This window comes from Gouania willdenowi, chromosome 20, assembly GCF_900634775.1.
Source record: "Gouania willdenowi chromosome 20, fGouWil2.1, whole genome shotgun sequence".
Taxonomy (NCBI): Eukaryota; Metazoa; Chordata; class Actinopteri; order Blenniiformes; family Gobiesocidae; genus Gouania; species Gouania willdenowi.
The window spans coordinates 11,837,865-12,126,222 of NC_041063.1; the positions used below are offsets into that span (position 1 = coordinate 11,837,865).

The 288,358-nt window shown below is 37.9% G+C and overlaps 1 protein-coding gene and 1 long non-coding RNA gene across 2 annotated transcripts; both read right to left on the bottom strand.

Annotated features, from left to right (window-relative positions):
- Positions 1-16,813: 16,813 nt before the first annotated feature.
- On the bottom strand, positions 16,814-209,243 carry LOC114454050 (cadherin-7-like). The gene is made up of 12 exons (XM_028434147.1): positions 209,135-209,243; positions 201,461-202,071; positions 127,170-127,464; positions 105,148-105,267; positions 76,250-76,417; positions 72,836-73,023; positions 70,051-70,304; positions 67,105-67,241; positions 61,815-61,936; positions 43,927-44,044; positions 39,695-39,943; positions 16,814-18,450 (listed from the first exon to the last, which is right to left on the bottom strand). Exons 2-12 carry the CDS (start codon positions 201,695-201,697, stop codon positions 17,936-17,938), a joined length of 2,403 nt encoding a protein of 800 aa, XP_028289948.1. The 5' UTR covers positions 201,698-202,071; positions 209,135-209,243; the 3' UTR covers positions 16,814-17,935.
- On the bottom strand, positions 187,187-191,667 carry LOC114454051 (uncharacterized). The gene is made up of 3 exons (XR_003672510.1): positions 191,401-191,667; positions 188,936-189,044; positions 187,187-188,698 (listed from the first exon to the last, which is right to left on the bottom strand). It is a non-coding gene; the product is annotated as an uncharacterized LOC114454051 (long non-coding RNA).
- Positions 209,244-288,358: the final 79,115 nt, after the last annotated feature.

Below are 288,358 nucleotides of genomic sequence, written 5' to 3' on the forward strand. Positions count from 1 at the left end.
CACACAAATGTCTGGTGACTCAGGAGACATTTTTTCTCGAGATTTAATTTTTGATCGTGTTTGTTATACCAAGTTAGAAATAAAAAGGAGCCAAGGTTAGTACACAAAGCCCGTTTCTGCCACTAAAACAAATACAAATCACAATGGTAAGTCATAATAATGAGTCAGTAAAGTCATAATTATGAGATGGAAAGTCATGATTATCAGTGTTGGGAGTAACTAGTTATTTTTGTGATATATTACAGTTACAGTTGCAATTAAAGTAACTGATGATGTTACATGCGTATTTAATTTGAGTGTATATTTACTTTGTTTTCTCACTGTTTGCAATTATTTGAGGAAAAAAAGATGATCATTATAGTTAAATATCACTTATGGGGAACAAATAAAGAGCTTTCTGCTCCTGAAACAGCAGATTGTATTTGAAATGATGTTATTCAAACACTATCAGTGTGATATAATTAGTGTTTTGGACCAAAAGTAACTCAAAGTAACTCAAAGTACTGTAACTCAGTTTCATTTTAAAAAACAGTAATATGGAGGTAAGGTTATAGTAAGGCAGTAAAAAGGACGAAAAAAATTTCCAATGCCAAAAAATGGAGGTAAGGCTATAGTAGGTCATAAAAAAGGGCGAAAAAATTTCAAACACCAAAAAAGTGGAAGTAAGGCTATAGTAAGGCATAAAAAAGGAGAAAAATATTAAAAAGCCAAAAAATATAGGTAAGGCTATAGTAAGGCAAAAAAAAAAGGGCAAAAAATTTTCAAACGCCAAAAAATGGAGGTAAGGCTATTGAAAGACATTAAAAAAGGGTGTTGTAATGTAAATGGCTGAAGTCAAGTCAAAGCTGCTCACATGGTAACGCTTTATGAAATGTATCCTGATGTGTATTGTTTACCTTTTAAATAGTGTAATGTGTATTGTATTGCATTGTGTATTGTGAAATGTGTTGCCTCCTATGGACAGGTGTTGCAAATTAGCAGTTTTGCTATAACACTGAAAATGATGCATCTGGTTTGTCCAATGCAGTTGTTATGTCCATATCAAATAAACGAATAAATAAATAAATATATTACATTGTTATCCCAGCCAGTAACTAGTCATATAAATATATTACAAGTTTAGAGTAACTTACCCAACACTGATGATTATGAGATACAAACTGAGCATTTGTTGCATGTCTACCAACACTGACTGTTACCATTCTTAAATACACTTTGACTAATAATTAATTACAATAATTAAGTACATATTTTGGCTGTTTATTCAGCTTTTAGAATTCGACATGTTGTACATAGTGTAGAAGTACATAAATATGTATTTATTGCAAAATGATTCCATCATATTTTGTATGTTTATTTGCAACTTTACATTAAAATATAACTTTCTATCTCATGAATTTGAATTCACTAACTCATATACTGTATATGACTTTTCATAATGATTTTATATTTTTTATTTTTAGTGGTGAAATGGCTTCTATAGACAAGCTGCTCCAGCTCAGATTTTTCTGTACTGTATTTTATTTAAACATAGATTTATAGTTGAGAAACTGTGTGTATAAAATATGTATAGAATGTGTGGGTGTTCATTTGAGAAATATTCATAAGTACATATTTTTTATTTTTTTTTTTTTGTATTTGAGCCATATCAATGTTTTATTGTTGTTGATTGAAATGTTTTTCTTTGATTGGAATGTTTTATTTATTTATTTATTTTTTGATTGAATAATAAAGACAAAAATGTACTATCCACAATATGGTTCAATACAAAAAAGATGACTTCAATAAAAATAAAAATAAAATAAAAAATGATATAAAATGAAAACATTTTCTAATCAAAAAAAAAAAAATTACCAATAGAATAGAAATATGAATACAACATCATTCTGATAGAATAAGTATGGGATCCACCTGTTTAATTTGATCCAAAATGGGTTGCCAGAGAGTGAAAAACATACTGGCACAACCTCTTATAGAGTATCGTATCTTCTCCAGTGTTAGATGAGACAAAAGGTCAACAAACCACATTTTAAACGATGGAGGGCATTTATTTTTCCATTTAAGCAGTATAAGCCTTTGGGCAATAAGTGTAGTAAATGCAATCACATCTTTTTGCTTTGGATTCAATTTAGAAACTTGAGGTACAATACCAAACATTGCAGTTGTGGCGCCCGGTTCAACATTAATCTGAAATACATCCGAAAGAAATCTAAATATGGATTCCCAAAAGTGTGACAATTTTGAGCAGAAACCAAAACATGTGAGATAGAGTCGCTGGTTCAGTTTCACAGCGATCACAGTGGGGGGTCTAGATTAGGTTTAATTTTCGTCAGTTTCACTTTTGACCAATGCAATCTGTGAACAACTTTAAATTGAATTACCCTGTTTTTTTTAATTGAATAACATTTTTTCTTTTAATTGAAAAGTTTTTTTTTTTTTTTTTTTTGATTGAATAATAAAGACACAAATCTACCTCCATACATGTTATGACTGCATTTATAAAAGTTTGTTATAGGTGGATAGAGACTGTGGAATAGCATTATATGTATCTATCATCATCAGCAGCTACAAAGCGTTGAAGCCTTTAGGTGTTAGTTTTGAACACAATGAGACTTGATATGCTACAGCAGCATGACTTCCTACTTGTATAATTTCTTCACATTAGTTTAACTGGGAATGCTGGGTGGAGTGCGTGCGTTTGTGCCTCGTCTTCATTGCAGATTGTCACTCCCTTCATCCCCTCCTCCTGTGTGTGCAGCATATGGCCATTGTGATGGAGGCTAAAAGAAAATGACAGGCCATTTGAAGATGCTCTAGTTCCTGCATCATGAATAATGCAGAGGGTGCAGTGAGAAGGTGCTCAGTGCACGCTTCAAAGTTTATCGGCCTCCCCTGTCTACATGGGCGAGAGGCTACGGCGCTGCTGGGAGATCAGACCCACACTCAGCGCAAACCAGTACAATTCCATCCTCTTATTCTAGAGTTTGGTTTCATTAGGGAAATGTACCCAGCACGACCACACCTTGAAATAATCATTGAAAAAGAAAGTATGAACTATTAAAGGAGGACTCAAAATATGAAGGAGAATCGTGTAATTGATGATTAATTACAATTCTAATTGTTTTTGTAATGATTAAAGCCTGTTGCTGTCATAATCATGATTCAATTGTAATTGAGTTCAGGTAATTGACTTTGTCATTGTAATTGCCATGAAAATTGTCAACTGAACTTTTAACACAAAACAGGGGAACCATGATACAGTTCTATGTACAGTTTTACACATATATAGTTAACAGTTGTTAAAATATGTTTCATATCAAGCTTTCCCACATTTTACTATTTTAAAAAAGATAATTATTCGATGGGTATACTGACACAAAAAAGGCGACCACACCAAAAATATTATATTTTCAGCAAGAAGCCTGAAAAAAAAAAAAAGAAAGAAAAGGAAGTATAACAAGGTAACCAATAGATAGGAAAGAAATTATATAATGTATATAATTGTTTTTAGTGTATTTTACAGCTGATTTAGGAACCGTAATCATAAAAGATGCTTACAAGAATAGGTTATGCTTTTCAGGCTCAGTGATTTGTAACTAATTGTTATTGACTTTCTGAGGATAAAAAAATTATTAAAATGTAATTGTAATTAAACATGGGTAATTGAAACTTGTAAAATGTAATTAACCCCAACCCTGACAGCAACCATAAGAATACATGTTTAGTGTTAATACACAGGCATATTCTACTGACAGATTTCAGTTCGCATTTGATACTAAATCACAGAATTGGTGTTAAACCTTGTTGATGGGTTGTAATAGTCCCATTGATAGAGGATTTATTAGTCCTGATTTAAAAGTATAATTGAGCGGAGGATAACCGACAACACGCCCCTCCAAACACCCACTGTTTGTTTAAATATGCATGTTTCCCTCAACAGTTTTCGAGAGTCTTTTGAGATCTAATTAGCCCTGAATCCCCTTCTGATGGGAGATGTAGGCCTACAGAAACACTTCCTTCCACCGAGGCTGTTGTAGCATGTAACTATTTTCCGTGTCTACATGATAAACAAACACTTATGCCACCCACGTATTCACCACTATATCAAGCCAGGCTTGGCTAATGATGATAAACCTATGTAAAAGTACAAAGTGCTGCTAATTAGGCCTGTGTCGATTATGGCTCATTAATGTTGACGTTTCCCCATCATATTTTTGCCAATCATCACTGGAGTAGGTTTCAGTGCATCAATTACTTATTACTTTAATGTATCGTTGTGCTGAGGTTTTATGTGTGCGTGTATTGGTGCCAAAGGTTATGAGGTTTTGTTGTAAGTTGAGACTATGGATTTAGATTGGTGATCTGTCCACAAATCAACATATTTGAAGAAAAACATTTGAAGGAAGAGTACTTTCTATACCTTTATCCTGTGGGCGTCAACAGGAGCCTATTCAAGATAACGGGTACCTGTTCTAGTCATCTATCATAGAGGGTATGAGAATAGAAAAAAAAAAAAAAAAATTGATTAATGAACCCAAATTTGTACTTCACATGACATAAAACATGTAAGGCGCCAACAATATCCAAGCAATAAGTGACATATCAGTTCCTGCAGGATTTTTTCTTTAAAATTTCATTATGTTTGACACAAATTTGTATTCAATTTGGGGAAATTATTTTAAATAATTGCAGGAAAATCTACTTCTTTGAACAATTTTAAATTTAAAATGACTGGAGTCATGGGAAATAAAACATGGGAAGCTTGCGATTCCCCAAATATGTGGAACATACGTTGGATTTGTATATTTAGATATCGGAGATATCGAGCTGATTTATTTACAACTGCATTATTTGGTCATGTGGACAACAATTTATGTTTTTTCTCTCTTTTTAACTTTCTCCTGCAGGCCGAATTTGATGGTCTCAAGGTCCAGATTTGTGCTGTAGAGCTACTGTTACGATTCGGTGTTGGTGTGGACCGGGCAAAGAGGGCTCAGGCGGGACAGACGGGGAGACCTCCGGCGGGCCAGGCTTAGACGGGACAGGCGGGAAAACCTCCGGCGGGCCGGGCAAAGAGGGCTCAGGAAAGCTGGGAGTTGGCGGCCTGGTGCGGGGAGCCGGCACTGGCGGCGACGTTGGCGTGGTGCGGAGAGCCGGCACTGGCGGCGACGTTGGCGGCGGCGTGGTGCGGGGAGCCGGCACTGGCGGCGACGTTGGCGGCGGCGTGGTGCGGGGAGCCGGCACTGGCGGCGGCCTGGTGCGGGGAGCCGGCACGGCAGGCGGCGGCCGGGTGCGTGGAGACTCTGGAGAGCTAGCCTGGGAGCTAGGAGACACAGGAACGCTAGCCTGGGAGCTAGGAGACACAGGAACACAAACCTGGGAGCTTGGAGACCAACCTCTACCTTGTTGTAGGCTCCGGGGTCCTCCAAAACCCAGTCGAGTTCCCAAGTAGGGATCCCTAACAGGATCGTCCTCCAATCCATACCTGGCCTACAGAAGGTAGCTCTGCCAGTAGGCAGTCCTTTCTGCCCGGTCAATCTCAGCTAAATCCTTCTCCGCTGGGTCCACTTAAGGCAGGATCATTCTGTTACGATTCGGTGTTGGTGTGGACCCAAATGCAGGGAAAGAAGGAGGCAGGATCGTAGCATATCATTCCTGGAACCAATCCATGTTTTTATTCCAAAATCAAAACTTAAATCCAAAACAGGGGAGTAGGAACAGGGAGCAAGACCAGACACGAGGAAGGCGACAACGAACCTGACATCACACAATGATCCCGCAGTCATACTGTGTCCAAGTACTCAGCTAAATAGTGGAGGAGGCCTGATTGGGAATGGGCCACACCTGGGTGAAAACACGAGGGAGCTAATCAATCATCACCCAAGCACACAGACATCACTGAGGGGTGGAGCCACAAACAGGAATCCCTGACACACAGACAAGAGTTAACACAAACCAAATAAACAAAGACAGAATAACAAAAAGAGGACCCAAGGGTTAAAATAAACAGAACCAGCTATGTTGTATATGACATTACATTCTTATGTTTTTAAGTGTGCAGGAGTAGGAGGGGGTACATGGCTTCAGGTACAATGTCTGAAGGGGTACGGGACAGTGAAAAGTTTGGGAACCACTGATTCATACAATACCTTAAAAGTACTTTTGGAAACACTTCAGTTGAAGTTTTATACGCTAACCCTTTGTTACCGTAACCCTAACCTTAATCCCTAACCCTAACCTTAACCCTAACATTAACCTTAACCCTAACCTTAACCTTAACCCTAACCTTAGCCTTAACCTTAACCCTAACCCTAACCCTAAACGGCCCGTGCTCTGCCTTTGATTCCCTTGTCCAAAATGGGGTTTCCTAACCCCTACCAATCTAGTTAAAGGAAGATTTGCAACATCAGTATACTCCAACACTATCCACCCCAACCCCTCCCTTCTACAGAAGGGAGAAGGTTGGAAGATGAATACCAGTGATGTCCAGAAAGGCACGGTTGTGGTTGTAGATACAGACATATCTTCCATTATTATCTGATTACACTCACATAGTCGGCCAACAGGAGGAACCCAGCTAGGGACAGGGTGGTAGTCCATTCCTCACTGATGTCCCCTCTTCCATATTCACCACACTGCTGCCATACCAAACTACTGATTACTGCACATTACACACTCACACCCTATACTCATTCCTATTTTACTTTCACATAGCTCCAGGGCTTGCCAAGCAGGCACAATGTAGGCTGACTTCAGTCAGTCTACCCACTACTGGGCTCTGAGTATATGACATACACTCCATATACACTCCAACACTGATACACCTTCACAAACTGAACGGTGTATGGAACAGAGAATCCCGAGTTACATGCATTGGTCCGTTCCTTCTCCATACCAAACGAAACAGTCCAGGACCGTTATAATATAACATAATAATAATCAATGCACCTATCCATAGATCCCGCCACTTAACCTAAAAAATGCCAACATAGCTCCAAAGGTGTCATTATTAATTAGTGAACAACGCTTAACGACAGCTTAATGACGGCCTTCATGACACCTTATTCATGCTAATGACAGTTAATGACAGTGTATTGTCAGCCTTACATAAAAAACTTCAAGGAAAGTGTTACAGTACTTTTTTTTTTTAAGTGGTCTTCCTTATGTAACCAATAGGGGGCAGCAGTTTTCAGCCAGATTTGAAAAACAAAACTTGTATAATGGAATCTGTTATGTTGAAAATACTAAATAATTTATTAATTTATCCTCAGCCCTAAGCCTACATTTTTGTTCAGGGTCACAGGGTCTGCTGGTGCCTAACTCCTTGCAGAAAATATCAATTCACAAAATATGATCTATTCCATAATGTTCACTGTATAATATCATATAGATTTTACAAACATTCTGTAGACTCTTGTGTGTAAAAGGAATTGCTGATGTAAATTACCCTTAGCTAAGTCAGGGGTTCAATGCATAAAATGGAAACTTTTTGTGTTTAAGATTGCACATGGTCCCTTAGCAAATAAACAACAACTCCTAAATTTGAAACATTTACAACATGCAGGACAGAACAGTAATGAAGACTCATTTTCAGTTCTGTTCAGTAATATGCAGTGGGGGCTTTCCCAAATGTCATCATTGTAAAATCATGTTGGCTTCACACACCTCACTCAGCTTAGGAGCTTTATATGTTTAGTTGATATTTGTTATTCTCATTTATGATCCCTACAGTAATGATTTGGAATGCCATTGATTGTTTGCTGTTTCGTGCCATTGATCATTTGCATGTGTGTTTTATCTTTGTATCTACTTTCATATTTCATATTTGCACATGCTCAAAACCGGACTTGAAAGAGGTGCACAACACTTTCCAAAGAAACTTCATGATTTATAAAAAATATACGTGCAACATGGAGATGTGCGCATCAGTACTGCCCCCGGCTCACAAAAATTCTGTAACAACGGTACCATGGTGAGGTGGTGAATTGAAGCCAGATTAATTTCATATAATTGATATGTCCTCACATATCAGGGCTATGATATTGGTATTGTTGAAGTTAATATTATTTAAATGGTATGAGTTGTATTTAATAATACTTTTACTGTATTATGATTATTAATACAGTATTTATTGCATGCTGTAGACTATGGTTCCTATCTGCCCAGTTCCAGAAGGACATGTTTTAGAGTTGCTCGAGGACGGACCGCGAGGCGGAGTAGAAAAGTAAGATAAATTCGCTGAGCTGTATTGCTGTGTTCCCGAGTGAAGAGTAGGAGACCATGCCTGTGACCTATGACAGATACCACAGCCCCCCTTTTTAACTACAGAAACAGTGAATCAAACTACTGCTTGTCTTTCTTCCCTTTTCACTCAAGTCAAAGACTGTCACAAGCGCCCTGACCCCCTGCTGGGAAGCACATGGGAACACCCATTTCCTCTGCTTCTCTCCAAGAATTAACAATGAACATGCTTTAAAAAGTGGACACAGGTTTTGATACAATTTTTAAATGTATTTTTTCCCACGCTGTGTCATTAACTCTTTTATTCACAGAAAACCAGGACATGCTTAGAATAAGGTTACATACAGTGTTATAAGCTGGAGAATGGCATCCGCAGAAGATACATTTAAAAAACATTTCATCAATGTAATGACTCTTGCACATCAATGTAACTGAAATGTCAGCCTATGAACAAAGGGCTGAAAACAGCTTGTAGGTATTACAATACATGAAATACAGTATCTCTGACATTTTCATGAACCCACAAGGACCCCACGATCAGGATATAAAAACTTGACATTTCAATAGAAAATGAGATATTTTGTCTCCTTCATGTATGGTGCTGTAACAGGGAAAACAAGATAAAAAAAAAACATTGGTAAGCTCACTGATGGCCAACTCCTTTTTAAAGGTACCGGTACATCTACTAAGTGAACAGGATGTATGTGTCAATGGATGTTTAAATACAATAGGACTTTTTCATGTCTTCTGAAATTGTATGGAAAAGGGTTTATCTTTGATATTTTAAGTAATTTCCCAGTGATTATGGTGCCTTTTTCTTCTTCAGCACTCTATTATCCGATTCTTGCCATATGGGCTTCTTTCCATCTGCTTTTTCAGTCCCCGGGCACTTAAGAAGCAAGCTGTTGCTTTCCCACTCATACACATGCCTCTCAAGAGAATTATTTATATTACCCAGTACCAATCTAATTTAGGGAGAACTATAGAGGGTTTTCACCGACATCACTTTCTGGGCAGTAACCCGGATGTGCTGCCATGTTGGAGGTAAGCGGGTGTTGACACTACATGTTGGAGGCGCACAGAGGTCTAGTCTACGATGGATAAACCACATAAAAGCTCCTCCAAATGCGTTATAGATGCAAAGGCATACAGGGAAGGACTTGGTCCGCAGGAAAGGGCACGATATTTGGAAAAGATACGGTTTATTGGTGGTGGAGATCTATACCAGTTGGCTCCCTCGTCTAGGATCAATGACGACCCAGAGAGTCTTCCGTCTATTATGTATCATGACAGATTCAACTACTCTGGGCCTACTACGGAGCCTCGGATTGTTACGTTTGCTACATCCAGCAGCCTGCGAAGCAGCGGAGCCTCGTGCCAGCGATGTCAGCCAGAGAGCGGAAGAGACCTAACCGGTGTGACTGGAAGCAGGAGCGGGGATGCCGAGTGGGACTAGCAACCAAGCTAAAAGCTAAACCTCACAAAACGCAGCTTCCTTCCATCCTGCGTTCTAATGTCCGCTCCCTGGAGAACAAAATAAACTACCTGAAGCTGGATTTAAATGCAAGACGGGAGATGAGGGACTGCTGCGCTATATTTCTCACAGAAACATGGCTGAAACCATCTGTTCCAGATGAGGCGGTTAGCATTGAGGGGCTAACACTGTTTCGATCTGACAGGAGCAGTGAGCTAGTCTCATGTTACTGCTCTCCTGATGTAGAACTACGGAATACTATAAAATGCAGACATTGTTCTCCCTGATTTGTTACACGTTTTATAAATCTATAAAACTCCAAATGTTTTTCACGGTCTGACCAATTGGTACAGCCAAAAACACGGCAATGATTCACCATTCCCTCTCGAAATTCGAGATTTGCTTGTGTGTGTGCTGTTTGCAAACCTGCTGCATATCTCCAAAATGGCGACATCCGGGTTCATGACACGCCGTGAAAACCCTCTATTGAGTACACAAACCTCCGGTCTGAGACGTCAACGATTGAAGGCAGGCAAAGTGTGAGGGCTGCAGAAAGAGACAGAGAATAAAACATGATGTTGCAACAGCCTTTGATCTGACTTTCCCACCTCTCTCCTTTTCAAAGGACCAGCAAGGAGCCGCCCAGCTGATGCCAGAGTCGGGCCCCTGCTTCTCTGACACCATCAGGCTCACCAAGGATGAGCTGCTGGTAGATTAGTTTTCTTCTCTGTGCGAGGGCAAAACAACAGAGACGGCCTCCCTTTGGAGTTTTGTTTCATGCTGGTTAATCGCAGAAATAAATATGCGCCCGCATGCATAAATATGTGAGGACTTAGTCCCCTGTTGGCTTAGAGTTAGGCTTATATTTTAGCTGATTTCCTTGCCTCTCTGTTAGAGAGGTTTGCTTGTCTTAAAACCAGGTGGAGATGTCTACCTGAGGCATGTTTTTAAAAACCTATAATGAATTCTTATGATTAACTGCCTGCAAGCATCACTAGCCAGTTTCCTGTTGTTTGCACAAAATCCTTTATTTGATGTTTTAAGAAAAATAACTTAGCTGATGAATTGCAGGTCTATAATCCAAAGGGTTTAAGTTCATGATATATGATACCAAACACCTATGTTGCATTGAGAGTAAAGAAAGCAGCTGCAGACACAGACTTTTTTTTTTTTTTTAACAAACTGCCAGGAGTTCAATTTCCATTAGTAATGTTCTAGCCGGCAATTTGTAGGAAAGCTTGTTCTCATCTCGTTGAGCCCATCTGAAAATGGGCCCCCTTTTTGTCAGAGCAATTTGTTGATGATGCATGGTCATGATAAAAAATTGAGTGAAGTGTCTTGGGCCTCCCCAGCTAAGGTGCCTGAGCCAACATAAGAAATCAGCCATGGCTCAGATCAAACCACTGATAGGAGGAGGGTCGGTGATTGCTTGTAAGTGCAGCGGCCAGCGGGCATTTAAGACACTTTTTCCTGATTTGGATTGACAGCTGGTCAATCAAAATCAGCAGAAATCTAGATGTTCTCCTATCAGACTGAGATTATATCAGTTGTGCTTTGATAGAGGCAATATTACTGATGCTATAGGCTATATAACATTACAGCAACACAGAAGTGGTATAGAAATGTGTATTTGTATCACCTCTAAACACAAAGCAAAGATTTTGGTAGAATAAATTGTTTGATTTATTTCAAACAGGCCTATCCCAATTTTATGCAATGGTGCTTTACTGAAATACTGTGGTCATAAAACTTCAGCTAAGTACACTTTAGCCCGTACACAGCAATGCTGGCAGGAGGACAAACTGCAACTTTACAGAACACACAAAAAAAGCAGGAAAAGGACACTGCTGTGCAAGTTGGGTACCATTTCCACTGAGATTTAGTTTTTTTTCTCCAACCATCCTTTATCTTTAACGGCACCCCCTCCTCACGCATGCTTCAGCCTTTTCTCAAACAAAATCAGAGTGGAAAGTCCCTGCACTGAAAGACTGGGGCCACTGGGTTTAAAATGATGATTTTTTGGCAGTGAGGCAACGATGCCAGTTTGGAAAAAGTGACCTTTTCAAAACGTTGAAAAAAGGAAAGTAATTGCTTCAAAAGTGCTTTATTGCCTAAAATATTAAAACTGCCATTCAAAGAACCATGTAGAAGATCCAGATTCTAATTTTGATTTATTTCTCATATGGCTCTATTCTCCATCTGGACTTAAGCGCTTTTTTGCGCGCCTGCAGTTACACACCTCTCTCCTATTCTCGGGTCTAGGTTTCTGACACGGCCATCGCGCGTAAGTTGTCCAAAAGCATGTAGTCTGTGAATGAACGTGGTCTGAAGCCAAGGAGATGGACTAGGCCATGATGTCATTTTTTAGGGGGCTGTCTGGAAATCATGGAACAGTTTTCCTAATGCTTGTAAATGTCATTGAAATCTGTGAAAATGATAAAGAAGCACTTTTATTTTGAAACACCTTTGTTGATAAACTATGTAACAGGTTAATTTGATCAGATTATTGCAGTGTGAGGATCGGCCACATTTTTCTGTCCGTGTCACAGTTAAAATCTCTCCTTTTTTCCCCTCATATTAACGAGGACAGAAGTCCAGAAGTTCTTTTTATCGAGCAGCAGCAGCCGAGGCGCAATTCTGGTGCGCAGACGGGAGAATGCACGTAAAGCCAGATTTGAATGGGAACGCCTGCATTTTAGGGCTGCTCCACCCAGAGTATGTATGTACTGGGATGAAGGCACGCAGTGATTGACTTAAGTACAGGGGGAGAATAGCACCCAGCCAAAAACAGCGGCGCTGTTCTGACTGACGCGCATGGGAGAATAGACCAAATAATTTTTTTATTTTTTTTTTTGTGAAATAAATTCTTGTTGAGTATATTTGGAACACTACTACACAAACAAATAAAAAGAACAACAACAAAAAAAAAAAAAAAGATGTAGTGTTTGTCTCAGTTCCTGCATTCTGTCAGTTTCCACACAAGTCCTTTCCACTTTCTTTTTTCAGTCTTTGTCGCTGTGTCTAGCCTTGAGTAGCATCCACTTCTACCATTTAATTTTCATCTGTGCTTCTTGTGGTCTCAGTTTTTCCATGTTAAAGATTTCCTCTATTGTTTCTATCCACTGATCCTGGGAAGGAGGATCCACTCTGCCCCATTTCCTCGTGATAGATTTATTTGCCACCATCAAAATGATTTTTACCAAATACCTGTCCCGTATTCTGATACTGTATGTCCATGAGGATAATTCAAATTACCCAGATAAAGTGTCAAGACATTTTTGCGTGTTACAGTGCGCAGTTTTCCAGTAAAAAAATTGTATTATTTCATTTCCAGAAAATGTGTGAATGATCTGCATCTTGAACAGCACATTCTCTCCAGCATGGTAGACTCTTATTGAGATATTTAATCTTGACCTTGGGTGTAACAAAAAAAAAAACGGACCAAATTCTTCTAAGAGAATTCCCTCACTGTCCGTGAGTTGGTGGATGTTTGATGTATTTTTCACTTCTTGCCAATCATCATCTGAGATTGTTATATTAAATTCCGAATCCCATTTTTCCTTTAGATACTGCTTATTTAAAACCAGTATTTGATATTTTATAGCTATGATTTCCATTCTTTAATGTAATTGTATTATTAGAGGGATCACACCATTCACCTTCTTGGTGGGGTCTCTTTTGATTTCCTTTCTGGACTTGCTATGGGCAAAGAATGGTAAATTATAACAGCTAAATTTGGCTCAGCTTGTGTTCACAATGGGCTTCTGGACTAACTAAAACTACGTCAAAAATCCAACGCATTTAAAAAAGTTTCTCATTTGGGGCGCTGGTAATAGAGAACTTCCCAGGAAGGAAAAACAAACTGAAGAAAAGGCACAGCTCATTAATTTGCAATATATCATTGTGTGACAATATCTAAGAGACCATGGACTTCCTAGTTGCCCCATGTCTGTCCATATCTGTAGGCAGTTCTTCCAACCCACAATGGCACGTACTCTACATCACATTTGGTTCATTTCTCTTCACTGTTAGTTCCAGGAGCATTTGTGTTCAGAAAATGAGCAAATTGCTCTCAAGTCCTTTGGCAATAGTCTTAAGACAGGTTGCATATTCACACCTGGCTAATCAAGCCAGACTCTACAGGGTAATGAAGCTAGACCAGTCAAATCAAGCTCAAGAGAGCTGGTGTGCAGCATGGTTCCGCTGCAGTTTACTCTAAAACATTTCTGACATGATTTTTTCAAAGCCAAAAAAAAAATAATACAAAGGCTAAAAAGTTCTGGGCATTCACTAACCCATAGCCTACTTGATTTTAATGTTGTTACAATTTTTTGTCTTCCTCATTGGGAGAAAATATCATACAATATAGAACTTCGTAGCCTAAATCTTCCCCAGAAATATATTGCCTGTAACTATAAAAGATAATAATTGTCCTATGAAAGAGTATTTCAATATAAATAGTTATTACAATGATTAAAGTAAATGTGAAAGTGACAAAAATGTACAGTTATAATAAGTACATGTAAAATTATTATGGTAGATGAGCACTGTCGTGACTGAGGAGACACACACACACAGCGACCTTAGTTACTCCAGACCCCCACTTGAAAATCTCTGATGTTTTGTTTCTGCCAGGTTCAAAGCTTCTGGAAATCTCTGTCAATACCTGTAAGGAGATGACATATTTACCAGGTTTGTTGCGCTTTATTACATCATTTTGAATCACAATGTCGATTAAATTCAAACACCTCTTAAAGCTTGAAGCATCAGGAGAAAATAAATGACTCATTTTTACCTGGGGCAGAACATCAAAAAAGAAGACAGGTATTTGAAATGAACTTAATGAAATATGATCCTAATTTTCATTGTGAAAATAAATTGTCTTATTGAAGATCAGTAATTGGGCATCTAAATTCAGAATGGAATCTGTATTGATGAGAACAAAATTCTCTATTATCATATAATCAACAACTGCAACAGGAACAATAATTTGCAACACCTATTTGTCGAATAATAATAACTTTTGTTCATTGAGATCCTTTCTACCGTGCAGATCTGTTCATTATACATTGCAGTCACACAAAATTCTGGTTTTGACTTTTCCCCCTTTTTGTTACCTTTTCTCTCTGCAATATCTAGTTTCAAGGCATTCACAGCCAATCCATAATAGAAATAAGATCATAAATGATGCCCAGAAGGGAAACGTCCTATCCATTCACCAGCTAATAACCTGTCTCTCTACAACATGGAAACTCTTGTCAGAAATCATAGCGGCTAACATAAGCAGGAGGTTCAAAACTTATCAAAGGCAATATTTTTTTTTTTACCCAAAACAATTTTTCGTTTTTTAGCTACTACTTGGTTTTCAAGTTTGAATACAGACCATGAAAATTAGGCTTCATGATTCTCCTGAATTTTTGCAGTTTGAGGTTGGAGATATCAAATTATAACCAAGCATTCATAGCATAATTAAAGATCATAAACAATTTTAGATTAATTTACTTTTGAGTACTGCAGCTAAAGACATATGGTAAGATACCGTTCAATTCAATTCAACTTTATTTATATAGTGCAAATGACAGTAATAGTCATCTCAAAGAGAATCTTAAAGCTGCTATCTTAAAGCCATCGGCTTTGACTGGTTAGGGTTAGTGAACAGAAGGAGGAGAACAGAACAGGGTAGAGATAGACCATCAGAGTGTCCCAGACTAGTTGAGCCATGAACCACAGATCAGGAACTGCCAGCTCCAGCGTCAAGACACCTGAAACAGAAAAGAGAGAGAAGGGCGAGGAGAAGGCACTGACTGCAGAAAAACATGAAACAGTATTAGCAACTCTATACTCTTGGTTTTTAGTTCCTATTTTTAGGTTTAGGGCTTTGTTCTTAGTAGTTAGGTTAACGCTATTATACGATACACGCTTTAGTGTATATTTAGGCTTTGAGTTTAGCCTTAAAGGTGGAGAGAGTAGCAGCCTCCTGTACTAAGAGCTGGTTCCAAAGGCGAGAAGCCTGATAGCTAAACACTCTGCCTCCTGTTCTACTTCTAGACGACGATGGGGCACTCACGCGTCTTTAAGATATACAGGAGTTTGATCATGTAGACCATTTTATTCAATTACATTAGGGGGCCAGTATCACTGCACACCTCTGTATTACACCACCTGTGGTGATTCGAGAAAGACAAACCACTTTTGAATCTCCAAACTCAAGTAGCAAGTATACGGCTCGATAATGGATTAAAATAAACTTCTGGTACTTTTTTTTTGCTTGTGAACTCATAAAATAAATAATAGACACAAAAGGGAGTGAAAACTTTGAACCAAAATAACTAGGAGACAAACTTTTTTATAAACTAAAGCTCAAGTATCCAGGTTGTTGGCTGTCTCTGGAAATGTTAAATATCTATTAATGTGAGATGAAATGTAAATGAATTACACTTACTACATTTCTAAATGTGAATGTTTTTGCACCAACAGAAAACCTTTGAAGAAATATTTAGCACTCAACAGGGAGAAAGCAATTACTCATTAAATATAGATGAAGACAAATAAGCATAAAAGAAAAAAAACTCTGCCGCTGTATTCTTTATTGAAACATTGTGCCAGGCTGACAAGATCAAAACTCTCTCCCTGCTGCAGTATTGAGCACGTTTAAAACTGAATCTCCTTCAACTGCATCACACATAGCGAAATGCTTCCCAAATGGCTGAGGGTGAGGCACGCAGTCTTCACACAAGCCTTTCTAGATCTGGAGTGCTTTGTCTTTGTCTGGCCTTTCAACCGCAAACTTAATTAGAAAAAGAACAAGAAGAAAGAAACATTTATTCTTCTAGTTTACCACCCACTAATTGATTATCATGGTGAGATGTCAGTCTGTTGCGCCTATCTGCGCGAATGAAATAATTGTGTTCAGTCTCTTTAGGAACTGAATGTCAATTTATTTTCAACAAAAGAATGAAAACATCATTTGCACAGTTATGCCTCTTCAAAATAAATAATACATCTCGGTTGTACATGTGGATACCCAATTGTAACATAATTGAATTAAGCTATGAAAATATGGCACAAAACGATTATCATACAGTTTTTTTTTTTTTTTTTCTTTTTTTTTTTCACAATAAATATTCAAACCATGAATGAAACATATTTTTGATTATACAAGCTGGATTCTGCAAACTACAGAAGCAAAACTCATTTACTTACAAACTACAACTGAATTAAGGCAATCACTTCGGAGAGAACTTCTTTTTCTCACAGTCAAGAACAAGGACTGACCAATCAGCACGGCTCTCCATGATGCGCAACTTCCCAGCCATACCAGCCTTATACAAAAGCAGAAAAAACTGAACTGTGACTGTTTACAGCTGAGAAATAATACATTAGACTTTGCAAGAGAAAGGCGGGAAGAAACAGGAAAAAAAAGGTGTGACAAATACTACATCGCAACATCTGTGAAATGTTATTGTCCACAAAAAAAAAAAATAGAAATGAGACGTTTTCCTGGTTTACCCACAGAAGTCATCAAACTGACAAGAATTTAATTCTTTTTTATATGACCTGCACAACTTCACAAAACATCCTTAGCACATCAATTACTTGTTTATTCTGTATTCTATATGTGTGCAGAATCGATTCATTTAACATGGAGAGGTATACTGTAGCTCTGGAATCTATAAAAAAGAGACCCTCGCACTGTTCTCCCAACCTCAAATAATAGAGAGGCAAAGAAGAAATGCATTAAAAAAAAATGTCAAACAGTAAGGTGAATACCAGTTAGCTGCAGAGGACATATTTAATGAGAAACCGATTGTTTTTTAAGCACAACAATAGCAAAGGAATGCATCAAAGCATGTGTGCTGGGTCCATGCCCATCGCTGGGATAAAGACAGGTGCCTCCCTGTAAAAAGGCTTTACACATATGCATTCTGCAGTCAATGGTTCAACTACAGCCTGAAGTCTGAAACCTTTAATGTCTTTTGCACACAAGGTTTCATCCTCTTTTGAGTCACTTTTGAAGTCTGGGTCAAAACTTGCCATGGCACACTACTGAAAATCCATACAGGAAGGTAAACAAACCGCAAACCTTTGAAGTTTAAAGGTTTTTCTTTCAATCTCAAGTGTCCGCTTCCTCCAATGCGCTAAGGCAGACAAAGCTGCTTTCTCTGATAATAAATTACTTTAAATGTTGGAGTTCAAAAAGGTAATTGAGACATCATGGGGCTATGAGAAGACACTGGTTCCATCGCTGTTACCGTAGAGGTCTGCTAACTTTTTGAAGCGAGGTCCCCAGTTGCTGAGATAGTCATAGTTGTGATCAGAGTCTGTACTTAAGGATTCCAGCGAGCTTAGTGACTCCGCTACAGAGCCATTACCCTCAAAAGCATATGTCTGCAAAGAGTCATATGGGGGAGCCGACGGGTCAACATCAGCATCTTTTAGTCTTTCCCAAATGAACTCACGGAACACCACGTTGTCTGGGAGGGACTTGTAGGGTGGACGTGAAGCTGAGGGGTAATGGAAAAAGGTGGGGGTGTCTGGTGTTACGTCTCGTCTGACGTTGGGGTCTCGGATGATGTTGAGGTTGCGTAAAGTCACCATATCGAATGCCTCCGTGTCTTCCTCTCCCCCTCCTTCATCATCGTAGCGGACGATGTTCTCCCTGATGTCTCGTTCCTCGTCGAGGATCAGAGGCTCTTTCCGTCTTCGACGCATAGTCACGATGAGCAGAACCATCACTGCAGAGAAAAGGAGAGGTGACTCAAATAAAAAATGACTAAGGTTTCATTTCTTAGAGCAAGATAGCTTAGAGGATGCAGTAAGAGCTCCAAACACTGCTCGTTCCTATCCAGGGGTACATACAGTAGTTTTTAAATGGATCCTCCACAGTTTTAACAAATACGGCTTAAAATCTTTGAGATGTCTATTAAATATTCTAAGCCTAACAAAACGCATTTTTATAAACCTGTATTCCCCCATCTTGAAATCTGCCTCTAAACATCCCATTGTTTTCTTTTGGAGTGAAGCATTCCACCTGCATTTTAGTTCATTTAACAGCTTTTTCGGTCAAAATGACCATTTGTGTTGCTTTTGGTTGCTCTAAATAATGTCAAAGTAAACCTCTTTGATCCTTTAACAGTCCGTGATTAAAGCCAGTAAATCACACAAAGCAGCACAAATGGTCATTTTGACCGAAAAAAACTGCTAAAGGCAAATAGGGGGTGGGATGACATCATCAATCACATGATTTCAAACTGGCGAAAGATAATAAAGCAAATATGTTGCAAACCATTGTGTTTTGTTAGGCATATATCTTCTATTAAGGACATTTCAAAGATTTTTGGCTACATTTGTAAACACAACTTCTTATCCCCTGCAAGTGCCTTTTCTTAGCCTACCTCATAGAAGGCAGATGTTTAGATGCACTTTAATGGGAAAGGGAAGACTGGGGTGATTAAGTAGAAGTTTACATTTGTAGCGACAGGAACCTTGTTGAAGAATAATCCAAGCTTTTTAAGACTAAAAACGAATAAAAAGAAATGTAAAAAATTCTATAAAATGTGGGACCTTTTTTAAAGCAGTTGGTTTTATACTCACACTGTACATGATTGTCTCTATCAATGCTTATTTCCACTCGATGGATCGACATATTTTTCTTCATTGCCCACAGCACTTTTATAGTTTAGTTTGGCATGGCTCTTACACGTCATAGCCTCTGGGGAGAGCTCGTAATCACTGGTGGCAATAACTTTAATGGCAATAATGTATTAAAAGTTACAGATGAAGAGAGTTATAATCAGTGGTGCGCATAACTTTTTTGGTCTTGTCCTCAGGGAAGCACCTAAGGTTGTTGCTTGGTGCTCACTTTTTTAAATACACGTTTTACACAAAAACCTCACAGGAAAAACAGAGCAAAGGAATGCATGGATAATGTGACGTACTTCAATTTAAACTGAAAATGAATAGAAGCAACATAAATAAATGTCTGTTTTTTTAAGGAAATGACTGAAAACCAAATGTAAGAACTAAGTGTAATGACAGCTTACAAAGCACTTAGAATGATTACTACTTTAAAGCACTGAACAGTCTGTTATCCTACAGAATGGCACGATAACTCTTGTGAGCGTCTTCCTCTATTTCAAAAGCAGTTAAAGATTTCCGCTCCCAAGGCTCTTTTTGATTTACATTATCACGAAAAAAAATATTTAAAAACATAAATTATATCAAGTAATTATTATGTATGTGGTGTTCCTTACATGAAGCAGATTTCTAGAATAATAGATGATAAAATGCAAAAGGTCCAGTTCAGGGGTCTGCAACCTTTACTCTCAAAGAAACCATTTTACCTCATCTTACTTGGATTAAATTCCTCCCGGAGCTTATCAATAAAGACAATACAGTGTATTAAATTCTGTACAGTTAAAATTATATAGAATAATGTTTGATTTAATTTGATTTGATTTTTATTGATCATGTAAATGAAAACTTTAAAACAGTTTAACATAAATTAAAATAAATTGACATCAAGAAATAAAACAGTATCTTGCATCTTCAAATTCTTACACATCTCAGTTTTTTTAGTTTAGTTACTTTTTCTCTTGTCATTTTCACTTTTGTTGTCATTTTCCATATTTTACGTTATCTGTGTGTATTTTTTTTCCTTCTTTTTTTGTATTTTACTGTAATTTTGTATGCATTTTAAGTCATTTTGTAAAATTATGCTGTCCTATTTTCTCTCTTTGCATATATTTATTCTACTTTTGTACTTTTGGAAGTCATTTTGTGTTTACTTTAGGGGCCGCAAAAAAATTAGTCTGAGGGCTGCACGTGGCCCCTGGGCCACCAGATGCCTATGTCTGTTCTGTCCATCACATTCAAATGTGACCAAACTTTGCTCTTTTTACTTTTAATAATTTTCCTCACCTCCACAGTGTACTCAGTCTGAAAATGTCGTCTTTTTGTCTCTTTCTTCCTTTTCCTGTTGGTTGTGCACTGTGCAGCGCACACGACCTAATCACTAAAAGTTATAGCGTAATATTTCTTCATTTTTTAGGAAAGCTATGAATCAAATTGCCAGAATCAATATTCCCGTCACTGCTTCGTGTAGTCTTTAGTCATGGGTTTTGCAAGATAAAGACAAAAGTCTCCGTCTGTATCTGTATTGAAGATTAAGCATTAGTAGGGCGTAAGTGACAATATTAATATGCTGAAAATGGATATATCATTTCAAAGAATTAAAAAAAAGGCTTTTTTTCCAACTATATCCTTAGGTGCACTCATGTGGATTGATGCTAAATGAAGTTTTGAATAAATAATGTTTGTAAAGTGTTTTGATCAATCAACCTATATAAATAAGTAAAAAGCTTGAAGGGGAAAAAATGAAGGACAATTATTTATTTCAGAGAAAAAAAATATTTTTTCGTAGACAAGAGCCAAATATCCTCTTTGCCAGATATTGTATCTATCTGGATCAGTGATTTATCATAGTACCATGATCATTCACACTTTAAAATTTCCATCCCCATTACTAACAATTCAGTAGGTTGAAATGTGTATGGGCACCCCCATATCGTCAAAATAAAATGCAGGATCCAGATTGAGCCAGATGACACTCAGTGGGGTAATTGAAAAGCATACCTGACATAACTGAGTCAAATTTCAAACAGATTGGTTAATTACGAAATTAGATATGACATTTTAAAATTTTGCCAATGACAAGGGAGGGATTTTTTCCATTTTTGGAACTGATCCAGAATCAGTGTATTGATCCGTATGCCCTCCAAAATGTAATGGAATTTTTAATTTGATAAGGCCTACAGTATCTTTTGTGTAAATTTTTCTCAAAATCCATAAAGTACTTTTGATGTAATTCTGCTAACAGAAGTTATCGTGTACACAAACAGACAAACACACACAAACAGACAAACACACACAAACAGACAAACACACACAAACAAAGTGACCAATACTTCCGAAAAACGTTTTTGTTTTCAAAAGTAATAAATTCTGGTGAAAATATTCCTTCACTATAATAAGGGAGGACATGTAATTACAAAAAATGAAAACTATATCTTCCCAAAGCATTGTTCTTATGCTCTGGAAAGTCTGTTCAATTCTCCACTGCTACATCAATTCAATCATCAGAATACAATAAACTATAAGGGTGAAGTGATAAACTGAATGTTACCCAAGTGCGTTTTCAACACCGCCTACGTTTTGCTCCAATACTTGTTCAAAACTCCACCAAACTGGAAAGTGTGTCCCTTAGAGATCTTCTCAGAAACATTCCTCTCGTCCGTTTCCTCTCCCATACATTATTGCTGAAAATAACTCTACGCCCAAGCAAACTGGCAAATGTCTAATGATCTTCTATCCATCAACGTCAAGATGGTGCCAGTGAAATATTCAGCATTGGGCTACTGCAGGCAGACAGAAGAAGAGGGCCAGGAACTGAATTTACACTCCAGTTCTCATACTCTAATAAGGGAGCTAATGGAACAGAATGCTGTCACAGGACTGTAGGGGGTGAATGTGTCGCTCTTTGTTGGCTATGTTGTGATGACCAATGAGAGCAATTTCATAACTCGTGTTTTTCATTCCAAATGAACAATACCTTTTTAAAAAAAACCGTGTCGGTATGTCATTATAGGTTAACACTTTAGTAGTGGAATATTTTTGTGCATGCGTTTTTTTCTTTCAAAAGGTAAAGTAATACATTTCATATATTGCATAGTTGTGACCGTCATTGGCCCTCCCTATGGAAGAGTTAGACTTTATTAGAAAGAAAGATGTAAAGTGACAGGGCAGTGTTACATCTGAATGAACGGGGATACAAGTGTAAGAAAAAGGACAAGAGTGAAAACAATTAGGCCATGCGTTTAGTATAATGTGTTGCTACTATTGTGCAGAGGAATGAAATCTGCTTTGCCAGTGTAACGAAAGAGAGAATAATAAGGGAGGAAAGAGCCCAATGCTCAGACACTATGAAAATAAGAGTGAACAGATGCGTGTATAAGAGCATCTATTGGATGTCATCGCGTTGCACAGGACCCACAAGACCACAGCCACCAAAGGGACCCAAGGAGGCACCAGACACAGCCTTGGTGCCAACCAACTGAGGAGGAGGCTGCATGCTACTTTTTTCAAAAAAAAAAAAAAAAAGAAAAAAAAAAAAAAAAAAAAAAGGAAAAAAAAAAAAAGAAGAAAAAAAAAAAAAATAAATAAAAAAATAAAAAAATGTAATCGAGTTGTTTGAAAATTTGAGGAATCGTTTTAGCTCTAATGTGTACTATAATTTAATTAAATGACACATAAAATAATACACTGGTTGTTATGCTGTTGTACTCTTTTTACATGCCATCTAGATCAGATTACAACAAGGTACCACCATTACTTGAAAAACAACACCAAGATGGCTTGGCTGTATAACTGATGAACTCTCCATAACTGATCATTTCCTACTCTCATTCAGTGTTGCTCTCACCATTACTACCACTAAGCTCAATCCATTGCTCATGCTAAATCCAAATATTATTCCAGTTTAAATAGGGGTAACTCCAAGTCTCTGTTTTCTCTCCTCAATAAACTCACCTCCCCCCCGACTCACTGCCACCTCATTTCTACTCTACCACATCCTGTGAAACCCTAATGTCATTTCTCGCCTCAAAAATCCAGAACATTCATCACCACCTCAGTCAGATCTCTCCTCTCCCCACCTCATCAGAATCCTTCACATTTACTCATTCCTTTTCCACCTTCCAACTCCCTCTGAAATCTCAGATCTCATCCATCAGTCCAAACCATCCTCCTGTCAGTTGGACCCTCTCCCCACATTACTGGTCAAAGCCTCCCTGCCCTCTCTGGTTCCCATCATATCTGCCATCATCCACTCCTCGCTCATCACTGGAACTGTTCCCTCATCCTTCAAAACCGCTGCAATAACTCCAATTTTGAAAAAACACGGTGCTGATCCTTCCAATCTCATTAACTTGCACCCCATCTCAAATCTCCCCTTCATCAGTAAAAATCTCGAAAAAACAGTCACCAGCCAACTTCACTCTCACCTATCCCACAATAACCTCTATGAACAGTTCCAGTCTGGTTTATGCCCCCTCCATAGCACTGAAACAGCTCTTAAAACTAGCCAACAACCTCCTCATGGCGGCTGATTCTGGACTCCTCACCATCCTCATCCTCCTCGACCTGAGTGCGGTATTCGACACCATCTCTCACACCACACTTCTGAACAGATTAGCTTTGATCGGCATTACCCCTTAGCTGGTTTAAATCTTATCTCTCCTTCCGCCTCAGTTCATCCAGCTCAAATCCTTTAAATCAAACCCCTCCTCCGTCACTACAGGTGTGCCTCAGTTCTCAGTCCTGGGGCCCCTTCTCTTCATTATTTATCTCCTCCCCCGAGGCAAAATCTTCCGTAAATTAATTTTCACTGTTACACGGATGACTCCCAGCTCTACCTCCCCTCTACCCCCCAACCCACCCATCCCTTACCAACTTTATCACAGAAGTTAAATCATGAATAAAACATAACCTCCAAAAACTCAACAGTGACAAAGCAGAGGTTCTCCTCATTAGAACAAAATCAACACTCTCCAAATCCAATAGTTTCTTAATCCAAATCGACAACTCCTTGGTCTCCCCCTCCCCACAGGTTAAGAGTCTGGGTGTCATCCTCGACAGCACTCTATCTTACAAATCTCACATCAATAATACTACCCGGTCCGCATATTTCCACTTCCGTAACATTAATCGCCTCCGCCCCTCCCTCACCCGTCACACTGCCGCTATCCTTGTCCACAGTCTCGTCGCTTCCTGGCTTGACTACTGCAATTCCCTTCTTTTTGGTCTCCCCAACAAATCCCTTCATAAACTCCAGTTAGTCCAGAACTCAGCTGCCCGTATCACCATCTAAACCCCCTCTACCTCCTCACATCACTCCTGTTCTCCACCAGCTGTACTGGCTCGTCATTCAGTTCCGCATACACTTCAAGATCCTTCTGTTAACTTTTAAGGCCATTCACCACACTGCCCCCCTTACCGGACTTATCTCATCCACGTCCACACTCCATCTCGCTCCCTCAGATCCTCTTCCTTCATTCATCTGTCCACTCCCCCAGCCCGCCTTACCACCATGGGGAGCAGAGCTTTCAGCCGCTCTGCACCCCGGCTCTGGAACTCACTACCTCCGGATCTCAGGAACATGGACTCATTCTCACAATTCAAAGCCGGACTCAAAACCCACTTATATGAAACAGCATTTCCCACCTGACCCCCCTGCTCTGTCTCTGTGATTTAGCTTCACTTTTACTGTTGTTCTTATACTGTTTTAGCTTAAACTGTATTGTGGTTTTATACTATATTGTTGTGGTTTTATTATGTACTGTTAAGTGACCTGAAGGTGCTGATGTTTAAATAAAATGTGTCATTATTATTATTAGGTTGTAGCGGTTATTCTGTTACTTTTCCACTTTTTGTTTAATTATTCAAAATATATTTGGATGTTATTTACATTGAGTAGTATTTTAAGCAGGAAGTAGTCTCAAAAACTAAATTGCCTTAATTCATTTGTCCTGGCTGATTAAATAATTGACTTTCATGTTAAGTAAGTAATGTAACTTAGTTACTTTCTTGATGCAGTAACTAAGTAATGTAACTAGTTCCTTTTCAAAAGTTACAAGTAATTTGTAACTAATTACTTTTTCAACGTAACTTACCCAACACTGCGTGCTCTAAGGTGCTGGCGTTTCAGCCCACACTCTGGAATAGCACTATTTAATGCCTTAAGATACAACACAAAGCATTGTTTCCTCGGATTTAAGGAACTTCAGTCGCTTAAAATTCTTCTCGATACAGTACATCGTACTCTAAAGTGAATTACAAAGTGACACATGGAAATAGGATATTCTCAGTGCCCTCAAGAAAAGCTCTTTAGGGTTTAATGCATAGAAGGCAACCACGATGCATCAGAGATTGGAAAAAGGCCAACATCGAATCGCAACCTACGAGGATGAGCAGCTGGAATGGCTGAGCATACCAAACACTTAATGTCTGTTATACACCAAGGGTCCTGTACGACTAAAGTTTCAGCTTTGACAGTTTACCAAACACAAACATGATGTAACAGGAGTCCTGCTGTTCACAGCACTTGTTTAGATGATGTATGCTAACTGGAAAAGTGAAAAAAAAAAGGAGCGCTACAAAAAGCTTTTGCTGTAACTGAATTGTTTAAATGATCCACTCTGACAAGGATCAATAAAGAACAAGGTGAGTTTTCTCTGCTGCCCTTTCCCAACCAGCAGACATCATGTTCTCATTAGACTATTTTCACAGTGCTCAGAGATTCCGGTGGAACTCTTTGAAATCATTATTTACTTGTTCACCCGCACATACTCTGTGGCAGCGGGCCAAGGGGAAATTAATCAGCTACTGTGAAGGTGGATTATAGAAACGGAAGTCCTTTGCTTAAATACTAATTAATAGAGAATAGGGGGCATTTGTAGCCATAACATGCATAAGAAAATTTAAGCCTTCATCATCATTTTAAAGAAATATTTTCTGCCTAAAACTAACATTTTAACTGATATTTTGAATGCGTTCTGTCCTGGTGGGATATTTCCCTTCTATATTTGTCAAATCATGACAAAATTCAAACGGTCAATATAGCAGTGGACAAAATGCTAGTGGACAGAATTCCAACACATAAAACTAACCCTAATTGTAATCAAATGTTTGTTATAAAACACGTGATATCAGGGACGGCGCTACACCGGGGCAAGGGAGTGCTATAGCCCCGTCAGGAATTTGTGTAGCCCCAGTTAAGCTCCTTGAGCATTTTATTTAATATTTTTTAAATATTTTTATTGTGTGTGTCTGTGTGATAGGGATGGGAGGGGTAGAAGAGTCTTTTTCAAGCATAATTTTAGTGTTCACTAACAGTTCAATGCAATGGATAATTAAGAAAAAAACAGTTCCGTAGAAAATGAAGACCAAGAGCCCGTCTCCTAGGGAGCCTCTACAAACTTTCACCCATTTCTGTCACGCTACCTGTCACCTCCGCTTCATGTGAGCGCAGTTTTTCCTGCATGCGGCGCTTTAAAACATAACTGAGAAACCGAAAGGCAAACCCTCGACTCAGCAAACACGCAGAAACAACAACAAACACATCGTTCTCCTAGAAAACAACTACGGTGAGTTTGTTCGTCCCTGACGTTTTGCAGTTTAGATCTATTGTCTGATTATTGGCAGGCAAAAGAGTGGCTGTCAGGTGTTGAATAGGTAGCTTTTGCTCATTTTTTTTTTTTTTTTTTTTTGTTGCCATGGCCTTGTGGTCACTTGTATTATGCTTAACTAATTTGTTAAATATTCTTTGACCAAATTCAGTAAAAACTACATTTGTATCTAACATTCTGTGTTGTACAACTTATTTTATTGAAGAAAAAATGAGAAACTCCTCATAAAAGTAATATTTATTCTTTTTAAAATTTTCAGCACCCCCACATATCAATCCCGCACCCCCTTAGCACCGGGAGAGAAAAAAACCCAACGCCGTGCCTGCGTGATATCTATATTATTGTCCTATCACTTAATGAATCAGGGTCCAGTAGATCCTGATGGAGTGAATACCTAGGAGGTGATTACACTGAAACGACATCATATGATCAAATTATTATGCATTTTCACCTGTATCAAGAAGCTGAGAATATTATTAGTGGCATGTGGCATGTGTTTCAAAATAAAACACCTGTGACCACAGTGCTGGTCACCAGTTTAGCCCTTAGCACAGACTGGCTCCATAGAAATCTACAGCTCGATAACAGCTAATCAATGTCTTTGCATGTAGTGACGTACTGTATGTATATTTTGGTTCCTGTAATAAGCAGATTGGTAGTGAACCTCGCTTATATCTGGTGAAGCTACGGAACTGTCACACGTTATTCTCCTTGTCTGTTGAAGCAGAAATATTCATCATCACTGCCCTAGAAAATAGCCTTATCCCAAGGTTGATGTTTTTTTTGGCTCATTATATAATTATCATACAATTATGATATAACTTGTCATCACGTTGATGCTGAAGCCGTATATATTTAAAAATAATAACTTTTAATATCTCCACATTACATGCCTGTAGAGTCAAAGAGATTTGACTGCCCTATGTATCTAATTAAGATATTTATAGGTTTAACTGTAAATTTAAGCTTGGACATTAAATGGTAAACGTATGTTCTACTGTTTGTGCAGACTCTTAAACAAAAAGACAGAGGTATTAAAAAGGGACAAAAATAAATTATTAGACAGACGCTTGGATAATATGATTTATAGAATGTGTCTGATAGAATGCTCCAAAAAACTGCCTTGAGAGTGTGTATAAGGGGCTTTGCAATATCCTAATTGGCCCTCTGGAGGACTGAAAAATACCTGACCACTGCTGGGGAAACAAGCTTCTTAAGGAGATAATGATCATCTCAGTAGTTTAGTTGGATCATCAAAAAATGTCAATTAAAAAAAAAAAAAAAAAAAAAAAGTTTAAAAACTGCTTTTGCAATAAAAACTCAGGGGTGATCAGCACTGTTGGTTTGATGGTGCATCACATAAACAACAAGAGCCCTCAGGGAGAGCTCCACCAACTTTAGAGGTACAGTATCTACAGTACCTTCCAGATCATCTCCAAGATTGAACTTTTGACATTGTCTATCAGCTTACCAAATTCCATTTAAATCTATTCAGAACTTTTTTGAGATATCTTGCTCACAAACATTCAATTTAAAATAAACCCAAACAAACTAAAAAGCAAATGTTAGATTTGAGATAATGATCTGCATCATCCCCAAAATATAATCACTTGTTCCTTTTCCCGTTTAAAATACTTCTTGAAAATTTCATCTAAATCCAGCCATTCGTTTTTCCAGTTAGACTGTTCGTTGACAAATAAACAAATTGTGGCAAAAACATAACCTCCTTGGCGGAGGTAACAAAATACTTAAGATGCATACACTCGTTCTTTTATGCAGAGTTCTGTTGAATAAGTATGAAATGTAGGGATGGCCTGATAAGTATTTAAATCAATGCAATGCAATGCATCCGTAGATGATTCTGCGTAGATTCATGTGACAGATTATTAAAATCTATTACAGCCTCCTGTCTACTGCTGGGACATACTGTATATCAATATAGTGATAAATCAAGACATTTTTATATGAGTGATATAAATAAAATACTATTGTTTATACGTGTGGCTTTATTTTCCATTGAAATATTTGTTTTTATAATATTAATAATAATATATAAATTTTATATAGCACTACTTTGGACACTCCAAGTCGCTTTACAGAATTAAGGCATTATTCTTTCACTCCGTACTTGGTGGTGGTAAGCAACTATTATAGCCACAGCTGCCCTGGGGCAGACTGACAGAAGCGAGGATGCCATAATGCGCCATCGGACCCTCCGACCACCACCAACACTCACTCACACACTACATTCATACTAGCCAATGTGGGTGAAGTGTCTTGCCCAAGGACACAATGACAGATACCACTGGAGCAACTGTCCCCCACTGTGGCACTTGGAATTCTTAGTGGTCTCCCATCCGACTACTAACCAGGCCCAGCTTAGCTTCCGAGCTCTAACGAGATCGGGCACTATGAGATAACTACAATCCCAAAGATCTCATTGAATTGCCTCTCTCGCTCTCAGCTTTGCAGAAAACGATGAGGATAAAACATAGCGACACCGAAGCACCAGCAAGTGTATGTCCGTCTGTGTGGCTCCTGCCCCAAAACAAGCCAACAATACAGAACTCACTCTCAAAGGCTCTACCATTAGGAGAGGAAAAGCCAAAAGTGTTAACACATGTTGATTTTGTGCAGCTGACTGTTAATAAATGTGTCTAAGTGGCATTTTGACCCAGAATCAACTTTCTTGGAAAACTTTGAAAGAAAGGAATATCAATTTAAATCAATATTTTATTTTATGTTTGGATGTGGTTTTTTGCTTCATATCTAACCCTAATCCTAGCCCTACTTCTGTCATTACCATACATCTAATGTTGACATTTTGGCTAGGAATCCAAATGTACAGAACGCCAATAAACATCTCAAATGACTCAAATCGCAACTGGTCTACTGCAAATGTTTATTCACTGCCACGACTCAACCAATCATCACCTACTGATATGGTAGTTTTGTTGTCATTTTGCATAGTTTCTTGGCAAATCTGGGCTGTAGCATTGATTGAGTGCAAAATATGTTAAATATGTTTTACATCATTTTAGCCGAAATAATAAATGACAGTGTAAATATGAGGTAAACGATACAGTGCAACAAATAATTAGCACTTTACTGGAATATGGATTAAAGTCTTAATTTAATTTGTGTAATAATCGTGGTATTACAGTACACAGTCATTCATTTGTCCATATTTTTGCTGATAGTTTCAACCAGGGTTGGGGTCAATTAAAATTGCAATCTTGTAATTGATAACTAATTATGGCATAATTATAATTGTAATTGTAATTTTTCAAAATCTGTTGCTGTCGTAATCTTAGTTAAATTGTAATTGAGTTCCGATAATTGACTTTGTAATTGTAATTGCCATGGAAATTCTAGACCACGCTTCAGTTCTATGTACACTTCTACACATATGCAGTTAACAGTTATTAAATTATGTTTCATATCAAGCTTTCCCACATTTTACCACTTAAAAAAAAATATTACAACCTATATTTTCATTGATTAGGAAGACTAACAAGGTAACCAATAGATAGGAACGGAATTACATGATAGATCATTGTTTTCAGTGTGTTTTACAGCTGATTTAGGACCAGTTATCATATGGAATGCTCACAGAAAGCAAACACAAGAGGAAGGTTAACTTTTATTCGGTTATTTATTTCAGGCTCAGTAATTGTGATATATTGTCTATATCATTGACTTTAGTAATTGAAGATGTAATTGTAATTGACTTTCGGAGGATAAAAAAAAAAAAAAAAATGTGATTTAATTGTAATTGGAAAAATGCTGGTAACTGTAATCATAATAGAATTGTACTTGAAAATTGGAAATTGAAACTGAAAAATGTAACCCTGGTTTCCACCTGTTGTTGATGCATAAAGACCTATTGGCATTTATGTTTGATGAATGAATGAAGGTTTCGTACTTAGGCAGAATCAGCCGGAGCTCTGCATTGATGATGCATTATAACTGTAAAGAATATAATGGTAAATTAATAAAACTGAAAGACTATTAAGGCTGTGCACCCCAGTAATAACCACACACTCTATATCAGCTGATTAAAGGTCAAAGAAAATAGGTTTAAACAACCAAGGCCACACAATCCAACTTTGAGGACAGAATAGACTAAGGTCTTTTTTTCTCTATTCAGGAAGTAAAAGAAGTGGGAGGAATGTGACGGTGGGTAGGTAAGTGTCATTCCCACACTTGATGACAAAAAAGGAAGAGTTGGGAAGGAAAAGGAGTGAAGCAAGGAAAGATCTAGATAGATTGACAACACTATGGGATGACGATGGTAAAATGTAGATTGGGCCGTATTCTGGCTTGTAACCCATTCACAACAATGCAATCATATGCAATCACGGCTTCAAATGCTACCTACAGATTGAAAAAAGATCTTGATGGAAGACTATCAAGAGAGATCAGAATAATAGATTGAACGGAGCGGTTTGCATGAGTTGGTAACACAAGGGACGTAGGGGGTTTCTGATGAATATGCACATAGACGAAACAGAGAAAAGAAGGAAAGGGGCTGATCCAATTTGGCAAAACAGACCGATGGAGGACAGCTAAGGACACACAACCACATTCACACATGCACACGAGCAAAGCAACTTGGACGTGCATTAAACTGGAGGCCATTAGCTCTACGGCGCCCGTGGCCTGAGGCCATCCTGTGTAGAACAGAGCCAGCTTTCATTAGCGATGCTGAGTTCAGACCTGCGCTGCCATGTATTTCCCCCTGTTGCTCTTTTGAAGTTTTCATTTACCACAAGTCTGTGTCGCAATGAAAAGAAGTCAGGCATCAAGGGAAAGAGCATAAAAAGCCAGGTTTGACCCCATCAAAGATTTCATTTCAGTTCTTGTATAGGCTGTTTGGATCCTTCTCAGCTTTCAATGAAGCTCGCCTAACTGTTAAACTATGACTTTACTTTGATGGGGTAATACTTTGTATGTGGGTTTTATGAGCAATAACGCAGCCTGGAGGTGACGGTTCATTGCTGCATCTTTCACAGTATGCAAATGAATTCTTTTTTAAAAGTGTTTTCACCAACATCTTAACTCACTGTGAGGAAATGCCCTTGAAATGTACCATTTTACACGGTTTGAAGTTGAGATGGGAGGATCTATTCAAAGTATCAAACTTCAAGGTCTACAAATATATGCAGAACAAACTTTTGTGACATCAGGAGTCACTTTTCAAGTTTGCTTTGTAGAGTTTTTAGTATTTAAATTGTGAGCAATAAATACTTTGAATGTAATATAAATGGTTGTATCAGAATCAAAATGAGCCACAAATCATATCGTTGCAATGCAGGTAGCTAGAGACAAGAGGAACAAATTATTAGCACAACTTCAACGTAGCAGTAGCTGTTGTTTCCGTTACAGATTTTCGCCAACATAAAGCGATATTTCTCAATGTTGACAAAGTATAATTGCGTTTTGAACGTGTTTCCATTGACCATTGCTTTGGGCAGGAGCCTCGTAACTCCTGTGAAGTCTCATCCCGCGAGACTTCGCTGCAGAAAGACGGACGCTCCATACCACTCCATATTCCTTTGTTGTTTCGCGTCTAATGTGGCAGTAATAATTTTAAAGTGTAAGGCTAAGAAATGTCCCTCCAAAAAAAGAGAAAAAAAGTCCAGTCGCCTCTGTTTCTCGGAGAGAAGTGGTCATGTGACCAGGTTCTGTGACGTGTATTTGTGGAAAAAGTGTTTCCATTGCGTTTTTGCGACATGTTTTTGCAATATTTCAGTGTTTTTTCAAAATTCAGGTGTTTCCATTATCAGTTTTCTTTGCACTATTTAGATTTTGCGCATTTCCAAGGGTAACGGAAACCCAACTACAAACTCATTGGGGGATGTTACTGCACTCAGGATTGCAAGACAACATCGTTTTAACCTGTCTAACTGAACTACTGTGCCAAGGAACAAAGCCAGGATGTTTTGCCTGAGTTGGTAAAAACACAGATGTTGCAATGAAACCACTCACATAAACCATGCTAGGGTTGTTGTTCTTGGAAAATTCAGCTCGTTTTAATCAGGGCACTTTCACTTTTGTTGCAAATGAACTCTAAAACAATTCTTCTGCATTATAAATGCAAACGCTCCTAGCTTGGAACAAGCATACAAAGCATTCTCTTCTGTATCACTCTGTATACACACCTGTCATACTCCTGTGATTGTCTTAAAGGGGCCATGCACTGGGTGGCTTAGTGTTCTAAAAACTGCATTCAGCAACTCGGACCTGCTTGGAAAGAAGCCACACTACAAAGTGTACTCGTACATTTCATCCTTAACTAAAGGAAAAGCCAAAAGTGGCACAAAATGTTGATATTGTGCTGCTGGTGAATAATTTTGTTTATTTTATCTATTCGAACAGGTTAAAAGATTAAGGTGAAAGAGACAACTAGAAAAACGAGGGTATGATATCTTTTCAATGTTTGACCTCTGACAGACATTGAACTGCAGTTTCTATTTTAGACAACTCACTTGGCAGATTATATCCTGGTGCTAAAGTCAAAATTGGTTGTAAATACTCAAAGGTGCCAAGGTTTAAAGTGCATGACTGTAAATCTGCATTTACTCCACTTAACTCTGAACTTCTACATGAACAGCTAGGGTCAAAAAGCTGTTTCAACAACCTTTTAATTTACTTCTTTTTTTTTTAAAGCAGTGCTAATTTAAGAATTTGAGAATTTCGGATCATCTCATGAAGACTTTAGATCATAGATGATCATGTTGTAAAGAGAGCTACAAATCATTTCCCTGAGATTGCTCATTTTGTAGTACTGAAATAGTAAAATAATCGCATCGATCCATCCTTCACTATCAGGGTCTGTAGTCATATTTGTGTTTATTTACTTGGTCGATCCAAGTGGCTTAGTAGGTTTTGTGGTCATTTGTCTTGTTAAGTTTTGGCACCGCTTTGAGTTATTGTTTTTAAATCTAGTGGTGGTGGGCTTAAATCCAGGTGGGGTTCTTTCTTAGTTGGATTTCCTTTGGTATAGTTCTTGTGCATTGATTTTCCTAACCTTGTTTAATGTCATATTTTGTATGGCTAATCTTCTTAGTTTTCTCTTGGTCTGTGTGTCTCTGTGTGGGTCAGGAGGATGGTTTCTTTCTTAAATTTCTGGTTTATGGGGTGCCGAATGTAAAAACTCAGTCACCGTTTTAGAGCTGACATATTTTTGAACATTTACCTCACTTTCTTCACATTTAGCTAATTTTCCTTTCATTTGAGACAAATTCATATAAAATTGCATGTTCTATATCATTGTATAAACGTGTACATATGAAAAATAAATATAAATATAAATGTAATACAAATATAAATGTAAATGGTAAATTTAAATCTAAATGTAAAATATAAACCTAAATGTTAAATGGTGGCCAAGTGTAAAGCTAAATGTTTAGGAATTATACAAAGAGGGCTGGTCAGTGTCTGTCAATCAGTGATGTAGGCGGGACATCGTGATTGATAGGCACTGTCCTGCCCACTTTGCGTAATTTCTGAACATTTACCGTTACATTTGGTGACCATGTAACATTTAGATTTAGATACAAATTTAACACTAAGATTTACATTTAACACTAACATTTACATTTAACAATAACATTTACATTTAACAATTAGATTTAGATACAATTTTAACATTTAGATTCACATTTAACATTTAACATTTACATTAACATTAACATTTACAGGTCCAGTATTATGCTATTTTTCACCTTTCATCTCCATTTGTTCTAAGAACCCCAACAACATAGTATTTGAAGTTTATTTTCCCAAACTCAACTGTTTTCTGGAGTTTTAGTTCTCTGAAAAGTCAATTTCACGACGCTTCTAAAAACAGGCTGTTTTGGGGGGCTTCATACACATGCATGATTGGGCGTGTCTATAGATGCAGACTTCATGCCTCGCTCTTGCGAGGGAGATCAGCAATTTTCTTTTGCTATCCACACACTGTTTTTATTGTTTTCAGCCAAAAAAACCTGCAAATTACAGTAAAACACATAGCTATTTAAGTGGCTATTGTGATTGTGAGTCCGTCTCAGCGCTGCTTTAGGGCAGCACTGAGGAGTCAATCAGCAGCAGCGGAGTCAGTCAGCTGTTTCAAACTCTCACCGGCGTGTTAAGATGCCAAGTCACACACTTCTCCTCCTCTGCTCTCCTAACTACAGGAATAGTGCAGTTTTGTCCAACCGCTGTGTCACATTGTGTCACAAACCCATCAGATACGAGGCGTTATAACGGATACTAAAAATGAAACTGCTTCGGTTTTTTTTACTATGATATAGAACATGCCATTTGGCTTGCTTGATTTTAATTTCAAGGGCCAAACACCTTTTTTCATAATGATAATATTTCTTATTTTGAAGGTTTAAATGTAAGAAAGCAGTGTTGCATATTCACTTCATCATTGTATCTAATGCTCATGTGATTACATGAATATTTCTATTCTTTACAATTAACACGTTTCCTCAAGCAGATTTATCTTCATGCTTTAGTCACATTTGATTAGTATATGTGTTAGTGATAGCTTAGTGACATCAGACTTAAAATAAATTAAATTTCTAAGTAATAGTCTTTAGTCCAGTGGTGTTTCATTTTAGTTATTGTGCAAAATACAGACCAGTTTGATCTCAAATGGGATGCAGAGTATAGGCCAGGACAAAGAGCAATTTTAACAATATTGTGCCCTATTTTGGACTACAATAAGTGACTGATATCAGCGTATCAGTAGGATCTTCACCTAAATGTATTTTATTTATTTATTTTTTTTTTTTCCATCCTTTTAGGGAATTCTTGAGATTAAGCATGATTTTTAAAGAAAATAAGAGCTTTTTCAACAATTTAAGATTCATATTGTCTCCATTCATGTGATAAAGGCAGGAGAAAACTGAAATTTTGCAGAATTTGCATGTTTGGAGGGGATGAGATTCCACAACTGAATTAGTTGGTAATTTATAAAGTGAGTCATGTTGTCACCGTCTTTTTTTCTTTCTCCTGCAAGCTGAATTAAAAGCTCTGAAGGGCCGGATCTGGTCCCCGAGCCTTGTATTCAACATGAGCTGTAGTTTATTGCGCAAATGTGAGCGGTCTTTCATGCAAACACTACTTTTATTAGGAATTATCGAATATCCAAACCATCTCATGAAAACCCGCAAAATAAATACAGTTATCTGTATTACTTTAAAAAACAAGGAATGTAATACTTGGAGAGATGACACACTCTTCAAGTGAAATGACTATTTCAAAGTGTCAAAACAAACTTAGGCTACAAGGACACAATAAAAGTGGTTTTGATAAATTTAAAAAACTACAGTTGTTTTCTTTTCGAAAGTTCATGCAGCACTCTACCTGAAGAAACTTGCATGTGTGTTATCAACTTTTTTTTTTTTTAGATCAGGAGCTGGATTTACATTACAGATTCTTGGAAAATAAAAGGATATTTCTAAATGTCAAGAAAATATAATTGTGCTTTAAAAGCGTTTCCTTTAAAGGTTGTTTTGGGCAGGAGCCTCGTAACGTGAAATCTCATCCCACAAGACTTTTCTGCAGGAAAATGGATGCTCCACACCTACTGATAACACTCCGTATTCCTTTGTTGTTTCACGTCTAATGTAACAGTAATGTTTTTAAAGCATAACGCTAAGAAATGTCGTACCAGTGTGACCAGTGTTTCCATAGCGCTTTTGCGACACATTTCATTATCGAAACGTTTGAAATTCCTCTTCATGAAAGCGTAAAATCCTTTGAGCGATATCTGAAATCCAGGTGTTTACATTATCAGTTTTTATTGCGCTTTTTAAATTTTGTGCATTTCCAAGCATAATGGAAACGCAGCTAATGACAGTTTATTTGTGATATTTAATAAAGGAAGCAATATAGTCGTGGTTTGTTGAACAACACATGCTAGTTTTGGCAAATTTGATTAGTTGTGTGTTTTTTGGAGTTACTGCAAATTGTACAGTAGTTTGTAAGTCTATAATCGTAAAAATGTAAATGCAATTAGACATTAAAAACACACTATTGTAAACAGTGTTGGGAAAGTTCATTTTCTACATAAAATGAACTAGTTCAGTTCATAGTTCATAATTCAAAATTTTGAACTAAATTCAGTTCCAAAAAATTAACGAGCTCATAGTTCTTTTTTTCCCAATGTGTTGCTGTGAGCATAGTACATTCTCAAAAACATGAGGAAATACTTGCTGCTTGAATGGTCTTTTTTAATGAGGAATTATTAACACAAAAACATTTCTGAACTTCAGTATACTTTTACACAAACTGAGGTATGAACCAGGCTGACGTAGGAAACTAAAGACCTCAAAGTGCAACATTGAAAGTGTAAAACATTGAAACATTATTCATCTTTTCCTGACGTGTTTGAAAAAAAGAAAAGTTCTAGAACTTGGGTCATAAAGGTGCAATAATCAGCCCAAATGAATAAGTAAAAAACAAAAAAAAGAGTCAGTTAGAAACCAAGGTAATGGACAGTGTTACTACTTTCTGTCCAGTGAGTGAAAATACCTCAAGATCTGTCACTGGTTACAGTGCACTTAAATAACTATAATAATAACTGGAAAAATAAATAATAAACAACACTGATTGTAAATGAAAAAGGCATCCTAGAATTCACGACCTTAAAGAAAAGTAAGACCTAGTCTCTATTTTTTTTCAAAGCTTTTCAAACTCCACTGAATATTCCTGCAAGGACCACGCCACAATGAAATGAGGGTTTACGTTTAATGAAAAGGATATTAGATGAAATGGATGAATGAGGGTAGAGATGAGGCAAGCAGCCTTCTGAATCTCTGGTGGCTTGGCAGGAATGTGACTCAGTGTGGGGTTTCTGTCTTAGGAAAAGACTCACCGAGCCATTTGTGGACCCCCCCAGATAATCCCTGAAAGAGGAGAGGACAGAATGAGGGAAGAAGACATGAAACAGGAGGATAGATGGGCAGAGGGATGAAGTCTGAAGGTAAATAGGGGATTGGAATGATGGGAGTTAAGTCAGGGTAAAGATGGCAAACACGGTGGGTAGGTTGGCCAGATAAAGGTATTAGAGGAGTATTAGTGGAGTAGTCCTGCTTTGACACTAATTATTTTTAATGCTTTTTAAAATTTCTGCTCCGAATGGCTCATAAATCTCTAATAACAATCTACATTGATGGCAGTGGTTCCCAAACTTTTCACAGTCCTGTACGCCTTGAGACATTTAACCTAAAGCCATGTACCCCCTACTGCTGCACACTTAACATAATAATATGTCTTTATAAAAAAAAAAAAAAAATATATAATCTGTAAGCACACATTAAAACATTTTAACCAGAATTCTCACGTTTCTCTTATTTTGGAAAAAGAAATCTACCAAACATTTGTTTTTAACAAATCGCAGTAACACAACATATTCATCAACATGAAACTGTGACATACAACTAGTTACGACTTTAATGAGAAGGGTGAGGTTTAGAGGATGAACAGAACTCTGTAATGTTTGGCTGAGTTTGAGGGATTCTGAGTTTTAAATTGTTCTCCACGCAAAGTCTCATTCTGTATGTTGTTTTCAAAGCTTCATACAAGTACATGTTACCATAGCAATATTGCTTTTGTGATATTTGTGCTTTTTTGATCAGATTGTTTCACTGTCACCACCAGTCTCAGGCCAATGTGTATTTTGTGGCAATGCATGGAGGCTCCTGACTGCTGGTCTATTTATATTCTGGTTTCCAATGTTGTCCAATTGTTTTACATTTTTATTCACATATTAGTACAGCACGATTTGTAAAAAAAAAAAAAAAATCCTTAACTTTGCCAAAAAAAGCATGAAATTTGGCACAGATACTCTCTAAGGGCCACTATTTTGGAAAAAGGCGTTGGCCACTCAAAAATTCAATATGGCAGCCATTTTTCAAGATGGACGCCATTGCTATTCAATGGGTAACATATAACCAAAACATGCTCGGATCGAGCCAAACAAGGTGTCAGTGGAAAGATCTGGCCCGCCCGAGTCCGAATATGTGCATCCCCCCGAGTAGAGTCAGGACAAAAACTTGGAAAATATCCAAAAATGCTCGGATCTGGTCAAATGAGGTGTCAGCGGAAAGGTCTGGTCCTTCAGAGGCCGCGTAAGTTTGGTGTTTTCCTTCACCAGGGGTAACCTCAGAGGAGTATGAGCAAAAGGGAGCGACTTTGATACTGCTTTCTCCCTTTGACCGAGGTTACCCCTGGTGCAGTAAAACACAAAACTTCCGCGGGAATATAACGCGTTTGCTGGTGCCACATTTTTTACAAAACAAGCAATTTTTTTGTACCGCGATTGAGTCCTGACTCTACCCAGGGGGGTGCACATATTCAAATTCGAGCGGACCAGACCTTGCCACTGACACCTCGTTTGGCACGATCCGAGCATTTTTTGGTTATCAAATAACCATTGAATAGCAATGGCGGCCACCTTGAAAAATTGCTGCCATATTGAATTTTTGAGTGGCCAACGCCTTTTTCCAAAAAAGTGGCCCTTACAGAGTATCAGTGCCAAATGTCATACTTTTATACCAAAGTGAACGATTCTCTTGAAATATGCAATTAATCTGCTGCACTCTACCCCCTGTGACAATTTGCGTACCCCTGGGGGTACCCGAATCCCACTTTGGGAACTAAGGTTGACACCTTAACCACAATAATGCCAGTTTATAACAAGTTCTAAACAACAAAAAAAGGATAATGGTCTTACCCAGAAGTGTAATGATGCAGCCTAAAATAGCCAGCAGGGCGCCAGTGCTCAGTCCGGTCGCTGTGTAAGCCACGGCTCCACAAGACAACGCCACGCCGTCGGAGTCACACTCACACACACGCACAGAGAGTGTGTTTGTGCTGCTGAGTGCAGGGTTTCCACTGTCCAAAATTAGCACAGGCAGTCGATACACGGGCTGCTCCCTTCTCTTGAAGCCACCTCGCTTTGTCAATATCGATGCTGTATTATCTGCACACACACAAAATATATAAATGTATATATATATATACATATTGTATATATAAAAAGGAAAAATATTATGAGTATAATGTAAATTGTAATGAACGCTGTATCTAATTTGCACTTTAAATGTGTTCTCATGAAATGAAAATTGAGCTGCAAATGTACAACTGGCAGGAGAATACGCTTCTACTCTGTGGTAATTACTGTGCTTTGGTTGTGCAGTTTGAGATGATTCTTACAATATTAAAATCATGAATGCCAACAGATGGTATCATTAACACATTTCATTATATGACATACTGTGGCGTCTCTGCCTGGCCTTGACCACCTGTTGGCTAATAACAGCTTTGGCAACGTGGTGAAATCCTCCTATCTTTTATGAAATCCGAGCATACGAGAGAGGTAGAGGCTGCGTACAGAACAATGCCCCATTACAGCAGCTAAAAATGGAAAAACCACAGTTATGAAATGGAAAAACCACAGCTATCAGTGGCTAGAAAGGCTGTTTCAAGCTGCGCAGGCATGGCTGAATATATAGATTTGCCTTGAAGGACTAGTTCTTAAAGTCTTCTGTTTATTTGATGTTCACATTGCCCTCACAAGACTAAGAACAAATAAAAAGACGAATACATTAAGCATTGGGGGGGTTGGGTTTTTTTTTTTTACATTAACAATTCTAAAAGGTGTGGACATCACTGAAGTTTATGGGTTCTGTTGGACTTATATGAATCCAAACCACATCACATCGCAGTCAAAATAGAAGAATAGAGTTTTGATTTTATTGTGAAATTGCATTCTCACAGGGAACATTTTTCTGTTCTTCAAGTGAAGATTTGAACCAAAGAACATGTTTAAATATTGAAGTCATGTTGGAGAACCATCAAAAAACACAGTTTTTCTTCTTGTGAATTGCAAGGCGAGTAGTTTTGGATAGCTTAACGTTGTGACTAGCCTTAATCATTGTCATTTCCGCAAATGTATTAAGTACAAATTTCACAGACCTTGTGCCTTTGGTGTGATCTCAAAACCAACAGTTGATGCATACTAAGTTCTTGGATAAAGTTGAGTGTCTGAAGTAACACAATTAAAGGTTTTGGTTAATGTATGCTTTCCCAAACTTGCTTCTACTGAGTAATTGCATTAAGGTCCACTTAAGCTAGCCCAATTTAAAGGAAGCACTAAGGTTGTGAGACTTATAAACTAAAAGAAAACACTTGCCTAAAAGGGACGCAAGTTAAGTCGACCTCTGAAGTAAACAGTAAACTACTATAATTCAAATATTTATTTTCAGACAGCCATATTTAGGTGATGGAATAATGTAATCAGTAATCAATTTGAAGAGAAGAGTGCTTTTTGTTTAGTTTTTTGAAGAGGTTGCCATAAAATACAGTTAAAGGTGCAGTCTGCAACTCATATAAAAAGTTACTTTTTTTGTCATGTTTGCTAAAGCTGTCATTATGTAAGGATCATTGGCAGATTGCCAGAATGCACCGCAACTGCTTGAAAGGTAATTACTGCTCCTTGATTTACATTATGTTTGATTTGTAATTGTTACACTAGAACTCTGTAGACAACAATGTTGTTCATGTGCGCGCCGCAGCCTCCGCGTGGGCTGCTGTAAGTGGTTGGCTGTTGTTTGCTGCTGCTGCTGAGGTGTGTGCACATTGAGAGAGAAAAGCGCTGCAGTAATATGCTTTTAACAGAGCATGTTATATTACTGTGATGTTGCTGTCTGGCTAACGTTAGCTTGTTAGCTCCTCTGAGGGAGGGACATTGGAAACTCTGAAGGTAGGGCAAGAGAGCAGCGGGGAGGGAGGGGGAGAGAGGGATCTGAAAGTCGCGGACTGCACCTTGAAGTACACTAACTGCATTCAACACATTTCTAAGAACTACTGTAAAAGGCAAAGGCAGCCTTATTGATCTCCACATACACAGAAATCACCTCAGAGAATGAATCCATCGGGCCAGAGCTTTTTTCCCCTAAAACCAGCGGGGAATAATGTAAGTGAGTAATGATGGAGTGAGGCACAATTATTCTGTGTATACAGAGCTACAGTTCATGCACTCGCTTATCCTTTAGGAGAAGTTGGTCTCTCTTTGTGCACCATAAGGTTTTGTATGAAGGTTGAAATGAAGCAATTATGACACAAAGACACAAATATCTTTAGTAATGTGCACGTTTTCTGCTCTGATATCGAATCAGAGCCTTGAAACAAGAAAGATAAGGAGCAGAGATAGGGCAATGAATTGTGTTATCTGAAGTGGGCTCCAGTTGTGAATGAAAGCGGTTTTTGTGTGACTCAGTTGTTGCAGAACAATAATTTAATCAGCAGGGTTTGGTGCACTGAGAGGCACTAGTTGCTTATTGCTTTCTCCAAGTCATACTGCACAGCGAACTGTGGTCAGAAGCAGGGCTAATGTTTAAGGTGGTAGTAAACAATGCTCAGTGTGTAAATGTCCACGTCTAATGGAAGGAAAACACTTACCGGTACTCATTATGCATTGAATAACAGACATTTTTATAACCAAATAAAGCACATTTCAATGTATTTAAATACACCGATTTAAAAACAAGAACAGTTTCAAATGTCAAAACAATATTTTCAAAAATATAGAGAAAGTTTGCAATTGATCCAGGGAAGTAGCTTTCTACAGCAAGGATTCTGAACCAGGCTATGCATATACTCTTAGGGGTACGTGAGCAGAGGTATCAATCTGTTTTCTTGACATAACAAATATATTCAATATTTTCTTTTTTTCGTGCTTCCTGGTATTCCTGCTCATGTCTTCACTCCCAGTTTTGTCAGTGTTTTTGAATCCTTCCTGTTTGGCACTGAGGTGTGCCGTATTTCCTGAATGGCCCTACATCAATACCTGAGTGTTTGGACACAGAATGATTGCTCTCTCCACTTCATCTTATAAGTTTTTTTTTTTCATTTTTTTTACCTAGTACAATACTTATTTTGTATTTCATTTATTTAGTTTTTTGAATAACTTTTCAAACACTACTCCTGTCTCTTTCTAGATCTGGGTCTTCCACCAACACACTGTACTTATGTATCTTTAGACCTAAATTACATTCATGTGATGGGTTGCTTATCGCTTTAAGTTTAGGTTGCTTTTACCCAATCATCGACTCTGTCTAATGTCTGCACTGACACTGGGTAAGTTTGATACAAAACTTATATTATTGTTCAGGGGTGGACTGGCCATCTGGCATACCGGGCATTGTCCCGGTCGACCCAAAGTGGGCCATTGTTTTTTTGGTTTCATTTTGACGAGCGAGTGGAGGCAGACATGGTAACATGTGGCCAAAAATTGTCCTAAAGTGTCAAAAACATGGCAAGAAAAGAGTGAAAAATGACTAAAATGGCCCAAAAGCAGTCAAGATTGGCGAAAAAAATGAGGAACCAGGTGGTACGTAATGGCAAAGGATAATGAGCAAAATGTGGTAAACAATAGTGACAAAAGGGCAAAATGTGGAAAACATTAGTGAAAAAGGGCCAAAATGTGGAACAAAAGAGGCAATATGTAAGTAAAAAAGAAAACAAGTTGTATTTATTGGGCAAAAGCTAACTTATTGGGATGAAAAGTGGCCAAAAAAATAAAGAAAGGGCAAAAAAATGGATAAAAGTCTCAAAAATGGGACAAAGGAAGTTACAAAATGGCCAAAGGAAAAAGAGGTTAAAGTTTAAAGAGCCACATGTTGAGCATCACTGACTTAATAACGGCTTCTACATGGTGTCGCTGATAATGCAGTGGGCTGGTCTGGACAGAAAATGCCAGGGCTGAATTTTGGTCCCAGTCGAACCCCGTTGTTGTTATATTTTACGGTTAAATGATGAGTTGGGGAAATCAGGAAATCTATGCAGGCATTGGGAGAATATGCAAATGCCACAAGAACCAAAAATTAGTAATTATCTTCTGAACAATTATACCTGCTAAATATTAAAGAATGATCAATTTCATGATACTAAACGTTGCCAAACCTTTATTATCTCGCAGTGTGAAGTTAAGGTTTCCAGCAATAGGTGCAGCCAGAGAGAAAAAAAATCGGTGACCACTTGGAGGTTCATCTCTATCCACAGCACTGATTGTCTGGATAACCTGAAGACAAGAAAACATAAAAAAAAAAATACATTAAGGCGATCAGCTGTAAAAGGTGATTCATTGATTGATGTGTTCATGCAGCGTGATTACGCTGTTGTTGTCAGCTAATGACAATATTAAAATCCCTCTTACGTACGTACATAAATGTATTATTCTGTGTAAGAAAATTAAAGAAAAAGCAACAACACTGTGCAGGAAAAAAAGGGTCAATTCAACCTGACTTTGATTGATGGAAATTATTTGTTTCATAATGATAGTCTTTGGCTTTGTGTCATTCATCTTTTTAAAAACAGTGAGTGCTTATTTGGCAACAGCTTGGCAACCTCTTAGGGATAAGAGTCTCTATTGGCAAATGGTTTCTCATGGGCAAATTGTTTCCCAGGGATAAATCGTTCTCTTCTTTTGAATTCCAAAGTCAAATTTAATTAACAATTAACCCTATGAAGGTCCGTCATGAAATAACCGTTGGATTGATTTATGGTATGAATGCCTCCCTCTAAAGCAGGAGTAATGAAAAGCAATAAATAACATATTTTACATACATTAATATGATGCTTCATGTAAAAAAAAAATACAATCTCAAAACAGTATTCATGAGGAGCAAGAAAAAAACACCTATAATTAATCCCATCAAAGTTGACAAGTAACAGTGTCACTGTTACTTGTCAGGCGTGTCAAACTCAAGGCCCGTGAGCCAAATCCGGCCCCTCAAGAGCATCTAATTTGGCCCGAGGGAAGACTAGTAAAACAAAAACATTGATAAATAATGTCAATAAAGTTTGTTTCCCAGTATTTTAGTAACTTCATTTAGAAATTCAATTAAACTCCCTAATTTCTATAGTCAATGTGTTCATCATACAGTAAATGACTGCAGTAATCTCAAATTATTTTCTGAATAATCCCAATAATCCCACAAATAATCCCACCAAATTCCTACAAATGACAAGAAATAAGATCATTTTGATATCAAGATCCTTGAGTTACTGAAAACTCAAAATGAGGCACGATGATGTTAAATCTGTGTCTTTTTTTGGTTCAAATTCAAGTCAAAATGGGTTTGTACGTGGCCCCTGAATTAAAACGAGTTAGACACCTACATTAGATGTAATTGCCAGAACACAATGGCCGTTATTTATTAACCTTACGTCAAAACGAGTGCAAATCTGAGTGCAAATTGTGTCGTACGACAGGATCAACGAGGGACTTACGACACATTCGTATTTGACCAATCCCAACATACAAATGATCGGGCGTTGATAAATGCAGCGGCTGAATTGAATCGTCATTAACATGTTATCCTCTCAAATATTCCTGTTCCGAGGCCCCGCCCACTGAGGTCAAACATTGGCAAAGAAATGAAACGTTTCCCAGATAAAAATCAGCATTCTCACAGCTGAGGTGAAGAAAAACAAAGATGTGCTTTTCGATAGTGTGAAAACTGGAATTTAAGGAGCTCATTTTAAACGCTCTGTGGAGGAGATGAACGGAGGAAGTGAACAGTGTTTCCGTATTGGAACGAGTCGGGCTGAGGTTCGAGTTCAAATCTTAATAACTAACTTAACCAATGGCTAATGATGGTTTCAATGACATTTTACTCACCCACAGCCTAAAAGCATATTTCCCTGGTATTTGATCAAGACAATAAAGTTGCACTTTTGACAATATATCTGATGTCTGCAGTCATTTTTAAGTGCATTGAAAAAAAAAAATCAAAAATCGAATCGAAACTCGAATTTTTCTTTAAAAAATCTGAGATTTTTTTTTAGGCAAAATCCCTTAACCAGGGGCAGATAGTTGCCTGATCCTTTTTGCCACTATATCATTAATATTCTGACCTTCTGGCCTTGAAATGCAAAATAGAAGCTTATGTTTGTCCACTGCATGTTGCGCTGATGCTGTACAAAATTAATGCTTGCCTTACACAGTCAGGCATCCCTATTTCATTATTACAAGCAGGAAAATGACTCATGATAAGAAGTGATGCTCGAGGCAATGCAAGACAAGCATTCATATCTATGCGTGAAATAAGTAAATACTTTGTTTGTTTTGGCCTGCTTTAATTTGTCTCTGAACTCAGGACTAACAAGAATCCGACTCCGCAGCTATAAATAATGTAAGAAATCAAATAACCAACTAAACCAATTTATTTACACCCAGCAGCATGCGCTTCAATGACTTTTTTTTTCCTTACATGCAATCTGTAAATCAAGTTATCTCTCCTTGGCTGATAAAAAATGAATAAATACTACGCCTTCAGTTCAGTGGCAAGCTTCGAGATGAAGAAAAAAAAAAAAAAAAAATAGGCAAATCTTGCTCGGCACCTGCTGTGCACGAGAAGGACATCAACACAACAAGCTGCCATATGGACAACAAATGATAGCCACCGCCCCGGCCATCAAAGTGGGTGTTACCATAGCGCCGTCCTTTATTTTCCATCAAACCCTCTCAGTGCTTTGTGGACAATCTCGAAACTCACACTATTGGCTGTATCCCAAGAAATCTCTTCAAAAGCAATTACCGATAAATGATCACATTTCACAGGCTTTAAAAACCCTAAGTGTAACATTAAGACAATATGAACATTTAAAAAATCTAACTATAATATGGCAGGGGGAAAAAATAGGACGAAATAAAACTCCATCAGTGCCGAGATGTGGATTATTAGTTGTCAGCTGTAAATAAATGCTGCTGGTTACAAGCTGTCAGGTATTAGGAGTTTGTGTAGGTGGTAACCAAGAGCCTGCCAGTTATCAAAACTGGCAGGGAGAATAAAAAAATCTACCCTAATTTTCAACAAAATATAAAAATAGTTGTCCTTTTATCCATAATCATGCTGTTTTTGTGAGTTTTATACAATTGCAGTGCAAGGGAATTCATATTCACAGATAAAATGCAGGGTATCTTTACTCTTTCAGGAGCATTCAGGGTGTTTATACATATGCACAGACGCAGTGTTTGTAGTCGCTGCTCGATGCAACAACTGAAATCCTACACATGCCGCGTCTGCATGCTTGACTGAGCATCGCGGAAAGCCGCTATTGATCCTCAGATCATAATAACTCAAATGCGACTCACTCTGTTATGGAAATTTCCCCATCTGATAGAGAACGTTTTTTCTTTGCGGCTCTCACACTGGCAATGAAACCCATACACAACATGAACCCTTTGATGTCCCACTGAATATTGCAGATGGATTTCGAGCTTATCTCCAGAAAAAAAAAAAAAAAAAAAAAAAAAGGTTTGCCATTCCTCATTGCTTAACGGGAGGACTTTAAATCATCCTTAAATCAAACACTTTGTAATGTATAATGCCTTTCATTAGTGCGGCTCTGATGCAATGCGTCCCAAAGAACCTTTGCACGGTGAATCCTCTAATGGGTTGAGTAGGAAACACGAGGAGAGAGGCAGGAACGCAGACATAAATTCTCGCTGAAAGACATTAACGGCGGCGGCCACAGACTGATGCCTGTCGCAAGGCTTGAATGAAGAGCCCAATGAATCACCGGATTAGAGTTTTGTTGAGTTTTGTGTGAAATCAAAGAGGATATTTCAGCACAAAGGTTTTTATTTGTTGCTTTGGAAGATTAGTAGGGCATTGTGTATAAACAGACATGGTTGCAAACAGCTATGGTACTGAAAAAGTGAACTTTTATCAAATTAAACATAAATGTATGATAAATGTGTAGGTGATGTATGAAATATGCTTGTGCTTGTACCAATGAACCTCAAATAACGAAAAGCCTTGAGGATGAGGGGAAACATAATAGTAATAGCTAGGGCTTGTAGCTTACATGTGAATAGAGTGGGAGTGAATGTGTCAGGGTTGGGGTCAAATACATTTTTCAGTTACATGTTCAATCACAAAAAAAAAAAAAACAATTTACTGAGCCTGAAATGAATAACCTAATAAAAGTTAACATTCCTCTCGTGTTAGCTTACTGTTAGCATCTCTAAAATATACTAAAAACAAATATCTATCATCTAATTTCATCCCTATCTCTTGATTACGCTGTTAAGCTTCTTAATCAATGAAAAATGTAGGTTATAATATTTTTGGTGTGGGCGTCTGAGCATTTTGTCAGTATACCCCTCCTTCTTAAAGGGGACATATTCAAATTTCTCTAATTTTAAAACTGTTCCCTGTGGTCTAAATGACATATCTGTGCTGGTGTTTGGTCAAAATATAACATGAATGAAGCAACAGAAAAGCTTTAATATCATGTAAAAATGAGCGCTCTGTTTTAGTGGGTGTGTCCCTGGATTTGCATAGACCTCCCCCTTCCCCACCCCTGTCTTCCGCGGGGTGACACGCACTAAAGGTGCGTTCACACCGAACGCGACTGAAGTGACTAGATTACATTAAAAATCAATGTGAATGATGCGACTTGAAGACCTAGTCGCTCAAAGTTGAAAAATTTGAACTTTTCAAGTGAGAACTCCCCCGTCCTTCACTGTCTGTATAGCTGAGGCTGCAGCCCCTCCCTCCTGCTACAGTGACACAGCTGCAGCGGGAGACTTCCTAAGTTTACCGGGGCAAAATTAAAGCGGTTAACTTCTTGAATAAAGCTACATTCTGAGTGAACTCATCCTTTAGTAACTCTGTTTGTTGATCATTTGAAGTGTGAAAAACAATGGCAAACTTTCGCAAAAATTTTCATCAGGTTGGGGGTGGAGTCCATGGGTGGAGTTACCAGCGAAGGGGAGGGGATTTTCTTTCCCGATTTAGCTTGTGACATCACAAACCTAGAAAATTTGAAAGAGAGCAATTTTATCTGTGTTATAAGACTTACACAGACCGCAAACTAACAACTGGGTGGTTTTATTTCACATTTTGTGTGCCGGTGGACACTCAAGTTACCTCATATGTGATCAGAAAAACTGCAATAGTGGATTTTTCATAATGTGTCCCTTTAAAGAGGTAAAATGTGGGAAAGCTTGATATGGAAGTATATTTTAATAGTTGTTAACCACATATGTGTATAAGTGTGCATAGAACTGTAACATGGTTTCCCAGTTTTGCATTATATTATAATTGACAATTTTTATAGAATTTTCATGACAATTACAAATACAAAGTCAATTATTTGATTTTTTCCTCTCCATTGGCACTGATGATTGCTCATGTGGAAATTTTGGGGTTTTTCATTCAAATATAACTTCATATTTCATGAATGCCTCCAGATAACTTGTTGTTTTTGACACAATATAAATAAAGTTGAATTAAATATGACCGACTATAATCAATCGAGTTTCTCAAATGAGATACATGTACCTCTAGGGGTACGCAATGGCACTACAGGGGGTACTTAAAACAGAGAGTGTGGAAAATTAATGCCTGTACAAATAAATCAATCCAGGAGCTACAAAAAAAGTGTTTTTTTTAACTGTGGGGTTGGGACCCCATGCGGGGTCGCGTGGACTTTAAATGTGGTTGCCTGAATTTTGTGCAAAATAATAAAAAACATTTTTGAATTGTTTTAACCTTAATCATCTAGTTCAACTAAAATGCAATAAAAGCATTTTATCTGAGCTCAAACAAGATCAAAAAGGAACTCTTGAAAACAAATGTCTTTGGATTCGCCAGAAATTCTTGATATCAAAATGGGTCACGATCCAAAAAAGGTTGGAAACCACTGTATTAACACTGTTTCTTTCCACTTATTTACAAAATGAGATTCTTTCAAATATGTTTTTATCACTCGGTCATTCCATCACTATACTCTATAGTTGTGTTCACCTTTTTCTAAGCAAAATGTTGTAGTCAGACAAAAGGGGGTACTTGGATTCAGAAATAAGAGAAAAGGTGGTACTTGAGCCAAACATGTTTGAGAACCACTGCTCTGTAAGGTCAACAGTTGGAGTTCATGCAGCAAATAGAAACTAAAACGGAGAACAAATCCAACTTTTCTGGAACAAATTGGTTAAGTGTAGTCAACAATTGGTACTCATCAGTTTTACAGTCTTGGATCTGATGCCAGACATGGTGATGCCATCATGATGATTGAGCTGAACCTTCTTTTTGCACCCTGATTGTTCACCTAGCAGTTGCAGTAAATCCACAAACGACACTCTGCCAACTCAAATCTAATGTGTCTGTTCTGAATGGTGTAGGGTGGAAACAATCAGGATTTAATCCTTCTCACGACACCTTAAGTATGTTAACGGCCTAAAATGGCGATAATTCACTGCAACTGTGACACAGAGCATCTGTGCTACTTCTTTGCACTCAAAGAGTGGAGTAGATCAGAAGTGCAGTTGCATCCCTATTACGAGTAAATTATAACAAGCGAAGAAAAGCGATTTCACTTTGACGCTACACAGCACTACTTAATTGCAGTTTTTTTTAAGGATCTAGTTTGAAATCTCACTTTCTCTGTAAAGATGAATTATCTCACGCTGACCAGGTTGAGATTCATCCGCCAGCAGACATGGGCATCTGGCAGCCCGGGGGCCACATGTGGCCCCCATAACAAATCCTTAAAGATTGTATTTCAAGAAGTTGGAAGGCAAGGCAAGGGAAATTTATTTGTATAGCGCAAAAAGTGCAAAACATTCAACAGCTTAAAGGAATATAAAGGAATATAAAGCCTGACATAATTCACAAAATAACTCCAGAAACACACAAATCGACAGCAAAATGCACAAAGTACACAACAATTTTGAAAAATACACAAAATGACTCATAAAAACACAAAAAGACAACAAAGACAGACACAACAACCACTTAGACAAAGAAAACACCTACAAAAACACATTATAAGATAGTTCTAAATACACACAAAATGTCAACAAATTTGCACAAAATGACAGGAAAATACAGAAAACAACAACAAAAATACAGTGACCCCAAAAACACACAAAAATCAACAAAAAAAATGCAGAAAAATACACATAATACAACAAGAACACAACAAATAACAAAAACACACATAATTCCAAAAACACACAACATGACTCTTAAAACACAAAATGACAACAAAGACAGACACAACAACCACTTAAACCCTTAGACCCCAAAACGTACAAATCGAAAAAAAAAAAAAAAAAAGCAGGAAATGACAGAAAAATACACAATTACAACAGGAACACAACAAAAAACAAAAACACACAATAACTCCAAAAACACACAAAATTAAAACAAAGACATACACAACAACCACTTAAACAAGATGACTACAAAAACACACACAAAAACACATTACAAAATAGCTCCAAAGACACACAAACTGTCAACAAAATTGCCCAAAATGACAGGAAAATACAGAAAACAACAACAAAAATACAGTGACCCCAAAAACACATAAATCAACAAAAAAAAATCCAGAAAAATGCACATAATTACAACACAAAAAATAACAAAAACACACATGATAACTCCAAAAACACACAAAACTACTAAAAACTGACAGAACATCAAAACCACAGACAAAGACAAAAACATTTTTGTGGCCCTTGCTGTAATAGAGTTGCCCATCCCTGTCCTACATCTTCAACTCTTTAATCTAAGCCTCCAAAAGCCCTATTGGCCAATGAATCATACAATAGGATCAAGCTGGCTCCATCAAAGTTGAGCCAGAGTATAAATAAGCCTTGTGTCAAATAGGTGGCACTCGTTGCCATGGGGATATGATGGCTGTCACCAGGATTTGTGTTGATGAAGGCTTGCCTGTTTTTCACACCTCTCACTCCGCACTACTTGGTCTCCACTTCACGTGACATTGATGCGCAAGCTGTCACCCACATGTGACACCCATAACGTTCATGTCTGACACGGCTGTCCCACTAAACACATTTTCACATACACATATAATGTATAGATTTTATTCCCAATCAATTTCCTTCATTTAACAAAGTCATGTGTCTTTGATCACTTATTTCTGATTTACTTTGTGAATCTTTTGCAACACACATACAACCATTTATGATGGTGACAAATCAGTAATGCTAAAGCTAAAGTAGTCTCCTAATGAGAGCTGAAATTAAATTTTCACTGTTATGTGTTTTTATAGAACAAACATCACATTGCCACATTCTAATGTTTTCCAAGTCCCATGAGCCTTGACACGTCAATTTTCATCTCCCACTTCGTTGCATCACCAATAATAAACTGATAATATGAATTATTAATGTAAATGTGAACATGCACAGGCTTCATTGAAAGTTGCATTTAAATTAAAAGTTAAAAACTTAGGACCTTGAAAAGTTCAAATCTGGCTTTCATGTCATTTTGTGTAAGGCATTCAACTGCTATCGCGACTCCCGAAAGTAACAAAAAAAGAAGGAAAAATAAATATTTGAATGTCGTAGGATTGTTGAGATGAACAAACAAGGCCTCTGGCAGAATGCTGGTTGACATATTAAGACAGTCAATCCTAATTCTTTAAAAGATCCTGATAATTAAAGAACGAAAATAAGTTATCACATCTTAAGAGGCCAGGTTTTCTCGCACAACTTAAACTTTCCTGTTCAGACTTTGCAAGGAACAATAAAACATTTAAAAGCGGCTATACCTTTTAATGTAATAAGTCTATGAGAGAAAAATCTATAAAATACAGGCATGGTCTCAATGGCTTCCAACATTATTGGCAAGGTAGTACAGTGACTGGAATTTTTTCTTTCCCACACAGTGAAGGAGGCTTCAACACAACACAGAGTGATTCCTTTTCAATTAAGCAACAATGCTTCAGGTGGTGAGGGAGCGTCAAACCACAGCGAGCCAAGAGACTGTTAGGAACTAGTATCAAGAATGTCTGAATAGATTTTTGCCTAAACTTTGTGTATGCTTCATAGTAATTCCTCCCTTGAAACCTTGTTGTTTTTTCTTTGTAACTTTTAAAGACTGTGGTCTTTACATTTAAAAAAAAAAAAAAAAAAAAAACACTGAGGGGCAGATTCACTAAAGGTTTAGTATTAAAACGTGTGTAAATGTCACTCCATGCGCTAATAAGCCGTACAAACCCCAGGGAATTAGGAGTGCACGGCTGCTGCACGTTGCAATACGCCCTCAATCCATTTAGCGCGTATCCCTCTGATGTATATGCATAGTGGGCGGAGCTCACAAATGAATTAATGCAGTGGGTGCAATGCAATTGATAAAATCTGCAACTGCTTGCAGTGATTGTTTTAGCACCGGAAAATAGTACGATTTTCAGACAAGCAGGTGCAAACAAACACGCAGAGATCCGCTGCAGTAAATGTTGACACAAATCACAGCAGAGATGGAAAAAAAGGCTCCAGTTAATCTTTCTAGCATAAGAAAATAATTCAAATAAAACAATAGTCAATATTAACATCCACTGAATGAGAAAATAAAGTGTGAGTAAAGTGTGTGTGAGGGAAAGAAAAAAGCTGTGGAAAGCCGTGTGGAGTCTGGTGTGGCTGCGGGGGAGAGAGGATGCTGCGCGCGCTATGGACAGTGATGTTTTGACCGTCAAACTCTGGTGTCGCGTTGATGGAAGGAGCATCAGGCCAGAATCAGCTGATCAGATGCTCAATGTTCACATATGAGAGAGTGGTGACACAGTGCTCCTCAGGAGGTCAGACCTGCTGGATGATGGTCAGTAGATCATCTTCAAATGGCAAAGACTGATTGACAAATATGCCTATTTTTCATGGACTGATCAGAGCAAAGTTACAGGACCTGACGGAGCAGCCACATTAAATTAGGGGCAACAAATATCATTAGGTTTTAAAGTTTTTTGTTTTGTTTTTTTATTTGTTTATTTAGTTTTCTACATTATTAATTGTTTGTGCAACAGACAGAATTTCATCTGTCACCAATTTAACTTCCTCAAATGTCCTTGTGTGCATCTGTGCACTCACGTCTCCACATTGAACGAGCAAAACGCTCAATTAAATAGGGCTCTCCACCACTTCTGCACATGCACTACTAATTGCTGCAATCTGAGTGAATTCTTCGCAGCAGTTGAGGAAACTGTGTCATCAAAGGATTTAGGGACGTAGGGTTTACCACCCTTTTTTCAGATCTTAGTGAATCCACCCCACAGTACATTAAACAGCAGAGTGTGGCCAGCAGTCACAGTGTTTGGGTTATTTAAACTGGATAGTGTAAGGCAGGGTTGGGGTCAATTACATTTTTAAATTACAATTCTCCATGTTCAATTACAACTCAATTATGATTACATTGGCCAACATTTTTTTTACAATTGAAAATATAATTAGGTTTTATTCCCATTACAAAAGTTACAATTAATCACACTACTGAGCCTTTAATAAATAACCCCATAAAAACTAACCTTATTCTTGTGTTAGCTTTCTGTTAGCATCTCTTATGATAACAGGTAAGTTTAACCAATGTCTTAAATCAGCTATTTTATTAATTATTACCATATATGTATAAGCCATAGAATTGTAAAATGGTTCCCCAGTTTTGCATTTCATTAAATTGTAATTGAAAGTAAATGGTAAATGGTAAATGGACTTGATTTTATATAGCACTTTATCACCACACTGAAGCAGTCTCAAAGCGCTTTACATATCAGCTCATTCACCCAATCACTCTCACATTCACACACCAGTGGGACAGGACTGACATGCAAGGCGCTAGTCGACCACTGGGAGCAACTTAGGGTTCAGTGTTTCGCCCAAGGACACTTCGACACATAGTCAGGTACTGGGATCGAACCCCCAACCTTTCGATCAGAAGACGACCCACTGCCACCTGAGCCACGGTCGCCCATACCAATTACAATTACAAAGTAAACTAGGCAAGACCTGTATTTGCAAAGCTAATACATATTTAGCAATTTGAAAATATTGGCAAAAATGACAACCTGTATCTGGAATTGTTGACAAGTTTGTTCTTTTTACTAATTAAATTGAAAGTAATATTGCAGGAAAAAAAAGAGAAGACTGACCTTGACCTTAAATATGACCTTGAGCGATGGTCAAGGTCACACATTGAAATGAAATGTTGTTCAATGGTACCAGTCTGAGCACTGAATCTCAATTTGTGGTTATAGGGAAAAAGTATTTTTTGTGACGTCATGAACTTTGACCCCTTCCGATCATTTTACTGGTAGGTCGTACAGCTTCGGTCCGATAAAATACCCCACTTGAGATGAGTTTTTCATAAATGTAAGCATCAAACTTATACGGTAAATATTCGTAGAGATATGGGACATTTTGTTTTTTGACACTTGAAGCGACCTTGACCTTGACCTTGATATTCCGGCTCCAAAAAAGGTCGACTGCACATTCTTGACATTGCCCCTATGAGATGACATACGTGCCACATGAATAGCCTAAAAGGAGTTCTACGACAAAGGAATTGCGGAAGAAAATGAATAAGAACTCCTACATTTTCAATTGGCAAATACAATTATCTGAACTCAATTACAATCCAAGTATGACCACAAAAGCAACATTTTCCAATTATGACTACAATGATAAGTACGTCATAAATGTAATGAATTACCAATTATGCAATTACAATTATAATTGACCCCAACCCTGGTGTAAGGCAAGATTATGTTGTCAACTTAGCATTTATGCTTTAATACATGTATAAATCTTTTTACATACAATTACTTTGGTTAGTCTGAGACATCAGCCTTGCTGCATGTTATCTTAAATTCAAAATTTTGCTTTAAAAAAAAAAAAAATGAAAAAAATAGGAAGGATTTTTTCATGGTTAATCAGGATATTGGTACTGGTAAAATGTGTGTGTTAATGGTATCTTTACCAGATAACATCTTTGCTTGGAGTGCAAATGGTGAAATCTAATGGTTTTCTTTAAGTTAAGATAAACTAATGGTTCAGATGTATGAGTAGAATTCCATTTAGTCTGCTTTCACAAACTACTTCCTTTCTCTCGTTTTACTGGGAAGCAGACCTTTCCTCACATCGGCCTTTGAAGATATGCTGTTGCCAGGAGTTACGATCTACAGCCGGTCTCATCAAATACATCAACAAAATAATCAGCGTGTATAAAAGGCATTTTATTTGCAATCCGTGCTGGCAGTATTCCCAACATACAAGATTTAAGCAAGCTATGATATTTAAACATGTATGCATTATGTATTGTATTCTGATGTATAGGTTCTTGATCTGTCCAGTTTATTGGGCAGCACAGTGAATTAATTACTAACAAGAGGTAATGACTTGCTCGAGAACGCTGTGATAGCATACAATGGGCCAGAGAGCAGGTCAGGGGCCGCAGAATACCAATTCCACTCATGTATGTAAAAGTTAAGTGATACAACGTGACCTTCCCTACTTCCGTATCCCCACTGTCGCTGCCCTCTTCCACCCAATCATAATATCAGTTCATATTAAGACAGAAAACAGACGGGCCGGTGATCCGTAACAAGTGGCATCCTTGGAGAGAGCTAATGCCACGGGGCGGCCTTAATTAGGACTGAAAAATGGTAGGTAATTGCTTTCCTGCACTCTCTGTTAATCTGTGTTACCAAGCTACCGAGCCAACACACGTCCCAAATGGCAAATGGTATTATTTCACCTTTGATTCAGCTGTTAATAAGCCAATGGGTGTGACAGCTTTACAGAATACCAGACATGCCCAATACAGCCAACAATCACAGCCAAATGTACAACAGGAATAAGTTCCTGTTATAACATATGATATTGTATCTGTGTCTGAGGCGTACAGTATGTGAGCAAACACAAATCTGACACCTAGTTGTAATTCAGTGTTTTTGCATTCCAAAGTCAGCCCCTAATTCCCTTTGCTCGCTATGTGTTTTTTGGGTGTAATTTAATCGAAAAATTCCAGTTTTGCCTTGCCTTCATTATTCAGTCTGAAAGTGCAATTCCGCTGCTGCACTTCAAGTGTAGCCAAACAGAAAGCAGTGCTTAAATGGTACTGATAATTATTGAATTAGTGAAAAGAGAAATAAAAGAAAGGACTTCTTAGTGGCATTTTTTTTTATTTCACTCTGACAAAGGAGTGAAAGGAGGCCAAATAAATCGTGCTGTCATACTTCTCTTTTTTTCAATGGGATGGTAACAAAAGCAGCTAATTATTTTTCTTCAAAAGTAAAAGTACTTAATACGTAAATTTTATTTAACAAATTTGAGTTTAAAAAAAAAAAAAAAAAAAAAAAAAAAATTGAAGCTACTGTGAAGGCGCTGTTGCACTTTTGCTTAAACCTGGGTTTAAGCTTGAAATTGTACAATGGCAGAGCCTCCTTTACTTTTTGTTTTGGGATAGTTCTATGCATTTTCTTTAAAAAATCTGAGATTTTTTTAGGCAAAATCTTCCAACCCTAGTTCTAAGTCAAACTGAGGATTCTAGGCCTCTAAAACATGATGTTAAATTAATTAATTATGTGCCCATTCAAAATATACATGTAACTCTATTGTGGTTTATTATTACATGTATACTAATTGCATAATGCAAATAATTGCAGCAGCACAGAAAGGTCATTAGTGCACATTTTTGAGATCTCTTTACCAAATGTGTAAAATATGCTTTTATGGTTTTAAACGTGTTTGTATTGTAAGAGTGAAGCTCCTTTGGCTCCTCCAAAACACTGACAATGAACATATAGTGTCTGGAAAGCAAAACCTCTCTTCATAATCTCAACTACAATGACACCTTTGTGAAGGCTGAATATAGGTCGGAGGTATTGTACTGAAACTAATGTGAAGCAGTTGTTGAATGTAGATAATTATGGCTCATTCAATTTCAAAATGATGGGCTATTATTTCAATCTAAGAGTGTCACGATTGTACAACAAAAGATGGGATAATTTGCTAAATAAAGAAGAATGCTCATTGATATCAGTAATTTTGACTTATATTATCTCTGTAATAGGAGAAAAATACAACAAAAACATTGATAAAAATATTTTTCCCAGTCATCTCTGTTGTGACTGTAATGCCGGTATTACACAAATCTCCGACACATTACGAATGCCAGGAATTTATATTCGTGACATAGTGCCTTACATTTTAACGCCACGTACAACACAATACAAAAAATGCAACCATCAAAATTTTGAAAAAAACACTCAAATATCGCTAAAAAGTTTTTACGTTCTCATGAGGCGGTATTTCAGACATTTCAATATAGTGCGATGGAAACACTTTTTCTGCAAAAACACGTCACAGGACGTGACCTACCTGGTCACATGACCACTTCTCTCCGAGTAAACATGTGTTTGGACAGAAGAGGAGGCCGGGACATTTCTTAGCGTTATAACTAAAAAATGATTAGTGCTACATTAGACGTGAATCAACAAAGGAATACGGAGTGTTATAAGGAGGTTGGGAGCATGCGTCTTCCTGTGCCGAAGTCTCGCGGGATGAGATTTCACGGTAGTTGCGAGCAGTGTTGTGCTAGTTACTGAAAAAAAGTAACTAGTTACTGCTACTTCATTCACAAAGTAGCTCAGTTACTATTTTGATTACTCACACCAAAAAGTAATGCGTTACTGGAAAAAGTAACTTTTGAGTTACTTAGAATTAAAGAATGTATTATTTATTTTGGGTCATTTGTGTCCATACAGCTTCATATCAGCGCTGTAATAATATAATCGATCCACTGTTGATCAACTGTGCCCCTGTATTAACATTGTTTTGGACAAAAGCCTCTGATAAATGAAATGTTATTGTTTATAATCATTTACATTAACAGTGCTAAACTCTGCTCAGTAATATTTAAAAACACCTATCTGACTGAAACACTAAGTATTCTTTCAATACCAGTTTATTTACCTGAGACCAGCGGAAACTGAAAATGTTACAAGGATTTGTGAAATAAATAAAACACAAAACAACCTGATTATTATTCAAAATCAAAGATCAAAAATTAAAGTGGCTTCAGCATTATAACCAGGTTGTGTTTAGCCTTAGCATGTTCCCTTACAGCTTAAGTACAAAAACTAGCATAATGTTAAGCATAAACACAAAACCTTCTAAAATAAATAAATTAAAGCAATCTGAATAACATTCGGAAAACATTTTGACCAACTCTGCTTTACAAAAACTGCTATAAAACAACCATAAATGATGTGCATATAAAGCACAAAACAGCTATGCAAAAATTAAAACTGTAATTTTTCAGCCTTAGCACAGTAATGTAAAGTAAGCTGTGCGTATTCCAGGTGCACATTCTGCTGTTGAAAATGCTCATAAAAATAAATGTGGAAAAACAAATTCACAGCATTTTTCTCAGCTACACAATGCTACACATATCAGGCTAACGAGCTGCTGTTAGCAGTGACTCAGCAGCAGCGACAGACTTCTTATTTACAGCAACATACCGTGCAATAGCTTTGCTGACCTGTCCCTGGATAACAGTCACAGTCCGTTAAAATCCATACGCTGTTGTTTCGGTGCAGAGGCTTCCATCACGTCCACCAACGCAGCGTTAGCTTAGCTTGACCGATGCATCTTTTGGAGACAGGTGAGTAAAATAATACACGTATTTCCACTCTGAGAAGCACATCCTGCTCTCGCATTGACTCGCCATGATTAGCGCACGTGATGTAAACAGCTGACAATGCTTCTTCTTCTTCTGTTTTACCGTGTTTGGCAAGGCGTCCCGTAAAAATATGTAGCACCACTGTAAACAGGAAGTACACTGCAGCTAGCAAAGGAACGGACAAACACACCATATTGTAATGGTAACGGCATTATTTCTTTTAAAAAATATTGCGTTGTGTAACCCCAGTATTAGGAAGACACGTTACCCATCTCAGCCATATTAATAAATGTGAATAACATTATTCTTTTTATTTTTATTATTACTATTTTATTGAATTCCCTACCATAAATCCAATAACTCCCACCGTAAGGGGTGTGCTTAACTGGTGTCACTCAAGCTTCGACATAGGATTGCTGTCTGTTAGGTAAATACATGTGCAGGTAACATACATCACGTCCTATATCTTCATGGATAATTCCGTCACAAATAAAATACAGAAAAATGCAGAAATTTCCCAAAAAGAAATGCAGGTGGGTTGGCTGGTGATCAATCCAAACAAATATAAAATATACAACAGCATGTATAAAAATAGGAGAACTCCACGCGTTATTGTTGTGACTGCGTTTTAATTATTTGCTTGAGACATTTTTTCTGCATGCAACCACATTTTCACACTGTTTAATGTTGGAAGTCTCTCATCTTTCCTAAATGTTAGAATCAGCTTCGAGCTACAGCGTCTCAATTTGACTGCAATGTTTTAAGACTGTAACAGAACAGAATTTGAATGAATCCGATCAACACGGGTGCGTATGCCCGGATGGAGGCCTAGCTCCGTCACCAGCAGCTCCATGGTTTACAGCTGAGCTGCTCCCAGCTGCACCTTGGGGGCTCAGCCATCACCGCCATTGAATAAGCAATCTGTCTGCTTCAGCTGAGTAATTACAGATCTGCTGTACCTTTTCCTGCTGATGATGCTGTCACAGGCAATGGCTGTTGCTATGTCCTTAGGGTTGCTGTGATTGTTGGGGAATGACTTTGTTTCAGACTATGCAATAATTCATCAGCTTCAAGCGAGGAAGAAGTGTACAAATGTTCTACTGCTTTGGCAAGTTGAAGGTATTGACGGGTGATAGATAGTTGCTTTTGTGGCTCTAAATGTAAGATCGATGAGCGAACACAAGCCATCGAATGAGAGGTGGCAGGATCATTACCCCAAATTAGGCAATTATCTGGCGAAAAATGTTTTTTTTTCAGTAATAACAGCAACTAATACAGAGAAGTTTTTACTCTTTTCTTTTTAAAACAAGGCAAACCCTCAGGTGGAAATCTGAGAAATTTCATTTAAATTCAGACACATCTGGTTGTGTTTAATGAACCTTAGTTGTGAGTTCAGAATCATATGTGACAAACATATGTCTCATAAAGATTCTCATGAATCCTCAGACTATTCAAAAGGCTTCTTGAAAAAGAAAGAGACCCATTGTGGTCAAAAGCACGCACACAAACACGTGTGAAATACAGTCTCTCAGTTGTGCAAATGAAACCATTTGCTATTCCGGCTCACCCTCCCGTGAGCACAGTGACAAACAACTGCAAAATATGAATGCAAATAACATATTTAAAAGGCCTAATAGCCATTTCCAACACAATGCATCATTCTGATCAATTGTACTTATTCAGTTCTACACGCCTCTTTTACCCTTCGCCTCTGATTGCATTTTCTAAATGCCAAGAGCAGACGAATCGCCGCCACAGACACACAAGTCATTTAGCAACGAAGAGGCCAAATGCTAAATGCAGAGAAAATGAAATGCACGGCTGGAGCATTTTTTTGCTTTTTATAGCTTCCTGGACCAAATCCCCAAGGTTTATCGACCTACACCCTTGCCTGGTTAACATATGATGATATTGTGATTTGTTCTCTGCTTCATGGCAATCATCTTATAACACAAATTCACAAATGTTTAAAACATAAGTGTTGCAGAACGCCACTCCATCCCAGTTTGAAGTATCGTATTACACAAGGAAAACATTGTAGATTAAGACCACAGGCACAGTTGAGCCTATCAATAATTTAGCACGCTTTGGCAGGATAGAATAAGGGTACTTTCTGTAACAGCACGTACAATACCTATCATTAAATCTTCAGGATGTGTCTCATAATAATAGCGCCATCTCCCTGGAATGACCTTGAGCTGTGAAGGGAATCTGTATGTGCACGGTGGGATTGTTTTGAGGAATAAAAATGTGTTCTAATGGCTTTAAGAGTCAGCAGGAGGCCTTTAAAAGTTGAACTTCTGGTGAACATAGAAAGAGAGAGAAAAGCACGACGGCTGGAGCGTTGGCAGATCTTACCTGTCCTGGAATTGCATTTTCACAGAGGAGAGTTTCATAGTCGATGGCGAAAACAGGGGCATTATCATTAATGTCCAGTACTGTGATGAGAGCAATGCCCTTTCCAATTTGACTCGGGTCCTCTGAGAAAGACAGAGAGAAAAAAAGAAATACTGATTTCAGGAATGTCTAGTTGGTTATCTTACATTTTGGTTAAAGCAACTTTAAAGCAACAAGTCAAACTATGAATATCGAGAGTGTTTTCAAGACCTTAGCTCATGTTTTGTTCAGTTGGTCGATGCTTATTTTGTAATGTGTAGTTTTCTAGTTGGGTTTTGTGCTTTGGTAATACTCAGAGGTAAGTACTGTTACTTGATTGAAATTGTACTGAAGTACAAGTACATATACTGTAAGTCGAACATAAAATACTCAAGTATAAAAAAAGAAGTAGCTAAATTAAATAGTACTCCCAAACTTATTTTTGGTAAGAAATATTGCCTACTTTTCAATATTTCTTTTTTGGTAAGAAATATTGCCACGGTTCCCTTGCATACAGTAAACATCTGATGTATACACTTGCACATCTTGCACAATTATAACTTTTTTTTATTTTGCACAAACGCATCTGTATATAGTAAAATGTTTGTCTAAATGTACAATTCTTTTTTAAATAAAATAAAACCAATGAATTCAATTCAAAATGAAAAGTCATAATCAGGCTCTAATTATAGCTACATTTACAAACTCTAAAAGTGAGAAAAAAAAAAATCGGCATTCAAGGTTGTTTTGGCGCCGTGCATTACATTTAAATCTGATTGGTCGGCGATGATGTGACGCATTTGATTGTTGTCTGGTCATTTAATTTTTTGCGTTTTCAAAATGTCCGTTGATCATTTTAAAACAAGTAGAAAAGTACAAGTAAAATTAGTGATTTAGAAATATATACTCAAAAAAGTGCCCATAAAAACAACTCAATTACAGTAACGTGAATACTTGTAATCCATTACTTTCACCTCTGGTAATACTTTTGTCTCTGTTTTCTGTGCATGTAACCCTTCACTCCTAGTCCTGTCAGTGTATCAGTGCTGTGAGTGATTATGCTCATCCTGTTTTGCACTCAGCTGTGCTTCATTTCTTCATTAGCCTCCCTCACTCTTTCGCTGTGTGTTTGTTTGATGAGTAGCATTTACATTCTATGCTAGTGTGCTGTGGTCAGGTTTTTTCCTTGGTTTTTCTTTGTATTAGACTTTGTACTTTTGTGTTTTATCAATAAAAGGGACTGGTTTTCTGACCGTTACTCATGCCAACTGTGTGGGTCCTCAACACACCAAACTGTGACATATAGGTGTCCCTCCTATCTCCTTTCTTTTCTACTTTTCCTTAACCCCCGGAAGTGTTAAAGTGGCGGCCAATTCTCTAAAAGCTAAAGAAAGAAGGCTCAATGCTTCCTTTATAACTTCCTTTAGCCTAGGAAACACTGATTTATCCTTTACCAAGATAATGCTGCCCCATAATTCCTTGTGGCGACAACATTTAAAGGGACCCGCTCATTCGAGTGTTCGTGGAAACTCAAGGTGACTGAAAACAGAGCACTCTGTCCTTTAAGAAAAATAAATTTTTAGCCACATAATGTTTTATTCAACATATCTACTTCCCCTAGGAATGCTTTGTGCGTTTGTACATTTGTATGCCTACAATGTTATGTAGGCCTATATCTTGCATAGATGTAACAATTTTCATAAAATCATACTTATTTTGTATTAATATTGATTTCTGAGTGGAAGGTCAGTGTGAGCAACCATTCTCAATGTGACGCTCTTGTAATTTCACTTTAGTTCCTCGTAGCCTTGTAGCCTCTTTTCCTTTGATATTTGAGATTATATCAGCAGTTAGAGGCACAGGAGAAAACGTTATGAATGTTTTTAGTAGTCCATTTTTGGAAATTTGTAGTTTTTTTCACTACGGCAGACGTCAAAAACCTTTGCCGCCATCGTATTATTACATCACCTAGTGGAGGAGATGCGTCTGATTGTCAAAACAATGCGATGGCCTTTCCCTAACTCCTTTAGGAAGTCTCCTAACACCTTTCCTTAACCCTGTGATGTCATTCACGGGGGTTAAGGAAAAGTGGATAGGAAAGGAGAAAGGAGAGACTATTCAGACTTGAATAGAAATCAAAAACATCGTGACAACATATGAAACTAGAATATAAATAGACCAGCAGTCAGGAGCCTCCATGCATTGCCACAAATGTCACATTGGCTTCTGTAAGACTACCCTCTAGACCAGTGGTTCTCAACCTTGGGGTCGGGCCAGGACCCCATTTGGGGTCACAAGAAACTGGAAGGGGGTTGCCAGATGCCTTCAAGAAACCAGGAATACTTTTTAAAGAAATTGAGCTCACTTTTGCTTATTTTTTTTACCATTTTTCTGCAACTACACCAACTTTGCCATATTTTAACCTATTTTCATAACCTTTTAATGCATTTTTGCTACATTACTCCCATTCCTGCCACTTCTACATCAAACTTCAATGCCTTATCTGTACTTATAAAACCTTTCCACCACTTTTCCACCTAATATCACATATGTTGACCCATTATTGTCACTTTTTACCTCTTTTACCATATTTCATGCTTATTTATGCCAATTGAACCACATTCATGTCATGCCCATTATTTGCCAGTTTAAACTAATTTTTCCTGCTTTTTAAATTATATATATATATATATATATATATATATATATATATATATATATATATATATATTATACCTCAAGAGAATAGATCAAATTCAGAGACAAACTTCACTTTAGGGCTACATAGTACTGTATATGACATTACATTATGTTTTTTTAAGAGTGCAGGAGTAGGGGGTACATGGCTTCAGATTAAATGTCTGAAGGGGTACGAGTCTGTGAAAAGTTTGTGAACCACTGTTCTAGGCAGTCCTTGAACCTTGTTTAATCCAAAAGAACCTGTATACTACAGATCCTGTCATGAGAAAAGGACACCATCATTTTTTTCATGAACTTTAAAGAGGATTTTGGCTGACAACATAGGCCCAGTGTCAGTCTTAGTCTAGCCATCTCACGCAGAAGGGACTGTTGAAACATCTATTTAGGTTCCTATACGGTGCCTTTTATCTGTTGCTAGATCAGACAGGCTCTTTTACTCAGAAATCAAACCAACGCTTGCATCAGTGTGCTGTTCGATATAAAAACATTTGTTTGATGAAGAAAATAAATAAAAGGTTTCACAGTACAATAAATATTCTTTTAACATAGCTCTCGGTCTGAAAATGTGAAAGCAAAGGAAGTGCCAGGCTGACAGGTGGGTATTTTTTTAAAACTTATGCTGATGCGACGCAGCTGTCTGGAAGGCTGAGCTGATGGTGTGCTGATGGTTGTAGTCCGTTTTTTTGTGCGATTGCAGATATATTTCCACCAAAACAAATTCCTCGTATTGTGTAAACTATACCTGGCAATAAAACTGATTCTGATAAATGCTTTAAACGAGGATAAAAAGACATTATCGCATCCTTAGAAACACTGAAAGATAAACAAAACAGGCATCCTGCTTTTTTTTTTCATATTGCATTAGCGTTGTTCACCCGGGAGCGAGATCGCACAACCTTAGTCAGCATCTCGTCCCTGTTGTTCAGGGAGACATGGAGGTCAAAACAACAGTCCTGTGTTTGAATTAACATTCTCCGACAGCCCCTCAACAACCCCAGTGACTCCACACAGTATTCTCTAACAGATAAGGCACATGAATATGTGTGTAAATGAACTGGAAGTTCAAAAGATTTCCTAAGACAAGTACTGATGTCTTGCTAAGATGAAGGGAGTTATTTTATCTACATATCTTTAATTTTTAATACTCTGTTAGAAAAGGCAATACGTGTACTTAAATACAGACATTTGATATACAGATTTTTTTCCATTTTTCAACTGGTAAACCAGTGGATTTTCATTCATGGACGGCATAAATCATTTTCTTTTTTTCAGACAAACAATGTGACACTCAACCACTGTTTACAGCAGGGACGACCCATGTGGATACATTGCTTTTCATTTATTAGTGATGCCATTAGTGTGTGACCACAACATAAATGCTCCATCACTCACACAAACCTTTTCCTCGTTCTGAAATTCTGTTTTTTCTGACATGACCAAGCGTAAAATTCCATTGGTCAGCAAACTAGTTTTGGATGCAAAAACCATGCATGGGGTCCTTTGCATTGGCCAGGGGCGTAGCACCACTTTTTGGGCTCTGGGTAAAAAACATCTTGTTGGTCCCCTACTGTAAATTATGTACAGAAACTATAGTATTGTTGCATTATTATATAAGCTTTATTTTTTCTTCACAATAACCTAATGCCTCCATATCCATTGCTTGTATTTTATAAATATGTTCTACTATATTTTAGTGGTTTATTGAATATTGTGTTTGTGACAATTTAGTGGTGGCTTGTGAAAATAATTAGTTTTTGGGTGGGGAGAGGGGTACAACAAAAACATAATAATAATAATAATAATAATTATTATTATTTATTATTATTATTATTATTATTATTATTATTATTATTATTATTATTATTATTATTATTATTATTATTATTATTATTATATATAGATTATATCTATAACTGAGATCCATTGGCTTGGTAATGTTGCTAATAAATCCTATATTTTACTGTGCGGCTAGTAAAAGTATATTAATCATATTGCCATATTTATCTGGTTAATAAAAGATAAATATAGAATAATTAAAATCATGTGGACACCCTGGCCACATATTTAAGACTTGGTGGCAGCAAAATTTAGTCTTCAAAATCATTTTTAAAATTTGGGCAGGATTTGACATGCAAAAGGACTGTTCCAGCATTTAAATGCGTAGTTAATTTCAATCAAAAATAATATATTAAAATTTAAATTTAAATTTAAAGAATTCAAATTTGCGTAAGATGTTGCTTTCCCTATTTTGACCTCCTCTCTCTCTCCTTTCTCTCCTTGCCTTTTTGCCAACCTGGTTCTCCTTTTTTGAGGAAAAGATAAATAAATGTAAACAATCTAAAATTGACTTTCGTACATATATAAAAATGAGACTTCTGAGCCCCCACCCCACCCTACATTGGGCCCTGGGCACTCAATACCCTTTACCCCACTATTTATGGTAGAATGTGCAAAAACAACAAAATCATACTTTTAACTATTTCATGTTGAACCCGCAGAGCTAAAAAGGTCAGCAGTGATTGGCAATATTTGGCTTTAGAAGATTTACTTGAAGAGAAAAATAACAACGTACGACTCTCCATGGCGAGGATGGTGAGGTTGTGAACAGAGTTGGCTTCCCGGTCCAGAACTTTGGCTGTGCTGATGATGCCACTAGAAGCATCCACATTGAAGAAGCGCTCCAAGTCTGTGTTCCTGTCAATCGAGTACCTTGGTACAAACAGAAGGATCACACACACACACACACACGCACAAACACACACACACATTACACCAATGCTTCTAAATAACATTATTGATTTGACATTTTACTTTCTATTTTACTTTGGGAAAAGTATGATTTTACTTTTATTATGAAATCGCCGGTAAAGTGGGCTCCGACTTTTTATTACAGTTTTGTATTCTCCTTTCATGAGCGTTGAAAACACTACTGAAACATTTTGACCCTGAAACTTCTTCAAAATCTGAAATAAAGCACTGATGTGTAACCTCACAGCACATTTTGAACAAAAATCGTGTTGATAAAAGTGAAGTGAAAGTGCTTTTCCCTTAGCGCCCAGCACTGATCCAAAGCAAAGCAACTCATATTTCGAGAGAAAATTACAACTTCAATTAGCGTACATCCAAAGGGTGTTATTGCATTGTAATTTGACTCTGGTGGCTGCATTAGTTCCACAATAATTCTAATTTCAACAGAAGTCATAAAATATATTGCAGTCCCTGATAACAGTCAGAAGAGCAAAAAGAGGTAATTTAGAGCAACAATGATGCAGTAATTTGATTTTCTGATTATGAGTACTAACAGACCAAGCATGGACACCATGCAATATTCATTCAATTAATGGGAAATCATCGGGGATCTTTAGAGCGGCTCGGATTGAATATGCAAGTGCTTGTTTTGAGTCACAAATGCCACGGCACAAGTATTTTGCCTTGACCCTCCTGAAGGAATGCCCTATGTCTTGTTCAAGATGGCATTTCATTTTTGCAATTGTTGCACTCTCCAGCCTTGTCGCCATCTGGCATGGTCGCTGTGACAGCCACAAGGGGACTTTCTAGTGTTTACTGAATGCGTTTGTAGATAATGTGTAGTGTGGTTAAATAGATTAACCTCTTTATTTGAGTGCATATCCTCTTCAACAAAGGACTGTGTGAAATTGTATTTGACATTGAAAATTACTCAAGTCTGAAAGTTCTGGAGTGTTTCCCTCTCATCCAATGTACATTTAACCATCCATCTGGTCTTTATTTAGTCACTCAAATGCCTCTCCAATTCAGCGATAATCAGTAGCACAACCTGGAGACCAGATGATACTGAAAACAATCCATAAATGTATTCCATTGATAGGTAGTCATTGGCCATGTTTACATGGGAGCTTTATTTCCTCTTTAAAGCTGAAATAAAGTGAAGTGTCTTGTAAACACTTAACTTGGTTAAAGCCACTTTAAGTGAATTCGTATTGTTTTGCGCTTGTGCGTCTTGGTGATGACATAATCCAAGATGGCGGCGCGCCTGGACTCCAGCCTAGACTATTTAATAAGAGCCAAAACAGTTCTCATGTGTGGTTTTCTGTGTTACAGCCAATAATAAAAGGTTTGTTGTGAGTTTTTTCCTGATATACGTGATACATCACGTTCTCCCCCTGTCCAATCAGAGCCTTCAAAACCCCCAGACCTAAAGCGGAATTATTTAAAGCCAAATAACCCAGTTTTCCATGTAAACCTCGTTCGGGAATTACCATTTCCATGTAAACACAAAGCAGAACACTTTAATTCCGAATTAAAAAACATCATGTAACTGTGGCCATTTGTTTAGGTATTTTAGCCTTGCGATAAAGTAGGAAGCAAGTACCCTGCCCTAAACCTTTTGTTATTGGATAGTCTTTAGCATTATTGGGTGTATAATGTCAATTAGTATATGTGTGTTGTCTTAACTGTGTTTTTTGTAGCTGAGAGGTTTTTTCCTGGTTCTGTACTTAGTTCTCCTTTAAGCGAATTCAGTTCATAATCTGCTTTTTTACCCCTCACCTACCCTCATGATGTTTTTCTCACTCTTCATCAATACGGGGCGCCTCCAAAGGCCTTGGCAACCCACAGTTTTCCCGTTCTTGTCTCCCATGTTATTTGTGACTGTTATTCCATGTTCTCTTTAGACGGGATGATACTGACATTTTCTGCAAAGCACTTTGTGGTTTTTACGTGTGAAAAGCGCTCTATAAATAAAGATTACTTATTTACTCTTTGACTGTAAAACTGAGGAAGTAGGGGTGGACTGGGACAAAAATTCAGCCCTGGATTTTCTGTCCAGACAAGCCCACTACATTGTCAGCGACACCATGTAATTTAATTTGATTCATTATTCCCTTAGATAACCTTAAAGGGGGAAACTTTTTAACCCCTTTTACCTATTTCCTTAGGTCTTTGTTTCGTTGTTGTCCCATTTCAAAAGGTTCTGACACTTTCGTCATTAAATATCCCTTTTCACCTCTTTTTCGTCCATTGTTGCAAGTTCATTATGACACTTTAAACCATTTTTTTTTCCTTCCTTAAATTTTTTTGGCCACTTTTCATCCAAATAAGCTAACTTTTGCCCAATAAATACCACTTCTTTCTTTTTTACACTGCATTTTGCCTTTTTTTGTTCCACATTTTTGCCCTTTGTCACTATTTTGCCCATTTAAGCTACTTTTGCCCATTTAAGCTACCTTGGGCACTGTTGACTGCTTTTTGCTCATTTTAGTCACTTTACGCTCTTTTCTTGAACATTTTTGCCACTGTTGGACCGTTGTTGGCCACCTGTTACCATGTTTGCCTTAATTCGTCAAAAAAAAAAAAAAACATAGCAAACTAGACCGGCCCACCGGGACGATGCCCGTTTTGCCAGATGGCCAGTCCACCCCTGTCAGGAAGCATTGTATAGTTACCTTTAAATTGCACCGAAAACACTTTACTCCACATATGAATACCTGGTACAATAAAGAGTAAAACAATTAAATTAGACAAAATGAATCTTTTGTACCTGATTGCACCATTAATGTTATCGGGGTCATGGGCAGACAATCTCCCAATCGAGGTACCCACTTTGGCGTCCTCCGAAACAACCATTCTGCTTAGTGGTGTGGAAAAGATGGGTGGCTCATTCACATCTTCTACTGTCACCTTGACGAATGCGGTGTCACTAAATGGACCCAAGCTCAAAAAGTTGGAGTCAATATTTCTATTCGTGGCTTCGATTTTCAGAGAGAAGCCGCTCTTTGTTTCAAAGTCCAAGGGCTATAAGAAAGAGACAGAGGAGATAAAACATATAAGACAGGGTTGCATTCATGGTCAAAACATAAATACCATGTTTCTACCCATAAACAGTATTTCTAAAGATATTTTAAGTTATTATCCAATGAAATACAATAAATTTCTAAACAACATTGCAATATGGATTCATTTTAGGAACATGCAATTCAACTTAAAGAAAGTAATAGGGAATTGATTATTGTTGCCATGTGTCTTGAAAATAATAATATTGATCTTGGGAAAGCCGCACGTCATTGTGAAATGCATTCTGAGATGAGCGCTTTTGAAACACATTGTCCCTCTTATTGAACTACCCTTTCCAACATGCGCTCTGCTGAAAAACCACATTGATTTGAATCTTTTGCTGTCAGTGTCAACTGTCCTATGTTATAATAGCGGACGTTCAGTGCAAAACAAACAAAGGCTCAAGAGTTCGGGGCAGACTAAAGCTCTAACTTTGTTACTAAAGGGTGGCAGCCATGAGCTGTCACATCCACATGGCCTGGGGAGACCATTAAAGTCTCGTGAAATGCTGAAAACTGATTTATCTATCATGAGCGCTGAAGGATGCAAAAATGAGGTAAGAATGTGCAACAAATTTCTACGATCAATGAATAAGTGGCTTTTACCACTTGTGACAGCCGACTCGTTGAACATACACAGAAAACAAGCCAAATCCTCTTCTCTGCTAATCCGCATCATTCAGCTTTACCACTCAACAACAACAAACTACTGGCTATCAGGTGAAGGTTGTCAGCTGCTGTAATTAACATCTGCTTCACATGGCTATGTCTGACTCAGAGGAATGATAGAACAATTGAAAAAGACTTTTAAGAGGCATAAGCTAGTCACCGTGTTTTAGAACACAATCATAGCTAACCCTAAACCCTAAATAGTTTTTAGGTTATCCATTTCAGGGATGTGTATCAGGCCAGCAGTGGTAGATGCCAATCAGGTACCAACATCTGTAAACCGAGGTTTGTCCAAATAACACATATACACTATCTATCACCCATGAGGTAGTCCTTTTTTCACTCCGCAAAAGGCATTTTTTATTTTCTGAATGAGAACAACTGCTTCCCTTTAGAGTTTTTTTTTTTAAAGCATAGCCACTGATGGAAAAATAGCCCAAAGGAAAGGCATAATCTAGATGAACTTCTTCAAAGATCTGGCGGTTAATCCAGATGGATTTAGTGGGTGTCGCAGAACACAAACATCTAGGTGCCAATGACCCAGAGTTCACTGAAGTAAAGAACTTTTAACCACCATCACAAAGTAAGGGATTCCACAATCCGTGTACACTTCGTTCTTTGGTTTTTCTGTTTTAAAACTAATTCAAAATAACAAATGAACAGTGTGGTTATTTTGTTATACTGATTTAAAACCTGAACAGAATTACAGAAAAACCAAAAACCAGACAAGCAGCATTTTTCTGCTTTGAAATAAAATCTTGCTCCATTTGTGTGATACTTGGAGACTTAAGGGTAACTCGGACGAGAGCGTCATGTTTTAAGCTCACCACACAGAGAGACCCACAGACAGGGGGTGGGGACTTTTTCTCCTGGATAAAAAAGGAACAACGCGTAAGTCATATTACTGATGAACTGGTGGATTGAAACGTTATTGATACATGAATAAATCAAATCAAAAAATTAATGTTAAAGCATGCACATGATATGTGATTAAAGGAACTAGAGGTGGTGTAATTAATCTACTGGTGCTCCCCGTTCCTTGTGATCAACTTCTGTGTGTTTGCGGCTGACGTTAGTGGCTAGCGGTATTACAACGTGCAAAATAAATATTTTTACTGCCCTCAAAGAAGCTGTGTATTTGTTTTTGCAAAAGTATCAAATCATAGAAGTTCTAACATCTATTGTTTGTCACACCAGCCTCACAGTCAATAGTCAACTGTTCATTTGGATACTATTTGGGCCGTAACACCTAACACGCATTGACAGAATGTGGCGTCCTTAAGCTTTCGCTCTAATTCCCCCGTAAATATCCAAATACCTTACAAACAGAACAAGATTTTGCCATTAATGTTTAAAACAGAAAAACCTTGCTTTTCTGGTTTTTGTGGTTTCTGTTTTGGTTTTAAGTCAGTAAAACTAAATAAACACACCATTTATTTGTCATTTTGATTTGGTTTTAAAACGGAATAACCAAAAATCGAAGGGTACACAGATTCTCCACCAGTATGAATCACAATCTTCAAACTCCTCAGACTAAAGCTGATGAATGCTGTTTGAGGGAAATTAACAGTAGATGGTTAATAAAAACGGAAAAAAATAATCTTGTCCACGACCTGTTTTACCTCAGAGGGATTACGATACGTTTTCAGAGACACCTTTAGTCAAACTGTTTGACTTTTTGTTTAAATAAATACAGCTTTATCACAGGCAAAAGTATGTGATGTGGCAATGTGACATGGAGGGACCATGAGTTGAACTCATAGCTACTTTTTTTTATACAAACCTCCTTACCTTGCTTTATGATATGACACTGCACTTTCATACCTTCAGCAGAATGATGATGCCTTCCTGTGTGTTCTCATCTGTTGTTATGTTAAACAGGCCTGGCCCATCTCCATCCACGATCCTGTAGTCCATCTCTGCGTTGGAGCCTATATCTGCATCTGCCGCTTTGATCCGTGCCACCACAGATTGCACCGGCAACGACTCCAGCACTGTGTACTGATAGCTCTCTGGAAGAGGAACGACAGGATGCTGGTAATGGAGATGTTTATTCCACTTCAACTTGCCTTCAAGCTACTCCAGCTTATGCTATACCGCCTTTAGCTTTGATTTGACTTTGTGGCTCTTCAAAAAAAAAAAAAAAAAAAAATCTTGTTGCATAATACAGTCAGGCAGCTGCAGTGACACCATTGAAAGAGGCTCAATTACAGTGTCAAAATGCAACAACAGTGCAATAAAGTTCATATATAACAGTTAAAGAAAAGTGACTTCTCGTCATTAGCTAGAATTTCATTTCTTCTATTTGAAAGTAAGCCATAGACAGAATACCTTTATCTGTTCTTCCAGACAGATCTTACATAACCATAGACATTCTTAAATCAAGTCATTTTCTTTTAGAAATGCATATTAAAAAAAAATAATTTATGAGAAAAAAATCAATAGATTAGAAAGAAACACATTTTACCCAGAGAATTAGGTAGCCAAATCCAAAACTCAAAAACTCTTTGGTAAAATAGGATAGCAGAAAAAAAAAAAAAGAAGAAAAAAGAAAATACTCTCAGTTTTGGTTGTAAAGCCCTACAATTCAATCTGATGCAGGTGTTTATGTTGATACCGATAAATAACAAATTTGATACAGTTTTACTTTTAATTGTACAAAATAAAGAAAATAAATTATCTAAATATCTAATTCAATTCAATTCATCTTTATTTATATAGCGCAAATTGCAACAATAGTCATCTCAAAGTGCTATCAAAATATAAAATTCTTAAGACATTTTTTTCATGAACATGCATCAGCTACAATGTGGAGAAAAACCTCCCTTTTAAATCTAACCAAACATTACCAATTCAAAAAGTAATATAAAAAAAAAGTATGGCAAACAAAAAACGGGATCAGCTTTGATCTTTAAGGTAATTTAACAGGTTACATTTTCCTTTTCAAGAATCTATTACTTGGAAACACTCCATTTTGTTCCTTGAGCTACAGTTTGAACCCCTTGGATTTAAAGCACTCTCATAAGAATAAAGAATCGTATTCATAATCATAATCTTCCCAATCACCATGGCAGAGCTCATTACCAGACCTTTCTGTGTTCTGAACAGTGTCTCCCTCAACCACCGTCTAAATGCTAATCTGCCTGACATTGTTTGCTGCCATGTTATCTTCATAATAGCTTTTTAATTTGCCGTAGAATAGCAGCTCTTTAAAAGACAAAAAAAATGGCTTTCCTCGCTCCGTCTAGCCCCTGCACGTTATTTCCCTGCCTACACACAGCAGGCCTCTCCTCTCCTTCCATCTAACCTTGGCTTCTCAATGTTGCTGTTGGTCTCTATCAGCTCTGATGTTTCACAATGGTGTATTGATTGTGACCTATGACCCTGCGACCACGACAGCAGGAGGCGAGCCCAGAATTCCTCCAAAGTCTGTTCTCAGTGCGACAGCGCAGGTTTAAAACGACATTGACGACTTGTTGTGCAAAGTTGGACCTTTCTTTACCCCCAGGGACCGGCTAATTGACTCGGCTTCATAGCAGCCCAGTGGGGAATGCAGCAGGTACACAGTGGTTGGGTTTTCACTGATAAAATGGTTGCTGGCGCTTCGGATTATCATGAGAAGCCTTTGCATGTCTTTGAATTCTAAAGCTCGGCCTGGAACCTTTCAGCAGGCCATGAAATAGGATGGCAACAAGCAAACAAAGTCCGATTGATCCTGGTATCCAATGGAAAAGCACAGTGCACCTCTGATGAACAGTAAAGTAAAGTAGGTATACACCTTGAGCATTTTAGTTGGTTGAAAAATATTAAATTATTACAAAATACAAAGATTCAGACAAGTCATATACTATTAGCAGGAATAGGGTTGAGAAAACTAAAATAATAAGCATAAAATAAGGAATAATTGACGATGAGTATGACCTAGAGCTGGACGATAAGGACCAAAACTCAAATCTCATATTTTTTCTCGAAATGGCGATACACAATATACATCTCAATCTTTTTATTTCAATAGTCTTAGCAGAAAGACAATTCTTGGTTAAATTTGCTGATGCAAAATGCCCCGCAGGCACATTTATAAACAAACATCTGCACAATATGAGCCACTTTTGACTTTTTCTCCTAAAAGGACAGCATGTGTGAGTGAGTTGTGTAGTGTGGCTGGTTTGACCCCCAATTTCCACTGGATGTGGCTCCGCTTGCGTTACGTCTCCGCCGCGCCTCCGGAGCTGATAGGTTTCCACTTTAGTCTATGTGTTAATTTCCACCGGGTCTGCTGCGGTGCATGTCTGCTCCTTCCCAGCTGCGGTAGTCCGGTGCCCTCCGCCAGATATATGCAGTGCTTCTATTTCTGGCAGACCCCGGAGCACGACACTCCGGTGTCTGCCAGAAAAAGTGGCTAAAACAAATCCAGAGAATCCAACCTTCTAGTTCTCCTTCGTTAGGAACACTGACCTGTTTTACTGTTTATTGTTGTGTTTACAACACATACCTTTCACTGCGTTCTCGTGCGATTATATAAATATTGTGAGAACTTGTCGTCCAACCGGAGTGCACCGTGGTGCACTCAAAACACAACCGATGGGGATTACCGTTTGGCAGACAGCGGAGCAAAACCAGATCGGTGACGTGGCGCAGCGGAGACGTATCCAGTGGAAACCCCGGGTTAGGGAAAGTCTGGGTTAGAACACACTCAAAAATCCATCAAACTGTGCTTTTCATGCTGTTCTGAGAAGTTCTGCTCTTCTGACAAAATAGGCTATAGAAATTATATATAGATGTAGGCGATATTGTAATTTTCTATATCACCAAAATGAAAAACTCGAGATATCTTGAATATCAATATATCGCCCAGCCATAGTCTGACCACTCTATTGTTGCAAAACAGTTTAAGAGAAAGTAGTTCCTGTCACAGTTTGTTGTTACAGATAATACCAAATGGCAAAATATGTTTACACAATTTTTTCTATTCAACTGTGAAATAACCCCCTAATCTGTTAGTCCTGCCACATTCATTGTGTACACAATACAGTATAATCAATATCATAATTTAGCTGACTGTGTTAGTGCCAGGGTTTCAGTAATAACAGATCTTTAAAGTGCATTTACCTCAAAATGAAAATAAAGATGTTTTTAAACGCAGCATGATGTTTTAATTTGATTATTTTGTTGCTTTTACCTATGACGAGTCAATGATTATTCAACTTTTTCAAGAACAATCAGTAATAGGAGTCTTACTGTGAGTAAACCGAGGTGGGTTGTCGTTGACGTCAGTCAGCATAACAGTGACGGAGGTGGTGCCTGAAAGGCCCCCCATTTGGCCCACCATGTCTTTAGCCTGGATGACCAGGACATACTGGTCCCTCGTCTCTCGGTCCATGTTTGGCAGAGCAGTTCTGATGACACCTGAAAGGAGAGAGGGAAGATGCACATTTTGTTGTCAAAATGTTACACTTTAATAATAGGCAATATGGTTTGTTTCCAAGTATATAGAATCATTTGCTGTTACCTTTAGACTTTAATTTATCATTCATTATAGCTACATTTATTGATTTATTTTTAATCAATCAACAACAAGATACAATGTAAGGCAGAGGTAATACAGTACATACAGTAGAACAACTGTACATAATATATCACAAGCCAAGCAAAAAGACAGTAAAAACAAAAACCACAACACCCTAATGCTGCGTTCACACCGGATGCGTCACGAAATGTTCGTACGTCCAGATTTCATACAAAGTCAATGAATAGATGCGTCCCAGAGGCAAAATCTTTCCTGTGCGGCGATGCAGTCCAATCCGCGCTCCTGATTTTACGCATATCCGAACATTCGCAAAAGTTGAAAATATTGAATTCTGCGACTGTTTTGCATAACGAAAGCCAATCAGAGTCTTTGTTGACAATCAACACGGACATCGGTCTGTTCACCCATTCAACCATGGAGTAGAAGCTGTGTGTGACCACCTGGAGCTGTATGTATGACACGGCCTTTATAACCAGGACCAAACTAGGAAGGATTAGGTGTGGAGGAGAATCAGCGAGGAGGTGGTAGTAGCAGGTAAAAGTTCTCTCTGTAGCACTGAGCTAGGATAGCATTAGCCGCTAATCACACCGGCTTTTTTCACTGGTGGTTTATGTTTATGAGAGGAGAAAAAGGAGCGCAGCTCCTCGGTTCAGCAGGCAGTGAAACTAACCAAGTTGGATGTGTCGCTGGTGGGCGGGGCTTTTGCTTCAGACGTGCATATGAAGCAAATTGGGGACATTTTTTGATCCTGCAAAACCTGAGGAACGTTTCGTGCAGCAGATGCATCCAGTGCGGCAGAAGATGCATTTGGTGTGAACACATCATGACATCACACATGAAACATTAAAACCAAAGGTAAGACAGATAAGTCAGATGTAATTTTTTTTGGTATGGTCAGCTTTCAACAGTTTAAACAAGGAAAAATACAACTTAAACTAATTATTAAATTGTTGAAGCAAGAGTGAGACCTTCTCCACTTACAGCAGTCGTATGGTATTTTGCATATAGGAACACTATATTTACAGTATCAGACACGTTACTTCCTTAGTTGTCAACAAAGTATCTTATATAATTAAAGTTAAAAATGAGAATATTATGAATTTTGAGACAAAGCCAATCCCTAATGTCACTCCAAAATGTATCTGAAATCGGGCAGGTATAAAGAATAGGTGTTCTAAAATTTCTTCTGGGTAATTACAAAAGGCACATTCTGTTTTATCACATTTGTGATGGTGTGACTGGCCATTTCCTATACAGTACCTAGAATAGGCTTTTTCAAGGGTAATAACTTGATCATTGGATGTTATTGTTCTAATAAATTATAGCTACATTTCCCAAAACCAATGGGACTTGTGGGTCTAATATGAATATCAAGTTAAACTGAGCTCAATATCTAAAGCAGTGTTTCTCAAATGTGGGTAAGTGTCCCTCTGGCGGTACGCGATGTCACTACAGGGGGTACAAGAGAGAAAGTGGAAAATATACAAATTAAAACGTTAAAAATACAGGGTTTTGTAATATTTATTTTTAGTTAAAAATGATAACCATAACAATGATGATGATGATGAAAATGATCTTGAACAACTCTAGAACATAAACTGAAAATACAAGGGTCAGTGTTTTGGTTGGAGATGACCAGAAATGATAAAAACTATAGAATATATATTCATTCATGTGATTATTTCAAATGTGTGTTGTCAGACATTCATTCCATCATTATGCTCTATAGTTGTGTTTTTCATAAAATTCTGAGCAAAATGTTGAAGTTGGACAAACAGGATACTTGGATTCAGAAATTAGAGAAAGGGGGTACTTGGGCCAAAACAGTTTGACAACCACAGATCTAAATAATTAAACTACTATTTGTATTTGTGTGGCTACATGTTGTTGCAACATAAATAATAGGATTAGAAAGGGACATGTAAGAGATGTTCCAGAAGATATTGTTATTTTTGGGTTGGTTTGAACACACTTTAGATCAGAGTTAGGCAACTATTATCACAGCGGGGCCATAAAAATACAATACAATAATGAGTGATCTGAGCATTAATACAGGAAAGAACAAAGCCTTTTTATCGTAATTGTTTTATGTTTTTCTATCATTCTGTGTATGTTTGTTGTTGTCTTCCTAGTTGTGAGGCATTTTGTCCATTTCTGTTGTTTTTTTGTGTATTTTTCCTGTAAAATATATGTTTTTGGGAGTCATATTGTTTATTTGTGCTGCCATTTAGGAGTTTTTTGAAGTCATTTTGTGTATTTTGCATACGTGGTCCCCAGCCCCACGGGCTTGGTCCCCTAATAATAATAATAATAATAATAATAATAATAATAATAATAATAATAATAATAATAATAATAATACTTCAAATCCTCAAAAAGTAACAAACCTATACCTGGATGACATGACTGACAGATAAACAAATCCAGCCTTAAGCCCTGAAATGATCAATTATGATTATAGGATCTTACCGACTTAAGGCTATGAAGGCTTGTACCTTGTTTACAAATTAGTCATGAATCGTGGCCCAGGTAGGTGTCCCCAGACATTCCATCACTCCAAACAGTTTAGCAGCCTGACACATGATGATCTTAAGAAGCTGTCAAGTGAGCATTTGCAAAAGACCATTTTAACCAATGAGGGAGAGAAGATATTATCTTACTGTCTCTTTGCTGCATTTGAAAAAATCATAGTTTTGACAGTACGGTTCTTTCATAACTTGTATTTGTTTGTTTTTTTCGTTTCTTTGTACCTAAAAGAAAACAGACTAAAAAGCTTGGATAGACATGTTTTAATAATGACATTTTTCTAATATACACATTATCTTTTGACTGCAAATATGATGAATGAAGAAAAAAGGCCTGCAGTGCATTTCAATGCAAGAAATAATGTTCTAATCCTTCAAAGGCAATCACTTTTGCTTTCAAAGATAATGACTTACCACACAAAATGTGCTTCATTCATTAAATGGCTCATATTAAAGATTTCCACAGAACATGCAAGATTACTCATTCAGAACTTCACAAAGCCCTAGCACACAGATCATCAAATAATGAATCATTGCTTTATCGTAGTCAGAAGAAGCCTACGCACCAGATCAAAGGGGAGCTCTAGCTTTCTTAGCACTGGCACCTCAACATTCTCCCATAATCCATTAAATTCCACACAAAACGAGATGTGTTTCAGCTTCGAAACCAAACTAGAAGCAACTGCACCTAATTTCTCATTACATCTATGACAAACCCCTTAATCAGCTGTGCCCTTGACAAGAACAGTGTTTAATTTAGCTACAAGGCCAACAAATGTGTTTATATATTACCAAGAACCCTGGCTCTGAATCAGTTACTTATATTTGTGTTGTGCCATTAAGGATAATGTGGTGAGCCATGTAATATTTTCTAAACTTAGTCAGTTAGGGCAAATATGTCTTGTTGCATTTATTGTAGGGTGTATTTTATGATAGGATGTGAGCAGGGGTGGAGGCAGATGTGGTAAGAGGTGGTCAAAAAATGTCCAAAAGTGGCAAAATGTGGCAAGAAAAGAGTGTAAAGTGACTAAAATGGGCCAAAAGCAGTCAAGAGTGGCCAAAAAAATGGGCAAATAAAGAGGAACCAGGTGGTGTGAAAAGACAATGGGTAGCGTAACTGGGGAAAATGGGGCAAACGATAGTGAAAAAGGGCAAAAATGTGCAACAAAAAGAGACAAAATGTAGAGAGAAAGGAAACACATATGGTATTTATTGGGCAACAGTTAGCACATTTGGATGAAAAGTGTCAAAAGAAATGAAAGAATGAACAAAAATGGGATAAAAGTGTCACAAAGAACTTGCAAAAATGGACAAAAAAAATATGGAAGACATGTGGTATTTATTGGTAAGAGGTAGCTAAAGTGTCAGAACTTTGTGAAAAGGGGCAAAAATATGACAAAGGAAGTTGCAGAATAGGTAAAAAGGGGTAAAGGGTTTTCTGCGGGGATAATAATTAAAATGAAGACATAAAAAGCCACATGTTGAGCATTACTGACTTAATAACGACTTCTACATGTAGTGGGCTGGTCTGGACACAGAATGCCAGGGTTGAATTTTGGTCCCAGTCCATCCTGGATGTGATTATATGAGTGTCTTCTCCCTGTCAGCAGCTATGGATGGCATTTCTTTTTGTGGGTGACATTAGCACTAAATTTGGACGAAATTCTTCAAAACCTGAGAAATATTTTTATTTGATGCCTGCGTTCTCTCAGGAATGAGATCAATCAGAGAAGAGCAGGTGGTGTTAACCTAAGTGCACATAGCCTGGGTATATTTTGGCAGTATTGCTCCATGCCTCAGCTAATCGACATCTGTTCTTCCACTCCCATAGTACACTTGTCCATCCTCTGCTCCTGGTCTGTCACTCTTTCTGGTCACCATTAGTGCACAGCTTATTTATGTTGTAACAATGTAACTTGGGAAACTAATAATTTGAAACCTCAAAAAAAAAAAAAAAAAGTTATGGTGTATTTGTTGGGGGGAAAAAGACAGTGTGGGTGAAGATGGATTGAAAAAATATATTTAAAAAAAGTGAAATAAAATAAGAGAGTCACAATCCACCAGGTTTGGGTCCAATTACTTTTTTCGGTTACAATTACATTTTTAATTATCCATGTTCAATTACAATTACAGTGACCATAATTCTCATTTAATTTTTCATCCTCATAAAGTCTATTACAATTACGTTCTTAATTATTAAATTACAATTACAATTAATCCCAATTACTGAGCCTTCTGTTAGCATCTCTTATCATAACGGGTCCTGTAAAATACACTAAAAACAAATATCTATAATCTAGATTCTATCTATAGGTTACCTTGTTAGGCTTCCTAATCAATGAAAATATAGGTATTAATATTTTTGCGTAGGCATCTGGGCCTTTTTTTGTGTGAGTATACACTTAGATTTATATTTTCTTTTAAATGGTGAAATGTGGAAAAGCTTGATATGAAACCTATTTTAATAATTGTTAACTACATATTGTGAAACTGTACATAGAACTGTAACATGATTTTGCGTTCAATTATTATTGAGGTTTTTTGTAGAATTTTCATGACAATTGCAATTACAAAGTCAATTATCAAATTTCAATTACAATCTTATTACGATTACGACAGTAACAGATTTTCAAAACTACAATTACAATTATAATTACTGCATAATTTTTAGGAATTATCAATTACACAATTACAATTACTGTATATTTAACCCCAACTCTGCAGTCCACTCGTCTTTTCCAGTATCACCCAAAGCAAGAATGAAAATCACCGCTTTAAACGGAATGATTTTCAGTTTCTAAGGCAAGCAAACGCATCCAATCATTGTGTACGCACAATAAAACATCCAAAAAAAAAAAAAAAAAAAAAAAAAAGACTAACAGGTCGAGATCAATGGGTCCGAAAGCTTAAATGAAAAGTGAAGATGCCTTTTAAAGGTAAATAGTGTCAGTACTTGAATGCAAACATTTCCATTAAGAGTTCCATTCTCTCCCCCTGCCATCCTTTATCAACATCATTACAGTCCCCCAAAGTGAAAACTGCTATTGGCTGCTCTAAGTAAATGGCACAGTTAGCTAAATTAGAAAGAGCGGTTGCAGTTCTCTCTAAATTCCCTTTCCCCTGAGCTTACAGGAGGACGACACTGGTCAATAAAACAATAATCCTTTTTAGCAGCTATACAGTCCAGCATCTAATGATGAACAGTGCTGTATCAATGTTGTACAGGTTTTCTGGAATCCACATCAGCTTTTCTCTTCATTGGTTTAAGCCCCCCTACACACACACACACACACACACACACAAACACACACACACACACAACAAAGTCAAAACACATCATCTGTCTTCTTTGTGTAAGCCAAATGCCAGAGTTCAGTTGACTATCTGGGTGCTGTGGATATTATACAATCTGCTATGTGTTCCCTCTTTTCATCTCAATACCCTCCATCCATTCATCTGTTTTCTGTTGCCTTCTCTGTAGGATAACCCCATAGCCAATTAAAGAACAGCTATGGTGGCTGCTGCACTGACACTTATGGCCCCTGCTTACTTAGATGCATCAGAGGTTACTTAAAGTCTTCAGTGTAGAAAGGCTCCCTAAATACTTGTGGGAAGAAAAAAAAAAAAAAAAAAAATGTTTTTCTTCTTTGCTCCATTATCAGGGGAAAAAAAAACAAAACACCAAACGTGTTTGATTTTAAAAAAGGGGACAGAAAATATCCACTCTCAATAAAGTTGAAAAAGAAGTTGGATAATGGTTTGGTTATAGTAACAGCTGCAATGGATTGCTACTAGCAAGTAAAAGTCAAAGCTGCTGCATTTGTTCAGACAGCAATAAAAGAAATGAATGTTTTCACCAAACCATGGAAAATAGTTTTGTACAAGTGATGTACTTATCTGATACCAGACTGGTACGAGACAACTGCTCTGGTTTTATAATGCCATGATTACCAATTCAGTGAAAGAAAAAAAAATAAAGTATCAGGCACATTTTGTCTGAAGCATGCATACATCTTGCCTTAGCAACACCCTTAATCCACAGGCTGTTGTTTGTCTGCTGGATACCAGCTCCCCTCGCTCTCTATCTCTGTTACCCCGTGCTGAGCTGGTGTCATTCCTGGGGTGAGGTGATGATTAAAATCCTTCTGTCGCTTTCACAGCAACTCATTGCATTGCGCCGTGACTCCTTTTGCCTCCGGTGCGAGCCAGACGCATCGTAGCCGTACATTTATCTAGCTGTCTCCATACCACTGGCGGCAGACGGGGTGGGCATTGCTCCCCGCCAAAGCCCAGATATACTTGACATTTGTCTTGTGAAGAGGAAATAAAAGTGCAGACTTTGGAGGAACCCTCTGGCTTTTGCGAACAGCAATGAGAGCTACTGATGAAGGTGATGAACACTTAAACATGAAGGCTGCACTATGTGATTTGCTCAAGCCTCAGGCGGCCCACTTACAGGAAATAGATCCCATAACGCAAAAACAGGTCACACAAACAGGGAATGAAGCCTGCTGCCCAGGTACTTGATTAGTGAGTGACATTCAACCATCACAATCCAAACATGGGACTCACCAACCACACCTTAGGATTCTTGAGTGTGAAAAACACAGGATGCACCAACACAACGAATGAAACAAACATGAAATAATCCATGTACCCTTCGTTCTAAATCAAAATAACAAATACACAGTGTGGTTAAAACCAAAACAGAAATACAGAAAAACCATAAACCAGACAAGCAGCGTTTTACTGTTTAAAATACAATCTTCTGTTTGGGAGATATTTACGGGGAAACAATGGACAAGAGCTTCCTGTTTTAAGCTCACCACACAGAGAGGACCCACAGACGGGGGCAGACTTTTACTTTGCTGCGTTTGATAAAAATGTTCTTGTAGCATGTTGTCCACCTCACACCAATGGCAAAGAGGCGCAATTTGTGCGTCGATGATGTTTCGTTAAAGAGTTATTGACGCTGGAAGTTATATCTGTGAATATTGTGCCAACTTTACCAAACAGTGTTACGGTCCAAATGGTATCCAAATAAAATGGTGACTGACTATCGACTGTGAGGCTGGTGTGAGGAACAATAGATGTTAGAACTTCCACCATTTGACACTTTTGCAAAAACAATTACACAGCATTTTGAGGGCAGTGGAACTATTTTTTTTTGGCATGTATTAATACAGCTAGCCACTAATGGCATTCATCACCACAGAAGAGTTGATCACAACAAACGAGGAGCACCAGTAGATTCATTACACCACCTCTGGTTCCTTTAAGCAAATGTCATGTGTATTTTTTATGTAACATCCATTTTTTAAATTTTTTTATTAATGTTTCAATTCATCAGTTTATCAGTGATGTGATTTATGCATTGCTTCTTTTTTTTGTCAGGGAAAAAAAGTCCGTCCGTGGGTCCCCCTCTGTGTGGTGAGATTAAAACATGAAGCGCTCGTCCATAGTTTTCCCATAAATATCCAAATATCACACAAAAAAAGCTGCTTGTCTGGTTTTTGATTTTTCTGTATTTCTGTTTTGGTTTTAAGTCAGTAAAACAAAATAACCACGCTGTTTATTTGTTATTTTGATTTGGTTTTAAAACGAAATAACCAAAGAAGGAAGGGTACACGGATTTGTTACCCACATGTTGTAGGATCTGTTCATTGTAGAGCTGAAAGAGTACTTGTTTTAGCATACAACTGTGTGTGTTTGTGTGTGTGTGTGTGATTAGAATTTTAAAAATTGCACCCTCTCTTTTTATATTACCTGCCTGAACAGCAGAAGGCAGCCAGATTTATATCTAGCCTTCAGCTGTAATGTTCTCGATTTAGTGCAGCAACCACAACAAGAAACCAGTGTGAAGCCACAGAGCCGTTTTTCTCCCCATATTTTAAAGAAGAGAATAAAAGCTCACAAGACGATTAAAAAGACCATGTTAATATAATAATCATCCACTGATCAATGGAAAAAAGCTCTTCTCTTGACCTCAGTGACAACAATTCATATTCTACATATCAGAAATGGTACTTTCTTTTATTTGAGCAGTTTTATCTATTTCACTGCTATTCCATGTCTAGAAAAACTTTGTCATTTGCGCTTTTACCACTTACTCTGTCATATTCAGATTCCACACTAGCGTCACGTTCAGCTGTTCCCACGACGACGATTGTAATTATTCCACGCAATCCCACACCTGGAACTCTCTTCATACTGAAATACCCTCTTGTTATTCCAGCTATTGTGCATGCATGCCTTGCTGTGTTATTGTGAATGGATAATTGCCTTAAAAGGCCTTTCCATATGGCCAAAGTGCATGGAGCTGTAGGCAGCTGTTCAAACATCCTTGAGCCGGCCATCAATTAAAACACAGCCCCTAACGGCATTACCACTTCAGCTTCACCTTCAAACGAAATTACAAGCTATCAATCAATATATATTACTAGATCTTTTCCTCACTGAGCGCCAAGGTGTGCCGACATGTTTATTTTTTTTATTTATTTTTTTACCAACATTATGCACTGCTTCCAAGTTATCGGGGCTGTTCGGGATTAAGTATTTGTCCCAAGGGCACCTTGTAAATTCAATTTGGGATTAAGAATGAGAGTTAAGAGACTTGTTAGTGGAAAGTGAGCTGGGATGTTACCTACGTAACACTGGGTCACACACATCCTCCTCCCTCGCCTAACCATTAGCCCTCTGCCACTTAATCGCTGGTGCAGTATTGCAGAGTGAAGCTTAGAGTGCATTTTAGCACAGGCACTTTGTCAAAGTCATCCTCTGCTATGGACCAGGCATGTGCTGCAAATGGGACTAATTAGTAAGTTACAAAGACAGAAGCATGGCGCTCATCCCCCAGCACTCCATTGTGGGATGTTTAAAAGCTTGTATCTCACCCAAAACATCCTGCACAACAGATAGTATTGACAGAATCCATTTAAATCCATTCTAGTGTTTTACACACTATCAAGTATCAAATGTATGCAAAATATTTACTTTTCACTAAGGTGAAAGTAATGGATTACAACAGACATGGGCATCTGGCGGCCCTTGGTCTACTTCTGTGCGACCCCCCCAAGCCAAATCCATCAAAAATTGTAATTAAAAAAATTGGAAGTAATATAAAGCCCAAAAAATAACTCCAAAAACACAAAAAACAACAGATTTTCAACACAAATACACAAAGCAGCAACAACAAAAACACAAAAAAAATTCCAAATTTACGAGATAAAAAAAAAACCCACCAAACTCAGACAAAATGGCTCCAAAGAAACACACAACATAAAAAATTAAGCAGAATGACAGAAAAAATACCCACAAAATGCAAACATAACACACAAGAAATAATCAAAACACATACAATGACTCGTAAAAGACACAAAATACCAGCAGAACTTCCCAAAACAACAGATAAATACACAAACTAACTCCAAAAACAAACTGACTCCAGAAACACAAAATGACTAAAAACTCAGAAAAAATACACAAAAAGACAACAAACAACAACAGAAAAACTTATTTTCTTTTCTGTGTTAATGGTTGGATTGGTCTTTACTCTTAACACTAGCATGACTCTTTTCCTCTCCCTCTGACCTCTGCCCATCATGGCTAATCTCTCATCCAAAGGTGCACTGCTGCCACCTACATGGCACCAGTTGGTCACTACATCATAGTACAAGGCTGATATTCATGAGAGAACTTTGCCACAGGGTCTCCTAACAACCACTGTTAAAGAAACACAATTGACATATTTTTACGTCATTGGCAGTGAGCATTTGGATTTGAAATTATGTATATTAACGTTAATGGCAGTGAGTGTGTTAAGCTACTTTTTACTTGTACTTGAGTATTTTATGTATGACTTACTTGTACTTAAGTACAATTTCTACCAAGTAACAGTACTTTTACTTGAGTAGGATATATCAGTACTCTTCCATTTGTTTTTTTATAATTTCCAGAATACTATTACTCTAATTATTCATGCCAAAAATATAACAAAAATTATTATTATTATTATTATTATTATTATTATTATTATTATTATTATTATTATTATTAGTAGTAGTATTTATTTATTTTTTTCTTCTGTTTTATACATTCAAGTTGACATTTCTGCAAGTAAAACAGTTTGGTGAATTAGATTAAATTTCCTTCACCATATGATTAAAGTTAATTAAAGAAATTAATCAAATGCTCGGGTCTTTACAGTCAACAAAGGTAAATCACTTGTTGCTAGGTAATAGAAGCAGCTTAAACACATTGACAAGCCTTGCCCACCCTATACACTACATATTGCAATCAAACACAAACATTAAAGTCAGAAAAAAATGTTAGCTGTCGCTGACAATCTAAAATGTGAAGGAACAGCTCTAATACACTTACATATGAATGCACTTGTCTTTAGTGGTATTCTTTAACGATAGCCATTAAGATAATGAATTACAATGGTTTTCATTGTAGGCTAATTATTAAGTGTTACCCACTACTTCAGAAATCATACTTAATTCATTAATTTCACAATGTAATCAATGGAAATTCATTGAGATAAACAATGAAAAATGTGTAAGTGATCAGAATGAAAATCTTCCTAGATTTTTTGACAAATTTCTATTAAATTAAGGTAAATATGTCATAATTTGAGGAAATGTTAAGGATTTTGTAAGATTTTTGAGTTGTTTCAACTGTTTAACATGAAAAATGACTGCAATCGTGTGATATAAGCACCAGGAAAACTGTGAGCCCCTGCAAATATTGTTGAGTTTCATTCACACAATGATTCATGTTTTATTTTACTTTATCCTGCGGGCAGAATTGGATGCTCCAAAGGACCGGATTTGGCTCCCGGGCTATGAGTTTGACACATGTGCCACAAGAGATGAGCAAGCAAATTAGAAACCATTATTGGCACGGAAGTATTGACAGGGTTTTGATACCAAACATACACAATAACAGGGTGTCAACTTGTGGGTCATTGGACCCATTCTCAGTGGGATGCAAGCTTTTGTCTCGCCTTAAAATTGTCCAAATCCCAAATGTACCTTTTTTAATCATACTTACTTATTGATATTATTAGAATTAAAAAGGAGATAATTACAAAATTACCCAATTTAAAGGTAAGCGTCTGATGACAGATGTTTTAATTTTGTTGTTGTTTTAGTAACTAACACGTGCTGGGCACCAGGGTTGGGGTCAATTATAATTGTAATCGCACAATTGATAATTAATTACAATTATGATGTAATTACAGTTGTATTTGTATTTGGAAAAATGTTGCTGTTATAATCATAATTGAAGTGGAGCCGTTGAGGGCGGGACATCGACACGTTTCTCAGAAACTCCGAATAGCAGCTTCAAGAGATGGGTCAAAACCAACTGGCTATCGAGGGTTTTCACTGATGTCATGTTCTGGGCTGTAAACCGGTTGCGTAGCCATTTTGGCAGCACTCGGATGTTTACACTACATGTTGGTGACACTTGGAGGTTAACACTGCGATGGATAAACCACAGAAAAGCTCCTCAAAATGCATTATAGATGCAAAGGCATACAGGGAAGAACTTGGTATGCAGGAAAGGGTACGATAATTGGAAAAGTTACGCTTTATTGGTGGAGCAGATCCATATAAGTCGGCTCCTTCGTCTTGGATCAATGACGACCCGCAGAGTCTTCCGTCTATTATGTACCCTGATATCGTCAACGACCCGGTTCTCTCGCCAAGCCCATACACAACGGAAGACCTTAAATCTTATAAAAGTTGAGAGGCCTATAACCAGATGGTGTGTGGATGGGTGAGGGCGATGCAGTATCAAGTCATTAACGACAGATGTGTTGTGAAGGCCAATGTAAGTAATGCAATAACGTCTTAAATCAACCTAACCTTAACTGTATGATATCATGAATAACCAAGGTGTAATGTTAGCCAAGAGTTTTTCATTTCACAGACCTCCAGTTTGACTAGCATTAGTCCACAGTCTACATTTCTATATACACTGTACACTATAAACTATCAAAGTTTAAATAAACTTACCTGACAAGAAATGGGCAAAAAAAATTTGGATGTTTTTCAGATTTTTGTCTCGTAGGATCTGGTTTAGCTTCGCTCGCCACAAGCGTCTCCTTTCCACTGAAAACGTTTTACTTTGTTCTCCCTGATTTGTTATAACTTTTGGCAGTCTATACAACTCCAAATGTTTTTCATGGTCTGACCATTTGGTACAGCCAAAAACACGGCAATAGTTCACCATTTCCTCTCAAAATTCGGGATTTGTTTGTGTGCGTGGGCTTCGTTCACCTGCTGAAGCTGAATATCGCCAATATTGCAACTTCCGGGTTGATGACGTGCCGTGAAAACCCTCTATAATAAGAGATGCTTACAGAAAGGTTAAGTTTTATGGGGTTCTTTATTGGCAGTGGCTATCCGTATGGTTGTCGTATCAATATAGCAACATTCTATCTGTACGTAGACCCTAAAAATTGTTGCGATATTGGGTTATAACCTAAACCTACCCGAAAACCAAACCCTAAACCTAAGACGCTACTTACGTGTACTTCGGTAACCGGACCAATAGCACCAGGGGTTGTCCATACGGCACCTGTACAAATAGACACTTTTTTGTTTATTTTAGGCTCAGTAATTGTGATCAATTGTAATTGAACTTTAGTAATTGAGAACGTACTGTAATTATAATTACCTTTCAGGTGAAAAATTATCATTGTAATTGACTTTTAATTGAACATGGATACTTAAAGATGTAATTGTAACTGAAAGAAATGTAATTAATTAATTGTTACACTAGAACTCTGTGGTGCATGTATTGTTCGTGTGCGCGCAGCAGCCTCCGTGTGAGTGCTGCAAGTGACACTGTGTTGTTGTTGCAGCTGCGGAGGTTTGTGCACATTGAGAGAGAGAAGTGCTGCAGTAATGTGCTTTTAACAGAGCATGTTATATTACTGTGATATTGCTGCCTGGCTGTTAGCTTGTTAGCTCCTCTGAGGGAGGGACTTTGGAAAGTTTGGAGGCAGGGAAAGAGAGCAGTGGGAAGGGAGGGAGAGAGACATCTGAAAGTTGCGGACTGCACCTTTAACTATACATTTTCAACAGACAATTGACTGTTGAGAGACACAGGCCTCTTAAAGCAAGTAATCAAATTCCATTAACACTTCAGAAATATCAACCAGTGGATTTAAAAAACCCACTTAGCTTAATGAAAATGATCATTTGACGCTGTGGATATGTGAACTCTGGTCATTGAGCTGAGAATCTGAAATCATGATATGGTCATAATAGGAACGTTATGGTGCTGACATGCTGTTTGAACATCACTTAAGCAAATGTCTGCGCTCACTCTAATTACTATTGGTCTTATGAAAACTCGTTCAAGAGTCATTGAAATGTACAAGTGGTCTCGCAAACTTTGCTAAAGATTGTTGAACAGCCAAAGGCAAACGCTCGCAATTATCTAAAATGGATGGCAAGCCTGATGACGAGCTACATTATTTAAAGTCTACACATTTCATCATTTAGAATCAAATACTGAGAATCAGAAGATACAAAATGAAATGGTGTCATAAATTTTAAAAGTGCCTCGGGCTGACACCTGGATGATTTTTGCAGATAAGCAGAATATTCCACAAAGCATATATCATTGTTTGCCAAAGGCAGTTCTAGTTGAAAGGTTCACAAATGAAGATGAAGTTGGACTTAACCAGGTGAAAACTTTCAAATTTTTCTTTCAATTACAGTCGCACCTTAAGCTTTTTCACAAAGCAATACAACAATAACAAAAGATATTATGATAAAAGAGAAACTTCAATTAAAACACCCAAAACCAGTGAGTCCCGACAATGCAACTGTACAAATATAGAGCGAAGCTACTTTTTAACATAAAAAAAAAAACAACAAACGAAAAATCCCAATCTTTATTATGTCGCCATTCCATTACGCAATTAATCTACATCAGGATTTTGTTACCAGCGGCTTGAATTGTCAGTGCCTGCTTCAATGAACCAAAAAACCCAGTATGTGCTTCGAAAGACCATTTACGGAGCAGAAATTGGAAGATCCTAACAGGTAACAAATGTGTGGTAGGTAATTTATCAAGATTTTGCAAAAAACTGCTCTTTTTTTTAGATTAAAACTACAGAGAGCCTATAAAGTGAGTAAAAGGGAACATATTTAATTGTGTATCTTGTTTGCAGCTTCTATGAAACAAAATAAAATCGATGAGGACATTCTAATTATTGCCTGGGGAAAGCGATAAATAGATTCTCTAACATCATTTGTTACCTTCAGCTTTTTCGTACTAAATGACCTATGCACAGCTGCAATAACAGGGACTTATGCATGTCCACTTTTTTTCCTGCCTAATTAGAGCTGAGTGGTCAGGGGAGAGAGGGTGAAATTCATTGGAAAAATGAATAAATAAATAGCAGAGGTGAAAGTAATGAATTACAAGTGCTCACATTACTGTAATTGAGTTGCTTCTATGTGTACTTGTACTTTTTCGAGTAGATTTCTAAATCAGTAATCTTACTTGTATTTAAGTACGTTTTAAAAGAAGCAAAGTATGTATATATATATATATATATATATATATATATATATATATTTTTTTTTTTTTTTTACATTTCTATACACAACCGTTACTGAGTAAATTATAATTTCTTTGTTTTAAAATGATCAACAGACATTGTGAAATTACAACTACAATCAAATGCATCATAGCCGACCAATCAGATTAAACGGTATGTACCGCACCAAATCAGCATTGAATGGAGGTTATTTTCTCCGTTTTAATCTAGTTATACTTAAAGCCTGAGAACTTTTTCATTGTATTTGGCAATTGAAAATCATTCTTGTAGGAGTTCTTTTTATCATTTTTCTTCCGCAACTCCTTTGTTGTGGAACTCCTCCTAGGCTATCAATGCAGCACTAATGACACAATGACATAGAGGCAATAAAAAAAGATCTGGAGCCAAAATGTCAAGGCCAAGGTCAAGGTCGCGTTCAGTGTCAAAAAAACAAAAGGTTTCATATCTCTACGATTATTGATCGTACAAGTTCAATGCTTACATTTATGAAAAGCTCATCTCAAGTGGAGTATTTTATTTAATTGGACCAAAGCTGTACGACCTACCAGTAAAAATATCGGTAGGGGTCAAAGTTCATGGCGTCACAAAAAAGAAAAAAAAAATACTAATAATCATACGTTTTGACAAACCTTTCATTTTATACAGATGCCTTTGTGGAAAATAAATTAAGTTCCAATTGTGTAAGATTTGGTTTGTTTGTACATGAGATGTTTACTGTATGCAAGAAACCGTGGCAAGATATATTACCATAAATAAACGTGGTAGGTGAAAGTAACAAGTAACTTTTAGTTTGAGTACTATTTAATTGAGCTACTTTTTGCTTGTTCTTGAATATTTTTTTTATGACTTACTTGTACTTGAGTACAAGTAACAATACTTCTACTTGAGTAGATATATGAGTACTCATTATTTAATTTTGCTAGTAATCCACATACATTTTTAAATTTGGATTATTTCTTGAATGAGATTAGTCAATAACTTGCATGTCTTGCTATGAAACTAGCAAGAGTTGCTTATTTGCTTTGTGTCATCAACAACTTGTTTTTAAACACTTTATGATGTGACTTCCTATAATCGAGATGATGTAAAAATATATGTTCTAATGTAGTTGTAACATACATTCTGTTGAAATGAACATTTTTGTCCAGAAGCAACAATGCATGGGCTTCAATTACAGGTAAGATCATAATCTTATTGTTTTACCCTTTGAAAATCAAACCAATCCAATGTTGAATGTGCTACTCTGTTTTTGTTGTTATCATTGTAATAGATAGCAAACTTGCTAAGCTATTTCATTTCATGTTCTGTTTTGTTGTGTGCAAATGTTATTTACCACAGTTGCATCATTGAAAAGCTGAATCGCCTGTTTTGTTTTGTTTTGTTTTTTTGCATTTTTTTCAGAATAAAGTCAGCATAAGATCGGTCAGTCATTGCTATATATTTGTGGATCAGTTTTCAAAAAAAGTCTAAAATTCTATTAGTATTTTATAGACAGAAATCTCATTTACTACATTCTCAGCGGTGATATGTATGATCAAAAACACATATGTGACTGGCCATGAGAAAACCAGAAACATGTGGGCTATTGGATATTTTAAGCTTTCCAATGGTGTCATACACATAGAAATCAAATATTAAAAGACGTTATGGCTGTTTGAATGTTGTGGTGATGTGATACATGATGCAAAATGTTGTTACGACTTAGAATAAGCTTGTAGTGTACACATTGTTAAAGCCTATATAGTAGATATGGCAATTAAATGTTTGTGTTAGATGAATGCACTTTCCTTTGTAATTGTAATGACTAAACGTAGTAAATGTGTTTTTTTTTCAACCTGTAATTATTATTTATAATATTGTTATCTATATTTTATTTATTTTCTAAACCCATGACTTTTGCTAACAATGAGTAATGTAATAAATTACCTTCTTGTCAGTAATGGGTTTAAAATGACTGTTACAAATGGATTTGTTACTGTGTGAATGGAGCAGAGGGAGAGCAGGCTCAGGTTGTGGCAGCAGTAACTACTCTCAGGCTGTGAGGACCTTCCAACGCGGTCCCACTAGCCTTTCATCTTTCAGCAGTAGCAACAGTTACCTTGGCTTGAAGTATTTTTTGTTTATATACTTAACTTTTGCTGCTGTGGTGCACAGCTCCTCGCCTTGTTAGATGGGCTCACCAATTTCAATCAAATCATGAAGTGTGATTACTTTCTAAAGAAGCGTCATAAGCCGACCTCGCAGTAAAAAAAAAAAAAATCGAACTCACAATCACGTGTGTTACAAGTAATGAATCTTTATTGCTTTACAAGGCAAGAATTATTAATGTAATTGACATTTTTATTATTGCCCTAATCAATGTTGGCCTTTTGCTTGAAAATAAGTATATACCATCCATTTAAGGCCCCCATATTTAACTAAGCTCTCTCTCTCGGCACACACGCTCTTTACAACCATAGAGACAATACAGACCCTCCAGGAATTTGCAATGTTGCGATCACAACTATTCAGCCAATCCCCTAATTCTGCGCGACCCTGCAATTCTGTCAAAACACCACATATTTCCAATTTTTAACCAAGAGTGTATCAGGTATTGCGACAAATTCCGTGACCCAACAAATTGGGATTCCCATCCATTAGGCTGCACAACGTGGCTGAAGTCCGTCCGCCTTGTGTAAGCCACCATCAACTTCCGAAGACGGCGGCCACTATCAGCCGCTAACTTAGTCTGGTTACAGACTGTGTCACAACAACCAACTTGACTCTGTCAAGTAAAATGGCGGCAAACGTGTCTCACAAACGCAAGTGTTGATGATTTCCTGCTGCTCTAGAAGGAAAATAACCTGATTAAACCTCTACTATGAGATAATCATTGATAGCGCTTCATTACAGGTACCGTCTAAAACGGCAGCAGTGGCCAATATCATTGGTGCTTGCGCCCCTTGGTAGTATCTCCATGCACAAATGTACAACATGCTGAACGTATGAGACTCTTCTGCAGCAAAAGTTTTTGTAGCAAAAGTCACAAGTGCATTGATGATAGTCTCACAGGAAAATAACAATTTATTTGTTTTAGGATTTTTTTTTGTTTTTGTTTCAAAAACGTAAACTGATTCTCTGAATATTCTCTGTTGGCCACACTTTTGGTTGTACGACAGGACCAATGTGTGATTCATGAAACATTCGTATTTGAACAATGATCGGGTGTTGATAAATGCGGTGGCTGAATTTGATCATCATTAACTTGTCACGCGCTCATGTTTCGGAGCCCCAGCCTACTGACGTCAAACAAGAAAAGACACTTTTCCAAGATGAAAATCGGCATCCTTATCTCTGACGTGGAGCATAGCAAAACTGGAATTAAAAGAGCGCATTTAAACACTGTGGAAGAGGATAAGCTACTGAGCAGGTGATGTCTGCCCCCCTGTGTGCGCTGCAAATAACTTCACAACAGAGATCCTATGGAGACACACAAGTATATGACGTTTATGTTGGCCTCAGTCTGCACGGTTTAAGCAATGAATATCACATTAAAAATCATTAATAATCAGAAATAAAGCCTAAAAAATTACTAAATGTTATCCATTATCTGTGTTTATTATGCCTTCAGCCAATGTCACCTAGAATTCATCACATTACCGATTACTGCACCGTTTAGGGAACAATTTACATTTAAAAGACCTTCTGATTTGACACTCAAATTTTCATACATGAGTTCTGACCTGACATGAGATCTGATCATAGCTTATATTCATGTCAGAATTGATAAATACCAAAGCTTGGGTGAATATGGTCAAACGCACGTCATACGCTCCTATCTGAAAGTATAAAAACAGTTGTAGCTATTACAAAGGATGCTTGAAAATCGTAAAAATTATGATTTTACTATCTAATTACAAATTGTACTTCCTACTGATGTTCCAATGAGTGGAAAATATGATACAAACCACATTCTGTGGGTTTACTTTTCACAGGTAAAGTGTACGTAAGGGATATTATTGAGTGAGCAGTGAAATAAAACTCAAAAAGGATGGATAGAACCCCTCCCCCTCCTGTCTCCATTCTACCCATAAATATAACCAGCTCACTTCACGTTACCACACGTAGGCTATTATACTACACAGCTGCTCAATAGTGAAATAACTCATTTGAGACATCATTTTGTTCAGGGTGTGATGGGACTTTAAGGGCTGGACAACCACAGGAACTCAATGTGCTGCAGCCTGCGGCACAGTCTGCCTCCTCAAGTAGTATGTGATGGATGCTGTAACATCCTGCAGACGGATGTTCACAATTAGAAAGTTTAGTCATAATGAAATCCCAATTCTGTTAGCAATGATACATATTAAATAAGTAAGTCAATTGTTTTTATATAGCACCTTTCACAAATAGAAATCACAAAGTGCTTTACAGTACAACACACAGTGCTTCATAAATCAGAATCAGAATCAGAATCAACTTTATTGGCCAGGGATGTATGAATACACACGAGGAATTTATTTTGGTGACCTGTGCTCTCTCAGGTAGTGTAACATTAAATAATAACAATCAACTAGAATAAAGAAAAATAAATAAATAAAGAAAAGTAAATAAAAAAAAAAGAAGTATAAACATAAATATAAGAGTAGTTAGACTAATATGTGCAAACTAAATAAAATAACAAGATAATAATAATAATAATAATAATAATAATAATAATAATAATAATAATAATAATAATAATAATAATAATAATAATAATAATAATGAAATAAAATAAAAATACAAAACAGAATAAACAGTAATTTACAAAAGATACGATACAAGACAGTCCAGCAATGATAATAAATTATAACAATGATGTAACTATAATAATAAAACTATTTAATCAGTTTTATTTTGTCGACTAAAATGTTTTTCATAGTCTTCGTCAACTCGTTAAGTGGCAATAACTATTTATTTTTTGGAATAGACATGTTGATGAAAACTTTATATTTCTGTTGACTAATAAAAAAAACAAACTATATATTTCATCACATGGGACAAAATCCAATCAGAACCCAAATTATATAAATACTATAGCTGTCAAAGTTAACGCTATATTATTATCTTATCAATGCCGATGATAAATTTAACGAAAAAAAAAAAAAAAAGCAAGACTTATACAAAACGTCTTATATTTAAAACTATAAAATCCCTCCCCCCAACAGTTGAGGATGGTGTTGTTAATTCTATGACAACTGAAACAATTGAAATCACTGCAGCTTTAATGATTCAATACTCAGATCTTACCTCAGATGATAGTTCAAAGTATTCTGAAACAGAATATTTTCCTACATCACAGGAGGAAGTTGATGAAATGCAAAATGACAGCTAATGAAGCTACTGAACCCACTCTGAGGTCGCGGCAGAATGTATATCATAATTTAAAATAATAGAATAAATGAATTCTACATCAGTCACCTGCAATCCTAATGAATTCCTCTTTGATGATTGGGCTTTGATATCGATCCGATTGGGAATGAATGAGCAAGCCATGTCTAACAGCGTTATTCATGTGGGAGGAGACCTGCCAGCGAGCAGGCTATGTTTACTAAATCTGTTACCATGGTGACTGACTCAGAGTTTCAGATACCTCTCTCAATGGTAAGGATTATATTGAGTGGTCACAAAAAAAAAAAAAAGTTAGAGACCTCTCTAAAGCTCAAAGGAGATAATTTTATTAGCGAGCATAGGGTTTTTCTCAATCCCAAGAATCACAATTTTTTTGTGTTGTCACTGTTTTCTTGTGTTTTGTATTTGTATAAAAGTCGTTTTCGATTGGTCATGTCTTGTGTCATGCAAAAGTGAGTCATCTCTTCATCCAGTGTGGTTGTGTGGCTTTATCAAATACCCACACTTGCCCCCTTGCGCCCCTCGGTTGCATACTCCCACTGAAGGCTACGAGTGTGCAGGGTGTCCCAATCTTACAGAGTGTGCTTTAGCTCCACCCACTATGCACCCTTTATGCACACCTGTGCGAAACGTGCATGGAAGCAGACTTTTCTGAGGGGAATTACCCATGAGTCCTTTTGTTGTGGGACTTTCCAATTTAAAAGAAAAAAAAAATGATGCCATTTTCAAGTGTAAGGTATCAGTTATTTAATTTCTGTCATATGTATTGTATTATATTGAAATACATTTTGCATAACAAGGACTTTGGTACATGTAGTTATATTCTGTACATTTCCCCAAATTCCCTGTAATAGTGATACATGTCTGATTCAGTTTCTAATCTTTGACAGGTACAGACAACATTACATTCAACTTTATTCAGTTGAGGGCAGAAAGTGATGACATCCTACCTCAGGTGGATGATGTAACCACAAACTGTCCCACGTCTGCCCTTTCAGCACTTGTTCTCTTACACACTTTACATCCGAAGTGCACTTAAACCACGAGCGCCCTTTGTGGAAGTCCGTGGGGCGTAGTGTGGGTATTGGGACGCAGCCTAAGTGCTGTGTTGTGTGAGTGGATCTTTGTTTGTACCCAGGTGGTGCTGATTATTGCAGATTGGTCCTCTACACTTCTAAATACAGCAGCCTGGAACCTTGGAACTGTTTTTTTTTTAGCTTGTAGTAAATTGAGTGAGATTAGCTTTGTTTAGTTTCATTTGTGTGTTTATGGATTAATTTTATGTTTGAGTGCTAGACCGCCACCTTAGTTTTAATCAATAATTTTTGAACACATTTGCCTTAGTTACAGTCTTGCAGCACTGTTTCATTTGGATTAGCCTGAAAGTTTGTACCAAAACAGGACGAATAAATCAGAATGATTTCGGATGCGTGTGGGCATATTTTGTTTGATTCTGAACGCATTCAAACGGATGTGAACTGATTCCATCCGACAGGACAAACTTAGTGCCCTTTTCTTAGTGCCAAATATGTTTCTTTTATCTGTAAAGTTCTCTGTTACAGCAGTATAAGAGTGAAAGAGCTTACATTTGTGCTCCAGGTGGAGTCAAAAAGCAGGCACGTTCAGGTGGATTATATTCCTTGCGATGTGGCCTGCTGGCTACACACAGCAGTGTGCTCTGATGTGTGCTTTTGCTGAGTTTGTGTGTACAGGTGCTGGTCATATAATTAGAATATCATGAATAAAGTTGATTTATTTCAGTAATTCCATTCAAAAAGTGAAACTTGTATATCATATTCATTCATTATACACAGACTGATATATTTCAAATGTTTATTTATTATAACTGATAACTAATGGAAATCCCAAATTCAGTATTTCAGAAAACTAGAATATTACTAAGATCGACACAAAAAAAAAGATTTCTAGTTGGCCAACTGAAAAGTATGAACATGAAAAGTATGAGCATGCACAGCACTCAATTCTTAGTTGGGGCTCCTTTTGCCTGAATTACTGCAGCAACGCGGCGTTGCATGGAGTCAATCAGTCTGTGGCACTGCTCGGGTGTTATGAGAGCCCAGGTTGCTCTGATAGAGGCCTTCAGTTCTTCTGCATTGTTGGGTCTGGCGTCTCACATCTTCCTCTACACAATACCCCATAGACTTCCCATGGGGTTAAGGTCAGGCGAGTTTGCTGGCCAATCAAGAACAGGGATACCATGTTCCTTAAACCAGGTACTGGTAGGTTTGGCACTGTGTGCAGGTGCCAAGTCCTGTTGGAAAATGAAATCTGCATCTCCATAAAGTTGGTTATCAGCAGGAAGCATGAAGTGCTCTAAAACTTCCTGGTTGATGGCTGTGTTGACCTTGGACCTCAGGAAACACAGTGGGCCAACACCAGCACATGACATGGCGCCCCAAACCATCACTGATTGTGGAAACTTTACACTCGACCTCAAGCAACGTAGATTCTGTGCCTCTCCTCTCTTCCTACAGACTCTGGGTCCTTGATTTCCAAAGGACATGCAAAATTTACTCATCAGAGAACATCACTTTGGACCACTCAGCAGCAGTCCAGTCCTTTTTATCTTTAGCCCAGGCGAGACGCTTCTGACGCTGTCTCTTGTGCAAGAGAGTTCAAGGAATGCGACAACTGAAACCCATGTCTTGCATACGTCTGTGTGTGGTGGTTCTTGAAGCACTGACTCCAGCTGTCCAGCACTCTTTGTGAATCTCCCCCACATTTTTGGATGGGTTTTGTTCCACAATCCCTATTGCTTGTACACTTTCTTCTACCACATCTTTTCCTTCCCTTCGCCTCTCTATTAATGTGCTTGGACACAGAGCTCTGTGAACAGCCAACCTCTTTAGCCATGACCTTTTGTGTCTTGCCCTCCTTGTGCAAGGTGTCAATGGTCGTCTTTTGGACAACTGTCAGGTCAGCAGTCTTCTCCATGATTGTGTAGCCTACAGAACTAGACTGAGAGACCATTTAAAGGCCTTTGCAGGTGTTTTGAATTAATTAGCTGTGTTCAATTTTGAACCTCTTCACAATATTCAAATTTTCTGAGATACTCATTTTTGGAGTTTTCATTAGTTGTTAGTTATAATCATCAACATTAAAATAAATAAACACTTGAAATATATCAGTCTGTGTGAAATGAATGTATACATTATACAATTTCACAGTTTCACTTTTCGAATGGAATTACTAGAATAAATCTACGTTTTCATGATATTCTAATTAAATGACCAGCACCTGTGTGTGTGTGTGTGTGTGTGTGTGTGTGTGTGTGTGTGTGTGTGTGTGTGTGTGTGTGTGTGTGTGTGTGGATGACCCACGACTTTAAAGAGTAACTAAACACCTGCTTTCTCCAGACCTGCTACTAGGAGGGACATTTAAAAAAAATGCCTTGATTATGGGCAGGGCTCCTGGAGCAGTTAGGAGCAGTTAGGACACGCCCAGTTTAGATTATAAAATTAAAAACCTAAAATAAATGCCCCCTAGCCCAGAGTTGGCCGAGCCAGAGTTTGGGGAAATACCATATCCATAAAAACAAATGGCCAAAGCTAAACCAAATATTGCACTTTTTAGAAAAGAACTGCTACGTTATGCTGCCACAATTAAAGTCATTACGAATAACAAATCTACCAAAGCATAGGCTGTTATAGATTAATTTGTGGAAATAATCTTTTAAGTCTTTTTATTTGGTTATTACCTTGTTGTACACTGTACCCCCTGAATGCCTATAAGTATGTATTGATTTATGTCTGTATGTTTGTCGAGACTCGAGCCAATGAAACAGAACAGAAAAAAACGTCATATCCCCTGCACAAAGCAGTATCAAAACAAACATGGAGGCCGACACGGATAAGACCTTCGCAGCTGCGCTCTGCTCTGTTTTAAAAGACATTGGATACATTGTTGAAACCACAACAACGAGAGGCTTTAAAACCGTAAGTCTGTACCACTGGCTCCGTTTAGGGAAAAATAACTACGTTTGTCGCGCTATTATCGTCAAATCCGCTCATTGTTTGATTGGTTACTCGAGCAGAACTCAAACGCCGTGAGCGCTTCCAGACTAATCGCATGTATGAATAATACAAGGAGATTAGGATGGATTCCAGGCTACCCTCCACCCCCCTCCCCTCCCTTCCCCACTTGAACGTCGCTGCGTCACGTAAAGTAACAAGTAACGAGTCTGTCCAAATCACAGTAATGATAAACGTGTTACTGATTTTGACAAAGCAATTAGTTACTCGTTACCGCAAAAGTAGCATAGTTACTGTAACGTGTTACTTAATAAGGCCGGTGTTGGGACTAACGCGTTTCTTAATAACGCGTTAATCCCAGCACTCGTCTTGAGTCAGTGGCACATAGTATGCTTACTGTGGGGCAGTGGGTTAAAATTTGCGCTTGGGAGGGTAAGGTTGGGGATTTGAATCCAAGCTCAATCATATTTTTTATGACGTCTTTGTTTGACTGGCGACTACATTACATTGAAAATCAATGAGATGTGATCTTTGCTCAGTTGATAATGGCTTTTTATCGCGCTTGTGAACGTAAAGCAGGGGTGTCCAATCCCGGTGAGAGCCACTATCCAGCATGTTTTAGATGTTTCCCTCTTCTAACACACTTGATTGCAATGACCCTAGCTACGGTCCTGCCCACAGGTGCTAGTTTTTATAAAAGGGGGCGGGGCTAACAGTGCTTGTTTGTGACACAAGATAGTCCCAAAACATCACATGATCTTGTTCTCAGCTAATAGCAAAAATCCATTGTAATAGCCGGGTTTCAACCCATACAGGGCAGTCACTCTGATATTTTACAACAAAATATGCCCGAAATACTTTGACTAAAATGTTGAGAGTTGGACCAGGATCAATCAACAGCACTACTAAAATACCCAAATACATTTGTATTCAGCAGAAAAAAAAGGTTTTGGGGTTTAGTTACTCCTTAAAGAAAGAAGTGGAATGCAATGTAGCATATCAATTAGCTCACAGAGGTGTTAACTTCTGAGTCAGAATATAAACATAATTAATAATCTAAGTTTTGCGGACTCTGTGAAGTCACTGTTGTATAAAACATGTAAATGTTAGCCTGGAACATGGAAATATTGCAATGTTAAGCTGGAGACTTCATTAATGAAAAGTTCTTCAAAAAAGTGAATATTAAAGTCGATATTGAAGCATGATGTGAAGCTGTTGTAGTCTCTGAAGTGAATGATTTTTGGTTCCTTCATATTTTCTTTTCGCCTTGATACTACATCAAGGAAGCTCACAAGGTCTGATAATCTATTTTTCATGAATGTTCAATTTTGCTCTTATGGTTAAGTTTATTAAATGTTTACAGTCAACATTAGAGGTCGCAGCACCCTTTGTTTTGTTGTGCATTCCTTAGATTTCTCTGCCTGCCTGAGTGTGAAAAAACAAGTGGCATAAATCTATGCATTGCAGTGGCTTTCAGCAGTTCATGAATCGGAACTATGTTCATAAAATCTCTGCATGTGTGTATGTTATGCTCTTCCAGCAGAGGGTGAAGCCCAATATTGTGGGAAGGGTTGTATTTTCTGTTTTAAGAATGCTTAGCATAAAATAGCTAAGCCTCTTCAGGGCAGTGGCAAATAAAGCACCTATGGAGATGTGTTGAGGACCAAGGCTCCACTGCCCAAGGAGAATAAGTGCTACAACATACCTCATATTTCTTATTGCCGAGTACTGAAAAAAACCCATTGTAGGTTTATTTTGTTGGATGATTTAATTAGTGGGGGAGTATTGTTTGGGATGCTAGTGGTATTTCTAAGATAGCTTGTAAAGCAAGAACGCCAAACAAATCTATCCACCGCTAAACAATTTTGCGTTACATTGACTTTTCAATCTAAACCCAAACAATAATCTATTTTCTCACAATAGTGCAAAGCAATTAAAAACAATTCAAGTTATGTTTAAGGTTATTTTAGTAGCCCCTAATAGCATAACACAATTTGACATAGTTCTTTTTTTCTTTTTTCAGTTGTCTAAATTAAGTTAACATATCGAAACCTTATCTGTAGCCAAAGTTGCATCTATTAAATACTGACTTCTCGGGGGTGAATACGTAATTATTTTCTTTAAATATCTTTTTGTTAATTTGATATTACTTTGTAGAACCCTGTTTCTGTTTTGACATTAAACAGTTTTTTTTTCCAATAAATTTTTGTGTGAAAAAAAAAAAAAAAACATTCTTTTATTTATTTTTTTTCAAACCTTGATTTATTTATTAAAGCAATAAAAGGGTAAATCATTCAAGGGGGTGAATACGTATGATAAGCACTGTACTTAGTATTAAGCTATTTATTTTTTGTAATTTGCTCTATATAAATAAAGTTGAATTGAATTGAATTAAAGTTTCTATGGTGGCATTACTGCTGCATACTACAGTCCGAGACATGCTCACAAACATTTTATTTAGCACTTTGGTGTCTAAAAAGCTTGTTTTTTGGCTTTTACTACAAAAAACTGTAATGTAGAAATATCATATATGGTAAATGTGATCGTTTGACTTTTTTTAAATGGTACTTTATGAATGGAATTTATTTTATTTACCTTAACCTTAATACTAACCCTTAGCGTAACCCATAATAAATCCATCAAACTGACTTACTGTGTCACAGGCCCAACCGCTAATTTTAAACAAATATTGATGGCCCTCTAGGTTTTCTTTATTTTCATTTACTGTATATTAGTAGGTGGGAATTCTAACAGAGATTATGTCCTTGTACTTGAGCATTAAATGGTAAGTCCCCTAACTTAACATTAGTGAGGGAGCGTAAACATCAATCCTAAAGCCTAAACCTAACCAACAAACACTGGCCACGGTTACATGATGTTTTTTTAATTTGGAATTTGTTATTCCGAATTAAATTATTAGGAAGTAAAGTGTTCTGCCTCGTGTTTACATGGATATAGTAAATCCGAATTGAGGTTTACAAGGAAAACCGGTTTATTCGGCTTTATTCATCTCCGCTTTCGGGATGAATAAAGCCGGGTTGGGAATAAAGCCGGGTTGGGAAGGCTTCTGATTGGACAGGGGGCGAACGTGACGTATCGCGTCTATCGGGAAAGAACCCACAACAAACCTTTGCTTTTCGGCTACAACACAGAAAACCACATTTTGACTGCAGTTTTGAAGCAGGAGCTTCGACAATAACACACGGTTTTGCTTTCATCCACAGAGCAGAAAGAGAGAGATGAGCAAGAGAAGGCAGATAGAAGTCCATACTTTTGTACATGCAACAGCTGTTCTACCTCCACTATAAATTATAATGATTCGCGCATCATTAGTGAAGCTCTACTGCTTCATGCTCCATGAAGCCGTTCTGTTTGCAGAGGTCTATGTGTGTAATAAGTCCTTGTGAATATCTGCATGTTTATTCTTCTGTCCGTCCACTCTTTTCATTATATCCGTGTCTTTTAAAGCTCTTATTAAATGAATAATCTCAGCTTTAGCCCAGGGTGTCGTCACCAGCGCATCATCGCAGCAAGTCATGCATGCGCAGAACGACCGCAACTAACTTAAAGTGGAATTGTTTACAAGAAAGATGAATAATTAAATTCGGAATTAAAATCAGAATGAACCCGCCACCGAGATCGGATTTAAGTTTAATTCTGAATTAAATTTGCATTAGGAATTAAGTGTTTACAAGGTCAGTTTAAAGAGGATTTAACATTTATTCTGAATTAAAAAGGAATTAAAGCTCGCATGTAAAGGTGGCCAATGATCCTTAAAACTAAATATAAGTTGTAAATTCTAACTCCAACCTAACAGGAACTATAAAACCTAAGTAGAATTGAAATAATTTCTAAGCAGCACAAAAAAAAATTTTAAAATTGTGCTGGCATGCACAAACAATTGTGTAGTTCACAATCCCTTGTTAAATTGTGTTTTTTCACTATTATATATATTATATGTTTTATATATTGCAAAGGTGTTTTTGTATTATGTTCATCGAGTATTTGTACATTACTTGATACCTACAAGCTTTACTGTGTAGGAAATCCATTATCAAATGATTAAATGGACTAAACTACTAAATGACTGCAGAGAAACACAACTTACTAGCTTGAGAATCCATCTAGCTTACCAGTTTTCGGCTCCACTGAGAAGTATGGCTGTCCATGGATCACGCTGTAAACCACCCTGGCACTGTTCCCATATGTTGGGTCATCTGCATCTGTGGCTGCCACTTGCACTACCATGGTTCCTGTTCAAAAGAAGGATCCCGTATTAGTTTCCAAGCCAACATTCCCCAGCCCAGTCAAACACAGTGGGCAGCCATCATATCAAGCAGGCGTGTGACCAATGCTGTGTGAAAGGAGGGAGAGTGAAGAAAACAGGGAGAACATTTGCTCTCATGCTGATGTATTTAGTCTGTGAGTCTTCTTTGTTTTGGGTATTTGTTTTTTTTTTTTTTCACGATACGCCCGAAATTATTCCAAAGATAATTTAAAACAAAAGCAAAAGCTCAGACGAGTGCTGTGTACTTCTGTATCATAGCAACATAGTGTTGCAACATAGGTCTGTTTACTGTTAATTCTCTCGAGGCAAAATGTTATTAATATCTCCCAATATGTTTGGAATGAGATGTTATTGTTGTAATTAAATTCTCTGTCTTATTCTCATTAATAAACTTCTGAGTAAAAACTCATTTAAAAGGTAACAAACTAATAAAACTTTCTTGTGCTTGTTTCTTTTTTTTTTTTTTTTTCCAGGCTTAACTTTTTTATTTGTTGATATGCAGAGCAAGTTCTCTTTTCTGTTTACTGATTAGGGGTCCACAAACACTTGTAGAAGAAATACTGGTGCATGAGAAAAATAAAAAAAAAAAAATAAAAATTTGGAACCATAAGATTCAAATAACATCCGAAGGCGAGAGGCAAAATTGTAGCCTGTAGCACTAGCACTCACACTCACAGTGTGTTTACTTATGATACTCAAACCCCAGTATTTGTGCACGCTAATGCACTCACTCTGGGTATATCAGAAGTTTAACTTTAACCTGGACAGCACTTTTTCACATTGAGTGTATATGTATTTAGGGAAAAAAAGAAAGTCAAAACATTGTTATCTACCCTAAAAGAGACAGACCTGTGCAGGAATTCAATTGAGATAATAAAAGAAGCCTGCAGCCGTATGAAATAACCTTTCACTTTTAAATCAAAATTGGCCTTGAGTACTCACTATAAGCAGGTTTTTAGTACAAGAAACTGCCAGTTTTATACATAAATAAGACTTTCCAACTTCATTAAATAAATATGATAGGAACTGTTGCTCACTTACGAGTGCATCAAACTATATATATATATATATATACAGAAAATACTCCAGAAGCACACAAAACTACTACAAAAATGTACAAAACAACAACAGAAATATACAAAAAACTCAAAATAACACAAAAAGACAACAAACATACACGAAACGACTCAATAAAATGACAGAAAAGGACAACAAGAGCAAGCAAAAAGACAAGAAAAATACCACAAAAAAACTGACTAACCCTAACCTACAGTACTACAAACGCACAATGACAATACAAACACACAATACGCAAAAGAACAACAAAAATGCATATACATACACAGAATGACAGAACAATACACAAAGTTACACTACAAACTTTTTTTTTTTTTTTTTTTTTCCTGTATTAAGGCTCAAATCGGTCATTATTCTGAATGCTGAATGTACATAACGTGGCCCTTCGATCAAACAAACACATTTTTGTGGGCCCTGCTATGACAAAAGTTGCCCACCTCTGAAATAGGGGATTGAATATTACTAAAACTAATCAAAACACTTGGATTTAGGAAATGAATAAATAAATAGTGGTTGAAGGTGCCTTTGACCATTAAATCATATGGGACTGACTTTTAGAACACATTCAAGTGACATTAAGTGAGGCTGAGGTCTAATCTATCCATCACCTATGATCCAATCATTTGTTGACTTCACAGACAGCTCATCAACTGTTCACCCCCTGAGTCATCCTAGATCATACACTCCCAAAGAAGTTTGGAAGATGTTTATATAGACTTTGGAAATATATATATATATATATATATATATATATATATATATATATATATATATATATATATATAGGTAATTGATTACAATTATGGTGTAATAATAACTGGAATTGTAATTGAAAAAAAGAATAAGTTGCTGTTGTAATTGTAATTGAATTGTAATTGAGTTCAGATAAATGACGTAGTTGTAATTGGCATGGAAATTCTATAAAAACTGTCATTTACAAAGTAATCAAATGCAAACCTGTGGAATAATGTTACAGTTCTATGGCTTACACATATGTAGTTAACAATTAATAAAATGTTCATGTACATACCTTTAAGTTAAATGTTCTCCTGCACTACTTATCGATGCTCTACTGCACTATTTTCCTTTTATTATTATTATTATTTCCTTTTATCCTTCTTTTTATCTATTTTTTTATTTTTATTTTTTTTATTTTTTTTATTTATTTTTTTTTTTTATATTATTATTATTATTATTATTATCTTGTTATTTTATCGAGTTTGCACATTCTAGTCTAACTACTGTTTATATTTATACTTATGTTTATACTTATTATCATCTTTTCTAGTTGATTGTTTATTATTGAATGTTTTCACTATTGGAGAGAGCACAGTTGACCGAGTCAAATTCCTCGTGTGTGCAACATACACTTGGCGAATAAAGATGATTCTGATTCTGATTCTGAAGTTCCAGTGAGGTTAATTTTACCATTAAAAATAAATAAATAAATTAAGGGGTATACTAATACATGCATAAAGATAACCAAGAGATGAAGAAAAAATAATTAGATGATACGATAATATTTTTTAGGGTATTTCATAAGAGATGCTAACAGAAAGCTAACACAAGAGAAAGGTTGCGTTTTACTGGCTTATTTATTAAATGCTACTGCTAATTTATGGTAATGCTAATGCTAGTAAATTGAAATGCTAGCTAATGCTAATGTTAGCTAATGCAACAACTAATGCTACTGCTAATGCTAAGCTAATGCAATACGACACGGGCCAGCACCTGCATTCTCACTTGCATTTTCTTGAGGAACTGCAAATATTGTAGTTGGAATTGAATGGAATTGTAATTGACTTTCAAGACAAAATCATAATTTTAATTGCAATTGGAAAAAATGCGGGTTACCGAAATCATATCATAACTGAGTTGTAATTGAACATGACAATTGAAGACGTAATTGTAATTAAAACATGTAATTGACCTCAACCCTGGTTGCTACACCAGAATTGCTTTTTGAAGGCAAAACAACTGAGTTGGTTTGGATTCCTTAAAAAGCATTTAAATACTGTTGAGTTTAAGTTCTTACTTGCTTTAGAGGATTCCCTTTCCAGGTTCAAGTTTATCTTCTTTGTATTTTTCATACAGCCTGACACGAGCTTAGGAATTGTGTATTCTCGACATGTTTTCAGAATAAAATTGTAGAAGACAAATTTTAAGGCACTCTTCTGAAAAACTGGCTGAATATGAATAAAGACAATTCTGATAAGCCATTTATAGCGAGCAGGTATTTAAAAGCCTAAGGTGAGGTTTGTAGCTGGTAACAGCGTTAAGAGAGATGTGTTTGATCTGCGACAGGTCTCCAGATCTAAAACAAATAAAGCAAACAACTCGACTAAAAAAAAAGGAAACACTAACAAGCTCTTCACAAAGAGTGCAATAAAACATCTACAAAGCCTGCACAGATTGCCTTGACATATTTTCCGCACTTTGGCATTATCAACACTCAAAGTTCAAGCTTAAAAGCAAAGACCTTAAGGCCAGCGCACCTTAGTGTAGCTGGGTTATACTCTTCAAGCACTTATGATTTGCAATGAATTATACTATCTCACAGAAACTGGTGATGCCGAATTGGACAGATTCCCTCCATTTCAAAATAAAAGAACTAGTGATAAGTCCAAGAACAAAATGTTCACTGTTTATTTTCTTGACAATGTTTTTTTTGACCAACGAAATGATATAAAAAGCAGTCAAAATTTTCTTAAAATGCCTAATGCAGTTTTTGCCAGCCTTATGTGTCGTTCAAAATAAGCCCAATTGGTTAAAAAGCCACCCAACCTGTAAACACTGAACCTGCCACACTTGCTCTACAAGTCATAACTCAAAACCTTATAACTCGACCGAATAAAAGTATGGTTTTCTGTGACTTCTCAACATTAATGCTAGCATTCAAGCTGCTAAGATAATAAGGTAGTTGTTTCCTTATTTGATGGTTGTTAAAATGAAATCAGAATCACTAATAAATGCCATCTAATGTAATCGGTAACAAAATTGCACACATTTTGTGGCTACAATTAACTTGTTTAATGCTAAATTCATTGGGTTACAGATACAGGCAGACACAGTCGTCTTTGTTTCCAACCCAGATTAGGTTACAGCTTTTTTTTTTTTTTAACAACTGAATAATACATGACAGGTGGTGGGAATTAGCTCCATGGCCTTTGTACTACAAACCCTACATCAATCTTTTTTTTTTGTCCATTTTTTTGTTGTTGTTGTGGTCTGTAATGAAGATTAAAACAATCAGTAATGTAATAGAAAAACCAGCACACGGCAAGTCTAATTTCATGCATTAGCATTATATAATGGGCACATCTGTGTACTATAATAACATTGCTTGCTAACATAACACCATTGACTGGCTGTAAGCTAATGAAACCATCTAACTAATACTGTTAACGAAGGATTAGGAATAAGACTGTTTTCAATGTCATATTGGATAGTTTTATGAAAAATGCCACATTGTACAGTTGAGATCTGCAAATATTTGAAATTATATTTCCATGTCTATTTACCAAATCCCCTCGGTGACCGTTAAATCCCAAATTTCCTTCAAGGCTACAAAACACAAAGTTGTTTTCAAACTCAACCATGAACTCCGTTGACAACTGACAACTGTTGTTTCTGCGTGAAATACAGTATGTTCTGCTCCCATACCTCGTCTAAGACGTCAGACATGACTCCCTCTGCACTTCTCTTTAAATGTACCAAGTGAACGCGACTGATGTGACATCAAGTGACAGCCGTGGCTTGAAAGGTAAAAGAGAAAAGCCTTTGAAGATGTTACAGAGAAAACATAATCAGCGACAATCAGTGTCAATCAATTCCAGTGGCTTATTCAATATGGTATAAATGAGCCTTGAGGCTCCGACTGAGCTGAAATAATGAGGACAGATATATTTTCGGGCTAAGTAATCCTCAAGCAGAGAATTGATATCTATTTGATAATAGAGAGGAAAAGCCATTTTGTAAATGGTAAAAATACCAAAAACAACCTTTATGATTCTTTATGATTTAATGGTTAGACTGTGCGTCAGTGTTGGTCTTAAAACTGACGCCTACAGCATCGTTCTTGGAAGCAGTGAAATTATCAACAGCAGACATTGTTATAATAACCTTGAAAATTTTTTTTTTTTTTTTTTTTTTAAAAAAGGCCTTTGTGCACGGCTGTGTCTTTTCAAGTCTTGCACATGAATAGCCAGACGGAGTTAGAATATTTCACTTTAATGGCTGACTACACAATCCAAACAAATTGCGAGCCTATATTGTTGCTCTTGACAAAGCAATATTTTACTTTGAGGCAAAGTAAAAGTAAAGTTAAAAAAAAAAAAAAAAAGTCTTTAAAAATCATCTTTTCTAATGTGGAATATATTTTACAGGCTTTTAGTGGATGAAGTGGTCATGGATCTAAAAGATTAGTCTTCCATTTTAGTCATAAAGTTAAATTAACTGGCTCTGGCCCTGAGTGTGAACACTATAATGGCAAAAAAGAAGCGTGGTGAAATGGTTGAAGTTATTACTAGCCCGTTTGAAGAAGGACACCGGGTTTATATCAACACCTCTTAGTCATGACAGGTTATATTATAGGTAGTTTACACACCAAGGTCAAAAGATGATTGTATAAAAGAGAGCTCATGTGACGTCTGATTTTTTAATAAAGGTTGCTATTAAAAATCACTTCATAGGAGGTGCAGAACACCAGCCTGTAAATTACTATGGATTACCACATTGGTTGGAACACAGCCTTTTGAGTTTCCTACTGATTATTTTGCTTGACTTACCAAACAAATATTCTATTAGATTATATTAAATAATATTATATGTCTGAAATTTAGCTGCTCAGCCATTTTTCAACTGTTTTCAACCATTCAACCTTGAAAATGTCTGATTACTTTTAGCTAAGACTGTCAACATTCTTCCACATTTTTCAACCATTTTAACCCTTTTCAACCTTTTTCAACTTTCTTCAGCTTTTTTTATGAACTTTTTTTAGACTGTTTGAAATCCTTCATCATATTTCAACAATTTTCATCATATCTTCTGCATTATTTCACAGAGGGTTCATTGACTAGGCTAATACTAGGTTAATGCTAATGCTAGCAAATGACAATCCAGTGCTAGGTTAATGCAATGGTAATGCTATACTAATGTTAGGCTGATACTAATGCTAAGCTATTGCTAGGTTGATGCTCAGTTCATGCAATTGTTAGGCTAAAGCTAGGATAACGGTATTTGTAGGTTAATGTTAGTGTTAAGCTACTAGCTAATGTTAATGCTAGAATAATGATAGCTAATGCCAATGATAGCTATTGTTAATGTTAGGATAATTTTAATGCTAATTTTAAGTTAATGCTAATGTTAGGTTAATGCAATGCCATTATTAATGTTAGGTCAATGTTCAGTTAATGCTCATCTTAGTACTAATGATAGCTAATGTTAATGCTCGGTTAATGTTAAGATAATGCTAATGTTAGCACTAATGCTAGCTAAATCTAGCAAATGTTAGATTAATACTAATGTTAGCACAAATGCTAGATAATGCTGTTAATGCTAATGCTATGCTAAATATAGATAGTGCTACTGCTAATGCAAAAGCTAGTTAATGCTAATGCTAGTTTATGCAAGGTTAAATTTAGTTAATGCAAATGCTAGTTAATGTTAATGCTAGGCTAATGCAAATGCTAGTTAATGCTAATGCTAGTTAATGGAAGGTTAAATCTAGTTAATGCTAGGCTCATGCAAATGCTTGTTAATGTTAATGCTAGCTAATGCTAACGCTAGCTGATGTTAACACTAGCTGATGCTAATGCTAGCTGATGCTAATTCAAGGCTAATACTAATGCTAAGCTAATGCAGTGTTCAACGATGCAGACCAGCACCTGCATCCTCACTTGCATTTTCTTCAGGAAATGCAAATATTTTAGTGTTGCTTGGCTTTACCTAACAAACGTGTTGTTTCCAGACTAGGGTCAGTATTAAAAGTTATGCCAAACTGGGTGAGCTGGATGTCAAAACCTCTGATAAACACCATGAAATTCTAACACATTCTCTCTGCATCAGTGGGCTGTCATGTGCTTCTCAATTTGCCTTGTCAGTGTCTGTCTAATATTTGTCCATCTTCATCAATGCGATGGATTGGATCCTTGTGGTTTTTTTTATTTTTTATTTCTATTTATTGTCTACTGCCGTGTATAAAACAGGATTCCCCATTAATAACACGTCTGCGGTGAGCAACTGTCATCTGCCAGTAATGAAAATAAATGTGCCTCGTCAATTCTACAGCATGGGCAGGTATTCTTCAGACACTTACGTATAAGGCTGCAAATGTTTAAGTATAAAATCTGTTTGCGTTTGGATTCTGTAATTGTCTTAGAATAGACAGGATGCAGTAAATTGATACAAATGTATGTATTTGTATAAAAGGGGCATACTGTACCAGGTAAACACAAATAAAGCATACATTTAAATTCAGTATCAAGCAAAGTTTATATTTTGAACAATCAAATATAAAACATTTGTTGTCAGTCTAGGATTTGTTTTTATTATAACCTGCCACTATCAATTAAGCTTATAATATTCATGACCCATCACACTCGTTCCATGCTATTTCCATTCTCTGGAAATGTATATAAATTTACTCTCCTTTTTATATACTATTCATAATAAAAGTGCCAAATAATGCTTAGCTTGTCTGTAATCTTTATTAAACATAGTACATTTCACACATGCCAGGCATCCAGTTTTTGGTATGCTGAAAGTTCACAAGCCACATGAAATTTTTTTTATTTTTTTATTTATTATTTATGCTTGGATGCTAGTGAATCTGAGCATAGATTCATTCAGTCATATTGTTATGAACCTTACTGGAGTGACGACGACGTAGTCAACCTGCAATCTATGCGGCAATGGTCCTTAGTAAGACTGTAGGGTAAGGCAGACTGCAAAATGCTGTATAGTGAGATATAATATAAATGTAATTTCATTAAAACTTTTACGTATAAATGCTTTAGCTTTTATTTGAGTCAATGAAGTCGTCACAACACCTGAAGTCATAGAGAGATTTTGTGACAGTTGATTGCTCCGGCTACGTGTAAATAAGAAAACTGCTTTCCCATAATTCTTCTTACATTTAGGTAAAACAGAGTATCGAGTCATCTTTGAGAATAATATGTTTAATGCTAATATTGATGATGCTATCTAACTCTGTAAGCGTCATCTGCGTAAGCTATTGTGGGAAACTCTCCATGCATCACAACCCATATATGGTAATTTTCTGAATCATTTTCCATCAAAATGCTAGATTTAGCAAAATTTTAACATTAATATTCCATGGACAGTCTAAGCTACAAACAATTGCAATTTTTATTTATTTATTATTTTTTTCAATTATAAGGTCAAATTCGGCTGTTGTTTATGCTATACTGTATATCAGGGGTGTTATATTCATTTTAGTTTGTGGTTGATTTAAAGCATTGTTTAGGATTAAGGAGCCATAAATAAATAAAATACAACAACCTTAAAGTACAAATTACTACTCACAGTTATACTGTCTTCTTATTTACTAATATTTCATCTGAAGGAAATTGGGTTTAACAATATTATGCAGTAATTATTCATTTTGTAAACTGATGTAAAGCAATTTCAGCCATTTCTAAATGATCAAAATACTATAATAACAACAGTAATATTTTTTGTACCTCAAAATAATTTAACAACCTATGATACCTCACCAAATGGGTCCAGAACTTTTTGCTTAGTATGACTAAAATAAGTTTTAAATCAACTTCCCCATAACTTGAAAAACCCCTTAATCATTTCCAGAGTCAAATTAGTCGCCCACCCTTGATCTACGCGCCAATGAATTAGACTGGAACTATGGCAGCTGGTTATAAGACTGGTGAGTTGTAAATCCAAGAGCTGTGGCCTTGGGTTGACATTACATTCTCTATGCTTGTAATGAGTCCTCGAGCTGCTCTTCAGGCCCTTTTGTCGAGCGTTTGGAGGGAACCGACCCCCACCAGTCCTCAAGCTCCTGTATTTCCTTTTGATCCTTGCCACGATTAAGAAAGAAAAAAAAAAAAAGCCTTTAGAGATCCTTCGGCCACAAGGTCTCAACGTGTATCAGCATAGCCTCTAATTACTTTCATTAAATTCATGATTTTCTCTAAATTGAAGCCATTCATCAGCAGTGCAAAGCTGCAAACATTAATGATTTAAAGACACCTAAAAAGGAATTATTGATGACAAGATTCTTTATGGCATTGCTAATTGCTTTTAGCAGATATTTACAAAGACAACGGACATTTTTTTTTCCCCTCTTGTTTTCATAAATTGTGATAAAGATTCCCATGGGAGCTGACAAAGAAAATAAAGAGCTTTGGGTGACCTGTATCTTGGCACCCCGTGTTTAAACCATTTCTTGATAGTGGTTTGGATTTGGGGTTGGACACCGTACTCTAAGCTGTTACACAGTACACTAATCCTCTGATTCCTTAAGCATGAGTCCTGCACCCCATGTTGACAGTCAGCTGTGTAATCCTTCAGAGATGGCTGTGTCTGTGCACAGTAATGCCACCACTGAATATTTATGCCTGTTGAACGATTCTCTTTGAACATTAACTAGAAGTACATCTTTACTTCAGCTATTCACCATTACAGCTTAATTGAAACTATTCCTCACGAACAAATACATTGATTACGAACTCGAACCTCAAGCGTGCATAATTAAGGTGATTAGCTAATACGTCTTTTTTGGGTACAAGTGATAGAATGATAGATAGCTCTACAGGGAATCACTTTTAAGGCTTTGTTAAACATCTGTCCACAGTTTTGGTTGTAAGCCCACAATTCTGCTTTAATTACTGCAGCACCTCTGCCTACTTTAGGTAGCAGAGAAAAAAACTGAAACACAATCTAAGACGACTGTGTTGTTTTAGAGGTGGTGTGTTAGTCTATGTGTTAAATTAGTGTTTCCCCACCTTTGGAAACCCTAGTTTTCCTTATGATTCAGGAAAATGCTTCCAACAGACCAAACATCAAAATTTCAGCCTTAATATACCATCTACTGCCAACTATAAAATGTTCTCTTCATCTCTACCTAAATAAGCTGAATATACTGACACTAGTTTAAAAAAAAACAAACTCAAAACAGTTGCAATGAAAAGTAAGGTAAAACGGTTTAAAAAAAAAAAAAAAAAAAACACTTTTATGAACCATCTAAGAAGTCAGAAAAGTCCTTGACATAATCAGCCACATTCACACACAACAATGACAAAGTTGCCAGGCAACTTCGGGTTTTGTGTTTTGCCCAAGGCCACCTCAAACCTCTGTTAATAGACAACCACCACAATATGGTCCACAAAAAAATCCCTTCTAGGGCTTGGAGATTTGGACCAAATTTCACATTTGAATATTTCCTCTAAGTGGCAATCATTTTTTTTTTTTTTTTTTTTCTCAATATGGTTTTATGAGAAAAACAGAACTGGGGAAAAAAAAAAACACCGGGAAAAAGGAGACAGACCCTTTTATTTGTTTTAGTAACTTAATTTTGCATCCTATTCAAACAAGGTATGTTTATCTATTGTTTTTAGTTTGTCTTTTTAATATTTTTGCCTAAACACTTTCTGTGTTTGATTTTTGTTTCTTTATATTTGTTCTTTTACCCTGTTTGATTAAATAAAATATACAAAATTAATCAGCAGCGCCACTTTTGGATTTTTCTCTGATTAGGTACAAAATGTTTGAGTAAATAATGTAGTGTGGCTTCTTTCAGGGCCAGTCTGAGTTGCTGGAAGGAGTTTTTAGGGCACTGACCCATTCGGTACGGAGCCCCTTTAAGACAATCGCAGCAGGGACCATGTGGGAGGTGTGTAAACAGAGCTCCTTAAGCTTCTGCAAAGTGGCTTTGAACACAGTTTGTGGTGTTACAGAAAAAAATTTAAATATATTTCCTCAATGTATCTCAGTGCTTCCAACATTCATAACTTGAAGGAGTTTTACAGAAGACAAATATTAAATAATTAATGCATTTATCTATGCACATGATATTGTTTCCCATCTTGTTTTGAATAAATGAAGCTAGAAGTTAGTGTAGGGGTCATGTCCTCCGTTTTTTTTTTTTTTCCTTCTTTTTCTAGCAGAAAAAACATGGTTTTATTTTTAATTTCATAACATGAAAGATCTTGTGTTCATCTATCCTAGTTCTCGTATAAGTGCATGCTGATATAACATAAATTCAATGAATTATGAAAAATAGAAAAAAAAAATTATTTTCATTGCACTTTATTTTAAGTGTTGTATTATAGTTCTAAAATATGTGATTTGCAAATTGTACATTATTTTCTATGAGAATTGAAGAATAGTCAAATTGTTTTTTTTTTTTTTTTTGCGATGGTAGACCCTGAGAGCAGAAAAAAGATTGGAACCACTACCTTCTTTGATAAGTGTTATTTTTTTAAAAGGTTGTGTTCTAAAGACTAATGTTGGAGATGTGCACTCATGTTGAAAAAATTGTGAATTTTGAATAGAATAGAATCCTTCTATTGTCATTGTACAAAGTACACCAAAATTGCACATGCCCACCATGGAGCAGAGGACAGGCTTGAAGCATCTACTGTTGATACAATCCTTTTTCTGCACAAGAACATGAATCATCATTATCTTTGATACATGGATTATGTAAATAGATCCACTGGTGTGACATTAACAGTTGTTTGTTAATAAAAGCAAGCTTACCACAAAAACAAATGTGAATATTTGTATGAGGAAAAAAATGAAGTTTTAACTGTCTGGTCGGGCTTGGAAATGAATATCTGACTGAATATTGGGCTCAGGTCAAAGGTTAAAACAAAATAGTAAAAATATTTTAAATAAATTAATTTAGTTTCAGGCAATAGTGTTGCTCAATCGCCAAAAAATAGAAAACATATCGCCAAACTCAGTATATCACCCAAGTGTAGTGCATTAATTTACACAAAAATAATTAACAGTCAATCCACCTATCCATTTTCTGATCCGCTTGTTCTTTTTTCAGTTTAATGCATACAAAACAAGAAGACATAGTAATCAACATCCCCCACCAGATTGGTTGTCATTATAACTCACAACTTTTTCCTAAATGTCCTAAATCCAAGAACTTAGATGTATACATAAGAAAATAGTATCACATCAGAATATCAAATTACTAACTATCTTAAATGGTTTGTAAGAAAAACTGTTCCCTTTGAGGATACCACGAACATAGTCCAAAAAACGAAGCAAGGGTAATAACTTTGGAAAAAATAATTGCCCACTTCTCATTTTCAAACTCCATCAAGGTATTGATACCCTGAAGCCACACACCGAATTTGGTTATCTTATGTTAAACGTTTTTTAAGAAAAGCTGTTCCCTTTAAAGATACCTCGAACAGAGTCCAAAAAACAGAACAAGGACAAAAACTCTGGAAAAAAAAATAATTGCTTGCTTCTCATTTTCGAACTCCATCAAGGTATTGATACCCTGTAGCCACACACCGAATTTGGTTATCCTATCTTAAATGGTTTCTGAGAAAAGCTGTCCCCTTTGAAGATTCCTCGAACAGAGTCCAAAAAACGGAACAAGGGCAATAACTTCGGAAAAAATAATTGTGCCCTTCTCATTTTCGAACTCCATCAAGATATTGATACCCTGAATGTGCACACCAAATTTGGTTGTCCTATCTTAAATGGTTTCTGAGAAAAGATGTCCCCTTTAACTCAGACGGACGGATGGAGCTAAAACCTATATCCTCCTTCCACACTTTGTGGCGGGGGATAAAAACACAATCAAAACCAACAACTCAAAACCCAACAAAGAACAAAACTGCCAAATTAATCTGACTGACTGGAGACTATGACAACAACTGAGACATGAGAGAAATGGAGTCAATGCACTCACACACAGTGTTCAACCATCCTGAAATTTGTGAGGAAGGTAATTAGGTAATCAGTAACACCTGTGGGAAAAGGGCAGAAACTATCCAATGTATCACACAAACACACTGACACAACAGGGAGTAAATACACACATACAAGACACTAGAAACGGTGAACCATGTAATGCTGCACAGTGGGAATTGTAAAGAAAGAAGAAAAGAAATGATGGAGGAGATGAGAGCTGGACAGAAACGAAATGGACTAAAGGACATCCTGGAGTGTGGAGAGAGAGGGCAAGGGAGAAAATCTCTGATTCCTTTCCTGAGTACAACTGGGCTGATTAGAAAATATAGACAAAGGTAAAATTTAATGTCTTTATCAAACCTGTAGCAATACTTTTATGCAGCAGGTTAAGAGCTTTAACCTGTTGGTGCTCATCAGAGTACAATGCAAGATGGAAAGATGTAGACATTGAAGTTATGGACATACAAATTCTGGCTCTATTAGGTAACAAAGAACAAACAGAAACTAAATTAAAAAAAAATGTTATCGGAGCGCTTATATCGGTGATTTTAGATGCAGTCCGATAAAATCTGATATTAATTTTCTGTCTGATATCGGACCGATATCCGATAGCAATATCGGATCGGGACACCCCTATTAAATTGGGTTGCATACATCTGGCATACTGGGCATCGTGCCGGTGGGCCGGTCCAGTCCGCTGCGTTGTTTTTTTTTTGGTTTTATTTTGACGTTTGACGAGCGAGTTGAGGCAGACACAGATGGAAACAGGTGGCCGAAAATGATTCAAAAGTGGCAAAAACATGGCAAGAATAGAGTGAAAAGTAACTAAAATTGGCCAAAAGCAGTCAAGAGTGGCCAAAAAATGGGCAAATAAAGAGGAACCAGGTGGTATGTAATGGTAAAGGGTAATAACCAAAATGTCGCAAACATTAGTGAAAAAGGGCAACAATGTGGAACAAAAAGAGGCAATATGTAAGGAAAAAAGGAAAGAAGTTGTATTTATTGGGATGAAAAGTGGCCCGAAAATAAATAAAGAAAGGGAGAAAAAATGAATAAAAGTCCTCAAAATGGAACTAATCAAGTTATAAAATGGCCAAAGGAAAAAGACGTTAAGGTTTCCCCTTTTTAAGTTTTTTTTGGGAGAATAATTAAGACCTAAAGAGCCACATATTGAGCATCACTTACTACATAACAGCTTCTACGTGGTGGTGCTGAAAATGCAGTGGGCTGGTCTGGACAGAAAATGCCAGGGCTGAATTTTGGTCCCGGTCCACCCCTGGTTGCATATGATCCTACTATTTTATCAGGTGTACAAGACTTAAGGTTCAAAAGATGGACAGAGAAAGGTACCACAGCTCTCTGTACCATCCTCAAAGATGGAAAGTGCATGAGCTTTCGAGAATTAAAAGGGAAATTTGGACTAGAACATTGAGATCTCTTTAGATATTTACAAATCTGAGACTATTGCATGAAAGAGGTAAACATTTATCCTAAAACTGGACTGAACTGTATAATCAAAATTACTATCGACTCTTATCAACAGGGTAAATCTCGCATCATTTCATCTTTCTACAAAGCCTTAGGAGAGAACAGAACAAACTTGTCACTATACATTAAAAACAAATGGGAATCAGCGTTAAACGTAGAGATCTCAGATGATGAATGGTATGAAAAGTGTGTGATTACCACATGCTCACAAATGTGGTAACTCCACAGATCAAGAGTTGACAGTCGAAAAACCCTCAGCCATGCTGGAGACGATGCAATGATCAAAACAGTAACCGTACACATATGTTTTTGGAGCTGTGCTAAGCTAAAACCTTTCTGGAAGATGGTGTACACAACCATAAACTTCATAATGGGCTATGCTATTCCAAGTTTTTGAACATGCTGTACAACCAAATGACAGGTATCTGATTAAAATGGTATTGATGGCAAGCAAAAAAAAGCTATAACCAAAAACTGGTACAATGTGCAATCCCCAGGGAAAAAGCACTGGTTTGAGGTCATCCAGGACATGTACAGTATATGATGGAAAAGTTGATTTACCAACTAAAGCTTAAAGGACATACCCATGAAAAGAACTGGCAGAAGTTGACCATTTACAAAAAAGCAATGCCAACAACAATGAACTAGATTACTTGAGAATACACTCAGGAAATGCTGCCAAAATGTTTTACCTTTTGATATGTTTTACCCAAATATGTCCACTTTTCACGTCCTGTCTGGGCAGATTTGACAAATTAATGGAAATGTCCAGATTTCCCATGGACATTTGAACGCATCTTGGGGAACAAGTTAACTTAAATTACCGTAACTCCGCTAATATTTGGTCTATTGGGAGAATTCTATCAGTTTCAGAAAGCTAAGACAAATCTCCTTAAAACCAATGTGTCATTACAGTATTTTTACTCACACGTGACAAAATAATTAAAGATTAAAGATGCTGTGACGTGTGTGTAACCATCTGGATACTTCTCTCCATCACTTTCAGGTTTTTTTTTTTTTTTAATGAAAATGTGCAATAAAATGACAATAAATGAATCTCCTTTTATTTCTTCTTCTTTAAGTACATTGAGAGTGGACATGTGCCTCCCTGTGTAATGATTTTTAATGTTCTGTAAGCCTTGAGTCTTTGTTCATTTCTACGAGGCAATATTTCTCAAATTGTTTCGATGACGAAAGAAGGTAAATACAAGATTTTTCAAGGACGGATACATGTTATAATGCCCTTGTTATACATTTTTTTTATCTACTACATTGTATTTTGCTGTTACAAGGTAGATTCAAGAAAACATGGAGTACTTTTTGAGTATGCCAAAGTCGGGCCAAGTGTCGCACACAAAATATGAAATGGTGCAGTATCACCATCTTAACAACCTCAAAGTAGTACTTTAATTTTCACACACTGATGATGACAGAGCAACCCTGTTTATTGGAAGTTGCTTGACACCATATTCCTACACTAAAGATCTGTTGCCAAAAACATCTCTTGTAGCCTTGTATCTTTCATAAGACACTTGTTAGTAGACCTCAGCTTACAGGCTTCCTGTAGCACATACTTGGTCCTCTACTTAAAATGTTACAACTTTAATATAGTGGTATAAAATGTAGATTTCTTCACATAAGTCTGAAATATTACAGATAAAACAGGCAGGTGCTTTTTGCTTTCATAGTCCAATTACAGATGGTGGAAAAAGATTACACATTAATCTATCCATTACTATTCAAACATACATAACTCATTATCATGTTAGGATTAAAGTCTATAAAGTAGATTTTTACTTATGCTAAAAATAGGGTAGCCATTTTGATAACACCGAAAAGGAAGAACCGTTTTAGAGCTCAACAACGCCAGGATATATAAAATAAATATTAGAGAATTGAGAGTGACATTCTTTATAGTCTTCTAAAAATATTGATCTCCAAAATAAAATACATTTGATTCAATATCGAATGCTTTTTACATTGAAAACAGTTATTATATATATATACATATACACCAAAAAAAGCTGTAGTTTTCAGACAATTACCCTTCAAAAGTAACATATTTAATCAATAACGCATATTCATATTTAGTGGGAGTTACTGACGTTAGCTCAGGTATTTGTGGAATGTGCTACTAAGGCCAAACAGAGCTCTCATTTTGCCATTCAAACACTGAACAAAAGAGTCCATGAATGAGCAGCTTCTTCTTCTCCGTCTGCCTCCTGCATATTTATCTTTTTTCCATTCAACAATGTGTCTGAATGTGTGTCCAAATAGAGCTGGTAATTTCATCGATGAGCTGTCAAAGCTCCACCAAAATCAAGTCGACACTGCCTCCTTCAGAAACTCTGAACCCAATCTGGCAACACAGCCTCTGTAGCGGGTCACTCTCTGGTCTCAGCTGTGCTGTTTAGATACTTACAGTCACGTCTTATGTACCCCCAAAAATTAAGAATGAAATATGTATTCTTTTTTAATTTTGGCCTATTTATTTTAGTCATTATACAGTTAGATAAAACATAAAATCGGGATTGTTTTAAAAGGAGAACCAATGTAAAACTGGCATTAGACTGCATTCAATGACAGGCCATTAAAAAATGAACAGTCTGGTGCAATGCAGGACACATTGCCACCCTAGCTACAATACAGTAAGTGTGTACAAATCATAAATCAGCATTGAAAGCCTTGGACTGGCTTTCGTAGGATAAATGAAGGTTTAAGTAGTTCAGTGGTAAATTAGCAATATACATGAAATCAGGTAAACAGCTTCAATCATCCTAGTGAGGGTGATTAATGACTTCAAAGCTAATTCAAAGGGGAGCCTGTGGCTTATCAATAAGGCGGTCACTCTCACTTGCTATTCATATTCACCTGCTTGGTTAAAATGGCCTCGGGATGTTGTTGACACCTATTTGCATTGGTTTGCATTTTCAGTCAAACTGGTGCCTGTTCACATGCAGCAAGTTGCAGACAGGACACGTTGATTAATAAACCAAAATATAAGAGTCTGTAGTGGGGTCTGTCAAGAGAATGTGTTAACTGAGACCTCCTTAGGCTATCATTCCTGGTAGTACGCAACAACTCCTGGCCTCTGTCAAGAGGTATTCATTGGGTTTTTTTCCATGATGAATTTCTACTTAAAGAGTAACTAAACCCCTGCTTTCTCCTGACCTGCCACTAGGAGGGAATTTAAAAAAAATGCCTTGATTATGGGCTGGGCTCCTAGAGCAGTTAAGACATGCCCAGTCTATAAAATCTTCAATGAAAGATTTTCATGTTTGTATGGGAGCTATAATTCCCCTTTAATTCAGAATAAAAGTTAAATCCTCTTTAAACTGACCTTGTAAATACTTAATTCCTAATGCAAATATAATTCAGAATTAAACTTTATTTATTCCAATTCATTATTATTAATTATTGATTCCAAATTAAATAATAATGAAATAATCGATCTTGTAAACACTTAATTCTGCTTTAGGTTAATTCCGTTCGTTCGACTTGCCGCGATGACGTGCTGGTGACGACATAATCCAAGACGGCCGCCCGGACTCGAACCGAGATGATTTACTTAATAATAGCCATAAAAGACATGGATATAATGAAAAGAGTGGATGGAAGAAAGCATAAACATGCAGACATTCACACAGACTTATTACACACACCGACCTTGGCAAAAAGAACACGTTTCATTGGGGCATGAAGCACCAGAGTTTCACTAATGACAAGCATTTATAAAGTTCATTTTTCCCTAATCGGCCTTGTATAGTGGAGGCAAAGCAGCTGTTGCATTAACCGCTGGCTATGATTGGCCAAAGTACCGTCTTCTGCCTCTCTTCTCCACTACTCTCTTTCTCCTGCTCCGCTGACCATAGTGAAACCGTATGTTACTGTCAAGCTGCTACTTCAAAACTACAATCAAAATAAAAGTGAAAACAGTTCTCATCATGTGGTATTTTATGTTGTAGCCGAAAAGAAAATGTTTGTTGTGTGTGTTTTCCGATAGAAGTCAATACGTCACGTTCGCCCCCTGTCCAATCAGAACCCTTCCCAACCCCCAGACCTAAAGCGGTATTGAATAAAACCAAATAAACCTCTTTTCTCTTCAAACCTGAATTCGAAATTACTATTTCCATGTTAACACGAAGCGGAACACTTTAAATCCGAATTATTTCATTCGGAAAACTGTCTTGTGTGTACGTGCAGAGAAATTGAGTCATGATTGTCTATACTTGTTGATTGTTTTTCATCTTCTGATTACATTCCTTGAAGCGTCTCTACTAATTTTTCGAGATTATGTCCACTTTCCTAGTGCCGCGGTTGTTTTGTTTGTGTTTGGCCTGGGAAGTTATTCTTGTTCCGGGACACTCTATATTTAATTTTTTTGTTTGAATTTTAAATGTACTTGAAGTTTGATGATCCATAAGCATGCATATGGCCTCCTCACAACTTCAACACCACACTTCCATGACACCATCTAAATGTGAATTCTAACAATTTATGCAGCACCACTAAAAATATAAATTTGGGGATTGGGCCTCAATTTTTACAGTGTTTATTTGTATCTATCTGCAAAAACACAGCATACTAATTTTAGTGAAACAGAGATGACCTGATAATATTTTTCTGTATTTTTGAATAGGGGTGTTGAAAAAAATCGATTCGGCGATATATCGCGATATTACGTCACACGATTCTCGGATCGATTCTAAATGCATCCATATCATTTTTTTTTTTTTTACTTTTATTTCATACATAATGTCCTCATGAAGGTGCACACATTTACAAATTAGTTGTTTGTTGTTTCTTAAGTCATATATATATATATATATATATATATATATATATATATATATAAATAAAAATGCAATAATTGCCTTATACGCTAACGTCGGGATATATCATATAAAATCGTATCGCCAGATGCCAGGTAATACAAACCCCTATTTTTGAACATATTACTCTGATAGTAATATATTTTAAAATCCAATAGCAATCAATCTATCTTTTACTATTTGACCTTTATTGTTGTGTTTTTTTTTTCTTTTGAACCTGTTTTTTTCCCATGTTATATTTTTAATATTTTGGCAATAATTGCTCTAAATTTGATTAATGTAGCACAAAAACACAGTTACCCTTTACATAAGACCTGAGCGATATTTTAAATATGTTGGTCTTCATGCCTCATTATGCATTAAACACCTCAGCAGAAAATGTATAAATAGCTAAAAAGGCAAATTCAGTATGTTAGGGAAGAAAAGCCATATAAAAAAAGCTGATACATGCACGCAAGGAAAGCTATGATCAAAGTTATTTAACCTAGGTTCCAACTGATGTGGAGCACATGAACAGAAAGACCTTCAGGTGGTGTGAAACAGCGGATTGTGATTAGTACTTATTCAGTTCGACAAAGCGAACGCCCTGGACTCCAATTAATATTGCACACATGCCAATCCCCCATTGACCTAAAGACTGAGAGAAATGAAGAGGAATTCAGTGGGGTGGAAAATTATCAAACGCACATGTTGGAAGGAAGGCAAGTCAAAGTACATGAGAAAATGAGAGAAGGAAGTGTGCAAAATGAGATTTAAAATAAAATTAAATGTTTGGTCAGTGGTGGATTTTACTACATCATAGATTTGTGTTTTTATTTAGAGGGAATGAGCTTACAAACTGAGAAGTAAAGTTAATTTAAAGTGTGTGAGAGTACTGACAACAAGGAACAGCTTCTGTGTATCAGTAAGTAGAATACAATTCTGGAACAGATTTCCAATGGAAATTAAAGAGTGTACAAATATCATGCAATTTGAAAGAAAATATAAAGGAACATATCTTTATAATGTATGAAGATTTGGAAAGTGTGTAATATGTTTTTTTGTGTGTATCTAATCAAAATCATATAATGATGAGACAAACTTAATGTATTAACAGCAGCAATAGCTGGGAAACAGGATGCTGGAAATTGGTTATTCGTGACTGGAATATAGAAAAAGGGGTGGGACTAATAACTTTATACTTCCAACCACTCCCTTTCAAAAACAAAAAGTATGTGTATACAGAAGCATTTGTAATTATTTGTTTTTTTTGTTTTTTCTGGAGGGAATCTGCATCAAATATTTTGTTTATTGTACTATTTTTTCAGTAACACTTTAAATAACTATATGTTATAAGTAGTTAATATATCCTTAATAACCTGTTAGATGATGAGTTGTAAATAGCCAATAGATAACTTACAAGCTGTTAGTTAACAATTTATAAAGCAAATGTTAACTGTATGCTGAGGATTTATAACTATACCTTATTAATTAGTAATAGAATTACTGCTATACTTACTAATGGCTTGTTAAGTATCAGTTAAAACTTTATATACGTTATTGGGATGATATTCTAAAGTTGCAACTATTCCTTATTTACTAAGATGTAAAGTTATATAAGTTGGTCAAGAACTACAGGAAACATCTGTAATTGTTAACAAAGGTTTCTGTACTAAATATCAAGTTCCATTGTTTTCTATTGTATCAAATACTTATTTTATGCAATAAAATGAAAATTAATTATTTGAAAATCAAACTTGTAGCTAACTTCTAAGTTATCCATTGGTTATCCATAAGACAGTTATAAAAATAGTAAGCAAATATTCAATGAGCAATTTCTAACTCATTAACCAACACTTTATTACTGATAGTTATTCTAAAGTGTTACCATTTATTCTTGTATTATTGCAGTGTTTCTCAAATGGGGTACGCAATGGAGCTACAGGGGGTACTTGAGAGAGAGAAAGGAAAATTAACAAATAAAGTGTCAGTCGTGGTCCAACCCCAGGCGTGATATGAACGGAAAAAATAAAAACTACAGAAATAAATCTATTCAGGAGCTACTAAATTAGAGTTTTTCAACCTTAGGGTCGGGACCCCATGTGAGGTCACCTGAAGTTTGAATGGGGTTGCCTGAAATTTCTGTAAAAATCAAAAAATAATTTTGAATTTTTTTAATTATTATTCCTTTTTTGATTAAAACAACACACAATCTTAAACACTGTATTTCTATACTTTCACTTTGTGAAATAAAAAAAATTGTAAATACAGTACTAAAATACAGTAAAAATATATATATATATATATATGTATATAATTAGAAAAAAAAATGTCTGGATATCAAAATTCCACTTATTTACAAAATGAGATTCTTTAAAATGTGTGTTATCACTTGTTCATTCCATCATTGTGCTTTATAGTTGTTTTTAAATAGTTTTCTTAGCAAAATGTTGTAGTCGGACAAAGGGGGTACTTCAGTAGTAAGAGAAAGGGGGTAGCCAAAACAGTTTGAGAACCACTGTATAATTATTGCATTTGCTCAAAATCAAACAGTATATCAAAGGCTTACCTAATGGTGACATTTCCGGCACTCCTGCCAGGTACGGCCCATCAACAAATTTGGGTTCATTGTCGTTGATGTCCTGGACCTTGACTACAAACTCAGACCTGGGCTCTACTGGTACGTTGGTGAAGCGGTCAACAGCTTGAGCTTGAAGGGTGTAGTAAGCCTGGGCTTCTCGGTCAAGTCGCTTGGTGGCGTGGATGTCTCCTGTATTCTCATCGATTGTAAAGATAGAAGTGGCACCCTCACCAGTTAACACGTACTTTACTTTGCCATCCCCTTTATCCACATCTGAGTGAAGCTGTTGGAAAAAGAAAAAAACAAAAAACAACATTATATGTGACTGGCTTCAGTCCATCAAATCAGATTCACTAAATCATAACTTTACTACACAAGTGAGATTGATTCTTCACATTACCCATTCAGCGATAACAAGCTGAATTAAACTCAATTATGCCCAAAACTAGTTGTCACTTTGTTCATTCAGTGCTGGTAATTCATCACATAAACACCAAATGCAGTTAAAAAATGTTAATGCCCAATGGAATGTTCCAGCTTTACATCATGTAAATGGTTTTTGCTCAGGGTGATGCTCTGTATGTAAATGGTAAATGGACTTGATTTATATAGCGCTTTATCACCACACTGAAGCAGTCTCAAAGCGCTTTACATATCAGCTCATTCACCCAATCACTCTCACATTCACACACCAATGGGACAGGACTGCCATGCAAGGCGCTAGTCGACCACTGGGAGCAACTTAGGGTTCAGTGTCTTGCCCAAGGACACTTCGACACATAGTCAGGTACTGGGATCGAACCCCCAACCTCTCGATCAGAAGATGACCCACTACCACCTGAGCAACGGTCGCCCTGTATGTGCAGCCAGCACAGTCAAATGATTCACTTTTATTGAGCAAATATGCAAATGAGTTCAAAAGATCACAACGTGCACCACTTACACATAAATTATGTTAGAAAATCCCATCATAATTTGCATTTTTCCAGAATAAATAAAGTGAATAAAGTCCTGTGCTGCAACATGATAATCTAACTTGATATGGGATTAATAGTTACACAACCATTCTTCATCAACAACTACCAGTGAGATCAAGGTCCCACTCCCTATTCCTTAAAGAATACTCAAGTCAACTTTTGTATCAACTATAAAACAATGACTTTGCCTACTTTTACAAGCATTAAGGGGATCTAGTACTCTTAGAAGATCAATGGTAAGAGTTAAAAGTATGCACAGGAGCCCTGCTGTCAAATCATTTACACCCAATGACCTTATAAGATGTCTATTTTCAAAGGTAAGTAAAATAAAAGCCATCCTTGATATCTAAATAAATAATTCCACCATTTTCAAAAGCTAAGTTTTGTGTTTTTTTTTTTTTTTTTTAAATGGAAGGGAAGAAAAAAAGATCCTATTATAGCACTGGGGTGAACATTTGTAGTCACTTCCTATAATAAAGTTCTAGAGTCGTGAATAGCAAGTCGAGGCTCTAACATAATAATCCTTGAACAACTCTAAAGTCATTAAAATTATCATGACACTCAACAAACCTTGAACAGTCCTGTTTGAAGTCAGAGCTGTCTGATGGCCATCAACCCCATCAGGATGGTTAACATCTGAGCGATCATAGAGGCTGACATATATCTTGGGGGAAGGCCATTGTGGCACACGAAGCATTTTGAGCTGTCAGCATTAAACAGGCAGTCTTTACTCTATCACCTCAAACATGAAAATCATCACAGCAGCACAGCATCCAATAAATGGACCAAGATTTGGTAGTGAAATCATGGAAATAAAAATTCAGTGCAGGTAGAAACATCTCTATTGATTTCTTGTCAACTTGCCTACAAAGTATTGCTTCTCAGGCTAGTATCAATTGTAAAAAGTAGATAGCTGGTAAGCAACACAAGGAAGCAAACCCAATTTGACAAAGTGTCCAAATCTCCAATTCTTATAAACCTAATGTCAGTTAATACATATGTAAACAGATGCAATTGATAATGTCCACCATTTATCTGGTATCGATACATGTTAGAGTGTGTGAGAGGACGTCATCCCAATATTGCAATACCGCTTCTAAAAATAGTTATACTAGCTTCACCTTTTGCCCCCAATACTGTAAAATGTACTTTATTGTGTTGACCTTGAGCTGTTTCATTTCAAAAAGCAACAAAATAGTTTAAGGCCTTATAAAGGCAATAGCACTACATCATCAGCAAAGAGGCGAAATGTAGTTCTCAAGAAGCCAGTATACCCAGCTTTAACTGCATGTACAACTCTGATACTTGTATATATTGCAAACTGGCTACTTGCTCGTTTGACAGAAAGCTCAGCCGAATCACAAAAATAAATAAAAGAATTCAGCACAAGCTGATTTAAGCAGTAGTAGTAGTTTATTCACTCATTTCATTCCATTAAACATTAAACAAAACATTTCCATTATTTTGTGTACAGCACGACCGAAAGGGTTTAAGGTGATGTTAATACTTTTTGTATGTCTAACCCTGTTTACAGACTTCCATAAGACAAAAATACAAATATTTATAATAAACATTTTCAAGTGACCAACAGAAAAGAAATGCACATATATTTATAATCGTTATTTTAACATACATTTCATTTTAATTTCATGCTACTTTATTTTCAAACTAAATCATGTCATCATTGAATTAATTTCATCCATTATGAATGTATTAAAGTCTTTTCATTAGTTGCTTACTTTATTCATCCTGAGCTTATATGTTTTTTAATTATAGTAGATTTATACGTCTTTTTGAAAGCTTTGACTGTTACGGACTGTTTTAATTGATTTTTCAAGTCATTCCACAGATTAACACCTCCTACAGAAATACATCAACTTTTTTTTTTATTTGTTCGAGCTTTTACTTTTTTGAAAATGCCGGTTCCTCTGAGGTTATACTGACTTTTTCTGTGTTCAAAAACTTCCTGGATATGAGGAGGGAGAAGATGATTATGTGCCTTGTACACCATTACTAATGTGTTAAGGTCAACAAGATCATGGATTTTCAATAACTTTAGTTCTACAAAAAAGTTTTTTTGGTGCATAAAAATCTGCTTTAGTGATAATTTGCATTGCCTTTTGTTGGAGTAAGAAAATAGGATGAGTATTGGATTTGTAGTTGTTTCACCATATTTCCAAGCCAAAATTTAGGTAAGGAAGAATGAGGGAGTTATATAGTAACAGAATATATATTTTTTGTCAAGTATAGTTTTCATTTTGCCAATTACAGCAATAATTTTTGCTAATTTTGTTTTTAATGTACTTATATGTGATTTCCATTCAAGTTTTCCATCAATGGTAACTCCTAAAAAATTATTTTCAGAAAGTCAGTCAATACCTGCATCATTATTTTTGTTTTTATGTCAACGATTTTTCTTTTTCCAAAAATAATGTATTTTCTATTACTCAGATTAATTGAAAGTTTTTTTTTAGATCAAACCAAACTAAGTTTGTCCTCTACTGTAGCAAAAAGCTGTTTCAGGTCCTTTCCTGAGCAGTACGGGCTGGTATCATCCGCATATAATAAACATTTTAAGTTTTCCAAAATATCACAAACATCGTTATACATGATAAACAGTTTGGGACCCAATATAGAGCCTTGTGGAACCCCATGTGTGATTATTTTTCAGTGTTGACATTGTGTATATGTACATATTGGTATCTGTTGCTAAGATATGTCAATTTCTTTCCACCTTTGATTTATATTACCCATTAAAAAAAATGCAATGTTCGCAAAGACATTTAGTTACATAAAGTGTGTGCAAACGTGCAGATAAAACAAACACGCTCAACAAGCTAAAGTTCAAGATTCAAAATTATATATATATTATATATATTTATATATATATATATATATATATATATATATATAAATATTGAGTCAAAATGTATGTACCATTTCCCTTTCAAAACACAGTAGGTGTGTGATGCAGTAGATTCTTTACAGTAGAATCTCACAGTTTAAATCCACGGCAGCACAAAACACAGCTGGTAAATTCATGAAACACCTGGATTAAAAAGTTGAATCTCTGCAATGAATCAGGTCTCACAAGTACCTTGTCTACATTAACCCAGTTCCAACAAGAGGCTGCTGTTTGCCAGGGATGTGAAGTCAGGGAAAGTCACCAAATGCAGACAAAAGCAAAGGAACATACTCAAAACTACTTGACAGTGTGGTCGACAAGCCAGTGTAGGTGAAATTGCAGCCTATGACTGGGCTATAAAGTGAATAAAGGTCCTTGGTGGAATGAAACCCTACTCTCAATGTAAGCTTTTCATCACACTGAGATCCATATATCAGTACAATTGTTAACTTGGCAAATTTTCTCTAGAACCAATAAGTAAAAGGAGATTTCCCTAATGTCAGATGGAGCTTCAAATATTAATTTCAAACAATCTTCATAAACTTGAATAGGGACCGAGTAACGCCTGCAGACATGCACATTCTTTTCTGAATGGTCTGACATTTAGGTCTTTACTTCTTCTTCTGGCAAGGTCGGCAACTACTGAAGATAAAAATCAGTTCAATTCCTTACTTTCTTCTCCAACAGCCTAATTGTTTTTTTGAATTCTTATTATTTGTATTCTATAATCTTGATTATGTTGTTCTTCTTAATTATACAAGAAGTACAACTTAGAGAAGTACAAGTTTGTTGTTGAGGACAAAAGTATACTTTTCAAAGACAATTTGGTTTGGATAGAAATGGTAAGAGTAAGTTTGTAATAAAAACAATATGTTGATGCAGTCATTACCTGTATTTAATAACCACAAAGTAGTTTTACAACAAATCAGCATGTACTGTAGCAGTAGGTGTACAAAGAGATTATCAAATATCAAAAGAAATAAGCTTGTTGGGATCATGTTCTGATGATGTAAACAAACAAGTGTAATTTGTGCACTAAAGCAGTCTTTCAATTACAGGCTAGCTTTTCCTGTTGTTTATCCTGTCGAACCGAACAATGACAAAAAGCCCGCTGTGCAGCTTGTTCTTTTTTGTTTGTTTGCTTTTATATTCGTGGAGGATTACTGTTGAACTCTTCTTTCAATTTATCTGTAAATGTCAACATCTCATTATTGGATAAATAACAATGGTATTTTAAATTTGAAACCTGTGTCGCAAAGGGTGGAGAATGATTAGATCAATATTATTTTGGTGGAGTAACTGCTGAACAGAGAATACAACTCCAAAGGTCCTTTATTAATGGAATCCATCAGCCTACTGATGGATGCCAAGGCTGGGGGCTTGATGATTGCATTGGCTTTGTCCTCCAACCCAAGCATGCATATATGGCCTCTGTTACGGAGCCCTCTGTGTTTATTCAACCTGCCCCTGTCAAGAGTAAACCTGGGGCAAAATGTCGGTCGTGGAGAGAGTCAACATTTAATCTGGAGGAAGCCGCCCGTGCAGTTTCCAGTAAATGCCATGAACCAAGAGGACAATGCTGACGGGACGCAAAGCATGCAAGGCAGGTCAAAGGTCGCGCACACTATGTGGTCTGTTCACTCAACTGGTTTGTTTGGTGCATTTCCAAGTTTTTTTTTTTCTGTTGGTAAGATGAAACAGACGAGAAAAGCAACTGACTCTAAGCCTTGTTTGATAAAAATCTCTACCAGTGACTATCTGGCCAAATAACTTTATCCAAAACTGATCCAACACATGTAAGAACTGCCGTCTGCCTTTTTCTTCTATTGTTTCAACACTTCCTTACTTTTTACAGAGCACTATAGTTTGCTTTACTTGCCCAAAGGTAAATACTCACTGTGGTACTCTTTTCTTTGTTTCCCTTGAGGTGAGTTTAACCCAGCATGCAGCGGAGCTCGGTAGCTCAAAGGCACTCCCTGGGTTTGTGAGGGAGGGATCTGAACATGAACCGTTCTAAAATCACTGCTGACACTTATCGTCACTTTGTATGCTGGCTGCTCTCCAGAGACCTGCCTCATAGCTTTGTGTTTGCTTGTTTACCTGATGGCAAGGGAAAAGAGTATAAAGCATGAAAGAGGCCATATCTATACTACTGTATCACACTTGTGCTTTTAGGCAAACAAATGTGCAAATTGCGTGAAGATTTAGATTTCATTTTTAATCATTGCTTGTGACACTTAGCCCATCTCAATAAATCTAAACATAAAGAATATACAGAAGTGTAAAGAGTACTGATATCCTACTCAAGTAGAAGTACTGTTATTTGATTTAAATTGTACTCACATACAAGTAAGTCATACATAAATACTGAAGTACAAGTAAAAAGTAGCCCAATTAAATAGTACTGAAAGTATTAACCCATTAACCCAACACAAAACTACCATATTGTGCTTTTTTGGCTGTAAACAGAGGCTAAACTCGTTTCAGCTTCCCACAGCAATGGTGCCAGGTCGGGAAATGCCCGTAGGTCGTGACGTCACGTGGGAACTATGTATATCCGAGCCTGTGGTCACGTGACTGCCGTAAAGTGAAACATTCTCCAAGTCACATGACCTGGCGAAAGACGGTCCGTCTCTCCAAACTTACATAGTTGGTATTTCAAGAGGGAAGCCCCACTCTGAGTATTGATACTGTCAAGCGCTGTATATTGGCCTGAGGAATCATTTAAAATAACTCATATTGGTCAAATCTTTCGGTCAAATAGTCCACGGTGTGCCTTTAAGTACAAGTAAAATGACTGATTTAGAAAAAATACTGAAAAAAGTACAAGTATCCATAAAAGCAACTCAAATATAGTAAAGTGAGTACTTGTAATCCATTTCACCTCTAAGGATACAATACATAAATGATAACAATGTCTCAGGCATTGTTCTCTTACTGTATGTATTTGTGCCATTTTTGAGGTCAGCACCATTTTCTTCTTCTCTTAAATGTAAACCACCCGAATAGATTCAAAATGCCATTCCATCAAGCAACCTTTGAGCAATACTGGATCCAGTGCTTTATAACAGCCTATGCTGCTGAGCAAGAGCCCCTCAATCAACAATAGCCCTCTAGATGTTTCACCCAGCAGCTCAAACAGCAGGCTTACCCGGGTTTGTACAAACAAGGTAGCACACTACCGCAAACGCCAAAAATAAAAATGTGAAACTGGTGCACTTTGACATTGCCTCCTGTTCTGAAATTGATGTTGCAAAGGATTCCTGCAGGGAACAACAAGGCAACAGGAAACTGTGACTTTCATAGAGAAAGTCACAGTTCCTCTTTCCAACATGTGCCATAATTCTACCAGAGAACCCAGGATATTCCTGGTCATGTAATGCAAGCCATCTAAAGCAGGCAGTGGTTTCAGAGTTGCTGAAAATAACATATATGAATGTCAAATAAGAGGAGCAGACAGTACAGACAAGGGTCAGTCCGACACATAGAGAGGACTAGAATGTCGGCAAGGGCTTCAGTGCAGCTGTCACTGAGATGTGCTCCCAACAGGCTGAGCTTTTCATCTATTTACCCAGCTATGTTCTGGTGAGTAGCCATGGAGCTGTGCTTGGAGAGGGGCTCAGTGAATCAGCCTCGCATTCACTCCGTATTGGGAGGCTGGGAATCACCATGGAGAGGCTGTTAGAGATCACATGGTGGCTTACAATCCATGGTGCTCAATTAAGATTTTATTTATTTTACTATTACAGTTCAAAAAGTCTATAATCATAGTGCATCATTTTAATGTGCATGTTTTAGCTTGATGTATTTTTTTTTTTTTTTTACTAATGTGTCGTATTTTTATTTGCAATTAAAAAAAATACATTTATTTAACAATTATGCAGTAACAGTTATAGGTATTGTAAAACATGTCACGTTTCAACCACATCTATTAAGTCTCCCGTTTTGGCTGGGAAACTACCGTATTTTACCCCCCTTTCCTGCCATCTTCATTTATCAACATTCTCCCAACAATATCCCGTATTATAAAGTAATAATAACTAAAAGATAAATAAATAAAAACATTTCTATGCTATGCAAAAAAAAGCTTCATATACCTATTATAAAGAAAGAATGTTCACGGCACATTTTAATCACCTAACTGTGTTTAGTAAGTTATAAGTAAGTTATAAATATAAAGGACACTGGAGCTTGGTTGGGGTGATGGAACGTTTCGTAGCAGGAACCTAAAAATTTCCCATATTTTCAAAACAAAAACTTGACAGGTAAGCACTAAAAGTAGTGATGCACCAATATATCGGTAGTAAAATTTTCAGTCAAAAGTGGCCCAAAATTGCATTTTCGGTTTCATCCGAGACACTTTTCTCACCAAAGCAATTGTATTGAAACAAGAATTTATGAATCTGAGCACTAAAGCATCTTCTAAGCAGAGGTTAAAACATACACTCAAGTTTGACTTATGTTTCTGCATCACGTCGAAACAGTAGCTACATTAAGCTCTCTGCATCAACGCAAACCCCTCCAAAAATGACTCCGCGTCAGCAGCATAAATTCGGCCAGCACACGTTTCACCGAAATATATTTGAATCCTCTGCACTACATCGCAACTGCACAAGATCCACGTTATAGAAGACGGAGAAGAGCAGCGCGGACAGTGAGAGACAGGAACATATTTGACTGTGCTCTTCATCAATAACTTAAATGCACTTTGTGTTTTGATGAGAAAACATATTTCATTTGACTACCTATCAGCAGCCCAGTCAGCTATAGGCCTGTACATTATTAATGACGAGTGGGGTCAAGATAAACATTTTAATTTGCATTTTATGTTATATTTTGTTTATTGTTGCAAGGTCAGTGCTAAATACATGTATTCATATTTATATATATATATATATATATATATATACACAGTATATACATTTTTGGTTTTCGGTTTTGGTCAAAAAAATTATTTTGGTGCATTCCGAATTAAAAGTGCATTTCATTAAAAAAATATGCATTTAGAGCAATTAAACCTCAACAATAACTGGTTTTAAAAAGACTCAGATATAACAAAATTGCTAAATTCTTTGCAATATGTTGTGTTTAATCATCGATAAAGACAAAGTGGAAATAACATGCACAAAAAACTCATTTCTTCTCTGTCCAAACCCACAATGAGAGATAAAAGTGCTTCAAATAATTGGTTTTTATTTTTTGTACACTGTATTGTACTGAACACTGCTGCAATGCCGTTTGTGTAACAGATAAAAGCAAATGCACTGTCAGATGCAGGTGGAGTGCTGAATGCTGAGATGTTTATACATTGGCAGTGTGTCAGGTGAGATATAGGCTTTAAGTAATTGAAGTGTCATTTCATTTTCCTAAAGAAACAAACAGGTTTTTGTAAGTCAAAGAAATTTCTATTTTCTGATTCAAGGTTGTTTATTAGTCTTAAATCTGTACCAACAGATGAGTGTGATGACTTGACAGCAAGTAAATAAGAGAAGAAGAAATCCTTGGTGAGTGTTTTTAAATCTTAGTTTCACATTCCCTATACAATGGTATTATAATAATAACTATATATATATACATATATATATATAAACCTGCTACTAGCCAATAACTGCACCTGCTATTTGAGTCTGAATAAATGTTGTCATGTGACTGCCTTGATTTGGCAACGCTGATTGGAGAATTTAACAAAAATAGGCCTAAATTACTCCTAACACAATCACGTACATATGTTGTCCGTCAACCATCATATGTTTCAGTAAATTCGCCTCAACTCAAATAACCAACACGGCTCCAAGTGTTGATTGCATTTACATGCTACATTGCAATGCTTAATATAGCCTGGAAATTTCACACTTTAGTTGTTTGTAGTGTTTTTTTTCTCGACAAAATGAAACAATCAAGTCTGGCTGAAAGTAATGATGAAGCCTATTGGGAAAAAAACGTAAAACAATCAAAACACCAGGGTGTTAAGCACAGTGTTAATTGCTTTGACTAATAACAGTTTCTCGTCAGGAACAACTTTTCACCCGACAAAAGTTAAACTATGACTAAATGCAACCATATGACCTAGACCTGGGGCCCGTTGTACAAAAGTAAGATAAGGGATTAAGCCGGGATATCTTGGTTATCCTGGCTTAATTTATCCGGCATCTGGTTGTACAAAAGCTGGATAGTAGAAAATGGAAAGTGGGATGTTTTGTGATGTGAGTTACCATGGAGATGTATGGAGGAGCTAGCCTGTTCCAGACCAGGCTAAATTCAAGGATCATCTATTTTATGTCATGCCTTATCTCAGTCACTTATTCCACTTCCCACTACACAATGGCCCTCATTTATCAACCGTTCGTTCGTTCATATCTGAGCGTACAACGTGCGTTCGACCAAATGAACGCAAGCTTCGATATTTAGGTCCAGCACAACCAAATCTGACTGAGACTGAAAATAAGTATCAAACCAGCAAACGTGTTACACTTTTTGAAGAGGGTGGGGCGTGAAAACCAAAAATTTATTGACCTCCTTGATTTCTTTAGTTGTGTCACAAAATGAGCAGTGTTGAAGAAGGTAATGAAAATACAATTTTGATTATTTATTACCAATTTGATGCAGCTACATTCTTTAATGCATTAGCCTTTCTGATAATGCATTTAAATTTTTTAATTTTCCATTTCAAATTGAATTTTGGCAACAATTTGCTGGGCCATCTTTTGAAAATGAAAACTTGCGGGTAAATGTAATTTTCCTTTATCATGAAAATGAGAAAGTGTTGAAGAATAAAATGAAAATGCAGTTTGGATGATTTGTTATTCATTTTATTTATGAGGAAAAAATGCAGCTATATTCTGAAAATGAAAAAGCATTTCTGTTAATCCATTTTAAATTGAATTATGGTACAGATATGCTTCCATATTTTGGATTCACTGAACTCAGCTCAGTCATTTATCCTGGCCGACTCAATCCTACTTTTGTGCAATGGGCCCCTGATGCCCTCAATCCTAACTAACTTAGATTTTCAGAGGTGAGACTTGACCTCAGTCAACAAGCTAATAAGGGATTTCTGTGTTTGATGAATCACTGCCTGTGTAAGCACATGGTGTCAAAGCAAAATATGACTCTCAAGCATAGATGGAGGGGGAGAAAGTCTATTCGTACGGTTGCCGTACGGACAACCCCCGATGCTATTGGAACATTTACCGAAGTACACGTACGTAGCGTCTTAGGGTTAGGGTTACGGCTTGGGTTTGGGTTAGGGCAAGGTTTAGTCTTAGTCACGTGACTTAAACTGGCCAATGAGGGGCGCTGCGTACGGATAGAATGTTGGTACATAATACGGCAATCGTACGGATATCCACTGCCAAAGGAAAAATAGAATATTAAGACCATCTCGCCAACCACAATGTGTATAACTTAATAATTGATAATGTTGATGACAAAAAAACCCCGAAAATGTGTCAAAATGCATGTTCTCACTCTTTCTCAACCTTAAGGGATTAAATTCTTCTCAAATACAGTAGCATGAGAGCTGAAAACCTTCAGTTTTTAACCATATAAACCATTCTAAGACACAACCATCACAGCAAAAACATTCAATTATTTGGAAAAAAACTGGCGACATAAACAAAATGGTCTCAAAATTTTCCTTAGACATTCAAAAATCCAATGAATTCCAGCATTTAGTCCAAAATACAGTAAAACAGCTGTACAAAAATAAAATGTAACATCCTATTTACAAGAAGAAAGCAGCTCCGCCCTGATTTCTTCTTACTTTTATTTTTTATTTTTTATTTTTTTAAGCTCTGTGAGGCTGTGTGATTGTATAAATAAAAACAAGTAAGAAGATATATATATATATATAGATAAGATTTAGGCGATATTGTTATTTTCTATAATGCCAAAATAGAAAACTCCACAATATGCCCGGCCCTAACAACAAATACTACTTTGAGTACTATTTAATTGAGCTACTTTTTACTTCTACTTGAGTATTTTATGTATGACTTACTTGTACTTGTACTTGAGTTCAATTTCCATCAAGTAACTTCTACTCGAGTAGGATATATATTAGTACTCTTTACACCTCTGCCATGCTAAAACTTAAAAGAGCTGTTTAAATATATTATAGTCAATTAATGCACTGATAAACTTTGCTGTCCACATTTGTTTTAATGCTAAAATTAAATGTCTTTCTGGTGGCTAAATATGTTTATTTATTTTTTTAAATCAAAAATATAAAAGCTAAGACTAATATAGGAGCTTGCTGTTGAAATGAACTTCTATGAGCAGTGCATTTTTTTATCATATGAAACTGAAGCACAAGACTTCATTGATTGCATTTAGACTATTACAAAGAATCCGTTTAACACGCTCTTGCAACCAATCATGTAAATGTAAAACGATAGTCAATAACATCCATTCATTTATCCTCCACCTGCACTTTATCACATACAGGGTCACAGGATAAATAACAGACACCCTGCCAATACTGTAATACATCTGAATGTAGTAAAGCCAATATCAACATACAAAATTATAGAACGGAAGACAAACTGTTCTATTTAAGCTACTGTATATGAACTACTGTTATTTGATTTTGCAAAGGTTTTTTTTTTTTTTTTTAAGCTTTGAAAACCATCCACCTATAGAGCTCCTTGAATAAGTTATTAAAGTACAATATTATTTAAATCATTATAATCAACACACACACACACACACATATATATGTATATATATATATATATATATATATATATATATATATATATATGTATACTGTATATATACATATAAATATAAATATTTGTGGGTGTAGTAAAAGTGATTTTTTTTACTGCAGCAGTTGAGTTTTTGCCATAATTATAAGTACTGTATCTTTAAATAGCTTCAATAAAAGGATAACAGCCACATTGTGAGTGCCCCAAATATACTAAAATTACATGCAGTGTTACTGTCAGTGATGGGAAAGTGCTTGATGCAATAATTAAACATCTGTATTGCTCACATGCATAAAAAATACACAGAGTTGAGGTGAGATTCACCATCAAGACAAAGAGCAGTCGCATCAAAGCTGCCATTAATGAGACAATGAATCCAGTCCATCAGTGACTTTAATTTTCCTCAATTATTCAAATACAGCCAAAGGATGTTCAGAGCCTCCCATAATGGGCACGTGTTAATGAAACACACTCAGAAGTCCTTACCAGGGCTATTAGGTAGCCTCCGGAGTCATGCCACTGTCCAGATCACTGAAAAGAATCACGCTTGCAATCAGGGCATGCTTTCTTTTTTTTTTTTTTTTTTTTTTAATATACATCTGATTCTGTGTGGCGTGTGGCATTCAGCTTGTTCTCATCAGAGAGATCAGCATAAAAGGAAGACAGGAATAGGTCTACTTTTCAAAGTATTACTGGAGACGGAATCAAAGCCCCTTGTCACCAAAGGACTCCTTAGATGCTATGGACATGAAATAGGTAGCCTATTGATGGACTGGATTAAAAGTAAAATGAGAAGTGTATTTCCATTTTAGTCGTTGTTATTTAAAGGAATCATCGTCAGTGTTTAAACATGGATGTTATTCATACCGTGTAGGTTAATTTGATGTAAAACACGTTGCAAAAAGGCACACGACAGCATGAGGATATGACTTCTATTTACAGAAGCTTATATTTATATGAAAGCAAGGATTACGACGAGATGCCAAAAAGGCAGTCTATGCTTAGTCGTTCAGGAAAGCTGAACTTTCTAACAGCGTCACTTATGGAGGTGAAGTACAATTTTAATATCAGGAAACCAGAAAAGGTATTTGTTTAGCTGTTGTGTATGTATATATACTGTATATGCATCTTTATTTAGTGCTGGTGCCGCTACATATAAGCACATAAATAAAATATATAAACAGAGAAACACTTGTTACTATAATTATCAAGAGTGGGAAAATGTGCTAAGTTTAATTCTTTAAATAAAATGTTTGTTTTTTCATTACAAATGTTCATTGCAAAATTATATTAATATAATATGGATCGCTGCTATTAAGTGTGAAACACAGGAAAGCAGCACCTAGGGCTGGGCGATATGGACCAAAACTCATCTCTATATTTTTTTCTCAAAATATCGATATACAATATGAATCTAGGTATTTTTAACTCAATAAAGTCTTACAAGAAATACAATTCTGAGTTAAATTTTCTGATGAAAAATGCCACACTGACACATTTATTAACAATCAGCTGATCAGTATGTGCCACTATTGGCTTTTTCTCCTATAAGGGACAGCACGAGTGAGTGGGTTCTGTAGTGTGGCTTGTTTAGGGTAAGTTCTGAGTTGTGACGCACTCAGATATTCATGCTGATCTAAGAAGTAACGAAAGCAGCGACTCCTAAAATGAGTATTTTTAAAACAAAAATAAAATGAAATATATATATATCTTAGAGATACTGTTTGAAAAGCAATGTAAAGAAAGACACTGTTTAACTGTATAATATTAAATATATGTATGATGTGAATTTTAACACAAACAGGTAAAAAAAAAAAGATTTATATTTGATATAGGCGATATTGTAAAGAAAACTCCACATTATTTTGCCCAGCCCTAACAGCACCTATATCAACTTTTATGAGACATTCTTATCAAATTAGACATACATTTTTTTTTCTTTTTTTTTTTTTCTCAAGCTTCATTGTGATCAATAATTAGCTATAATTCATCTTTAATGAAAGAATATGAAGTTTGACTGACTGCCCTCTTACCAAACCTGGAGGGCTCACTAACACAGCTCATAATTGTCATTTTCCTGATAAGAAACTCAGTAGCAGCGATTTTTGATTGGCAGCACAATGTGTAATCTAAGAGGCTTCAAAAGCCTTAATTAAATCCACAATTTTAACAACTGTGTTTGCAAAGTAGCTTCCAATAATGCAGGATAGATTTACTTTGATGACATTGCCAGAGGCTTCAGTTGCCCAACGACAAAAGCTGTAAAAAGTTAGAAAAAAAAGACCTTATTTTTTTACTGCTAAGGACAAGTACAGGAAATACAGTAGAGCGCATTGAGCGGTGGAGTGAGCTATAAATACTGCTGGATTTACTGTTCTCAACCTCCAGTTTCAGACTTTCAGACTTTGACTCATTTAGTCGTCATTAAATCCCCGTGAACCCACTGAAACACTGTGAAACCAAAAATGTATATTGTCTCTCGCTTTATTTATTACTTGTACATTTGTCAGTGTTCAATCATTTGTCTGAAAAGTAAAGCCTCAACCTTTAAAGGGCCCATGTTAAGCTAAATATACATGATAAAAGTGCTTCATACACATGCCCAAAGTGTTTTTTTTTTAGTTAGAGGGTGATTTGCTCCTTTCTTACTAGAGGGTGAGCCCAAACACCTCGCTCCAATTTGATGACACGTTCCCACTTGATGACGAATTTGACACGGCACTGAGCTGGAGAAGCCACGCCTCCAGGAAGCTCTCTGCCGTGATTGACATGTAAACAGACACGCCCACGAAGGTGAGCATTTCAGCGTCCTTCCAGCAGTGCTATGTATGCATTTTCTACAGTCTATGTATGTACCGGGCGAACGCCCCGCCCCCACGCTCTGTCTCGTGTTTATAAAGTAGCATCAGCTCGGCTACGGAGTGGGTGGGAGGAGGCCGGCCGTCCTCTGGCCCTACATCACTGTGCGGGGAGGAGGAAGTCAGTGTCCCATCTATAGACACGCCCATTCATGAATATGCATAAGTAGGCCACAAAACAGCCTGTTTGTGTAGAGTTGCTCAGAAAGTGACTTTTCAGAGGCTAAAACTCTGGAAAACAGGCAAATTTGGGAAAATAAATCTCAAATACTATGTTTTTGGGTTCTTAGAACAAATGGAGGTGAAAAATAGCATTACGTGGGACATTTGACCACTTGAAATCTAACCCTAAGCCTCCACACTAAGGCTGCGTTCAAATAGTCCCTCCTGTCTCCTTTCCTATCCACTTTTCCATAGCCCCGTGGAGGACATCACGGGGTTAAGGAAAGGTCTTAGGAAAGAGGCTAGGAAAGTATGATCGCGTTTGTTTTGACGATCAGACGCACTTCCACTAGGTGACGTAATAGTCTGACGGCTGCGTCTCCTTTCCTCAACTTAATTAAAGAAAGAAAAAGGAAAGGACATAGGAGGGAATATTCGGACGCAGCCTAAGTGTGCGTCCTCCTATCTCTTTTTTTTATCCACTTTTCCTTAACCCCCAGAAGTGTTTAAGTGCATGGCTACCATGAAAAGGAGTGTTCTAATTCTCTAAGAGCTGAGGAAAAGAGGCTCAATGCTTCCTTTATAACCTCATTTAGCCTAGGAAACACTGATGCATCCTTTACTAGAGGAGAAAAGATAATGCTGCCCCACAATTCCTTGAGGCAACAACATTTAAAGGGACAAGCTCATCAGAGCGTTCACAGAAACCCACATTGACTGAAAAGGGATATATATCATGTAAGTTACCAATGCAATAATATGCCCCTTGAACAACTTTAAATATTATAAAACCCATATGTTATTATATGTAATCCATATTATCAGATTATAACTGACATAAAACAGAGCACTCTGTCCTTCAAGAAAAAGCTATCAGACATTTTTAGCCACATCATGTTTGATTGAATATATTTAATTCACCTAGGAATGCTTTGCGCGGTTGTACATTTGTATGCCTACAATGTTATGTATGCCTATATCTTGCATAAATGTAACAATTTCATGAAATCATACTTATTTTAGATTAATGTTGATGTCTGAGTGGAAGGTGAGTGTGAGCAACCGTTCTCAATGTGACACTCTTTTAGTTTCACTTTTGTTCCTCGTAGCCTGGTAGCCTCTTTCACTTTGATTTAAACATTCAAACTAGTGATAGACCGATACACTGGCCGGCCGATATTATTGGCCGATTTTTTGCGTTTTTCGGTCAATACGGGCTGCTGCGTTTGCCGATCCGATTACTTGTTCTGGTTCTACGTCACCTGTTTTTAATATTTGTTAAATATTATTGCTAATTTCAATAAATGTTCCTTTTTTAAAAATGGAGACTCATATCATTTGTTATCATCATTGTGTAATTTTTATGCTGTAAATTCAGTGAGCAAAAGTAGTATGGGCTCCAAAAATTGGCTCAAGAAAATTGGCAATCTGCTAAGGTTGATGGAAAATAAATTGGTATCAGCATCGGACTGAAATATCGTTCTATCCCTAGTTCAAAGCTTGTGATATTTGAGATTATATTAGTGTTTAGAGGCACAGGGGAAAGTGTTAGAAATGTGCTTTTAGTCCATTTTCGGAAATTTGTAGTTTTTTCACCACGGCAGACGTCACTAACCTACGCTGCCGTCGTTTTATTACGTCACCTAGTGGAACTGCGTCTGATTGTTAAAACAACGTGATGGCCTTTTCCAAACTCTTTTAGGAAGTCTCCTAATACCTTTTTTCAACCCCATGACGTCATCCATGGGGTTAAGGTAAAGTGGATAGGAAAGGAGATAGGAGGGACTATTTGGACGCAGCCAACCTAGCTCTAAACTTTTAACGTAACCCCAACCATCCTAACACTCATTCTAACCCTGAACCCTTACTTCAACAACCTTAACTGTACTAACTACTCAAAACATAACTTCATCTCATTATCTATAGCTACTTTTTGTGTACAGGGTCGCAGGAGATGCTGGTGTCTATCCCAGCAGACAGAGGGTGTGGGGGAGTGTAAACACCACTGGATAGGACGCCAGTCTATCGCAGGGCTTGATTTAAACAAATAAGGGTCACCAGTGGGATTTCAACCCACAATCTCTACACTAAGAGGCAGTATAACCACATTTTGTGACTCTTTTAAGTCACTAGCGCAATCATAGTGGTGAGTCATCATTTTTTGAGTACTGACATATAAAGTGAGGCTGATGACACATTTGAACATTTTGTTCTCAAAGCCAATGACACTAAATCAGCTTCAACATTGACTGTGGGTTTAACTGGGTTTGGAGAATCCCAATAATCCCCACGTCTCCATGATCAAATAGAAATGCAATCGACCCTTTGATTGTTTGTAAACATTGTGACATTTTGTTGGGCGGGGCTTAGCCTGGAGGCAAACCACCATAGATATATGTAAACACTAGATGACTTACCCGCGCTGTTAGACAATAGCGAACATAGCAACATGGCGGCCATCTTACCTCAGACAACTGGCCCCGCTCATTACATCAATGGTTCATGTACTATAACCATAACTTGCTCAATATTCAAACGGCAAGCGACAATTTCAACACGTACAAGCATCCTATGTCGTACCTACGTATAATAATGATTGCAATAAGTTTGTAAATCCATCAATATTTCATCAAGTTACAGGTATTTTTGTTTAAGGTGATCACTCACCTTCCAACAGCTACCGTAGAGCGCATCAGAATGTCAGAACGTCAGTTGTCTGAGGTAAGATGGCCGCCGTTAAGCTACGCTGGCGAATCCCGCTTGCGTCATCTGGTGTTTATATATATATCTATGCTTTAGCCAGCGGCGTTTCCTGTTTTTGCCTCCAGCCACATTAAGGGGTCTATACAACACATACTGTACATATACAGTGCATTTAAAATAGTCCAAATCTGTGTGGTACCTGGGTGTTTTTCTACATTTCAAATTCAAATACGTTAAAATTTCTACCAATAATTTGACAAAACCAAGGGTTAAACCAGAGTTTTGTGTAAAATGCTGAAATGACTAGAAAATATGAAAAAAATGTTTCATTTCCACTTTCTGTTTTTGAGTAAAAACAAAATGACATTCTCAAAAGATGTTGCACACCCGTAACTTTGCCACATGACGCGGCTATTTTCTGTCATCTGTGTGAGGTGCACTTTGTGACACAGCTTTTTTTTTTGCTTTTTTTCTTTTTGAGTATTCCGTAGCCACAAAAACAGCAGTCGGCTTTGTGTGGTTTCCTCTAAAAGTTGAAAAACCTTTGAAACCACGCCACTCTGCCAACAGAGATAACAGGCTTCCCCAAAGTGGCTGCCTTCCATCTGTCTTACAGCTACTCCCCATTAACTCTCATATGAAAACAGGTCTGGCAGTTTGGTAAAATGAAGTATAAAAGCTTTTCTTCAGCCTCAAACCACAGATCAATATTTTATACACAAAAAAAAAAAAAAAAAGTTAAAAAATGTGTGCGTTTGGTTACAGAATCTTCATTTTATTCTTGTTATTATTTTCATTCAGAGCTAATTAAAAAAAAAGACTATAATAATGAGTGGTTCACATTTATTGAGACTATCACAAGCATTTTGGGACTGTGGAGGTCACACACGAGAACAAATGATACTCCCCAGAGTCGTCGGTGTCACACTAACTAATCATGTGAGGAGGAGACAAATTGTACGGAGAATTTGGAAAAGCATGTCAACAAGCTGCTGATCGCGGCTTAATATTGGTTTAACTCTGAAGCTCTATACTTAAAAATCAGAACTGCTTGTTAAAAGTAACTAGCCGATGAAATCAAGCAGGATCACATTTCAGGAGGTCCGGATTGGCTTTGATCCATGTCACATCAAAGCATGCACGTAAATTCATAAATCACATATGATTTTGTACGTTTATTTTAAAGATCTGCTTGCATGCAAAAAAAAAAAAAAAAAACATTTTAACAATGATCTCTTCCAATTGCACACGAAGGAAATTAATTTAACTGGCAATGCTTTTTCTATCTAAAAATGTGATGATCATTTCTATTAGTAAATTAACAACTTAAAAAAAATGCTCTTATGCTAACATATCAACCAACTTAATTCACACACTTAAGCTTAAATAACTAATATGATTTTTATGGGATTAATATCCACCTTATACCTGATTTGTATATTTGTATTATTATCATTATTTATCATAATTTTATTATTTTATTCTGTAATGCGTGCATTGTGTATTTAATCATTATTTAATTAACAGTATTTTACCTAATGATGTATGTTTTTCTTTCTTTCTTTCTTTCTTTCTTTCTTTCTTTCTTTCTTTCTTTCTTTCTTATTAATATTTCTTGAGCCTCTGTAACACAAGTAATATACCTCTGGGATAAACAAAGCATTTCTGATTCTGATTCTGATTACTTTTGAGTACATAAATCATGAGCACAGATTCCCTGTTGATAAAAAGTTAGCAGTTTAAACTTTTTCAAAACAAATACAAATGTTGGCTATTGGAAAATGAGACTGAAGAAAGTAGCAGGTACAATTAATGTCAAGTGTGTCAATCAAGAAAAAAAAAAAACAAAACAATTTATTTCTATTATTTTAGCTGTGAACGGTGAATGTGCTCCCAGTGGTAGTCGCCTCTTTCAGTCAAGAGTGACCTTAAATCCCTGAGCATGGGCCAGCTCCAGCTGCAGTACACTTGATAACACTAACTCAAAGCACGTAGTGACTTCAACATCAGTTATCAGCAACTTTACACTGGTAAACCTGTGAGGGATCAGCCAAGGAGACCTGCAGATTCATAGTGAAACCCTGATCACATTTCATGATTTCTACAGAGCTCCAGGCGTGTTTGTCTAATTTATTGTATTTAATGTACAGTACGTTACTTCAGAATGTGGCACCCACAACCTAGAAGTAGCGACGCAAGGAATAATGTCAATAATGCTTATTTTAGTCTCTTTCAGACTTCTACAATCATAATTGCAGATTATTGTAATCTGTGACTTTTCCATATGTGTGTGTCCTCTACTACAGGCAGCCATTTGGACAAACATTACTTTGATTAAAAAGTTGTTCGTGAAAAACTAGTCATTACCCCGAGCACTGTGAGGTGACTGCATGATGGCAGTGGGCATCAATAATCTATTCTCAGCTGTGACTCACCAACGATACACAAATAAAAAAGATGACCGACAAGGACACTGAACAATCCAAATATTGGTGATGTGGATCAGCAGGATGATAACCACCTTATTAGTAGCAATAAATCATCAAATTTCAAGTAGCCGAGACGAATATGACCTAATCCTTTAATACTCATTCAGACAAAGTGTATCTGCAGGACTTCCTTCCCTCAATATCACAGGGATTTAGAACATGTAGTCTTAGTATTCACGGTTCAAGCATAGTTTCACACTAGCTGTGTTTTCATTACCCTTGAAAATGAGCAAAAATCAAAAGCTATATTTCTAAATGTCGACAAAGTATAATTGCGCTTTGAACGTGTTTCCATTCATTTGCTGCAGGAAGATGGACACTCAGAACCTCCTTATAATCCTTTGTATTCTTGTTGCTTCACGTCTAATGTGCCAGTAATAATTTCAAAGCAAAATGCTGAGAAATTTCCCGCTCTCCTCTTCTGTTTACACGTACTACGCCATGTTTTCTTGGAGAGAAGTGGTCATGTGACCATGTACGTCACATTCTGTGACGTGAAAGCGTAAAAACTTTTGAGCAATATTCGAGTGCTTTTATCGAAATTCAGGTGTTTCCATTAACAGTTTTTATTGCGCTATTCAGATTTTGTGCATTTCTGAGGGTAATTGAAAAGCAGATACTTTTTCTGCAAATAATTGCAGAGTAATAATTTGATTACACAACTTTCGGAACGCTACGCTGCGCCGCGATTCAGACTGGACCCTTTTCAACATTGCACTTCTAAATAGGAACGTAAAGAGTAGCGCTCTGGTGTTAGTTGCGGTATAGCTTCATGTGAGCATGCGCCTGCATGCGCATGCCTCTGCTACAGGAAAACAACACTCACGGACACAGAGGCACAGTTAGCTTAGCATGTCGGCAGTAATACACAAAAAAAAAAAAAAGCAAAGGATCGCAATTTGTTATTCCTATAACGCGGAAATAAATCCTGGTGGAGCTGCAAACAAAACGCTACCTAAAGAAACCACCACACCACTGAGTATGCAGCATTTAAAGCTAATGCTAAAGCTAAGCTAGCGCGGCAAAGAGCCATTGGGCTGCTATTGCAAACTTGTATTACTACTAGTGTCGAATTATTCTACAATATTCACTCATAATGACAGTAAAATAGACCATCCTAAGACAATCTACTGCAGTAATTCCTCTCTCTTATCTTTATTTTTATTGTATTTACTTTATTCTCTATCCTGTCCATCCCTTATCCTTATATTTATCACTATTTTTATTATTGTTGCTGGCTTGTGTTTTGTGGCAGTAATATATATATATATATATATATATATATATATGTATATATATATATATATATATATATATATATATATATATATATATATATATATATATATATACAGGATGACATTTCACGAGAGTTACGAGGCTCCTACCCAAAACAACATTCAAAGGAAACACGTTCAAAGCGCACTCATACTGTACTTTGTCGACAGTTCGAAATACTTTTTTTTTTTTTTTTTTTGCGAAAAACTGCAATGGAAAAACAGCTAGTGTCTCCTCGAGCATTTCACTTCTCAAACGTCTACTTGCTCATCAAGCCAGATTTCCAAATCCTCAGTCAGTCACAAAATCCTCAGAAAAAGTCAAGCTGCTAGTTGGTTTTCTTTTCACCTATCATCCTGTTGCCAAAACACATTTTAGAACGACTCTTAGAATATAATTAAGTCAGACGTTGTAAGGCACAGTCCCACCAATAAAAAAAACTAAACAGTGTTGATTACAAAACTAAAAGCAGTTCATCCGTATATAAAAGATCGACAAGTTCTGAATAAAGCTGTGAATTTAAATAAGGCCGATTCCTCAGTGTGTAATTATGGATCCGTGTAGTGAAGAAGAACGCTTTAATGCTTGGACGAGTGGGACATGAAGTGAAAGGCCAGACTTTCACTGTGGTGGGAATAAATACTACAGTCACCAGTGGGGGTTTGCTCTGTTTGTTAATTGTGCCATTTCTGAAAGTGGTAATCCTACAGACATGGCAACCTCACCGTATATATAGCACCCTTTGGAATTTGATCAGAGCTAAAACTGTTTACCAATGTTCGGGAACCTGACATTTATTGAAAGTGGCCTTTAGTAAAAGTCATAGCTAAAGCGTGGAGAGTTTTTCTGATGAGCCTGTGAAGTTTCTTCTTCGTCGGCTAAGCCAATAAGACAGCTGGTGTGTTCACAGAGCAATATATCACTCACATCAGCTACAAAACAGGCGCGCCACTTTAAAATACTTATAAACAGTATTTACTGAGACATGTGCAAAAGCAGCACGGAGGCAGATTTAGCATTTAGTGAGGGAGGAAGGGGGTCATTCTGAGTTTAGCACAATTCCACAAAGTTGTCAACGACACATTCTGAAGAAAGATTAATAAGCATCACCATTACGCTAATGGCCTTCTGTTACATTCATGTCATGTTGGAGTTGTCATCAAAACGAGTTACAAATCTGTTAATGGCTTCCACTCCAACTTTTAAAATAGACTGATAACAGAACTGTCGCATCCTTTAGAAGAACATAAATCAACGTTTGTGTTAGATCAGTGGTTCTCAAACTGTTTTCGCTCAAGTCCCCCTTTCTCTATTTCTGAATCCAAGTACCCCCTTTGTCCGACGACAACATTTTGTTGAGAAAACTATTTAAAAACAACTATAGTGCATAATGATGGAATTAACAAGTAATAAAACACTTTTTTAAATCATCTCATTTTGTAAACAAGTGGAAAGAAACAGTATTTAGTGCAGTGGTTCCCAAAGACATTTATTTTCTAGAATTAGTTTTTGATAATGTTTGAGCTCAAATATTGTTTTTGTTTTACGGCATTTTAGATGACCTAGATTCACATTTAACCAAGTGAACATATGGAAATACAGTTGTTTAAGGTTGTGTGTTGTTTTAATTCAAAAATAATATTTTCAAAAATTTATCTTAATTTTTCAGATAATTCAGGCGACTCCATTTAAACTCCAGGTGAGTCCACATGGGGTCCCGACCCCAAGGTTGAAAAACACCCATTTAGTGGCTCCTGAATAGATTTATTTTGAGTTTTTATTATTTCCAGTCATATTACACCTGGGGTGAGACTGACACTTTATTTGTTAATTTTCCACTTCGTCTGTTCTTTTTATTATCTATTGTATTTTTTTCTCTTATTTTGTGTGTTTTTGTTGTCATTTTGTGAGTTGCTGGTAATATTTAGTATATGATTATCATTTTTAACCAAATATGAACATAAAACCCAATATTTTTAATGCTTTCGTTTGTTAATTTCTCTCTCTCTCTCCCTCCCTCCCTCCCTCTCCCCATCTCTCTCTCTCTCTCTCTCTACCCCATTTGAGAAACTAATTAGTTCGCTTTTCTTAATTATGTTTGGCTTAAAACGCCAAGAGATATCTACAATTTTTTCAAAAAAATTGAAGGGAAATATGCAGTTTCTTCATGTAAACTTTGACTTTGTGTTGTTGCCTTAAGTGCCCCAGACAGCACAAGAGTGAGCGTGACATCACAGCAGTATATTCCACTGTCTGCTGAAAGGTCCTTGAGGCTGAGCGATGAGTCAGCAGAAGACAGTGTGATACGGGGAAGCCACGAATCCTCCTGTTTTGGGACTGCTTCACTTGACCGTGTTATATCTACCTGTCATCTACAAAATGTGTGTAAAGAGCACGTATTCAATATTTTCCTGAGGATCCTGTGGCGTTATCTGATTAAAATGCTGAAATCCTGCAGGTTTTATGTGTGTGTGTGTGTGTGTGCGCTTGTCATTTTTATTTTTATTTTCCTTTTTTTACCGTTTGCTTATGTGTCAGTCAGCCTGCACAGTTAATGTTGATAGGTGCGTGTGTGTGTTTGCGTGTGTGTGTGTGCGTGCGCGTGTGTGTGTGCATGTGAGCCTTTTCCCTCAGTGTGATAAATTACACTCATCAGTCAGACGTGCCTGTTGTGTACTTCCCCTGCTGAGGACATAAGACCAGCTTTAATTACTAACCTGTGTCTCTGTGTGTCTGCAGGAGTTCTCCTCCCAGGATCTGAGCTATCGGAGCTAAGAAAGGTGATGTGACTCAGTCCTGAATTAGATTTTCCTCTCCTCTGGACTTCCTGTGTGGCTGCTGATATCAACTTTTTTTTTTTTAACAATCCTGCATCATTGTGTATTACACCTTGCAATTATGATACAAAGCTGATGCTGGTTTCATCTGTTTGTTTATTATATGCAATGCTCGATTTTTGTTGCCGCACTATAACGCAATTAGGCATTGGACCAATTAAAAGAAAGTTTATGGTTCAGTAGTCCCTCACTATAATGCGGTTCACCTTTCGCTGATGTTTTTTACAGTGCAATTTTGAATGCATTTTTTTACAGCGTATGAATGCGCACTGTGTTCTGCGTCCTGATTGGCCAATGCTGCGTTCACACGGAATGCGTCTTCTGCGGCACCAGACGCATCTGCCACAAGAAACGTTCCGCGTGTGTCGCAGGATCAAAACATGTCCCCATTTGCTTTATATGCACGTTTGAAGCGACGCCCCGCCCACCGGCGACACATCCAACTCAGCGAGTTTCACTGCCTGCTGAAGCGAGGAGCTGCGCTCCTTTTTCTCCTCTCATGCACATAAACCACCAGTGAAAAAAGCCGGTGGGATTAGCGGCTAATGCTATCCTAGCTCAGTGCCAACTTTCAAAGATGAAAACTACAGAGAGAACTTTTCCCTGCTACTACCACCTCCTCGCTGATTCTCCTCCATGCCAAATCCTTCCTAGTCTGGTCCTGGTTATAAAGGCTGTGTCATACAGCTCCAGGTGGTCACACACAGCTTCTACTCCATGGTTGAATGGGCGAACAGATCGGTGTCCATGTTGACGTTGTTAACAAAGACTCTGAATGCGTTCTGCATCAATGCCTGATCGCTAGTAGTGTAACTCTGAAGTGCTGTATGTTTGAATACAGGTTCATGTTTTAAAAACTACGAAGGTTTGAACTTTGAGAGTGTTTAAACAAGAGAGAAATGTTCATTATTGTCTGAGAAAAGTGTATAAAGTGTATGGTGAGGGGTTTTACAGCCTTAAAGGGCCCATGTTACACTAAATCAACTTTTGCTGTGCTTTAAACATCATAAAAATGCTATTTGGGCTTCATACACAAGATTGATTTCCAAAATCGTTAGTTAGAGGGTGATTTGCTCCTTTCTTACTGCAGGGCGAGCCAAAACACCTCGCTCCAATTTAATGACGCGTTCCCACTTTGATGACAAATTTGACGCGGCACAGGTGACCATTTCAGCATCCTTCGTGCAGTGCTATGTATGTATTTTCTACAGTCTATGTATGTACCGGCGAACGCTCTGTCTCATGTTAATAAAGCAGCATGAGCTCGGCTACGTAGTGGGTCGGAGGAGGGCGGGCCGTCCTCCGGCCCTACGTCACCGTGCAGCGATGAGGAAATCAGTGCCCCGTCTATAGACACGCCCACTCATGAATATGCATACGTAGGACGCAAATCAGCCTGTTTGTGTAGAGTTGCTCAGAAAGTAACTTTTCAGAGGAGAAATTTCTGGTGAGTTTGGAAAAATAAACCTCAAATACTATGTTTTTGGGGTTCTTAGAACAAATGGTGATGGGTGAAAATTAGCATGACATGAGACCTTTAAGACATGTATAATAATTGTAAAAAATAAAGCTGACTACTTTGCGGATTTCACCTATTGCATGTTATTTTTAGAACGCAACCCCCCCAATAAACGACTGTAAATATTACTGTAAATATTAAGCGCAAAACGTAATCTAAAAACACATGACACTCATGATGTCCTTGCACTTACACAATTCTTTCAAGTAAAATTATGTCCACGAACTTCAGACCAAATATGTTGATATTTGGTCAAAAGTGCTTAAATGTGTGATGCATTAGCTGATCAGTGGCCTAATTTAGAAATGCAGTGTACGTACAAAAGAAAGCGTACGCCACATATAAGCAAAGTTTGGGATTTATAAAAAACAAACCTGGCGAGATAATGTGTGCACCTCCACGGCAGCTCTGACTGAGGAACAACAAAGGTGACTGCTATACACACAAAATCATGAGAAACGGAAACTCCGCCCCCAACAGGAGAAGGATGAAATTAAAGACATCTCTGTGGAATTGATACATTCGTGTGAAATAATCAAACATTGAACATTTCACAATCATATATGAAGGATACATTTGCAAAAACGGAGGAAGAAACAAAATATATATATACTGACGCCCTCGGGAGAGAGTGATTTGCGTGCCTACAAATACAGTTTTATATTAATAATAATAATTGTAAATAAAATCACATGATCATTGTGCAAAACTGCTGATCAATTGGCTGCAACACCTGTAGCTGTTATAAAAAGGAACGCGCACACAATGCGTAAAGACGCACAGTGGCTGATCTGGCACGGGAGACTCCGGAGGGAGTGGCTCTTCAGAGACCAGTGAGACCCATAGGCAGGATCGACCCGTGAGGACGCGATGCTGCGGTGGAAGGGAGGAAGAGGCTACGGTGCTCCCCGCCTCACTCTCCACAGCACCACCGACCAGCAAACACCGTGGGACTGATATGGTTTTACTTGAAATGAAATATTGTGAATTATGTAACATTCCAACGGTGTTTTACTACCTGTTTTTATTATTTCAGTGTAGAGCCGATGAAACACAAGGAAATGCAATTTAATCCCACACTTCTGGCACATATAGTGCATCTGTGTGCCCCTCAGCAGCCTCCGTTATACACAGAGGGGTTCCCCAAAGATCCTCCAGCTTTCTGTTTGTGAGATAAGCACCCGTGCGCCCTATTCTCCACCTATTGAACAGACACTCTTCCTATGGAAAGTGATACACATTTTCTCCTCCATTTTATAAATGAGGCCCAAGATGTTGGCTTTTAAATACCTGTGACTGAAACAAATAGTCGAGCTGTTTTTCAATTTGAAGTTTTTATCATGATTGTTAGTGATGCTGCGAGAGCGAGGAGCCAAAGCCCAAGAAGTTTACTCTTGTGTACTTGTACATTGAGACGTAATAAGAAAGAAATCTTGAATCTTGAACATTAGTTGTTGGAGAAGATGTTGAACGTCGCCGACGCCCAACTACAGACATCAGAATGTCGGCACTGCATCCAAGTCCTTGCCTGACGATAAGCCACACCCACTTCCTTACTTTTTTGAAGAAAATAGGCGGTAATGCCGCTGTTTCCGCTCACTTCCTTGGTTCAAAAGAAACCAAGCCAATCAGAAGAACGTCTTATCTCCTGCGCCAAGCAGTGTTAAACAAATATATCGGAGACGTTCAGAGCTGCACGCCGTTGTAAAAAACCTGGATATATCGATGAACATGAAAGGACCGCTGTAGAACTGACAGTCTGTCCAGCCAGTTCCTGGTCCATCACATCACCGCCTTTTCTTTATTGAAGCTATTTTTGCTGAGATTTGCAATTGTCTCTCCACTTTCTTCTTCTTCTTCTTCTTCTTCTTCTTCTTCTTCTTCTTCTTCTTCTTCTTCTTCTTCTTCTTCTTCTTCTTCTTCTTCTTCTTCTTCTTCTTCTTTCTTCTTCTTCTTCTTCTTCTTCTTCTTCTTCTTCTTCTTCTTCTTCTTCTCTTCTGTTTTACTGCAACGCTTTAGAGTTCTTTTTCTTCTTCTAATTTGTACGTTGCATTTCCGGTAACAAAACCCCGACGTGTCATGTATGGACGTACAGTGTGAGCAGTCAGATCGTGTCGGAGTGTCTGTCCGTACAGTGTGAGAACACGAATTATGAGCTGCGCACATTCAAGCTCTTGCAATTGAGTTGCACAGTTTGAGTGCCACGATTGAAAAAATGGCCCAGTGTATCCCAGCCTTTAGGGAAAAATATCTACGCTTGTCGCGCTATTGTCATCATGGCTGCTCTTCCATTGATTGGTTACACTGTGAGTGTTTGTCACGCCCCTAGAACTCAAACGCCATGTGAGCGCTGCCAGACTAATGGGCCTGTATTAAACATTGAATAATCCTAGAAGATTAGTTTATTAGATTCCAGGCTAACGGAGTCTGTTTTCCAAAAACCCTGATCGTTGCATTGGGTCTGATGTGATGGACATCCTTTACCATTTCACCGTTTGGGGTTTTGGTGTGTTTGGCACCATTATGTCTTTAAACCCTGTATGAGAAGCCGTAACTCAGAGGGAAAAAGGTTTTCTGTCACCGTTGTCTTTTATTTCACTAAACCTGCAACTTGAGCAACTTCCACTAGTTTCTTAAAGGCCACAAAAGCAAGGTTTCTGATTGGTTTAGAGCAGTGGTTCGTAACCTAGGTTCCATCAGGGGTTCGTTGAGTGTCCCAGTGGTTTGGCATGTGCAAAACAGTAAAAACGTGTTGCGCAAATTGTTATTTTTTTTATTGAAAAGATACATTACGAAAACCATGTGAAAATTGTATCTTAAATATGAATTTACAAGAATTTAAAATACATTTTAAAACATTTCCACAGAAAACAAGACCCAGGCTTATGTGTGTGTCCAAATAAACTAAATACTTGTGTTGGTTGTTGGTTTTCCAATTATGAAAGGTTTGGTGAATCCACTAATGACGCTTGCAGGGTTTAGTAATTCTAATAAGGTTAAGAACCACTCGTTTAGAGAATGTTTCAACCCATTTTCACTATATTGGCCTTTACAACAGGGAGAAGGCATTTGAGCAAGTTTTCATAGAAATACCCTGAATAATTCAAATCTGAAAGATTATTCAATAAAGCAAAATAACAAGAAAAAATAACCACAAAAACTTCACATTTGTCCACTATTATTTAGTCATACTCAGTGAAAGTCCTCTAAAGGGAAATTAGCCTATTCAATCGATCTGACCTTGTCTTCCAGTGTGTTACATTGACTAAATTTGTGTAATGTGTTTGTACAGCTGCACAAACAACAGCAGTAACTGCTCTGTTAAACATCTGCTTTTTTTTCTTTTCTTTCCTTTTTTTTTTTGTGATGGCGAGGAATCAGTGTTTACTGGTCATGAATATTAGTCATAGTAACAGCAGATCAAATGTGTGCCATGTGGGTACATCTTCTCTATTGAATCAACTGCTGGAGGGGGGGATTCTGCGTTAACTTCTGTAAAAATTTAATGACGGTGGATAAAAGAACAAAATAGAGTTGCATCAGATAAAACTAACTCAAAACGTTTCATCCTTCTGTGCTAAAATGAGACCTTTAATTTAAAAGATTCTTGCATGCCTAGACAAACTGGATTTGAATCTAATGTGCTCAGCATCACGGCTTCCAAATAAATAAATACAGCATGGCATATTTTACGAGTAGTCGATCAGATCATCCACAACAAACAAGACGCCAGCGATCCCAGCTACAGCACATCACAGTCCACAGCTAAATATTATGAAAGCTCACAGCTCATGGTGAGCATCAGCCGGAGGGTGTCTTTACTACATTACTTCACTGCGTTCTGATGCCTGTCTCTTAACTAACTGAGTGACACACACATTACATCAGACTGCGCTTTCTTCCCCCCCCCACACACACACACACACCCCTCACATCTGACAATGTTAGATGTCTGGAAAGTTGCACAAACCACAACAGATTCTGCCAATTTGTGACTGCATTCTCTACCTCACAGTGCATTTACTCAGGGGCGATGTAGAAAAAAAGTAATCTTTGTTGTTCCTCACTAAATCAAGGCCAAAGTGAAAAAAAAAAAAAAACCTCACAGAAAAAAAGATCAAATATTCATCCGTAATTTCAAAGTTAAGTTAATGATTTTTTATCTTGTTTAAAAGCACTATCAATACTCCCATGACTGACACATTAGGTTATTTAGAGTCCACAAAAACATCTTCAAATGTCATCTTTTGTCTAATTAACAATTCAAAACCTTAAGTTATTTATTTCCCTTTGATGCTAAATGAACAAAAACAAGTCATTTGCATGTATTAGACACTGGAATTGCTATTTTTGGGTGGGGGGGGGGGTACTTTTGTAACAAGTAATACTGATTAATTCCTCATCAAAATAGCCGCATATCATTAATCACCACAGCATGTCATTTTGCAGAGAAAATACACTGTGCTGCTGGGAAACTATCAGCTCTAAAATTAACTTTTGATCATATACATTTATATATCATACAAAAAAGTCTCCCCCTTATGTTATTCACTGAGGTGAAAATATACCATGGATACTTTTTCACTTTTCACTGAAATACACGCAGTACCATTTGTTCTAAACATATGGCAATGTCATTTCTTGTTGAGTTTTTTCAGTTTTTTTATTCTTAAGTTGTTCCAAAAATGTCATCCATACACACACAAAGGGATGTATCCAGGATGAAAAGAGAGTTTACCTGTAACCAGTTACAATATTACAACTTAAATTAGCAGACGCTTTTATGCAAAGCAATGTGCAACACAAGAAGCTAGGGTTAAGGGACTTGCTCAACATCACACAGTGATGGCCCAGGTTGGGATTTGAACCAGTGATCCTCCTAATACAAGACCTCCTCCTCAACTTAACATTAAAGCTGATATCTGGAGTTTCTGGGAAATCTGTTTATGTATGATTATTTTTGAATTCGAAAAAACACCTAACTAGTCTTTTACTATGGTAAATATGATTTAGGCTCTTACCTGACACATAGACCTATATCAATGCGACCCGTGTGACCTTGTTATGTTCCGTGATGCGCGTGCAGAAAAGTAGAGGCGTGGCTTCTGGTGGGTTGGCAGAGGCAGTGGGAGGAAGTGAGGGTGATTAGGGCGGGACATCGAGACATTTCTCAGAAATGCAGCTTTAACAGAGGTTAGTTTTCCCTAAACAATCCTGAAATTTTCCAAATAAGGTTGTAATTTTCCTACCTTTTTATTAGGGATTTAAAGCAGTTATCCATGGAGTGCAAACTGCATGATCAGCAAAAAGTGTGCAGCATTAGCTTGTTCAAGATTTACATGATATACAACAGCTATCTATGTCATGTTACAAAAGTCAATCTGTGTAGGTAATTGTCCTTAGAATTAACATTTTATTGCAGTTTTGTGAACTTAATCTATTCATCTTCTCTTTTCCTGTTCAGGGTAACAGGGGTCTACTGGTACCTACATCCAGCTCTTAACAGGCGCTAGGCAGACTACACCCTGGACAGGTCACAAGTTCATCGCAGGAGTTGTGGTAACTAGGCACATTCTTAATATTTGGCAGCCCAAAGTGCAGCTTTGCCAAGTTTGCCTGCATGCTCAAATTAGCATTTTGCTCTGTGCGCCATTGGAGGTCTCCTGCAGCTCCTTCAGTTTTACTGAAGACCAGCACAGCCTCGCTTCCACGATTCTTGGTTGTACATTAGATTTTTATCTTTGTGTGTTTGTCACATCTCAGAACACAAATGAGCCACGCTTGTGATTAATGGCCGCAATCATGGAGAGCAAAGGTATCCCACACCTTGAATAATTAATAAATCTGTCTTTGAATGTGCAGGGCCTCCGGTTTTGTGTTAGTGAAAAATTGGCGGAAAGTATGTAATTCACTTCCTGATACAGAAATGTGGCGTGATGACAGACTTCACTGACTACAATGGAAATAGGACTAAACCCTTACCTACATGTTTTAAGAGAATATCACACATTTCCCCAATATTTTTTTGCCATTAATAAGCAGAGTGGCCAAATGTCTAGCAAGTGTGACAAAACTAGTACATGTTAAATTTCATGCTACGTAATCGTAATAATATAAGATACATTCACCCATTTGCATACCAATGGTGACAGACGTTTCCATTATCCTTGGACGTGCACAAAATCTAAATAGCGCTATAAAAACTGGTAATGGAAACACCTGGATTTTGAAAAAAAAAAAAACTCAAATATTGCTAAAAAGCTTTTACGCTTTCATGAGGAGGTATTTCAGACGTTTCGATATTGAAATGTGTCGTAAAAGCGCCATGAAAACACTTTCTCCGCAAATACACATAACAGAATGTGACATACCTGGTCACATGACCACTTCTCTCTGAGAAAACATGGCGCGGTACACGTAAACAGAAGATGAGACCAAGACATTTCTTAGCATTAGACTTAAAACTCGTTACTGCCACATTAGTCGTGAAACAATAAAGGAATGCAGAGTGTTATAAGGAGGTTCTGAGCGTCCGTCTTCCTGCAGTGAAGTCTCCCGGGATGAGATATCACGGGAGTTACTGTACGAACCTTCAATAGAAACACGTTCAAAGCGCAATTATACTTTGTCGACATTTCGAAATATTGCTTTTATTTTGCAAAAATCTGTAATGGAAACCCAGCTAGAGATGCTCTGCATAGCACTAATCTACCATAGGGAGAAATTTAGGGTGCCTTGCACAAGGACACTTCAACAAATGGACAAGAAGAGCCAAGTAGAGCCTATGGAGGCACAGTTATCCACACAATCCATGCCAGTATGAAACTAGAACCATACAGTGTATACTGTATATGTATAAAAAAACAAAAAAAAAACACAACTCCACACCAAAGACTGTTTACAGGCCACAAACACTTCCTTTGCACTTCCTTTCCTGTGGGGACAGCAAGATGTGTCTGATGCATCTAGTCTAGAAAAAGAGAGCAACAATGGAGGCTTGCATGCCAACATTTAGAGGGAAAAACAATGCCGCCCTGACAAGCAGAAATATTTTCTTATCTCTTAATCTCCCCAAATCTTTTGACGTGGATGAATAATGGATGGATAATGGATGGACGGACAGATTACGCACTGTTACAATGCTTAAGTACAAATATTTTGGAGGTTTGACATAATCAAGTGACTAAGGATGTAGCTACTGTACTGTACCTCGAATGAAGCTTAGTCATGTTATGTCCAAGGACTTTTGTTGTGGTTCCTTGTCTGTTTTTCTACCTGTGCATCAAATCCAAAATACTTCAATCGAAAACAAGCCAATGGCCTAGCAATAACAATACTGTATGAACTGAACCATGTGGCATTCAAAATGTCCTTTATGTCTTTCAAGAAGATGAAAAATAAGCTTTACCTGGATTACATAGTCAGAGTGAACCCAAGAGCTGGCGAGAAGAGAAGGAAAATCAGTGGCCATTCTGCTACCATCCAAAGGGATAATAAAACCACTGAAATAAGCTGTGCTACTTCAAAACAGTAAAACACCCGATTAAACCCCAACATGACTATACCTTTGGGATAAAAGAGTTTTCATGTGTAACTATTCCTCAAGTGATAAATATATATCAAATCACTCTTAATTGTATTCTTTATTGGATGAGATAATTGGAGCTGAAGATCAAATGTATCACTGAGTCTTTGCACAGCCTCAGTCCCATGGCATACTTTACAAACGCAAGACTCATTCTCTCCATGGGAAACAAATGGGATGGCTTCCAAGAACAGAATAACTTCTCAGGAATCCCTCTATACTCTCTAGACTATTGTTTGGGCTCAGGTGGCAAGACGAGCTTAAACAGGTAAAAATGAGGAGATAAAAAAGGATACATTGTCTGTTCATCTTAAGCAGTTACAACAACTTTAAACACGGTTAGTAATAAGCACTTTGGCTTATGCAAAGAGGCCTTGGTTTGACTTTCCGGCAGACCCCTGCAAGCCTGAAAAACAGGAGCAAGCAACTCTGAACATGGATGGATTGATGGTCCTTGGATCCTTCTGGTCCTTTGCATATTTGTCTTGTGCATTCCATTGTTTATTAGTGGTAATTTATGTTCCCTTCCTTCAAAGCTATCAATTGAAATATAAAGGAAAACCTTTGGGGAAAAACAATCTGAATAAGAGAAAAAATGAAAGCCTCAGTGCTCATGTTATTACACACTAAATCAATCAAAAGGCAAACTTTATACCATATTAGGGATATGTACTGTATTTCTATTTCTATTTGTATGGTTTTTGTTCCAGGGTGTATGTCATCTTAAAAAAGTTCAAATGAAAAATGAAATCAAAATGAAAAAATGGAAGCAAAGCAAAATGAATAGACTACCAAATAATTGTACCAACCTTATTCATCCCTGTCCATGAAAATTACAGAACACTTGCTCTTGAAGGAATAGAAAGACAAGGATTTGATTTGGGATGAAATGCTTGTTTTGGTCACAGTTTTATAAATCAAACATGGGACTCTGAAAGTGTAATCCACGCCGCAACAAATTCCCAAAATAAGTCATGTGGCATCAGCAATGTGAGGAAAATCATTTTTTTTGTCACCAGTGCATGCAAGCTTCGAATCGCTCTGTTATTCTTGACGAGGAATGAGTAACAATAGTCACGTTTTTCACAGCACATGTATGACACATGGGTTGATTGCTTTGTCGTTCTTTGGTTTTCAAATGAAATCTTTAGAAAAGTAAAAAGTAAAAAAAAAAAATCGATTCGGCGCTATTACGTCGCGCGTTTCTCGGATCAATTCTAAATGCATCCATATCGATTTTTTTTTTTTTTTTTTTTTTCAATTAAAAAATATATATTTCTATCTATATATATATATATAAACCTTTATTTAACCAGGAAAGTCTTTTCCACTGCAGGAGACATTGTAACTGCACAAAGAACTGTGCTGAAACCTTGGCATGTTGACCAGCTTGTGGTTTTTCAAAAAAATCGAAAAAGAAAGTACTAACTTTCTGCATTTATTTGTTGTTCGAGGCAACTCCCTCAGTTAAGTTGCACTAAAGCCATGTTGCACTAAAAGTCAAAGTTGATTTAAAAGCCACAGGCAGATTGTATGTTATTTTTTCATATTTTTTATTTTAAGTTGTTGGCACATGGCATGTTAAAGCCATGTGTAAAATATGCCAATAAAATATATTTCATACATAATTTTCTCATGAAGGTGTACAAAATTTAGTTGTTTCTTAAGTCATATATTTAAAAAGAAATCATAAGAATCGCCTTATACTTTAATATCGACATATGCCAGGCAATACACACCCCAAATTTCTAAGGATAAAGTCCCTTTATGCAACACTCCAACCAGTTACTGAGTTATGGCTGTGGTGAAAAATCAACACGTCAAGGCCATTTCAAAAGTAGATTATGACTAAAACCATTTTGGCACCCCAAAAAAAAAAAAAAAAAAAAAAAAAAAAAAAAAAAAAAAAAAAAACCCTAGATATGGATAAGTGAAGGTCATAGAGTGCACAAAATCACAATTTTTAAATTTCAAGAAAATTGAGCTGCAGTAGAGTAGCTTTTCCTTTAATTCTTGCTGTTTTCAAATTGCAAAATGGCCGCAATAAGAAGAGCAATGGTTGGGATTATTCAGCGCCCTTTCCTCAAAGAGTATGTTCTCAGTGAAGATCAAAATCAAAATCCAATTTTCTGATGTTCCTTGTTACTCGTGTGACATGAGTAATCCAAGATGTATCAAGTGACAAGGCAGTGATGAATAAGAACTGGTTGTTTTCTAATCAGAAGGCGTTCCACGTTCTGCATCGTCCTTAAGCAAGAAACGTCTCATTGGCGTGTGAGAGTGTGCATAGAATGAATGTGACAGATGGTTTAAAACTCTCTGAGACTCCTCATGCAGTGTAAAACCCTATTCCATTTAAGTAAAAGTCCATTAATTCAATAAAAACCCAATACTGCTGATCTTTGATTAGCTAATGACTCACTCATGTTGTTTTTCAAAATAAAAAGCTAGCACAATCTTCAGTTCTAGATCCAGCCAACTGAAGTGAAAGTTATTATAACTAGAAAAATGTCATTGTGGAGGGAATGCATGTAACAACGCTGTATGCTAAATATTACGGCTAAACATCAAACTGTCACGATAATCAATGCCAACAGGATTTCCTCAATTATTATGTGCTGCTTTCAAACTCATTTATTTCAACTAGAAGTTTTTTTCAAATACATCCAATTTTCAAATGGATGTATTTTTTTTCAGGATGATAGTCACTATGTCCCTAAAATGAAAAAGCACCAGTTTGAAAGTCAGTCCAAGTAGTATAAAAACATTAGATAATCGTGTTGGCACACACACAACATAGACCAGAGATGGGCAACTTCTATCAGAGCGGGGCCACAAAAATGTAATTATCTGATCTAAGGGCCACATTATGAAGATTCATGTTAGTATTTAGAATAAAGACCAATCTGAGCTGAAATATAGGAAATAACCAAGGGTTTTGTCATTGTAGTCCTTTTGTGTAGGTTTTCTTGGTGTTTTTGTGTGTTTTTTGAGTCCTCATGTGTGTTTTTATTGTATTTTTTGTCTCGTTTTGTGTATTTTTCTGTCAGTTTGGGCAATTCCTTTGGCATTTTGTGTGTCTTTGAAGTCCTTTAGTATATATTGTTGTGTTTGTAGTCATTTTGTGTTTAAGTGGTAGTTTACTTTGTTACCATTTTGTGTAGTTATGTTGACATTTTGTGCATTTTCTGTGTTGCTGGAGTTTTGTGTGCTACGTTGGGCTTCATATATCTTCCAACTTCACGAATTACAATTTCGTTCTGGGGGGCCGCACAAAATTGGCCCCCGGGCCATCAGTTACCGATGTCGGACATAGACAAGATTCATTAACGTGACAATTTCACAATCCCCCCAAATATTTCTATGTATTGTCCTTATTATAAATTCAAATTAAGACTAACCAAATCAAGCTCTTCTCTTCTCTTCTCTTCTGGTAAAGACGTTTCATTACTTACAGACGCAGGCACTGTTTCCACTCCTTGAAAAATGTGCGCTGCATGAACTTGAAATACAAAGGTGATCGAAAAACCCATGCAAGTTGGCGTGGCTTACACTGTGATTGTATCCCAGCCAGGTGTAAATGAAATCCATTCACTGTGACGACGTGCCTCAGCTAGTCAAGTTAAAAGGTCACCCCAATCTTTCTACAATGTTACTCAAAGCCACTTGCTTTTCAAGTGTTCCAAACAAAGCAAACCAAAGGCTTTAGAAGACACGAATTAAAAATAACAGAATGTTTATTGTGCGACCTACTGCCACCTGTTCACACAGAGGAAGCTTTTATTACATTCAAAAAATTGGAGTACTGACTGCCTTCAATAGCAAAATAACTGCTGTAATATTAGTCATCTTTTGATCAAGATGGTATGCAAAAGCCAAAATGAATAATCCCTGGATGGAAATTTGACCACAGAATTCAAGTTCATTATGACATGAAAAAAAAAACACAAATTCATTAAAACTTTGAAATAAAAATAGCTATTTTTTTTTTTTTTTTCCAGAACCATACAATTGATAGCTGAGCCCTATAGGCACTAATTAAAGTTTGAATTAAAATCTCGGATTCAACTGTGTTGCAATTAGTGAGTATGGAACAGGAAGGTCTAATAAATGCAACACAGATTCAAACACAGAAAGACAACATTTTAAATAATCAATGCTGTCAAGTTCATCATTTTTCCTCCATCAGAGAGCGTTTAAAGAAGGACAGAAAAAAAAAAAAAAAAAAAAAAACAATGAAACAAAGAAGGCATTAGTTTACTGCCAAGGGCATCTTCTTAGACAACAAAACACTGACAGGATCTTGGGCTACAACCAACTTGGTCTACAAATGATAAAATACAACTCGAAGAGCAAAAGGTACCCAGGCAGTGTAGTGAATCACCAGTATTAGCTCGATGACTGCCTCATACAGCACCCTAATTACTATGCACGGATCCTTCTCTGCAGAGCAATGAGCTGGTGAACATTGCATTTCTCACAAAATATTGGCTAAACGCATACATTCAAAAAAATGAAATATGTATACCTCTGAATACATATATACAGATGTATAAAGAGTACTGATATATCCCACTCAAGTTGAAGTACTGTTACTTGATTGAAAGTACGCAACAACAAGTACAAGTAAGTCATATTTATTGTTGGTAATAAATCTTGTCACGGTTCTTTTGCATACAATAAACCATGCACAACTGGAACTTAATTTATTTTTTCACAAAGGCATCTGTATAAAACAAAAGGTTTGTCAAAATGTACAATTCTTTTCAAATTAAAATAACGTATGTAGTTTCACAATGTCTGTTGATAATTTTAAAACAAAAAAATGTATATAGTTTACTCAGTAACAGTATTTGCAAAAAAAAGCAACATTTGGCATTCGGTTTAGTGAGTTAAAAGCAAGGCCGAATAGTAGCGTGTGACGCAATGACGCAATCAAACAACGTGCAGTGATGTTGAGTTGAAAAAGTGTGTGCGTTGCTGCAGGAGCACAGCAGCTGCTCCTCCTTTCCACACACAAACACAGCCAGACTCTCCTTACCGCTCTCAGTCGTCCGTCACCGCGTAAAACTTGGAAGCCGTCCAATTCCACAACCGAGTCCGTTGTTAGTGCCAACGGCTCTAAAAAGCAGTGCAGTTTGCATTTACATATATGGCAATAAAGTATAATATATATTCTATATTAAACCGCAGTGTTGTTTTAGCTGTTAGAGAGTTGGAGAGGGAGGAGCTCACATTCTAAGAGGCGTGTTAGGAGTGTCACCTGCCAACGTGGGCAAAATCCAACTCGCCCGTTTGGAGCTGACTTTTTACAAAATGTGGAATAACAAGGGATGGAGGAAACAGAACTTTTTCAACTGTGTCCCTCTGAATGAGGCTAAAGGGATGTATATCACTGTAGCAAAACTATTAGAAAGTGATTTTTTCATTATACCTCCCCTTTAATGCACTTTAGTTGGAATGCATGTTTTGGTTTATTTGAAGGGCTAATATAAATGAAAAACTTTGTTGTGCTTTTTTGAAAAGTAAAGGCTACTGGAATATTTAAAAAATGTCAGAATAGTCAATAAACATTTACTTTCTTTAAAAAAAAACATGTCTAAAATGTATTCGAGGATATTTATGCACTATTAAAAAAAATAGTGAAAAACTTAACAACCGCATTCAATATTTGGTATTCGGCTTCGGCCACAAATTTTCAATTTGGTGCATCCCAATTAATCACTTTACTTGTCTTAAAACATACTTAAGTACAAGTAAAATTACTGATTTAAAAATATACTCAAAAAAGTACAAGTACCCATAAAAGCTACTACAGTATTGTGAGTACTTCTAATACGTCTCTCTCTCTCTCTCTCTGAGTGAGTGGCAGCGTGAGTGTGAGTGGAGGCTCGGAAACCCGGTGTTTTGGAGTTTTGTGAGTGAGTTTGAACCTTTTTTCTTCTTTTTCTGGCTTATTTCGTCACTCTGTGTGATAGTTTTGCGTTGCCTCGGTTTCTGTTGGGTGGTTTTTTGTTAGATTGCGCAGTTTGGTGAATTGTTTGGCGGCGGCTAACGCCGTCGCTGCTCAGGTGAGCATGACAGCTCAGGTGAGCTCCGTGGGGCGGAGCAGCCCCGGGCTGGAGAGACTGACCCGGCGGCACGGCGTGAAGCTGTGTACGGGGCCGGGTGTCTCTGTGGAGGAATGTAGTTTGGCGGTGGGTGAAGTGGTGGGTTTCGGGAGCGTTAAATCGGCCTCACGTATGAACAGTGCGGTGGTGATCTTTGTGGAGAGCACGGAGAAGGCCAATCAGCTGGTGGAGAGTGGGGTGGTGATCCGCGGTGCTCTGACTCCGGTGTTACCGTTGGGGAACCCTGCGAGAAAGGTGTTGATCTCCAATGTTCCGCCGTTTTTGAAGAACAGTCTCCTTGAGAAGGAGCTGTCCCGGCACGGTCAGATAGTATCTCCAATTAAACTGATCCCATTGGGCTGCAAGTCTCCTAAACTGAGACATGTAGTGTCCTTTAGGAGGCAGGTGTTTATGGTCCTCAGCGGGAAGCAGGAGATAAATGTAATCATGAGATTCCGCATTGATGAGTTTGATTATACAGTTCATGTCAGTTCTGACAATTTAAAGTGTTTTGGATGCGGGGCAGAGGGACATCTCATCCGCTCGTGTCCGGACGGAGGTGGCGCGCGTCGATCTGCCGATGCAGAGGCTCCGCCTCCTGTCAGTGTGGGGGGGCTGCGTGTTGGTCAACGTGACCTCGATATCAGAGATTCGGAAATGCGGGGTGAAGCGCTCAAATCGACGGTCACTGAGGGAGCACTGATTCATTCTGTCTCACAGAGCACAGAGAGAGAGCACGGAGCACCGGGGGGCACACACTGTAGTGAGGTGGGAGCCGTCGGCTCACATGGGGAGGGGTCCCCTGCTAGTGACAGTCAGAAGGAGGATGGCAGTGAGCTGGCTGGGGTTAACGTTCACACTCAGCCAGAGCTAGGGCTCACTGGTCTGAATGGGGGTTTACTGGAGGAGGAGGAGGGAGATGTGGTGATGGATGAGGATTTTCTGAAATCTTCATCGAAACGTAAAATTACAGAGAAGATTGTTAAAAAGTTCACTAAAGTTTCTAAGGTTGACACACATGGCATCTCACACACTGATGTCACTTCACCTGATATGCACACCGGTTCACTGGACATGCACACATGCTCACAGGGTGCACACACAGTGATACAGGACGCACACACAGATTCACAGGGTGCACACACAGAGATACAGGACGCACACACAGATTCACTGGGTGCACATACAGTGATACAGGGTGCACACACAGTGATACAGGACGCACACACAGATTCACAGGGTGCACGCGCAGTGATACAGGACGCGCACACAGATTCACAGGGAGCACATACAGTGATACAGGACGCACGAACAGATTTACAGGGTGCACACACAGATTCACAGGGTGCACACACAGTGCTCCAGGACACACACACAGGTTCACGAGGCGCACACACGGCTTTAAGCTGCGCACACACAGATTCACTGGATACGCCCACACTTATGGAGGATACACACGCAGATGCACTAGATACACACATGGTTTCACAGCACGCACTTGGAGATTCGGTACTTACAGACTCGCAGGCCACGCACACAGTTTTGGAGGAGCACAGTGACTCACAGGACTTGCTCACACCCTCTCAGGATGCACACGCAGATTCACAGGTCATAGATGCAGGGGCCCCCTTCCTATGCGCTGGGTTAGGGGGTGACCAACAGAGCCAGTACTCCTTTCAGAGGATAAAATCCTTCCTCAAGGATACAAAGGGAATGAGGCTGGTTCGGCTTGAGGCTTATTTCTCGGACCTCCAGGTGTTCCATGACTCTGTGGGACACTTTATGAGGAACCCAGGAAACCTGGGGCAGGACGTGTTTTCGGAGCAGGAGATTTTTCGGTTAAAAAAGTTTCTGACCAAGATTAGAAAACGGGCCTCCCAAGATGATCAGTTTTAGGGTGTGTGGTTTTTTTTCTTTTGTGTTTTTATCCTTCGTTAGTTTATTCCCAGCTGACACAATGTGTGAGTTCGAACTTGGTTCTCTGAACTTAAACGGGGCCAGAGAGGCGGTGAAGAGGGCCTCACTGTTCAGCCTCAGTCAGGCTAAAAAGCTAGACGTCTTATTTATCCAGGAGACACACAGCACACCAGAATTAGAAGCAGATTGGAAGAAGGAATGGGGAGGGCAGGTTCACCTTAGTCACGGAAGCAGCACTAGTAGTGGGGTGGGTGTGCTCTTCTCCAGGGGTTTTTTACCTGTCTCCAGTTCCTCTGAGGAAGTGATCCCGGGGCGTCTTTTAAAAGTTAGTGCTGTTTTTGAAGATGTGCCAATGGTGTTTATTAATGTGTATGCTCCCACAGTGGGCAGACAGAGGGTGGAGTTTTTTAGTGTTTTAAGTGACGTCCTGTCTAACTGCAGTGATGATGTCCTTCTTTTTCTGGGGGGGGATTTTAACTGTACCACTAACCCTGGATTAGACAGGAACCACCCAGAGCCACACACAGCCTCCAAGAGCTGTTTTTTAAAAGTGATTGAGGCCTTTGACCTCTGTGATGTGTGGAGGCACATTCATCCAAGGGTGAGGCAGTATAGCTGGACTCACTGCAGGGCGAACTATCTGTCCTTGGCCAGGCTGGATCGTTTTTATTGTTTTCAGCACCACGTTAATGTTTTTAGGGGTTGCCAGATTAGCCCGGTTGGTTTTTCTGATCATTCCTTGGTTAAAGCTTCGGTTTTTAAGAAAAATGTTCGATGTAAGAGTGCTTATTGGCATTTTAACACAAACCTGCTCAAAGATCGAGTTTTTAAAAGGGCTTTTAAAATTTTCTGGCAGTCCCATAGTAGTAGAGAGTCTGATTACAATTCTCTGCAACAATGGTGGGATGTTGGGAAGGTGCAGATCAGACAGTTGTGTCTTCAGTATACTCTCAATGTCACTAGAAGCATGAATGGGTCACTTAGGGCTCTGGAGAGAGAGGTGGAGGAGATGCAAAGTCAGGCACACTTCACGGGAAATCGAGAGCATATTGAAGCTCTCAAAAACAAACGATCTACTCTATCTGACCTTCTGGGGGTCTCTGCACAGGGAGCCATGGTCCGCTCTCGGTTCCAATATGTGGCTCTCATGGATGCTCCATCACATTTCTTCTTTGGGTTGGAGCGGAAAAACGGCCAGAGGAGGCTGATGCACTCTCTGCGCTCCAGCACCGGGCAGCTACTGACGGAGTCGGCAGGGATCAGGGAACATGCTGCCTCCTTTTACAGGTCCTTATACAGGAGTGAGATCCAGGAAGGGGCGGAGGAAGCACAGGCCTTCTTTGAGGGCCTCCCTCAGGTTCCTGCTGACCTGAGAGCGGAGCTAGATGCCCCATTAACTGCTGGTGAACTACAGGCAGCACTGAAAAGTATGCAGAGTGGGAAAGCTCCGGGTATCGACGGGCTGCCTGTGGACTTTTATAAGGCTTTCTGGCCTGAGATGGGCAGAGACCTGCTGAGGGTCCTCAGAGACAGTCTCAGGACAGGGCGGCTGGCCCTGAGTTGTAGGAGAGCGGTCCTGACTCTACTCCCCAAAAAAGGGGACCTGCAGGACATCAAAAATTGGAGGCCTGTGTCCCTGCTCTGCAGTGACTACAAACTGCTGTCCAAGGTGCTGGCCACTCGGCTGAGGAAGGTGATGGAATCCGTGATCCACGTAGACCAGACCTACTGTGTGCCCGGTAGGCTCATTTCAGATAATGTGACGCTAATTCGAGACATTTTGGACCTCTCTAGAGCATTGGGCTTCGACCTTGGTCTGATCTCTCTCGACCAGGAAAAGGCTTTTGACCGGGTTGAGCATCTGTACCTCTGGCGCACGCTGGAGGCTATGGGGTTCGGCTCTGGTTTTATAGCCATGATCCGGGTGTTGTATGGTGACATTGAGAGTGTGCTGAAAATAAATGGTGGTCTGGGGGCCCCGTTTAAAGTTGAACGTGGGATTCGACAGGGCTGCTCAATGTCAGGGATGTTGTACTCTCTGTCGTTGGAGCCTTTTTTACATAGACTCAGGGCGCAGCTTTCCGGGGTGTCATTGCCAGGGTGCATGACCAATTTTAAAATGTCTGTATATGCTGATGACCTTATTATCCTGGTGACGACTCAAAGAGACATTGATGTACTTAATAAGACTGTGTGTGCTTTTAAGAAGATTTCCTCTGCCAAAGTGAACTGGCTTAAAAGTGAAGCGGTCGCAGTTGGGAACGCTTCGACAGGGACACTGTGTCTACCTGCAGGCCTGACGTGGAGGTCAGGTGGGCTGAAATACCTCGGAGTTTATCTCGGGGATGAGACCTTCATTGCCCAGAATTGGACTGGTGTTTTAGAAGCTGTTGAAGGTCGTTTGAAGAAATGGAAGTGGATCCTCCCACGGATGTCATACAGGGGCAGAGTCCTGGTGATCAACAGTCTGCTCGCTTCCATGTTGTGGCATCGGCTGGTGACTGTGGAACCTCCAGGTGACTTGTTAGCGAGACTGCAGGCCATGCTGGTGGATTTCTTCTGGGATCGATTACACTGGGTTCAGCAAAGCGTGCTTTTCCTGCCAAAGGAGGAAGGGGGGCACGGTCTGATACACCTAGCCAGCCGGGGAGCTGCCTTTCGCCTCCGCTTCATCCAGCGGTTCCTGACCGCTCCTGCCGGCCTGGTGTGGCGACCTTTGGCGTGTGCCATATTGAAGCAGTGTGGAGGGCTGGGTCTGAGTGAGTCACTGTTCCTGATGGATTTTAAAGGTCGGACAATGGATAAGCTTCCGTCCTTTTACCAGGGAGTTTTTAAAGTTTGGAAACTTTTTTACCTTCGCCGTTCTGAGCCCTGTACTTCTTTGTCGTGGCTACTGAGGGAGCCGGTTGTGTTTGGGTCCCGTCTTGGATGCGAGGCAGGATCGTCCGCAATCCTGAACAAACTTTGCAGCTCGAAGGTGCTAACCCTTGCGGACGTTGTGGTATTTGCCGGCCCTCTCCTCAAAGATGCCGACGGATTGGCATCGCAGATCGGCGTCAGGTCGGTCAGGATCGTCAGCCATTTTCTCCGTCGACTCAAGGGCCAACTTGTGGAGTCTGAGCTACGGCTCCTTGCAGGTCACGGTAAGAGGCGATGTGTGCCAGACCCCACAGATACCTTCCCGGAGTGTGCGTTGATGCCAAGAATGACACATCATGGAGAGTTTTTAAGACTGAGGGCCTCTGCGGCCATTTCGTTTGAGGAAACTGGGGGTCGGGAGTTTTACTACCTTTCTGTTAAAGTTTTAAATCAGGTGAAACTAAGTGGTAGACCGGATACTCCATGGAGGTCACACTTGGCCCTGTGTGACTCACGAAAACCTGAGTGGAGTACACTGTACAAACCTCCACTGACTAAGAGGGGAGGGGACCTACAGTGGCGCATTCTTCATGGCGCAGTTGCAGTCAACTCTTTTGTGTCAATTCTTGACCCCACGGTGTCTGATCTGTGCCCTTTCTGCTCCCACAGGGAAACTGTTTTTCATTGTTTTGTTGAGTGTTCTCGGCTTGCTGCCTTTTTTTGTTTGATGTCCCAGTTTTTCTTGTTGTTTGGCCTCACTTTTAACACTCATTTGTTTATTCTAGGGATCAGACAGGTAAAAAAAAAGGAAAGTTGAGTGCCGATTACTGAACTTCCTGCAGGGACAGGGCAAAATGGCCGTGTATCTCAGTCGGAGGAACAAGGTCAATGGTTGTAGAGATGATGATGTGGTCATTATCTTTAAGAGAATGATCAGAGTGAGGTTAAAGACTGATTTTCTTTATTTTAAGTCATGTGACAACCTGCAGGAGTTTGAAGATCTGTGGTCACTGAAATGTGTGCTGTGTTCAGTGGTTAAGGGGGAATTAATTTTTGGTACTGTTATTTGAGTGTTCTTGTACTGTGTTAGCACCGATTTGTAAATAAATGTGACTTGAAAAATCAAAAAATCTCTCTCTCTCTCTCTCTCTCTCTCTCTCTTTCTCTCTATATATATATATATATATATATATATATATATATTAACACACTATTGGTGGAAAGTCCCTCTTTGTTTGTTTGTGAAGCTGGAGGCCTTTTATCAATACCCAGTGTAAACAGCACTGATATAAGCCTTTTCACACTCTCGTTCAGTTCTCGCGCATGAGGTCAAAGGTCAAGAGGGATAAACATAGCTGACAGTGTAAACAGTGAGTCTGACAGAGATTTAGATCATTTTTTCCCCGATGGAGCATTGATTCTTCTTTGAAAAAAAAAAAAAAATGTGGTATCGGTCTCCAAGGTAGAAATGCTGTTAGCTGCTAAAGCTAATGCTGCACACGAGCTAAAAATTCAGGTTTTACCTTTTCAAAGTGAGGACTCATACTGTCCTTTTCACACTCGAAAATCTCGCTTGTCCCATCAATACTAATACATTTTATTTATAAGCAATTTTCAAAAACTCAAAAACACTTTAGAGTTGTTAAAACAACTACACAAGGAAAAAAATAAATAAAAAAATACCAACAATAAAGGTAAATACAGAAAATACTGGAGTAGGAAGCAGAGGAGGTCTGTTGCTTTGATACTGCTTCCCAGGTAGAGTCCAAATTCCGCCCACTGGAGACCCAGGTAGTCTGTGTTTTTGTCAACCAGGGGTCACCTGTGTGGAAGCAAGGGGACTGCCTTGCTTCCATACTGCTGCTGAGCTGCTCCCATCGATTTTTAAAAGTGCTCGAATCGGCCGTAAAGTGGCTTCAGCGGAAAACCCTGATCACCTCCTCGAGTCCAAATATGTGTAATATGAATAATATAAACACTAATAAAACACTAAAGGTCTCTGGAATAAAATTACAAACGCTGTTAGGTTGGAAATATCAACAGAATGAACAAGTTTGTTGACGCTTTTATCCCTCTCGACCAATGACCCCCCCCCTCTCCGATCAAGCATGCGCACTTCCAGAGTGTGAAAAGGCTTATCAGAATAATGATTTTTGTCATGCTGTTTACTTACACATGTCTCCAAGTGAGGTTTGTCTGCATATGTCATGCTTTAGCATAAATGTCACAGAAGAGAGCTGCCATTAAAAAAAAAAAAAAGCTTTCACAGTACATGTAGGTCATTTCTTCTCCCTGTGGAAATATAGCCTGTTGTAGGATTAGAGCATATGATTCATTATGAGTGGATTTAATTACAGCAAGAGGTGGCCAACGCATCGCTGGCTTTAGAACATTATGGTTCCTTTAGTCACTGGATTGAAAATGTCTGGGGTGAGGGGTGTGCATAGGAGGAAAACGTGTGCAAAGAATCCATGCAAGAGAAAATTAAAGGTTTGAAAGTACTTGATCAAAGCAGCTAGTTCAATTCATATTTATATATATATATATATATTTTTAAATTAGATTCCTGAAAGTAATCTAGTAAATGGCTAGGCAGAGACAAAATTCATACATATGCAAACCAAACCAAATAAATAATCTAGCATAAGAAATATGCAGTAGTTTTCTCAAAGTAGGTCACAAACACAATTTATACAAATTTTCTAAAAGGGTTTCAAGGCAGCTTGGATGTTGATCTTTTGACTGATGTGTAATAACTGTGTTTGAATTGGTATCAGGTCTGAAAAAGGACACCTGAGAGCACTTTCATTTCAGCAGCGTTTCGTTTTTTGGTCATTGCTAATGCATAGAGCGGACTGTCCCCTCTGTCCTTGAGCATCAGATGAAGACTCTATTGCTTTTCTTTTCCCATTTTGTCAGCTCCCAAAAAGTGATTTTGAAAAAGAAAACACCTTTCAGTGGTTACCTTTAAACACACAGCCCGTGTATACACAAAATAAGATAGATGTTGGATAGATTTAAAGATTTATCCGCACTTAGCCTCAGTTGAAGTTTGACAAAAAATAACACAAAGAGTAAAAAATGTAACTGGAAAACTGTAATATTTTTTTAAAAAAATCATGAAAATGATTTGTATATTCTTACAACTATACATTTGAGCATTAAATGTAAGTTTGCACTAAATTCTAGTTCAAGAGGCTGGAAATTGTAATCTATGTTTTGAAATTGTCAGGAGTGAAAACTTATTTGCAGAGCAGGACTAGTCAAACTGAAAACTTAAAAGGATTTCTTGACGTCTTAACTGCATGTGAGTTTTTTTTTAATTTGCGTCTTTTTTGTACTGTGTTGGTGTGCCGCTTGGCCAACGCTCCTTTGAAAACAAGATTTATCTCTATAGCAGAGACTACCTGCTGTAATACATGTTAATTCAAAAATAAAAGACGCAAACACACAGTGACAAGACGGGGAATGTTGAAACAGACAGGACGTAGGAAAAGAGACAAAGAATAAAGTGAACACAAACAAACAACAAAATAAAATAAAATCCCATTATAACACAAAAAAATGGTGTTTCATCAGTAAACTCAAAGTAACCTACTCCGAATTATCACAAAAATAAGTTGTACAGTGTTTCAATCAAAAAACACAAGGCAAACATATATATCTTGAGATTAATCTAAGAACTTCTTAACAGTTTTCATATTATGAGATTTGAGTTTTGTGCATGCTAGCAAGTACTAAATTGCTAAAATGCTTTAAAAAGTTATAAAAATGAGAACCATTATAGCTTTAAAAGCTATAGAGATGTTCCTGACATTATATTACAATTTTCTAGAAATAATGAATCTTAAAATACAACACAAACATACTCAATCAATCCGTGTACCCTTCGTTCTTTGGTTATTCTATTTTAAAACCAAATCAAAATAACAAATAAATAGTGCGTTTTTTTTTTTTTTTTTTTTTTTTTTTTTTACTGATTTAAAACCAAAACAGAAATACAGAAAAACCAGACAAACAGTGTTTGTCATTGACACACAAATCACACCTCTGCCAGCTGTGTGAGGTGAACAACATGCTACAAGATCATATTTATCAAACGCAGCAGAGTAATAGTCCGTCTGTCCGTCATTCTATGTGGTGAGATTAAAACATGAAGCTCTCGTCCTAGTTTCCCCGTACTGTAAATATCTAAATTTCATACAAACAGAACCAGATTTAATTTTAAAACAGATAAACGCTGCTTGTTTGATTTTTGGTTTTCCCATTTTCCTGTTTATGGTTTTAAATTAATAAAAAAAACCGCTTTGAAACAAAATAACCAAAAAACGAAGGGTACACGGTTTTCAATCTTTCAAAACAATAAAAAGCTTTAATAATTTAATTAAAAACAATATTGTTGAATGTGTTTTGCCAGCCATTCATCTGAAAAATAAAGCAGATAATGTGTTTATGTAAAGACCAGAAACCATATGATTTTCATATTCAAGTCAAGCAATTGGCTATGAAAGTCATCGAATAATCTCTTCTAAGAGTAGTGTGAAGCAACTTCCATGTGTTTGAGGTTGGTTATTGCAGCAGTTGTTGTAATAAATACATTTTTCAAGCTTCATGGGGGCTTTAGTGGACATTTTAAGCAGAATTGTATCAGTGTATGGCCAGAAATGACTACATCTTCATAGGATGTCTAATTTAAATGTCTTCCTACAAATCAGTAATTTTCCTGGATTTCTCTAGGGATGTAGTGAAGTGGAAATATAATAAAAAGAAGCACTATTTGCATCTTAACATTAAAATACAGCTACAAAAAATGGTATAAAATTATTAGGTATTTTCTAGGCTTTGATATCCCTAGTGGCTTTCGTTTAGCAGGGCATTACAAACATTACAAACAGCAGCTCACATAAACCAACATGGTTACCGTGTACAGGACACCATAATTGACTTTCTCCTTGAGAAATCTAGCTGCTGTAATGAGATAATCCTTTCACCCCTCTTTTCTCAATCAGAGGGTTCTTTTTCTGCAAAGAAACTGCTTCTGAAAGTGGGAACAAACCAATTAGTTTAAGGCTTCTGTTGGTCAGAATTTGTTGTGATAGACTTCAAACAAAGAACTGTAACCAACATTGAGTAGACAAGAATAGAATAAATGAATAAATGAATGTGACGCAAAGGTAGGAGACGTGTAAAGGAGACTCTGGGTCTTTGTGATCCGACTTAGAGGAAATATTACGATGACTGTGCCTTTCTTGTGTCGTGATGTATTAGGCTGGATAAAAACCAATCCCTGATGTGCTGAGATGAATCTTCTTCCTTCAAACACTTTCATAAAATGCATAATTAGTCAAATGAAAATGAGCCACTTTCCAACATGAGGAGAATAGTTCCTACAATATTTGACTTTTTTATTGGTATTTCAAACACATACAGTATCTGTACTTTCTATTCCGTACATTTAAAAAATGAGCACGTTACTTTTAAGACCATCGAAGGTGACAACACAACGTAAAAAGACGCAAACCAACAACCGCTTCTGCTGCTTGTAAAAAGCTTTTCAACAGCATGACTCATTCCAGAAACCTGGAGAACATGATTCACTTGAGGCAAAGTGAAAAATGTTGGTAGCTTGAGCTTTTTTTTCTGTTAGTTATATGAATAACATTTTCAAGTTTTTTTAAAAAATGTTACACTGGGTTTATTTGATCATGTGCATTTTTCTTCTTGAAAGATTTGATTTACAACTTTGATCTAGAATGAATGCTAAATTCTCCATGTGTTCAAAGGTAACATATTTAATTTATTTCCATGTACCAGTTTTCTACAAGTTCCTAAAAATGTTAAATCAATATTTTCATTTACACAGAAACTTACTTACTTTCATTACACCAGAAAAAGACACAGGATTGTCTCTTAATGCTGATTAAATAAACCTAAACACACGGGCTGAGGACATCTTTTCAGTTGATAGAGATCAGAAGAGGATAAGGTGTTGGATCCAGAAGCAGAGAGAGGAGGAGGCAGCAGTGAGTTAACATTAAAGGCCATTTAATTAAACTCAAAAGCCATTAGGTAAGAAATAAAGATGTTGAAAATGAAAAGCCAAAACTAACACGCTGACTGACGGACAGGAAGAGGACTAACGTACTAACGTACTACACAGTCAATGAGTACATACTGTCTACTATATAGTATTAGTATGACTAGGAGGGACCGTTCACACTGAAGTATACTTCCGAGTTTCCCAAGATGCATTTTATAGCTACAATGACAGAAACCTGAAGCACACTGATGCTAAACACCACCTTCAAAAGTTAATCTTAAGTGAGAAAGTGACCAAGTACAACATCAACATATGGTCATTTAATCCAAAAAACTCGCCATTGTGCTACTGATTAAACTTCCTGTTAGCTTCAAAACAAGAGCCCTATTTACTGAAGTGTTAAAAAAAAAGCTAATGGAAGACAAGAAGAGATGCTTTTGTTTTGAAAAAGGGATGTTTGCCTTTTAGCTTGAAGCCAGTCCCAGAACGATTTTACGCTACGCTCGCAATGCATCATGGGGCGGTTGAGTATGAGTAGTGTGGCCACCGTGCATACTTAAAAAATGTCCCGATACAGTATACAACCGCATGGTACTAGGGATGTAACGATTCACTCAACTCCCGATACGATTCGATTCACGATACTGGGTTCACGATATGATTCTCTCACAATTTATTTTACAAAATGGGACTGTAGACAATTTTTTTTTTTTTGGAAAAAAATTAGAAAATACAGTACTATTTTCCTTTTATTTTTCATTGTCAAAAGAATCCCTTGATAAACTATTCAAAACAATGCAAATTAACTAAAAATAAATCTTGAATGAAATAAATAAAGGAATAATACAAATGAAAATGAAGCCTATTAATTTAAATTCTGGTTCTATAATAAACAATGCAAAACTGCATAATAGTTCTTTTTCTTTTAAAAGTGCAACTGAAAATGTATTTTGTGCCTTAACAAATGGACTTAAAAAAAAAAAAAAAAAAAAACGTCATTGCACTGATTTACGTCATATTTGTTTGGACCAGCAGAGGGCGCTGGTAACCCAGTGGTCGGTTGGCATGCAGATATCTTGCAGTGAAGAAGAGAAGCTATGCTAGCAGACAGAGCTAATAGAAAAACGTGACTTTTACAGATATTCAAGTAATATTACAGATATTCTTTCGGTGCTTAAAGGGTAATGAATCATTTATTAACATATTTAAGAGTAGAAGGCAGCCAGAAAGAAAGTATTAGCAGACTCCGCCTGCCGCCTACACTTGTGGATAGCGCCCTCTGCTGGTCAAAAAAGTACTGCGATTCAATTTTCAGAAAATCGATATCAACCGTGATACCTATGAATCGATTTTTAACTGCCTTACGATTAATCGTTACATCCCTACATGGTACTCACCAGGAATGTATCACAGCGTAGGGGGATCGTGTGGTGTGCAAGACATTTTGAAATGTATAACTCTCTGAGGGTCAAATTTAGTTTTTTTTCATGTTTTTATTTAAAAAAAATTTTAAATCTTTGTTCCAGCCTTACTTTAAAGCCAAACGTAATTTGTTGAATTGGTGAAGGTGATGATGAATGCAGTTAGAGTTACTCATGCGTTGTATAGGTCCCACACTAATAAATATTCACACACACTGTAGAGACAAGAAATAACATTTTATGCAAAAGACTGATTCCAAGTCGCGCTTTTCAAAATTAAATGTGGTATTATGTCAGACCTGCAGTAAATTATTACGACAGTACTGATTAAAAAATAAAAAAAAAAAAACAGGAAAACTCCCCTACGCTGCTGTAAATGCACCATGGGGCACCATCACTCCATCCATAGGGGATCAAAATGACAACGTCGGGGGCCCATACGCTCAACAGCCCTCGCGAGAACCCTGCGTCCGGGTATTTCTCGCATAATCAATCTTTCTAGGGCTGCCAACTTTGGTCGTTTAGTCGACTAAGTGGTCGATGCCGTCGTGGTCGACCAAGATTTTCATTGGTATCAGTTTCAATACTGTTTTTGTATGAATGTATGAAGACAGGCTTGAAGCACAAGGATCCACTATTGAATCAATCATTTTCCTGCACAAGAACATGGATTATCCTTATATTTGGTAGGTGGATTGTGTAAATAGATCGCGCGCCCACTGCGTAAGTTTGTTTCCCCGTGCGCTGATCTGACGTTAACATTAACAGTTTATCAATAACAAACAGGCTTACCACTAAAACAAATGTAAATATGTCTTTTGTATGAAGGAAAAAAACTGGATTGTTTAGTCGCTACGTGTGCCATAGTCTTGGTCGACCAACCATTTCCTTGGTTGACTACGGCCCTAAATCTTTCCATACTTTTCAATTGGAACGCACTACTAGTGATCGACTGATTCATCAGCCCCAAAAAATCCCTATCGGCCGATCCCTACGCACTACATACTCATTTTGACTTCAGACTTAGTATGAGTAGTACATCAGTATGCCATTTCAAACACAGCCAATGAGCCAGCAACCATTTTAATTATGTGTCCAAACAAACTAAATAGTCAGGGAAGCTAATTAGGAAATGAAGCACACCTGAGTGCAAACAAGAGGGAGCCTAATCACTCACAATCCAAACATACTGACAGGACCAGGGGGTATTTCACAAAACCTAGATAAGGGATTTAGCTTGACTAATCCTGATATCCTTGATGAGTATTTATTGTTCATTTAATTAATATATGAAGGTATTAATTATAATATTTAATTAATCTCCTATTTCTCAGAGAAGCCCAGTGAGCATGCGGAACATGTGCCTGTATAAAAAGTTAATTTAGTACAAATATTTATTTTTTTCTTTATCAGGAAAACATGTATCAATCCCTAAAGAATGTAACGTTTGAGTTTTAAGAAATGATTCATCAAAACACTAAATGATCTATTATATAATTAAGACTTACTGAATCATCACTTTTCTTTGAACACGTGTGTCTGATCAGAAAAGCCAAAGTAGTAACTATCATATATTTACTGAATAACTCCAATTTCAACACTTTTAAAATAGTGAAACGACAGGAAATGTATTATTTGTGAATACATTTGGAAAAATCTTTTCCTATTCTCGCTCAGTCACAAATGACATCATGTCGTCTCAGCATTGATTTCTATTGGCTGTTCAATCAGGATTAAAACCAGTGATAAATGCTTCCTCACATCTCTGATCAGTAAATCTGTGATCTACCTCACACGTCTGCAGAAGAATGCTGTGAACGCGCACTTATCCTAAACTAGAGGTGGTCAACTTATCACACACCGGGGGCTGCAAAAATCTGTTAGTTTGATCAAAGGCGCAAATGATGTAGATTCATGTCATCATTTATAATAATGATCAATCCGAGCATTAATACAGGAAACAGCAAATCGTGACTTTCTGTGTTTTTCTGTCATTCTATGTATGTTTGTTGCTGTTGTTTTGCTTGTTATAAGTCATTTTGTGCATTTCTGTTGTCCTTTTGTGTGTTTTTTCCTGTAAAATGTATGTCTTTTGGAGTCATATTGTGTATTTGTGTTGTCATTTTCATTTTTCAGGAGTCAGTTTTGTTTATTTCTGTTGTTGTTTTGATTGTCTGTAGTATTGTGGGTTTGCAGAGTGATTTTTTTTGTGTTTTTCTTGTCCTTTTGTGTGCTTTTGTTGTCATTTTCTCTAATTCTGTGTGTTTCTTGACTCATTTTGTGCATCGTTCATTTGTTATTTGGAGGTTTTTTGTGTATCACTGTTGCTGTTTTGTTCATTTTTGTAGTAGTTTTGTGTGTTTCTCGAGTATTTTCTGCAACGTTGTAATTTTTGATACATTTGAGTATATTATTGTTTTTGTTTTGTGTATTTTCTGTCATTTTGTGGGCCGCACAAAATTAGACCGAGGGCCTCATTCCAGTTCCCCATGCCTGTCCTAAACAGTGACATCTGTGCAGAGAGGGCTTAGCGAAGCCATGCATCATCGTGTTATCCTGAATGTTTTAATAATACTTATATGAAATACGTTACAGGAGTGATGAGATAACAGGAAACTGCAGACAAACCAAAGGTATTTAAAAAAAAAAAAAGCACTTTCCCCCACAAAACCTCCACACATCCACCATAGGTAGCTGTAAATAATAGACATTGTTACATATAATACTAACAATGAAGAAAAGGGATTTGTCTTTCACAGCGTAGTGATATATGTACTCTCAGCAAAGTTCTCAACTGGCCACCATAAACCATGCACAGCAGGTTGAGTGAAAGGGCGAGTAAATGACTCCAAATCCAAGCTTTTTAAATACTAAATAAAATGTTACGGTAAATTAAATGTAATGCATTGTGTTCAACGCTGAGCGGTATTATCCTGCCTCCTCTCTTATTGCATTGAGCATAAACCACATGCAATGCATAATTCATGAACATCCTTTGCTAAGATCATATATGACTTTGGTTTTCCGTGTCATCATGAAGAAATAATGATGGGATCACATTGAATTTTTGATGTGTCTAATTAGAATGTAGGTTCTTCTCATCACTGTCTATATATACCATTTTGAGACGAAAACCTTAATTCAGTCATTTAAAGAAAAAATCTGAAAACAGTAAGAAAAAAAAAAAAAACTCATGTTTAAACTAAATGGCCAGTCTTTTTTTTCTTTTTGTTAATTATTTATAAAAAAAATAAATAAAAAATAAAAACACACACTAACTTATTTGGTTATTGTTATATGTATTAAAATAATGACTGAAATCTATACTGTTTATAATCAAATTTAAAATACTAAAATATCAAATCCTGGGCATTTTTTAGCAGGTCAACAGCAAAAACTCACTATAACAACTTCATACACGTCCTTCAAAGTAGTTCCATCGCACATCCTAGTGTTATAGCAATATATAGTCATGAATAAAACATTACTAAAGAGAATATGGATAAAATCACTAGAAAAACTTAAATAAAGAGGAGAATCAAAGACACCACGTGCCTGTCTTCTCTCCAGTGTTTCTGAATACATTATGTCAAACAAAAATAAAGTGCATTAAAGTGTAGATTTAATTAATTTTAATTGTAAGCTCTATCAAAAGAAATAGTACTAGAGGGTTATTCAGGTGATTTTCTTTATAAGTCCTTGTAGAGCAAAATGAGCAATTTAGCAATTTAAATTTAAATTATGTGAGCATAATTGCTCACGTAATAATAATATAAAATACCATTAAAGAAAATATGGATAAAATCACTACAAAAACCCAAATAAAGAGAAAAATCAAAGAAACCAGGTGGATTAAATGTAAATACTAGCATAATCAATATCTATCATTGGCTGTGTTCCCCATGGATTGTATTTTCAAGTATAAAATGTGCACATATTTATTAGTAATACATTAAACACATTTTCAGTGATATACTGTACATTTCCAGTACAGTCAGGTACCCTTTAAAAGTACTTGATTTCTTTGGAGAAAAAAAAAAAAAGTCCAAATGACCTTGAAAGTTTAATGTTTAAATCCTTTTTATGTCTCTCTATTAGCCTACATGAAACTCATTCACATGCGCCAATATGTCCACAGTCCATGCCAAATTTGTGCAGCCACAGTGTGTCCTTGAGCTATGAAATATCACAGACGTCCCCCTTTTCATCTCAAATTGTCCCAATTTTGCAGCTTTTGTATGCTTTGTTCTAAAAAGAAAATGCATTATTGAAAATCAGGACAGGAGGGAAAAGAGTTAGGTCTGGTGTACAGTATGTGCATGATAAGTAACCTGGGTGGATACAGAAAACGTAATTAAGTAATCTTTAATGTTTTCTAATGAGATAATTTCCAACCATTATGAAAATTGATTTTAATGAATGTTAGACGCAGTAATATCAATCCCAACCCTGGCAGCCTGGCCACAATCTAACTCCATACTTAGTAATGCTACTGAATATTAAATGTGGTCAGCATTAACATTCATCTTAATAAAACACTAAAACTTCATATGATGTAAGATACGGCAATGACACCATTCAATCATTCATTATATTGGACACTTAGTAAAATTATATAGTCAAAAATACAAAATGTTTTATGTATATAAATATATATATACTGTATAATTGTGCAATTGATAACTAATTACAATCATGTAATTATAATTGTAATTTTTTTTTAAAAATGTTGGTGTCGTAATCATAATCAAATTGCAATTGAGTTAAGGTAATTTACTTTGTAATTGTAATTGCCATGAAAAGTCTATAGAAAATTGAAATTATAGTTTAATGCTAAACTGGGGAACCATGTTACTGTTCTATGTACAGTTCTACACATACTGTATGTCATTAACAATTATTAAAATGTTTCAATTCAACTTTTCCCACATTTTACCATTTAAAAAAAAAAAAAAAAAAACAGTCAATCTAGGGTTATACTGACAGAAAAAAGGCTCAGACGACCACACCAAAGAGATTAAAACCTATATTTTCATTGATTAGTGAACCTAACAAGGTAATCAATAGATAGGAAAGAAATTAGATGGCAAGACAATATTTTTTGTGTGTATTTTACAGCTTATTTGAGTTGAACTTTTCTTAAGTTATTCATTTCAGGCTCAATAGAACTTTGGCAATTGAGAACATAATTGTAATTGACTTTCTGAGGATAAAAAATAATAATAATTGTAATTTAATTATAATTGGAAAAAATGCTGGTCACTGTAATTTTAATTGAACATAGGTAACTGAAAACATAATTGTAACTGAAAAATGAGATTGACCCCAACCCTGGTGTATAAAAGGAGGAGATCGAACCCTGCAAGTCCAGCACCCTGAGGATAAACACGAGGCCTAGTGAGCATCAGAGCCACAGCAGGATGAAACATCCAAACTCCAGGAATACATGAAAAAGATGCTCCAAAGGATAAGTCACTCAGTGGATGTCTCAGATCTTCGCCAGACAAGGGCAACGTAGTAGTGGAACTACATGGAGGGACAAGCCCCCACATGGAGAATGCAACCATCAGATACAGCAGTGGTTCCCAAGCTGGGGTACTTGAACACCTCTCAGGAGGTACACAGAAACATCTGTCAGTTTATTTTTTTTTAACATTACAGATACTTTTTTTCACATCCACCAGTAATAATGTGTGGCACAACTCTTTAAAATACACCAAAAGGTGAAGTTCAAATTCTAAAATCAGCAAAACATCAGAAATAAATGAATAAAACAGGCTTAAATTCAAGGTTAATGTTGGACGAAAAACAGGAAAAGAGTTTAGACGAGCCAGCAAACACAAATGAATAATGTATAACATGAGTTAAGGGGTGCATGCGATGAGAAATAAAGATTAAGGGGTACATGGGGCAATAAAGTTTGTGAAACACTGTCATATACAAAGTTTATGGTATATAATATCAGCCATTTGGATGAATTCTTAAAACTTTTCCAGTCATACCCACTTTTATTATTCACAATGGACTCTCGGGTTGGCCACGCCCCCTGCTGCTCGATGTTTTCTGGAGAAGAGAGCCCCAGGTGTGGGAGAGTAAGGGGGCGTGGCCAACCCGTCCAGAAATAACTCATGAGGACACATGAAAGCCATCAGAAGATGCTTTGATGCTTTCCTAATGAGAGAACTACATCAAAGCAATCACCTCCGAGGAAGACTGGCAGTTGACAGTTGAAACATGTCAGGAGATACAATTTCCTGAAAAAATCTTGTCCGAATCAACAAAACTTTAACTTCAACTGTAACTTTAGCTTTTTGTAATATTTGTATCCACTTTTTATATTGTTTTATTTCATTACTACTGACGACTCAAGGATGTGTGTAATAGTCACTACGTATGTGTCTGAAGCTGTTATTGTGAGATTTTGCTGCATATCGGAGCAGCTATATAGGGGATGCAATCAGGAGATATGAGACACCTGCGTGGAAACAGGAAGAAGGAGAAGAAGGGCTACTTTCTGCATTTACACACTGACAAAAAAAGTTGGTGTAGTAAACATGGAGGGAGTATGACCCACACACAGACACGGGGAGCAAACTGTGTTACTAACTGACCACATTTCAATTAAATTACGAAAACAAGACAAACTTAGGCAAATAAACCATATTTACTGGCACATTACATTTCAAAATCTGATCATTTTCCTTTATTAAGCATGGTTGTTTCCAGACCAGCTGAGAAAAACTGGTAATAAAATATATGATATTTTAGTAAAATTAAAAGGTCTGAAGGGTGTGGGTGGGTCTTTACCATGCCATCTCAATAATAAGAGCTTGTTTTTTTCCCCTTTTCCTAAAACATAGTCGTGAATCCATGATCAGAGAAAGAACAATAAACACAGACAGCCAAAAAAAAAAAAAAAAAAAAACAACTCCAATCTGATCACAAAATTGCACAAACCTCTTTTACAGCCGCCTTTGAATTCATTTGAGACTTTACACGGGTCAAATATCTCATTTATTGGGGCTTACTTTTGTGAAACACTCTTGTATCTGCGCATAAATATGAGTTGAACAAGATATCATGAATAAAAAATGAGTAAATGTACAGGAGACCTCCTAAAGTCCTGACTTCTCCAATTTAGCCAAACTGCAATGACTTTGCACTAACCACCTCTAAACCAACAACCTGAACTTTACTGGACTTCATCTCCAAATTGCCAAGCTGAGGTCTACTCCAGTGTAAACAGTGCTTTTCCTCTGTATTTTCTCCTATTTTGCAGATAACTAACTCCTTGTGTGCTGCCCCCCCCACTGCCTTTTTTGTAATGTATTTATTTTTAATTCCCTGGCTCAGATAACGACTTCCCCACCACCCAACACGCCCCCAGGAGACCTTATAAGCTCCTCATCTATGTAAGCCCTTGTCCCCATGTGCCATGTGTATGATGTTGCCCCCGTCAGCTCGAATCGCCCTCCTGTTGGGCACAACACACTGCTCTCACCGCCCCACAGCTGTGCCGAGGAGATGCTACTGAGGCTGACCTTTTGCAGTAACACTCTATGCTCCGCGATTCTGCACTCAAAAAAACAACTCTTTGAATGAACATAAAAAAATCATGGAAAGTATTTCCACATAATTAAATGGCTTTCTTTCAGCATTAAGCAATTTTGTTAGTCCAACTTGATGCACTTGACTTGGTTCAACACTATATATTAGGGTTGATTTAACTTATTTTCTAGGTTTGGGACCTACTTAATTTAGATGTGTTGGATCAAATTAATTCATTAGGGTTGATTTAACTTGGTTCTTAGGGCTAGAACTGACTAAATATAATAGTATTAGATCCACTAATTTGACAGTAGTGAAATTACAAAACTATCTTAAGTTGATCCAACCCAAGTAAAATAAGTTAGCCCAACAGAAATGGTTAATGCTGAAAAAAAGCCATTAAATCACATGGAAATACTTTCCATGATTCAATTAAGGTAATTTAAAGAATGCAATTCAAGTGTAAACACTTAAAGGTTTGCAGTGAATAGTATCAACAAAGACTACAGACTGCTTGGTGTCATGGGTAGAAAGAAAAGACAAATAGTAGATATTGCCATAAAAATGTATTTTTTCAAAAGTGCAAAGTTTTACACCAACAGTTGCTTGCCACAGAACAAACATTTTTTTTAAGTGCCAAGAGAATGAATTATAGCACCTAGTGCTATGAAAGAAAAAAAGCATAACATGTAGATGCTGCCACAAAACTTTTTTCCTCCAAATAAACAATAATGCAACAGTTTTTGCACCTGTATGTGCTGTTGAACTTACTGAAACACACGTTAACAGAAGAACATGTTCATACCACATTTAGGGGATTTACAGAATAAAACCAGTTCAAATGTAACTAAGAAAAATAAAAGTACTTAACCCCCACCTGAACCAAGCACATTGTCTCCAGTTTGGCATTACCCAAATCTAAAAGCTCATAACAGCAACAAAATTGTGACACAAATATGAAAATGCAACAAAAAAGCAATGAAAAAGTGACAGAAATGTGTCAAAAACAGACCATTCCCATCACAAGTGATAGGAATGCAACAAAAAAAAAGGGTTAAAAATTTTTTAAAAAGTGACAGACACAGCAACAACGCAAGGAAAAAGATTTGTTTTGATACATTTTGTAGCTTTCAAATGAGGCCTAAAGTCAGTGAACTCATGTCGAGAAGGTTTTAGATTTGGGTAAAACTGAACTGGAGAAAATGCACTCGGTTAAGGCGGGGGTAAGAGGTTTTGACAATCTGTCAGGGACTCCTTCACATTTAACCGTCATCGGAGCGCCTTGACTAACGGCAAAGCAATGTTTTGAGAACTTGTATCTTCCTGGATAGTCTGTTTCCATCTAGTTCCATTATGATCTTCTGCAATGCTTCAAAGGTATATTTTAGCTCTGGAGGGTAGCTCAAGTTTAGAGCATACACAAGAGCAAGCAACATTGCCACAGCAAAAGGCACATTTACCAACCCATCGAGTACTTCCACCCCCTCCAGAATGATTCCAACATCATCGGGGTCATCACCAGGCTGTGCTCCTTCATGTCGCATGACAAAGATTCCAAAGACCATCTCTGCCATGGCCGTTCCAATGTTTCCGTCAGCCGTCTGACAAAAAACAAAACAAAAACATTAACAAAGCTCCTTCATTAGCCGTCCAGACATGGATCTCTTTAACTTCATGTCTCTGTGACATGAAGTTAAGTGATTGGAAGGAAGAGACAGAAGGAGTTAAAGAATAAAAAAAGCTTATTACTATGTATAAACTATGTAGCTTCTTTAAATTTTAACAAGCAGCTAACTCCCTCTGAGCTAAAGACATTTGAGACCTACACATCTTCTCACCTAAAAAAATTCACTGTTTCAGGTCGACGAATTTTTCGAGCAGGCACTTATGCAGTTGAATGGCAGATACAGGCGTGGTCAGACAGGACACTCTTGCGGTCAGAAGTTGCTGTAATAAATTGAGAGAACAATTAATAATTATATCAATTAATGCCCATGAAAAAAAGCATGTAATCACTGACAGACGTGGATCTACAGCTCACAGACAGACTAGGAATTGATCAATAAACAGACATAATGAGTTCAAAACATAACCTTTTAAAAATGATATTAGTGTTTTCATGTTAACAAGACAGAAAAGTCTCATGTGTATCCGTATGCATTTCAAACGTAAATGAGCCATAAATAACATGATTATGATAAAAGTGCTCTCGTGACTGATATTTTTAGCACCGTTTCTGAATGTTTTGTATCATTGTAATATGAAATGGCTTTTCTTGTACTTTGAGTCATGTTATCAAATATTTTCAAATATGATATTCTGTTTCCAAGAAATTAAGAGGAAATTTACTCATTATTGCATCTCATTTTTTATAGACAGACTTTTACACAGCAGATTAATTAATAATTAAGTTTCTTTACTCGTTTACATTTCCTTGAGCAAAGTCGAATTCCCTTTAAAAGAAAAGTTATAGCTGACAGAATCTAACATATGAATTTTATTTTTTTATTTTTTTTTGCACTGTTCAGAGACAAAACAGTCCATGTCCACAATTTACTCATTGCCTGTGCTGTATTCATTTAATGAATAGTACTTATCACTAATTGGCCTCTTTTTGCTTTTGTACAACTGTGTGGATTTCCCTTTACGTGTGTTTTGTAGACTAGAGCAACTTAGCCATTTGCCTAGACCACAGCATTTCGATTATTTTTGCTCCATCTAAATTTCGTTCAATATGGACATGCTATATCTCTATCATTTGCATTTTCTGAGTACTTTTTAGTCGCTGAGTTAGTTTTGCAGATACATTAACCCTCTGGGGTCTAAGACGTTTTTGTTGTTTTTTCATTGTGTTTGATTTTACCTTTATATTTCATATAAGGAAATCCATAAACCTTGCATGTTTGGTATCATTTTTTTAAGGAGAACCTCCCAAATATGACTGTGAAGTATTTTCTTTAATACGGCATACTGTATTAACACAGTAGATCTAAAACCACTATGAAAACTAAAATTTGAGTGGGAAAAAGTAATTTTTTTTTAATATAAAAGTCACAAACATTTTTAACGAATCATTTTTATTGCTTGTTTAGCAAATCTAAACTATATATTTCAAAAACTTATATACAGATGAATCAAAAAACACAGTTATATATAGATATTTACAGTGAAATGGAAGCAATGTCTCAATTGATTTTGTACAACTATTTACAAAAAAGTATGAATCACAAATACAGGGAAATGCTAATTATTTGTGCCTCATTGTGTTGATATAAAACAATAAACAAATATATTTGACACTACACTACACTCTAATATCACTCACTACACACTAACTAAACAGTCAAATCACAGTAATAATCACTATTTTCTCAAATCTCTCAACTCACCCTCTTTCTCTGTCTCTGTTTACCTGACGCTTGAAAACAAAATTCCCGCTATATGTGGACATTATGATTGGACAATGGCCTTCTTGCTGCACAACACTTTCGCTTTCGTTTTAGCGCTCTGCAGCGGTCTTCCTGCACGGACAGCTCAAGAAAATGTCACAAAAAAACACACGCACATTTTCCCTCATAACTCCACTTCTATTTGGCCTATCAACATGATTTAAAAACTGGTTTGTAGTTTGACATCCGCACTTTCGAAACGGAGATCTAAGGACGCGTAAAGCGGCTTAACAATCGCCCAAGCCGCTAATGTTGCTAACTAGCCGGCTAGCGGCTAGTTAGCAACATTAGCGGCTTGTAAACACTGCAGACCCAGCACTGAGGCACAAAAAGACAACATTTAGCTCTGGTTAAATCTAGCACTGGTTCTGATTTAGGTAGAGATCTGTAAGTAAGACCTCTCTATGAGGAATATTGTATTTCCATGGAAGAATTCACCAGTGTGTTGCTCTTAGCTCTCACCTGAGAGGAGTGTCCCGTAGGTGCGCTGCGCCGCACACCAAGTGGTATCTGTTACTTTTATCGAGACCACATTTATGAGTACAAGCGTGTGGTACATCAAGAAACGCACGCATGAAGCACAAAGCAAACGTCAGCGGAGAATACAGAGGAAAACAATCGTCAGTGGACAAAACAGAGACAAAATAAAAGAAACAAAATTAAAAAAAAAAAAAAAACTGTCGCACATGCAACCACTTTAGCCTCAGTCTAGATCCTTGTCAGACGGTCGACTGTTAATATTTTTAAAAACAAACTATAATTTTGACTAAATATCGCTGAAAATGATGGACTACTACTATTTCTGCATAGTATTTCGTTTGCATTAAGATGGATGACAATAGATTTCTACTTACCAATTCCATGTGCACAGCAAAGGAGGTCGTCTTCCCATGTTTCCTTGTAAAGTATCGCGAGAGCAGGGTCTTCTCGTTCAATATGCGCTTTGCTTTTCCCGTCCACCATAAGGACGCAATTGCCTCACTTTATGCCAACATGAATGAATCTAATAAATTCAATTAGTTGTCAGATTTCATGCATTCATCATGATTTTATCATGTTCATCTTGGAAACATGAAATTATAGCTTTAATTATACATGTTACACTTTAGTAAATGTAACAGCCCACCAGTTTGCCTTTTTTGAGTGTGACCCTTTTGACAGTGAACATTGCGGAGAATGTTAATGAACTGCCTTGCATAGTAACAAGTAATGTTCACTCCATTGTAATTATCTCTGGGACTGTCCCTGCTACTCAAGATGAAAATTGTTTGAACATTAATATGAATTACTGTCATGCAAAATGCACCGGGTCTCTGCAAACAGATCACATATTACACATGATGCATGCATGGGGTGTCAATGCGGTTACCTGTGTTTGTTTTATGATGTATAAAGACTCAACTAGTAGGGCTGGGCGATATGGACCAAAAGTCATATCTAAATAAAGTCTGACCGACAAGACAAATCAGGGTTAAATTTGCTGCATAATATGTGCCACTTTTGGCTTTTTCTCCTCTAAGGGACAGCACGTGTGAGTGACTTCTGTAGTGTGGCATGTTTAGAGGAACGTCTGAGTTCATGTTATTAAAATATGTTTCTTATCAAGCTTTCCCACATTTTACCATTTTAAAAAATTTTAATCGAGGGGTATACTGACTAGGGTGTCCCAATCCGATATCGATATCGGATATCGGTCCGATATCAGCCTGAAAACAAATATCAAATATCGGATTGAAATTTCCATTTTTTTTTTTTGCAATTTATTTTTTATTAATTTTATTCAATTGTAGAATACTGTATATATTATATTGAAGGCTAAAATGTATGTAACTAATTGGTTATTAATAAATGGGTCAGTTGTTCTCATACCTACTGTTGCTGCTTAATGTTCCACACTACAAAATAAGTAATTAGCATTTTTTTGTTGAAAAAAAAAAAGGAATAAAAGTATGTATGATTCATGCTGATATTGGATCAATATCGGTATCGGCTGATACCCAAGGCTGCAATATTGGTATCATATCGGAAATTAATAAGTTGTGTCGGGACATCCCTAATACTCACACAAAAAAAGGCTCAGAAATATTAATTAATAATAATTTATTTAATTAGGAACCCTAACAAGGTAACCAAAAGATAGGATAGAAATTTGATGATAGATATTTGTTTTACAGCTGATTTAGGACTTGTTACTGTAATTGTAATTGAATTGTAATTCAATATGGGTAGTTGAAAACGTAATTGTAACTGAAAAATGTAATTGACCCCAACCCTGGCACTCAGTAATCCATTAACTGTGCTTTCTATGCTGGTCTGAGAAGTAGTGAAAACAGCGACTCCTAAAACAAGTATATGAATACAAAATAAGCTAAAAAATGAAACATATATAGCGATACATGTGATACTGTAATTTTCTATATCGCCAAAAATAGAAAACTCAATATATCTTGAATCTCAATATATTGCCCAGGCCTATCAACTGATGTAGCAAACTATAGCAAGATTCATACTCTAAGTGTTTTCCCACACATTTTAAATTGAAAGGTGAAACGAGTCCATCCATTGCTCAGCGTTTAGTCTGTCTGCTGATATTCTATAACTGAGCAAAAAAAAAAAAGCTCTGTTTGTGTGTTTGTATCGCCCCTGGTGCAAAGCAGCACTTCAACTCAAAGCTTGTGGATTTCTCCAGATGCATCGACAAAATCGAAATTGCTTGTGGGAGGAGCTTCAGAAGAGTTTCTGAAGACATGAAATGTATAATGACGTGTATTTTTTTATTTCTTTCTCAAATACGTATTAAAGTGGTTTTCATAGAAGTACAAACTTCTAACACCGTATATACAGCCAATACTAGGGGTGTTGAAAACAATCGATTCTGCGATATATCGTGATAATACTTTGCCCGATTCTCGGATCAATTCAAAATACATCCATATCAATTTTTTACCTTTATTTAACCAGGAAAGTCTTTTCCACTGCAGGAGACAATGTAACTGAACAAAGAAGTGTGCATGCTGAAACCTGGACATGTTGACCAGCTTGTGTTTGTCCAATAAAATCTAAAAAGAAAGCACTAACTTTCTGCATTTATTTGTTGTTCTAGGCAAAAACCTTAGTTTATTCTAAATTGTTGGCACATTGCATGTTAAAGCCAATTTTTTTAGTGTAAAATATGCCAATAAAATATATTTCATACATAATGTTCTCATGAAGGTGTACACATTAACGGAATAGTTGTTTCTGAGGTCACATATTAAAAAAAAATAAAAAAATACTGTAATATCGGGATATATCGTATCGTATTGTGACCTATGTATCGGGATATGAATTGTATCGCCAGATGCCAGGCAATACACACCTCTAGTAGGGCTGCTCAATTAATTGAAATTTGATTACGATTTCAATTATTACACGCGACGATTACAAAAATAACATGAAAGCCATAACATGAAAGCCATTTGTACATGTGTTTTATTCGCTAAATAAAACAAACCCCTATTTCAGACTAACTTTGAGTTGTTTAATCCACGCACATGCAAGCTCCTCCCCTCCGCCCCGCCCCTCTTAAAGCCAACGTGAGGAAAGTTTGTGATTTTGAAACATGGCAGGAGAAACATAGCAAAAACACTTGGCAAACAAGAAAAGTAAGTCAAATTGTTTTATATGGGAACACTTTGGTTTGATGATGAGGACCTAGAGCAAAGACACATCACGTGCAAGAAGTGTTTTATTTTGTGCAAAAGTGAACATACTTGATTTTAGTGTTTGAAGGACTTTATTTATGTTTAAAGTATATATTTTATGTTTATATTTTTTGCACTAAAAATAAATAACTTTTTGGTTGACAATTAGAACTAAATAATTGCAATTATTATTTTTTTCTATAATCAAGCAGCCCTAGCCAATACTGTAATTGTTTGTTTTTGGTAAACTGACCTAATTGAAATGAAATTGAATATTATCTTAACCTTGTTCATTAATGTGCAACAGCAAATGGGTGTGAGCTGTGTAGTTTTAGTTCCTTTAATGTATGTTCCCAGTGGATTGATGTGACTGCAGTGGATTCCAGGCCAATACACTTACCCGAGGCCCAGTGCCAAAGCATAATGAGATATTTGGTTGTGAAATTCAGAATCTGACAGAACGCATTAAAGCCAAACAGACTGCAGATGCAAAAGAGAGCAGGCAGGCCAAAGTGATGACTTCCCATTTCCTATCGACTGTATCACATTTCCTCTTCCTTCAAGCCCAACAAATGGCCACACAGTGCACCGACTGTGCCATTGTTTGGACAGATTCCTATTGTTTGTCACATTAAATATCTGGGCACACATGACAAAATCAATTACTGCTTCTGTCACTCTGCTTTTTTTCTTATTTTTTCTTGCAACCTGCTTAAAAAAACCTACATTATAGCTGAGTTGCAAAACTGACCTCAGCTTTCCTCTGCTATTCCCAAAGCCGCATGACATTTTCTCGACGTGGTAGGACCTTCAATGGTTGCTTACACACAGTCACAAGGTCAGGGTGTCCCACCCAGACTTTTTTTTTTTTTTTTTTTTTTACAGCAACGAGGGCGCCTTTTGTGAGATCAAACCAACACACAGTCTGTGACAACTATGATCTAAGGGAACAAATCATGTGACAGCTTCTCAAACTCGCTCTGCCCAAAGGGACTGAATCAGTCGGATTTTATTTATATATATATATATATGTGAAAGGGTGAGATTGAGCCTGAGCATTAGGTCAGATGTGAAGACATCATGGAAGCCGTGATGTGGAAAAGGATCAGAACAAAGTAGAAACCAAAGAAGAAACTCCAAAAAAAAAAAGAAAACAAGATTTCTGAAAGGGGTTTGCAAATGAGGTTGTGTAAAAATTTCCACAAGGATACAGAGATCTTTACACATCTATGAATATATAATCAGTCCGCACCAGTCGGGAATTTCTAACAAGAAAAGCAATCAAACAGAAGCATGTGTAAAAGAGAAGCGGCACTCCAAATACCTGCTGCCAGTCAGCTTGCACTCTATTTTCTTTTTTAATCATTTTTGTTTTTACTTTAAAACGAGTAACACAGGACCCAACTACAAAACCAGCTAAAAAATAAAGAAAAGAATGGCAGAGAAAATTATTTTGAACTGGGGTATCAAGCGATGAATTTTTTTTAATCGCTAATTAATCGCATATTTTGTATCTGTTCTGATTGTACATTAAAATTATATTTTTCAACCTTAAAATACTCTTATAAAAATAGGAGTGTAGCAATATGCAATAAAAATATTTATATATTATTAATATTTAAAACTCAGCCCAACAGGAATCAATCACATGGGAACATTAACATGAATTCAAAATCAACAATGTAGTGTCCAACTCAACATTTGGAAATAAGTATTAAACATCCAGTTTTCAAAGAGCTTAAAGTAAATAATAGATCCTTCTGCATCACAGCAAGGACATTTTCAATTTGTCATCTAAACGGACCACCTCAAAGCAAGTACAGTAGCACACAATATGATTGTGCCTAACCACCTCACATGGGTAGAAATAAAACACAACACAAAACACAAAATCATCCCTTACTACAAAATAGGCGTAACAAAAAAAATGAAAACACATAAATTGTGCCATTAACTCATTCAGTGCCAGCTGTTTTTGAGCATTTTGACTGATTTTTAAAGACCCACAGAATATTTTGTACTATGTCCAGATTCTGAAAGATTTAGACACTACACTACTTTCATCAGAAAAAAAAATAGTTTCTAGCTTGTTTCGTTCTTCCGTAATCAGCAGTTGAATAGAGGCAAGTTTCACACAAATCGCCAGTTTGTGAAAAAAAGCTGAGAAAAACGTCTTTTTCTGAAAAAACCTGTCACTGACTTTGAAGCATTTTTTTTTTTTTTTTGCTTTAGTGACACCTCAACATTACTTTCTTTCTATAAAACTACAAAAACAACACTGAGACCAGGCTTTTGATGGCAAAATTATTATTATTTTGCTATCTATGTCAGAGTTGTATGTATTTCTTACTGTAATTTGGCCGTACTCCGTGTCTCTCCCCACGTCATTCTCCACACACACTATTTCCTCCTCATTCCGAACATGCCGAGTCTCCCCGCTTGCCCCGTTTTTTTGATCGTTTTATCTCACCATCGCGACACTCTCAATAGTCTACTTAGGTTCCACACATGCTCTGGTCGAGTGTGCGCTGCTGGGAGCTGCTGGGAACTTCAGCATCAACTCTCGTAGCGCCATTTTCTGTCTCGTAAACTCCTTTCCTCTCCCTCTGAGCTTTGCCCATCACGGGTGATCTCTCATCCAAAGGTGAGCTGCTGCCACCCTTTGGTCACTACATCATGGTACTAGTTAGATATTCACTTGAGAGCTTTGTCACACTGTCTCCTAGCAACCCCAGCCGAAAAACACAATTCACGTCTATAGACGTCTATAGCGATTGCTGTCAATTTGTCCAGTTTCCTCTGTAAACAGTCCTGGAGGAGGTGGGGCCGCAGCATCGGCTGTATGCTTAGCAAGCAGGTGATATTTTAGACTTGACGTACTTCTATGATATGCCAACTCACACCGACAATACACGCATATTCCTTCTGTTTTGTCGCGTGAACCGTCTGGCAGGACTTTGAAGCTGAACTTTCCATCCAAAAACCTAATTTTCCGTGTCCATTACTCCGTGCTTTATCCACAAACACGTTGCTACCTGAACTGCCAAACACGCACGGGGCCGCCCGGTTGTTCTTCTTCTTCTTCTTCTTCGTGGTCTTTATCGGTGGTTGGTCTCCACCATCTGGCGCATTACCGCCTTCTACTGACACGGAGAGTGGGGGAACAGCTCCAAGCTCAATCAATCTCCTGCAAGTTGGCCAACGTTAATCGTGCATTAAAAAATATAGTGGCGTGAATTTGCGTTAACGTGTTAATGACGCGTCAATTTTGACAGCCCTATTTTGAACCAAAGTGTTTTAAAAACTATGTATTTTCTGACGAGAAATTACCTTTAACTGAACCGTAGCAGTGCCACACAAATATGTTCATTTTGATTTAGATAACTTTTTTTTTTTTATTCCACCATCCCAGTCTGGCAAAAAAAAAAAAAAAAAAAACATCCGGGAGGAGAAACAATAGGACAGTAAAACGTATCCTAATTCCAGCTGGAGACGCTAATCCAGTTCAGAGACGGCAAGGAAATGGGCTTGTGAGAGCAGACCCAGCAAATACATGCAGATGAGAATGATTATCCTGCAGATGAGCGGAAAGATGAAAACTAATTTAATAATAAGACCAGAAAATTCTCCAAGATAATAGAGATCTGGAGACCAATCCAAGATCCATCTGGCTTGCACTGCACACACTGGAGCCCTTTTCTAACTGGAGCTGTCCATTTAGACGGTGGTGCTGAAAGCTGGGGTTCACACACCACCTTAATAATTACAAAACACTGATGAGTTTACTTTAGATCATTTACATTCAAGCGGATTCCTGTCTGTTACATTACATTTTAAAGGTGAGGAGCATTAAATTGAGTTTAAAACTTGGTAGTAATCGCCTTCTGAATCAATTCTTGCCTTCGTTTTAAAAACTATATGAAAACTTAAAGATTACAATATTTTCTTTATTTAATTAATATTTGCCATTTAAATAAAAATGATCAACAGGCTACACAACCTTTGTCTTAACACCCCTATAATCAATCACTACTTCCAGGGTTGGGTTCAATTACTTTTTTCACTATCAATTACGTCTTCAATTATCAATGTTCAATTACAACTCAGTTACGATTACAGTCATCAGCATTCTTCCCAATTACAATTGTATATATTTTTTCGCTGAAAGTCAATTACAATTACGTTCTCAATTACTAAAGTTCAATCACAATTAATCACATTTACTGAGCATGAAATAAATGACCCAATAAAACTTGTGTTAGCTTTCTGTTAGCATCTCTTATGCTAACTGGTCAGTTTTGACCCCATATCTTAAATCAGCTCTAAAATACACAAAACATAATATTTATCATTTCAATTGTTTTAATTGATAGATTTCTTAACATTTCCATGTCAATTACAATTACAAAGTCAATTACATAAACTCAATTACTATTTGATACAATTACAACAACATATGTTTTCATTTACAATTGCAATCATATTTCCGTCATAAATGCAATTAATTATCAATTACGCGATTACAATTATAATTGACCCCAACCCTGCAAGTTGCTGTTAATTCATCCAAATATCATACAGGTGAACTTTTACACTTTTTTTTTTTAATTATATGTTATTAATTTAAAACCTAGTCACATCTAGTTTGACTCTTTTTTATTAACACTATGGGGTTTGAATATATTAAAGTAGCCTTAACAATAATATAACAGATTTAAACATAACATCGGTTGGTTGCATTCAACCCATCCCAGAGGAGCAGTTAGGATAAAGTGCCTTGCCCATGGGCCAACAGGGATGGTCCACACCAGATTAAATCCTACAACTCTTTATTTACAAATCTGCTTCTTTAACCATTAGAACAAATTGCTCTGTTAGTAAAATCATGTTAAATGTATATTTAAATATGTTAGCATTTATCTATAGGAAGGTGGTATCACCATTGCCTTAAATATAGACATTGAATAAAAAACTAGATAATAGGAGTGAAACCTTTGGCATCTGAGCAAAAGACACAATATAGTTAAAAAATAAAACTAAACTAACTAAGAGAGCTAGATTTTTAACTTTACCAATGAAGATTTTGGGCCACGCTCCACAGTTTAGGAAACATGAAAGTACACTGACTAATTACAGTATTACTGTCACATCATCAAACTCCACCTCATGACAGGGAAACATTGAAACGGTGTCTGTTTAAAGACACACTTTAGAGGTGAAGCCCTTTTCTAGTCAAACTTCCAAATACCAAAATGTCAGCGCAAATGTCATTTTCATTCTAGTTCCAATCAGATTTTTAACTGCTCCAACACGCTATTAAACTAGACAATGCATCCAAAACAAACCACTGAGCCGCAGTCAGTAAATGTCTTTGTTTGAGGGTCAAAAAAAGTCATTACAACTTACAAAGAAAGGGTAGTTTTTCTTTTTCTATTCGTTTGCTTGTGCAGTTTGCGTGTCAAAATGTCTTTGATGATAGCCTTCTACTCACCACATGAAAGTTAAATAGAAAAACGGATTTAACAAAGCGGTACTCATATTGCTTTGGGTGTTTCATATATTTTATCTGCGGGTGTTTACCAGGGAAAATGTAGTTAATAATAAACAATAGACACGATGGACTTCAGCATTAACTTCAAACATCTTTGTGAGAGTTGCATCTTTTCAAAAATGCTAAATTCTCCCACTTTATCCATATACTGTATATTCATTATAAAAAATGATTCTCATGGCAGGAGCACAACTGAACTGGATTTGCTTTATAATAACTATTCGTTATAAGTAATTAATAGAGCATTATTCAGTATGTTAGTTAATGAGTTATAAGCTGTTTATTAAAATATCTGCTAACAGTTTGTTAAGGATGTATGTCTGGACCAACATGCTTTTATTTAACCGAGTTGCACATGCATCTTGAAACGTTTTATTACAACTCTTTACATGCATGATGTAAGCATGATCTTTTAAATACCTTCTCCCTACACAAATTTAAACTAAAACTAAAATGTACAAAAGTTAAAATAAAACAAATCAAATGATATATTTCCTTCCTTTTTTTTCAAGTGCAAACAATATTATGTGCAAAACCAAATCAAAGTTAAAAAAAAAAAAAGCAAATAGTCCAAACAGAGATATCGCGGTACGAGATCTCGTCACACCCCTAGTTAAAACGTTATATATGTTATTGGGATGTTATTTTAAAGTAAACTATTCCTCATTTACTAACTAATATAAAGTTATATCATTCGGTCAAGGACTACAGGAAACGTCTGACATCTGTAATTGTTAACAAAGGTTTATGTACTAACTATTATATTTATTATATTATATATATATATATATTATATAATAATAATATATAATATATATATATATATATATATATATATATATATATATATATATATATATATATATATAATATATATATTATTATATTTTTCGGTTTTTATTAAATACTTAAATTAATTATTGGAAAATGTGTGTTTTTGTGGAGTTTTCAAAATAGTTTATATATATATATATATATATATATATATATATATATATATATATATATATATATATCTGTATCTCAAGTGTATCTATGATAAAAAAAAAAAAAAGATAAAGTTAAATAAAAAAAAAAAACATTTACAGACATTTCCAGTCTTTGGAAGTGGGAAGACATGCCAAATCGGCAGTGTATTAAATACTTCTTTTCCCCACTGTAGTTATAAATCATTACCATACAGTTAACATGTGATTAATGAATTGTTAAGTAACAGCTTGTGAGTTAGCTATAAGACAGTTATAAATCCTTAACAAACTAAGCAAATATTCAACAAGCGTTTTACAACAGTTTATTAATGATCCATTAAATACTTATAAAGGGTAGTTATTATACAGTGTTACCCAATTGCTAACACATTTAAATGTGTTTTCATTTGTTCAACATTTTATGTAGGACAACAGAAAAAATATGCAACTCTGTGGATCTGTGTCCCAGATTGCTCTTGTCATTTTGGTTTTAAAGTAACTGATATGCATACAATTACTTTGCAGGTGTGCCAAACCTAGAGAACTTTGAGTGCATGCAGTTGTGTGGCTCAGTTTATCACACAGGGTTTGTGTTTTTTTTTTTTTTTTTTTTGTTTTTTTTCCCCAGTCATATTTAATATTCTGTCTTATGCATGTAACAACCCATTAAATTGTGCTGATGCAGACTCATTAGAAGTCACAGATCACTTACCTTGCCAACGTAGAGTGGCTCATTTCCTGTGTACTCCTCCAATACAAAGAACTGATTCCATACCCAGCTGCGTTTGTGCCTGTGCAGGGCCTCCCAAGGGTCTGGATCGGAGCGAGGGGACTTCTCCAGGTCCCCAGGGGCGACATTCAGCCCCCAGCAGCCCTTGTCCTCCTGCGAGGGAAACAGGAGTGCCAGGAGAGCCAGGGCTCTGCATACGACTGAGCAACACCCCCTCATCACTTGGACCACCTCCAAAAAAAGGACTAAAGCCAAAAGTCGAGTTTTTCTTTTTTTTTTTTTTTTTTTTTTTTAAAGGAAAGAAAAAAAGAAGGAAGAGCTGAAATGTCAAAACCCAGAGGGTTTTATCCAAACAGTCCTGACCCTTTGTTTCAACAGAAAGCAAAAGCAGTCAGAACCTCAAAAGAGTGCAGGGGTTGAAAAAGAAGTCAAGCTCTGCATTTTGCTGCATAGCTCTTCTTTTTTTCTCAGATGGAGACTAAAAACGGGGTAATTCCCTCCACTTTGGAGCCAGAGAGTTGACATTAACGCCGGCTAACAGGGTCGACTGTCGACTGGAGAAGCTTCAACATGGGGCTCCTTGTAATTGGCACCTATCAGAGATGAAAAAAAGAGAGAGACAAAGACACAGAGGAGAAAAGAGGGAAAGGACTGTCAGCAAAATTACGTCGGTGACCGCAGTCGCTTTAGACACCATAGTAATGTGCTTGCTGATGCAATGATAATGACATTTTTTCACCAATCGAAGGGAAAGTGGGGTAAAATGAATAGACAGTAAATATGGTAAATGCACTCGACGTGACGCCCTTCACATACAAACACCCATCTACGGCGTGCATTCTGGAGGGAAATTGGGTAAGGTCAAAATGTTAATCAGGGTAAGATGGAGGGAAAATAACCTGGATTTTTCACTGCAGATTTCACACCGAATGAAACAACAGCGGCTGTGTAGAATACCAATCAAACGCTGCTCAACTGACTCTCAATTATCTGGGCTTTTCCTCACCCAAGGTCAATATTGTGTCACGTATTATTTTGTACACGACTGTGGAGAGACGCGGCCGCTCTGTGCTAAAAAAGCCACATGATCTGTGTGGCGAGCTCTCATCGTGAGGATTAAAAATAAATACGTGGACCAGGCGCTCTTGACCTCTACACCGATCAGTCTGTTGAGCGGCACAAACACATGGAGGGGGTACGGCTATTTCGCCGTCATCATGACAGATCCCCAAAGACGCCTGAACAAGACGACCTGTCAAAGCAGAGAAAAGCACCGTCTCCTGACAGACAACGTTCCTCATGTCAAAACACATACTGGCAGTCCGGAGTACAAGAGCAATTCCGTAAACTTCATAATATCGCAGCTGCCATCCATCTAATGTGACACCTAACGACGACTTCGACAAATTCCCTCTGGAAGTATTTGGAAGGAGAAGACATCCCCACATGTGCAGCATCCTGCCAGGGGGAAAACCTTGGGTTTAAAGAGATGTGAAAACTGACGACGTGTATATTTATCTGCTGGCTGGCCTCTCCTTTCCTTCTGGTCAATGCAGAATATTGGCAGTGCCGTGGTGGAGGACGGCAATTGCTTTGCCACGCAGTGACCTCGTACCATCCTACACATATTCTCCACTTTCTTATTTTACTTTCTCGTTCAAGCCGCACATCGAACATATTAGGGAAAAAAAAAACATCTAAAACTAGTGACAGAAAAAGTATAATAATTAGAGAGTCTGAACACATATATCATTAGTAAGTACTGTATAAGAAAGAAGAGAAACAATTTTACCTAGGACAGCAATAATATATAATGGTATGAAACATGTTATTAATTAATAAACATAATGAAAGGTATATATGGTGATAGAGAATATTATTAATTTATATATTGCCACACTAAATTTAATAGATATGAAAATAGTATAATATTAATATTATGTACATGTCATGTACATTCATGTGTATGTGTGTAGTAGGGATGGGCAATATATCGTGATTCACAATATATCGCGTTAAATTTTGGTAATATAGAAAATGGAAATATTGCATATCTCGAGATAAATCTATTTTCTTCTTTACTTGTTTGTATTTACACAATTGCATAGTACTAATCACATCATACAAGTTTTTAATATTATTCACGGAGAACTGTTAAACAGTGTTCTTCTTTACAATTTTTCTATATTTATTAGGTAAATATTTTTCCAGGTTATTTGGTATATTTTGGTTATTTGGCGTTCTAACCCAGACCTTCCCCTAAACTAGCCACCTACAAATCTAACTCACACGTGCTGTCCCTTAGAGGAGAAAAAGCCAAAAGTGGCACATATTGTGCAGCTGTTTACTGGACAATTTTCCAGAAGTTTAGAAAGGAAACGCCCTCTGCACATGCAGCACACTACCTGCTTCCAAGCGGAAACGCCCACGTGCACGAGAAAGCGTTGCACTAGCCCAGTTTTCTTCGTCCACAGCTCTGTTTACAAGTTGAAGTCGGCATTGCTGATGCAAGCTTAAGGCTGCAATATCGGTATCATTTCGGAAGTGAAAAAGTTGTATCGGGACATCCCTACCTTTAATACTGTAAATGTCCCTGTGTGGCATTTTTCATCAGTAAATATAACCCAGAATTATCTTTCTGGTAAAATATTATTGAGGTAAAAATATCAAGATTTGTATTCTATATCGACATTTTGAGAAAAATACCGACATATGATTTTTGGTCCATATCGCCCAGCCCTAGTATGTATATGTGTATATGTGTGTACATATGTATATAAGTTTGATGTGCAAGTTTAAACTGGATATAAAATGTGTGCATAATATTGAATGTGTATTGTAAAAAAAAAGTTATAGATATTTTTTTTTTTTTTTTTTTTTACTTTGCACATGCTGCTGAAGTAAAAAATAACACTACACAACAAGAAGTGCAATCTTTTAAAGACAGCAATTGCAATTAAATAAATGAATTCATTTTATTGCATAATTGTGACCCTCACCAGTCCTCCCTAAGGAAGGGTAAGAAACACTTTATTAAAGGGAAAATATAAAAAGAAAGGGCACTATTACGCCTGGGTGAGGGGTAAAGGAACAGGGAAGAGGGAGTCAGGGTAGGAAATTGAAGGGGTGGAGAAGAGTCGACTGTTTTAAAGCGAGAGTGAGATGTGATGTTATTGTTGTGCATATTGTGTGTTGTGTCATCAGTTCAGCCAGTCTGGTGACAAATACGGAGAAATTGAAGTCAATTTCTTGTGTTTTCTAACAAGTAAAGGCAAATTCAGCGTTAGTGTCTCTTATGGAGGTGTTGATGGTAAAAACAGAGCTGGCTGCAGGGTAAGCACAGGGCGGTGGTGTTGAAAATGAGTGCAGGGTCAGTTTGAACCTGCTTTCTATAGATGAGAGCCTGATACACACTGGAGATAACACTAATGTACTGTAGCTGTGGTGTAACAGTGGGTTCAATGAAGCTGATATTGGCTTTCTATCTAATGAGTTTCTGCTGATTTACTGTCAGTTTTAAATTATTAGGTTGTTTGTGAGGTGGAGAAATCAATTATTTTCTTCCACGCAGCTATTCATCACTTTAAAACTTAAAGTGTGCTATGTCAGGCTGATGCTGAAATGAAGAACTCAAACAGCAAAGATGTGACACGGTGTTTAGTGAGACGGGTTCTTCTTTGTTGGTGTCGGGTGACTGGAAGGAAGCCAAGCGTGATTTTACAGCAGAGTTGGGAAGGCAAATAAAAGTTATACAGAAACATAGAATCCTATTCATGATCAATCCAACAACAGTGTGTTTGGCAACAAAGGATAAGCCAAGTGTGTCAAATTCAAGGCCCGGGAGCCAAAATTGTTAAAGATCTATTTCAAAATCTATTTGAATGTTTCAGAAATTTCAGGCAACCCCATTTAAATTCCAGGCGACCCGACCCCAAGGTTGAAACACTGATTTAGTGGCTCCTGAATAGATTTATTTCTGTAGATTTGATCATTTCCGGTCATCTCACGCCTGGGGTGGGACCAAGACTGACACTTTATTTGTTCATTTTCCTCAAGTACCCCCTGTAGAGCCACTGCGTACACCTAGGGGTACACGTACCCCCATTTGGCCCGTTGGAGAAAGTGAAAATGACAGAGAAAACATGAATCATTGTGTAAATTATCAAATTATTCAGTTGTAAATTGAAATTTTATCTTGAATTATTCCACATAATCTTAAATTAAATAAAAATTGGACATTTAAGTTTATGTCACTTATTGCTTAGATATTATTGATTATTCCATACTTTATGTTAGGGCTGCACTATTATGGCCACAATGATAATCGCGATTATTTTTTTTAATCAATGTTATAATCGTGATTATAATCACAATTATTTATAATGTTAGGGAAAAATCTGTATATTTCTTTTGCACTATTTATATGAACAGTTTACAGTGCAAAATGAATCTTTAAATAAAAATGATACCAAAAAAAATAAAAAATTAAAATAACCCAACAAATTAAAATGTTCCAAGAGTTAACTGAGTAAAAACACTATTACTCGTGCTTTCACAAAATGCAACTCATTTGGAAACAATTACAGCTCACAGCTCTCATTATCCACCACATTTATTAAAGCGGTCACTGACTAATGTTTGAGAAATTGCCTGATATGATATGTAGCAGAGCCCACATTTTAAATGCAAATATTGCTGACGATAAGCTTAATTCAATAGTGGCAACCAAAATCGTGATCGCAATTAAAATTCGATTAATTGTGCAGCCCCAATTTATGTCTAATGTATAACTGAAAGTGCAAACTTGGGCACAAAAATGTGGAAATTGTCATATTTTCCACCTAAAACCTGTGGCCCACTTGTGATAGAACTGGTCCGTGTTTGGCCCTTTAACCAAAATTAGTTTGACACCCCTGGGCTGGACTATATGGACCACAGAGACAATCTAATCCAATCCAATCCACTATATTTATATATAACATTTCCAAAGCGCTGCACGTGAGACAATAGCGTTAGCACTAAAAATGAAAGCTTCCTTAAACTTGTACTCTCTGGAATACAGTGGTGGTTTTTAATCTATGTAGATGTCAGGAAAAAAAAGGACAAAAGTCAGATGTCATCAGGACTTCTCTGTTTTAGTGGAACAAATCAGTTTGTATCTGGTTTGCCTCAGGAGAAGCAGGCTCATGCTTGGCCTGAGTGATGACACTAAATGAAGTGTAAATGTGAGATAAGGCCATAAATGTTCAGCCCTTCCAGTCATCCCCCAGCTCTGTTTCTCTTACACACACTGTTCTAATCCCATTTACCAGTCTCGCAACAGGATTACCAGCGCTACAGCGCTCTGTAACCAATCACATGCTTCCTGTGATCCATATTCTCCTCCATCATTGCGATCGCGCTCGTGGGGTCAGTGGAAGCTGCACAAACTGCTGTGAGTTTAACTTGATTATAACTACAGACAATTCATGAAGACAGATTGCTGGTGTCTAAGTGTGTTCTTGTGTATTTCAGGTGAATTTCTTTCTGAATCAATCTCAATCTAAATTTGCAGAATTTGTAGGTGTCGTAACATTTTACACTGGGTTTAAAGTAAAAGCGCTAAGCCTGCGCAGCAATGGAGATAAATAATAATGCTGTGGCATTTCATTGATTTTTTTTTTTTTTTTTTTTTTTTTTTCTTCTTCTTCGAGACCTCCTCTCCTTGTTTGTGCCTCTCTAAGGGAATGGAAGAGCAGGGTCAGGCTAACAGAGCGACAATAACCGTGGACCTGTTGGGTCTTCAAGGACGTCGGTGGACACACAGTCCACGCTCTTGCTGACACAGGTGCTTGAACCTGTGCCCTCTGGCTGAATGCTCCTCTACCTCACTGATTTCTAATATCTCGCAGTCGTTTGAATTCATCTCACATCCTCTGCTGCTCAATCTGAGACTGACTGACGCTGTGTTCACTTCATCCACTGCATAGAAGATGTTTGTTGAAACCGATTTAATAATTAAAAGAACTGCTATAAATACTAGGGGTGTGCATTGCCATGAATCTGACGATACGATATGTCTCGGTACTAAACAATACGATTATACATTGCGATATATCTCGATATCAATAATTACACATTTTCTTTTACAAGTACAAAATGGAATGAAATACAATGTATTTCATTTTTTTAAACTTGCGGGAACAAGTAATTGGTAAATAAATGTAAGTCATGTACAAATGTAAAAAAAACAAGAGGTATGTGCATCAAACTATCAAATTACATTTTTCAAAAAAAAAAAATTGCTTCTACAACAGATTCTGATTCTATTAAATTCTTAAAAATAAGTAACCAAAAATGTTTTATGAAAATAAAGCGCAATCAGCTAAAATGTGTGAGGTAGATTACCAAGGTTTGGGCTATGCAATTCTTTTTTTTTTCTTTTTAAATAAACATGATTTAAAAAATCAATTTAGATTTTTTTTTTTTTTTTTTAATCGATACGATAATTGTGTGGTGAAATATCGCGATATAGTTTTTTTTTTTTTTTTTTTTTTTTTTTCTTACACTCTTAATAAATACATTACAAGTCATTTTAAAAATGTACTGAAACTGACTGGAAAAACTGATAAGAAAAGTTAAAAAGAGAGTATATGAAATATTTCCGTACCACTATCTACTCAAAAACATACACAGTGCATGATGAAATACCTTTCTGGAAAAGTATTTATGGCACATCGACTCTGAAAAGTTTTGACCTGCAAAATTTCTCGCGTTCACAAACGTTTACACACATAAATCATTTTCTTTCCTCTGAGCAACATGAAAATACAAGAAGATATTTTAGGAAAACGCTGCTGCTGCTGCTGCTGCTTTTGCTGGGTTGTACAAAAAAAAAAACATCCTCCAAACTCCACACACTGGGACTGGGAAGCTTGCATGACAAAACTGTAACAGCTCTCAACTAAGTTTAAAAAAAAAATTGTTTTAAGATACACTTCTAATCATCCAAAAATGAAAAACATCACCAAGACACAAAACATTCCTTTCTAATTTGATTGAAAGTAATTCCTGTGCAAACTGCAGGCACTTTCCTTCATTGGACTGGAATAAAGTGAGCTCCTACTGAGCAGCAACGCTCTGACTGACGCTTTCTACAGTGGAAGTCAGCAGGTACCCCTGTGTTGTGCACTCTGTGACCGATCGGTTCTGACCTTCCTGTTAAGCATCAATCATTACGCATTAGCTGTCAACACCTACACACTGCGCGAGAGCGAATGGGTGGAAAAGTTCCTTTTTGCGCACCTGTTCGCGAATCAAATACGAGACGTTTTCCCGACAGAGTTAACAGCTGGCGTCCGTATAACAGGTCGATCAGACACCTTCAGAACTTTAGGGATGGGAGACGTGAGGGGAAGAGGGAGGATTGGTGGCAAACGGGCGCACGGTTTGCCACCGCGGACAGTAAACAGCTCTGTGCGCCATGCGCCGCCGCCGCCGCAGGAAGCCTGTGTGTCCGCGGAATACTAATCACACAATAAAACCACGGGACAAAAACCCACAGCATGCCAGGAAGAGCACACACATGAAGAGAAAATGCGGTGTGGATGGATGAGAATGAAAGACTAAGTGAGTGCGCACAGCTGAAATCATTGAGGATGTATAGCTGGTACTCACCCAGGGATGGAATAATAACTTCACCGCGGCACAGATTGTGTCTGCGGGGAAAAGTTGAACGCTTTTTCTCCAAGCAGGAAACAGTGTGATGTTAGGGGGTTAAAAAAATTAAAAAAAAAGGAAAAAAAAAAAAAGAAAAGAAAAAAAAGACGAGTTTGAAAGTTTCTCTGGATAAATTAGTCCTGAATGCAGAGCAAGGATGTTGGAGACGTGTCACTGGATCACGCGTAAATGCTCACCATCGGTAGAGATGTTGCAAGTCCGAGTCTCTCTCTCTCTCTCTCTCTCTCTCTCTCTCTCTCTCTCTCAGCTCTCTCTCTCTCTCCTCCGTCTCCTCTCTCTCTCCTCTCTCTCGTCTCTCTCTCTATCTCTCCTCTCCCATCTCTCCTCCTCTCTCGACATCTCTCTCTCCTCTCTCTCTCTCTCTCTCAGCTCTCTCCTCCTCTCTCCTCTCTCCTCCCTCTCTCCCTCTCTCCTCCTCTCTCCTCCTGCTCCTCTCTCCTCTCTCTCTCCTCGCCTCCTCTCTCTCTCTCTCTCTCTCGCTCTCTCTCTCCCTCTCCTCTCTCTCGCTCTCTCTCCCTCTCCTCCGCTCGCTCTCCTCTCTCTCTCTCCTCTCTCTCTCTCTCCCTCCCCTCTATCGCTCTCTCCTCCTCCTCTCTCTCTCTCTCTCTCTCTCGCTCCTCTCTCCTCTCTCTTCCTCTCATCTCTGCTACTGTAGGGAACCCCCAGCTGCGGGCTTTTGGGGCGGCTGTATAGTATATCTGAGTGTAACACTGAGGAACACTCAGCATCTCTGGACTGAAGCATCTAAAGAGTTTGACCAAATAAGTTGGCGGTAGGAGAGTCAGAAACCAACACACTATGGGTGTTTGGCAATGAGACCAATAATAAAATTTGCCTCCCTTTTTCCTGCAGCAGATGGCATGAACACAGTCGAATGACTGCCTTGGTTATAAAGGGAAAACGATACAAATTCTGAGCAGGTTTGACTTTAGCAATAAATGAGATTTTAAAGCAAATATCTGTGAATATGATGCTTGTGGTATTGCCATTCCTAATTATCAGTTTTTCACCTGACGAAAAACTAATATAGACAATTACAGACACAAATTAATATACTCATAACTAGACAAAATACCCTAAAAAGTTATTTACTCATCGTCCAGCAAACTATGTGCCTCCACTTGCGCTGTTAAGATAAGCTATAACTGTATATAAGTTTTATATATAAGGATGACATTAAGCTTTCATTATTATGACATAACCCTGTCATTAGCATGAATAAGGTGTCATGAGGGCTCATGACCCACTAGATCATTTCATTACTACCCAAAAAATGCCAAACATAGCTCCCAAAAATGTCACAATTAATTTCCAAGACCTGGAGTGAACAACATCCATTTTCAGCGTTATTTTCAATCCAATGGGCTACAATAAGCTGACATTACGCTGTCATTTGCATGAACAAGATGTCATGAATGCTGTCATTAAATGCCATTCATTACCCTAACCCTTTGTTACCATAACCCTACCTGACCCTATATGCCAACATAGCTCCAAAGGCTTCAGAATTTAGCAAACTCTTTGTGACAGCGTAATGTCAGCCTTTTGTATAAAACTTCTCTCGTACAAACCTGGACTTAGAGTCTCAATTATTAGTGACAGTAAACACACCATACAAACTAACACCACCACTAAAATACCACCGAAGCTTGAAAAGTATACTCTCCTCAAGCCTTTTGCAGTGGCACCAGTTTAGACTTTATTGGTGTAATAATACCATGTATATACAATTGTATTATTTTAGGAACAATCCTCATTAGTTTTGCCTGCATTTTTTTTTTTTTTCCACATATCAATGGTGCAGCTCATTTTTATCTCGTCTGCTCAGTCATTCAGGGATGTGAGCACTGACCCAAACTAATAGAAAGAGCAGCCCCTGTCTGTCATACCTGGAAAAGCATGCAGTTAGCAGAATTGAAATTAAAGACAAGGGAGAGAAAACTGATGCAAACTGTTAAGTATGAAGAGGAAGAGTGACAAACAGAACAAAAGCCACTGAGAGGAAACGTAATGGAAAATGTCAAGTAGTAGATAACAGGAAAGAGAACTTAACTAAATAGGAATTGAGTCAGAGAGGATGAATGGAGGAAGAGAACCGAGAAAAAGAGCATGTTATGATAATAAAAGAAGAGGTGAAAGGGAGGAGATGGGGGAGGTTTATCGTTGGAAGGAGAGAAGATTATTGTGTGTGTGTGTGTGTGTAGAGGAAGGGGGGGGGGGGTATAGCAGGCGTAGCTCAGTGGTGAGAGTTATTTAATTGGAGAGTGACATTGGGAGCTTGGCTCGTCAGCTCTTCTCCATCAATCACACGCGGTCAGGGGATGCCCGCGGTGAGGTGGCCCCCCCATGCACCGCTCCCTGTGGATTCCACAGCTCGCCCCGATATTTAACCGCCTATGTCTCCCATTACAACTCCCCCCCCCACCTCCCTCCCTTCTGCCGACCCCCCTCAGGATGCTCTGACCCCCGCTCACCCCGCCTACAGTTATCTGCTCCCCTGTGACACACGGCTTGATGTGTCTTTTTGGTCACCGACTAACAAGGAAAACAGTGGAGGAAATGGCTGTAGCAGCTTATGGAACATTAATAAAAGATGACCTCCAAGGACGAAGAGGTGAATGATGTAAACATGCCACTGTGTACTGCGTCTCTCAAAAAGTATCTACGTTTTAGACCACACGTGTCAAACTCAAAGCCCGGGGACCAAATACGGCCCTTTAGAGCATCCGATTTGTAAAAATGACCAAAAAAAAAAAAACATGAATTATCGTGTAAATGGCCAAGTAATAAAGTTATAGATACTTTGCCTCAAATTCACAAATTTAATGAAACTCCAAAATCTTGCAGTTTTCTTTTGTTTATATCACATGAATACAGTCATTTTTTATTGCAAATTGTGGAAAGAACTCTGAATTTGTTCTACAAATCTTGCAATTTTTCCACAAATAATTCCACAAAATTCCTCTAAATTAGACAAAACAAGTAACAAAATCAAGATTTTTCTAATTTAATTGAACTGATAGTGATCAGACTGGTCCGAATTTGTCCCCTGAACTAAAATAAATTTGACATCCCTGTTTTAGACAGTCTTTCAAATATCCATGTAGAAATCAATCGTCTCATTTTCATTGTTTTTTGTAATTGCAGAACACTGCATATTGTATTCTTCTTATTTCAGTTTGCATTGTCTCTACTATTTTCTACTGCTGAGGCCAGTCCCCGATTGCATTCATTCTTCTCCAAACATTTCTCATTATCCGTAACAACTGAACTTCTAAATCACACGGGCCAAGCCAAGAACTTATTCCCACCAGTACCTCCATTGTTTTAAAGCACAACCTGCCAGTGTCTTTAAGATCCACCATCCTGTATTTTGGGGATATTTCCCTCCTGCCGCACACCTGATTCAAATAAATGGCTCATTGTGAAGTGCTGCACAGCGTCAGGTTGAGCCATTTATTTGAATAGGAGGTGCTGCAGGATATCGAAGGATCCTAAATCGTATAAAGGAAAGGTTCCAAAGACCTGGAGTTAACAACAAAATGTCTATTTGATTTATTTTCAATCCAATGATCTACAATTAGCACTGATCTTGCATACTGTATCTAATATAAACCGAGCACAAAAGATAAGGAAAATGTTTTTGTTTGATTATTATTATTATAAACACTTTATTTGACATGACACCTGACATAAGCATGAATAAGGTGTCATGAAGGCTGTCATTGAGTGTCGTTTGTTACCCTAACCCCACAAGATCCCTCCACCTAACCCAAAAAATTCCAATGTAGCTCCAAAGGTGTCATAATTTAGTAAACGACACTTAATGACAGCCTTCATGACACCGTATTCATGCTAATAACGGCATAATGTCATCCTTATGCATAAAACTTCAAATAAAGTGTGACCAATTATTTCTCATACAGTTAGAAAGCCTCTTTATTCCCTTTTTAAATGGTGCCACATTTAAAATGAACATACATTTATGGGATGATCAGCAGAGCTGAGTATGTGGGTTGCACCCAATAAAAAAAATTCTCAAAAATCTTCACTGCCAATACCAACTGGCATACTTTGCTAAAGCGCTACTGGGCCTTATTTAGATTCTTGTCATTATTGGAGGCAATCTCAATGCAGGGAGATGTGGGGATAAGTCTTTGTAACCAACGGCTTTGCCATATCTCCACTGAACTCTATCCTTCCAGATGACAATGCTTGCCTCTACAAAGCAAGCTTTATTAGAGACATTCAGATTTGGAGAGTGAAGAGGATGGAATGCATGTAGTCCTTATTTTATCCCCATCGACCAACAAAAACAAACGGTAACACTTTACTTGAAGTTTTACACATAAGGCTGATATTACGCTGTCATTCGTTAGTTTAACCCTAACCCTTCATTACCTTAAAGGTGCAGTCCGCAACTTGCAGATTCCTCCCTCCCCGCTGCTCTCTTGCTCTGTCTCCAAACTTTCCAGAGTCCCTCCCTCAGAGGAGCTAACAAGCTAATGTTAGCCAGACAGCAGCATCACAGTAATATTACATGCACTGTTCAAAGCATATTACTTTTTTTTTCTTCACACAAACTACTAGTTTCATGTAAAGCTGTCCTTACATAGTGAAAGCGTTAGCAAATATGACAAAAAGTCACTTTTATAAGAGTTGCAGACTGCACCTTTAACCCTTCATTACACTAACTCCTAATGTTAACCCTCACCCTGACCCCACAAGATCCCTCCACCTAACGCCAAAAAATTCGACCTTAGCTCCAAAGGTGTCATAATTTAGCGAACGACACTTAATGACAGCCTTAATAACACCTTAATATAGCATCGACTGGTCAAAGGCAAAACTTTGGTTGGAGAATGTGCATGTCATCCCATACAAGGCTCACAGACTTTCTCCATAGAGAACGAGAAACTGAAGGTGTAAAGTAAACAGGATTGTGAAAGGTTTTTGTTTTTTTTTTTTCTTTTATAAATCCAAACATGGAAATATCTGTTTTCCACTGAATGTGTCGCAAATGCACTTCAAAATAATGAAACTCTGAAATAAAGAGTTTCAGAATTCTAGGATTGTGTACTCTACAACAGGCAATGATGGCATTCAAGTAATTTCATCCACATGTTACATACAAACAGTTTTGTTGCAATAATGTATTAATTCAATAACCAATGACTGAGTACGCTGTTATGCATTGGCAGTGTACTTTACCAAACACAAATGTCTATACTTTAATGGGTTAGGATAATGGTTTCCTTTAGCAAACATTAGGCTATCTACTCTACAGCAACCAAGTGGTCTTCAAGCTTTTTAGCTTCATGCAAAACTTTCTCGGGAGAAAGGCGGAGCTTAGCACTTGAGCTGTCAAATGTGGGAGTGACACACATGCAAGCGGAAGTGACAATATTTCCAAATAAAGTACACGGAGCAACTAATTATAATTATATACATAAATGTCTGTGGTCAGGGGTTCGCGTCCACAGCAGTTGCGTATACTAAGTCATTCAATTCTGTATGGTCTATATATTGCTCATAATTTGTCCTGAAAATTAATTTTAATGAGTTTATCTTTATTTTTATTGTTCTGTGTCTATTTTATTCATTCTTCCTAAAGATGTAATTGCATTTTAATAAATTACTTTGTAAATTGTTAATGTTTGGTGTAGGTTATGCACTGTTTCTATTAAAAAATAGTAAATTGAGTGATGCAGATCACTACTGGTAATATTATTACTGTAATAGTAGCCATTTTACCCTTTTCATTTTATGTAAACCAGGGGTGTCCAAACTTTTTGAAAAGAGGGCCAGATTTAGCGAGGCGATAATGTGTGGGGGCCAACCATTCACCTTAAAATTCTTTGAACCATTAACATCAAATGCAAATAAACTAGTTTATGAATGTTGTATTGCAAATGGGACACTTCTCATTTATTCATATGGAACACAAATAAATCTAAATAAGTTTATATTAAAATCACTGCTTTTTTATGTGAAGATCACAAAATGAAGAAAACATGTCTGGAAAAAAAAAAAAAAAAAAACTTCCTGGAATATTAAATATATCTAGGTTCAAGTGCAACATTACATATTATTCACTATGAAAGGCTCACTGTATATTCAATACATGTAAACACCAACAATTCTCTTATTCAAATGTCTTATTCAGTGAAATCTAAAATTGGTTTTTGTATTTTTTTTTTTAAAACTGTGGTCAGTGGTGCCGGCTGGCCACATATTATTGATTTCATGACAGAGGCTGCGGGCCAGTGGAAATTTGAACACGGGCCGCAATTGGCCCCCGGACCAGACTTTGGACATGTCTGATGTAAACCATTTGTATTTAATTATCTGATTCTTTACATCTGTTAATAACTTTCCTTCTTCCAGCACTGTACATGTATAGCATGTGTACAACTTCAATTGTGAACGTGGAAATAGAAGCAGAAGCAAAAGTTGATTATTCATAACGTTTACAGGAGAAATAGGTAGGTTAACACAACGCAGTGGGAGACATGAGCATGTGCAAAGATTCCTGGGATCAAGATATAACGTGGGTAAATTGAAATAATTACTGTGCACTTTTGCTCTTCCCCTCCAATTCATTTTAATAAAAATAATAGTTAGATAAATAGATAGATAGACAGATAGACAGACAGATACAGACAGATACAGACAGATACAGACAGATAGACAGGTAGATAGATAGATAGATAATCTAAAGAACTAATGCAATTTTTAAACACAAGCTCCTTTTTTCAGGAGCTCAAAAGTAATTGGACAAACTAAATGAAATCAAACTAATTGAAAACAAAATGTTCTTTTCTAATACTTGGTTGAAAACCCTTTGATGACAATGACTTCCTGAGTCTTTATCTCATGGACATCACCAGACACTGGGTTTCCTCCTTTTTAATGCTCTGCCAGACCTTTCCTGCAGCAGCTTTCAGTTGCTGTTTGTTTTTGGGCCTTTCTTTCTGAAGTTTAGTTTGTAACATGTGAAATGTATGCTCAATTGGGTTGAGATCAGGTGACTGACTTGGCCATTCAATAATATTCCACCGCTTTGCTTTAATAAAATCCTGGATTGCTTTGGCTGTATGTTTTGGGTCATTGTCCATCTGTATTATGAAACACCGCCCAATCCATTTGGCTGGATTTGAGCAGTCAGTATGTCCCTGAATCTTTCAGAATTCATCTGACTGGTTCTGTCCTGTGTCCCATCATCGGTAAACACCAGTCACCCAAGTGCCACACTGCCTCCGCCATGTTTTACACATGATGTGGTATGCGTTGGATCATGAGCTGTACCACGTCTTCTCCATACTTTTATTGTACCGTCATTCTGGTAGTGACGGTACAATAACGGTACGGTACGTAGCTTCATCTGTCCAAAGAATGTTGTTCCAGAACTGTGCTGTCTTTTTAGATGTTTTTTTAGCAAAATCCAATTCTTGAGGATAATGAGTGGCTTGCACAGTGCAGTGAACCCTCTGTATTTACTCTCATGCTGTCTTCTCTTTATGGTAGACCTGGACAATCACACGCCTATCGCTACCTCCTGGAGAGGGTTTTTAATGTGGTTGGCTGTTGTCAAGGGGTTTCTCTTCACCATGGAAATAATTCTGCGATTAGCCACCACTGTTGTCTTCCTTGTACGTCCAGGTTTTTTTTGCGTTGCCAAGTTCACCAGTGCTTTCTTTATTTCTCAGGATGTACGGAACTATAGATTTAGCTACTCCTAATATTGTATCAATTTCAAGGATTGTTTTTTTTCTGTTTTTACAGCTTAAGGATGGCTTAATTTAAATGCATGGAGAGCTCCTTTGACCGCATGTTGTCTTCGGAGCAAAATCTTACAAATGCAAGCACCACATCTCAAATCAACTCCAGGCCTTTTATACGTTTCCTTCGAAATGACATAATGAAGGAATTGCCCACACCTGCCCATGAAATGGCTGTTGAGTCATTTTTTCAATTACTTTTAGTCTCTTATGAACTAGGGTGGCCCATGTTAAGAACCTAAACCCTTTATCCAGTCTGAATGTGGATACCATCATATGAACGCTTAGAGTCTGCGCTTTACGTCCATGTCCATTATGTCACTATAATTGGAATACTGTATGCACATAATTCTTCCCCTAGCTTTTTTGCTAAAACTTTTAGATTTGTATTTTATTATTATAGCTATTGTTCCTTTTTGTCAACCAGTGACGGCTTGTAGTTTTAGAACGACATTTGCATAGCAATTTATGCTTTTACGATTCTACAAATCCTTTCTAGGAAATCAATTGTAGTCCAAAAGCATACACACACAAAATAGGGAGGATTTAAGTTTATATTGACCGACACTGAAACGAATATCTGCAGAAATTCATCATTCATGGTGATTGTTGGCCAGTGTCTCACCACATAAAGAACAATTGGCAATAATTCATTTGGAGTGGCTGCTTACTGTCCATTGGAAACAGATGATTGTTTCATTTGAGCTCCAAACAAGTTATTGATTTTTCCGGTGGACAATTGGGGGGGGGGGGTACCACGTAGCTAGTTTTCATAACATATGTGAGCTTCTTAGAGCATCACTAACTGTGCTAACCACACTGATATGCAACATACGAAAATGTTCTATTGCATTTTGTTTACCTTGCCTTGCACTATATTTCAGTTGAATTAAAAAACTAAAATATAGTTAAAAATAAATTAATAAATAGATAAAGAAGATTCATCAAACTATGTCTATAGCCCAGTATTCTGCAGCACTGGCAGAGCAATGTCTTATTGGTTCGAGATGACTGTTTAGAAATAAAGATTCTAAATAAATTTGATGCTCAAATAGTTCAACAATATTGATACTTTGTGGTTATTTTAAGTCGTATCTGAGCCTCTTTCTGCACTGTAAACTTGAACGTTCAACGTAATTAAAGATTAAGTTCGACTAACTTAATTATGTCAAGTTGGTGTAACATTTTCTTCCTTTTTGAGCAACAAGTAATTTTTGAGTAAATGGAATTATATTTATTTAAAAGTAAGCATTACTTACAAACACGACTTAAGTACAAATTACATGCCAAGAATGATAGCGTCCTGTTATTTATATTGTTTCAAATAGGTCTTATTTAAAAAATAAACTTAATTCATATAGCACTTTAATTTAACTGTTTACAAAAAGTACAAAAAGCCATTTAGTCATTCAACCTTTTAAGTTCTCGAAAATATAGAGTTTTAGGTTAATCAACTTTAAAAAAAAATTAAAAAAAATGAGGCAATCGATTTGTTGTTTTTAATGCATCTCAATCTCTCTTTTGTACTCGTGGGACGATATATCGTGCCAGAAGATATTGCAATATTAAAACGTCATGTGATATCACAATGTGGACACAAACTTCCAAAGCTCTCCAAAAACGTGTTTCTGTGATACCGGTGCTCATTCCCAGGCCCCCAGGCGGGGCCGCCTCTATGCAGGGGCGAGAGGGGCCAGTGCCCCCTCAAATAAATGTCTTGCCCCCTCAAATCAAAGATTATGATCACTCATGCTCAGATTTCACGAGAGACGCATCTATTACACTCTGTTCCTGCACGTTTTTACACATGTATTAGCAAGCAAACCTGACTGAAGAAGGTACTGTTAAGGATCTAATTGTCACGTTGCCGGCTTGCTTTTTCTTCCTTTTGCCTGTTTTACTCCTGTTATGGATAGACTGGGATATGAGGGTGGGTGAACAATGGTCTCGTACCATCGGGACCGTGAGACACACTGGGCCCCGCCGCGCTCTTCAGAACGCTTCTATGACAGCCGCGAGCAGCGCACCTATATAATATGCGTTCGTCGCACAGACCGGGGGCCGCCGCACTACACATGACAAATTAAGAAAACAATGAGGGTGCAGCGCAAATGCGCCCCTTCTCTGAGGCACTATGATTATAACGCTCTTCCATGGTCAAATATGTCTCTGTGTGTGTAATAATGTTGATATGAGATATAAAACACAATCAGTAGTCAATGTGCAATCTGCCAATTGAATGGTGAATTTAAGCTACTCTACAAATAGGTTCAAATATTTGTAAGTCTGAAAAGTCAGTGCCTCACCAGCCACGAACCTTATCACACATCACTGCACTACACGATGGCCGTGAAGGCTGAGTTTGAAGCCCTCCGGGGCATGCCCACAGGAGACTGGCGAGACCCCTTCCAGAAAGCCTCATCCTGGTCTAAACGCAACCTGGGGGATGCGTTTACAGGATGAAACTCTGGAGCAGGTGGAAGCTCTCATCATATCTCATGTAGAAGATGTGAAAGAGCAGGGGGAGGAGGGGAGAGAGGGGAAGACAGGGTCTCTGCACTACCTGCCCCCCCCCTCCACCCACACACAGCCCAACCATCGCCACCAGAGCTGAGGTGCACATTTCAGCTGACTCCTGGGCCATAGCACAGGTGGCCAGGGCACACCTCCGAGCCCGGAGCTATACCAGCAGGAGCTTAGTCTTCAGGTGGAACATCCAAGTTGGACAGGTCTGAAGGTAGAGGTCTGACTAAGTACAATCCACTTCTCTAGGTTGAGGTTGGACACATAGCTAACAATTCAATTCAATGAAGAAAACACTGTTACTATAAGCACAAGCAGTGACGTGCCATCAGGGTAGGCAAGGTAGGCAGTGCTTACCCAAGGGTGAATTGATATTTTTATTATTTGTTATAATTATAATATAATTATAAATTATTTATTTTTCCATTTCCAATAGCCTACAGTACCTATAAGTTTGAAAGTGTCCACATTTTGTGCGTTTCATAGCCCAAATTACTAAACAGCGCTATTTCCTGGAACAGCTGCACAGTCTCTTTTTTTTTTTTCTCACTCTGCTGTAAGTCAGAGGGAGGCCACGCCCCCTCCCAAAGGCACGTTGCTCCTTTGCCTCCGTTCCCATTGCGTGTTTTTACGTGTTTGCACATGCGCAGTCAGGTCCCCAAGATGACAACATTTACGTCCAAAGGCAGCGTAGAGAGCTGCCTTTGGACGTAACCGCGCTATGCTAAATGCTATACGTACGTAAGTTCACTATACATTAGTGAATAGACGCCATGTGACCGCTGCTGCTACGTTCACTACAGGCAGGATGATAGAGCCAGAGATGATAGAGAAACTTTTTTTTGAGAAAAACAACAGCTTTTAAAAGATGGGAGACCAACACCTGAGTTACCAGACCTTCAGCAAAGGTAAGGTCAGAACATGTTTCATACTTTCTACAGTGAATGGAACAAAAGGAAGGATTGGCTTTGTGGATGCTCCTCACTGAGGTTGTTCTGAGTTGTTGTTGACATTTTCTCTGTGTTTCTGTGTTTCCAACACAAACAATGGATGCGCTGCCGTGTCATGAGATATATCTTGTTGGGAGAGTATGGAGGCTATATTAAATAATTGTTTCTTAAATGGTGTTTATGATGTTGATTTTGTTAGATGGCTAAATGCTTGTTCATGTGGATCTTGTTGGGTTTTTTCTTTCTTATTATGGATTTTATCTTTTGATAAGCACATTGAGATGACTTTGTTGGAAATTGCTTTTTACAAATAAAATTGATTTCAATTGAATTAACACTTGCCAGCAGAAACATAGGAAATTGACATTAGTGGTCTCGATTTGCAACGTGCCTACCCAACCCTAGTGGTCACGGCACGTCACTGAGCACAAGGGAAACAAGTGCTGGAGCACAATGTGTACATATGATGCCCCCTTCACATTTCTGACTGCCCCCTCATATATGCCTGCCTACAGCCGGCCCTGCCCCCAGGTCATATGTTATTTGTCCATTCCTAGAGATTCTTATACATAAACAAAATGTGCTAGAACAACTCAAAAAGTAGCTAACCAGGGGTCCTATTTTATATGAAAAATAGCTCATTTTGATGCAGTGAAGCACTGGCTGTACTTTGAGCTCCTCCTGAAAGGGTCTGCTATTCTGAAGCAACAATACCGTGACCTGACTGAGATATTTCACCTCCCCACTTGAATGTTTCTTCCACTGCTGAAAGAAGATAAATCATCTTTTTATGAGAGAAAAAAAAAGCATGTATACAGTCTTGGCAATTTGCTTCACAAATGTTTCAGAATCAGCCACAGACCTTTTCAAATGCATTTATAAATCCCTCATGCAATGAACCTAATAAGACAATTTGATCTACTCAGATCAGAAAGTCGGTTCAGAGTGAAAAATGTGATTGTTAGAGGTGAGCCGCACAGTTTCTCCCAAGCAGACAGCATGTTAGCATGCATTACAGTACATTTTGGGTTCACAGTGTTGCAGAGATCCAGGGATCAGAAGCAGTCGTGACGTTCAAGGAACAAGGCCAAAGAGGTGACCCCGTCCCACCCCATCACACTTCAGCACTGTGACTGAAATACAGAAGCTCCTCTTGTTTGCATACGAAGCATCAAAACATCCTTGCTTCTCCTCTTTGAGAGCTAGGGATTTAAACTAATCATCCAGCAAGTATTGAGCGATTACGTTTTCATTAGATGCAATGTAAGAGGGTCAAAAGATCAAGTGAACTAATGGATGACCTAATCACGGGGGATTGGCTGTATTGATTCGGATGGTCATATCCTCATTGTCTGCCAGGCTGCAGCTGCTAACGGCGGGTACATTCCATCTCAGACTGAAACAACCATATTCAATAAACCCTCATTCAGATTACAGTAATTTAGCCCATACCTCTCCTGTTCCCCTGAGGCTTAACTAAATTAAGGGGGCGGAATGGCAATCTTGCTGAGTTGCACCTTAAAACTTGTCTTGCAGAGGGTTAGACTTCTATTAATTTGCTCTAACAGGTTATCAACTTAAGACTTTTCTTGTGGATACTTTTTCCTTCTATTTGCTGCACAGGCGACTCTGCAGTGCAAAGCACCCTCTGTATATAAATTGTCTTAATTCATACACAGGGCATTGAAATGTTGTCATGCTTACAGATGCAATTTTGCACACAAGCAAAATGACGTGTTGGTGCTTGGTGACACTGGCAGCCAACGGTGCAGAGACAGCCATTCTTCAAGGACAATCACCTGCAACTGTGTGAATAATCAATGTTAGTAAAACTTTGTCATGAACTAACTGTATCGTGCTAATGACATGAGGCAAAGAGCACACCACTAGATAAGCTTAAGTTTTCCTCGCACATATCGAGGAATAAAACACTTTAAAAGAGAAGAGTGCGGAAGATCCAAGGTATATACTTGATTGAAGAGAGGTGTTGATAACAGACAAGTACAGAGGTCAGTCTTAGCAATTTCACTCCAGACGTGTTCTGTTAAAGAGACGTCACACTGCAGACAGACATGTTCACTCACCTCTGTTCGTGTCGAGTCGACTAAGACAGCATCCTTATACAAATCGTAATGACACTAGGTTGCATTCAGTGATCTTTGTGTCAGTGCAGAAAACTTGAGGGAGCGTTTATTGCTTCAGTCTGCATGCTTTGAACAATGTTGCAAAAAGAAAATTACTCAGGGGCAAATCTCATTGAAACAGTTTACAAAATATATATTGGTGAACACAGTGTGCAGCTTTTTTTTTTTTTGTTTAAAGACAATTCATCTATAGCTCTGTACAGTCTGTTTCAAATAAATATTTATTTAAAAAAAAGTAAGTTAATGAATGAATATAAAACGATTTAAAAAATGTGATGTTTTAAACCAACTTTGGTGACACTTAAAGGCACACGTGGACTTTTTGACCCAAAGTGTTGAGCCATATGACCCATAACGATTCCTCAGGCCAATATACAGCGCTTGACAGTATCAGTGCTCCGAGCGTGTAAGTTTAGAGTCTTTCACCAGGTCATGTGACCTGGAGAATGCCTAGAGAACGTTTCATTTTACGTCAGTCACGTGACCACAGGCTCGGATATAAATAGTTCCAGTGTTTGGAATAACTTTCAGTAACGGGGTAATCTAACTAATTACTTTTTACGCCGTTACAACGCCGTTATCGTTACTGACCGTTAAATGCGGTGCGTTACGTGTATTGATTGAATAAAATGTTATCCGAAAGCATCCCTGGCTTCTTACTCAGCTGTAGTGAGGAGGTGGGTTAAAAACAAGGTGAGCGATTATGATTGGTTAAGGCGGCGTCATGTTTCATGGTAGCCAATCAGAGCCAGTTTTTACACACACACACACACTACAGATTGTATGAAGCAGCAGAGATGGTGAGCGTGGAGCAGTCTGATGAAAAGTTTTTTTTTATTTTTAAGGTGGCGATACAAACTACTTTAAATTAATTGTGGTCAAAGGCAAGAACGTATATATGAAGTGTTCATTATATCCAGGAGTGAAGACTTTGTCCACATCTGTTGTAAGCAACTCAAATTTAATGAAGCACCTCACGACACACGCATCTAAAAAATCTGAATTCTTTGACATAGAGCAACTTATTTTTTTTTTTTTTTTTTAACAGTAACGCAACTAGTCACTTTCCTTGGTAACGAGTTACTGTTATTATAGAATAATTCAGTTACTAACTCAGTTACTTTTTGGAACAAGTAGTGAGTAACAATAACTAATTACTTTTTTATACAGTTTTATAGTTTCTACATGACGTCACAACATATGGGCATTTCCCAAACCGACCCATTGCTGTGGGCAGCTGAAACAAGTTCAGCCTCTGTTTACAACCAAAAGTATTAAACTACTTAGCAATTAGTAGCAATTCGTGCGCCATTAACCCAACACAAAACTACCACAATATGGCCCCTGTCGCTGGGGGTTGGAGGGGACGTGTGACCCGGTGTACGCGGGGTCGCCCGTCCGCCCCGACCTTGGCCGCCGCGCCGCCCCTCGGTTGTTTGTTGAATTAAGACACACGAAGCTATGTTGGCCTTTTTTGGGTTAGGTGGAGGGATCTAGTGGGGTTAGGGCTAGGGTAATGAACACTTAATGACAGCCTTCATGACATCTTATTCATGCTAATGACAGGTGTCATGTCATAATGACAGCGTAATGTCAGCCTTTATGTATAAAACTTCAGGTAAAGTGTCACCCAAATTTTTATAGGGCCAACAAATACGTTTTTATTCAGTATAAAAAAAATTATGATGGTGGACAAAAATAAATGTTTTTGTTCAATAAGTAGTGAAATAGTGAAGCAGTATTAGAACATACATTACTAGGGTGATGTTTGATTTTGTTGAAGTGACCTTAATTACCTTTTTGAACATCAATCATGCCGTAGCAGTTATGTCATCAATAGTTAATTAAAAAAAATGTGTGTGGGAATGTGATTGATCATTAAAGTTTCCACTTTACAAGAGAAGTTCTAAAACACTTTGTAACTTCATTTATAATCTGCCCCCTTAGGCCTATTCTGGTAATTGAGGGAAAAAGGTGGAATGCACCCAATACATGTTGCCAGTCCAACATACAAAGACAGTTACTGTACATGAAATCCACAGTATATTTAGAACCATTTATCTTGAGATTATGTTTTTATAGGCTAAATATAAAATACCAAAAAAAAAAATAATACAGGATACTTACTCATGCTTGGATCTCAAATGTCACGTTTTGGAGGAAAAAAGTGGGTTGTTTGCAGAATTGTACCTCAAGAAAGCTCAGAATGGAACCTCATTTATCAACCTGGCGGGAAAACGGGTGCAGGACACACGTGAGATTTATATAACATCCATATCAGACCAATCCCAGCGTACAAATAGAATAGAATAGACTTTAATTGTCATTAGTGAAATGAAATTAGGCGCTCAGGCCCAAAGAGTCAAAAAAATGCATATTTGCAGAAGATAAAGAGATAAGATAAAACAAAAATGTAGTTAAATATTTACAGATGAGGTGTAAAATATAATAAATTATATAAAATATAATATAAGACATGTTTCCTGAAAAATAAATAGACCAACAAAAGATAAAAATCACAATGTATGTAGTTAGTATGTCCATAGGTGTGTGGGGGGTTCCTGAGTGATAGATGGTGATAGTTGGAAAAGGGATAAGTTGGGGGTGATATCAGTGTCCGTATTTATTTACAATCCATACGGGCCAGTGGAAGAAGCTGTTTGAAAATCTGGTGGTGTATGATCTGATTGATGTGTATCGCCGTCTGGAGGGTAACAGATCAAAGAGATGATTGGCCGGAGGGTCTATGGTTATGGCTTTGGTTCGACTGAGGCACCGATCACTCTCTGGAGAGCCTTCTTGTCGTCCGACGTACAGCCAGCGCACCACACACAGTATGTGAGGACGCTCTCCACGGAGGCGTGATAGAGGGCCAGCAGCAGTCGATTGTCCATGTTATTCTTCCTCAGGACCTGGAGAAAGTGCAGCTGCTGTTGAACCTTCTACATGACGGACTTGGTGTCGGTACTGCACAAGAGCTCAGCAGAAATATGGATGCCCGGGAACTTGAAGGTGGAGACCATCTCCACTAGCTTTCCATTTATGGAGAGAGAGGGTGTGGTCTGACCCGTTTTTCCTGACGTTGATGATTTCTTGTGTTTTGTGCCAGTTGGAGCGTCTCATCACATTGTTCCTGTATGCTGACTCATCTCCGTCAGTGATCAACCCAACCACGTTGGTTTCATCTGCAAACTTACAGATGTTATTTGTTAGGTGGGATGGAGAGGAATCATGGGTGTAAAGTGAATACAGGGGGGGTCGGTGCTGAGAGTGAGAGAGGACGAAAGGTGGGGGCTGAGTTTAACACAACTGCAGGTGGGAAGGGGATTATGGAGGTCAGACAGTTTGGTGGTTAGTATGTCAGTAGTATGATAGTAGTAGTAGTTTCCATTACCTTTGGAAATGCGCAAAATCTAAATAGTGCATTAAAAGCTGCTAATGAAAACATATCGCAAAAATGTTTTTAAGCTTAAGAGGAATTTCAGACGTCTCGATATTGAAATGTATCGTAAAAGTGCCATGGAAACACTTTTTCTGGAAAATACATGTCACAGAACGTGACATACCTGGTCGCATGGCATGACGTACTTGGTCACATGACCACTTCTTTCTGAGAAAACATGGCGTGTTACGTGTAGAAAAAAAAAAAGAGGAGATCGAGAAATTTCTGAGTAATATACTTTAAAATTATTACTGTCACATTAGACATGAAACAACAAAGGAATGTGAAGTGTTATAAGGAGGTTAGGAGCGTCCGTCTTCCTGCAGCGAATTCTCATAGGATGAGATTTCACAGAATTACGAGGCTCCTTCCCAAAACAACTTTCAATGGAAAGACGTTCAAAGCGCTATTATACTTTATCGACATTTAGAAATATCGCTTTTATTTTGTGAAAATCTGTAACGGAAACACAGCTAGTGTTGAACACCACGAAGAGCATCGTGATGGCGACTGCATCCTCTGTGGACCTTTTTGTTTTGTAGGCAAACTGCTGGGGGTCAAAGCAGAAAGGTAGGCAGCCGCTCAAAGCACTTAATGAAGACAACAGTGCTATCTGTTGGGTGTTATTCAGGCTGTCTCTGGCAGGGTTTTTGGAGATGGGGATGATTGTTGCAGATTTCAAACAGGATGGGATAGGGGAGCATGACAGGGACAGGTTGAAGAGCTTCGTGAGGATCCCTCCCAGCTGGTCTGCATAGTCTTTTATCGCTCTAGCTGGAACGCCATCGGGTCCTGCCGCCTTCCTCGTATTCACTGTTCATGAATGCGATTGTCAATAATGTTACGCCCTTAAATATTCCTGGTTCGTAGGTCAAACAACACTAGGAAGAAAAGAAACTTTTACTTGATAAAAATCAACATTTTCACATCTGAAGTGTAGCAAACAAAGATGTGCTTTTTGGCACTGTGAAAACTGGAATTAAAGGAGCTCATAAAAACCTCAGTGGAAGAGAATCACAGTGACAGTGAACAGCGTTGCCATAGACAGGAACGGACTCAGGCTGAGGTTTGAATACAATTCTCAATAATTAACTTAACCGATGCCTAATGATGGTTTAAATGAAATTTCACTCATCCGCAGCCGAAAAGGTTACACCTGCTATTTGATTTAGATAATTCTTTACATTTAGTTTAAGAAAAAGTTGTTGAGTCAGCGCGCGTGCAGTCTGCCCTGAATGCGCTGTGACCAAAGAAATTAACTAAACTCTAAAAAGAACATTTGTTTTTTTTTTTTTGTTTTGTTTTTTAAATGTGTGTGCGTCCACTCTGCTGGAAATAAAGAAGAAGACGAGCGTTATGTCAACAGAACAGATCAGCGCATGGGGTAACAAGCGATTGTCAAACACAAACAAGCGCGCAAAAGACCCAGTTGATCTATTTACATAATCCATGTATCAAAACTAAGGATAATCCCTATTCTTGTGAATCCGTGTACCCTTTGTTCTCTCGTTATTCCGTTTTAAAACCAAATCAAAATAATAAATAAACAGTGTGGTTATTTTGTTTTACTGATTTAAAATCAAAACAGAAATACAGAAAAACCAGATAAGCAGCGTTTTTCTGTTTTTTTTAAACTTGTTCTGTTTGTGTGACGGGGAAATTAGAGCAAGAACTGAAATCCGCTGCATCTCGTTTCCCTCCACAGGTCCTGGACCAGGTCTCCTCACACAATAGGACTGTTAAGGATTTATTTCAGCAGTTTCCTGGTCCTGCTCCTGTTTTCATTCAGTCTGTGGATGTTTTAGCTCGTAACAAGCTGCTCACGTTTATGTTTTGTTTCGAGGTGTTACGGTCCAAATAATACACAAATAATCTGGCGACTGACTATCAACTGTGAGGCTGGTGTGAGAAACAATAGATGTTAGAACTTCTACGGTTTGACACGTTTGCAAAAATAATTACAGCTTTTCTGAGGAAAGTAAAATGTTTATGTTGCACATTATAAATGCCGCTAACAGCAGCCGTCGACACACACAGAAGTTGATCACAAGAAACGAGGAGCACCAGTAGAGCCATTACACCACCTATCATGTCATGTTTTACGCAACATCCATTTTTCTGGTTTTGATTTATTTATGTATTAACGTTTCAATTCACCAGTAATGTGACTCGTGTTTTTTTTTGTCCGGACTGGGAGCAAAAGTCCGCCCAGTCACAAGTTTATCTGGATACTATTTGGACCGTAACACTGTTTGGTAAAGTTGGCAGATATTCGACACACCTCTGCCATCAGTGTGAGGTGGAAAACATACTACAAGATCATTTTTTTATCAAACGCAGCAGAGTAAAAGTCCGTCTGTGTGGTGAGATTAAAACATGAAGCTCTCGTCATAGTTTCCCCCGTAAATATCCACATAATATCACACAAACAGAACCAGATTTAATTTTAAAACAAAAAAAAACTATCCATTTTTTCTGTTTTTCTATTTGGTTTTGAAACGAAATAACCAAAGAACGAAGGGTACACGGATTCTCGTGCTGGAAAAGAATTGTTTCAATGGTGAATGGCTTCAAAGCCTCCTACCCTGCAGCGCTGTAGCTACTCTCAATGTTTCTGCGGCTGTACCAGTGCTATGTCTGTCTGAACCCGACACGTCAGGTACCGTCAAGCCTCGTCGGGTTTTGGTCAGGTATTTATCTTCTACTTGTAGTAAACAGTCTCGTGGATGGCGAGTAAATAAATGACCGTGTCACAGCATCAGCTGCTCTGGTATGAAGAGCTGGCTATTGTGTAAATATGGAATCCTGTTTCTTCATCCTGCCCTATGCTCTTTTAATAATTATTTTCAGACTCAGTCAGATTTTTCTGTGCGGAACCGCAAATCCACACACTCAGATTTGATCGTAGCTTATGTTCATGTCAGAAATGATAAATACTGAAGCTTGGCTGATAAATGAAGCTCAATAAGAGCAACTGTTTTAAGAAATGATATCTTATTATGTTTGCTCCTGTATTCATTACTAATGTTTTTTTTTTATACTTCTTCTTTCTTGGTTATTGGCGTGCACGTTTTTTATACATCTTGCACTAGGCTTTTTTTTTATTTTGGGCTTTCTTAAAAAGTGACAAATATTCCCAGCTCCAGAAAGCCCACCTTGACGACATGTCACCCACTTGCTTTGTTGTCATTGTGGAGAAAAGAGAAAAAAATAATGTCACCTCCTGTTTCCTGTGTACAGTGACAGGGAAAACAGCCACAGATGCACACAAACAAGACAGAAATGAGGACAGGAAAAGTCAGAGACAAAGATGAGGGACAAGGGATGGACAGCAAAAGATGAAAAGTCATTGGTTTGCCATAGCAGTCTCTTCTCTCATGATGGGGAAGATGTGTGTTCACATGCTCTAATAGTCAGGTTGAAACCCCCCTGCCTGTTGCATTCATACTCTAGTGGAGGAATACCTCTTGTGGTTGCCTGGTTGGCAAAAACCTTGTTATTCCTCCTTTCCTTTAGCTGAGATCTTTCTCGACGCCACAAGCATCTATTTTCTGTTTGCTTTAACAAAGCCCACATCTACAGGACACAGTGTAACAAAGAAACAAGCAGAGCCTTTTTTCTCCCTCCTGAAAAACACAGGTGAACTCAAACATTACGACAACAGACCAGGTGTTGTTTACAGAAGATGAAAGAATAATGTTCACCAAAATCAAATGCTGCCCTGCAATGTTGATGATGGTGCTCTGATCGCAATTTAATGCATTCAAATGGCCTAAAGATCTCAAATTATTTGACGTAATATTTACTATAAGGTAAGACATTTCTGTTCTCCCAATTGTTGTTTTAATCTTAAATGTAGTTAAATCACAATATGCACCACACACCCATACCCAACCCTTGGGGGGCTGGATGGTGGGACTGGGGGTTGAGGGGGCCGCCACCTGTGTCACTATGTAGTGGCGTGGGGGCGGCACTCCCACCTCTAGTTACCCTACTAATCCCTCCAATTTTAATCACACCTCAACATGCCACCCCCCGGAGGGTGTACCCTCACTTACACCCTCCGGCCTATTACACCACATACACGTATATCCACAGAGGTAGGATGGGGAGCACCGCTCCCCTCCATCCCCCTTCTTTTAATTACACCCCATACATTCACTGAACACACACACTCACACAGGGGATAGGGAAGTGCCTCTCCATTGGGGAATGGAGAGGCACCATAACAGGGTGGTGGGTTGGCTCACATATTTGGGCCTCTCCGGTGGGGGCCTGGCCCCTCTGTTGGTGGCTGGGCCACTACATAGAGTGAAAATACATCAGGATGGTGTGGTCGGGCGTGGCGGTGGGTCTCGGGGGGGCTTTGCTGGGGTCTCTCCTTGCGGGGTCTTTCCGGGCGGTGTCGGCCTGGTGGAGCGCGGGGACGCTTCCTCCCCTTGGGTGAGGCTTGGTGCTTGTTTCGTCGGCTGGTGGCCTTGGGGGCGGGCCCCGCGGTGTGCGGGCCTGGGGCGGCCTGCCTCGCCGGTTTGGGGGGTGGGTGTGCTGGGGGTGTGCTGGTGTCCTCACCGGGGTTGGGGCGGGGTTGCTAGGTGCCTCGGAGCGATGCTGTTTACTGGGGGGCGGCGCTAGCTGTTCCGGTGGTGGAGGTTGCTGTCGGCCGCCTGGTGGGTCTGTCCTGCCATCGGCGGACTGGTGGGTGGGTCCGGGCCATCTTTGGCTCGGGGCTGCGGTTCCGCACTTGATGTGTGCCTTTGGGGTGCCTCCGTCCCCGCGGTGGGGATCGCCGGTTGCTCGCGGGCCGGTGGGTGGCGCTGCTCCGTGGCTGGCGCTGCCCGGGGGGCGGCGGGCCCTGGGCTGCTGGCCTTGGGCTGTCCGGGGCTGTGCGGTCCTGCTGGGCTGTGGCCGGGTCCTGGGCGGGGGTGGGGGGTGCGTCCCGGGGGGCTTGGCCCGGGGACTTGCCCTTGGGGGGTCCTGGTCCCGGGGGGTGCTCCTGGGGCCCGGGGTGATTGGCTGGCTGGCCGGGCCGGTCCTGGCGGGGGTCTTTCGGGGCGGGTGCCGCGTGCCGCGCCCTTGCATACCTAATGGTACGGCCCCTGCTTGGGCAGTGCCCCGTGAGGCAGGGTGCTGGGGATGCACAAGGCGGTCTGGCTTGGCCCTTGGAGGGGGCCCTGGCTTTTTTAAAAAAAAAAATAAAAAAACTAAAGCCCGTGGCGCGGGCGACATCAACAATAGGTGATTTGGGGCGCCATGGGGGGCTAGGTTGGGGTGCCTGGGGGCCGGCGGGGAGACTCCCGGCGGCCCCCTGGTGCCTTATGCGGCTTGGGGTGTGGTCGTCCTCCCTGGGCGGGCTGCTCCTGGTGCTGCGTTCATTCCGGGTCCCTCTGGCCTGGGGTCGGGTCCCTGCTGGCTCTGGGCCCGGCGGCGGGTGCCCGCCGGCTGCCCGTTCGGCGTGGCTCTGGTCGTCTGCTGGGCGTGGGCTTCGGCTCCTCCGCTGGGGTCTCGGGCGGGGAGCTCTCTGGGCCCTCCCCTCGGGGGGTTGGGCGCGGGGGTGTGGGGGGGGTGGGGGGGATGGGGTGGGGGGTCTGGGGGTTGGGGGTTGGATTGGTGGCGTGGTGCGCTGGGTCCTTGGCTCCTTGGGGCTTTCTCGGGTGTGTATGGGGGGGGCGATGGTTGCCTCTCGGTTTGGGATCTTGGGGGCGTTCGGGGGGCTGCTTGGCCGTGTGGTGGTCGCCGGGGGCCCCCGGGTTGCCCGCTCTTGCTACTGGCCTGGCTGCTTCCGGGGCCCGGGGGCGGCTCGTGGGTTTTGCAGTGGCGGTTCTTGGAAATACATTTGTCATGGATGCACTGGCCTTGGGCTGTGGGATAACACTCATACTGGGCTCAACCACAGACACGTTGTTCCCAAATACCTGTTTTATGGAATTTCCACTCACTTCTTCCTCTGCTCACAGCCACCACCATTATTCCTAAGCCGCACACTGGTCACCAAACTGGCTTGATAACTCAACAATAAGCACAATATACACAACCACAATTTCACATCGCATCACTTGAAATCTATCGACTACTCCCCACCCATTCCATTTCCTATCTTGTATTCCTCTTCCCTGTTAACTTCCCCACCCCTCTCCAACCCCTCACCTTGGTGTAACACTGCCCTCTCTTTTTTTACATCCTCCCTTTAATAAAGTATTTCTTACCCTTCCCTAGGGAGGGCTGGTGATGGTCACAATTATGCAATGAAATAAATAAATTTATTTAATTGCAATAACAAAATATGCATTGCTGTTAAAAGATTGCACTTCTTGTAGTGTTAACCTTCGACAGAATGTGCAGACAAGAGAAAAAAAAAAAAAAAAAAAAAAAAAAAAAAAAAAAAAAAATGTAGTTAAATCTTTGTTATTATTATGAAATAGTATATTAAACCTCATTTAATGAGCATAACTAGGATCTGATGAAAAGCAGGGTTAAGTAATTACTAAAACAAAACTCCTCTGTAAATAATGCTTCCTCATAATAAAACTTTCAACATCACTCCATTATAATTAATATGCTACCTGTTCAGTATGCTAATGAAGCATGAGATAAACAAATTTTGCACAGTGTTAATGTACTGTGAAGCTGCAGCTTGGTTTGATTGACTAAACACACAGATGTAAATGTGCTCACCACGTCAAGGTTTAAACAATTTAACTTGAAGAAGATTACTACACGGAAAACGTAATGAGCCAATATCAAAAGGTTTAAACGGTTGATGTCTCTTGAGCTTTTGTCGTAGAAAAAGAGGAAATAATAATCACATGTTCTGTTTTCATCTGGAGGACAATGACTATGTTTACATAAGAGCTTTAATTCCCCCTCAATTCAGACTAAAAGTCACCTAATTCCGAATAAAAATGGCCATTCCAAATTAAACTTACAGTATATCTAAATTCCAGTGACGTGCCGTGACCACTAGGGCTGGGTAGGCCCGTTGCAAACCGAGACCACCAATGGCAATTTCATATGTTTCTGCTGTCAAAAGTTAATTCAATTCAAATCAATTTTATTTGTCAAAAGCAATTTCCAACAAAGTCATCTCAATGTGCTTATCAAATAAAAATTCATAATAAGAAAGAAAAAACCCAACAAGATCCACATGAACAAGCATTTAGCCATAACAAAATCAACATCATAAACACCATTAAAGAAACAATTATTTTATATAGCCTCCATACTCTCCCAACAAGATATATCTCATGACACGGCAGCGCATCCGTTGTTTGTGTTGGAAACAGAGAAAATGTCAACAACAGCAACTCAGAACAGCCTCAGTGAGGCGCATCCACTAAGCCAATCCTTGTACAATTCACTGTATAAAATACAAAACATTTTCTGACCATACCTTTGCTGAAGGTCTGGAAGCTCAGGTGTTGGTCTCCCATCTCTTAAAAGCTGTCATTTTTCCTCAAAACAAAGTTTCTCTATCATCTCTGGCTCTGTCATCCTGCCTGTAGTGTTATCCCACCCACTCGCTAGAGAACGTAGCAGCAGCGGTCACGTGGGATCAATTCATTAACGTACTGTGAACTTAGTATAGCATTTAGCATAGCGCGGTTACGTGTAAAGGCAGCATAGAGAGCTGCCTTTACACGTAAATGGTTGTCATCTTGGGGACCTGACTGCACATGGGCAAACACGTAAAAACACGCAATGAGAATGGAGACAGAAGAGCAACGTTTTTTTGGATTGTGACCCCATTTTGATATCAAGAATTCTCTGGAAACCCCAAAGACATTTGTTTTTCTAGAATTAGTTTTTGGATCAAGTTGAGCTAACATATTTGTTAATGCATTTTAGTTGAACTAGATTTACATTTCACAAAATGAAAGTATAGAAATACAGTTGTTTTAGATTATGTGTTATTTTAATTAAAAACAATCATAATTAATTATTTTAATTTTTCAGAAATTTCAGACAATCCCACATGGGGTCCCAACTTCAAGTTTGAAAAACAATGACATAGTGGCTCCTGAACAGATTTATTTCTTTAGTTTTTATCATTTATCTGCACTTGAAAGCATCAGGTCTAGGGATCGAACCCACCATGGCCCTCCTTTCTTTTTTCGTCTTTTTGGGATGTCTAGAATACGTCGTTTTTGGACGTCCAGACGACATCCGAAAAAGACGTTCACTCTGCACCAGCCAAAGACGTTTTCTCAACTTCAGGCCATCACGTCATTTCAACGTTGTTTCAACGTCGGTCTGCTCCGTGGGATTAGTCGGCTAAACGACCAAAGCTGGCAGCCATAGTTTTTATCATTTCTGGCCATATCACGCTTGGGTGGGACCAAGACTGACACTTTATTTGTTAATTTTTCTCCCTCTCTGTCTCTCTCTCTCTCGCTCTCAAGTAACCCCTGTAGTGCCATTGCATACCCCCATTTGAGAAACACTGCCTTAGAAGCTATGGATACAATAAAAAGAGTGAATTGACGGAAGCATTTACATGCGGACATTCACGGACATGAGGCACAGAGCTTCACTAATGACACAGGGCTCATCCTAAAGTTCCTAAAGCAGCTGTTGCATTAACATCTGGCTTTGATTGGGCAAAGTACACTTTTCTGCCTCTCTTCTCCGCTACTGTACCTAAAGACCAAAAGACCTAAAGCGGAATTGAATAAAGGCAATTAATCGTGTTCCCCATGTAAATCCCAATTCGGAATTACTATTTCCATGTAAACACGGAATACTTTAATTCAGAATTACTTACAGTCGACTCTTCCACACCCCTTCCATTTTCCTACCCTGACTCCTTCTTCCATGTTCCCTTCCCCCTCACCTAGGTGTAACACTGCCCTCTCTTTTCATACTCTCCCTTTAATAAAGTGTTTCTTACCCTTCCTTAGGGAGGGCTGGTGATAGTCACAATTATGCAATAAAATAAATGCATTTATTTAATTGCATCAACAAAACATGCATTGCTGTCTTAAAAAGACTGCACTTCTTGTAGTGTCGACCTTCAACAGCATATGCAAAGTAAAAAAAATAATGATTTAATTCACAATGATTAATTCTGAATAAAAAAATATTGTGTAACCGTGACAACTAATATTCATTTTCAAACAAGAACAAAAAACCACCATTAAATACAAAAAAAATGTCATCCTCTGCTTCAGCAGCCCGTCTCAGAACAGGGTGGCAGCAGTTGATTGAGCTGATGGTGTGAGCATCTAAAAGTATGTAAGCCTTTTCAAAGCCCCCATGGGTTTGCCATGGTTCAGGAATATGCCAGGACGCTGGCCTGAGCTGACAGGACCCCCCTCAGGCCCCTCGGCTGCTGCCACAATGAAGAGAATGCTGTGTGTAGACACACGGTGACAGGAGCGGATGTGGTCGTCCGCGTCCGTCACAGCTTTCATTTCCTACGTTCTACCATTGATCCCTGAGCTGGGTGACATTAGTGACACTCTCTTTTAATCTGTTGCAAAGAGCTCGACCTGTGGAGCGTGTCTCTGGAGAATGAGAGCGAACTCTTGGCTACTGGAGCCATCATTTCCTCACTAGCTGTTTCCAGAAAAACCTCACTGCAGTGTCAATTTTGGATCTGGGGGCTTGTTGTGCTTTCACAGAAAACCCCCAGGGGAGATATAAAAGTAGTGCCAATGTGAGAGAACCAAAGTTAACAAATTGCTGAAAGAAGTGGGCTGGAAAGGGTGTGAGTTACCCAGGGGAAAGGGGGTTGGAAAACATCTGCCAATAGGGAATTGTCAGTGTAGCATTATGTTCTGGATGTTAGAAATAGGCAGAGGTGAAAGTGATGTATTACAAGTACTCACGTCACTGTAATTGAGTTTCTTTTATGGGTTCTTGTACTTTTTTGAGTATATTTCTAAATCAGTAATTGTACTTGTACTTAAGTACGTTCTAAAAGAAGTAAAGTAATTCATTGATTTTATTTTGTTGAACATAATCCATATGTTCTTAGTTGTGCCATTTCTGATCAACGTCCAGCCACTTTCTTGGGTTCAGGTTGGGGTTTCCCACATAACACATTTGGCCTGGCACTGTATTAGGGTTCATACAATTAGCTAAACTTAGAGTCTAAGAATGTTGAATTGAATTTATTGGTTTTTATGTTGAATTGAATTCATTTGTGGTATTTTATTTGAAGAAAAAAAAAAAAGTGTATACATGAGATGTTTACAGTATGCAAGGGAATTGTGGCAAGATTTATTACCAAAAATAAACATGGGATTAAAGTATTTAGTAACTTTTACATTGAATACTATTTAATTGAGTTACTTTTTGCTTGTACTTGAGTATTTTGTGTATGACTTACTTGTACTTGAGTACAATTTCCATCAAGTACTTGAGTAGGATATATCAGTACTCTTTACATCTCTGTAAATAGGAACATGACTTCACGACGTGTTCAGGGAATATTTTCCTGTGCTCATTTGTCGGTTTATTAAAAGCTTGACATATTGTTTAGGAAGGAAAACGCGCAGGTGTGTCTGTGTACACATGCCTCTATTTGCTGAAAAAGTTAAAGGTCATTTGGAGAAAGTGTAAATTAATGTGCGCAATCAATTTTAGCCTTTAAAAAATGGGACATATCGCAGCCTGACACGTCCTAATTAGGCCATCAATAGTGTAGCAAGAGTAGCTAATGATCCAGGAGACACAACCAGGATAAGTTGTTTTCACTTTAACTGTTGTGGACACATTCAAATATCAACGTTGATCAGGGTAGGGGTCAATTACATTTTTCAGTTACAATTACATTTTCAATTACCCCTGTTCAATTACAATTCCGTTATGATTACAGTTACAACCATTTTTTTCCAATTACAATTAAATTACAATTATTATTTTTTTTTCTATTTCAGAAAGTCAATTACAATTACGTTCTCAATTACTAAAGTTGAATTACAAATAATCACAATTCCTGTGCCTGAAATAAATAACCTAATAAAAGTTAACCTTCCTTTTGTGTTAACTTCCTGTTAGCATCTTTTATGATAACGGTTCCTATATTAGCTGTGAAATACACTACAAACAAATATCTATCATCTAATTTCATTCCTATCTATTGATTACCTTGTTTTTTTTAATAATTGCTAACTACATATGTGTAGAACAGTAGAAATGTAACATGGTTATCCAGTTTAGCATGAAATTATAATTGACAATTTCTATATTATTTTCAATTACAATTACAAAGTCAGATAACTGAACTCAATTACAATCACAACGGCATCAGATTATGCCATAATTGTAATTCATGATCAATTACGCAATTACAATTGACCCCAATTCTGACGTTGATGGTAAATTTCAGACTGTTTTAGAAAAAAAGGTGTTTATAAACAGTTCTGCTACCACCTTTAAAAAAAATTATTCACAGATTCATTTCTTTGTGATTCAGGAGACAATTGAACAACCTTCCGTACATGAATCATGATACCAAGTCTGATTTAATTAAGTTTTCTTCAAGAATATCTGTGCAGTCCTCTACCACCTGCTTCCAGTTTTCCCAAAAGAAGAAACCTTCTTCATTAGTGACACGTTCTTCAAAATGTTACTGCTCCCAACCTAACCCGTCCCACTCCGCTCACCCTTTCCTACCCTGAGAAGAGACGAGAGCAATGAACGAATCCATCATTCAAAGTGGAAAAGGGTAATTTAGTCTAACCCTCCTGACAGCTTTACAACTTTGCACGCTATTCTGTTTTAATTGGCAATCATGAATTAACTGAATGAGAGCCTTGTTCAGTGCCAACATCTTTCTCATTGCAGATTTTAATTGGGTTAACTTGATGAGTTCCTGAGATAAAAACCACACAATATATTCCCATGATTGGCAACTCATTTGTTGCCATATAATTAGGCAGCAGACAAATCAAGTCCGCAACTGTTTCCTCCCCAGAATGGCCCCCGTCCTTTTATCAAACGCACTGTGAAGGATCGAAGTAGCGCTACCTACAGTGGAGTGCGAGACATGACGGATGTCTAGCGCTGAGTTGGGTGGGGCGTGATGCTTGAGGTCGACAGGTTTTAATCTGTCATATCGCTCGTCCATTTGTCTCAAACCATTACAGATACTTAAGAAAGACGTCACATGCACCATCTGTCACCATTTCTTTCCTTGAATATAATGCCGACATCTCATTGGAATCAATTACTGAATTGTCAAATGGTGCAAAAATGATCCTATTTGTGTAAAAAATTGAAATGCAGAGCTAATTTTACTCTTTTTTTTTTCTCTGCTGGTTGGTAATGATTAAGATAATCCCTCCGGCTCCACAGACTCACCCTACACTTTTACATATAAGGTCAAATTTTCAAAGCTTCCCTCCATTATTCCTCCATTTCAAAAAGAGGAAAAAGTGAATTAAACATTAATGGGCTGATGAATAAATATTTTTTGTCTCCAGGACTCAGCACTTTTTCCCATTCCTGCAGTTGGCTTAATTAACTGTTCCCGAAGCCTTTTATAAATTAACACATCTCTCTTGGTGTCCTTCAACTCCGCTTTTCTTTTCTTTTTTTTTTTTTGTACCTCTTTATTTGTTCTTTTTTCCCCCAAACTCAGTCGAAAACAGTTAAGAGGTTTTTAATGTGGTCCATTCTGTTGTTCCACAGAGGGAATCTTAATTATTTGACCTTCGTGTCACTATTCCAACTTAAAGTGCATTTATTTCCTCTTTAGATACAACTCTGAACATTTGCTTCAGGCAATCTACATTTTTACTGAATAAATACAGCACAAGCCACTCCCAAAAGTACTGTATAAAGCCATAGCCTGATGCTCAGAATACCCTAAATCAAACTCTAGATTAGATTTAGAATAAGTGCCTTGCCATCATTTTCTTCTTGCATGAAAAATAAAATCTTCAGCTCAGTTATTATTTATTTGTGTGTTTTGACAGTTTTTTTTTTTTTTTTCTCCCCCTAAAAAAAGCCCATCTAATCTATAATTCTCTCTGCCTTTTCCATTCCAACACACAGCAGTTAGGTGTAAAAAACTTAAATTATTTCATCTTTAGTCTTGAAGTATCAAAGTGAAGGTGAAACTTTGTTTTTCGATATCTGGTTTCCAATAGTGCAGACCGACTACAAACTTAAACACCAGTAAAAGAGTAGGTCCATGACGTTTGACAGAAGGTGGCTGTAGAAGGCTACATTTTTGTCAGGCATATTACATCAAGTTTTTTTTCAAATTACTTTAAAAAAGGAGAATAATTGTTTAGAGCTTAAACAATAGTATATCCAGTCAATAAAACACTAATAATTGATATAATACGTATGGGCCGCCAATTGTAAAGTTGCGCGTGCTAAAATAAACAGCAACTTTATGCAACATTTCGCAACAAAACCACGTTTAAAAAAACGTATGTGATTTTTTTAATGTTGCTTTTGACCAGTTCTCTTTCATAATTCTAATTTTGATGTCTCACCAAAGGATACACGCCCCTGCGTCATTCCTCAGAAGCCTAATCTTATTACGCCAATACTGATTGGTTGGTAAAACGTATCCATCCGCCGCAGGTAGTGCCACCTACTATAAGTAGCTTGGGCGGAGGATACTACGTCATTCAAACACCTCTTCTTACTCGGAGCTATCGCGCATTCATTCTGCTAACTGTCTGCAAGCGGACTTTGTATGCCTCCGGTGGAGCCACTCGTCGCAGCACACCTGCTTCAGCGGCTGTCTGCGTTGTCCACCCGGAAGCCCAGATGGAAGGAGATGTCGGTGGTCACCGACTTGTGTCTCAGTATCCAGCACTGCATGATCCACCCCACTGGGGGAGCGATGGGGACTATGGTTCTGCAGGAGAATGCCCACTGACTCGACCTCTCGAACCTGTCAGAGATTGAGAACGGGAATATCCTAGATATGCCGGTTGTTCCAGAGGGGATCTTTGGCTCCGTACTGGCTTCCATGCAGCGATGAAACTGTCTGTGCCCTGGCCCGCCTGTTTCCACCCAGATCCCCCGGCTGGCCCAGGACGCTTTCGGCCTTGGCTGTAACAGATATCTCAGGAAATACAGGTTCAGGATGCCTTTGCATGCCTCCCTGCTGCCATTGTTACATCAGAATGATTGGTTCACGTCTGTCGACCTGAAAGACGCATATTTCCATTTTCCGATATATTCTCCCCACAGAAAGTATCTAAGATTTACTTTTCGGGGAATAAGTTACGAGTACCAGGTACTCCCCTTCGGCCTCTCTCTGAGCCCACGGGTGATTGTACAGTGCACGGAAGCAGCGATAGTCCCACTGAGACGGCAGGGTATTTGCTTAGCCACATATCTGGAAGACTGGTTGCATTGGCACAGTCGGATATGGAGGTCAGAGCACTCACATGTATTCTGTTACGTCATCCTGGCCACCTGGGTTTCATGATAAATGTGGAGAAGAGCATGTTGGAACCAGTGCAGGAGATAGTCTTTCTGGGTCTATGCCAGGATAGAGGGGTCCAGGAGGGTAATCACCATGGATGCCAGCCTGACGGGCTGGGGCGGGTTGCGCAAGGGTCAGTCTGTGAGGGGTCACTGGGATGTGAGCCTCCAGCGCTCTCACATGAATTATCTGGAGCTTTCAGCGGTGTTTTTTGCTGAAACGCCTTCTCCTGTTCCTCCCATGTCCTGGTGAGGACGGACAATTCAACCACGGTTGGGTATATCAACCGTCAAAGCGGATTGCGCTCCCGTCGGACGCACGGGCTGAGGTGGACCTGTTAGCCGTGAAGAAAACGCGCAGTGCACACTGTTTCACTCCCTACACAGCTCGGGTGCTCCCCTTGGCTTAGACGCACTACACCTTTCCTTTGTCGCCCTGCTACACCCACTCTCTCCAGGGTGCGGAAGCGTGGCCACTCCTTGATCCTCGAGGCTCCGCTTTGGCCTGCAATGCACTGGCCGGGGGGAGATATACCAGCTGCTGTGTGCTCGCCCCTAGCAATTCCCTTTGCGCAGGGACCTGCTGTCACGGTGGGGAGGACGGTCTTGCACCCACACCCGGAGCACTTGGCGCTGTGGGCTTGGCCCCTGAGTGGCGCTCACAGCATGTGATTTCCACCATACAGAGCGCGTTGGCCTCCTCCACTAGGTCTCTGTACAATCAGCGCCCCATTAGTATATATTCTAATCAGGGCTTTGTATTTACATCCACTAACATTTTAGTTTTCATGGGCAGCACAAAGACACGCACAAATCAAGGCTCTGATAATATCCACATTTCACACTGACAAGTCTAGTTCAATTGCATTGCCACATTCTTCAGTCCAATTTGATCTTATAAATAATTTAAACAACAATATTTTGGCTAGCGGACATGCTAGGTGGCTTGTAATGGTGTGAAACCACAAGCCACAGTTGGTATTGAGATAAACTTGTCATGCCAAGCCCTGGCTCTAATACAGAACCATTAGTGATATGAGATTGCCTCTTGCAAACAAGTAAAAGATTATTAGTATGACCACAACAGCTTTACTGAGGTGATCCTGGGTCACACAAGCTTTCGTGCAGCCAAGATGAAGGTTTGTAAAAGTCTGTATCAGCAGTTGATGATTCATGCAGAAGACAGCACACTCATCCAGGCGCTATAAATGTAACCCACAAACGATGTCCATGTTTTTGGAAGTAAGGCTTGTTTACTAATTCAGTGGTCAACTGTTTGCAGGTTTTTTCTTTTTGAATAGCTAAAAATTTGATCGTGATAGAGTATTGCAAGTATTGGCTATCCTATCATTGCCAACATTGTCTTTTTTGTAAGATGATCGGTTTATTGATTGTGGGCCAGTCGTGAATAATAAATTGTTGCCTAAGAATCAATGGCTGTTGCAGAAAAACCATTACAAAGATTTAAAAAAAAAAAAAAAAAAAAACCTTTTCTCAAAACACATCTTTCTTCCTTGTCCTGTTTTAGTTGCCTGGAGGAGACATTTGTGCACAGTCATTTTAGACACTTTATCATGAGTTACTCCTGCTGTCACTCACAAAGGTAGACCCGCTTCCTGGTTTATATTGTTTGTTGTTTTCTCCTTTTTGAGAGTTTGGCCTATGCTCTCCTCTCAGATTTTGTCCCGTCACATCTGTCAGCATTTGATGAATGTGACAGTACTCCATCAGAGGATCATTAAATGTCAGCTCTTGCCTTGACAGGTGAAACGACATGGCAGAAAGTCAATGATATGAGGAAGAGAGTATGGCGCAAATCGGAGAAATCATTTGGTGAAAGCACCTGCTGGGAAGGATCAATGACTCATCTAACACCCGCATGCCCGTTACTGATCCAGGCAAGACCACTCAGTCATCACGCACTCCCTGCTTGGCAAGGAAGAAGTCCAGCTGTTCATAGTTGAGTGTGATCTGTCATATGCAAACCCTTGTGGATATTTGTGGGTGTGTTACATGGATGGATGGAGATGAAATGTGAAGAGTCTAATCTGCAGTTATGATCATATTTAGATTAATAACTAAAAAAAAAAACTATTTAAAGAAACAAACGCTTAATCTATTCTGTAGCACTCATCATGTAGTTTATTTTCTGTAACTGGTGGAAAATCTGGTTGACTGGTAACTTTAGGAATCTACTAGCCATGCTGGCTGAAGATCTAAAATGTTAAGTTAAAGCCCCGCTAACCACAGTTTGTGGTTATTATTTAATTTATTTATATTTAAATAAAAGGTATTGGGTGATAACAGGTGGTATTTATCTTAATTTCTACATAGAGCATCACTTTGCAGAAGAATCTCTGCAACACTTACTGTGAAGAATAAATGGAATATTGGTGAATTATTGTATTCAATAATAATAACAATGATAATAGTAATTTAGAACAAGAGAGCTGCTCTTTCTTCCATTAATGTGGAGAGACTGCTGTGCCTCAACAGCTGAATGTAAAAGAGCAAAAGTTTGTCTGAACAGATTTGAATGTACTAGGTTAACTCTTTGTGCATTATATTTTAATGTAATATCTTGGTTTATTTTTCCGATAATAATAGACCTTTAACAAATCTGCATGGCTCACACATTTTTTTTTTCTGTTTTTCTTTGTGAAATCAAATGCATTTATACATTTAATCTTGATATTGTTACAATTTCAGAATAAACAATTTCTGTATAATAACTTGATTCTGTGTTGTTTACAAACTCACAATTTGCAAAAAATCAGGATTATTACGATCAGATTATATTTTTTTTTGAAAGAAAACCAATATATTCAGTTTTCAGCATTTTCATAGTCATTTGTGGTTTTTATCTATTATGTCTTCAAGCATCTTTTCTTAATCCTCTTTGGATTTGTTGAAAATTTCCACGGCTATCACTGAAATGTAATGTGTTACAATTGAAGGATGGGAACCTTTTGTCATTCTGAATTAAACTGAGTCTGTCTAAATCTAAAACAATACAAATATATTACGGAAATTTTGTTTTTTATCCATACATACAGTATATATCATTGTAATTACCAAAATATTTTATGTTATTAGCTAGTCTTTTTTTTTTTTTTTTTAGAAACGTAGCTTGCTATTTGTTTTCATTGAGAATTCTGTCCGAAAAGCTAATTTTTACAAAATTAATTGATAGTTGCTTATGTTTCATTCTTTTTCCTATTTTTTTTTTTTTTACTATCGCATAAGGCAACAGAAAAACAGCAAAGCTGTGTGAGGTTTGCCACCCTGTCATCAGTCGTGAGGAGTACAAAACTAATGTTTTTACACATCTCCGGCTGCCATATGGAGAATTTAAAATGCATACCAGCCTCTACAGAAAGTCTGAAACAGTTTTCAAAGGTAATATTAAGTGCTTTGCTAAACCAGTACAATCAAATCAATCATGCTGTCATTGCGTAGGCCAAGACAAAATAAACTAAGGGTGTATTTATCTCACTCAACAGACAGATTAACTTACAGTGGAAAAGAAAACACCATTGTTTACTTGAAAAAGCAACTGCACTCCAGGACTTGCAGTAAGTTGTGTTGTATTTGAAACATTTTTTTTTTTTTTTTTTTTTTATCCATCTGCCACATTCGTGTATAGATTTATACGTGGGTCATTTCAAGCTTTTCAAGAGGCCAGATGTAAGATACTTCCTGGAAGCTGTTAATTAGTCAATGTCTTATTTATTCAAAGTCTTAGTTATTTAGAAAAAGGTTTTCTGAAGATATGGGATTGACTCGTTCACTCTTATATGCAGTTTAAAGTCTCCAATTGACAAGACATTCACGCTAACCAGTGTTAATTGTTTTGACCGAAAAATGTTAAGAAAAAAAAAAACAAATCCACAAGAACATGCATCAGCTGCAGTGGGGAGAAACAGTTCCCTTTTAACAGGAAGAAACCTCCAGCAGAACCAGGCTTAGAGGTGGCAGCCATCTGATTTGACTGGTTGGGGTTAGTGGACAGAAAGAGGAGAACAGAACCAGATAAAGAGAGAGTTGTTTCTGATATGACCAAAGAGCCAGTTGGACTTCAGAAAGCCTTCACTTGGCCTCATGTGCACGTGTATTCATTTCTGTGTAGAGATTTTCCTGGAATCTTAATCAATACATTTCATGAAAATAATGTTATTGTTCTGTACTAGGGTGTAATGACTTTTTGAGGGTGCAGCGCAGCCTGCACAGCTCACTTATGAGTGGACAAAAGTTTTCTCAGTATTGGTGCTAGACGTTAGATCGGTCACAAAAAATCCAGCCTGAACCGACCCGGGCCCAAAGCCCGACCAGAGCCCGATCCATTAACTTAAATTGTAGGCCCGAGCCCGAAGCAAACCCAATGTAAATTATTATTTTATTGAAAGTATTGCTGCCAGAAGATTAGTAGCGCGGCGCCTCGCACGGCAAGGGGTGAGGGGCGCGTGCACACACGCACCGCAGCTCTGCCCAAAAAGTATTGTAATGATGTGACTCGAGCCTTTATCACAGCTTTACATGCTTTAATGGCGGTCGTAGTAATGCTGTACGCCAAAAATAAACAATCAAACGCACAAAGAACCATCTTACACCATCATACATTCACACAGAACAGAATTGTTCACTCTTTTCCCCGCTTACACCCGCCCTTTCCCCAGCCTCCCAGCCAATCAACACTCAGAATACATGTAAACAAAAACACACATTGGAAGAGAAAGCTGCACGTAACCACGACGCCTTCTCGGCCATGGGAAATCTCAGCATCAGTTAACCACTGAATACACACAAGTGGAACATAACCAGAACATAGAACCCAGTCCGATACAGTACGCAGACCAGACGGGGTGGCCCGTGCGTGGAGCGCCGACCTCGGGTCGGGCTCGGACCAAGAATCTAAACTCTAATTGGTGCTACATTTTGGTTGATTTGTTGTGAATTTTTAAAATTTTACACTTTGGGACTCTGGCATGGGACTGGACCATTCTGCAAAATGTTTTGATTGTATTGGAATTAAGATTTACATCGGACGAAGAAGGAGGAGAAAGAAGAAAGAGAGAACACTAGAAACAATAGGTTCCTGGCAACCTATGCTGCCTGGCCCCTAATAAAAACCTAGATATTTGTAATACAACAAACAAAAATAAAGAATAAATGCAATAAAAAACAGAAATGTGAGTTATTATGTAGTTTGAAAAGAACAACATGTCGTCATACAAAATTTGAATTTTAGAGACTAAACCTTGGAAATTGATTGAAGAGCTGCAACATATACAAGGAGCACTAAATAAAGGTTGCGTTATTTCAGGCATCTGTTTATGCACCCTGGATGCTTCCCTTATGAGTTTGTCCAATGAGAACACAGCCTCAGGGTGGATGCATAGTAAGCTGAGTAAAATTTGAATCTAATGAATGTGTCATCATGCAGAAGGCCTGATAACTAGTTACCTCTTACAAAGGAGTACAAGTTAAATAGATTCCATTGAGTAATTATCAGACTTGTTTGTCAATTAGGCACTTACAGGAAATCACAGGCGAACACTTATTCTAACCGAGAGGGAAACCAATAAAATGTATTATTCATTCTATTAGCCTGAGGAATGAAACCAGAAAGCCCACGCATGTTAAGGGAAAACAATCAAACTGCATATTTAATATGCATTGAACCCTCGGACCTTAGCACTTTTGCAGTCACCCTATTTAGATAATAACAGGTTAATGTTGGTAAAAAATGCACATACTAACACTCAAATCACACATTTAGCTCGGGTTCATTTTTATGATGATGAATTAAAAAACAGAAGCTCAGCCCCCATCTGTCAGCCCACCTAAATATACATTTAGTTTATATTAAACCGACTGTGGAATGTCAGCATGTGTAATAAAACATGTATATTGGTGATGAAAAGAGAGACATGAGCAACTACCTGTTCAGTCAGTGTGTGTTACATAGTGACGTCACAGGGGAATCACAGCTTTTCACATGGATTTAAACAGGAAATCCATAAATTCTGCAATTTTGGCCAGGGAACAAATCTATAGAGCGGTCAAGTGGATCAATTGATTTTCTCTTATCATTGTTAGCATTTTACATCATGATAACCCTGGCTGCACATCTATGACGCAGATGACTTCAGAATGTCATTGAAATATTTTCTTAAATTGGCATTTTGCATGCCTTCACTAGGGTTACTGTTGCATTATCAGATGTCAAATTCAATTCAACTTTATTTATAAAGCGCAAATTACAACAAAGTCATCTCAAAGCGCTTATCAAAAAAATAATAGGAAGGAAAAAACCCAACAAGATCCACATGAACAAGCGTTTAGCGACAGTGGGAAGAAACAACTCACTTAACAGGAAAAAATCTCCGGCAGAACCAGGTTCAGAGGTGGCAGCCATCTGCTTCTACTGGTTGGGGTTAGTGGACAGAAGGACCAACAGAACAGGATAGAGAGATAGAACATCAGAGTGTCCCAGACCAGTTGAGCTGTGAACCATTGATCAGAAACTGTCAACACCAGTTTCAAGACACCTGAAACAGAAAAGAGAGAGAGCGGCGAGGAGAAGGCACTGACTGCAGAAAAACACGATACAGGAATACAGTGGAATGATAATGACATATAGATGTCTGCGCAGGGCCACAAGCATCACCTGTGACAGTTCACACCCCGGGAACACCCTGTTCTTACTGCCTCAGGGAAATGGTACAGGTCCATCAGGGCCACGTTTTTATCTGAGTATAGTCAGGGTACTGAACACACGGTAATCCTGCTTACGGTACGGTTCCTGCTTACCTAAATAGCAGACGGTCAAGAACAGTCCTTTTTGCATTTCCTCCCAACACAGGGGCTGGGCCAACAGCAGGGTTGTAACAACCATTCACATGACTGATGCTGGTAAATTGGTGCTTTGCAGAAGAAAAAACAAATAGTATCTTCATATGATCAAGGACAAACAATAAAATGTTGCTAAAAACACATTTTCTGATGCCACTGACAAGCATCACCTAAATTACTCTGGGTGAATTGTATCATATACTGTTATTTCTCTGCTGAATGTATTCATACTGTAGTTCATTTTGAGATTTCCCTTTACTTCTCATTGGAGGTTTGTAGCAACCCCAAAGCAGCTCCCCATCGTTGAATAATAGCGTTCTCAAGGAATCACACACAAGACAGAAAGGACAATGCTCATCGAAAATAGCACTTTTACTGGTAATAGTCTAAAGCTATTGAAACAGTAATGGAGCTTGCTTCAAGGAGTACAAACAGCCAGACAGGCAGAGGAACAATAGGAATTCATCAAGCAGCAGCCTCTAAAGCCTGGGATCGTGACAGAGTTAAATGAATTGGTCTATCAGTGCGACACCTGAAAGACAGTCTTTGGGACTCAGTCGAGATAAACTCTTGGGGATCTAGCAGAGGGTGCATTGCAGCAAGGTCATCGTCACATTGCATCAAACAGGGCACAAGGAGGAAAGCTTTTGTTCTCCCGTGTGAAGTTCTCATTCGCCAGAGGTAACAATTAAGACTCATCTGTCAGCGCACGCTAATGTGTTCATTTGTGATTTCACACTGGATGTCTTTTCTTGCTCACCGGCGGTTTCATGATGATCATTAGCGTCCAAGGTGTTTCATCAAATGTTGCGGCCGGATTGCAGTGAAATCATTTTTCAGTTGTTTTTTCTGCAGCAGCAACAAGACTGTTTAAGTTAAGCGTCCTGTGTCTTTTAGGCAATGGATTCTTTCTTTCCCCCCAATGGATGAAATGATTGTCTGGTGCAAAGCAAAGTGAAAAGTGCATTGTGGTGTAAAACAAGTTTGGCACCAACTCATCTCCGAGTCTCTGCTGTGTCTGGGTCACCCACTCGGTTGAAGTGAGCTTCATCAAATGTGACAGCTTCGTCCCAGTGTGAAGCTGTGCGAGTCTTTAACAAGTGTTTCTCTTGGTGAGTTTTTAGATTAGAAATAGCATTCTCCATTCAAAAGCACATTCTAGCGTTTTTGGTTGTTTAGTAGCTGAAGGTCAAACTTGCTCTCAAGGGGCATCAGATGTGTGACTTAATGTGGAATTTACTGTCACGATAAAGAGCATTATGTAAATGAAACTGAGAGGCAGATGTTACACAAGGCAAAGGAAATCCTAACAGTATAAACCAAAATCTGAGCATATTTCAAGCATTAATGAAGTTGCGCTTCAATGCCAGTTTGTGATTCAGATGTTTGGGAATAACAGGCTGCAAGTCAATTCCGGCAGGTCGGTCGGAGGGAGTGTGGCGGCGAGATAAAAGAGGGGCAACATTGTTTAAGTCTTGATCCTGATGCAGCAGCAGTCCGCTGGGGCACTGTTTGCTAATACATTTACAATGTAGAAATCAGCCTCATCCTTTGTCCTCAGAAACGCTGAGGGAACCCAAACATTCTGCCTTCATCTCCAGATTACACTTCGCCTGCTTCCCTGTCCTGCCTCAGTGCCCCTCCGCCTAGTCGTCTTTTCAAAGTCTTTCATTTCACAAACATCTGTTGACGAAGGGAAATCTCTAATCCCTCAAGAGCTTTTTTTCAAGTTTCATTATTGAATAAGAATGCAGATTTAAGTACCAGCTGATGCTGCCATGTTTATATGACACTGCTTTTCAGACTTCACTGGATTTAAATGGATAAATAATAAGAGTATTCTTATTCTTATTCCAATTCAATTCCCATTGAACCAAAGCTCTGAACCAACCAGTAAAGGCTTTTACATTCAGTCTCCTTTCATTTACTTTTAAAGAGAAATATCTGTAATAAATAATACAAGGTGCATTTAGATGTTGACAACAAGTTGCCATTTGGAAAATAGTCTTGCTTTTATACAAAGTGAGGGCAAATTTATGCCAATCCATCAAATTGGATTATTTGCACTCTGCAATAATATATTTTATTTCTAAACAGAATAAAAAAAGCATACAGATATGAACTGGTGTTATAACAGCACATTTACAGTAAAGGTTGTGCAACATGGACCTGTAATAATGTAAATGTTACGTTCTAAACTGGTACGTTCTTCAACAATAGTCAAATTATTAAATTTCCTTTTTTTCCATCTGTTGACTCTGTGCTTCTTCATGAGGACCTTTACTACAGCATCCATTCAAATGTAAGTAGGGGGTGTAAAGATGTAGGTAGTAACAAGAAACGAATGCATTATCTTTAAAACCCATGGAGTATACGCAGTGAAATGGAAACGTATTAACTTTGAGATAAGCTCACCTTTTCATGAGATGCTAAGGAATGACTTTGTTCTAGCCTTTTAATTTAAAATAACAAGTGGTTTAACATGAAAAAAGAAAAATGCTAACTGGGGAGATAAGTTCTTCTAGGTATGTGATGTTGCCTTGGGACACAGGCGGAGCAGAGCTGCTTTCACACACTTGCACAATAGCTGCAAACTTTCTGAGACATTACCCAGAGGAGCCATGTGTAAAAATGCAAATGCTCCACTGAGGAGGAATGGACACTGAACCAAATGTAGCCTGAAAGCTTTCCATTTCAAAGTCCTTGCATTTTCTTACGAATGGGGTGTATAAACTGAGTAGGTGAATGTTAAGAGAAATCACAAGGGCAAGAAGATGTGGATCTCTCGTAGACACTATTCCAGCCAAAACCAAACGTAGAATTTCCAGAGGGTTGCAATGATAGATAGATAGATATTATATTCATCGCGAAGGAAATTCAAAGTAGGACTGACACTTTAATGCGTTAATTGCGATTAATTAATTACAGGAAAAAAAATAATGTGCTAAACAGAATAATGCCTTTAATCGTTTTTTGTTCTTCCTTTTAGCATTCCAAGAGTTCCCGGTATACCCATAATACTGATGCACAGGCTACAATAATAAGACGGGAGAATGCCGAGCTGCTCAGCTTCGTTAGCGTTAATTTTGGCTTTCAAAAACACCGGATGGAAAACTGAAGTCTAGTAATGTGCAAATTGTGCAAGAAAGAGTTTGATTTATCACCAGAGCTTTGCAACCTTCGCTAGCACCTCAATGCTAAACATGTAGCAGCTAGCATGGACAGCTACCGCAGACACTCAGACAGTGCTAACTGCAACATGCTGCAAGTCACGCCATGTCTGACAAATGAACAAACTCACTGGATATATATATGATTGTCTGAAGGAGAGAAAAAGTGATTTATCCCGTTTGTTATCACTCCCCTTCTGACAACAGCACGTGGGGTAGAATTGGCACTTTGAGTCCACGAGCACCTCCGTCCAGTCCGTTCCACGCAAACATGTTTTATACCTTTAGACTGTTGCTTCTCCACGTAATCTTATTTTTTCCTCTTGCTTTGCTGTGTAACCGTTGTGCTTTACACTATGAAGACTTATGCTGGAACGTCCGCCATTTTCACTTTTTCTATCGATGGTACATGAACGCGCATTGACTTCAGTCGAGCAGCCAATAGTAATCCCCCAGTGCCTCATGGAGCACTCTGTTTGTTGAAAGATCTCTGACTGGCTGAAATCTATTGCCGCGCTCCTGGATCTCTAAAACTTCAATATAGAGCCAAGAGAAGGAGAGCGATCCAGTCCAGTATCCACTCAGAACACTTTGAATTACAATATGCTCAAAGGTGATTATGTATCTTTGACCAAATGATGCCAAAAAAAAAAAAAAAAAAAAAAAAAAAACTTACATACTGCAGCTTTAAAGATATTAGTGAGTACTAATGGTTTAGACTTCCCTTTACGTCCTCCATCTGAAACTAAAACATGAGAAGCGGAGACAGACATAATCTGCCCCTGTCGGGAATGAACAAAACTATGGCCGATGCTATGTCCCATAGCAACAACATCACCTGGTTTAGAAACTGAATGCGAAATTCAACCCTGAGAGTGGAAGTATACGAGTAGTGAAGATTAAGGTTATGAAATATTCTTGTGACATTTTAAGAAACGAATACATGATATAACTAAGGGTTTGGTTTTCAAATTTAACAAAACATTACAGTGATTCTAAAAGTTCTTAAGAGACTAAACTAAATTAATCAGATGCAAGATTTAAATTGTTCTTTTATTGATTCAGGACAATTTGTATCACAATTGGTGTTTCCAATTGTGATACAATTGTTTACACGACAGATGCCATGATTTGCAGATGTGGTATTATATAGTTTATATATAATACTGTATCTATATTATATCTATATAATATAGATATGTGACATAATAAAAATTTTCTTTGTATTTTCAAGACATTACAACAGGAAGAAATGTACAATTTACTACAAAGATGTCTTGTATGTTAAGGGCATATTAGTTTTTCCAGACACAATCAGGAACAAAGTCCAAAGAACTTTTTTTAAACAGCTCAATAATGTATTTTGTACATTACCTACCATTTTCAATCATACTGCTGTAAAATTAATTACTGCTCTCAAACTGAAGTCCATTGTATGGAAATGTGCAATGACAATAAAGACCTTTCTCTATTAGACTAAATTCAACATTACACAAACGCTACTATTTGTAGCAAAAGTATAATTTCTTCATTTGGATTTTTAGATGTATTTTATTAAAAAAAAAACAACAACCTGACACTAGAGGAAATGTTTTTACTTTAGCAAACAGTATAGATGACTTGTTGGTAATGATAAATGCATTATTATAAAGTCACTACGCTTCATTAGAGGTAGATCACTGTGGCCAATGATCCTGTGGTAACAATATCCTTTAACATATGTTCAATATGAGTCATTTACGTCAGTGTTACTAAAAGCAACACTGTAATTAAAATATATCGCTTGTTCATGATGACAATTTATCACGAATGTCATTCTGTGGGTGCCGCATGTAGGGGAAACAAACAGCAGCTTGCCAAACCAATGCTCTGTTGATCTTGTATATTTTGATTGCAAAAAAAGCAAAGACCACAATTTAGTTTGACTTTCCCTTGAATAAATACATAAACACTACTGCTGATTTGTAATTAGTTGCTGTGCAGCCATCCATAGTCATATCTAGCAGCTGCTGAACACGAGCTCCAACACAGCAGAGGTTGTGTATTTACTGTATTCTCTAAGCACTGGACTGTGGCTGTGCTCATTACACAGTGTCCTGTTGTTGATGCCATTATCTTAACTAGGGAGAGGCAGGAGAGGGGGTGGCTACTCTTCATGCTGTGCTAATTTGTCTCCAATGACTGAACACTGCATTGATTTACACTATGTATCATTTGGGCAATCCTGGGGAGACTGAGGTAATTGTAATAATTCAAAACAGATGGAAAAAAAAGAGAGAAAACCCACATTGGGTGGGCTGACCAGTCTCTAGAGAAACAAAACGGATGGTAAGAGTAATTGGCTGTAGTTTAAATTTCTCCAAGACGAAGTATCAGTATAGCCGAAGCTGATGTCTATGGCGTGGAAAAAAATACTTTGGTATGGTAATGAAATGCAAAACTACAATCAAAAGAAGGCATTCATCTCCTTAGGGTGGGTTTGGGTGGAGGGCTAGGGACAGGGGTGAGGCAGCCAAGGTGGTTAACCCCTCCCTAATTAGCAGTGAAAGTCCTTTGATTTTAATGCAGCGATACATTCCAGCAGTACAGTAGGTGTCCCTCCACCCTCATTATTGCACAGTCCTGTTTTCTGACACAGTTTGCAGTTTCTTCCCCGAGATACAAGGTGGCTGTTAATTACCACTGGAGAGTGACATTACAGTGCTGATACTGTAGATGGAGGGTTGGTCAGTGACGGGATGGAAGGGTCAGGTGAAGCTGTGTAAAAAATACTAACAATACCAAAGGGAATCATGCTGTGGGATAGTATAGGCTCATGAAAGCTTATTTCCAAAATAAGAGCACATCTTTTATAAGCTACGTCTTGTTGCACATGAGCAATCATTGGGGAGTGGGCCTACGCCTGAGTGCCTGTGGCATCCCTTTGTGTGCCTGAACTCAGGAAATCTATTTCTTTCTTTTTTGTCTTCTTCTGATTTTGGTGTTTTATTTTTAACTGACACCTTACAGTACATGACACACCACATCAAAGTCCATGAAACACACCTGGGTGTTGTGACTGAAGAATCCTGAACTCCAGTCTTCTGATCCCATCAAGGTGACTTGTGGAAAGTAAGACGATAATAAAAGAAGAAGAAAAAAAAATCCTTCTTCATCTCTGCTTTGCTGGAAAGTTCTTTGTGACAGTGACTGGTGATCCAAGCATTCTTCTTGTGCAACTGTGATGTACAAGGGCACTGCTAAGAGGCAAAACACAGGACTTTTATTATTTAAATCAAAGGAATTTATAGACAATGTTAGAAGCTTGGAGATCCGAAACTCAAAATTACTGAAAAGCTCATAAAATAAAAAACACCACAAAAAGCCTCCTTTCTTAGTCTTTGCGTCCGGTCTTCTCACTTCCTAAAAGTGCCAAGTGTGGCTATTCTCGATCCCATTGAATCAAATCCCTTTGCAAATATAACCAACTTAAAGGAAACACTAAGGTTGCTGAATATCACGCTGTTGTTCCTTCATTGCATTGATACGATTAAAATCACTGATTAAGGAACCAATTGCTGTGCTGGTTGCATGTTCTCCCTGATCTAGTGTGTACAGTCTTTACTCATGAAGGTTTATTCAACTCACAAAGTAGCCATTGCAGTAAATGTCTGTGTGAATGGGAATGTTTCTATGAGTCAGCATGTGATGAACTGGCATCCTGTCAGGTGTGTACCTATTTTAACTGTGAGTAAGATGCTATAAGCAGACTGAGCAGGTACAAAATTTTATTTTTCAAGCCGTTTATTTATATATATTGTCAAGTCAATCTCAATTTTTTGTGCTGTTCCTGACTTGAGGGAACTGCTCTTTAGTGGATGGGGATTCTTGGACTTCACTCAATGAACCAGACCTTCAATTACTTTTCCTTTTTATTTAACTTAATTTCTGTGGGTCGGAACATCAGTTCAGGTGAAAAACCTCAAAAAGAAAATACACAGTACAAAACCAATTAGACAACCATTTGTGAATTGAAATCAAATTTAGCTTTTCACCCTTTTAATCTTACCCAACATATTCATTTATTGGTATTTTAACATCTTTGTCTGGTATCCATTTGCCCAGTTTTAACAAAGAACCAAATCAAATATTTATTCATCCTTCTTAACTAAATTTTTTAACAAAATCAGATTGTTAAAGTAAGTTAACTTAGTACTTTTAACTCGGGTATTTTTAAACCACAGCATTTTTAAACAATGTAAAACTTTTTTTACTTACTTATTTAACCAAATATTTGTAACCATTGTACCTTAGCTTATCTCTGCAGTTCACATGGCACTGGAAATAAACATGATAACCCTTTAAATTAAACAAGCATCAAACTCAATAATAATCCTTGCATTTGCCAGTAACCAGTAAACAATTTGCTAAACTTTACAAATAAATTAAGAAGAAAAAAAAATGCATTCAACTTAATTTTTCCAATGCCAAACAATGTGTCAATCTGTTTCCTGTCTATTTTAAATGAATTGTCCAACTAACAGAAGTTTTTTATGCTTGTGGTTATGTAGGTGCTTACCAGCTGCCCATCCATTCATAATAAGAGTTTTTGCACAAAGTTCAGTCCCAGCTGAGGAAACAGAACTTTCTTCTCCGAGGCAGGCACTGCCATTGTCTCAGTGCTCCCACAGTGGCTGGTTTGTGATTAAAAAGAATCAGGTGTGCACACTCACATGTGGGAGGGGCTTCCACAAGGCCCCTCCCCTGCTTAGCAGGAGGGTGAAAGGCAGCTCACAGGCAGTTTCACAGAACATATATATTTATTCATAACATTTTAACCAAAATTAGACCTTTTGCCATTAAGGAATCTAATAGAATTTGAGAGCTGTCTCAATAAACTGATTCTGAATCAGTTTAAAAAATAAAAGAATCTCGATCTCTCGTCATTGGCAAACGTTCAACAATTCATATCTCAGGTCGTCATTGACTGATCTTCATGAACTCAGATCTTAGTTACGTCAGGTTGGTTCCTAAATGATTGAGTTTCATCTTGATCAAACCCGCATTGAGCATTTCATCAAGATTTTTCGGAAAATGGGGGATGCCCATACATTTTGACCTATCGTATTGTTATTAATGGTGATAGAAACTTTCTTTTCAGCCTTTAAAGTGTAAATAATCATGGTACCATGATCAGGATCACTATTCCAGATAACTGGGAATATCTGGCAAAGAGGATATTTGGCACTTAGCAAAGATTTGCGCTTTCTTAGTGCTTTTGTCAAGGATGTATTTGAAAATCAATGGGTTATTTGTTAAATAACGTAGAACCAAGGAAACAATGTGTTCAGTTATTTCTAACAAAAAAAAAAAAAAAAAAGAAACACGTTTTTTACGTTTAAACAGACCATTGGCTGCAATATGTTACAAAGAAAATTGTTTGAAAAATTCCCTTTGTCTAGTTTTCATGACCTGCAGCATTTTGATCATCTTTGGGCTGTGTTTCCTCTCAGCTCTTTTTAAGCTCCATTTGCTTGTATTTTCAATATAAATGGATATTTCTGGCATAAAACAGATGAATTATTCTCTATCCTCTGCACTGCATTTCTGTATTAAATAACTTCCTAATGATACGTAACATTGTGCTATAGCTTGAGAAGGATATGCAAGCATGTATCCATATCGAACCACCCAGCTTTAACATTTTCTGAAATGTGAAGTTAGGATCATCAGCTCTTGGGATCATTCAATTCTTGACCTGCAAATCGTTTTTTGTGCGAGGGAGGATTGAGGAATAATACTATAAATAAAAAAAGGATTTTGACTTATGCAACCCACGTAAATCAACAGAGACGTTTACATTTCTTTTTTTGAAGAACTGCTTTTTGGTCACCCTTGCTAAATTTAAACAGGATTTAAATACAAACTAATGAGTGCTGATGTAGATAGTGACTGGTAATATAGTATGGCAACATTTTTGTTATCACTAAATTAACTCATTGGCTGCCAGCCATTTTCAGAGGACCCAACCCCATATTGCCAGGCGTTTTAGATGATTTTTATTGATCTTTCAAGACCCACAAAATATTGTGTGCTATGACTATGTAAACATAGAAACCACAAAAAGAAAGATTAGACTCTCTTCTTTCATCAGGATTTTTTTTTTGTTTCCACTCTTTCCCGTTCTTTAGTTATATCAGCAGTAAAACATAGGCTGGTTTCACCAAAAACAGCTGTTTCTGTCAAAAGAAACATATAAAACTGAAGAGTGACTTTGACACTGATATTTTTGCTCTCGTCGCCATCGTCCTACCCTCATCTGAGATCACGGTCAGATCAAAGGAAGTAGCCGCGGTTTCTACTTCTGCTACCTGTGATCGGGCATCCAAAGAGCACTGTTGCTACCTGCTGACTCAATAAATTATTGTCTACAAGTAAGATCTTTACAAGTTGCATAAGGCTTTACTGCATCCGTTCTCAGTGAAAAACATAATTGACGTCTATAGACGTTGTTGGCAGTCAACGTTACTAAACCAAATGATGTCTGTAGACGTCAATGCCAGTCAATGAGTTAATCTGTATTTTGGGGTTTTGCATTCAATATCATATTTAATTGTGTGTATTTTCAGTTCCTTTGGTGCATTAGTCATTTTTTTCTGTGTAACAAACTGCAAAATTTAATGAAGAGTATCAAGACTAAACCAATAAACATACCATGTGCGATTTAAGCCTTATCTTTAAAAACAATCTGAATACTTGAATATTTCTCACAGGACAAGCACTAAACTTATTTCAAAACCTAAAAACCACAAGATTATTGTTTAACACTTAACTTATCATTGCCAACTCATCAGTTCACTATTTCTCCATGAACTCTCTATCTATCTATCTATCTATCTATCTATCTATCTATCTATCTATCTATCTATCCATCCATCTACAAGTATCTAGCTGTCTATCTATTCATCCATCTAAAAGTATATATCTATCTATTCACTGTATCTTTCAATCAAACTATCTATCTATCTATTTACTGTATCTATCCATCTATTTACAAGTATATATCTGCCTATCTATCCATATACTCTATCTATCTATCTATCTATCTATCTATCTATCTATCTATCTATCTATCTATCTATCTGTTTTAGGACCAGGTCAGGAGGTCATTGTTTCACCACATGACCAGTATTAGAGCAGTGAAGAACACCACAGAGAAGCAGTTTCACTGACTGGCAACCAGAGCCATAAAAGCCATACATTCATTTAGCAAACAGCCAGTAATGGCCACCCCTGCACATGCAGAGGTTTAGTCGGTTAAAATGACATTGAGGAAAGTAGAGCTTAGAAATTACCAATTGGTGTTTGAGAAATCGAAGGGGCAAGCTCATGGTGGCAAGGTTACCAGTTCCCAATATCTATGAAAAGCCTGTACATTTATGTAATATTGAGTTTCATCATGAGGCCAATTTGAGTCCTGTTCCATGGCTCATTCTATCTGATTTAGTAGGCCGTGTGTGTGCTACCGCATCTATTCATCTGTGTTTAACATCTCTAAGGCCACAAGTTCACCTGCATTCCCATGTTCGCATGGGAGCTTATTAACCGTTGTCGCTAACAGGACCACTCCTAATTAATTACATAAATGGATATGTACGCAGCAAAATGTAGAACATCCCGGTTTTATATCCTAAATCAATTCACATAAATCTGATATGTGTCCCCCGAGCAATGGTTCCCGATTATGATTGCATAGTTCACTCCCGCTTCTTCGTAGGATTGGACCCCAGTCTGCTATTATGTTTGTTGCACAAAGCTCTGTGATAGATATTTTTGTACTAAAGCCAATCAGGGACATCATTAGGGAAATTTGTATGATTTACACAATTTTAACTAAGATTTTAGATGTGTAAAATGTCCCAGAATGCCTTGTACAAGTCATATTATGACTCTCGACAGGAACATTTTAATTCACTAATGTTTTACCACACAACTACTATGCAATCACTGGTAGGCTACATGCTAATACATGGCCTTAGCGAATGCCTGGAGAGCTAGATAATGCTGTAAAGATTTCATACTGTACCATACTACCCATGGTGCATACAAAACATATGGTGACCGTGGCTCAGTGGTAGAGTGGGTCATCCAATAACTGAAGGTTTGGGGTTTTAAATCCTGCTCTATCCAAGTCATTGTAGTTGTGTCCTTGGGCAAGGCACTCTACCCAAAATGCCTTGTATGAATAGTATGTGTGAAATGGCAGCTATGCTTCTGGTATGAGTGACTGGTGTGAATAATAGTTTCTGTAATGCATTCTAAAGCGGTGAATCCATTACCCTTGGAAATGCACAAAATCTAAATAGCGCAAAAAAATAAAAAAAACTGGGAATGGAAACTCAAATACCGCCAAAACATTTTTACGCTATTGAAATGTTTCGCAAAAGTGCGATGGAAACACTTTTTCCACAAATACATGTCACAGAACGTGAAGTACATGGTCACATGACCACTTCTCTCCGAGAAAACATGGTGCGGTGTGTGTAAACAGATCAGGAAACCGGGACATTTCTTAGCATTATACTTAAACATTATTACTGCCACATTAGACATCAGACAACAAAGGAATGTAAGTGTTAAAAGGAGGTGTGGAGCGTCCATCAGTCTCACAGGATGAGATTTCACAGGACTTCTGAGGCTCCTGCCCAAAACAACCTTCAATGGAAACACGTTCAATGCGCGATTAAACTTTGTCAACATTTAGAAACATTGCTTTAATTTTGTCTGTAATATCTGTAATGGAATCACAGCTTGAGTCTCCTTGAAAAAAGCGCTATGAATCCAAGCATTATTATTATATCAAAGTTCAATTTAAGGTCCAAACATAATCTGTCGGAGTTTTTGCAAACGTCTGCAAGGCCAGTAAATGCAAAGCTAAAATTTTACGACAGCGTGTATTCCGCTCTGTGTACCTAGTGTCCCACAAAACACTGTTTGACATGTATTATTCACATCGATCAGCATTAAATGTAACACCGACCTGCATTTTACCAGCCTGGAGAAACAGAGCAGGAGAGTGACGCGTCCCAGAAAGGACTACAGAGAAGTGCAAAGGATTGTGGGAAATGTAGGTTTTAATGGAAATTTCACAGGAAACTACTATGTGGCAGTGCGCTCCAGGTGCGCTCGACTATGAAAGCTGTAATGAGTGCGGACGTTTTTTTTATCATTTCCGGACATCTCCCATCTTGTGTGGGAGGAAGACCGACCATTTGTATTTTCAGTTCATGTCAATATTACTGTATGATGATCATTTTAAGCCAAAAATAAAGATTTTCAAATCCCCACAATTTTCATGCTATTGTTTGCTCATTTTCCACTCTCCCTCTTTAAAGTACTCCCTGTAGTGCCATTGCGTACCCCTAGGGGTACAGGTACCCCCATTTGAGAAACATTGCTCTATTCTATGTTTGGACCGTAAGGCTTTGCTGCATATGTTTCCTTATTTCACCTCACCAAACTTGAATCCAACTTTTTACATTCACATCAGTAACTTTTCTAATTTAATTATTACTACTGGCCAACAAGACTTTATTGTTAAAGAAACAAAATGCTGGCTAATGTAATTAGCACAGTCGTGCAGGAACAGGCGCTTGAATGTCATGCACATCTGTGTTTAATAGACCTTGCTGTTACCACAAAACCAAAGATGGAATAATTAATGTTACTCTTTGTTTCAAATCAAAGAATAGTGTTAATTTGCACAATATTTCATCTGGCTAACCTAATGCCACTCTTCTGATTCTAGAAAGGAGAAGTAACAAATACCAATGGTTAATACATAACCTTATTAATTCCAGCACAATATGAAAAATACACAGCAAAGTGACACCTCATTATAATTTTTGAATTAAATAGCCTAATGTTTTTTTTTCGCCTGGATTTTTGGGGAAATGTCTTAATTTTTGTTGTATTATTAGTCTGAAGAGGCCTGATGTGAACTGTTTCATAATGTAAACAATGAGGTGAGAAGATGAATGGGCTGGTTCACATGAGCACATTGAGCCTCTCGTATTCACTGCTCCCATGGATCATTGTTTCAAGAAGCTGATCGGTCACAGAAAGCGAAAAACTTGAAAAGTAAAGCGCTTGTTCCCTGGAGCGCGACGATCGACTCCTAATTCAGTGAACTGTGTTAGTATATAGTAAATATCTGCTTTTCTTCTCTCTGAGCTGTTTATCTAACAGACCAAGAGGGACTTATATGGACTAATAATAACAAGTAAAATGACCAACAACAAAGATGCAATTATTTGTTTTATGTTTTACATTTGGGAGAAGAAAATTTCCATGTTCCCTCCTATCCTTAAAAAAACGTCATAGCAAAGCCAAATGGAACAGTGAACTTTTATAGATGTGCTGACAAGAGCCTTTGAAGCTTTAAACAATTTTTTGCTGAAAAGTAAAAATAGAGGACACAGGAGATAGCAAAAAGATGAAAAGTTGCACTTGCTTTCTAGGTAAAAACAGAAAAAAGTGTAAAAATATCTATATTTTATGCTAATGTATGATTTTGGTGTGGGCTAAGAGTTAAATAAAAAGCGTCAATATGAACTTTTTTATTCAATTTCCCACTGTTTGAGAATTTTGCACTAATTTATTCAATAGCAGACAAAGATTTAAAAATAAACACCTTTCCATTGTGCTTTTTCCTCATATCAAACCTGCTAATTATCCTACTGCTGGGCTTATGTAGGTTCTCAGGGTTCACTATTTCTAACATTGTAGGCAAAACTCTATTATTTTCCTTTAGCCCTGAGGTGCTTAAAACATCCCTCCAATCAGCAACAGCTTTTAATATACTTTGTAGCAAAAAGGAAAAACAATTCCAGTAAATTAAACAGAACTCGTGAACTTGACAAGAAGCCAAGGTTGGGACCCAAAGCATCAAGGACTGAGTGTGTGGGAGGTTTACAGGATAGAAAACAACCAGTTGTTTGTTACAAAGGCTCTTCCTTTTCAGTCTCGATGCTTTAATTTAAAGACGAATAGGTTATACTTAGTTTAAGAGGGAAAAAGAAAAACTTGATACATCTCACATCTTCTTCCAAAGCTGATAAATTATTATCTCAGGCAGGGAACTCATTTTGTTTCAGTTGCTTCATGCCTCAACTGCTCAACTACTGGTATAATCAAATTTTAATCTTACATCAATATTAAAATCCACAATGAACGCTGCATCAGCCACAGTATTACACCAAATGTGGTTTAATTTCACAGCACACTTGGCATTCTGTTCCCACCTGCCATTGTGCACTACAAAGGGAGCTGTCATTCATCATGTCAAATGTCGTGCAAACACTTAAGTAGGTGCGGTGCGTTAGAAAAGGATGAAAGACACAAATTCATAGAGCAGCAATAAACACAGTTATAGATGGTGAAAAGAAAGTGTTTGAGCACACATGTAACGGCCATGCACGGGGCAAAAATAGCTAGTTCTCACACAGTTGTTATTCAACAGTCATTTGACGTTTTCCACTTGAAGGAACGCACCTATTTATTTCTTATAGGCAGAGTAAATTGAACCCATAGAAGCCTGTGTCCAAGCTTAGAATAATATAAGCAGGTTTCTTCTATGGCATGTGAGTTTTCTGAAGCACTTCTAATGGCTTACAGGTTTGCTCCTCTAGGGCCAAACAACACATCAGATTCCTTAAAGGGACTCTTCAATGTTTTAACAGGTTTAGCCTAAAGCCTTCCAAATGTACACATTAGAAGATGTCTACTGGAAGACATGTCTTATACTGTACATGGACCGATAATCCTATTATGGCCTATTAACTCACTGTCTGCCAGTGATGTCTAGACGTCAGTTGGAAAACTAAAGTTCACTGCCACTGACGTCTATAGATGTCAAATAGGTTTTTCAACGGGGGTTGCTAGGAAACTCCCTGGCGCACCTTGTCCACATATTTCAGGCGTTTATACAAAATATTTAAGTCACTGATCCTCTCAATGGCAGCAGTGCTGCTATTTGGATGGGAGATTAGCATAATCTGCATAGGAGGGGGTAAGAAGAAGACAGAGTGAGGAGAGAAAATGGCGCGCCGTGGTATATAATAAGACACGTTCACACAGCTCACATTTGAATAATATGCTGGCAGTTCTAGCAGCAATAGCTGTAACATTTTCCGATCGCAAGATGGTGTAGATAACGGAACTCAGTTGGCGCTGCGGAGACTAGCACTGGTTGATCAACCTAGACCAAGCGGAGCCTCATCCCCAGAATAACATGAGAGAGGTAAGAGCTAACATGCTACCTACTTTGATCGCCCGACTTTTCCGCATCTCTGTTTCCCGTTCTCTCCTCCATGTCATGTTGCCATTTTGTCTATGTAGTTCATATACTATAACATTCATTGACAGTACTGATGTAAAGGAAGTTTTAATTTACAGATTGTGGATCCAGTAGAGGTCCTACACTTACTCCTGTTGTTCAGAAAATGTTTTCCACATCACACAGTAGCAATCAAAATATTGATCTTTATGGTCATTTTATATGTTTCTACAATTTACAGATTGTGCATCCAGCAGAAACTTCACTCCTGGCAGTGAAAAGAAGAAAGACATTTTCTCCACATCACACCACAGCAATGGTATATATTTCTATAATTTACAGGTCGTGCTTCAAGCAGATGTCACGGGAGGATTCTGGCTAGTATGAAGAGGGCTGGCACCCTAACAGAATCCCCTTTGCTGCCACCCCTGGACCCCTGGACACTGCTGCAGAGCTGGATTCAGACCAGCCAGCTCTTCCTCACTGACAAGCTGCTTGAAAATATTGTAGAATAGACCAACATCTGTGCCAGTCAGTATTTTCAAGCACACCCTTAAAGTCTGCCACATAGCATGGAAACCAGTGTCGGTTCCGGAACTGAAAACTTTCCTTAGACAGACTTTTTTCACTGGTTGTGTAGAAAAACCAAACCTTGGCATGTAATGGATTGTGGATGAGGTAGATACCACACTCTATTTCAGCAAGATCATGTCAAGGAACATATTTCAAATTATTTGGATGTTCCTTCATTACAACAATAATAGACCATCTTTATTGTTGTCATATATGTATGGCTTCACACATGGAACAGTTTTGGTTAAGGGACTTGCTAATATCCCATAGTGATGACCTAGGTTGGATTTGAACCAGTGACCGTCTGGTTACAAGTATGCTTCCTTAACAACTAGACCACCACTGCCCAGAGTGTACAACCATCAGAAACCTGTAAACTATTGAATCAATCTGTACATACTGTGTGATGCTACCACAGGAGACTGTTTCAATATGCGACTTTATGTTGGGGAAACTACTACTCTGCCACGGACTCTCTTTACCAGGTCATGGTTTTAGGTTCTGCATGGACAATTTCTATAATTCCGTAGGACTGTGTGTTTACTAGGGGCAAACATTAATGTCTGTGGGACAATAAGGAATAATAGGGGGGAACCACAGATCATCAGGGAGGTGACAAAGACTGACCAGGAGGAAAAGTTGATGGTGGTTGCATGGCAGAACAAACAGTTGCTGAAGATGGTGACAACCTGCCACCAAGATAAGATGCAGAGCTTTGACATGTGGCCGAGGACACAAACAGAAGGCCTCTCAGTCCAAGGCAGAGTTAGCAATTGTTGCGTAGAACTCTTGCATGAATGAGGTGGATAAGTTAGGCCAAAACTCATTACCCCAATCTGAGTCGCAAGAAGTTGCTCAAAGTTGAACATTTTTACTTCGGGTGACGCTGTGTCGCGACATCCAATCATGAACAACTTTCTCCCTACGTCACTTCACTGGAGAAACATGGAGAAAAGAGTCATCGTGGCTCTATGCAGCTATTTTCAAGCACTGACACCTTGCTGTATAATTCTCTCACGTATTGTGAACTTCTCTGTCTAAATAAAAACTAATCCTTACACATAGTATTTGCTAAGCTCAGATTGATGACTGTTCTTTGAGTTAATATCACCTGTTCAGTCTTTAAATGTCAGGTGGATTGTCTTGTTTACAGATACGGTGTTTTTTTATCTGTAGGGAAAGTCTCCTCTAATCCTCATGGAATCAAGGCTTCTGTAAGATCCACAGACTTATGTATAGGTAACTTCATCCTCCACAGAGTGAGCAGTCCCTTACCCTCTCCACTCCAACTTCCTCGCTGTGGCATTAGCAGTTAACACCCGAAGGGATGTAATTAACGAGGGAGCAGAATATTTAATCAAGTCTTACCAGCGCGTGGTGCACCCTGTACTCCATTTATTAAACAGTATTATGACTTAAATAAAACCATCATTCACTGTCATGGCTTGGGTGTTTTTTTTTTTTTTTGCACACTTGAGGTTTAATCCTACAGTGTAAGGCATTTTTAGAGCTACTTGTGTCACAGCTGGATTATTTCTTTGAGATTTGTATTATTATTAATATCATCGAGTAATAATCAACAAAGCTCATATTGAAGTCTCTCTACTGTAAACGTTGGACACATATCTTTATTTCATGCAATAATGTACATGCCAGAAGACAAAAAAAGGTCCTATATTTCATTACTTTTCTTTTTTTATAATATATTGTTGGTATTACATAATGTAATTCCAGGACTCCTCTGCTGCTGCTTTGCCATCATTGACATTATCACAAAATATGTAATTTACATCATGTATGAGATTAAACAGTTAAATCCAAATAGTGTTTTACACAGCCAAGGCAAAAAGTTAACCTTTTGCATGACATTTTCCCTCCTGTGTTGATTGCTTTGCGAGCAACTAGTCACTATAAATTAACATGAAAAAGGAGTTGAAAGTATTAATCATTGCAATTACTTTGACTTTTACATATGTGCAAAGCATGTCGTTGCATATGATTACCACGTATAGGAATAACAATTAATGCAGGTGTTTGCACAGGCTATTCATTTCATCCAGCAGGCTGGTTGTGTGATTAAATCTGATTACTCAAATTGGTTCCTGATTTTTTTTTTACTTAAGTGAATGTGATGTAATCGCCATCACTGTGCTTGTGCACATCCTATGTGATACCAACTGCAACCGAGACGCATGACTCTTATCAGGAATTAGGCTAATCAATGGTGCACGTGAATCAAACATGGAACATGTGGTGTTTATTTTAACCAATATGTGTACAATATACAGTATGCCGCCTGCAGCTAAGTCCCAGAGTATTTAGATTTAATTTCTTCAGACAGTGTTGCCAACTTGCCAGGAAGGAAAGTCGCCATTGACTGTTCCAAAAGTCTATCTACTGTATCTATCAATTCAATATTTGAATTATACTTAATATTAAAAAAACAAAAAAAAGCATAAACACGTTTAGAAATATACATTTAGGCTACTGCCTTTTGTCGATTTTATTAGATTTCTGTGTATATTGTAAGGTCCACTGTTATTTTTAGGCGAAAGTGTCTATTCGTACGGTTGCCGTATGGACAACACCCGGTGCTATTGGTACGTTAACCGAAGTACACGTACGTAGCATCTTAGACTTTGGTTATAACCCAAAATTGCAACAATTTTTAGGGTTACGATTAGGATAAGGTCAATGACTGACCTATCACGTGACCTAAACTGGCCAAATAGGGGCTCTGCGTACGGATAGAATGTTGGTTTACTGATACGGCAATCGTAAGTACAGCCACTGCCTTTTTAGGCCGGGCTACCGGACTCAAAACGCCACTCACTTTGTTGTTGTTCTTCTACTTGATGTGTACACTAGTTAAAAACGCTACTCCTCTGTTATTCGGGAATGGATCGGGCTGAAATTTAGTAGCTATAATCTATGGATGTGTACGCAGTGACGCTCAGGGCTCGATTTTTGATTTGGGGCCCCAAAAGAAAAAAAAAGAAAATAAAGTCAATTTTTTTTTTATTTGCGAGTCAAATATTATGACTGTTGGGGGTAAAGAATCATTAGCACATACCAATATAAAAATGGGGCCCATTACCCCGTATGTCACGAGGGGGCCAAGGGGCCCCCGGGGGTCCCATTTTTCAAATTACTACTCCTCCATTAGTTCTCGTTAGATCAGAATGCAGTTTTGGTTTGAATACCCTATGAATGAATACGATGAGATGCTTGGAACCCTTTTTTTGAAATGGGGCCCGGGAGCTCACCCCCATTTCCGGTAGTTTCCAAATTTATGGCAACATAGTCATGTGATATATTGTTTCAAAGGTAATTCAGCGTAGATTAGGGGCCCGGGGGCCCACCTCCATTTTTTCATCAATTTCTATTAAAGTTGTTTTCTCCTTTATTTGTGAGTCATATATTGTGACAGTTGGTGGTTCCAAATCATTGACTCACACCAATATATGAATGGGGCCCATTTCTCTGTATGTTTATAAATGACTTCTCCATTAATTCTCATTGAATCAATGTAATTTGACGTGGATAATCTATGAGCGGATGTCAAAAGCCTCTCAGTGACCTTTTTTTACTCAGTGGAAGCGAGTCAATTCACTGAATTCTCGGGAACTTGGTACGTGCTGTTTGGCGAGAAGACGTTCTGCGGGCCCGGCCGTAGTTTATCCAAACTTGTTTTTTAATTTGCGAGTTACAGCTGCAGAGTGAGCTCTCCTTTCCACATGGCACTGAATTAGGCAATAACTAAGTCCAAACCAAGAGTGAATCTAATTTTAGCTTCTGTATCTTCTCTTTAGCGTACACTTAATTCTATGCACTATAGCAGTGCTTCTCAAACTTTTCTACCACCTTTCTCTTATTTCTGAATCTGAGTATCCACTTTTGTCCGACTACAACATTTTGCTCTTAATGCTATAAAAAAACAACTATAGAGCATAATGATGGAATGAACGAGTGATAACACATTTTAAAGAATCTCATTTTGTTGGTCCCATCCCAGCCGTTTATCACGCCTGAGATGGGATCAACACTGACACTTTATTTGTTAATTTTCCACTCCCTCTCTCTCTCTACCCATGGAGAGTACCCCCTCGAGTGTCATTGCATACCCCTAGGGGTACCCCCATTTGAGAAACACTGCAGTATAGTCTCTTGGTTTAATTTAAAATATAGAGTTTCTAGACTTTCCAGACAGCAAGGGTTTAAAGTCTATTGTTTGATCATTTACTGGCGCCCTGTCCAGGGTGTACCCCCGCCTAACACCCAATGAGAGCTAGATCTAGGCCCTCAACCTGAACATCTCACTGAAGCCCATTCAAAAATCGGATACTTTAGTAGATGAATGAATGGTGAGGCAAGAGGCTAATAAAAGCCGCAGATAGAGGTATTGATGGCTATGATGACATGACTGGAAGAGGTCGTATGGTAAAGTAAGCGGATGAGTAAAATATTGCTAAAAATCATCAACATTTTTGGATGAAGTGGCTTAATTTGTCGCTTGTCACTCTTTTTTTTTTAAAGTCGCTAGGGGTGTCAAAAGTCTAAGTTGGCAACACTGCTACCAAGTAAAAAGTGTAAAATACTGTAGTAATATTTGGAGGAGTGGCATGGGAAGGATACCTGTACATATGTATCTTAAGATAAGATTGCTTTGAATGATTTTTCTCTTTCTAGTTGCTTTGATTTCTCATTGTGCTACTAGTCTAGCACGTTAGATGTGTTCAGATTTTGATGCTCTGATGTAAAAAAAAAAAAAAAAAAACTTTTGAAGAAAATGTTTACCCAAATGTTGAATGGAACAAAGATCTTCCCTTCAATTGAAAAGAAAGTTTCTCCTGGTTACGTAGTGTCTCCTTGAAAATATGATCGACAGCTGATTTTTACCGCCTAGTATTTCTGGTAAATACAATGCTAAAGATGACAGAACACAGATGTGTTTATCTTCATTTGCCGAACTCAAGCTGTGAAAATTTTGTTAGAACAAACAAAAAGAATGAGAGGCAAATACAGCTGGATGACTAAAGGGAGAACAAACTGGATTAATCAAAACAAATGCCTTGCATTAGTAAGTGTTCAGGTCTTTGGCTTTTAATGTGTGACGTTCCAACCCGTTAGTTTCTCTTTAGATTTAGATTATTACTGGTCAAAACAGTAAATACAGCCCAAGTCAGGAGAAAAACCAAGAATGTAAAACAAATGAAGCAGTTCACTGAACACAATAGGGTGAACGTTATCAACTTTGTTTGCATCATTTATTTAATTTTTTTTTTTTTTTCTAATTGAACTAACATTGATTCAGGCTGCATAATTTTATTCAGCTGAAACTTTTGAACTTGTAAAGTAGTTAAAAATCTGAAGTCTCTGCTGGGTAAATAAAAAAAGCAAGCAAAGCAAAACATATTTATGCAATTTTAAGGGTAAGCAATCCAGTGACTTTGCGCCCTTCATGCAGCACTCTCTTTAAAAAATGAAGCTGATTAACAGTGGAGGTAGGAGGCCCATACAGTAGCATCTCTTTCTCCCTGCGCAGCCTATTCTTTGATGTTGTTGTTTTTGTATGTTGCACCGCCCCATCATTTGAATATCACACAGAGAGGGGGCTCCTACTTGGCCACTTGCTGCGCCTTTGTTGCCGTGATTAAAGCAGGTGTCGCGCAGGGTTGTGTTCGTTAATGACAGTTTGCATTTAAATAGCTGTCACTCTGTCAAGGGAAAGAGGGAGGAGAGGGGGGAAATGTTTGTTTCCGTGCCTCCAACGTACTCCCGATGCATCTCTTTTACATAAGCTTAACCCAGCTTTGCAAATGAGCAGGCAAAGTTTGCCTGCGTGTAGCTCTACCTGAGAAGACCGAAGTCGACATGAGATGAAAGCCCAAACTTTGTAAGTGTGAGCTCATCCAGTTCAAAGTGTTTGCATGGACATTTTACAAACAGAAGACAGGATCATATCAAGTTAAGTAGTATTCATTAAATATGTAGGAAAATAAATGACCAATCTAGAGCTACACATCCATGACGCTGCTGTCTTAGCTAAAGGTGCAGGTCACCCTTTCAATTCAAACACTACAAGTAACTTTTTTTTTTTTGTTTTTTTTTCAGGGACCCGCCACGGTTTCCCGAAAAGAAAATGAAAACAGGTGGTAGAGGGGTCATCTTCTGATCGAGAGGTTGGGGGACCATTCCCGTGTTTGCAACTTAATTGCACATACAGAAAATAGCATTAGCATTAGCCTTACCTGGTCAAGTGTGACTGGCCAATGTTACGTGACGTTTTTAAGTGCTTTGCTTTTTGTTTACGTGGAAATAGTCATTTCAAATTCAGGTTTACATGGCAGTTACAACTCACAACTTTGTTGATCAAATGTGCAAAAGATGTGTAAAAACTTACAAGCTTCCAGATATTCTCATTTATTTAAAAATAATGAAAGCATAATAACTATGAGGTAAATGCTGCTTTACAAAAGCAGAAAGTATACATTGTTAAAATATGTTTTGGAGTTTGTGAAGGGTCTTCACTACCATGTTTGATCTTCACAATAAACAATGGTTCTTTGGTTCTAAATAGGGATGTAACGATTCACTCAACTCCCGATACGATTCGATTCACGATACTGGGTTCACGATACGATTCTCTCACGATTTATTTTACAAAATGGGACTGTAGACAAATTTTTTTTTTGGAAAAAAAACTAGAAAATACGGTACTATTTTCCTTTTATTTTTCATTGTCGAACGAATTCCTTGATAAACAATTCAAAACAATGCAATTTAACTAAAAATAAATCTTGAATGAAATAAATAAAGTTATAATACAAATGAAAATGAAGCCTATTAATTTCAATTCTGGTTCTATAATAAACAATGCAAAACTGCATAATAGTTCTTTTTCTTTTTAAAAGTGCAACTGAAAATGTATTTTGTGCCTTACACTGATTTACGTCATATTTGTTTGGACCAGCAGAGGGCGCTGGTAATACAGTGGTCGGTTGGCATGCAGATATCTTGCAGTGAAGAAGAGAAGCTATGCTAGCAGACAGAGCTAATAGAAAAGCGTGACATTTACAGATATTCAAGTAATATTACAGATATTCTTTTGGTGCTAAAGGAGTAATTAATCATTTATTAACTTATTTAAGAGTAGAAGGCAGCCAGAAAGAAAGTATTAGCAGACTCCGCCCGCCGCCTACACTTGTGGATAGCGATCCAATTTTCAAAAAATCGATATCAACCGTGATACCTATGAATCGATTTTTAACTGCCTTACGATTAATCATTACATCCCTAGTTCTAAATAATGAATTTTTGTACAATACATGCAGAAAATAAACCAAGATTTAGCTCCAACTGAACAGAAATAAAATCCAGTGTTATCTAAATAAATTCATTACGAAGGTATAAATAAAACAAACATTCTGCAAGGCAGCTTTTTACTCAATAAAGTTGACTATTTTTGAGATAATTTTTTTGTTGCTTTGATTAAAATGCTTCCCCACATATCTATGGACCTCTCTTTATTAAATACAGATTTATTATTAAAATATGATAAACATGGAACAGTAGTACTACAATCTAAAATGCCTAATGTAATAATCTCTTTACAGTTCTATACTGTTTTGCTGTTTGAAATCTGCTCTTTACTTGCTGAATATGTACCTTCAATCAACACCTATTTATGAGGTACAAACAAAATAATTTCTACTGTTTTGTAAAAGCATAAGGGGTTGAACCATGCTTACATTTGTCCTCGCCCTTGCATTGTAAATACTATAACAATGTCAATTCAAGAGCAAATCTTAACTTAGTTCACCTATGTTTTTATTTATTTATCTTTTTACTGTTTTTTCAAAATAGCATTGTGTCGACAGGTTTTACTTTTGCACCTGCCACCCCATCTCCTTTTGCATAAAACTTGGAAAGCCAAGAGTCTGAGGTTTAATGCACTTGGGTGTGTGTCATATTTCCAAAAGTTTTTTTCTGCATTTTAATACGGTGTCTGAAAACAGAATGCTGCCTACAGAGACCGCATCGTGGTGCCGTGTAGCATCTTTTCAGTGAAAAGTGACGACCAGGAGCCAACATGGCATCTTTCTCACCACTAAAACAGGTGGCGTGCCTAGGTTGTATATATAGCATATTTCACAGGACTGATGAGGAGTTTGGTATCAAGATTCAAAGACACAATAGCAACTGAGAACCAGAGGAGAAGCCTGGCCTGGGTATTAACTCTAATCAAAGGCGGAACGCTGGAGGACGCGTATGTCAAGAACAATTGTATCGTCCTTGACAAGCAAATTCCTTTTCAAAATAATGGTCTCTCCTTTGCTCTATTTGATTGTTTACCTGCCCTTGATGGGTCAGCATTAAACAGCCATTCAATCACGAGTCACTTTCATCATAATAACACTGTTAAAAAAAAAAAAAAACAAGTATAAAGGGGGAGACATTGCCTTCTGGGAGTAATTAGCCATCATCAGGCAGTGCAATTTTTGGCATCAGCTTACTTTCGCTTTTAATCAGGGTTTGTTCAAAAGCAGCCATGGGTTCAAAAATTAAACATTAAAGCACAGGATTGAAACTTTAAAAGTGACTTTTGAATTATGTAAGCAACAAAACAAAGATTTATGCAAATGCATTTGTTAGCAAAGACTGGCCACATTTACATGGGAGCTTTAATTCCCCTTTAATTCAGAATATTTTATGAGCTTAATGTTTCTATGCATTGTCCCTTTAAATAAAGACTAAAGTGAAAACAGAGCTTTACTTTCCATTTAAATCATCTTTAAACTTACTTTGTAAACACTTAATTCCAAATGCAAATCTAATTCCAAATTAAACTTAAATTCGAATTAGGTGGCTGGGTTATTCCGATTTTAATTCCAAATTAAATAATTCCTCAATTTTGTAACGCTTAATTCCGCTTTAAATTAATTCTGGTCATTCTGCGCATGCTCGACTTGTCGCGCTGGTAACAACATAATCCAAGATGGCTGGCCGGACTCGAGGCGAGACTATTTATAAAATAAGAAGACATGGACATAATGAAAAGAGTGGATGGACGGAAGTATAATTACACGGACAAATGGACTTATTGCGCACACATGGACATCGGCGAACGGAAAAGGCTTCATCAATAGATAGATAGATAGCTTCATCGGGGCATAAAGAACCAGAGTTTTTATTTGTGGTCTTCTAGGTTTTAGATGAAAATAAAAGGTTTGTTGTGTGTACGTCAGAGCCCTTCCCAACCCCCAGACGTAAAGCAGAATTAAATAAAGCGGAATAAAGCTGAATTCAAAATTACTATTTCTATGTGAACACAAAGCAGAACACTTTAATTACAAATAATTTAATTCCGAATAATTAATTCTGAGTTAAAATACAAAATGTAACCGTGTCTTGACATCAGCCCGGCTGCTCCTGATGTGTGCTTCACAATCCTTTGTTTAAAAGTCTGCTTGATTTGCATGTTATCTTTAATCATTTCTAAACATAAATTATTGGCACATCACATCTTTTTCAACTGCCATACTAATATGTATAATGATTGAAGCTAACTTCATTAATTAGTGTAGAGTAACCATGCTGCTCATTACATTGTGATATTGATTGCCTTACACTGAGAGAAAAGGAGATTAGTGGTCAACTTTCAGCACCTCGATCAATATCATCTCCCTAATTGGGCATTAGCTGCAAGAAAGTGGTACTTCTTGCCACGCAAACAAGGCAAGAACAGCTCAAATTCAGCATCTTCAGGTGCAAGTTGAACTGTTACTCATCTGAAGCTTGCTTACAGACTTTTAATTTGATGTTAGGGTGCTATTTGTATTGCACTGACTGTGTAATAAGCCATTAAGGCTACCATTTCTACATGACAGAGGGCAAGGTTGGCGTTCATTTGCAGATTAATTTAGAGATGTAGTGCATTTCCTATTCAGACATAAATACAGTATGAACATAAGAAGACATAAATCATTTGTGGACAGAGTTCACATTGAAATTAAATTAAAAAATATCATAAATAAAAGAAAGCTTTTTTTTTTTTTATTGAGCAAAAAAAAAAGAAAAAATACGACGAACTGAAAATTCTGCAAAGCAAGAAACCAAGCAAGCACTTTGTTTTAAAAGCAGAACAAAATTGAGGAAAAACATTGTGTTGCCAGAAATAAGCACTGACTACAAAGAGGCACTATTTGCTAATCTTGAATTTCCTGTTAAATTGAATAGCACCTGTAAACATGCTTTTTTTATGCTGCATTAACTTCACATTTGGCAAGCATTGCTGTTTCATCCTGTTCTAGAACATTGTCCAAAGCATTACCTGGAATGCATTAAGGGGTTTCTTCCTGCTGCAGAAATAACAATAGAGTACTCACAGTATGGGTGACAGTGTCAGGGGAATACATTGGTGACAAAAATACAATATTTTGTTAAATGGTTTAACTTTTATCATTTCATTATAAAGCAAATATGTCCTGTCTTCTGATAGGCTTGATGACACTAAAGCCAATCCTCTTCATTGGCCTTTATAATTACAGTCACACATTTAACTCCCTTTAGTGTAAATGGAATTTACCTCTAACAAATTTGTCTTAGTCATAAAATCTGGAACTCCCTGCACAATATTTGATACTTGTTTTCTTACATTTCATGCAAGGCTACCCATTGGGCTTCCTGTTGAAGTATAGAAACAGGAAATTGCTACTAAATAAATTGTTGGAAATGTATTCCTCGAAGCAGCAAGTGTCTGTCGCTGTGATTTATTTATCCTCTAATAATTGTATATTCAAATTCAGTTTAAGGCAATTAATAGACCTATATTTGGAGAAGTTACATTGATTAGAACATGTATGTTTTGATTCAAGTTTGGTTAACTAGAACTTGATAATATGATGTGAAACTATAAAAAGAAGGAACATGTACTGTATGTGCCTAACAGCCCCCATTATTAGAACACACACTTTTGTGTGTTTTAATTAAGGAACCCTTCTTCATCTCTATATATAACTTTCAGAGCCTTTGTAAAGTACAAAAAACATTGAATTATTACGGAACGAGGAGCGTTGCCCTGTGACTGACTGGCATCCTGCCCATGGTGTACACTTTAGCTGAGACACCATCCAGAACGTGCACAGGAATGGGTAGGTACAGAAGCTTCTATTATTTGAAAGTGAATATTTTTTTTCCCAAGGGTTAAAAAAATGCAAAAGCATGACAAGCATCAAGAACTCAAATTACATAAATATGTTTAGCATTCTTGAAATAAAAGACACTGCAATGCAAAAAAAAAAAACTCATGTTATAAAAAAAAGCTTTGGAAAAATAAAGTTTTACTTACTTTCAATTAGAGAGGTACTTATGTATTTATTATTTTGTTCTCTGGGGCTGGAAGAAAAGAATTACAATAAGGGGGTTGTGGTGATTGTTTATGGACTATAACAAAAAATACATAAATAATGGTTGTTGATGTTAAATTAATTGCCGATTTATTTTCCTTCCTTAAATTAATCTTTGAAAAAGTTGATCTTTTTAAACAACTGTGTAAGCATCAATGGGGCCGATTCACTATCTGAAATAAAGTAAACCAGGTGCGTCCCTAAATCATTTGGTGGCGTTGTTTCCTCACCTGCTGTGGGGAATTCACTAACATTGCAGCACTAATAGCTGTGCGTATAGACTTGGTTGAGAACGCCCTTTTGAAATTAAAATTTTGCTCGTGCACAGAAGCACAAAATAACATTTGAAGAAGTTAAATTGGAGGCAGATGGACTTCTCTGTCTGCTGTACAAACATTTAATAATGTAGAAAACAAAAACAAATAAAAATGTTGTTTAATAAACTTTAAAACCTTATGATATGTTTTCCCTCTAATTTAATGTGGCTGCCGTCAGTTCCTGTAACTTTGCTCTTATCAGTTCATGGAAAACAGGCAGATTTGGACAGAAACACTCCTATTGATCTGTTGATGTCATTGATCTGAGTTAATGCAGCAACACAGTCTGATGATTAGTCATCACCATTTGAAGATGATCTACTGAGCATCATCCAGCAGGGCTGAGCAGCGCTGTGTCAAGCACACTCTCAGAGATGAAAATTGTGCTATCGCTGCGTAAATTGTGCAGCTGATCAGCTGATTCTGGCCTGATGCTCAATACGACACGAGAATTTGGCAGTCAAAACATGGAGAGGAAGACACAGGAGCTCACTGGAGGTGTGTTTTTGACACCATGGAGCTCCGCGCATTGCATCCTCTCTGCACCGCAGCGTCACCAGACTCCACACGGGCAGCCTCGGCTGTTTCTCGCCCTCAGTATCCCCTAGTATTGACCGTTATTTGATGTCAATTATTTTCTTATTCTAGAAAGGTTAACTGGGGCATTTTTTCCATCGCCGCTGTGTGTGAGCTTGCACCTGCCTGTGGGTTGTACTATTTTCGAAAACAGTCACCGCAAACAGTTCCAGGTTTGATGAATTGCATTGTGCCCACTGCATTCATTTATTTGCATTTCCCCCTCTCATTTTTTTGCGCCCCTTATGAAATCCGTCTACTTTACATATTCATCAGAGGGAAACACGCTAAATGGATTGTGGGCACATCGTGACACGCAGAAAACGCACAGTCCTGATTCCCTGGGGTTTGTACCACTTATTAGCGCGTGGAGTGACGTTTGCACACATTTTAATACCCCTAAACCTTTAGTGAATTTGCCCCAATCAGTATTGACTGTTTCCTGATCCATGCAATATGAAGAAGTATTGGTCAAAGTTAAACACTTGGAAAGCATTATTAAATTCTCTCTATGTCTTTTTAAAAATATGTCCTCTTTACATGCTATGGGCGACAGTGATTGTTGGCCATGGCTTGAGCGGGCATTGGTAGTGGTGGGTGGGGGGGGGGGGGGGGGGGGGCGTGAGCAGTGGACCCTTTCCCATGCTACAGAGCAGACAGCTCCCAAAGGAGCGTTGGTAAACACTGAACATCAGTGTGGAGGCCAATTAGCCTGCTGGATCAGCCTTGTGAGAAGCTTGGTTGTAAGCGGAAGGGAGCTTAATTCAAAGAGTAGATTCTGTGAAGGTTCAGCTATGGATGCTACAAAAGCTCACGTCTCAGGGGTTATTCATGCTTTTAGGAAGCATAAAGCACTTTATTGCTCGCAAAAAGAGGTAATAAAATAGCATGTTGTGGAGATTTTTTATAATCAGATTAAGCTCTAGTGTAGTTTGCAAAGTATCAATTAGAGATAAATATCTGCATAGGTCCAGAGCCCATTACCATTTAGGGTTGATTTAATAATAATAATAATAATAATAATAATAATAATAATAATAATAATAATAAATTTTATTTATAAGCGCTTTTAAAAAACTTAGACACTTTACAGTTAAAACACACAAGTCACAAAAGAAACAACAACAAAGGTACATACAGAAAATATGTGACAACCATAAGTTAAAAGATAGTTTTGAAAGGTGAATTTTGATGATTGATTTGAAAGTTTGTGGATCGTTCTAAAAGGGGGAGATAGGAGTTTGGCTCTTGAGGAACGAAGGCTGCCTGCAGTAATAGGAGAGTCGTGAGGTAGGAGGGGGCTTGTGGTTAAGAGCTTAATGCGTGAGGAGAAGGATTTTAAAATGGATATGGTAAGGGACAGGGGTAATGTCTTTGTGGGTGAGGTGTATTGACTGCTTAATATGATATTAATTTTATGCTATACACTTTTTCACTTAAAAGCTGAGTATAGGCCTTCAACAGGTGGCCTGAACACATGGGTTTACAATCCAAGCCAGTTATTTTTGAAGTTCTGTTGTTGGGATGTTTATTGCCTCTGAATCGTAGAAGTTGCCTGTTCTCGTGCTAGGTTGCTGATTGCATGGGGGTTTTACCACCGTAATGAACATTTGTTGCTTTTCTTCTTTGTGTTAAAAGCCAAAGCTCTAAGCCCCACCTGTTGGGTTTCAAATTTCTTGTCAGTTCATATATGTGATTGCCGTGCTGGATTTCTCCAGAGCATGATCTGACCCCTGTTGCTCTCACTGGACTGCTGTCTCCAGTTCTCCTGTTTTTGCTCCAGAGCAAGATTTGACCTCCCTTGTTCTCCCTGGGTTTCTGTCTCTGCCCTGGTTTCTGATCCTGCTTGTTTCAATAAACTTTGTATTATTTTGCAAGTCAGCTTCAATGAAGACCTTTTTTCCACACTACACCTTTTATACCATCCACATCATCACCTGGGGAGACACGACACGGGTTTGGGTGTGGGTGACACGGCGTCCAGCAAGGTTTTGGATGTACTAAAGTTTATTACGGATTTTGGATGATGTGCTGAACAGGATGCTATTGCAATAGTTAAGTCTGGACGTGATTAATGCATAGATAAGGGTTTCAGCTGCAGAAAATGAGAGTAGTGGACGGAGGCAGGCTATGTTTTTGAGATGAAAGCAGTTCTAGTGAGCTGGGTGACGTGGTGGTCAAAGGAGAACTGGCTTTCAAAGATGATGCCAAGATTTTGCATATGAGGGGAGATAGAAAGAGTGGAGTTGTCCATTGTGAAGGAGACGTTGCGAAATGAATTTGTGAGGGATTTGGGGCCAATGATTATTATGTCTAATTTGGCATAGATGAGAGAGAGGAAGTTGGAGTGCATCCATTTCTTTATTTTGTTGAGGCAGTTTGTCAGGGTAGAGCGGGTTTCATCACCTGATTGAATTGGTGGAGAAGTAAAGCTGGATATCATTTGCATAACAGACAAAATGGACACCATGTGGGTGGTTAATGTTACCAAGGGGGAGCAAATATTTGATGAACAGGAGAGGACCAAACACCGCACCCTGGGGGACACCTTGGGACAAAGAAGCTATGGAAGAGGAACAGTTGTTGATATTGATGAATTGTTGTCCGTCAATGAGGATTTTAACCAGGAGAAAGCAGTGCCAGTGATGTTGAGTGAGTGCTCTAAGCAGAATAGAAGAATATTGTGATTGATGATTTCAAAGGTTGTAGTGAAGTCGAGGAGGATAAGGATGTTGAGGAGACCAGAGTCTGAGGAGAGGAGGTCTTAAAGAGGTTGGCGACTTTAAGGAGAGCTGTTTTTGTGCTGTGCTTTTTTCTAAACTTATATCTGAATTTTATATATACAGTTTGAATATTTAATCTTTATAAACCACTGGCTGGTGGCCAAGTATTTTCCTCTTATATTTGCTTGGTCAAACCTCGGCCAAAATTATTTTAGTAATTTGCATCTTTGTCTTTTAAATGGTATCGATTCACTGACTCTACTTCTCAAAACAATATCCATTGTCCTAGCTGCCTTAAAGTGCTGTACACTTTTGGTCCCATTATTTGATTCTTGTAAAGTTATTTTAAGACTGATGTAGCCAGAACTGAAACTACTGAAACTGGAGATTAAAAAACAAAATCAACAAAGACTTTAAAAAAATCAAAACACTGATTTTTTGCACAGTTTCCAAAATAATGGCCTCCAAGATGAAAAAGCTGTACTCCTATGACCTGAGGCATGATTAGTAGAGTTGAGCCAGATACTCGGCTGAAACGAGTATCCGGTACAGATAAAGCACTTTATGAGTAATGACTAATATGAGTCAATATCAGTCCTCGGATTGAATGAAAATCCTGTCTGTGTCTGAGTTCTGTGATAGGCTAGTCACAGCAACCCTCCCCTACACAATACAGATGTGTTGCTGTCACTGACTGTGTAACGCAGCTCTGCATGCTCCGCCTCTTCCTCAGTCACTCAGGTTTGCGGGTCTTTTCTGTTAACGTTTAGGGTTTCTTCAATAAAATCCCACTGATCATAAAACATAAAAAATAATAATGGTTTAGTGGTTAGCATGTCCGCCTCAAAGCAAGAAGGTTCTGGGTTCAAGCCCTGGGGTGGACACCTGGGTCCTTTCTGTGTGGAGTTTGCATGTTCTCCCCGTGCTGCGTGGGTTTCCTCCGGGTACTCCATCTTCCTCCCAAAATCCAAAAACATGACTGTAAGGTTGATTGGAGTCTCTAAAATTGCACATAGGAGTGAATGAGAGTGAGTGGTTGTTTGTCTGTGTTGCCCTGCGATGGACTGGCGCCCTGTCCAGGGTGTACCAGCGCCCAATGAGAGCCGAAGATTGGCACCGGCAGACCCCCGCGACCCTGTAAAAACAGGAATAAGTGGGTTTAAAGATGGATGAATGGACGGACGTTATGTTGAGTATGAAAACTCTTATTCATTGCATTTTACTTCATAATTGCAACCGCATGTGTTGTATTCATTGTTGCAAAACTTGTTCTGTAAATAGTTTGTTTGCTATCTTGATCAAAATTGATCTGAAGCTCAATGCTGATGCTGTCCTGTAAATAGTTTTCTAATCAGCAATACATATAACAATTTCTGATCAACCCATATCAATTGCATGCTTAAAATAACATACCGGTTAGAGCCCGGTTAAAGCCCCACCCATTTCACCACCCAAACCACTAAAGATGACAGAGAAAACATGAATTATTTTGTAAATTGTTGTAATTTTTTCCGCAAATCTTCCAATTTCTAAAAAACTATTCTCTAAATGACAGAAAAAATGGAAGCAAAATAAATATATTTTTAAGTGGATTAAACTGATATTGAAAACCAGGGCACGATCATGTTAAAGTTGTTTTTTCCCCACCTAAGATCCCACTTGAGAAGAAATTGGTCCGTATTTGGCCTCTAAACTCAAATGAATTTGACACCCTTGCCTTACGTAGTTGTACTGAGGGCGTTGAGGGTGGGACCGGATGGGGTCCATGGTACTATAACTGAACATCAGGAATTTGAAGATTATTATTGTTTTTTTTTTTTTAAAGGAGCTAGTGGTGTCTGAAAATGATTTATATAATTATTACCATAGTTGCACTTGGCATATGAATAACAGGTGTCAGGACATTTTTTTCCTGAACTAACATCGGCACAAATGTAATTTAAGGAGGGATTTGTTTGATTTAATTTATTTATTTTTTTATTTATTTTTCTGCAATTTTGGTCTCATTTGGTGTAAAGTAGTTTGTGCTCTGAAAAAAAAAAAAGCTTAACAGCGCAAGCATGGGTTGGGTAAGAAAAGATTTTCCAAGACTGTTCTAAAAACTTGACAAGCTCTCCCAGGGAATCTCCCAGAGAATTGCCCCTAACCTCATTCCATACCTTTGGGAATAACTTTAACGCTGACTGCTTGCCAGCCAATCATCAAAGTTTAACGCTCACAATTGCTTTTGTAGTTGAATTAGATACAAAACCCTTTGGTATGGAACTTGCAGTGAACAGCTTTCCAACTCTAGAGTGGTGCGATACAAACAGAGATTGTAATTTAAAGCTACTGTTAACATTGATATTTGGAATGTCCTGAAAACCCGCCCACACACAAGCACACACATTATTTGGGCCACTGATTCCTGGTTATGGGTGTAACTCCCTGTTTGCCTTTTGATTAAAAATGGCCAATAAAAAAATCCTTTTAATTTATTGCACAGCTCAATTCTATTTTACTGCCATTTACACTTTCAAGTGCGCTATATACAGTGCACAAAATCCCTATTCTATACCCTTTAATAACAAGACTCTTGGATACATGCTATTTAAAATGAACAGTAAAACGGTAGATAGATAGATAGATAGATAGATAGATAGATAGATAGATAGATAGATAGATAGATAGATAGATAGATAGATAGATAGATAGATAGATAGATAGATAGATAGATAGATAGATAAAATATTTATAGTGGTAGGGTATAAGAGTGTGACGAATGGGAAACCTTTCCTTCTTCTGTGTTTTGCCTTTGTCATTGTAACTTGGTTTTAATATAGCATGACTTCACAACTTTGTGGGATTGATTTACTTATTTCTCTCCTTCAAGCAGCTCTTAAATCACTATCATCTAGCCACTGAAACCCTTTTAGCTAGTGATGCACCATTATGGATTATTTGACACAATAACCGATATTTTGCCATTTCTGTAACTGATATCCAATAAAAAAAAAGAGACTGAGGCAGAAACACAGATCAGAGAAAAAGGAGCTGTCAGGTCCATGGTGGTAATGGAGAGGCAGGTGACTCTGAGGAGACTGATGACTAACAGGAGCCCACATGACCCATACACGCTATGAACTACAGGCACTGCTGCACAGGGTAGACCCATCTAATACACAACTCACTGTCACTACACAGGGAAGTGGCAAACACACTGGATGATAATGGTGAGGCGGGGCGACTCAATGACTATAGTACACTCTGAAGTGAACCTGTTTCACACGTGGATTTATGTGACCTGGCAGGTTATAAATGGTAAAAGAGATTGGGCTGCTTCTTCTTGACCATTGTTTTCTTCTTCTACCTGTGTCTACAGCGGTTAGCATCACCTCCGCAGCATTAGCAGCAAAGCTATTTTCATTCAGTCATTTCATTTTTCAAAAATAAAAATATCGGAATCTGTGTACTGTTCGTTCTTCTGTTTTAAAAGGAAATCAAAATAACAAATAAACGGTGTAGTTATTTTGTTTTACTGACTTAAAACCAGATAAACAGCATTTTTCTGTCTAAAAATTAAAATAATAATGGTGTATTGTTCCGTTTAACAATAGATGTTAGGACTTCAATGATTTGACACTTTTGCATAAACAATTATCATAATAGCTATGATACCACTAGCCACTAACGGCAGTCGTCACAAGAAACGAGGAGCACCAGTAGATTCATAACACCACCTCTGGTACCTTTAATCACACACATCATGTGCATGCTTTTCGTAACATTTTTTTTTTTTTTTTTTTTTTTTTATGTAGTAATGTTTCAATTCACCAGAACATCTGAAATGTGACTTTTGTGTTGCTCCTTTTATTGTCCGGGAGTAAAAGCCCACCCCCATCTGTGGGTCCCCTCTGTGTGGTGAGCTTAAAACATGAAGCTCTTGTGAATAGTTTTCCCTTAAATATCCAAATATCACACAAACAGAACAAGATTTATCTTGTCTGGTTTGTGAGTTTCCTGTTCATTATGTTTAGGTTTTAAGTTAGTAAAACAAAATAACCACACCATTTAAATGTTATTTAGATTTGGTTTTAAAACAGAATAACCAAAGAATGAACAGTACAGGGATTTATCGGCCTATCGGCCATGGATTCGTTATGCATATTTTAAAGGGTAACTAAACCCGCAAACCCACTTTTTTCTGCTGAATACATATGTATTTGGGTATTAAGTAGTGCTGTTGATCAATCCTAGTCCAACTTTCAGAGTCACTGCCCTCTAAGGGGTGAACGTCGGCTGTTACAAGTGAATTTTGCTATTGGCTGTGTCAGATTATAGTGACCATCGAGAGTCACCAACTTTCATTGTTGGCCCCGCCTCTCCTATAAAAGCTGAGAGGAGGGAGGAGAATTTCCTCTAATCACAGCCCTCATTGAGCATTGATTGACATCCTCAATGAGAAAGTCTAATGTTCTGTGGGTTCCTGCAGTGATGTTTTTGACTCTGTAAAGAGCCGATTCTGGTCTAATACTTGTATGACATTGCTTTGTTTTATTTTTCACATGTGTTAAAGTTATTAGTTTCTGTAAGACATGTCTGCAAAGATATTGTCAGTGCCATGGGTTATCGGGATATTAAAATAAGACAGAGCTAGCTAACGTGTGCGCATGGGCATGCATAATTGATCTACAATTCTTAGAAATGCAATGTTTTACCTAAATATTTGGATAACTGCTGTCATTGCAATAAATTCAATGTTCAGTAATTTAATACTCACAAGCAGGCCTATATTTTGTGCTAGGGCAGGGGTCTGCAACCTGCAACCTAATTTCAATATATATATATATATATATATATATATATATATATTGAAATTAGAATTGTTATTTCTTAAAGATGATATTGATGATTATTGACATGAAATTCAAATAAAATTATGAAAAAACACTTTGTTAACCTAAAAATACCATTCGTGCCACCTTCCTACTTCACCTGCTGCAACCTCTCTACAGACCATCAACTTTCCTTTCACCTGTGGCTAACCTCCTCCCACCCACTCCGTAGCCGAGCTGATGCTGCTTTATAAATACGAGACAGAGCGTGGGGGCGGGGCGTTCGCCGGTACATACATCGACTGTAGAAAATACATGCATAGCACTGCATGAAGGACTCATTTGTGGGCGTGTCTGTTTACATGTCAATCACGGCAGAGAGCTTCCTGGAGGCGCGGCTTCGTCAAATTTGTTATCAAAGTGGGAACGCGTCATCAAATTGGAGCGAGGTGTTTGGGCTCACCCTGCAGTAAGAAAGGAGTAAATCACCCTCTAACTAATGATTGAGGGAATCAATGAAAAAAAAACACTTTGGGCATGTGTATGAAGCCCAAATAGCACTTTATGATGTTTAAAACAGAGAAAAGTTGATTTATCATAACATGGGCCCTTTAAGGCGATCCTTATGTGTGACTGTAAGTTTTTTCCTGACTCAGGCAAACTTTCCTGAGCACGCTCCGCCTAACAATGCTAGACGGCTCTGAGACACTAAACCAATGTCTTCTCCATGTCTCTCTCAAATGAGAGTAGCTACTCAAAAATCGCTCCAGCCTGTGTGTCCCCGAGGACACTGAGCTACCACGCTCTGCCAGTCTATCACACAGAAGCACACAGCTTTGTGACAAACTGGCACACTAGCATCTTTCATTTATCTTCCTCTCCTTCTTCCTTGACAATCCTTGCAATATCCTCAGCAGTGAGTGCATGACTCCACAGTGTCTCCCTTTTTGCTTTCTGTTGACTCAGTACAAAACACACTGGTGTGTATCCCTTCTCAAGCACACTATATTCAATGGGTTCTAAACACAACATGAGAGAGAACAGCAGCTTCCCCTACGCAACAAAAGTCAGAATTCTGATTTAATTGTACTCTTGTTTGTTCAACACATGCACGTTTACAGCAGCACAAATAGCCCAACCCTCGGCCCACCAACAACCACCACCAACCCTGACAGATCAACTGCCTGTAGCAGAGAAGTCTCGCTTTGTTAAAGCTTGAGGATAGACTTACTCAAAAGCTGTAATTTACCAGGTAAGATGCCTGGTCATCCTGAAATCCTTCAGAAGCTGTATCCATTACAGGTTTCATGAGAAGTGGATAAGTGGCAGAGAGCTTGGTAAAGGGCTGCTCCACTGCACACCACACAAGCCCTCTTTACACTTCAACTGGCAATTGTTAAATTCACACCCATGTCAGTCGTCACAATTTAGAGGCTTGTCAGGTATCGCCTCCTGGACCAAACTTACTTGCAATCTTCGATGTTTCAGAATGGAGTGATAAAATAATCCCTATATGATGGATGGGGCCTTTTCCCCTTTGACTTCACAACATTAAAGATTTATAAGAGAACTTGCATTGAAAAAAGACTAATATTTATTCTGCTTCATACAAGTAACAAGGCACACTGCCAGAGAAAAGTGAATCATTGTCCCCTGGTGACTTGGAAGTGCCCTGATATGCAAATGTATGTGTTGGTGCAGTAGATTATTCAAAATGCATCAACACTTTGCCTTTGGGGTCGCCCCGCTGCCAAGCCGTGGTCACTAGCCATGTGTAATAAAGTCCATGCACTGGCTTTCCTCTCTGGAGTTGAAAGGAGCGGTGGTGATGACTGTTTTCAGACATGAGGTGACACAAGGTGGCTCAATTCTGCCGATGGTCGAGTCGACCTCCCACACATGAGATGAGAGACTGAGTCTTTACTTGTTTATTGTTTTCCTAGAAACATCAGTTTGAAACTGAATGATGTGGTTTGCATTTGTCTTTTAAAAAAAAAAAAAAGACAGGCTGAAGAAAAGGTTTGAATTCTAATGCTTAATTTGACAGGCGACAATGCTGATGTTTTGTTGCATCTCCTTTTTTTCCAAAGATGAATCATAACGAGCATCTCTGGAGGACAGCCTATCAGTCTGAAATTAAAGTGCAATTTAGAAGAAAGAGGTTAACGGCTGAATAATATTATTATTTAAAGCTTTAGTGCAATTCTGCATTAAATTTGTTTTTCTAAACAACACATACGAAATAAATCTCACTATGAATTCTTATTGAAAAGAGAATTTTACAAAAAAAACAGCCAATTATTTCAAAATTTCACATCATGAGGTAATGGTGTTTTTGCAGGGGCCATTGTGTTGTTTCAAAGTTTCAAAAATGCACTAATCCCTCAATGACATCATTAAAGTTGCTTTTTGTGTCCAACATAAACATTCTGAGAAATTCTTGGTTGAGATCTTCCTTCATATTTTGGAAATAGAAGAGCAAAGGGTTTCTTGTGAGAGGGTCAAATAAAACTTTTGCTTCACAGTGAGAAGCCAATTTGTTTCCATGAAATATGTCTGTTTCATTTCTTTCCTCATGTTTCCTTTCATTTAATGGGTCAAATACTTCCCCCAAAGACTCACTCTCCTCTGCTTGGTGCTAATGCTGTTAGAGAAAATTACTCAAAGGGAAAGAAGAGTGCTTTTATTGGGGACTGTTTTCAACTGTCAGCGCCAATTTTAGACTGTGAAAATGATTGTTGTGCAGTCGAACAACAGTTACCAACGCCCTAAAAAGAAGGGAGGCATCATAAAACATTAGATCAAAGATCAAAGTTGATACGTTTTTCTCATTATATTCGGAAATTGAGTATTGAGCTGGTAAAATAATTTGTGTTTGTGCTGAAAATAAGTTTAAAGATCCATTTCCTGACCTCCCTTCTTATTTTCTTGGAGATTCCTAGGGCCCCAATGGTGGATTTGATAGAGTTATATATCAATATACAGTATATCTTACCTTGTACATCAAAAAACTACCGGTAGCAGGGGCGTGACTCATGACGGGGCGAGACTGCCCCTTTTATTGTTACTGCATCATTGCTGTTCTAATATACGTGGTTGCACATCTTGTGTCTTTTTATCAGTTTTGAAGAAGAATCATCAAAAGTGTGCATTGTGAAGCAGCCGGGATGAAAATCAGCACCTCCAAATCCAAGTCCATGGTTCTCAACCAGGAAAAGGTAGAGTGCCTACTCCGGGTTGGGGATGAGATCCTGCCCCAAGCGGAGGAGTTCAAGTACCTCGTTGTCTTGTTCACAAGTGAGGGAAGGATGGAGCGAGAGATTGACAGGCAAATTGGCGCGGTGGTGCAGTGTCTGCACCGATTCGTCGCGGTAAAGTGGGAGCTGAACCAAAAGGTGAAGCTCTCGATTTACTGGTTGATCTACGTTCCTACCCTCACTTATGGTCATGAGCTTTGGGTCATGACTGAAAAGATTGTGGGTACAAGCTGCCGAAATGAGTTTCCTCCATAGGGTGGCTGGGCTCTCCCTTAGAGATAGGGTGTGAAGCTCAGTCATCCGGGATTGGCTCAGAGTAGAGTCACCCTTCCTCCGCATTGAGGAGAGCCAGATAAGCCAGATAAGGCGTTCAGTGAGGCGTTCAGGGCACATCCCTCCAGAAGGAGACCTCAGGGAAGACCCAGGAAACGCTGGAGGGACTATGTCTCTCGGCTGGCTTGGGGACGCTTTGGGATCCCCCCGGAGTTGCTGGAAGAAGTGGCCGGGGTAAGTCTGGGCCTCCCTACTAAAGATGCTGCCCCCGCGTCCATCACATGAAAAGTAGCATAAGCTGGGGCATTACTCTAGCGTTTATGGGTTCACCCCAAAAATGTTTAAAATGTAAAATGTTGTAATGTTTATGATGTCTTGAAGACTCAAAACGCACATATTTAGGGATACATTTTTTTTAAAATGTTTGTTTAAAATGTGTTGGGGGGACGGGGGTTGGTGGGGGGGGGGGGGGGGGGGGGGGGTTGTATATTAATTATCTGAGTGATGACTCACTCCCCAAAACTTTGAAAATCCCTGTTTTTTCAAGCAAACTTTTCCAAAGATATTTTTTGACAATTCTCAATGTTTAAAGTAATCCAACTAAGTTTGAAACCAAAGTAATTTGATCAAATGTGATTATACCCAAGACAAAAGCCTACAGTATACGCAACACTACATGGTCTACTAACAAAAGGATTTACAACCTGTTCCGCTGCCAGCAGCATAAAACTCCAATCAACTGATTGAAAAACAGGTAAAGAGTTAATACTTTAATGAAGAACTTTTTCCCAAGGATTCTTTATTGTCATTCATGACTCCTTGTGGTACATGGACAGAACTAAATGCGCCTTTAAGACTTTAAGAAATATATTAAATTAATTGAGCATCACACACATGTTAAATGCAGATGTGAGGTCCACAAAGAGTAGGAAGACATGAGTTTCCAGGTGTGAGAGTGTAGTCTTGACCACAGAAGAAATGGCATCCTTTGTGGATCTGTTCCTCCGGATACCAGCAAAGACTTTTGATTCCCAGATACCAATATACTTCTGGTCTAGCATGTTCATCCAGCCCACATACCGTATGTAATGATGGCACTTAGGCGCTCTGCTCCTGTTTGCCAAAACCTGGCCACAACCAAGTCATCACAATGCCAGATGTCAGCCAAAGACAGACCAAACAGATATGGCACCTCAAATATGGGCCACTTTTGGCTGTTATCTAGATTAGTCTAACTTGACATAATTCAGCCAAAACTGGCCCAAATATGTTTCACGATAACTAGCCCACATCATATATGGACCAATTTCTTCTTACATCTATTTTGTACGGGTCAAAAGAATGCCGAAAGTGCCAGATCATTGGAGGATTTGGCCCACATCCGTATGCTATCTGGGTGTTAAGTTACAGGTTTCAAAAGGTTACAAACCTGGTTTACCTAAAGCGTTCCAAAAGTCACATGTAAAGATACAGCCAATAGAGTGGCCCGCTTCGATTACACATGCATATGGATGTAAATACAGAGACACTGAATAGATGAAGTACACATCATAATTCTACACACTTGGATTTAGGCACACATGGATCTAAGCATAGGCACATGGATTGTGTTGACTGGATTGGGCGCACACAGATGGTTTTATGG

Excerpts from the sequence above, each read along its gene's own strand:
- LOC114454050 (XM_028434147.1), bottom strand. The coding sequence starts at position 201,697 with ATGAGGGGGTGTTGCTCAGTCGTATGCAGAGCCCTGGCTCTCCTGGCA. Across the intron at positions 76,418-105,147 it reads CTCAGTGGAGCCGAAAACTG|GTGTCATCAGAACTGCTCTG; the intron begins GTAAGCTAGATG and ends CTCTCCTTTCAG. Across the intron at positions 18,451-39,694 it reads CTGCATCATTACACTTCTGG|TGATGGTTCTGCTCATCGTG; the intron begins GTAAGACCATTA and ends TTTTCTCTGCAG.